At 39.1% G+C, this 287,239-nt stretch overlaps 3 protein-coding genes and 3 pseudogenes across 7 annotated transcripts; 1 reads left to right on the top strand and 5 right to left on the bottom strand.

Annotated features, from left to right (window-relative positions):
• Positions 1–15,361: 15,361 nt before the first annotated feature.
• On the bottom strand, positions 15,362–23,089 carry LOC129083322 (60S acidic ribosomal protein P0-like; annotated as a pseudogene).
• A 3,263-nt stretch (positions 23,090–26,352) lies between these two features.
• RABGEF1 (RAB guanine nucleotide exchange factor 1) lies at positions 26,353–90,991 on the bottom strand. Of its 3 annotated transcripts, none has more exons than XM_054589679.1 (9): positions 90,888–90,991; positions 70,138–70,323; positions 66,782–66,948; positions 59,858–60,027; positions 40,844–40,925; positions 39,305–39,437; positions 36,662–36,753; positions 32,688–32,944; positions 26,353–28,628 (listed from the first exon to the last, which is right to left on the bottom strand). In XM_054589679.1, the coding sequence occupies exons 2-9, from the start codon at positions 70,314–70,316 to the stop codon at positions 28,230–28,232; spliced, it is 1,479 nt and encodes a 492-aa protein (XP_054445654.1). In that variant the 5' UTR covers positions 70,317–70,323; positions 90,888–90,991; the 3' UTR covers positions 26,353–28,229. The 3 variants fall into 3 exon arrangements, with proteins under 3 accessions (XP_054445654.1, XP_054445652.1, XP_054445653.1); XM_054589677.1 differs by lacking the exon at positions 90,888–90,991 and adding an exon at positions 73,466–73,515; XM_054589678.1 differs by lacking the exon at positions 90,888–90,991 and adding an exon at positions 73,466–73,515 and having other exon boundaries at positions 59,858–60,024.
• Positions 90,992–107,908: 16,917 nt separating this feature from the next.
• On the bottom strand, positions 107,909–115,104 carry KCTD7 (potassium channel tetramerization domain containing 7). Its single transcript, XM_054589680.1, has 4 exons — positions 114,888–115,104; positions 112,522–112,691; positions 108,818–108,996; positions 107,909–108,363 (listed from the first exon to the last, which is right to left on the bottom strand). Exons 1-4 carry the CDS (start codon positions 115,029–115,031, stop codon positions 107,987–107,989), a joined length of 870 nt encoding a protein of 289 aa, XP_054445655.1. The 5' UTR covers positions 115,032–115,104; the 3' UTR covers positions 107,909–107,986.
• Positions 115,105–127,806: 12,702 nt separating this feature from the next.
• Positions 127,807–241,304, bottom strand: TPST1 (tyrosylprotein sulfotransferase 1). 3 transcript variants are annotated; one of them, XM_054589676.1, is made up of 6 exons: positions 241,284–241,304; positions 198,914–199,859; positions 176,050–176,248; positions 134,329–134,379; positions 130,599–130,645; positions 127,807–128,310 (listed from the first exon to the last, which is right to left on the bottom strand). In XM_054589676.1, exons 2-5 carry the CDS (start codon positions 199,756–199,758, stop codon positions 130,628–130,630), a joined length of 1,113 nt encoding a protein of 370 aa, XP_054445651.1. In that variant the 5' UTR covers positions 199,759–199,859; positions 241,284–241,304; the 3' UTR covers positions 127,807–128,310; positions 130,599–130,627. The 3 variants fall into 3 exon arrangements, with proteins under 3 accessions (XP_054445651.1, XP_054445650.1, XP_054445649.1); XM_054589675.1 differs by lacking the exon at positions 241,284–241,304 and adding an exon at positions 207,041–207,089; XM_054589674.1 differs by lacking the exon at positions 241,284–241,304 and adding an exon at positions 235,703–235,857 and having other exon boundaries at positions 127,808–128,310.
• LOC129083968 (uncharacterized) lies at positions 128,914–129,045 on the top strand (annotated as a pseudogene).
• LOC129083320 (PCI domain-containing protein 2-like) lies at positions 212,395–213,891 on the bottom strand (annotated as a pseudogene).
• Positions 241,305–287,239: the final 45,935 nt, after the last annotated feature.

Below are 287,239 nucleotides of genomic sequence, written 5' to 3'. Positions count from 1 at the left end.
AATTGTTGTTGTTTATATTTTGTACATAACTTACAATATTTTTATCTAATAAATAGTTAATAAAAACAAAAAATATACTACAATTCACCATTGAATTAGGAAGTTGTTGAGTGTGCAGACGGGGGCCTACGGAATGACAAAGGCAGTAGAAGTTGCTAAGTGTCTAAAACAGGTCAAATCTTGGAGATGTTGATGTGAGTCATTCATGAGTCATGAGGGAAAATGATCCTAGACCTCCCAAAATGTATCTTTTGGCAATGGTATTAATAGGTTTCAGCTGGATTTCAAAAGCTGCTGCTTAACTTCTAGCAGACAGGAATTAAACGCCCTTAATATAAAACTATTCCTAAAATCATACCTTCAATCTTAAAGTTGTTAAAACAATTCAAATTACAGGTGGAGTCTTTGACAAGCGTGCCAATGCAAGTAGTGAACAACTACCAGTAGCTAAGATGAATTTAAATGCATATTTACAGTTTGGTGACTATGGATTAAATTTAAACTTAGATTGTGCCAATGAAGAACAACGTGGTGGGTCATTGTGTCAGAATAAATATATGATGTCATAAATTAGAAATACATTTTGTCAATCCTGTGTTTCAAAGTCCAAACAGGGGGAAAAATATATTTTAGCTCCAGGATTTTTGTACACAATGTAATTTTTTCTGAAAATCTGTTATTAAATCAATGAATGTCTTACACTCAATGAAATATTAGAATCAATAAATACTTGTTGGGATTTCCAGTCAAGATGTCAGAGTAGTTAAATTATGTGCTTGCTTCCTTCCATGACCACATCAAAATTACAGCTAACTTACAGAACAACCATCACTGAGAACTGCCAGGAGACCAGCTGAACAGAATTTCTATAACTAAGGATATAAAGAAGAAGCCACATGGAGACTGGTAGCAGAGGCAGAGATACAGAATGGGCAAGTCCCTCACACACACAGTGTGGTGATTACGAATCAGGAGGGATACACTGGCTACGGAGGTTAACCCCCTCGCGCCAAGAAATGAGGGGGCTCCTCAAGCCAGGGCATTAGGTATGAGGATTCACAAGAAAATTAATTTTATCATTTGTGGCCCAATATTTGGATTTTTACAGCATGGGCTCTGAAACTGTTTGAGAGCATAACTTTGCCCTTTTGAGCTTTGAAACTGCCTGCAAAACCAATAGCCCCCCTGTGCTGATTGTCCTGTTTGTTAAATTGTACTCCTTAAGTCTTTGTTAAATAATGCTGCCTATACTATGATTATGTGATCAAAGCCTTTTTGTTCTACGGACCTGAGCTGAAACTAGGACTTGATAAATGCTTAATCATACAGGGTTTGGCAGAAGTAACTCCTGCTTGAGTGTGGTTGGTAGGGTAATAATATGGGTGTAATAATTTATAGTTTTAATTTGAACATTTCACCTAAAATGTCATATGCTGTGTTTGAGCATGATATTGTTGTGTTACAGAAGGACATGCTTACAGTTTTTTGTAATAAAAAAGGGTGTTATTTGTGCCAGACCCTGTGTATTACCTGTTGTTCTCACCTCACAACCCCACTTGCTTGGTCACTAAATCAGCTAACCATTGAAAGTCCAATTGCCCCCACCAATCAGAAGACAAATGGTGTAAGTTCATGGTTTTGTTTACCTAGCAACCCATATCTTTAATCAATAGCTCCTTGCAGCTTTTGCCTTTATAAATCATGCCCTTTCTCCTCCATTTTGGAACGTTTTGTCGGTTCATACTGAGGACTACATTTCCCGGTCTGCAAATCATTATCTGAATAAACTCTTTTTAAATTTCTTTAAAAAACGGTATCTTTGGACTTTTGTTTACAAGTGCCAGGAAAAGAAGTCCCATAACATCTGGCTGTGAAAGCCAGCCAGCACTGCATCCAATTGAGATGGAGAGGGCTGCTGGGTTCCCAGGCATTCTTGACAGATCCATGTACGAACTCAACTTGCTCACAAACTCACTTGCTCTGAGTTTCAGCACAGGGGCAGCATCTCAAAAAACATCAGGGACAAACGGGGAGGAACTACAGTGACTTAACTTCAGGACAGCCATTGGTCAGGCAGGAGTCAGGGGCAACTCGGGAGGGAAGAATTGGCAGGTGCCATTGCTCCAACCCACTCTCCATCAGCTTGGCTAACCCCTTTAGCCCTGCCCCGGTGATTCCCTCATTCCCTGCCCCACCCAACTTCCTCCCCCCAACCCTCTCCCCCCAGCCTCTTCCAGCTGCTCCTCCAGCAGGCAGTCTGTCTCAGCTCATGCTGTGGGTATTCCCAAAATCTCTCAAGGGCCACAAACCCCAAAAAAAGCAGCAGCCAGCCTCAACGTGCCCTGTAGCTCTTGCTAAGCAGCCCCAAGCCCAGCATAAGTGGTGAGCAGTCTCAATTTCCATTGTAAATCCCATCAGGTACCCAAGCCTGACCTAAGTGGCAGCTGGTCTTCACCTGGAATATAGTTTCAACTAAGTAGCCACAAGCCTGCACAAGTAGCATCTGGCTTCAGGTCATATCATAGTGACCAATAAAGGGTTCCAAGCCAGGTATGAGTGCCAGCTGACCTCAATTCACAGCATAGCCCCCTCCACACACACACACACAAACATCTCCTAGTCCAGCACATTCAGCAACTGGAAGCATATCACTTTGTAGCTCCTATCAAACCACCTCAAGCCCAGCACAAATGGACCTTGACCTTGGCCTGCACTGAAGCCCCTCCCAAGATGCTCCAGACCCAACACACCTGGTGGCCATCTTCAGATCACCAAAGAGCACCACCCAACCAGCTCCACAAATGACATACCCAAGGAGTGGACTTGATTGGTACCAGAGCCCCCCTAAAACAGCTCTTGCTCGCTGGGGTCAGCCACTGGACAACAGCTCATCCACTGGAGTCGTGGCCAGCCCTCAGAACCAGTCAGCCTGAGGTTATGTGTCAACAACAATCGAGGCACCACTACAACAGGAGGGTAATTATGCTAAGTCAAATAAGCCAGAGAAAGACAAATACCATATGATTTTGCTTGTTTGAGGAATCTAAAAAACAAAGTAAACAAACTCATAGATACAAAGAACAAATTGATGGTTGCCAATGGTAGGGAGGTTAGGAGAAGGGGTGAAAAAGGTAAAGGAATTAAGAAATACAAATTGGTGGTTACAGAATAGTCACAGGGATGTAAAGTACAGCAAAGGGAATATCGCCAATAACATTGTAATCATTATGTGTGGTGCCAGGTGGGTACTAGACTTCTCGGAGGGAATCACTTCGAAAGTTATATAATTGTCTAATCGCTATGATGTACATCTGAACCTACACTGTATTATATGTCATCTGTAATTTAAAAATAAAATTTTTTTAAAGAGAAAAATATAAATAAATAAATAAATAACTTGTTGGATAAGTGAAGGACCAATGAGCATTTCCTAAAAGAAGCGATGTGAATTTTAATAGAAATAAGACGTCACTGGTAATAATGATATGGGACATGTTGAGGATAAGCAGATAATGTGTTGGGAGGGAGGGTATGTGGCAGCAGAAAGAAAAGCAGGATGGTCTGGTTGGAGGTGGGATTTGGGGTCGAGTCCTGGCTCTGCTGACCACTGTATCACCTTGGGGAAGTCACAAACACTCTGAACTTCATATTCTTCATTCCTCAGGTGAGGAGGATAATATCCATTTGTTCAAAGAGGTAAAAATCTTCCAATACTCTGTAAACTATAAAGCACTATTCAAAGATAATTTATGTGCTGTGAGGTTAACTGTGTAGGGCCAGAGCTAACCTGAGCTGTTTTGCTTAAGTTCCTGCAGGGTACTGACCCAGGGTAAGCATGACACATACTGATTACTAATAACCTATGCTTTAAGAGGGGGAACCCCCCAAAACCAGAAGTTATTTATAAAAAATATTGTATATTTATTCTTACATGTTTATACCTTCAAAGTACTCTCCTTTTGATGCAATATACATATTAAGACTTTTTTCCACTGCTCAGAATGGTTTTTGAACTCATCAATTTTGATGCCTGTTAGTGCTTCTGCCATTTTTTGTTTCACCTCTTCCACATCAGCAAAATGTTTCCCTTTGAGGACTGTTTTCATCCAGGGAAACAAAAAATACTCAGGGTGAGATTGGGTGAACAGGGAGGGTGAGGCACAAGGGTCATGCCATTTTTGGTCAACAAATGCTGAACACTCACTGCAGTGTGTGCAGATGTGCTCATAAATCACCCATCATGAAATGGGCAAAGGCATTGAAAGAGTCTTAAAAAAAAATTCACTGAAGCCAAATGCAGCCTCTCACAACACGGCAGCTGATACAGATACAGTGATACAGGTGGGTTCCTAAACACTCATGTGGCGGAGGAAGCCTGTCCTTCGCTATAAGTCCTCCTCTGCTAGGTGAGTGTTTAGGAACCCATCCAGAAGATAATTCCAGGGTTTATTTTGCTGTTGAACCCATGAGTTCAAAGAGTTTCAGAGTTATGTCATTTTCTCAGCATTATTTATTGATAATAGACTGATGATTTACACCAGATTCTGATGGGACCCTCCCAAAGGGCTCTGTTATTTTTAAAAAATTGTTTTAATGGTAACTTATTTGTCATTGTAATTTCACATAAACAAATGTACAATGTATTCTGGATGTTTTCCAGTAGGCTTTGTCCCACATAGACATATTAAATTGCAACAAAAAGAGAAAAGACACAGAACATTCAGTTTTACAAAGAATCATATTTAAGGGCAACCTGATGTAAGATCATGACCGCTTTAGGGTACTTGAAATGTAAATTATAATATCAAAGTTTTCACAGTTTACATCATACCTTTTAGGAAACACTGTAACCAAGTTTAATTAAATTCAAGATTCTATTCTGAATGTCTAATGGCAAGGTGTATCTGGGATTCAGAAGCTTAATTAAACTAATCATGAACGAATTGGGGAGTTATTGATCAATAAGACACAAAGTTGCTCTTAAGCAAGATGAATTAGCTCTAGAGGATGGCTGTACAACACTGGACCTAGAGTCCACAATATCTATTGTACAGTTACAGTTTTATAAAGAGGATAGATCTCATGTTAAAAGTTCTTAACCACAATTGCCTGGCTGGTGTGGCTCAGTGGACTGAGTGTCAACCTGTGAACCAAAGGGTTGCTGGTTCAATTCCTAGTGAGGGCACACTCCTGGGTTGCAGGCCAGGTCCCCAGTATGGATGTTAGAGAGGTAACCACACATTGATGATTCACTCCCTCTCTTTCTCCTTTCTTTCCCCTCTCTCTAAAAATAAATAAATAAAATCTTTTTTTTTTAAATAAGAGGAATCAAGATGGCAAAAAACTGAGAGGAAGTCACACTAACCTCCTCCCAGGACCAACCCAGAATTACAACTAAATTGTGGAGAAATCACCTGGAACAAACAACTGAACAATAGTGAGAGAGGAGCCTTTTAACCTCAGGCAGACAGAAGAATCAGCTTTAGCACAACCTAACTAGTAAAGAGTGCAGTAGAGACTTGCGAAGGCAAGTAGGGCACCCATGGGCAGCAGCACCAGAAGAATATTGAAACGGCGAACTGGATCCCCTTGACATGAGTAGGGTCTAAACCATAAGCAGGGATCTCCAGCCTACAGCACCAGAGCCCAAAAAGTACACAGATAACAGCCAGCTGCGAAAAGCAGCAGGGTTGCTCTCTGCCAGAGATGGGCGGCTAGATACGCAAAGAGCCATTTAAAGGTCCAACGCATGCTTTTTTGTATGCAGCCACTTACCCTGGGTTCCAACAAAGGCGACGGCAGAGTGGGCTAGAGACTCCTGAGGAGAGACTGGGGTAGGAGGCTTTGGGGAAAGAACTGAGAGAGTAGCCAGCGGGATGCCAGTGCTGACTCATCACCCATGCAGCAGCAACCATCTTGCTCAGGCAGACCACACCCCTGAGCCACAACAGCCTGAGAGGACCAAATAGCCCCACCCCCAGGAGGATCTGCCTATGCCCAGTAGTGCTAAAACCTGATAATGAGTACAGAGTGGAAACCACAGATGGTAGATCCCTGGCTAAAGGGGGCACAGAGTGGTCTAGAAACACTTGAGGAGAGGCTGGAGACAGAGACTTTGGGGAGAGAACTGAGAGAGCAGCCAGCAGGATCCCAGTACTGACTCCTCCCCCCTATGGCAGCAGCCATCTGGCTCAGGCAGCCCGCTCCCTGAGTGGCAGTAGCATGAGAGGACCCAATAGCTCCATCCCCAGGAGGGACTCTGCCCCACTCTGTGGTGTCTCTAAAACAGCCTGCTGAGTGCAGAGTGACTAGATTAACAGCTGTGGCTCCATAGCCACAGACAGTAGATTCCTGGAAGTCTCAAACAGACTGCCTAAAGTCAAACACGGTCAACATCTGACATCATCAGAGGCAGAGCCAGAAGGAAAAAAAAAAACAGTGGTCTCCTACCATGGAAGTTCACACCACAAAGTCAGGAAATCAAGACAGATCAATTGAAGAAGCAGAAGCAAAAAAGAAGAGTCTCACAAATAATAGGAAGACAAAGAAATATCTCCCAGTCGAAGGGAAAGGAGGAATCCCCAGAAAGACAACTAAATGAAATAGAAGCAAGTAAACTATCAGGTATTGAGTTCCAAACAACAGTTCTAAGGAAGCTCAATGAGCTCAGTGAGCTCAGAGAGAATTACAAGATACTACAGGGAAACTATGAGGAACTTGCTGCAAACTATCAGCACAAAAAAAGGACATAGAAACTATCAAGAAGAGGCAGGAGGAAATGAAGAATACAATTTCCGAATTGAAGAACACAGTAGAAGGAATCCAAAGCAGGCTAGATGAAGCAGAGGATCGAATCAGTGACCTGGAGGACAAGATAGGAAAAAAGCTCCCAGAAAGGGCAATAAAATGAAAAAGGACTCAAAAAGAATGAAGAGGCATTAAGGGAAATACAGGACAACCTGAAATGTAATCATATCCATAGAATAGGGATACCAGAAGGAGAAGAAGAGCAAGGGATAGAGAACCTGTTTGAAAAAGTCATGATGGAAAACTTCTCTTATTTGGAGAGAAGAAGTCACACAGGTCCAGGAAGCACAGAGGGTCCCATTCAAGAGGAGCCCAATGAGGCCCACTCCAAGACCCATCAGCATCAAAATGGCAAATATCAAAGACAAACAGAGAGTGCTAAAGGAAGCAAGGGAGAAACAGGTAGCACCATATAAGGGAGCCCCGATAAGGCTAGCGGCTGACTTCCCAACAGAAACACTACAAGCCAGAAGGGAAGGGCAAGAAATATTCCTAGTCATGAAAAACAAAGGCCTATAGCCAAGACTGCTCTATTCAGCAAGGTTCACAATTAAAATGGAAGGCAAAATAAGGAACTTCTCAGACAAAAGAAGGCCAAAAGAATACACCTCCACCAAACCAGCATTGCAAAATAGACTAAAGGGATTGCTGTAAGAAGATGAAGAAAAAGATCTATGAATACCCAGTTCCTTTCATAGTCACAAATACTTAATATTACCAATATTTTTAATACTTATTAATCTGATTGTGACAATGATGTGTTATTTAATTGTAACTTTGTTGAAACTAAATCTGTTTTTGTATGTTTCTTGCCTATTTCAATTTAAGAAAAAAAGCTTTAAATGACCTTTTGGCATTCTTTATCCATTTTTTGATTAAATGTATGTAGAATTATTTTCCTAAAAATATCTATTAACCCTTTTTTGACAAGTTGCAAATACTTTCCTATTTATTACTTGTCCTTTAACTTTTTTTACATGAATATTACTGTATAGTCTTAAATGTTTAATATAATCATATTATCAATATTTTACTTTATAGTTTCTTGGTTTGAATATGTTACTTCATGGGAAGAAAAATATTATTTTGCATTTTCTGATAAAACTCCTTAGATTTACATATTGATTTTTAACTCACCTGAATATTTGTTGTAAAATGTGTGTAATAGGGCTCTAAATTTGTTTTATTTCAGTTAATAGTGATCCATGAACCTTATATGTTGAATTAGCCTTATTTTCCCCATTGATTTGAAATATCAACTTAATCATATATTGCATTGTTAGAAAGATATATACATTTGTTTCTAGCATGCTCATTTTATTTCATCGATCTACTTGATTATTTCTGTGCAGGTGTCATGATTGCTGAGACTTTATAATGGATTTAAATTTTTTAGTATTTTATAATGGATCTTGAGAAATAAATAAATAAATAAATAAATAAATAAAATCTGCATTAAAAAAAGAAAGAATGAAGGGACTCCAACCTTTTGCGACAACATGGATGGAACTAGAGAATATTATGCTAAGTGAAATAAGCCAGTCAGTGAAAGACAAATACCATATGATTTCACCTGTAAGTGGAATCTATTCAACAAAATAACAAACAAAATAAAACCACAGGCAAGAAAACACACAAACACTCAAAGACATGACTTTCAGAATGAGATCTTATTATCAACAAAGTGATAAGAGAAAGATAGTGGTCATGTCCATCTACCTCTCTGACTTTCCAAATCTGAAGAAAGTGACCAGATGCCTCCTGCAACCCACCTATTATCGACCCCATAGTAGGTGTCACCAGAATTTCAGATTAATTCTGACAACAGACTCTCTTAGTGCTTAGGTGAAATTCCTCCATATTTAAGAATGCTTACCAGTCTCTGGCTGTCACCCCAGGTCCAAAAAACTAGATCTCTTTCAGCTTCATCGACTTTTTATTAAGAGAGCAAGCATTTGGCAGGTATGTATTTCTGTAGAGGAAATTTAAACCAGATACCTAGCCCTGCAGACAACTCATTATTCTTTTAAAGAGGGGCAGGCCTCAGAACCTTCCAAGAGGGTGATTCTATCCCTAAAGGTGACATTCTATATTGGCAAGCACAGAGAGGTTGCCTGGGAAATCCTCTTCAGATGTATCTCTTGTCATTTTTTTTTAATTTAAAAATTCTTTTATTGATTTATTTGATTAAAAAAAAATTTATCCTCTCCCAAGGACATTTTTTCATTGTTTTCAGAGAGAGGGAAGGAAAGAGAGAGAGGGAGAGAGAAAGGGAGAAAGAGAGAGGGAAAAACATCAACACCCTGGCACCCGGCAGCTGGAGTCCAGCCCCAGGGGCGGGCTGACTCATTAGACCTGATGCGCAGGCTGCATTCTTGCTCACCTCCACCCAGAATTGAACAGCAACCTGTGTATGTGCCCTGACCAGGAATTGAATCCACAACCCTTCCATCTATGGGATGATGCTCCAACCAATTGAGCCACACCTGCCAGGGCTATTTTAGATTTTTATTAAAGTATAGTTGGCATACAATATTATATTAGCTTCAGGTGTACAACATAGTGATTCGACGTATATATATTACAATGTGATCACCACAGTAACTCTAGTAACCACCTATCACCATGCAAAGTTATCACATGATTATTGACTATATCCCCCTTCTTTTTTCCCCATTCTTCTACCTTTCTCCCCTTTGGTGGCCATCATTTTGGGTTTTGTTTCTATTTTGTTTTGGTTTGGTTTGGTTTGTTCATTTGTTTTATTTTTTTAATTCCACACATAACTGAAATTATACAGTATTTGTCTTTGTCTGACTTATTTCACTTAACACAGTGCCCTCTAGGTCCATCCATGTTGTCACAAATGCCAAGGTTTTGTTCCTTTTTATTGCTGAGTATAATATTCCATACTTAAAATAATTTTTCCAATAGTCTAATCATAAAACAACCATAATATTACATGAAATTTAAAAAATTAGAAAATATTAAAAAGGATAATTAAAACCACCAGCAATCTTCAAACCCAATGGTAACTTTTGATAAGCTTTTGCTGCATTTCTTTACTTTTTTTTCTAGCTTTGCATGGGATTTTATAACAAATTTGGAACTGTGCTTAACATTAAATTAGGGTAGTTTTTTTGCATAACTATCCTTTAATTTAAACATTCCCCTCTACAAACATTTACACTGAAAATATTCAACTTCAGCAGTCAATATTTTTACATAATTTTTTATTGCATTTACTATTATTTTCTTACCATTACTTTCAAGAAATGAGATCACCATACCATGAAGTAAAAGAAGATTTTGAAGGCTCTTGACACCCATTACTAGTTTGCTTTCTGAACATGTTATAATTTGTGCTTCCATCAATGAGACACGTTTCTTTGTACATTCATAGTCATAAACTGCTATCATAAATTTTCATCTTTGCCAATTAACAAAAAATTCTATTTTGTTATTGCATCATTTTATATTTATTTGATGACTAATGAAGTTAAATATTTATCCTCTGTTGTTGACCACTTGTAAGTTAAGTGGTAAATTGTATGTTTATGACCTGTAATTGAAATGTTCTCCTATTTATTTGAAAAAGTACTTTAATTTTTTTGTATTTTATTAGTAATTTGTCTTCTTTCTTTTCAAATTTATTTTGATATTTGTGACATATAACATCGTGTAAGTTAAGGTGTATGACATGATGACTTGATACACTTATAGTTTGCAAAATTATTACCACAATAATGTTAGTTAACACATCTATAACCTCATATAAGTACCTTTATTTTTCTGTGGTGAGAACATTTAAGATCTACTCTCTTAGCAATTTTTAAGTATATAATGCAGTATTATTAACTGTAGTTACCATACTATACAATAAATCTTCGGAATTTATTCATCTTATAACTGGAAGTTTGTACCTTTTGCCCAACATCCCCCCATTTCTCAGACTCAGACAACCACCATTTTACTGTTTCTATGAGTTTGGTGTTTTTAGCTTCCATGTAAAAGTTAGAAAATACAGTATTTGTTTATCTCTGTCTGACTTATCTCACTTAGCATAATGCCTTTAAAGTCCATCCAATTTTGTGAGAAACGGCAACATTTTCTTATTCTCGTGGATAAATAATATTTCATTTTACATATATTATATAAATATTTATATAGTATATGTTTATTATTTATAAAACATTTTACATATTTAATCCTCCATCGGTAGACATGCAGGTTGTTTTCAAGTTTTGGCTATTGTGAATAATGCTGCAATGAACACGAGGATGCAGATATCTCCTCAAGATACTGATTTCATTTCTTTTGGGTAATATCCAAAAGTGAGATTGCTGGATCATCATATGGTAGTTCTAATTTTTAATTTTTGAGGAACCTCCATACTATTCCACCTTGGCTGCACCTATTTACATGTCACCAAGAGTGTACAAGGATTCCCTTTCTCCACACCTTTGCCAACATTTATTATTTGTTTTTTTTAATATAGCCATTCTGGTAGGTGTGAGGTGATAGCTCACTGAGATTTTGATTTGTATTTACCTTGTGATCAGTGATGTCAAGCATCTTTCCATATACCTGTTGGCCATCTGTATGACTTCTTTGCAAAAATGTCTATTCAGATCCTTTCCCCATTTCTTTTCCAGATTTAGTGTACTTCTATTGAGCTATGAGCCCTTTCTATATTTTGGATTTTAATCCCTTATCAGATATATGGTTTGCAAATATTTCTCCTCATTCTGTAAGTTGCCTTTTCATTTTGTTGATGGTTTCCTTTGCTCTCCAGAAGATTTTTGATTTGCTGTAGTCCCACTTATTTTTGCTTTTTCTGCCTTTTCTTTTGTTGTCAAATCCGTGGAGTGGAGGTCCCTGAGTGGGGGAGACGGGAGATTGAGAAAGACACGACACAACACAAAGACACAACACAAGACAGTTTAAGGAAAAGCAGGGGCCAAGTGGGGCATTGCCCTCTGATGGAGAGACAATGACCCTGAACTTGGTCTCCGCATTTATTTTATGAGGGTTGGTTGGATGAAGCTCAAGGATATTTTGCAGCTGCGGGCAAAGATTGTTCATTTCCCAGGCTACCTAAATGATAAAACTTTCTTCGGCCAAGGCTGCAGTCGCATTCAGCTGAAGCTTGCAGTTAACGATTTCCTTCCCTACCCCCGCGGGTTCTGACTGCGCGGGTTCTGACTGCGCGGGTTCTGACTGCGGTCAGCTGCGGGCTTGCTCTGCCTTGCAGATGCAGGCGGTCAAGCGTGGCCTTGCCAAGCACTTAACCCGGGCTTTTACGCCAGCCGTCGCTGTCCCCCACAGCCAAGCCAATTTCAAGGAGGCATGTTTTCTTCTAGGAGTTCTATGGTTTCAGGTTTGATGTTTCCTTATTGATTTTGTTTAGATGATCTCTTCATTATTGAAACCGTGATATTAAAGTCCCCTACTATTCATTATTGTCAATTTCTATCCCTTCAGATCTTATAGTATTTGCTTAATGTATTTAGGCTTTTAATGTTTGGTGCATACATATTTACAATTGTTACAGTATGTTCCTTTGGTGAATTGACCCATTTATCATTATATAATTATCTTCTTTGTCTCTTGTTACAGTTTTTGACTTAAAGTTTATTTTGTCTGATATAAGTATAGCTATTCCAGCTCTCTTTTGGTTTTCATTTGCATGACATATTTTTCCATCCTTTTTAAGGGGCCTATTTGTGTCCTTGAAGACACACATAGAATTTACCATTCTTGTCTTATAACATAACTGTCCATTTATCCATCCCTTTTTCATGTATATTAATCATAGTTTTTGATGGATTTCGAAGTTAACTAAGTAAACTCAGTGCACTTTACCCTAATGACTTCAGCATGTAAATTTTAGGTAAAGTTGAATGTTTGTTTTACAAGTTTTCTTTTTTCTTTCAAGGTAGAAGTCACATACAATGTTCTAGAGTTCTGTAAAAATAGAAGCATGGGATTTGCACTCTTCTTGTCTGGTTCTTTCACTTAGCATAATTATTTTGAGCTTCATCTGTGTTGTGAGTTTCAATAGCTCATCTACTTTTTACTGTGAAGTATCATTTTATTTTATGAATATAGTATAAGTATTCATTTATCTGTTGATGGACATTTGTGTTATTTCCAATTTTTTGGCTATTACAAATAAAATTTCTATCAACCTTTATGTACAAGACTTTGTGTGGACATGTATTTCCTCCTCTCTTGGCTAAATACCTAAAATCAAAACAGATGAATCATATGGTAGGTGTATGTTTAACTCCTTAAGAAAATGTCAAATTGTTTCTACCCACAGCTTATGAGAGGTCCTGTTGTTCCATATCTTTGCCAATGCTTGGGGTGACCAATCTTTAAATTTTAGTTATTCCGGTAGGTATAGAGTGGCATTTCACTGTGGTTTTAATTGCAATAAACCATCTTTTCATGTGCTTATTGGCCATCAATATATCTTCTTTGGTGCAGTGTGTATTCAAATCTTTTGCCAAATTTTAATTAGGTTGTTTGGTTTTTATTGCAGAGTTTTGAGAGTTCTTCATCCTAAAGCAGAAATATGCTTTGTAAAGATTTTCTACCAGTTCGTAGCTCATCTTTTCTTTCTTTTAAGAGTGCCTGTTTAAAGAGCGTATTTTTTTTTTATTTTGACGAAGTCCAATTTATACATTTGTTCTTTTACAAATTGTCTTTTGGATATTGAATCTGAGAAATCTTTCCATAATACAAAGTCACAAAGATTCCTCCTGTTTTCTTCTAGAAGTTTTATAGTTTTTGTTGTTTTAAAAATTGATACTACATTTATTGGGATAACATTTTTAATAACATTATATAAATTTCAAAGGTACAGCTTTATAATACAGTATCTCTATACTCTCTTGTGTGCTCACTACCTGGTCTAATCTCCTTCCATCATGTGTATTTAACCCACTTCATTCTCCATCAACTCTCTTTCCCTCTGGTAAACAGCATACTGTTGTCTGTGTATAGGAGTATGTTCTCTTTATTAGTTTTTTGCTTTCTCTTTTATAGTCCACATATGAGTGAAATCATATGGTTCTTGTCATTTTCCATCTAACTTATTTTGCTTAGCATGATGCTCTCAAGATCCATCCATGTTATAAAAAATGTCAGTATTTCATTCTTTCTTATGGCTGAGCAGTATTCCATTGTGTACATGTACCACATCTTCTTTAGTCAATCATCCATCAGGAGATACTTCGGTGTTTTAATGTCTTAGCTACCGTGAATAATGCGGCAATGAACATATGGGTACATAAATCTGAACAAATAAGCGTTTTCAAATTTTTCATGTAGATGCCCAGAAGAGGGATTGCTGGGTTATATGGTAGCTCTAGTCTTAATATTTTGAGGACCCTCCATACCGCTTTTCATGGTGGCTACACCAATTTACATGTCCACCAGTAGTGTATGGGGGTTACCTTTTCTCTACATCCTCTCACACACTTGCTATTTCTTGTCTGATTAATAATAGCCATTCTAACAGGTGTTAGATTTTCATTTTCCCTATAAATAGTGATGTTGGGCATCTTTTCATATATCTGATGAGCATCTGTGCGTCTTCTTTGGGAAAGTGTCTATTCAGATTGTTTTATTGAGATTTTTATCAGATTTTTGTTTTGTTTTGTTGTTGTTGTTGAGTTGTATGAGTTCTTTATTTATTTTGGATATTAGCCCCTTATTGGCATGATTTGCAAATATCCTCTCCCAGCTGGTTGGTTGTCTTTTTGTTTTGTTGTGTTTTGTTGTTGTTGTTGTTTTACAAAAGCTTTTTAGTTTGATGTAGTCCCATTTATTTTTTTCCTGTACTTCTTTTGTTTTGGAGGTTAAGTTCACAAAATCCTCTGAGACCAAGGTCCATAAATTTAGTGCCCATGTTTTTTTCTATGTATTTTATTATTTCAGGTATTGCATTCAAGTCTTTAATTCATTTTGAGTTCATTTTTTCGTATGGCGTCAGATACCAATCTAGTTTCATTCTTTTGTATGTGGCTTTCCAGTTTTCCCAACACCATTTATTGAGGAGACTTTCTTTTTCCATGGTATGTTTTTGGCTCCTTTGGCACAAATTATCTGCCCATATATGTGTGGGTTTATTTCTGGGCACTCAGTTATGCTTCATTGGTTTATGTGTCTGTTTTTCTGCCAATAATTTTTTGGTTTTTGTAGCTGTGTAATGCAGGTTGAAATCAGGGAGGGGATACCTCTGGTCTTTCTTTTTTCTCAGGAATGTGTTAGGTGTTTAGGGTCTTTTGTGGCTGCCATACAAATGTGATGATATTTTGTTCTATATCTTTGAAAAATGCCATTGGAATTTTAATGTGGATTGCATTAAATCTGCAGATTGCCTTAGGTAATATGGCCATTTAAACCATGTTAATGCTTCCAATTCATGAACGTGAAATATCTTCACATTTCTTTCTTTTTTCTTTTTTACTTTTAAGAGAAGTAAGCCTTTATTTCCTTTTTTCACAAATAAAGCTGGCTGAGCTGGCTGCTTTTTGGTGATTAGTTAGAGACCAAATCCTGTATCCTGGTCTGACTCCTCCCACTCTTCCTCTGCTTCGTCCTTGGCTGGGGCTGAGGCGGCAGCAGCAGGAGCAGCAGTGGTGGCAGCGGCCACGGGGGCAACAGCCACAAAAACGAGTGGATCAGCCACGAAGGCCTTGACCTTTTCAGCAACGGGGAAGGTGTAATCAGTCTGCACAGACAAAGCCAGGGCTCTCTGGTCCCCATAATGATAGCACGGGGCACTGATGCGACAGTGGGGAAACCAATCTGCAGGCATACGCTGGCAACCTTGCAGACACCCTCCGGGAAGCAGGAATGCAGTTTCCTCCGTGAGGTCAAGAGCTTCTGGGTTGTAGATGCGCCATTGCCAAATGCCTGCTGGAGGATCGGCCCAAAGGAGAAGGGGGAGACGTTCAGCAGTGTGAAATCGCTGGCTCTCACTTTGTCTCCAGCCTTAATCAGAGGCACCTCATCAGGATTTCAACGGTGCCCCTGGAGACTGATGACGCCTAAAGCCGGGAAGAAGGAGGTCTTCTCCGGCCCCAGACCGGTGATCTGGGCTGGCACAGTGACTTCACGTCGGGCAATGGCAGCACCACGCGCAGCAGCCGGCACCTTATTGGCCAGCAGCATGACCCTGATCTCCGTGACGTCCTCCTTGGTGAACACAAAACGCACATTTCCCCGGATATGAGACAACAGTTTCTCCAAGAGCTGCGTTGTTTCCCAGATGACCTCAAATGGCCTTGGACATCATGGTGTTCTTGCCCATCAGCACCACAGCCTTCCCGCGGAGGGACCCGCAGATCTGCTGCATGTTCTTGGAGTCCACGTGGCTCCCACAGTGAAGCATTTTGGATAATCATCCAGAAGTTGGGTGACTTTAAGGAAGTAGTTGGACTTCCAGGTTGCCCTGTATCTTCACATTTTTTTGTGTGTTCTTTCAACATTGCCTTCTAGATTTTTAATGTGCAAGTCCTTTACATTCTTTCATTTATTCCTAGCTATTTTATCCTTTTTATTACAAGGATAAATGGGATTGTTTTCATTTTCCTTTCTGATATTTGTTGTTAGTATATAGAAACACAATGGATTTTGTATATTGATTTTGTATCCTGCAACCTTATTTGTTGAAGTCTTTAGGATTTCCTATGTAGAGAATAATGTCATCTGCAAATAGTGACAGTTTATCTTCTTTATTCCCAGTTTGGATGCCATTTATTCCTTTTTCTTGCCTGATTGTTCTGTCTAGGACTTTTGGTACTATGTTCAAAAATAGTGGTGAGAGTGGGCATTCTTGTCTTGTTCCTGTTCTCAGAGGAAAAGCTTTTAGTTTTTCACCATTGATTATGATGTTAGCTGAGGGATTGTCATATATGGCTTTTGTTGTGTTGAGATACTTTTCTTCTATACACCTTTTATTGAGTATTTTGATCATAAATGGATACTGTATCTTGTCAAGTGATTTTTCTGCATCTATTGATATAATATTTTACTTTGTTAATGTGGTATATCACATTAGTTGATTTGCATATGCTAAAAAATATGGTGATATACTAATGGGGTTTCCTTTGTAGGTCACATTTTTTTTTTTTCAGGCCACCTTGAGAACTCTTTCTTTGTAATTAACTTTTGACAGTTTTAATATTATGTATCTTGGGGAATGTCTTTTTCATTGAGGTAATTTGGTATTCTGTTAGCTTCTTGAATTTTAGGGTCCAGCTCTTTCCATAGGTTTGGGAAGTTCTCATTGGTTATTTGTTTGAATAGGCTCTGTGTCCCCTTCTCCCTTTTGTATTCTTCTGGTATAGTCATTATTCCTATGTTGCTTTTTCTAATAGAGTCAGATTGTTCTTGAAGAGCTCTTTCACTTTTTTAAACTCTCAGTTTTCTTCTCTTCTTCCATCTGAGATTTCTATATTAGAGCTCACTAATTCTCTCTTCCACCTGGTCTTCTCTGTTTCCCATGCTCTCTAATTCATTCTTCATCTCATTTATTGAGCTCTGCAGCACCAGAATTTCTGGGGTTTTGGTTTTTTTTAATAGTTTCAATCTCTTTGGTAAAGCACTCCTTTTGTTCATTCTTTCTATTCCATAACTCATTGATCTGCCTTTCTGAGTTTTCTTGTATCTTGTCTTTGTATCTTCCATGTCTTTGAATTTGGTTCAAGACTGAAGACTTTTAACTTTCTTTCTGAGCAACATTATTACCTTGGTCATTCATTGCACTTGGATTGTTTCTCTGCCTGGGTTCTTAACAATTCAGCAGGTTAATAACATAGATCTTCCTTTTGTTTTCCAGTAGATGGTGCTATAGCTCAAGTATTTGGGGTTTTGTGGGGGTTTTTTTGGGGGGGGGTTGTTTTTTTAAGTCTACAGCCTCTTGTTAGGGGCTCTAGTGCATGTCAAGTCCAACCACCACTTGTGCCCGACTTGGGGCTGCCTGGTAAGAGCTACAAAGTGATCTGCAATTTGTTGTCACTTAAGCTAGGCTTGAAGTTACTCAGGATAAGGTGTGCTGTGAACCCAAGCTGGCTGTCAGTAGTGCCAAGCCTGGGATGTATTGGTGGGCACCACAATGTAAACTAAGTTTGCCCGTATGGGGCCTATGGATGCTTGTTGAAGCTACATTCCAAGCCAAGACTTGGCATCACTTATGCCAGGTGTGGGGCCACCTGATGGCACATACAGTACAAGTTGATTACCGATCTCCACCTGAGGCCACTTAGTAAGGATTACAGGGCCTGCTGAGTCGAGCGGCTGCTTGTTTGGGGTTTGCAGACCTTTGAAAGTTTTCCATGCCTAGCATGAATCTAGGCACTCATTTGTTTGGAGGACCCACTGATGGAGACTCAGGCTTGGGGGTCCAGTTGGGTGGTGCAGGGTCCCAGGGAATCACAAGGGTAGTGCAAACTGTGTTAGCCATGTTAATGGACAGCTTAGACTTGGAGCCTGCCTGTGTCTGACTGGCTGGGTGGCGGGGGACACTCATCAAAGGGACAATGGTGCCTGCCAGCACTTCTGTCCCAGATAGTGTTGCTTATACCTCTGCCCCTCCAGCACGCACTCTGAAGCTAGTCAGCTCACCTCCCCATATGCCCCTGGTGCTTTTCAAGCTGATGTCCATTTGCTGGAAGCTCAGACTGCGTGAGTTTATGAGCAAGGGAGTTTGTATATGGCCCCTTTAAGACCTGTAGCACCTCAGTCCTTAGCAGCCCTCTGTCTCACTCAGCCACAATTCCTGCTGGTTTTTACAGCCAGCTGTTGTGGGGACTCTTCTTCCAGCACTGCTGTGGCAGGCTGGGAAGCTGGGTTTGGGCTGGGAATCCCTGCTCCTCAGGAGGGAAATCCACAGCAGCTATATCCCTCCTGATTCTTTACCGTGGGTGTGAGACCAGCCTGTTCTGGGTCTCTACCCTCTTATCAGTCATGACATGGCTTCTTTATATCCTTAGTAACAGGACTTCTGTTCAGCTAGCCTTCAGGTTGTTCTCAATGATGATGGTTCTATAATTTCATTGTAATTTCAATGTAGCTGTGAAAGGAAACAAGCTCAGCATTTACGTACTCCACCATCTTAATCAGAAGTACATCATGCATTATTATATTTATACCTTAATACAGCAATTTTCAACTGGTGTGCCGTGGACACTGGTGTGATGCAAGAATTTTTAAAACATGCAATACCTGACTATTTAGTCCAGGGCACTGACCTCTTTTCCTTTAGACTGTCAAATTTAAAAAAATGTCAATAGTCAACACAGTAGCTGTCCAGTGTGAATAAAAATTATACTTTTGGTTGGATTAGCAAAAAAAAAAAATGTTTTTGGTGTGCTGCAGAATTTTAATGTTTATGTGTGCCATGAGATGAAAAGGGTTGAAAATTGCTGTATTATTGATTCTTGAGCATTTGTAAATAATATTATATTTTACATTTGGACTCCACCTGTTTACTGATGGATATATACAATATATTTTTTGTACTACATAACTATTTTTATTTAAGCAAAAGGCGGCCAAATAATTATCATCCTTCACTGCAAAATGCTTATTTACTTTCCATTTATATTTGTACTCTTTGACAATAAATTTCTTTTCTGCAAATGTTTATTCCTATAAACATCTTAACAAAATCACCAGGGGAGCTTTTAAGAAAACAAAAGAAAAGCTGCTAAAATCATGTACAGTGCATTGTACTTAAAGCACATCTACTTTGGGTAATAGTATTCTCAGGTAAAGACAGGCTTTAAAGTAAATGCCACAATTTAGCTTTGGAGGATTTGTCTGAAAATTTTACGTTTAACAATGGGCTATTCTGATATTTTAATGTCTTATTGAAATATAACTCATCATAAAATTCATCCTTTTATGGGGGGTAGGCAGAGACAAATGTATTTGAAAAAATAAATTAAAATAAAATTTAAAAAAATTCATCCTTTTAAAGTGTACAATTTAGTGTTTTGAGTATATTCATGACATTGTAAAACCATTATCACTATTTAATTCCAGAACATTTTCATCACCCCTAAAAGAAGCCCTGCGCTCATTAGCAGTTGCTTCCTTTCTCTCCCCGACCCAGCCCCTGGCACGCTAATCTCCTTTCTGTCCCTATGGGCTTGCTTATTCTGTACGTTGTATATAAATGGAAACATACATTGTGTGGTATTTTGTGTTTGGCTTTTTTCTTTATCACTTAGCATAACGTTATTCTTGTTATGGAACATATCAGAATTTCCTCCTTTTTATTCCTGATTAATATTCCCCTTTAAAAAAATTATTCATTCATCACTTGATGGCTTTTGGGCTTTTTCCACATGATTTGATTTTAAAAAGCCGACTCTTTACTTTGAGATAAATGCCAGTTCACATGCAGAAGAAAGAAAGTAGAATCCCATGTACTTTTCAACCACTTTTCCCCAATGGTAACATCTTGCGTAACTATGGTGTATAACAGCACAACCAGGAAATTTACACTAAGTGATACACAGATTTTATACAGATTTTATGAGCTTTGCATAGTATCTTTCATGGTTTAGTTCAATGCAATTTTATCACACGTGTAAACTTGTACACTCACCATGATAGTCAAGAAACAGAACAATTTCACACAGAAAAGATCCATTGTGCTGCCTTCTTGTAGCACTCAACTCCCTCCTCATCACATTCTGAACCCCTGTAAACCACCAATTTGTTCTCCATCTCCACAATTGTTTTATATATACAATACATACACAGATATATGAAATCATACAGTATGTAACCTTTTGGGATTGAATTTTGTGTTCAGTATATATCCATCCCGAGGTATATCCAAGCTATTGTATCAATAGTTTATCCCTTATTATTGAGTACTATTCATTATATAAATATACTACAGATTGTTTAACATTCACCTATTGAAGAGCATTTGGATAGTTTCCAGTGTGTGTGAGGCTAGGTGCTATAAGCATTTGTACATGTTTTTGTGTAAAACCTAAGTTTTCATTTCTCTGTGATACATGAGATAAATGCCCAACAATGCAATTGGTGGTCTTTGTGTGATAATTAGATGTTTAGGTTTATAAGATGTAGCCAAACTATATCCAGAGTAAATATACTGTATTAGATTTCCATCAGGATTATATGAGTGAGCCACATTCTCCACATCTTTGGCAGCATTTCCTTCTGACCTCCATGGTTTCTAATGAGAAATCCAGTGTCATTCAAATCATTGTTCTACGGCAGGCAATGCTGACTACTTTCAAGACTTTTTGAGACATTTGTGGCATGTTTTTGAACAGTTTCATTGAGTTGTTTTGGGTTCATGCAGCTTCTTGAATTTATGTTTATGCTATTGGCCAAATTTGGTAAACTTTCAGCCACAATTTAAATATGTTTTAGTCATAATTTTTCTTCTTTTCTCTTTCTGGAACGCCAATGTCAAGAATGCTAGACCTTTCATTATTGACGTCCCAGAGCTCCTAAGGCTACATTCATTTTTTTCAGCCAATTTTTCTCCCTGTTGATGAGATTAATTTCTATTGATATGACCTATTGATTAATTTCTATTTTTCACAGATTTATTCTTCTGTCATCTCCAGTGGAGTCCAACAGTGGTGTCTTTTTTAAATTTCTGTTATTGTAATTTCAGTTTTAATATTTCCATTTTTAAAAAATATGATTATTTTGCTGGGACTTTCTAATTTTTCATCTTTCAAGCATGTTCATCTTTCTCATTGATGCATTTTTATGATAGTATCTTTAAAATTCTTCTCAAGTAATTCCAGCATATGTGTCTTTGTGAATAGAAGTGGTGAAAGCTGGCAGCCTTGTCTTCTTCGTGGTCTTAGAGGAAAAGCTTTGTCTCACCATTGAGTATAGTGTTAGCTTTGTTATTTTTGTTTTTTTGTTTTTAATACACAGTATACCTTTTACTATGTTGTGGTACTTCCTGCTATTCCAAGTTTATTGAGTGTTTTGTTGGGGTTTTTTTTGTCATGGATGGTATTCAGTTTTGTTATTTAATAAAATTTTCTGCATCAGTTGAGGTGATCGTTTTCCCTTCATTCTGTTAATGTGATATATTGCAATGGATTATCTACTGTTGAGCTATCCTTACATTCCAGGGATAAATCCCACTTGGCCATGGAATATAATCCTTTTAAAGTGTGGTTGAATTAGCTTTGCTAATATTTTGTTGAGAATTTTTGCATCTATAGTCAATCAGGGAACTTGGTCTTTAGTTTCCTTTTCTTGTAGTGTTCTTATCTGGGTTTGGTATCAGGGCAATGCTGGCCTCATAAAAAATGAGTTAGGAAGTGTTTTCTTCTCAGTTTTTTAGAACAGTTTGAGGACTGATGTTAATTCTTTTTTTGAAAAGATTTTATTTATTTATTTATAGAGAGGGGAAGGAAGGAAGAAAGAGAGGGAGAGACACATCAGTATGTGGTTGCCTCTCCTGTGCCCCGCACTGGGGACCTGGCCTGCAACCCAGGCACATGCCCTGATTGGAATCGAACAGGCGACCTTTTGCTTTGCAATCTGATGCTCAGTCTACTGAGACACACCAGCCAGGGCTGATGTTAATTCTTTAAATGATAGAATTCACCAATGAAGTCATCTGGCCCTGGGCTAAAACAACGTTTTAAAAATTATTTTTTTCTACATTTACTAGCATTTTTTTTTCTGTGATTAAGGCTTTTCCCTACATCATTTAGGTGCCAATTCCAGTTCTTCCCAAACGGGTTGAAATAATGGTAAACTCCAATATGGGAGGGGTGTTTTATTTTTAAAAAACAATACTCAATGTTTTTCACAACTAAATGCCAGGGTTTTTGTTCTTGTTGTTCAAAAAGGCCCAAGCTGATTCCTGAGATATTCTCATTAAAGTATTTTCCTACTTCTGGACCATAAAAGATGTTTCTCAGTCCTTGTTTTTTTCCCCATCCCCAGCCCTACATTCAGCCTTTTCTCCAAAAAGCATGCTGGATCAGGTGCAGGCACGAGATGTGTCCCTCTCCCCCAGTGACCAAGGTGCAGCTCTCCCACCAGCTCCCCACCAGATATGCCATCATGTTCTGCCCTAAGACACCTCAGGCATGCATGCCCAGCCCCAACTGTACCTGAGTGTCCAGGCCCTGGCTGGGCTGAACACAGGGTGGGCAGGGAGACCAGGAACCCATCCTGTGGGATGATAGGAGGTAGGACTGTGTGTGAGCTGAGGCTCCAAGCCCCCGACTGCATGCTCCATTGTCCCATCAAACTTCACTTAAAAACACAAATTCGAAGATAAAATTAAAAATTTCAAGATAGCAAAGACAAAATATTAAAGCTCAAGCAGAGGGACCTTCTGAGCCCAGAACCGTATGGAACCACAGAGACCCTGTATATTTCTATTCTTTTCATACTCAATTTTGTAATTTCTTTTTTTAAAGAATATTTTATTGATTATGCTATTAGTTGTCCTGATATTTCCCCCTTGCCCTCATTCACCCAGCGCAATCCCCCCACCATTGTTCATGTCTGTGGATCATGCATATAAGTTCTTTAGCTACTCTATTTTCTATACTATACTTCACAGCCCCGTTGCTATTCTGCAACTACCTATTTGTAATTCTTAATCCCCTTACCTCTCACCCATTCCCCATTTCCCCTCTCCCATCTGGCAACATTCTGGTAACTAACTTCTCTTGCTTTTAAGAGTCTCTCTTTGTCTTTAACCCCTTTAACCTTTGGCCTTTTAATAATGATGTGTCTTGGAGTGGGCCTCTTTGCATCCATCATAATTGGGGCTCTGTGCTTCCTGGACTTGCATGTCTATTTCCTTCACCGAATTAGGGAAATTTTCATTCACTATTTTTTTCAGATAATTTCCAATTTCTTGCTCTTTCTCTTCTTCTCTTCACCCCATATGAGGAGAATGTTGGATCTCTTCAAGTTGTCCCAGAGGTTGTTTATACTAGCCTCATTTTTCTTTATTCTTTTTTCTTGTTGTTCTGAATGTTTTTGCTTTATTTTGTTTGCTTCCTCACGTTCCAAATCATTGATTTGATTCGCGGCTTCATCCATTCTACTGATGTTTCCCTATAAATTGTTCATTTCAATTAGCGTATCCTTCATTTCTCACTGAGTCTTTTTTATGCTGCTGAGGTATTCACTAAGTTCCTTGAGCATTCTTATATCGATTGTTTTGAACTCTGCATCTGATAGATTGCTCATCTCTATTTCATTTAGCTCTTTTTCTGGAGTTTTGATCTGTTCTTTCATTTGGGTCATGTTTGTCTCCTCATTTTGGCAGCCTCCCTGTGTTTGTTTCCATGCATTAGGTAGAGCTGCTATGACTCCCTGTCTTGCTATGTGGCCTAATGTAGTAGGTGTCCTGTAGGGTCCAGTGCCACAGCCTCCTGTATCACCCAAGCTGTGTATTCGAGGTGTGCCCCCGTGTGGTCGGAGTACAGCCTTCTCTTGTAGTTGAGACTTAATTGCTTTTGGCAGATCAGTGGGAGGGACAGTCACCCTGTTGCAAAAGTTGCAAAGACTGGCTGTGACCATTGACCACCAATCTCTGCCCTTTGTGGAGGACCAGCTCTTCAGGGGCAGGGTGGCGGTGCTCTGATGTGGTCTGTAGCTGGGTGCATTGACCCTGTGGTTTCCCTGGGTGGAGGAGGCCAAGGTCAGCCCCACCTTCGCATTGCCTGGGGCCACCCTGCAGGAGCCATCTGAAATGGCTGCTACTTGTTCTGGGTTTGGACATTCCCAGGTGAAGCCAAGATGTAAATCTAACATGGCTGCAGCTAGTGCTCACTGAAGCCAGCTACTGCTTGTTTGATGGGATTTAGAAGCCAATATGAGCCATTCTTATGGAAAAGCAGGTTGGGTGGGCCTGTAAATTGGGTGGGGAAGTCTCTGTGGATGTCCAAGGTGGGTCACAGTGTTAGCTAGGTTGATGGAGTCTCCGATATGGCACCAGCCTACCAGCTTTGTAGGGGGGAGGGCTCAGCAAAGGGACAATGGCCTCTATTTGCCCGCATGCCAGACACTGCAGTCTCTTCCTGTGCACCACTGGTGCCCTTCAAGCTGCCACCCCAGTGCTGGAACTCAGAGGGAGTGAGTCTGAGTAGGTGAATCTGTGTGTGTTTCCCAAGAGGAACTACTTAGGGCTCCAGCAGCCTCCTCCAACTCAATCCCTGCTGGTTTTTGCAGCCAGTTGTGGGGACTTACCTTCCTGGCACTGGAATCCTGGGCTGGGCAGCTTGGTGTGTTTATCTGGGACTCCTTGCTCCTGAGATATTCCTCCCAAATTTTTATCCAAGTGGGTGTGGGGCCAGCCTGTTCCATGTACTTGCCCCTCCTACCAGTCTGGATGGATGTGGTTTCTTCAATTCTGTAGTTGTCAGACTTCCATTCAACTCAATTTCAGATGTTCCCGAGTGATGGCTGTTCTGTATTTTAGTTGCAATTTTGAGGTGGTTGTGGAAAGACGTGAGCCATGTCTGCTTCAGTCACCATCTTGACTTGAAACCTCTGTAATTTCTTTTTACATAAATCTGAAAAGCTCTTGTTACTTCTTGGTGGTTTTCATTTGTTTCTACTGTGAATAACTTTTCACATTATTATTTGCTAACTAGCTAGTAATGGCTATTTTAACATTTCAAATCTCACTACTTTAGTGAAATTTAGTAACAATTTCAATATCAATTCTCTTAGGTATTCTATATAGAAAAATCACCAACAAATAATAGCTATCACTTGAGCACTTAGCACTGCTAGGCAGTGTTCTACATCATTTAATCCCCACAACCACACCCTGAAGCATGTACTATTCTTATCCCCATTACACAGATGAGGTAGGTGGAACATGAGACCTGCCCAAGGCCAAAGAGGTAATAAGGTAAGTGGCAAAGTGAAAATTCAAAACCAAATTCAAGCCTTCTAGCTCAAGTTCATGTTCTCAACCACAAGGCTATAACAGCTATTAGATTAGCCCCTTTCCTTCTCTACTTTTGTTTCTTCCTGAAGACTAAGTACCTTGGATAAAACTTTCAGAGCAGTGTAACTGTAGTGATAGCAAACATCCTTCTCTTGCTATTTTTTTAAAAACTGGATGTCTCTAATTTTTCAAAGTATCACAGTGGTATCTATGGCTTAAAAGGGAAACCTTTTACCATGAAAACATTATAATGTATATTTTCCTAAGACAACCAAAGTTTGGAAGAGGAATGGATCATGAAACGTTATTGAGAAAGACTTCTGTTCCAAAGGTTTATTCTAATCATATTTATAGTATGTAAAATATCAATACTTTCTGGTTTCTGGCCATAGTATTGATGCTGATTTGAGAGAAATCCAAGCATAGTATAGAAACTCTGGACATAGTATTGATGCTGACATAAGAGAAATCCAAGCCTCTACCTAGGCAAGAGTCCATATCTGAAGAATTCAATCAATATCAGATATATGCAAAAAAGTCAATTCAACAAATTGCTTTAAAGATATGTAATAAGTCAAGACAGCTTTAGTGGGAGGCAGATATGCACATTTTATTTAACAAACAATGTACAATGACTAAAAGAACTATATATTCCCAGGAGAATTAAGAATGTGCATATCTGGATTAGCACCTAGAAAGTACATAGAAAAGAATAAAGAAAAAAGGGGAAAGCTCTCTAAGAAAATCATCTGGGCTCATGTTTCTAAGAGCAGATTTTAAGAACAAATTCTCATTGGTATGTGATAGTAACTCATCCCATTCCATATGAACTTGGTGATCAGCTGACTCAGTGAACTGCTTCATGTCTCCAGTGCTTTATGACAACAAATGAGTTAACTTCATGGATTTTATGTGTACATTTAAGGATAAAAAGCTTTATACTTACCCTAGATTTATTCCAAAACTGCTGCACTACAAATCTGCAGTTCACTATTAGCAAGACATGTTGGGAAAGCAAAGGAAACTTTCTTTACTGCTTGTGTGATGTGACCTTGTTCAAGAATGGTGCCCTGAGAATGACAGTTTCACACGTACACTGATGATCCGTAGAAATCACTGATGGGAAGGAGAATCATAAATAGCATATTTAGGTTATGAGAGGCTGCATTAGAAGTTGTTCCACACTGATGGTGATTGTAAAGGCTCACTGAAAGAGATATCGATTAACATTATACAGTGCATTCAATGCAGTATTCTTTGGTTACATCATATAAACCGCCAGGAGAACTCTAGCTTACAAAAGAGACCAGTGGTTCTTAACTCAGACCCCTGCTCACCCTCGAGTAACATTCGGCAACGTCTGAGGATGATCTCTCACAACCTGTGAAAAATCACAGGTGGTGCTACTAGCATCTAACGTGTATGGAGGCTAGGGATGTTGCTAAATATCCTACAATTCACAGGGTAGCCCCCCACAACAAAAACCCTTCAGGCCCCAAATGTCAATGGTACTGAGCTTGAGGAAGCCTAAAAGAGGTTTCTATGACATGTGTCTGGCTTGTCCATAAAGCCAAAAGTGCTCTATGGAAGCAAAAGGTGCCACCGGCACTTCAGCTCTCACTAGCAGGGTCCCATTTATCCCTCTGCCCACTGACCCCAGGCAAGCTCATACATATTTGCTGAATGGATAGAGGAAAGAAGTACGAGAAGCATGGTTCAAAGCCTTCAATTCACTACACTGAATAGCGACTTTATATGACTTAAAATTATCCTGAACCTCAATAGTGTCATAATCTCTAACGCTGTCAAAGTTAGGGTTACCATACTGTTAAAGATGGAGTCAGCACTTCAAGGGGAGTACATTTAAATGTGTCTACATTCACTTTAGTGGGGCAAACCAAGTACAATGGCAAACATTCAATCTACTATTTTAAACTTAAAAAGTGAACACATGAAATGCCATGCACAGCACACACCATTCCTTTTTTTTACATATTTACAATTTTATATACTTATCAATATATCTTCTATCTTTACAATTATAAAATTATTTCAAATTATAGAATAGCGGTACCCTTGAATTCCCTTAAACATACATTTTTGTAGCATTCATTTGTTTTACCCTTAAAGAAGCAATTATTTACCCAAACCTAACCCACACTGACTACCACAAGGAAGCACATAGGAAAACCATGGGAAAAAAATAGATTTAGACAAACTTTTCACACAAGCCTTAAATGAATCTGTATCAGTAACTCAAATAAATAGTACTTTATTATTTACTAAGCTTCCCCTGCCAGGAAAACAAACAAAACAAAAACAATCCCTAGAAACTGTACCTTTAAAAATCCTCTGACATTTATAAACAATTAAGTTATATTCTATATCTCAATCAGTGGACTGTAGTAAGGGCTAGCTACAATTTAGGTTCAAATAAATACTATATCCATATGCATTTTTATCATCCTGCATAAACTTGAGGTTGCAACGGTGGAGGAAGTTTATCATTTTCAACATTTTCAGAGTCAATAGCTGCTAAAGACTGATTTGGGGGCTTAATTTCCAGGGGACATTTCTCAACAATGTCTTGAACCTTTTTTGCAATTCCATCCGTCCAATCTATTAGGTCTTTTTCAAGTTTCTTGGCTTCATTCATAATCCGTTCCTGTCGTTCATTCAGTTGAGATAGGAGATCCAAGTTCTTATACATTTGCTTAACACCTAAACAAGCATCAGGAGACCAATTCTCAGATTCTTGCTTTCTGGGAGATGTCTGGCCAGACATGTATCTATCAAAATCTTCCTGACTTAAATTCAAGGACTGAGCGTCTAATTTCTCAATGAAAGCCACAGCACAGCACTACAAAAAGAAAAGAATATTATTTATTATAGTCATATAAGGAAAGCCACAAATATTCAAACAGATTTTTAAAAATCCTCTTACTACAGAGAATTTAAAACTGAAGCAAAAGTAGATAGAACAGTCTAATGAACCTCCATGGACTTCAGCTTCATAATCTACCAATCACGTTTCCTTTATGTTCTCATGTGAAACCATACATTTCTTCCTTTAAAAAAAAATCTAATTGCCAACTCCCATTGAGCCCAACTGTCAGAAATTCAGTTTTCTACTTAAGCTGTTCAAAGGTGCTAAGGTCTTGAACAGAGTGAAATATTTGAGGAGGCACCTTCAATGTTTGTTCCTCACTGGCTACCACAGAGCTTTCAGCAGACAAAAACTGAACAATTCTTTGATGTCAGAGGCTCTTCGCTTCCCTGGAATCATGTTGTGGCCGGGAGCGCCAGGGCCAAGTATCCGGGGGTCACACACTATAAAACTATTCCCTTTTCTAAAAAAATTATTTATTTAATAATTTTTTATTATAGATTACAGTAACATACATTATTATACTGGCAGAAGTAATGCCTGCTTGAGTGTGGCTGGTAGGGTGATACTATGGGTCTAAGAATTTACAGTTTCAATTTGAACATTTCACCTAAAATGTCATATGGTGTGCTTGACTGTGATATTGTTATGTTACAGAATTACATGCTTATGATTTTGAAATAAAAGATTTTGTAATAAAAATGGGGGTTATTTATGCAGGACCCTGTATTAGTTTCAGGTGTAGACCCCGAGTGATTAGACTTAGTAAGTGATCACCCTGATAAATCTCACACCTATCTGACACCATATATACTTATTAGGCTATTGTTGACTGTATTTCCTATGCTGTACTTCACATACCCGGGACTATTCTATAATTACCAATATCTACTTAATCCCTTCAACCATTTCACCCATCCCCCCAACTGCCTCCCATTTGACAACCATCAAAATGTTCACTGTATCTATAATTCTGGTTCTGTTCTGTTGGTTCCTTTATGTTGTTTTTTTAGATTCAATCGTTGATAAATATGTATTTATGGTTATTTTATTGTTCATATTTTTTATCTTTCTTCTTCTTACAGAAGACCCTTTAATAACATTTTACATAATACTGGGTATAAGGATACTCAATGAACTTAGTGAGGAATTCAACAGCACAAAAAAGTACCAGTCAGAAGTGAAGGATACACTAATTGAAACAAAGATAATTTATAGGTAATCAACAGTAGAGTAGATGGAGCCAAGAATCAAATCAGCAATTTGGAATATAAGGAAGCAAAAAACACCCAATCAGAACAGCGATTAAAAAAAAAGAATCCAAACCGTTCCCTTTCGAGGTCCTGCCAGCCCACAGTGCCCACTGTGGCACACAGATCACCAGTCCTCAGAGGGATATTGTAAATCACATGGTTAAAAAAACATATTTTGAAACAAGACAACCTGAGTTGTCACCTGTCATTTGACAACCAGGAGTTGTGGGATGCTAGGAGAATCACCTAAGCTCTGTGAGATTTCCACATGCGTACAATGGGGGAAATTCCACCCAGATTTATTCTGAGAATTAAACGCAACACATGTAACATGCTTAGTTATTAAGCAATGAATAAATGGCAACAATTATTGGTGTAGAGATACTAGGACAAGCACTCAGTGAAACAGACGTCTGTAAGTTATACTGATTAAATCTTTCTATAAGGAGCACATGCCATTTTCACATTTAAAATAAGCTATTTTCACAAGAAAAATGCGCCCTATAAACAGGGAAACAGGCAGCTGAGAAACTCATTCACAGGATCCTACATTATTAGTCACAAAAAAGCAAATCACCTCTTCAGGAAATATTCAGCAACGCTATTACAAATGATTCATCTGATGAGAACGTGCCCATCTAACCCTTCCAAATGGGTTCAAACTGTGTGAGGACTCACTGAAGCCCATTACCAGGCAAGAGGAGGAAATTAAGACGACCCTAACATTCCTAGTTTAGGTGAATGAATATAGAATATTGCCACTAATGGAAAGAGTGGACAGTTGACCTTTCAACAATGCAGGGTTAGGGGCACCAAGTACCATAAAGTCAAAAATCCACGTGTAACTTTTGAGTCCCCCCAAAATTAACTACTAATAGGCTGCTATTGACTAGATTCCTTACCCATAATAGTCAATTAACACATACTTTGTATGTCATATGTAGCATATACTGTATTCTTACAATAAAGTAGAGAAAAAATTTATTAAGAAAATCGTAAGGAAGAGAAAATTCAGTTACAGTATTTTGCAAAAATCTGCATATAAGTGGACCTGTGCAGTATAAACCCATGTTGTTCAAGGATCAACTATATATAGAAAAGAAAAAAAAAATCTGATGGGGAAGGAGTTTCAATTTTGAACAAATCAAATTTGAGGCAGAGCAAACAGCTCAAAGTGAAGCTCAGTGCAAGGTCAAAACAGGTGACACAAACCTATAGGTCATCGCTGCACAGGTGACCAGCAGAACTGTGACCAGAGGAGAGAGCCTAGGGAGAGAGATGCACAGAGAACAGACCCCCCAGGGAACGACACAACTCAAGAAGTGGACGCAAAGCGTACAAAGAGATGAGAAGGGGTGGAATTGTGGAAGGCAAGGGAACTAAGTTCCAGAACAAAGGAGCCATCGAGAGTGTTAACGTATGATGAAGAGTGAGAGTTCCCCGTGGGGTCTGGCCACTGGCAGATTTCTTCCTTTGGCCAGAGCAGCTTCATTGGAGAAATGGGAATAGAAGCTGGCTGAGTCAGGCAAGAGCAGGATGAAGAAAGAAGGTGCAAACATAGTAAAGGCTGTGGGTCAAGGTGCTGGGAAGCTGGAGTGTCAGCGAACCAGCAACCTCCAGTTTCAACAATGAGGGCTACCCTCAAACATCTCTGGGTCTTGCTTCATTTCCTCCTACTACGATGTCTCTCCTCCCTACTTTTCAGGATTTCCAGATTGTTTAATCCTCTCTAGGTAACTCTAGATAAAAGAGTCGCAAAGTCTCTTTTCCAGTAATCAAGTGCATGTTTCACTTAGGTTAAGAAATACCAGTGCTCTAAACAATACAGCAAGCATCCATTTGGAAAAAGCATTCCCAAGCCCCTCCACCTGCACACCGCACTCCCCAGGCGCCGGCATGGGAACACCAGGGCTGAGGGAGGTGAGTAACAAGAGCAGGCCAGGTTTTGAGGGACACGAAGCTTATGCTTTTGGAAACCCACTTAAAAGGGAAAAAGAGGACAGACAAAATTAGGTACAAAAGTGAATATATATTTAGGATGTAAAAATAAATCACAACAAATTTCTGGAGGTTTGGAGACTTGAGTACCTGCCTTTTTAGACAACATACCAGAAACAATTCCTTATGTCCCCCCACTTCCTCTCCCTATACCCTGCACTACTTCCAGCACAGGGAACAAAGCATACAAGGTGTCTGAGGCTCAAATTTGCAGGCTTGACAGTAAATCTAGGCTAAGCAAATAAGCAGAAGTTTAGCTGTCAGCAAAAAGAAGTATTCAGCCTTATAACTTAGGTATATATACTTTAATATTGTCTTGCCTGGAATCAATTAACACTGTAGCAAAACAACAGCTGAAAATCATTTCACATGCTCTAAACTGGCCTTTCCTTAAAATATCTCAGTATTCAGTTCTCAGAGGTAACTTGTAGAAATAACTGTTAAATCTTTTCATGAAAGGAATCAAAGTGTAGGATCTGACTTATTCATGGTTGAAACCACCCACCTACGTAAATGGCTCTGTACCCAGGGCCCTGTGGAGCAATGGCCAACAGCAGCAGACTCCTCGACGTAGCTACCGTGTTTCCCATAGGAGTACCACAGTCTCTGGTCAAGTGTTGGAAGGTGGGGTGTTTGCATGGCCTGGTCACATGTGCTCTGTGATACCAAACGAGCACCTGCAGTTATGCTGACTCTCAACCCAGAAGCATTACCCTGTCATATCCCTAAAATCACTACCTTCATGGTTCTTCTCCCTAACACCAAAAAATCAAATACTTACCAGATTGGTGAAATAGTAGCCATCCTCTCCAGTCATCAGTCGGCTTGGGTTGCAGAAGCGGGTGATATACTGAATATTAGATTGAAGGCGTGGGGGGTTACCCTTCAAGACAATGTAGATGAGAGTAGGTAAGAAGTCATCGGCTGAAGCCGGCTCATTCTTGGTGATCTTGATGGCATTGAAGATGTGCTTGCTGCACCTGGTGATGCAGGCCAGCTTATCTCTAGGCACACGCTTCGAATCCATTTCGATAATATCTATGAAACAGAAAAGACACTGCTTCCAATGAGAAAATAATTACATAAAAGGCATTCAAACAACCACTTTTTCCTTTTAAGTTGCAGAGGTAATCTCGCTAAGCCCCTCTCCACCAGCTAACTTAGTGTATAAAAACTTGGATCACAAAAACAGTACATACCAGCTCATAGAACACGTGACCATGAGTCCAACTACTTATAAGTTCCAAAGAGAAGAGTCTTAAGTCTTCTTTACTGCTTCTTAATACACTGTAAAACTCAGTTTAGAAATCCTCAATTTGCATACTGCTTTTTAGCAATGTGGCTACTATACAAAGCATCTTTGTACTGGATAGGAAAATACAGCTGCTGAAACCCATCCCACGTCTGTGGCCAATCCTCACAGCACGCAAATCTCCACTAGCAGAGGGGATAAAGCGAGGATATAAATTTAGTCTCATAAACATTTTATTTATCAGAAAAAAAATTTCACTGCTCTTTACTGCCACTAAGTCCAACTGCTACATGCACACACCCATTGTCACAAGGACTAGGAGGTGGTGAGGAAAAGTTGGGTATAAACTCAGTGCTAGGACAATGCAAGCAAGGGGACGGAATGTGCCTTTGGAGGCACATATATGCTTGCCATCTGGAATGCTGTCAAGGAAAATAGCTGAGGCAACTCAATCTAACAGCAATTCTTGCCACAAGCAGGAATAAAAGACTCAGATTTAGGGAACTGGGTGATACGGGCCAGCTCCTATCCCTGAGGTAAGCTACCCAAGGACCCTTACGGGACCACCCGCCACGCTTGGGGGATGGAAACACTGGGCAAGGTAGAGGACTTAACTCATTAACGCTTTTATTCCCTCTACTTACACACCTATTTTGTGAATTATATACTCTTCACTTATTTTATTATTAGTCCCTTTAATTTTGATTTCTGGACTGTAATTACTGTTACTATGTCTCAGTCTATTTTCTTTTTTCTATTTAAACAGAACTTATTACAAAAAAGATATTGGAGAAAATTTTTTTTACTATTTTTTCTCACTTTCATTTACCTTTTTTAGTCCTTTATTGTTTTTTCTATTTAAAACATTTAACCATTTTCTTGTTCATCTTTACTGTTTATGTTTTAAAGTAAATTAAAAATGAATTATTTTTTAATCTGGAGGCATGTGTAGCTGCCACTGCCAAGGGGCAGGGCTAGGAGAACAAACAGGAAGAGACCAGAAGGGGAAAAACCCCCAAATCTAAGGAATTTCCCTGAGACTCTTCATCCTGCAGCAACCCCTCCACCCACTTCCTAATACCCTTCAGCCTGAAAGAAGTTTTCCTGTTGGAACTCTTTTGGACCCACACCCCCCAACATGCAGACCCATGTTTTGCACTGCCCGAAAGTCTAACCTAGGAGATACAGGAGGAAGAACAAACAAAACAGGAAACTCACCATTGTATTAGTTGTTCTAGTAACGACTTCCCTCCCCAATCTGCCTGCTAATATGGTATTTACTTTTCAGAGTTCTCAGACAATTTTTTTGTCTTCTGGCCAAGGCCTTTACTTCTAATGAGTAGGAATGATCAGGTTGAGAGTGGCTACACTATCTTAGCAGATATCCAGACTTATTTTTTTTTCAAGATTTTATTTATTTATTTTAGAGAAGGGAAGGGAGAGAAACATTGATGTGTGGTTGCATCTCACACGCCCCCTGCTGGGGACCTGCCCTGCAACACAGGCATGGGCCCTACACTGGGAATCAGCGGACCTTTGGTTCACAGGTCAGCGCTCAATCCACTGAGCCACACCAGCTAGGACTCCAGACATTTTTAATGGAGTTTTGAAACAAACAGTCTGTACTTCTAGGTTATGTTTTTTCAGCCTGGGCACTATTGACATTTGGGGCTGAAAAATTCTGTGTTGTGGGTGCTGTTCTGCACGTTGTAGGATGTTTAGTAGTAACCCTGGCCTCCATTCTCTAGATGCCAGATGTCAACTAAAATGGGAACTGCCTCAAGCAGCGGTGTTCATAAACAAAACTGATAGTGATGATTAGCAGCGCATGGCATAACTTGGAGAAATTTAACTGGTATCTTCATATTTCATACTGCTACTTTTATTTTAAAAGATGATTATTATGGACTCTCCTCTCTAAATCCTCCTGTACTTAGACTGACAACTTTAGATTAGGAAGAAAGAGATCAGATAACCTTTGGTCCTCACAGAGGCAGAATATGTCTGCACTTGGACTGGCAAAATGTCAAAGCTAAAATGAGAAAGAGTAGAGAAGGTTTTTACAATTCTGTGGCTGAATTTTTACTATCAAAAAGATCTTTTGGAACTCCATCTCAGATGCCTTGAGAGAAAAGTTTTACCTCTTAAATTCTATTAACAAACTGTATGTATTGAAACCCTCTTTCTTAGTCCGATTTTTAAGTAAACAATAGTTGGGTACTTGCAGTTTCTGGATTTGCAAGGGCTTTTCAGAAAAGAGTCTCAACATAAATCCCTACAGAGTATTTAAACATAAACCATTTGGTCTTGAGCTTGATAAAAGTCTAAAAGGTCCGCATCCAGGCTTTTGAGAGGCTGTCACCTTCACCATCTTACAATGTACCCAGAGTAAACGGTAGGAATTGGGGCAGGGGTGGGCCCTGACCCAAAGATCTCAGCTCCCTGGCCCTATGACATAGCCTGGCAGGAGAAGCTTTGAACAATCACAGTGTTTAGCTACACCAATTAGACTCTACATGGGAAATTAAAGACTAGTTCATTTAATAACAGGCATCGACATGCAAAAATATACAGAGAAGCAGAACCTAAGAAAGTGGAAAAGAATCATGTTAACAGCGGATAACCCAGTCTCTAGAGAGGCCCTGGAGCTATTTCAGTGAATCCTGCCTCACCTTTAAGCCTGATAACATCTTAAGCAAATCCCCATTTCTTCCTGTTACTTAAGTGAGTTTCTGATTCCTGTAACTACAGGAACCTACTTAACAGCCTGCCTCCAACACTGCTACTATCAGCTGGTCCACTCTCCGTCCCAGCAAAGTTTCATTAGCAATCTTTAAGTGAGCGAGTCTTTCCAACTCTTCTTCTTAATGAAGGAGAAGTTGGCCGGGGTTGAATGTCTTCTCCCTTAGGAGTTTTTCTGTTTTTGTTTTTTAAATATTTGTGTTGCACTTCTGCTGGATTATTCCTATTAATAAGAAAAACCTTATTAGGTGCCTGGACCTGCCCAGCAGGGCAGAGCCACATCAGCTTAGGGCACTTCATATACTTCCTGAGCAAACCAGAAAAGTAATTCAAAGCACATCTTTGATTAACAACCAATTAGAGGCACCATTTTAAAATGTTAACTCTAGCTTGGGGATTACCTTGCCTCACCAATTCCCTTCCTCTTTCCAATCTTATTTTGAATACATAAATGCAACTGAGTTCTAAGAAATTTACCTTAGCTGTGTTTGATCTTAGTTTAGTTCAATATCCAAGGAACAAGAGACCTGAGTCATGAATAGTGAAGAAAAAAGTAGCTTATCTGCTAATCAGAATGCTTTAAATTCATAAAACAAACTCTTGCAAATCACTTTCACCATATTCCAATATATCTCTGGTAGTCAGTATTTCAGAAATAATTTACTATCTTTTTGATCACTGAAATAAGTATGGGTTCATAAAACATAATGTTAACTGCAAGGGAAAAACATCCAAATATAAATGTTCTCAGTTTCACTGACCTGTAATTGCTTTCACCACCATATCAGACACTTCAGGAATTTCTTCATTAACAGGGACACAAAGCATCTGAGGTGTAACCCAGTGCAGGGCTCTACAAGAGAGAAAGACAATAAAAAAAGAGTTCGAAGAATGGACTATAGTTATTTATCCTGTCATTTCTTTTAGTTACAGGAAAATAAGGGACACCACTGACTAATTAGGCAATCCTAGGCTCAAGCACATCACCCCTGCACATATCAGGAGCTCAGCAGATGTGCCAAAATAACGAGAATCCTAAAATGAGGCTTCTCTTCTGCACTCATCACAAGAAAAGCATAAGATAGTTTTATTGGTTGTAATGAAATCATACTAAGTCTGAAAAGAACTAGGTATTTGAGAATGATGATTTGAGAAGAACTTGCTGTTAGGTCACAGCTAGGAATGAGCAGCCTAAGGGGAAATAAAGGCAGGGCCTCTGCCATTACAATCCAACAAAAAAGGAGGCTAGAAGCAACAGGAAAACAAATCTCACCAATTAACTCAGCAGTCCTGGGCTCGGGTTGGTAAGATTGCTGGGTGTCTGGAGTATTCCAAGCAAAACAGCACAGGAGAAGGTAATAGTCCTTGAGACTAGGCTGGGAAAGGGGGCCTCTGCAATAACTTCACTAAGACCAAGAACCTTTACTGAGAAAGAAAGCCTTTGTAGCTGTGTACTATTCCCAAAGGGAAGAAGAAGGGGAACCTAGAAGCCAGCTGAGGTATATAACCCCTGAACCCCAAGAGTTGATGTACTTACATTAGCTAGGTACCCACTTGTAGCCTCAGCTCAACTATACAGAACTTACTAAGAAACTTACTAACAAATTTATGGGTGCCTGCTTGCAGCTTTGTGCTCATACGTGTTTCATAAATACACTTGCTATCTCATTTCCAATATATGTGTTTGTCTCTCACTTGAATTATTCTCTTGCAGCAAGACAAGAACAGAGGCAGGGGAGGAAAGCCTCCTGACTCGGGTCTCTCTCCCCCCACCCATAATACTGCTGCTCCATGTCCTCATTGTCGGCCACCATTACAGTCTTTTAGGCTCTGCCCTCAACTTCTGAAGCCTACCAAGACTTGTGTGAGGCGACAAGCACGTCACCTCAGTCTGAATCATTGATCCAATTGTAACTTCGTTCCAGAGATTCTGCTGCCTATGTTCACCACACGCTTGATTACTGCTCTCACCCTCAACCTCAGTCCAAAGCCCATCTACTTACTTCTGGTCCATCTTCCATCTTCTCAACATCAACTTCTCACTTCTCGTGGGACACCACGGAGTCCTAATCTACCAATCACCAGCCCCATTGTCCAGGGATCCCATATGAAATTCATTGGCCCCTCTCCTTCCGAAAACACCTCCTCCTGCTCAGCCTTTTTGTGGTTTCCAAATTTGATAGCCTATTTTCTAAGTGTTTTGCTGCCACTGGAATGCAAAACACTGAGGCTCACCCTACTGGCCATGAAAGATGGGGCGTTCTGCAAACTATTATCAACCCAGCGCTGGTGGAAAGACGTGACTGGAGGAAAGGCTGAACAACAAGCACCACTCGTAGAGATGAGGAAAAATGATACCCAGTGCCTTAATATGGATATTTATAGCTTCCTGCCTGACAAGATAGGTAGTACAGTGAAATGAGAAAATAAAGAAATGCCCTCCTTAGACAATTTGGAATTTTTAAACAATTTGAAAATTAGAAATAGTTTGTACCTAATGCTGCTTGGAGTCAAATGAATAAGCAAGACGGTGATTTGAGCTCTTTCCTCCTATCAATGTACCATATTCCTTTTCTTTCTGACACCACAAAGGAGCTCATATGCTAAGGATGGCAGGCACCTTAGCTGTTACTTGCTCTCAAGGTCTGAACTTCAAGTGCCCTGTTTTCCCACAATCTGTTCTTCCAAAGATGGTAGTAAACACAGTAATAAATTAAGTGCCTCCTGATTGACAGTTTTACTTTCCACAGTTTCAGTTACTCATGGTCAACTGTGGTCCAAAAATACTAAGTGGAAAATTCCAGAAATAATTCATAAGTTTTAAATTGCTGTTCTGAGTAGTGTGATGAAACCTCACGCTGTTCCACCTAAGATGTGAATCATCCCTTTCTCCATTGTATCCACATTGTATAGTCTACCTGTCCATGAGTCACTGAGTACAGTCACTATGTAGCTGTCTCGGTGACCAGGGCAACTGTTACAGTATCACAGTGCTTGTGTTCCAGTCACCGTTATCTTACTTAATAAGGCCTCAGTGCACAAATGTAGTGATGCTGGCAATTTGGAAATGCCAAAAAGAAGCCATTAAGTTCTTCCTTTAAGTGAAAAGGTAGAAGTTCTCAACTTAGTAAAATATATTGGGAGAGAAAGACCCCATTCGCTTAACTTTTATTACAGTACATTGTTGTAATTGTTCTGTTTTATTAGTAATCATTGTTAATCTCTTACTGTGCCTAATTTATAAATTAAACTTTATCATAGGTATACGTGTATAGGAAGAAAAAGTATAGATAGGAGTTTGGTACTATCTGCAGTTTCAGGTGTCCACTTGGGGTCTTGGAACAAATCCCCTGCAGAGAAGAGGGGACTACTATACAATAAGACAAAGCAAAACCATTAACTACCTGATCCTCTTTTGAATAGCGAGATCTTTCTTCTCATCATCAGTAGTTTCTGGACAGAACACATACTTATAGAGACGAGTCATGATGTACTTTTCAATCTGATCCATTATCTTCTCAACTCTTTCTGGAGACACTGAAATATCCACATGGATACAAAAGCTCAAGATAAGGATGGACATTTAAAATTAAGACTATGTTTTCATAGTACTTTCTACGTACAAGAAAACTACTGTGCTAAAAATGTATAAAACACATCTCCAAAGAAAAGTATTTTATGTTACACTGAAAAATATCTTTTAAAAAATTACCTCACCTTTGGGACTGCCTTTTACAGAATCCCCACTTCTAACTTAAGCTGGTCTGGCAGGACCTAACAGGGGAAGACCTCAGCACGGGTCACTCTCTGTTGCTACTGGGTTGGCCAAAAAGCCCATTACATTTTTTCCATAAAATAAGAAACATTTTTCATCTTCACCAAAAACATTGATTTGGATGTTTTCAGTATGTTGGCTATGGCCTTCTAGTGAGTAAAGGCCAGGGGTGCTGCTAAATGTTTTCGAAAGCACAAGATAGCCCAACAGCAAAGAATTATTTGGCCAAAATGTCAATAGTAACCAAGAAACTTTGCAAACCACTTTTGACATGTTTGATCAGTCACAGAACCTTCTCCATATACTGAACATCTTTTTTATTGTTTCAGTTGCATTTTTACCTTTCTTGAAATAATGAAGCATAATACATCAAAAATGTTGCATATCTTCTTCCATCTTCAATATTCAAAAAGCTGCACAAAAATTCACCAATTTTGATGTTTTGTTTTAAATGCATGCTGATATGACAGCTGTCACAATATAAACTAAGAAAATTGTTTTGAATGAAGTTAAAGACAACTAAGAGCTACTAGAACCATCATACAGAAAAAAACGTAAACGAACTTTTTAGTCAACCCAATACATTAGAGAAGCACTTGAAATTCCCAAGACTGATGAGTGCTGGCAAGACTCACCCTTTACTTTTCTAAGGTTTACTATAAAACCTTAGAGATCTCTCCAAAGTAGATATATGGGGCAGATTTCTCAGACATACATGTATGCTAAATAAATCCTAACATCTAACACCTATGGAAGTCAAATTTAAGAAGAATCCCTAAAAAACTCAAAGCTCCGGATCAGTGGTTTCCAATTTTTTTCCTGCCCCAATCCATAAGGAGTATATTAATCATGAACAAATAACTCACCAAGATGGCAATTCCAAAATGGGGTTTCATTTAGAAGCCTCCGAAAGAGCTTTAATTGACTCTGCCCTAACCCCTAATAAAGTTATTAAACATTGCTCTGATTGTTTTGAAACAATACACATGGTGGTAAGCAAAGATACTGCCAAGGACCAGACCAGTTACCAAAATGCTGGAGTAGTTTATGGGATGGGGTACACCAGCCAGGCCTTCAGAGAAAGAGAGAGCCTGCTCAGAGACTCAGCAGCCTGGCCCTGTGCAACTACCAGCAATCCCTCCGTCTGGGCTGGGTAACACAGTATTACCTTTTCCACGAGTCTGCATTCTTTCAGCCACACTCTGGTAAAAGTCCTGAGTACACTCTGACTGTTCCTCGATGCTCAAATCCTGAAACAAAGGGACAAGGAGGCTACTTGGTAGCTGAAGCAAGATCAGGAGTAAAGCTTTAAATTTTATAAAGTCACCAAAACCCACTCCTTAAACTGCTACTAATCTCAAAAAGTACTTACAAATTATATTAACTTCGCAGGGAAGAAAACCTATTCATGAATATTAATTATAACACCCATGACCTCTCATTTCTTTTTACAGTATATACATATTCTTGAATGGCTATAATGCATATTTTGATAATTTACATGTTTATGTATAGTTCTACTTATCTAATCCACTTAACCATTTTTGATGGCTTTATATTTTACAAGTATTAACCAATTTTTAAAACCATCTTCTACCACTGTGCATTTGGATTCCTTCCCTTTTACCACTATTATATATTATAGCTATAAATAATTATATGAAAACTGTTTCTTTTGGGTTATTTCTTTGTGATACATTTTCAAAAGTGGCATTAATAGTTTCTAAGTATAAACAACAGTATAAACAACAATATAGCCTTGAGTATCTATTGCTAGATACAATCCTCAGAAACTGCGATGTAGTCACATGTGTGCTTATTTCTCCATGGCCCCTACAACTTTGGGCTTTATAATTTTTATTTGGTTTTTACTGATCTTTATGGATAAATACATATATTTATTTCCTACTTTCTTTTAAAGAATATGTGACGTCTACATAGAAGACAAACACAGTTCAGCACAAAAAACTAGGTAAAAAAACAAAAACAAAACATGGATAGAAAAAGAAAGCAGAGCCAGGATATAGGTAAACATGGCTTACATTCATGCACAACTACATCAAAATTACACCTAAATTACAGAACAACCATCACTCAAAACCATCAGAAGTCAAGTTGAATGGAAATCTGACAACTACAAAATTAAAGAAATCACATCCATCTAGCCAGGTAGGAGGGGCAGAGGTGGAATGGGCTGGTCCCATATCCACATGTGGTGGATAAAACTTTGGGAGGGATATCTCAGGAGTGAGGAGTCCCTGCTCCACACCAGGCCCCGCAGCCCTGGGTTCCAGTGTCAGGAAGATAAGTCCCCACAACTTCTGGCTGCAAAAACCAACAGGGATTGAGTTGGTGGAAGAAACTTCTGGAATCCCAAACAGTTCCTCTTAAAGAACCCACAAGTGAACTTAAACTCACTCTCTCTGAGCTCCAGCACCAGGGCAGCAGCTTGAAAGGCACCAGTGGCATTATAGAGAGAATCTGAAGTGTCCAGCATCAAGGTGAGAAGAGGCCCTTTGCTGAACTCTCCCCACACAGAGCCACAGAGCCAGCCGGCTGGTGCCACATCTGAGACTATCAACATGGCTAACACTGTTTGCTCCACCCTAGACATCCCTGGAGACTCAGTCCCACCTTATGTCTGTAAACAGTGGCTTTTCCACATGAATGGCTGGTCTTGGCTCAAGCTTCATAACTTCCTAAATCCTTTCAAACAAGCAATAGATGGTCTTTGTGAATCCCCAGTCCCCAAACCTTTTGCTAAGTGGTCCCAAGCATAGCACTAGTAGCAAGCAGCCAGCCTAGATTCACAGCTTGGCTACATCTGGGAAACTCCAAGCCCAGCACAAGTAGTAGCCATTTCAGATTGCTCTATAGCTCGGGCAGGGTGGCCCCGGACATAACACAGGTGGGGACTGACCTTGGCCTGCACCCCCCAGGAAACCCCAGGGCCTGCACAGCCAGTGGACACCTACAGACCACATCGGAGCAACGCCACCCTGCCCCTGCACAGCTGATCCTCCAAGGAGAGCAGAGATTAGTGGTCTGTAGTCACAGCTGATCCTTGCAACTGACTGCTGGATAAATCCTTCCCATCGATCTGTCAACAGCAATTAAGGCTCAACTACAAGAGGAGGGTGTACTCAGCTCATACAAGGGTGTACCTCAAGTACCCAGACTGGATGAGAGGGGGGAGGCCTGTGGCACTGGGCCCTACAGGACACCTACTACATTAGGCCACACTACCATGAGAGGGAGTCATAGCAGTTCTACCTAATACATAGGGAGGCTGCCAAAATAAGGAGACAAAGAAACATGGCCCCAAAACAGATCAAAACTCCAGAAAAAGAGCTAAATGAAATTGAGATAAGCAATCAATCAGATGCAGAGTTCAAAACACTGGTTGTAAGGGTGCTCAAGGAACTTAGTGAGGGCCTCAACAGCATAAAAAAGGTCTAGTCAGAAATGAAGGATACAGTAATTGAAATAAAGAACTTACAGGGAAACAAGAGTGGAGTGGATGAAGCTGAGACTCAAATCAACGATTTGGAACATAAGGAAGCAAAAAAACAACTAATCAGAACAAGATGAAAAAAGAATCCAAAAAATATGAGGATAGTATAAGCAGCCTCTGGGACAACTCCAAGAGGTCCAACATTTGCATCGTAGGGGTGCCAGAAGAAGAAGAGAAAGAGCAAGAAATTGGAACTCTACTTGAGAAAAAAATTTTAAAAACTTCCCTATTTGGTGAATGAAACAGACATGCAAGTCGAGGAAGCACAAAGAGTCCCAAACAAGATGGATGGAAAAAGGCCCACTCCAAGACACATATAATTAAAATGCCAAAGGTTAAAGATGAAGAGACAATCTTAGAAGCAGCAAGAGAAAAAACAGAAAGTTACCTACAAGGGAACTCCCATAAGACTGTCAGCTGACTTCTCAAATGAAACTTTGCAGGCTAGGAGAAACTGGCAAGAAATATTCAAAGTCATGAAAAGCAGGGACCTACAGCCAAGACTGCTCTACCCAGCAAAGATAACATTTAGAATCAAAAGCAGATAGTTCCCCAGACAAGAAAAAACTAAAGGAGTTCATCATCACCAAATCATTATTATATGAAAGGTTATAGGGACTTATTTAAGAAAAAGATGACGATCCAAACCATGAACAATAATATGGCAATAAATACATATCAACAATTGACTTAAAAAACAAACTAAGCAAACAAGAACAGAGACAGAATCATGGTTACAAAGAGTATTTTAATGGATGCCAGATGGCATGTGTAGGGAATGGGTGAGGAGGTGAGGGGATTAAGAAGTACAAATAGTTACAGGATAGCCATGGGGATGTATAGTACAGTAGAGGAATTGGAGTAGCCAGAGGACTTATACATATGACCCATGGACATGAACCATGGTGAGGGAATTGCCTGAGGGAGTAGGGGGTGCTCACTGGAGGGGGCGTTAAGGGGGAAAACTGGGACACGTAATAGCATAATCAATAAAATATAGTTAAAGAAAAAAGTAGAGCCAGGAATGATAACACAAAAAAGTATTCCTTATAAATACAAAACTTAGTCAACAGTCAATCCCTAAATGTCTCTAACTAAACTTTCTAGCAATCATCACTAAGATGAAAATAGTCACATAATTAAGAGTCTAAAATATAAAGGCAAACATTCTTTAGGTGGAATTCTAACACCAAAATCAGAAACTTCTCCCCAGGGTTCTCGTAACAATGTCACTGTAGAAAGGCAGATTCCAGAGGACCGTTTCTCATAGACCGCCTCTGCACAAACCAATGCCAACATACAAGGTCTGACTATGAAGTATCCAGCCACATAATATGAAAAATAGACATTTATTGAAGATACAAAATGCAAGAAACATTGTACATAGGACAGTGATGCCTCAGTACCCCTCAGAGTAGGCCCCCTGAGACCTCACACAGTCGCCATCAGCTGCCCTATCGTATTTTCCTGAATCTCATTGATAGGCTGAAATCTCTTCCCCTTCAAAGGTGATTTTAGTTTTGGAAAAGTCAGGAGTCACAGGGCACCAATCTGTGCTATAAGAGGGCTGAGTCACCTGGGTGACTTGGTGTTTCACCAAAAAACCCTGCACGAGACGTGATGCATGAGGGGGTGCATTGTCATAATGAAGCTGCCAATCGCGAGTTGCCCACAGCTGCGGCCTTCGGAATCATTTGAATAGTTTCCACAGAGAAATGTTCAAAGTTAACGCAAAATTTGATGCAGATTCGTTGTTTTACTTGCTCACTTTGAATGTGATGGCCACATGGTACACATGCTCACTCCACTGACTAGTACAGCAAAGCTGTCATTGCTCATTCAAGTGCATTCCAGTCCACTCTCCTTGGCTGCCAGGTTATATCAATGTCGCGCAAACCATTCTTGTTATATTAACAACAGCTGGACTTTTTCTGGACAGACCTCATACACCAAGGGCTGATAAAGCACTGGTAAAGCATGCACACCCTGACACTCTGGCTTAACTCAAAAAGGATGTCTTGGCATCAGGAGCAGTGACAAACCTTGCCTTAGCTGCCTTTACAACATCTCCTCCTTCCATTCTCTCCTAGTTTGGGCCTTCGTTGCTTCTCACCTGCTCAGCTGCTCTCCCCATCTTTGATCTCTCTCACTTTCAATCCATCTTTTACACACCACAGTCCAACTGATCATGTTAGATTATGATCTGGTGACACTGTGCCTCAAACCTCCAATGGTGGTTCATCAGATGGATGCTGTCTTCAAAAGCTGTCCGAGAAAGTCCTCAATAGTTATCACTTTTTAGGCTCAGTTCATACCTTATCTCCTCTAAGTAGCTGTCTCTCATTCCCTTAGTTAAAAAAACAAAACAAAAAAAAAAGCAAAACAAACAAACAAAAAAACCCACCTTGTAGGTCTCACAGCACTTACGGCACTCTGTGACCACCTTTGACAACAGCTCATTACTGTCTGAGTTATTTATGTAACAGCCATTTGGTTGAATTAGAATTGATCCTTTGTCTAATAAGGACTAGGTACTAGCCTTAATACATTTTTAACGTTAAGCCTTCGTTTATATTCACCACAATTTCCTACTGTGTCCTTCCACTTTACGGGACTTTAATTTTTCATTGCACAGATGTTGAAAAGTTAATAGCATCCAATATTTCACCTGGTTATTAACAATTTTTTTTTAAGAACAATTCTTAAATGGTTCAATGTTAGCTCCTTGCCACAATTGCTCAGGTGAAATAAATATCCTAATCTACCTTCTTTTAAGTTTTTTCACGTTTAGCTCTTTTATGTGGCTGGAATGTAAGCTGCATAATATAAAACACAAGATCTTAAATAATCTGTATAAAAGTTTCCTGTCTTTTTAGCAGCAATTAGTAAAAAGCAACCTTGTTCTCCTTTGTTTTCTTGTTGTCACATAATTCTCCCAAGGAACTGAATCTATTTCTGTAATGTATACAGTATATAATTTTTAACATCAAAATCACGAATAGTTGTGGAGGCTCAAATTTGTGAAGGTTAAATACCACACTTTTTCCATTTGTTCTGCATTTTGATTCTGAAAAAATCCTGGCTTTCCCTATTTCTTATTTAAGATGAAATTTTATTTTTAAAAAATCACATAATGCTGTGATTATTTTCATTTTAGAATATATTTTGAAGTTTGCTAAATTTAGAAACATCTTCTCCCAAATCCTTGCATTCTCTTCCCTTTAAAGATTAGATGGTGTATTTGCTCCCGTGTTTTTTTCTAGAATAAACAATGTAACATTGTAATTAAAACATTTTAAGTGTTCTTATTAACCTGCAAAGTATTTGTAAATTTATTTTTCTCAGCTAGATCCCAGATACAATCCTTAGTCTTTTAATTTATTGAGTAAACCTCTTTCTATACCCATTATTAATATTTAATCTTATTTATTGCTATTGCTTTTAAAATTGCTATTTTTTAAGAACGTGCTAGGCTCTTTATCACTGGCACATCATATTGTAACTGAATTTTGTGGACTATCTCGCCATATTGCCACATTTGTAAATCTATTAGTGTTGTTTTTCCTTGGACTTTCAAGATTATTTTTCCTGAATTTACTGAAAATTATATTTCTATCTATTCTAAAAATATTTATTACATGATTAGAATTACTAGCCACCGTATAAGCAACAATATAAAAGATTAAGAAAATGCTGAGAGAGCATTCAGCTTAAATGAGAAGACAATGCAAATAAATGATTATTTTCTCCTAAGATGAATATAAGCTAAAAAGATAAAGTGTCATGGGGCATGTTGTAAATCTCTCTTATTTTTCTTATTTCATCTATCTCCAACAATCATCTCAAAATAAGTATGGTGGTAGCAGCAGTAAGTATTGTTTCATACTAATACCTGTATGAGATGATAGTGATGGTCATGAGAAAGGTTGTCTCCTTCATGCTCTGGTGTGTGAACTCAAGCAGACCCATAGCTAATCTATAAGGAAAGTCCTGATCCTATATATTCCTGCTACTGCCTCTGTGTGAAGGGTGGGGTGAGTATCTTCATGAGCCTGCTCAGTAGGTCAAATACATGGCTTTCCTTTCAGTATTGTCAATCCCTAATGAGACTTCAATCTTTTGTTTCCTATATAGTCCTAACCCAGGAACTGATCAAAGAGATTTATATTGTAAATTCTTTAAGCTTCCTCTTTGTACAAAACTTGATCTCCAGACAAATATACTTGTATGCATGGACACAATTTTAGGTCCACTGAAAACATTTCTTCAGAGAACTAGTTTTAATATTATGCCTGGATTTCAAAGCAGATAGTCATAGCAGCAGCTTCATGAAGAACATGTCCACAAGAACATGTTTATAAATTCTAATATCAAATGATTCCTTTGTTTTCTGATTACTTTAAATCATTTTATAAAGCTCAAATCTTTCCAGTAAACACATTAAATTTAAAATAAACAAAAGATGGACTACCAATATGAAGTTTGTGAGATGAAATTTTTTAAACCTATTAATTGTATTTTTTGTATGGGTGGACTTAACATTTTAATTTTTCTTTATTATGCTATAATTTTACATGTTATTCTTTCATTTATATACTTTCTACAACTTATCTGTTCTTTTTATCTACTTAAGTGCTTACCCTTCATTTGCACCAAATCATAACATTTAACTTAGAACGAACTAGATTCATTTCATTCTTATCATTATCACCAGTACTCACTTTTAACTAGAAATACTGTGGCCTGTTTTACTGGTACCACACAATTACTCTAATTTTATAATTCAGAAAATTCCTTTTTATATTTCTATTCATATGCAGACTCACACTTCCTTAGTGTTTATTTTAGAACATAAAATAACTCCGCTTCCACTCTGTTCTTTTATCCTGCTTTAGATTCCTTGTAGGACATACCACTGTGTTATGTCTACTTCCTGGTTTATTGTCTACTTCCTCTACCAACATGACAGCTCCACAAGGGTACTGTTCACCACCATAGCACCTCAGCGCCTATAACAGAGCCAGGCAGAGTGTTAGGGCTCAATATTAACCCGACTGAAAGGAGGAATGAATGTGGCTATATATTACAGTACTTCCCTTCATAACATTAGAAAGATGTTGGAGACAATTCTATGTAGATCTCTAATATTTCCACACATCTTGAAGAGAGGCACTGACTGCCTTTCTTCTGTACTCTCTTCAAGAACAGCTATATAACTAACAGCCTTGAAACATAAGGACAGTGCCTCCCTCAACTGAAAAAAGGGTAAATTGTTTACTGTCCGGTATAACGCTTCCCTCTGGGACAAAGGTCAGGCAAGCTCATGCCCATTATAAAAGATCCTTTTCCGTAACCTCACTGCATTCACAGGCATTGCCCTGTGGGAACTGATACTCAGGGAATTGGTGCAAGTGCTGATATACTCTGGCTACTCCTGCTGTTAGAGACTTGCCCTTTTTTCTGACTCAAGAGACTTGTGTCTTCTGCCCAGTGTTCATGAAACCACGGCAGGTTAATTTGTTAACTTGCAAGTAGGGTCAATCTGGGATCCTTCAAAGTTCTAGCCGAAGGGGGCTAAATGATAGCAGATGCGTGTTAGTTATTTTAGGTTCTACAAAATTCCAAAATGTTTTTTTCATAGTTTTCTAAGAAATAAACACAGTCCAACAGTGTACAGAACCCTTTTCTTTAAGTATTCTCTAACCATTGCCTGGGATTATCTTTTCTATAAAGTCTGTATAAGGTCATTTGACTTTTTTCCCTAAAACTTTTTTTTTCTTTGCAGTTTAAAAAGTTTGACAAGTGGGTATATTCCTTTGACTATTAATACTGAGAGGTGCTCTGTATACTTTCTTAATTGCCTGGCTGATCTCCTTTTTTTCCCCACTTACAGTCAATAAAACCTTTACTTGACTATTTCCATAATTATGTTTTCTGAGTATTTCATCTAGAACTCCAATCTGCAGGACTGGATCTCCATGACCATGTTCTGAATTCATTACATTTCTGTTGCATTACAGTTAACTGTTTTAATAAATTTAGCTTTTAGCTTTGATGTCCATATTTTCTGTATTGCTGGTTTCTCCTGCAATATTAGGGCTTTAATCCTCTTAAATCCAACATTAGCATTTAAAGTATATCAAGTATGCAGTCCTCATAGTTAGAGATAGCATATCTTACCAGAGAATACACCTTGAAGTTATTGATAGCTAAATATAAATTTAAACATTTTTATATTTAGACAAGCAAAACAAGGCAAAAGCAGCTGATTTTTGTCAAGTTCAATTAGTGGCAAAATAAAGGTGGTAAGAACTGTTAAGGTACATATGTTCATTTTCTATGTCTAAGAAAAATCCAGTAGTTGATCATTTTTAGCTTCTGGATGGTTACTAATTACAAATGAATTTACATATGTTCTTCACAAAGGTCACTGTAAGTTTTTTTTTTAGCAAAATAACATTTAAATTCTTGCTTTTCTTTCATCAAATAATATGTTATGGGCTAAGAATTATAGAAACTCACAAGCTACAGTGAGATACAGAAATAGTGAAGGAATTCTGATCTTTGGTCACGTAGCCAAAGATCAGAATTCCCAAAGACATTGCACTAGTTTAAAATACTTTAATGTCACCAGTGTTTAGGCAGATACAGTACTATTCATGAGGTTAAATAGCATCCCACAGGCCTCTTCGTTAAGTATGTGAAGCTATTAAACATGTAGTCTTAAAAATCAATGAACAGGCTCCCAAATCAGAGTTCATTAATGCAATTGTGCAACTGTATGTTGAGCTACTGGCTACTTGGGTTTTCCCACAACATGAGAAAAGACCAAAAGTATCCAGAGATGAGCAAAGTGAGACGGACTTTCAAGAGTTATAGCAGCTAGTTAAAAAAACAAACAACTCTTCAAGAGGCAGCTAGGTTTCTTTCATCATACTCACCAGGGTGGATCTTTGGGTATGCCCATGCAGCTTGTTAACTAGCACCATTGTGCCTAGCTCTTTCTTCTCAACCAGCATGTAGAACAAGGCCTTATGCAAGTAAGGGTCAAACCTGGTTCAATTTGAATCATGAATTGTTTAACTTGAGTAAGTCCTGCTTTATGAATACCTTCTCAATATGGACTTCAGTCAACATGAGGTGAATATTGGCTTTAATTTCTACTCTTGGAATACAAGTTCTCGAAGAAGCCCTAAATACCATGCAATTAGCTTCCTTCACCATTTTTGGCTTCTCTACAAGTTCCCAGTATCTGCCAAAGCTTGCTTACATTTTTTCCATAGGCTCTTTCAGCTGCTCTTCTAACCTGACATTCTGTTCTGTGAGTAATTTCTCTGTAGAGTGAGTATCTCTCTCCAGTTCCACTTTGATCCATATACTCTTTATTATGGCCATCGTTCTTCTGTTTTATAGCTGTGCACAACAGGAGAGGGCCTGAGAGAGAACGCCAAAGCTGGGAGACTGCGTCTCACCAGCCTCACCATGGAGCCACCATGCTGCCCTTCATTAATGTTTTAAGTTTGCTTTCATACATCAATGTGTTCTTGATTATTTTTATTCATTCCTCACTTTCAACAGTTATCAACTCATTCTTTTATCTACTACTTTTGTTTCTTATCATGCACAGATTCCAGTAGCTCACATGTTTTCCCATTGTCTTTTGACTCACTTCTCATCCTTGCTGCTTCTAATTTTAAAGTTGGGACCTGGGTTTCTCCCCTCCTACCCCAGTTTTCTTACCATAACTAAAACCTATTTTGTTGATTAAAGTTTCTTTGTTTTTCAATATATACTTCTGCTCTCCTAACAGTAATCACATAGCAGGGCAAACTACTCCTTGTATACACACAGGATTTAAAATAGTGAAATCATTTTAAGATACAGAAGAATTCCTATTCTTCCTATTTATTCTGGGGAAGAGAGGGTAAATGAAGATATACCTATACTTTAAACTCCAACATTTTTTTCTCTTCAGACAGGCTTAGAAAAACAACTTTTTAAGAGAATATTAGAAAAAAAAATTTATATAATACAATCAATACAACCAGCTTTTTATAGATAAACCAGGAAAAGAACAGTGAAGGCAGAAAAAAGTCCTATGTTGTGCTTGACCCTTTCCCTAGTGAGGAAAAAGAGTATTTTTGAATGGCTGCTAGTAAAAGAAACTTTTTTAAAAAACTGCATTAGGAAACCCAGAAAATTTGTTTGTTAAATAAAATACCTTAATGCAATATCCAATTAAAAGGTATTTTTTTGCACGATTAATATTTATTTTTAATTTTAAATTGTTATTCTATTACAGTTGTCTCAATGTTTTACGCTTTGCCCTCTTCCGCCCAGCACACCCTGACCCCCTGCTCCTACAGTCAATCCCCACACCATTGTTCATGCCCATGGGTCACTCATACATGTTCTTTAGTCAGTCTCCCTTCTTTCCGCCATTATTCCCCTTCCCCTCCCCTCTGGCAGCTATCAGTCTGTTTCACGTTTCCATGCCTATGGTTCTATTTTGCTCATTCATTAGATTCCTCTTATAAGTGAGATCATATGATATGTCTTTCACTACCTGGCTTATTTCACTTAGCATAATGCTCTCCAGTTTTATCCATGCTGTTGCAAAAAGTAGGAAATTCCTCTTTTCTGCTGTGTAGTATTCCACTGTGTAAATCTACCAGTGTTTTTATCCACCCATCTACTGATGGGTCCTTAGGTTGTTTCCAGCACTTGGCTATTGTCAATAGTGCTGCTATGAGTACAGAGGTGCATAGGTTCTTTCGAATTGATGATTCAGGATTCCTAGGGTATATTCCCAGCAGTGGAATCCTGGGTCAAAAGGCAGTTCCATTTTTAATTTTTTGAGGAACTTCCATAGTGTTTTCCCCAGTGGTTGCACCAGTCTGTATTCCCACCAACAGTGCACTAGGGTTCCCTTTACTCTACATCCTCATCAGCACTTGTTGTTTGCTGATTTATTAATGAAAGCCATTCTGACAGGTGTGAGGTGGTATCTCAATGTGGTTTTATTTTCCACCTCTCTGATGGCTAGTGATGTTGAGCATTTTTTCATATGCTTATGGGCCCTTTGTATATCCTCCTTGGAGATGTGTCTATTCAGGTTGTTTGCCCATTTCTTAATTGGACTGTCTTCCTGGTATTGAGTCATTTGAGTTCTTTATATATTTTAGAGATTAAACCCTTGTACGATGTATCACTGGCGAATATGTTGTCCCATAAAGTCAGATCCCTTTCCATTTTGATGATGGTTTCTTTAGCTGTGTGGAAACTTTTTGATTTGATACAGTCCCATTTGTTTATTTCTTCCTTTATTTCCCTTGCCCTAGGAGATACATTGGCAAAAATACTGCTACGTGGGATATCTGAAATTTTACTGCCTATGTTTTCCACTAGGACTTTTATGGTAGCACAACTTCCGTTTAAGTCTTTTATCCATTTTGAGTTTATTCTGGTTTATGGTGTAAGCTGGTGGTCTAGTTTCTTTTTCTTTTTTCTTTTTGCATGGACCACTCCAGTTCTTCCAACACCATTTATTAAAGAGACTACTTTTACTCCATTTGTATGCTCATGCCTCCTTTGTCAAATATTAACTGACCATAGAGACATGAGTTTATTTCTGGGCTATTTTGTTCCATTGATGTATGTGTCTGTTCTTATGCCAGTACCAGGCTGTTTTTATTAGAGTGGCCTTGTAGTATAGTTTTATATCAGGTATTGGGAATCCCTCCAACTTTATTCTTCTTTCTCAAGATTGCCAAGGCTATTCAGGGTCTTTTTTGGTTCCACATAAATTTTTGGAGTATTTGTCCTAGATCAGTGAAATATGCCACTGGTATTTTAATAGGAATTGCGTTGAATCTATAGAATGCTGGGGGTAGTATGGAAATTTTAATGATGTTATTTCTTACAATCCATGAACAAGGTATATATTTTTGTTGATTTTTATCTTCCTTAATTTCGTTCTTCAGTGTTCTATAGTTTTCCAAATACAGGTCTTTTACCTCCTTAGTAAAACTGATTCCTACTTTATTTTTCTTGTTGCTATAGTAAATGGGATTTTTTGCTTAAGTTTCTCTTTCTGATAGTTCATTGTTGGTGTACAAAAGTGCCATTAATTTCTGTATATTGACTTCGTATCCCTCTATTTTGCCAAATTCACTTATTAGGTCAAGCAGCTTTTTGGTTGAGACTATAGGGTTTTCTATACACAGACTGTCTGCAAATGATGACAGTTTTACTTCCTCCTTTCCAGTTTGGGTGCTTTTCATTTCTTTTTCCTGTTTGATCACTGTAGCTAGAGCATCAAGTTCTATGTTGAATAACAGTGGTAAAAGCAGATACCCTAGTCTGGTTCCTGATCTTAAGGGAAAACATTTTAATTTTTGCCCATTGAGTATGACGTTGGCAGCAGGTTTCTCGTATATGGCCTTTATTATGTTGAGGTATGCTCTCTCTATTCCCACTTTGTTGAGTGTTTTTTATCATAAATGGGTGCTGGATTTTATCAAATGCTTTTCCTGCATCTATTGACATGATCATGTGGTTTTGTCCTTCATTTTGTTTATGTGGTGTATTACATTTATTGATTTGCAAATATTGTACCATCCCTGCATCCCTGGGATGAATCCCACTTGATCATGGTGTATAATCTTTTTAATGTATTGCTGGATCCAGTTTGCCAATATTTTGTTGAGAATTTTATCATCTATGTTCATCAGAGATACTGGCCTGTAATTTTCTGTCTTTGTTATGTCTTTATCTGGTTTTGGAATGAGGTTAATATTGGCCTCATAAAAAGAGTTAGGGAGCCTTCCCTCTTGAAATTTTTGGAATAGTTTAAGAAGGATGGGAGTTACCTCTTCTTTGAATGTCTGGTAAAATTCGCCTGTGAAGTGATCTGGTCCAGGTCTTTTGTGTGCTGGGAGAAGGGTATTTTGAGAAGTAGAGAATTACACTTTTAAAAATAGGGCAGGAAACACTATCAGAATAGGGGAAAATGTATTTGAGGGATTTATTAACATTTAGCAAGGGCAGGATTTAAACAGTTGGGCAGCAACAGAGTTTCTCTACGGGTCTTATTTACTTTGATTTAACTACAGTCTAACTGTTTTGAAAATGTTTTCATATGTTTATAGAAAAATTATTTATAAAACCATGGATCACATTAAGTTAGAAAATAGAGTTTTCTAGTTATGATAAGAAAGGTTAACATCTATAAAATGCTTTAAAATTACCCTGAGCATATAAGGCTTGGTCTAAATGACAAAAAAAATTTATACATCCTTCTGTTCAATGGTGACCTTATACACCCCTGGATCCGTGGCCATACGTAGACCTATCTGAAGCTTGCTTCTTACAGTGAGATTCTTACAGTTATTTTGTAATGATAAGAAGTTTAAAAAACTAAACTTTGTAAATTCTTAGCTTTATTGTAACCCTACTCCACACCCCTGGCGATTTCTACACTGAAATATAAATTCTTACTATGATGACTTCTAGGAAGAGAAAAATAACTGATAACAACTGTATGTTCAATATGAATGGGTTTGCATTAACGGGTATAGCTGCCTGTCTCACTTTGCAACAGAAATATATCTGGTATTAAAATGATATGAAAAGGGGGGAGTAAGAATGGGACACAGATTCTGGGGAACAATGTGAAAACCATGAAGGAAGGAAAGAGGAGAAAGGACTCTTGCTAGTAGGCCATGAGAAGGTGCCACATGGTTTTGGATTAAGAAGTAGAGATCGTGGCGACTCATCTGATGGTGCTGGGAACCGCAAGAGGCCTGCTTTGCTGAGCCCTGGACTTCTGTTCTTTTTCTTCTGAAGGACGGTACCCCTGACAGGCCTGACTGGACAAAGGCGGGAAGACAAGTCTCATCTTTCATTATCCCTTCCTCTTCCTCTCTTAAAAAATAAACAGAAACAACTAAGTACTTAAAATGCAGTGTGCACAAACAGTAGATTTCTGGAAGTCTCAAACAGCCTGCCTAAGGTCAGATGGGGACAACATCTGACATCATTAGAGGCAGATCCAGAAAGTAAAAACAGCGGTCTACTACCACAGAAGTTCACACCACAAAGTCAGGAAATCAAAACAGATCAACTTAAGAAGCAGAAGCAAAAAACAACTTAAGAAGCAGAAGCAAAAAACAAGAGCCTCACAAATAATGGGAAGACAAAGAAAGACACCCAGTTGAAGGGAAAGGAGGAATCCCCAGAAAGAGAACTAAATGAAATAGAGGCAAGTAAACTATCAGATATTGAATTCCAAACAATGGTTATAAGGAAGCTCAATGAGCTCAGTGAGCTCAGAGAGGATTACCAAAAACTACAGGGAAACTACGAGGAACTTAATGCAAACTACATCAGCATGAAAAAAGACATAGAAACTATCAATAAGAAATAAGAGGAAATGAAGAATACAACTTCTGAGTTGAAGAACACAGCAGAAGGAATCCAAAGCAGGCTAGATGAAGCAGAGAACCGAATCAGCAAGCTGGAGGACAAGGTAGACAAAATCTCCAAGAAAGAGCAAAAAAATGAAAAAAGACTCAAAAAGAATGAAGAGGCATTGAGGGAAATGCAGGACAACCTGAAATGTAATAATATCCGTATAAAGGGATACCAGATGGAGAAGAGGATGAGGAAGGCATAGAGAACCTGTTTGAAAAAGTAATGATGAAAACTTCCCTAATTGGAGGAGAGAAAAAGCCACACAAGTCCAGGAAGCACAGAGGGTCCCATTCAAGAGGAACCCAAAGAGGCCCACTCCAAGACACATCATCATTAAAATGGCAAATATCAAAGACAAACAGAATCCTAAAGGCAGCAACGGAGAAAGAGGTAGGAACACATAAGGGAGCCCTGATATGGCCAACAGCAGACTTCTCAACAGAAACGCTGCAAGCCAGAAGGGAATGGGAAGAAATATTCCAAGTCATGAAAAGCTAAAGCCTGCAACCAAGACTGCTCTACCTAATGAGGCTCTCAATTAAAATGGAAGGTGAAATAAGGAGTTTCTCAGACAAAAGAAGGCTAAAAGAATACCCCTCCACCAAGCCAGCACTGCAAAGTATGCTAAAGGAACTGCTTTAAGAAAATGAAGAAAAAGAGTCTATGAATACCCAGTTCCTTTCACAGTTGCCAATACTTGATATTATCAATACTTTTTAATATATATTAATCTGATGGTGACAATGATGTTAATCATTCTTTTATTAGTTGAAACTAAGCCTGTTTTTGTATATTTCTTGCTTATTTCTATTATTTTTAAAAAGCTTTAAATGACTTTTTGGTATTCTTTATCCATTTTTTGATTAAATGTTTGTAGAATTTTTTCCCTAAAAAACAAAAAAACAAACAAGCCATTAACCCTTTTTTAGATGTGTTGCAAATACTTTCCTATTCTATTACTTGTCCTTTAACTTTTTTATATGCATATTACAGTACAGTCTTAAATGTTTAATACAGTCATATTTTCAATATTTTACTTTATAGCTTCTGAGTTTGAATATTTTATTTCAGGTTAAGAAAAATATTATTTTGTATTTTATCCTAAAACTTAGATTCTACACATTGATTTTTAACTCACCTGAATATTTCTTGTATGATGTGTGAAATAGGGCTCTATATTTGTTTTATTTCAAGTGATAGTGGTCCATGCCCCTTATTTGTTGAATAAGCCTTATTTTATCCATTGATTTGAAATATCAACTTAATCATGTATTACATTGTTAGACAGATATATACATGTCTCTAGAATGCTCATTATATTTCATTAATTTACTCGATTATTTCTGTGCTGGTGTCATGGTTTAATTGCTGAGACTTTATAATGGTTTTAAATTTTTAAATATTTTATAATTAACTTTGACATTTAAAAATAAATACAATCAATCTGCATTTAAGAAAGAAAGAGAGAGGGGGAGAGAGAGAGAGAGAGAAAGGAAGGAAGGATGGAAGGAAGGAAGGAAGGAAGGAAGGAAGGAAGGGAGAGATGGATCTCCTACCTTTTGCGAAATCATGGATGGAACTGGAGAATATTAAGCTACGTGAAATAAGCCAGTTGATGAAAGACAAATACCATATGATCTCACCTATAAGTGGACTCTATTCAACAAAATAAACTAATGAACAAAATAAACCACAGGCACAGAAACATGGAGCAGACTGAAAGTGACCAGAGGGAATGGGGTAAGAGGACAATGGTGGAAAGAAGGGGAAGGGGCTAGACCAAGTACATGTATGAATGATCCATGTACATGGACAACAGAGTGCGAACTGACTTTGGGAGCGGGGGCCAAATGGGATGGGTGGAGGAGGGTAAAGTGGGAAAAATTGAGACAACTGTAATAGAATAAACATGATTTATAAATTTAAAAAATAAATAAATAAAATAATATGAAAAGGGAGTATAAGACAATACATATCTTAATATTAAGTATCTAATAGGATTAAGCAAAAAAAAGGGAAAAAGAAATCAGTTTCAGAAGAGTCTTAGCAAACAATAATATCTGTTGAACAATAAAGCATTATACTGCAATAATGCAGTGTTGTGTGAATGAAATTTTAGCCAAATTTCCCTTTTGGGATGAGAAAAATTTTTTTTAAAGTCCGAGTGTAGATAAAGTGCTTCCTAATGAATATAAAATGGCTGAAAAATTTTAACACAATCCTGAAAATATGTATTTCATTTTCTACATTTGACCTACATGCAGAAAAGGTTGCTCATCACTGGCATAACTAGGATTGGAGAAAATGAGAATGAAGTGGAAAAAGATGTAGGGAAGAATGGCTCAGTGTCCTCAAACTCACAAATTAGGGAAGAATAATATTGTAGAATGCAGTAGGAGAAATTACCAGTTAATAGCAATGCCAACAAGGCAGTTTCAAACAGGTAAGAATGAATTTTTCATATTGAGTAGATCATAAGAATAGGATACCTAGAAAGTTTAGTTGGTGAGAATAACATTAACTTCAGATTTTTAAGTAGTTTTGATGAACTGAGTACAGAGAGCACCTTGCACTCTAACATATTTCATTACCTCACAGGAACTATCCCAATTTGTACTCAACCAAAGTCTCTCAAGAAATTCATATCATTGAATGATTTGAAGTTAGTTAGGTAAGGTTGCTTCATTCAGGTGTAATAACTGTTTTATTTATTTGAAACATCATTAACTTGGAACTAAAGACAAGAAGGGCTTCCCCAGAGACATTCAGTTTAACAAACATCTGTTCAAGTATCAGGTATGTGCTAGGCATCATGCTAGATGCTGAGCACACATGCATAGGACTTGACCACTTAGCCATACAACACTTAGTGTAGAAATGGAAAACAGGTTGCACAGTGGTTCTTAAACAAGGGGGACTTTGAGGCCATATCCAGGTTTCTGCCTTAAAAAACAAGTATGACAGTATCTGCACCAGTTAATTATTTACTTTAGTATATTGAGTCAAAAGTCAACCAAAATATTATAGAACAAGGGCACATTACACTTCTGAGCAACAGAAAAATGAACAAATCTGAGCTGAGCAGTTCTAAAAAAAAATAGTATTACATGGTGAATATGCTATATGCACTATATAGTATATACACCAATATAGTATAGATATCCTTTAAGCATTTCATAGTCTGAAGAATAACTACAAAAGCTTAGTTTTTACTTTTGATACAAATTGAAAGTTGTACATCACATGACATACGAATTTTTTCATATTAAAGAAGGCTATCATTGCTTCTAACTCAAAATGTCAATGATATCTTGCTTAATTTAACTCTAAACATCACTATTTGCTTACAAGCACTTTCAGGGAAAAAAAGACGCCTGTTCATTTATTCTCAGTGTAATTGCAAACCAAAAAACAAGTAAGCAAGCTTGTTTTCTCTTTCACTAACTGAATTCAATATTTAAAATATATTTTTACAGAGCTAATTCTAAGTATAATGGGTGAAGTATATTATAAATGAATTAATCACTATTTACAAAATGAGTCCTGTTACAGGCAGTTTTATAAATTATTGTAACTAGAATCACCAGTTAGAAATTACAGGTTAAAGAGACACATGTGGAAGGCACAAGTTCTAGTTCTAACACTGGCAGAATCTAGCTGTGTAACCTTGGACAAGTCACTGATCCTCTCTGGCCCTCAACTTTCCCATCTATAAAACAAAAGGACTAACACCAGGTGATCACTACGGTCCCTTTCAACATCTAAATTCTAGCTCTCTCTTCCCTAACTCAGCAAGGAGAATAAAATTAAAAAGCAAAATACAAAGCAAAACATAAACAAAAATACCCTAAAATGATTACTACTGATGTAACAATTGTTACTTAAGAGTCCAGGATCTACTAACTGTGGCAGTTTATTCTGTTTACAAGCTGACAAGTTAGGAAGGCGTAGTACTAAAGTATGCCATAAAAGTGGCTTGGCTGTCACACTTTCCACACAAAGATGATCCAAATACTGTTGAGTTGCAGTGGAAAAGTACTAGCCTGGGAATCAGGTTTTAACTTGGTTCAGTGGCATATTTCCTAAGTAACTTAACATCTCTGGGTCTTGATTTTCTCAGGTGTAAAGTGACAAAGTTGAACTAAGACCCTTCCTAAAACCAAAACTGTTTCTAAGTAGTTATTCTCAACCTACCCTTTTGTAATGCATTGTTTCCAAAAACAGCTTGGTCTGCTTATAGATTTCTTGGCCTGTCTTGTGGAAGGTCTTGAGAAATTCTATGAACTCTTTAGACACTCTATCCGTTTCAATGCTGGTTTGCCGGTTTATGGAAGGACTGGGAGCTTTTGCTTCCTGAATGTCTGCTGGGAAAATTAAAAATAAGTTTCATTACATAGAAGAGCCATGCATAGAATTACTTTAAGTATCTAATTTAAGATTATTTAAATGATGCTTAATCAAAGTTAAACTTGAATTTAAATTATTTTATGTTTAAATACTTGGGCAACTTTCCTTCAAGTAACCTAAATCTTTTTTATGAGTAGGAATACACATAGATAAAACTACATGATCTAAAAGACATCCCTATTCAAATATAAGTTACTCTATTTGGATTTTCTTAGCCAAATATATCATGCTTTGATCCATGTATTTAATCATTAGTATTAAAATGGCACCACTATCTTGAACAACTTTCTCAAAGGTCTGCATGAGTTTAATAAAACTAATCAAGTGAAATAATCGGTAGAAGTACAAAAATGTTAGATGACTTTTAAAATGTTAAACAAAATTTCCAAATCCCTTTTACTTGCCCAAAAGGTACAGACTAATTTATTTATGTGGAAATTAACAATTATTTATCCACCATTCACTTTTCAAGTCAGACTGCTCAAAGTGAAAGAATAACATTCAAAGTAGCATAATGATCATGACAGAACATACACCAAAGAGGCAAGGGAAGCACATAAAACACGTTCAACCAATTGGCCACACAACTTTTCCCCCTTCAATAAATACACTGAAAGGAAAATGGGACTTTCACCAAGGTGAGGAGATGTAAGAAAAGTACAAACTATCACTTGGTCTCTTATCACATTCTAAGCCTTCTGATTTTGAACTGTGCTCCCTAATTCAATACCTATAAGGAATCAGGTACCTTATACACCCATGATTCCCTTTTAACACAAAAAGAAAGATAATTAAGAAAAAAAATTATCTTTTGAAGGTATTAAAATCAACCTATTACATGTTTCTCAGAGTAATTTCTTGTAATCTTATTTTTGGAACTTTAGTATCTGATGTACATTTTAATGATGAAGTTGAAATAAAGTTTTAATATCATAAAGGCACTACTCCTACTAGAGTGCCTGGTGTATTCAAAGTGAGACAAACACATGTAGATTACCTAGAAGTATATACTATTAACTGCAGCAAACTAAAGACCCTACATCTCACTTGGTACACAACAGGTTATTAAATTGTTACTTAATTGCTTGATTTAAGCTTAAATTAAAGCAAAAACGCCCTTCCCCCACCAAACTGTACTGCTGATTAGAACAAAATTGCATTTTATACTTATTTTTCCAAATCAAGTACTTGCCTATCTTTAAAACTACCAGTGCTTCCTAAATGTGATTCAAAATGTAGAAGCCTTTAAAGAATCCAACCACATTAAAAGAAAAATATAGGAAAGAAAAAAAAGCACTAAAAAGCCCCTACTATGTAGAGTGAAAAACATGTCATTCAAAAGTCAGAGCAAACTAGAAACAATTTTTTGTATATTATATCACAAAAGGATTCCTATAAATAAATAAAATCTTAACAGTTCAATATGAAAATGGGTAAAGAATACTAACAATTCACAGAATGGAAATGTAAATGGATCTTAACCAGGAAATATGCTCACCCCTACTCATGTTAACAAATATGCAAATTACTATTATTATGAGATGCCATTTAAAAAAGTAACAGACAAAAATCTGAAGTTTGATGTTAATGAGGATATGGGGTAGGGAGGGCACTCATACTATAGAGGTGGGAATGTAAAATGATATAACTGCAATGAAGTGCAATCTGGCAATAATCATCAAAACTAAAAAGTCACGTATCCCATGACCAAAAAATTCCATTTCTCAGAAATTTTCTACTGTATCACTGTGCATGTAGACAATAAAATACGTGCAAGGCTACTCTTGTTAATACAATACTGCAACTGCACAAAATGATGATTAAGGGACTACATAAATTATGATTTGATTCACAAAATGGAATATTGTATAGTTTTAAAACAAAAAAGTATGCTTTTAATGTACTGATAAGGAAAGAGCCCCTAAATGTATTGCGAAGTTAAACAAGCAGGGTATGGATAGTGTGCTGTCTTTTATGTAAAATAGGGGAACTGGGATAACATATGTATTTATAAATGAAAACAAAAGCACAGAAGGATAAATAAGAAACCAGTAATAAAGGCTGTCTGAATGTGGTGGTAGTTGTCAACTGAATGAGTGAGGGACTACATGCCTTTTATTTTTTGAGCCACTTGGATGTACTACCTATTTGCCATTGCTGATGCTTTGTTCCTGGCTGCTGGGAATATGAGTGTTTCCCAGCCTGTGTGCTCTGGGGATTGTTCTGCTTACTCCTTTATCCTTTATCCAGTCTTGGGCAGTTTTCTCACATGCCATGTACAGTACTCAGTTAAAGACTCAAGGGAACCCCTCTGCAATTATCTGGAATTTTCTCAGTACAGCCTCATCCTCTCTGTGTTCTGTCATGCCAATTCTAGTAACTCACTGTGCACTAAACTCATTCCCCAAATGCCGTGAGTTTGAATTGGGTCTCCCTACGCAGCGGCCTAAAAACTCTCCCTACAGTGAGCTGGGGCACTTGTAGGACTTACCATGTTTGTCCTCTCTCAGCAGTTACTCTCCCACCTGCCTGTTGTCCAATGTATGAAAACTATTATTTCTTATATTTTGTCTGATTTTCTAGTTGTTGAGGGAGTAGGGTAAACCCAACCCCTGTTATTCCATCATGACTGGGAGTGAAATTATCAGAATGAGTGAAGGATTGAATTCCACGTATTAAAGAACCATTTTTGGTCACACACAAATACATTTTTGGTTTTCTATATTGATAAAAAATATTTCAGAAAAAATACTGCCAGCTGTTATTTTGAGTTAAACTGTACCTGATTTATTTGCTACCCATTTGTGTATTATTTTCTCTAATTTTTTTTCAAAGTAGATTGTATAAATCCTGCTCCTTCCCCCCTTAATATGAGTATTTCCTAATAACAAGGATATTCTTTTACACAACTACAGTACAGCTATTTTTAAAACACGTGTGTGTGTTTTTTTTCTTAACAGGACACAACTGAGGGTCATGCATTCATTTACTGGTCATATATACTTAAGTCTCCTTTAATCTGGAAACGTTCCCCAGTTTTCCTTTGTTTTTCAAGACATTCACAATTTTGAAGAATACAGGCCAGTTGTGTTATTTATGCCCATCACTTTGGGTTTTTCTGCTGTTTCCTTACAACTGAATTCAGGTTATAAATTTTCATCTTAAATATTACCTATTTCTTGTTGAGCTCGTTTCAAAGTATCATATCTAGATAATATCCATCTTCCCCCATAGTTATATAGTTACCATTTTTCTACTTGTAATTAGTAAGTAAGTTATGGGAGTTTATCTGACACCATGGTCATAACTTGTTCCTCAGGAAACTCCCTCCTCTCAACCCAGATTTAGCACCCACTGACGAAACTTGCCTTAATTAATCCTTATAATGATGACTGCAAAACGGTGATTTCCTATTTCCATCATCCCTTCTATACCGATTAGTCAACATTCTTTTGTAAAAAAGAACTTTCTCTTCTCTTTTATATAAAATTTAACTATTTTATTAGTGGGTGGACTAAAGGATTATTATTTTATTCAGTGATACTCCATTTATTGTTCTTATTTATTTGATACTCTAATGTGGCCAGTGGGAACCCATTCAAGCTGGCTTCTGAGTCTTTGACATGTCCCCAACATTTTGGGGGGGCCTTCTTTCTCTGTTCCAGCCCTGGAATCAGCCACTTCTCCGAGGAACCCTAGTTTACTTAAGTGAAGAACAGTATTAGAATCTAAGAATTGGGTGGAAGACTAGTATTTTAACTCTAGGAGCATAGCCTTTAGATTCATTTGTAAAAGCCATACACAAGTCTCTACTCAGGGTGACATCTTTTTGAACTCTTAAAAAAGGAGGCATTTTTTAACGGATGAGCAATTATTTCCACTTGGCCAATCCACCATAATTTGTAAACTATAGCTCACTCAACCTTACTTTTAGAAATTAGAAAACTGTAAGTAAACTCTCTGAGTTTTCACAGTCAAGCTGGTACATTATCTCTCTGAAGGGGCATCCAACTGTTGTTTAAATAGCCTTCAAATCCCTTAAAAAGTTATTTGTGTTCTGTTTATTACCAAGCTGCTCTGGCTTAAAAGCTTTCTTTTGTGCTACCAGAGAAGTAAACTATGAAGAGCAAGGACATCATGTATTAATGAAATAAAATAAAGAACACAGAAAACAAAAGGTCTATTTTAGTCTAGACCTAATAAGTTAAAAACTTATCCACATGCAAAGGCCAATCAGTCTAAAGTGTGAAGTTCACCTGGCAAAGTTACATAAGCAACATGTAAAAGAAAGATCCAACAGTATCCTCTTGACTAATACACACACATTAATTTTTGAATACTTTGGGGTCTTTATTCCCATATGGTTTCTATAAACAAACAAAAAAAAAGCTAAAGATAAAAAATTTAAGGAGAACCCTATCATTCTAAAGGAAAAGAAAAAATGGTAATACTCTGTATAAAAGTTTTTTAAATAAAATAACTTGAAATTGTTTCTTTTAAAATACATATTCTCTTTCTTAGAACACTTCTCTAAAACTGTCAAGGATGGTCACTGAGTGCACATTACTATTATGCACTTCAGTAATAGAAACCTCATCACATCTATATACATGTAGGCGCGCACACACACACACACGAGTTCAAGGAAAAAATACTACACCAGGAGTTAGACGACCTGAGTTCTAATACATCAACTCATATAACCAAGGATGGTCAGTGAGTGCACATCACTATTATGCACTTCAGTAATAGAAACCTCATCACATCTATATACATGTAGGCACACACACACACACACACACACACACGAGTTCAAGGAAAAAATACTACACCAGGAGTTAGACGACCTGAGTTCTAATACATCAACTCATATAACCTTGGGTAAATTAGTTAACCTTTATGGGCTTTCATATCATTTGTAAAATGAGGCAGTCAGAGCTGATGGTTTTATAATTTCTTTACTATTTCATATGCCGTCGTACACCATTTCATCATCTACCATAAATTCATAAGGTCAGTGAGAGTTTCGCAAAACAGGAAACAGAATTTACGCTAAATAGGAATAAATGGCTTTGATCAACACCTTTGAGTTCCTTACTAGTGGAGAGTATTCTCTCAGAAAAACATTTTAAAATAATTAACACTTACTGGAGATTTATAATGTGAGTCAGGTACTGTGCTAAACTCCTTAAACACACCAACTCATTTAATCCTCAAGACAGGCCAATGGCTAGCATTAATGTCCCTCAGGACAGATAAGGCTTAAAGAGGTTAGTTTGCCCTCAGTCACATAGCCAGCAAACATAAAGCTGAGACTCAAACCAGGGTGACTCCAAGGCTTACGTTCTTAACCACCCTACTATCTACCTCCTAAAAAGTAAATCATGAGCCACATATCTTCGTAATTTAATCTCTAGCCAGTACTGATTAATCCCCTTCTTACTGCAGGAGAGAAAAATGCTACAAGTGAACAGCCAACCAAGAAACAACTCCAAATTTATCATGTGAATTAAAAGATTATTTAAAGGCTTAAATTTATAAGAGAAATGTTATGTTTTTTGTTATAAGCAACCCTTCCCTTTAATAAAACAAAACAATAGTCATTAAATCTGAAAGACCAGCAAAGATCTTAAGGGATGATGTTATTCATTCCCCTGCTTTTGGACAGGCCAAAAAAACCCCCTCATCACAACTACCTCAGGCTAAAGGGTTGGGAGTGAGACAGGGACTTCAAGAAAAGAGCTCTTCTGAAAGCATCAGTGTTGGTTCCCAGTCTCCCTCACCATTCCCAATTCACTGCACAACGGATTACTAACATAAAGGTTCAGAGGCTGAGTCTTAACAAGAGACATTCCTTCTTGCTTCCTGCTAGGCCATTTCAACTATCTTGTCTGCTCCTTGATAGAATAAATCCTTGAAAAGGATTTATTTATTTACTTTTAGAGAGAGGGGAAGGGAGGGAGAAAGAGAGGGAGAGACACACTGATGTAAGGAAGAAACTTTAATCAGGTGCCTCTTGCCCACGCCCCAACCAAGGATGACTTTAGTGGTAATCATTTTGCTGGTTATATGGCATTTTAAGAAGTAGGATGAAAAGGTCAAGTACATATAAATCCATGAACTAGAAAATGCATACTATGGATTACATTCACCACTCTAAAAGCCGAAAGCAAGCATTTTTTTATTATGTTCTCTCTATATTTTCCTCAAGATACTGTCTCTCAGAAAACTTTCTTTTTAGATGACTTCAAGCCTAAAAACAGCCATTTCTGAAAAGGCATGGACGGTGAGGGCAATATGTAAAGGAGAATAAACCAGGAACCAAAAATTAAAGGCACAAAAAATAAGACAACCAAAAAGATAGCTTGTTTAGATGGGAATGAATTTTATAAAGAAAACTATGTATTTCAATTTTCTTTATTTCTCCTAGAGTAAACAAGCTTCTCTAAAATACAATATCCTCTGACCAAAGAGATTTTTGGTTTCATTTATTGCTTACCCTTCAAATCCAATTTCGGTCTCAAATCTGAGGTGATAGTCTTCAAAAGCTTAGAGAAATTAAAAGGACAGATAAGGCTTAAAGAGATTAGTTTGCCATCAGTCACAGAGCCAGCAAACATAAAGCTGAGACTCAAACCAGGGTGAGACCACACGCTTTGTGGATCTACTCTATACTTCATTTGAGCAAAGAAAAGAGAATCAGAAAATTACCCTTCTTTGATCCGGCCCTGGATGAAGCACTGAAGAACTTCTTCACTGTGGTGACCTTGCGGGTCTTCTCATTGGTTTTCTTTTCTTCAAACTTGGAAAATGTGAGGGACTGAGCCCCTTGGCTGCTCTGACTACTGGCAAAGGCCTCCTCCTCCTCCCGTTGTAGTCTGTAATTCAAGAGAGGCTTAATGACCCAGATATTTTTCAAGTTTCCCTTGTATCTAAAGGTTATAATTCTATAAATTGAGGGGGATCTAAAATGGGGTTTTTAGAACTACAGGCTAAATACACCAAATAGGTCTGAGGTCTCTGATGTGTAACTATCTTACATGCTACTACAGACTTTTAAAAAAGGATTTATTTATTTACTTTTAGAGAGAGGGGAAGGGAGGGAGAAAGAGAGGGAGAGACACACTGATGTAAGAAAGAAACTTTAATCAGGTGCCTCTTGCACACGCCCCAACCAAATACCGAACCTGCAACCCAGGCACGTGCCCTGAATGGGAATTGAACCAGAGACCTTTTGCTTTGTGGGACAACACTCAACCAATTGAGGCGCACTGGTCAGGGTGCTACTGCAGGCTTTAAAAGGGACCTTCTCTACAGATCATGCTCATTCAGCAATTGTTCTAGCGTTACACAAAAGAAATAAATTCTAGTCCTTTTATACTTAATAAGCTCAAGGTCGGAAGATAGAAAAAGATACGTAAATAATCAGAATACTATATGACAGTTCCTATAGTTGAGAGTAAAACACAAGGGCTACGAGAACACAGAAAAGAACTAAATCTGCTGGAAGAGTCCAAGAAGGTTTCACAATGGGGACCTTTAGGTGTGTCTTGCAGGATTAATAAGATTCTGCCAAGTCAAAAGGCATTCCAGGAAGAAGGAACTACAAATGAGAAGGCATGTCATTCTTGTTATCAACCAAGTTCAATGTAGTCAGAGCAGTGATAGTGTAGTGGACTATAATGCTAGATGTGTACACAGGCAGGTACCAGGTGGTAAGAAACCTTAATTGCCAACACACTTTCATCCTGGATTTCATCATGTGGTGGAAAACCAAGAAAGACTGTAAATCCAATGAGTTATCACTATCAGATTTGTATTTTAGAAAGATAATACAGGTAGCTGTGTGACAACTTGAGGGGCAAAGAGACTACAGACAGGAATAATAATTAAGAATACATTACAAAGGATTAAGTGGGAGAAAATGAGGACCTGGAAAACAGCTGAGAGTGAATTTCAAAAGATTATCATACTAAGCTCAAAAAAGTAAAACTTGTGCAATTAGTTGTAGATAGTGTGAGAGCTGACAGAGAAAGTAAGAATGACTCCCATGTGTTTTAGACAACTGAATAAACAGTGACGTCATCAACTGATACAAAAAGAGGGTTAGGAGAAAATGCTGAAAATGGGGATGAGAGTAAATAAAAGCAATAACTTTGGCCTTTGACCAGCTAAATTTGAGGTATTTATAATAAATCTCAAAGGCTACCTATAAAACAATGGTTCGCAAAGAGTGATTCCCCAGACAACAGCATCAGTATCATCTAGAAACTTGTTGGAAATGCAAATTTTCAGGCCTCACGCCCAACCTAATAAAGTCAGAGACTCTGGGGGTGAGGTCCAGCAATCTGTTTTTACAAGATTTCCAGATGATTTTCATGCCTGCTCAAATTTGAGAAATTGTGCTGTAGGAAACCTCAGGTGAGGTTACCATTGGAAGTAGCAACAAAATCACAGGGAGAGGTGTTAGTCTGTGAATGGAATAGAGACAAAATAGAAGGTTTTATATATATATATATATATATATATATCAGTATCTATCTATCTATCTATCTATATATCTCAGTACATTATGATGTGAAGAGGTGAGAAAGCTAAGAGAATCATACTTAGGAGCCTCCAATTTCTTTATGAAATAGATCAGCTACTAAGAATATCAGGAATGCAGAGAAGGCCCCGAGGAAATAGGTAATGTTCTATGTATTTTCTCTCTGACTGACCATGGAGTCACCAAAGGCAGCGAGTGTACTTTATAATTCTGTGAGTTTACCACAGATGCTAGCAAAGTAGCCACTCAACAAATGTGGTCGATTAGATATAAAACTAGCAAAAGTTGTCAGAGTTTAGTTTGACTTTCTTTTACTGAGAAGTTTTAGTTACTAGGATGCTCCAGCAAAGGATTAACATTATTTGTGGCATTTTATTAGTTTCTATGCTTACCAGCTATGCCATATTTTATTTTATCATAATCATATTTCTGTATAATACAAACTTCTCAAATAATACTTTTGACCTACAAACCCCATTTTGAAAAGTTAAATTTTTATAACTCAAGAACGATATACACAGAGCAACAGATTTCTACTACTACATGTTTATGACTGTGCCAGATGCCACACTGGATATATCAAAAATGGGAGAAAACAACTCTTGACGAGGGACATGTACCAAGCCCTGTGCTAGGTACTGGGTTGGCCAAAAAGTTTGTTTAGTTTTTTTCATACAATGGCTCTAGTAGTGCTTAGCTGTCTTTAACCTCATTCAAAAAAATTTTGTTAGATTGTATTGTGACAGCTGTCATTTCAGCATGCATTTAAAAAAAACTTATCAAATTGGTGAATTTTTGAGCAGCCATTTTAATACTGAAGATGGAAGAAAATATACATTTTCAGCATATTATTATTATTTCAAGAAAGGTAAAAATACAACTGAAACACACAAAAAAACAAAAAAAGATTTGTGCAGTGTATGGAGAAAGTGCTCTGACTGGTCGAATGTGTCAAAAGTGGTTTGCGAAGTTTCTTGGTACTACTGATATTTTGGCCAAATAATTCTTTGCCATGGGGCTATCTTATACACTGGAAGATGTTTAGCAGCACCCCTGGCCTCTACCCACTAGAAGCGAATAGCAGGAGATAGCCATCATACTCAGAATGTCCAAATCAATAAAGTTACTGGTGAAAATGAAAAATGTGTCTTTTAGTTTACGGAAAAAATGTAATGGACTTTCTGGCCAACCCAGTACATCATATATATTACCTCATTTAACCTCCACCATGAAGTATGTTTATGTCTATTCTTCTACTCCAAAAACCTTACTGTCTCTATTAGGGAACTAAGATCCCTGAAACACAAAATACTTAAATGGTAAGACAAAAGAGAAAATGAAGCCACTAAAAGCTAATCATTAAATGCTGACTAAGACGAGAGGAAAAACCTATTTCTCTTGACATTAGACTGACTTGCTAAGAGCACAAAGCAGAAGAGAAAAAAATGTATTCTGACAATGACAGTACTATGTATCCAATTAAATCGCTGTAAAACCACTCCCAGTTAAGCCCGTTTACCGCTCCGCTAGTTCCCAATCCTCCTGAATTTGCTTCTGTCTGGCTTTGTGGTACTCCTCCCTCCAGCACTTGGAACAGAAACCATGCCAAGCAGGGTTGCCGTAGTAACCACATCCTTTCTTGCATAGGAGCTCTGATTGATCCACATGAATTCCTCGGCGTTCAGACTTAAGGCTCATCTTCTCCCTGTTAATCAAGTAACAAACAAGAAAGTATTCAAAATGAATTATATCAGCACAGCAATTAAGACCCCAAAAATGAGTCCATATCTTCAAGCTATAGGGGAAGGAAGAAGAGAAAGAAGAAAAAGGAGAGAGGCAGGTAGGGAAGGAGAGAGGGAAGGAAAAAGTTTAGATATAACAAATTCCTGACAGTCAAATTAAAGAAAATACTTCTTAGTCCCTGCCCAATATTGCATTAAAGACCTAACGATAAAACGTAAAACTCCTAGAAGAAAACATAGGGGAAAAACTTTGACACTGGCTTTGGCAATGATTTCTTGGATGACAAACCAAAAGCACAAGTAACAAAAGCAAAAATAGACAAATGCAAACCTAAAAACTTCTGCACAGAAAATACCAGAGTGACATAAAAATGTGTTTTGTCTCACATAAATTAATTCAACATTTACCAAGAAAACAAGTATAATTAATTAAACAGAACAATATAAACTCTTTGAGAAGGCATTCAAGGCCCTCAGAAATCTAGAGCAAATTAACATGAGACTACTATTTGCTACCACTCACTACACACATAATATTGTGACAGGTACTTAATATAATTATTTATGACAAAAAAGAAAAGGAAAAAAAACCCAAGGTAGACATTATTTCCATTTTATTAGATGTGAGGCCTGAGGTTGAGAGAAATTTTCAAAAGTACCTAACCTCTAATGAAAACAAGCAAAAGAGAAGGGGTTCAAAACCAGGTGAGCTTCCAAAATCCTTACAATACATTGTCCCCAAACTACTTGTCCAAATTCAACTCATATTCCTGAGCACGATAATTTTCACTCATGACAGTCTCCTAAACAAACCATGCATGTTTGTGCCTCAGCCTAGACAGAATTCTTTCCCATAGATTTCTTCTGCTTTTTCAAAGATGATTCACTACTGAAAGCTCATGAGCTTCCTGTGAGAATTAACTCTGACCCTCTTCTCATAACACTGCTTATTTACAAAGCAGTTATATCCATTCTACTTCGTTATAAAGAAGAATTTCTATGTTTGACTTCCTCCCCCCAGACTAGAAGCACCCTGAGGAGCTGCTTTATATTCCCAACAGAACACAGTATGGTGCTGAAGTGCTCCATATGTGTTTTGAATTCATATGGAGACAAGACTGTTTTCTATTCAGCCTTTATTTGAACAGTGAACAAGCTTTCTTTTAAGATTTGATAACAAATTCGAGGACTTATGTTAGATATAGAGTCAGAAGGAGAAACCAATTAAAAAGTACATGGTAAGTTGAAGAGAAATTTTTAACTGTGACTTTCCTTCTTAGACTATCAGCAAAAAAATTTGAATTTTCTGCAAAGCTATTATTTAACAAGATTCCTTACTTGGCAAGTTAAACGTGTTAAGGCAATCTTCATCTCTGGCAATTGACTGGATCTTACGAATCCTGTCAGGCTGACTTATTTTACCAATCCCTATGTTATTCTTGTTGCTACTACAGTTAGTTATAGTTGTTAAGGGAGTGAGGAAGAACCACCTAATGGCTCTGAAAAGGGGTGGCGGGGGACGGGGCCGGGGAGGCTCTTTCCCTCTGCTAAATATACAGGAATAGGTAATACTGGTTTGTACAGAGAGGGATACACAGTTGTATAGAACCTACTTGTGTCAAGTACTTATAAAATATAAAATCACTGATTCATCAAAGCCAAGGAATTATTATCTTCATTTCTAAGTTCTAAGATGAAGTTCTGTTTTATATCACAATAAAGGCAGCCATAAATACTCATCCCCCAAAATCAATGATAAAAAAATGGACAAAACTGCCTCTCTGCTGATGAGTCAATGTGTTGGCCAAGGGATGCATTTAAACTCCAGGCCACCAGCTATTTCTGCTGGCCTCTCTCGTGTCTCCTCTGTGTATGCACAGGCCCCGTTGGCCAGGGTGAAAGGAAACCTTACAGGCTAGCAGTGTTTGCACACAAATTCTTCATCTAAACAAACAACAATCTTGGGCCAACCATTAAGGTATTAAGGTATGCAAGCACAGGGGTGAACTCTTAGAAGGCAGTCAAGCTTAAAAATAAAAACAGGAAAAAAAAAAAAAACTGAACAAAGACATCAGGGGCCACGTGAAGACTCTCAAGAGATTTCACAGATTTAGTCCAGCTATAAAACTTGTATGGTATACTGAGCACTACTTTGGGGGATTCTCATAAGCAAAAGAGAGGAGAAGAACTGGGGAGGAAGACCAGAATTGAATATATCATCAAGCACTCAGGGAGTTTACCATATTTCCCTCCAGTATCACCGATCTAAACCAGAAATGCACACCAAGGCACAGAGACAGTACCTCTAGTTCAGGCACAAGGAAGGAGAAAGGAAACTCCTAACTCTGAGAGAAAATATGAAAATCCCTCCATTTTATTGTTTTTCCCCTTCTCTTGAGCCAGAACATGGCTGAAGCAACCACATGCAGCACTGGCTGGAAACACAGACTGCAGAAGCAAAACTCTGAGGAAGCGAAACTATAGATTTTTCCCACTCTCCATCCTCCCCATTTCTTGTCCCCAAATATGCAAACAGTCATGGAAATACAGTGTTCATGAGAGTGGGGTAACTAACTCCACCGTTCTCTGGAAAGAAAAGATGAGAATCTGGAAAATAAAATAAGTGTAAGAGAAGCCACTGACAAGGAGAACTCGAGAAAGCAACCTGAATTGTTGCTGGTGAACTCCTGGGCTTACTTCTAGTTGTGCGTAAGACACCTAATGCTATTCAGGACAAAAGACTAAAATTCAAACAGAGCCCACCACACAAGTTTCAGGCTGGCACCCACATGAAGCAGATCAAAACTACCGCAAAGGCTTTGAAAAATGAACTGACATCGTAAACATGGCCCATAGAAAGTGGGTTAGAACTTGCAGCCCCAACTGGACAACAAAAGTAAAAACTTTTGCTCTGCAAATGTTACCATTAAGAAAATAAAAAAAAACCAAACTACAGACTGGTAGAAAAATACTTGCAATCACATATTTGACAAAGGACTTGCATCTAGAATATATAAAGAATGCTCAAAAGTCAACAGTACAAAAAACCACCCAATTACAATATAGGCGAAAGACTTGCAAGACAGAGATCTAAAGAATACATACATGCTGGGAGACAATTCTCACATTTCAGTCCACGAGGCCTTCAAAAACATCCTTCACTATTTAACACCCTTAAAAGAAACACATGATTATCTTCTACCAGGGCAGAGGGCAAGTTTGTTTACTGTCCAGTATAAAAGATCAAATGTTTCCCTCAGGTCAAAGGTTGGGCAGGTCTGTTTTCTGCCCATTTTAAAAGATTTGGCTTCCCTAAGCTTGGGTTCCTCAGCTGTGACATCGCCCCCATGGGACTTCAGGGTAAAGGTAGGCCATGTGAACATGAAGCTTGTTTTGCTGAAATCCTGTGAATAATTAAGTGCTTTGTCTCTGACTCAGGATCTCACATCTTCTGCCAGCATCCATGAATCTATGGCAGGATCACTTGCTACCTGTAAGCAGGGTAAAAATTCAGATCCTTCACAGTTCTTGATCACGTAGAAAATAAGCACAAGTCGTTCAACATCACCAACCATTAGAGAAATGCAAATTAAAAACACCATGAGGTATCATTACCACTACACATGTATTAGAATGGCTAAAATTAAAAATATCAATATCAAAAGTAGAAAGGATGCAGAGCAACTAAACACTCACACATTCCTAGTAGACTGAGAATAGTAAAAGCTATCATGAAAAACAGTATGATAGTTTCATAAAAAGTTAAACATGTACTTATCATACAATCCAGCAATCCCACTCCTGGTTATTTCCTCCAGAGGAACAAAATGAATGTTCACTCAAATATCCATACACAAATATTTCTAGTAGCATTACTCAGGACCATTAGAAAAAGGAAACCACCAAAATATCCTTCAGTGAGTGAACGGATAAACAAATTGTGTGGTACATCCATGCAATGGATGTTCCTCAGCAAAAAAAAAAAAAAAAGGGCAGGCCAAGGAGCTGTACTGACACAAGCAACAACTTGGATCGATCTCAAGGGCTTTATGCTGAACGAACGAAGCCCATTTTAAAGTTCACATATAGTATGAACAGTGTTTGTTAGGAATTAGGGTTGGGGGGAGGGTGTCTATAAAAAATTACATAGAAAAGTTTTTGGGAGGTGATGGAACTATTCTATATTCAGGTATTTACATAAATCTATACATGTTTTAAAAATCACAGAACTGTGCACTCCCTAAAATTCAATTTTACTGTATGATTAAAAAAAAAAAAGAAACTTGAGAGGCAATTTCTAGGTTGGATTGGTGAGAAAGTACAAAACAGGAGACAGAGATAGTCATCAAGAGACAACTACAGTAAGAAGTTATAATAATAGAGGTATCGATAATACAGTGGGAATGGAAAGGGGAATGGTGGCAACACATTTTGCAGGTGAGATCAGTAACAATTAACTAGTAAGGCATGGCAGGGAGATTTGCAAGTTTACAAATACTCTTTACTGCCTCTACAAGACCAAAGCACTCCAATCTCTATTTACTTACTTAATAGTTTAGCTTTTTTTCTTTTTTTTTAAAAAAACTTTATTTTCAGAGAGAGGGGAAGGGAGGAAGAAAGAGGGGGAGAGAAACATCGATCAACGGCCTTTTGTAAATCCCCAACTGGGGACCTGGCTTACAACCTAGGCATGTGCCCTGACCAGGAACTGAACCAGCGACCTTTCGGTTCACAGGCCGGCACGCAATCCACTGAGCCTCATCGGCCAGGGAGGCTTCCAGTATTCAGATTTAACATACTTATTTGGTAGATGAGGTTGAGGTAGAAAAGAAGAATAACTAAATCTAATCAGAGTCCAGATGTTAAGTTGAAGAAACTTTAAAGACCAATTCTACTTACTCCTCTTTCAATAAAGATGATGACACTGAGACTGAGAAGTTGATTTGTTCAATCCAAAGGTAGTAAGTGGCAGGGACATCACTAGAGCCTGTACTTACACTACGCCCTGAGTTCCATCAAACTATTTTGAGAGCCTGGGTAATCTTCCACCATTATCATCCTGCAGTCCCTTTCTTCAATTCCAAGAGAAATGGGCAGAAAGAAATATCCATTTTCCTTATATCAGAATTCAGTAAGTTTTTATATTTTAATACTACAAATACTATGGCACAGGTCTGTGTTACTAAAATTAAACATTCCAGTGAGTCTGCCTAGCGGATGTGCCAGCAACCTCCCTTTTCTTGAGGAAATGTTATCCCAATCCACAATGATAGGCTGTCAGCCACCATGTTTAAACGTCTACCTGCCACTTCAGGGCCACAGCTAACTGAACCAGAGATGGGTATGTGACCCAACCTGGAGTTTTGGAAATGAGTCTAATCGGGGCTGTTCTCCTGAATAATGGAGGGGATATGGCATGGCCATCTTCCTTCAAGAGACCTGAGTGATAGGATAACCAGTCTGAAGAGTGAATAGATACACAACAAGAAGCAGAGAAAAGAGGCAGTAGAAAAATACTCTATAGATCCTGAGAGGTGTCCATTTTGCAGTTTCAGTCAGTTCCAAGGTTCAGCTGCCTGCCTACTCTCAGATTCTGAGACACATTCCTCAATTCCCACTGTACTTTTCTTTTTTTCTTATACTTGTTCTAATACTGCTTATTTAACTGCACCCAAAGACCTGTCCAAATGCCATTCTAGAGCTAGAAAAATATAACAAGATTGCTGTGACTACTTAGCATATACTAAGAGCGCAATAGGTAGTAAGATAAAAACAATAATAGTAACTCTGAGTCTATGAAGACCAATTTGGTGTGGACATGAGAGCATAATGATCGGTCAAATCTGTATTCAAATGCCAACTCTGCCACTTATTAGAAACATGACTTCGGACAAATTAATATTTCTGAAACTTCCATTCATATTTCTCTGTCCAACTTCTGCTCCTACCATTCTCAACCTTTTTACAAATCTAAGCCCCACAAGCCTTGTGCTCCCAGGACGTTTGCTCTCTGATGCTACACATGTGATTATATTACCTTACATGGCAAAAAAAAAATAAAATAAAATAAAAGACTTTGCAGAAAATTATGGTTACTAATCAGCAGATCTTAAAATAGGGAGATTATTCTGGATTATCCAGCTGGGCACAACAGAAGCACATGAGCCCTAAATGCCAAGGAGGACAGGAACTCAGAACAGTCAAAACAATCCTGAAAAAGAACGTAGGAGGACTTATACTTCCCAATTTCAAAACTTTCTGGAAAGCCATGACGATCAAAGCAGTGTGGTACTAGTACAAGGCTAGACATGTGGATCAATGGAACAGAATTATGAGACCAGAAATAAACCCAGACATTTATGGTTATCACAAGGGTGCCAAGACTATCCAATGAAAACAGAAGAATCTTTTCAGTAAATGGCACTGGGACAACTGAATAGCCACATGCAAAAAGAATGGAGCCAGGCCTTTAACTCACACAATATATAAAAAACTGAAAATGGATCAAAGACCTAAATGCAAAAGCTAAAACCATAAAAACTCTTAGGAAAGAATTCGTAGATGACACCAAAAACAAGAGCAACAAAAGAAAAGAAACATGAACTGTACTTCATCAGAACTAAAACTTTTTTGTTTCCAAGCACCTCATTAAGAAAGTAAAAAGATAACTCACAGAATGGGAGAAAATATTTGCAAATTATATATCTAATAAAGAATTTCTATAAAGAATATACAAGGCAGGGGCAAAAGTAGGTTTACAGTTGTGAGTATACAAAACAGTTTATTTTTGTATTATTGTTTGTTAATTATCACATTATTTTCCATACAAACATCTGTAAGCCTACTTTTGCCCACCCTTGTATAAAGAACTTTTACAGCTCAGTATTTAAAAAATAACCTAATTTTTAATGGGTAAAAAGATCTGAACAGATACTTCCCCAAGGAAACATACAAATGGTCAACAAGCACACATAAAATTAAACATAGTTACGATATGACCCAGCACTTCCACACCAAGGTTTTTACCCAAGAGGAATGAAAACTTAAGTCCACACAGAAACTTGTCCATGAATGTTTTATAGCAGCATTATCCATAATAGCCAAAAGGTAGAAACACCCAAATGTCCATCAACTGACAAATGGCTAAACAAAATGCAGTGTATCATACAATGTAGGTATTAGTCATAAAGAGAAAAGTACTGATATGTGCCACAACTGACCTTAAAAACATGATGCTAAGTGAAAGCAGGCAGTTATAAAGATCACATATCATATGATACCATTCACATGAATGTCCAGAACAGGGAAATTCTATAAAGACAGAGAGTCTTTATAGTGGTTGCTTAGGATGAAGGGGAAGGGTGGGTGTAGCAGATAGCTAAAGAGTAGGAGGTTTCTTTCTGAGATGATGAAAATGTTCTGAAGTTGGCCATGGCATGGTTGCCCCTGAATTATGCCCTTTAAGTGGATGAATTATACCCCAATAAAATTGTTTTTAAAATGAAAATCAGAAGAGGAGGGCATAATGGAAAGTCAGAGAACTACTGTTGGCTTTGAAGGTGGAGAGACTAATTCAAAGAATGTGGGTGGCTTCTAGAAGCAGAGAATGATCCCTGACTGACAGTCAGCAAAGAAATGAAGAATTCAGTCCTATATCCACTTGGAAATCCATTCTGCCAATATAAGCGTGTCTGGAAACAGATTCTCCCCATAGCCCGCAGATAAGAGCCCAGGATGGTGGACACCTTAACTTTGACCTCTTGAGATCCTTAACACCGTACCCAGCTAAGCAGGCCAGGAGTTCTTATAGAACTTTGAAAAAATAGATGGGTGTTGTTTAAGCTTCTAAATTTGTAGTAATTTGTTATGACAACAACAGAAAATTGTTGTAGGTCTCTGTTACATTTCTCTCACCTTTGTACAGGTGCTTTAATGCCTAGAATGCTGTACCCTTAGCTGTTCATATGGTGATTTCTCTCTCATCATTTCGTTCTCAGCTTTCATGTCCCACTACCAGAAAGGGCTTCCCTGGCCACTCTACCATAAGTAGTACCTACCCCAGGAGGGGAGGAGATGCAGAACAGGCTGAAATGGGCTAGTTCACACACCCTTGTGCAGCAAGTAAAAAAAAACTGGGAGGAATATCTCAGGATTGAGGGATTCTAGCCCCAGAGTAGGACCCCCCAGACCAGAGTTCCACTGCCAGGAACATAAGACTCCATAACTTCTGACTGTAAAAAGCAGTGGGGACTAAGGCTGTAGAAGGCAGAAACTGCCAGAATCCTAAGCAATTTCACTTAAAGGGTCTGCGTACAGACTTAGAGACATGGGGCGGAAATGAATTGTCCAGCATCAGGGAGAAAGCTGGGGAGGCTGCTTTCTCCCAGACAGAGATGCTGGCAGAGGCCACTGCTCCTTTTCTGGGTCCTTCCCCAACAGAGCCACAAAGCCTGCAGGCAGACGCTATATCTGCGATACCATCAACCTGGCTCTTACTGTTTGCCCTACCCTTATGATTCTCTGATGCCCTACCCCACCCAACATTCAGGCCCACCCAAGCTGTTCCAGGGGCTTTTTCACATGAATGGCTTGTCCTGGCCCATGCTTCAGCTTTTCCTAAATTCTCCCAAACAAGCAGCACCTGGCTTTGGCAGAGCCCCATACTTCTACATTGCCCCAGGCCCCTCACTAAGTTGCCCCAGGCCCAGGACTAGCAGCAGCCGGCCTTGGTTCACAGCTTGGTCTCTCCGGGGCACCTCTAAGCCCAGCACAAGCAGCAGCCATCTGCAGATTGCTTTGTAGCTACTGCTGTGTGAACCTGGACAGAATACAGGCAGTGGCTGACCTTGGACGTGCCAACAGCAATCAAGGCTCAACTACAACAGGAGTGTGTAGACAGCCCACACAATGGGTGCACCTCAGGTACCAGCTTGGGTAATAGGGGAGGCTGTGCCATTAGATACTACAGGACACCTTCTACATTAAGCCATTCTATCAAGCCTGGGAGATGTAGTAGCTTTACAAAATACATAGAAAATAAAAGTAGTACCTGTGCCAACCTACCCAACCCTCACCTCTACCCTGGGCCCAGCACTGTCTATCCATATCCTATCTGTTTCTAACAAGAGCGAATAAGGAAAGGTGTGCAGGAAAGAGTTAGCAAAGTAGGCCTAAGTTGCTTGAATCATGTATATTCTCAGAAGGGCATGCTGTATGACTAGCTCTTGGCTGGCTCCTGGGAATGGAGATCTTGAAGTATCCTTATGTACCAACTGATAAGGCTGTTTGGTATGTATGAACCACACTATACCAGCTTGTCTAAGTCTGTGTAAACAATGTAATGCTTTCCTTCTGGGGCCTGAAGTTGTAACAACTAGAGCCAATCATGAAGGCACTTGTGCCTATGTGACCAGCCTCCGTAAAAACCCTGAAATCCTAGGTTTAAGTCAGCTTCCTTAACAGCAAACACATCACATGTGTTACTACAGTTGACTGCTGGAGGATTAAATGCAGTCCTCCAGCAAGGAGAAGACTCCTTGAAGTTCACACCTGGTATTCTCCAAACTCTGCTAATTGCATCATTTTCCTTTACTGATCCTGCTTTTGTATCATTTCACTGTAATAAAACATTGCCAGGAGTACTTCTAGCAAATTACCAAACCTGGGCCAGTCTTGGGGACTACTGACACAGGGTGTGACTAAAAAGGGGGTGGCATGAGGGAGATCTTACTGATAACAGAATGGTTCTGGATCTTGACTATGGTGGTGGTTACAGGAATCAACATGTGTAATAAAATGACACTGAACTATGCACACATTGTATAGATATCAATTTCTTGGTTTTGATATTGTACAATAGTTATGCAAGATGTAACCATTGGGGGACACTGAATGAAGAGTACACAGCACCTCTCTGTATTATCTTTGCAGCTTCCTGTTAATTTATAATTTCAAATTAAAGTTTTTTTCAAATTCCACTTAAAATTTTTTAAATATAAAAGCACCTAAGATTGAACCAATGTACATCAGACAGTTAAACATACCACTTATATCACTTCTATTTCTAAGAATGGAAAACAGAGCAAGCAAGTGAACCACCAAAAGCGCACATCATGATTACAAAGGCTATGTAGTAGTGATGAGACCTCTGTTTCAGTGGGGCAAAGCATGTACAGTCAGCATACCCAGATTAGGCATTGGAGCTATAAGGACAGCATATTCTTTTCAGTTAGGGAGAATCATGGGAGATCAATGCTGAGACTCAATTCTGGCTTTTCTAGGCAGAAAAGACCTCTATCCCTGTTCAGTGAGGTCACAATCCAGAGGCAAGCTGCAGTCACCACTGCAGTGAGCAGGTCAGAGGAGCCACACCCAGTTCCTGTTTGAGCACAGCATTCTAAGAAGTAAGGCTTTTACTGAGCAACCTGGGCAAAGAGAATACATAATTCAATTGGCCCACTCATATTAGGGAGGACAGAGTAAAAAACTGATCTCTACTGCTGAGACAGTTGAGATTCCTGTGCCAGGGCTAGGATTTAATCTGGACTGAGGTTCACTAAAAAGGGCCAGAGGAATACAAAGCCTAGTCTAGTTATGTGTGTTCCTAAGGCTCTGCATGAAAACCAGATTCATCTCATTAAAGGGCGGGGGGGGGGGGGGGAAGAAATCTTGTGGATTTGAGTAGCTCCCAACTATCTTCCTTGGGATAGTTCTGCTTCCTTCCTATTCTTGGGTTCAATGTCATGCATTCCTCTAGGCATCTCACATAGTATTTACAGGAAACATCCAATCAACTCTACCAAAATAATAAACTATCCTTTGACCTCGGTTAAGAAATAAAATTTTGGGGGAGGGCTATCTTGGGAGGAAGGAGTCCCAGCCCCATACCAGGCCCCCCAGCAAAAAGAAAAAAAAGAAAACGTTTTCCCTTAAATTTGCTTTTTTCCAATTATAAAAAGTAAAATGTTTATTATAAAAAAATCTGAGCTATACAAATAGATTATCAAAGAGAAAGAAAATTAAAACATTACCCTGAAATAGTCATTACATTCTTGCAATGTTTTCCCTACTCATCACTCATTCATCTATTCAACAAATATTTATATACTGAGAAACAAGCAAAATACATGTACATGAAATTTACAGAACTCTTATAATAGCCTAACAAGTTAGGAAATATAAGATAGATCTCACTCACAATACTATTTATTAAATAGTATTAAAACACCTAGAAAATATTTTAATAAAAAATTATGTGAGTTACACAGAAATATTGAGATGTAAAGAAGGTTTGAACACTTGGACACAGTATTAGAAAATTAAATATAAAAATGACAAATGTTTCAAAATTTGCCCACTTAAAGAGAAAGGAAGTTTACTGCAAATGACAACAGAAATCCAAAAGACTTCTTTAAACTTCACAAAATTATTCCACAGTTCATCAGCAATAATAAAAAGGCAAGATTTTTTAGTTTCTAAATTAATTTAACTTATTGATTTAAATTTTCTTCAAACTACTGTAGTTAAAATACTATGAACTTTGCAACAAAACCAGCAAATCACACAGAACAAACTGACCCAAAAATAAATGCTAATCTATGAAATAATTTGATATTAGAGGAAGTGGGAGAAGAATTTTCAATAAAGTGTTGTAATAACTGGTCTGCAATCTGGTAGTCCCAAAAATTAACTGCAGGTATCTTAAAAGGTTAAAGTTTTTAAGGACAAATGAAAAAATAGAAAGAACTAAAATCAAGTATTTATGAAACTTCTGAAGAGGAGAGGGCTATCTAAGCTTACAAGCTACAGGAGAAAGTAAAAAGAAAACATATTTCAACACATAAATTGAAACTTCTGTCCAGTTTTTTAAAAGCCCCACTTAAAACCAAAATGGAAAGGCAATAGGACAGTGAAGTAAATAGGACAATGAAGTATTTTATCACACTCAGAAAGGATTTCTAAATCTGTGAATGAAGGATAAGGATATGAGCAGACCATTCACATAATGGGAATAAATTCCTAGAAACAAAAATGGAATGTCAAAGGGTCTGTACATTTTAAATTTTGATACATACTACCAAATTAGCCTTACAAAAAGATTGTACCTATGTACATTCCCACCTACAATGTATGACTGAATTACTTTCCCACAAACTCAAACACTATATTATTAACCTTTAATGTTTGCCAATCTCAAAGGCAAAAATAATAATAATCAATCACTTCCTGTTTTAATATGCATTTCCTTAAAAAGGTTAACCATCTTTATAGATATTTATTAGCCATTGCTATATTTTCCTTGAGGAATTTAACTGTTCATGTTCTTTGCTCATTTTTCTACATCATCCTTTTTTTCTTTTTATAGGTACTCTTTTTTACATTATCTTTTAGTCCTTGACTTTATGTTATGAAGACACAATAGTCTGAATCAAAGACTTAGTATTTCAAATCTATACCCGAGTTTCACCAACTTTCATTATCATTTAATACATTGCTTCAAAAATGAATGTGAATGTCACACAGAGAATCAATGGCAGAGTTCCAATGTTTAATTTAACAAAACAAATTATCCAAACACTAGGCTGCCCAAATAATTGCAAATGATAATCAAACCCCTAGAATAGAATGCAGTTTATGCTGCTGGAATGAGCAGAGCCAGCAGAGCAGCATTCTTAAGGAATGAGTTCTAGACGACAATCTTCTATTGTACTAACTCATACCCTCTTCGAGTTAAATGAAAATACAACTTTAATTTGAGCATGCCAGTCTCCAGGCTAATAACTCAAAATTACATGCAAAGTAACCGTCAACTTCAACTATGCTCCACTCTTCCTCCACAAAAACACTGCCAATTCCCCAACTGTTCGATTTGGTAAGTGACCAAAAATTATCTTGTAACTCCACTTAAAATAACAAAAACTGCAATATATAAAGTGGCTTCAACAATTAAAGTTGGTTTGGGGTTTTTTTCCCCCCCCAAAGTACTACATCTTAGTTTTTAGTTTAGCTGCAGCTTTTTCACCCTTAGCCAATTGCTGTGGCTGGGCAAAATGACACAAACATCTCTCAGACAGGGAAAAGAAAAAGCAATTGCCTGGGTTGAAATATTCAGATTTGTTAGAAAGCTCAAATAAATATTTGTATTACGTTTTAAGCATTTGAGAAGTTCCTTGTGACAAAAATTTAATCCAAATAAACTGCATAAACTTTCAGAAGCTGATAATCCCATTTGTTGTAGGTAGAATTGTGTCCCCCCCAAAAAGACAGACTGAACCCCAATACTGTGAATGTGACCTGATTTGGAAACAGGATCTTTGCAGATGTAATTAGTTAAAATGAGGTCATACTAAATTAGGGTGGGCCCTAAATCCAATGGCTGGGATTGCCTGCGACAAGGCCCTGAGAGAGACACACACAGAGGACACGTGATGCAGCTGCAAACCGAGGAACTCCAAGGACTGCGGGCAATCACCTTGATTTCAGACTTCCAGCCTCCAGAACTAATAAATTCTGAAAGAATAAATTTCTGTTGTTTTAAACCATCCAGATTGTGGTAATCTGTTACAGCATCCCTGGGAAACGAATAAACCATCCAATAAGAATTGCTGTAAATGCTATAAATAATTAAATGCGTTTTCCACAAGTTGAAAAAGAACTGTGGGTTCACAGCATCACCTGCTCTTTACCAATAGGGTAATCATATATCCCAGTTAGTGAGAATAGTCCTGAGTTAAGCCTATTTTTCTGGAACCCTTTTGACTCTCAAGAGCAACCTGCTTTACATAATAAATTACCTACATGGTTGACTAATTTATGAACAAACCTAGAATCCCCTTCTGTTGGTCCATCTTCAAATCCCACCTTGTTCAAATAACTTCTGATTCCCCTTTTCCCCCTGACAGAATAATTCTCTCTCTCTGGCTCCTACAGTATTTTATAAATACAGCTATTATAACACTTACATTCTACTTACTTACAGCAGTTAGCATATAGGTATGAAAACAATGCCATGTGATTATTTCTCATAAACACTTGCTTACGTGTCCACTCCATGTAGACACATAGCACAGTGCCAGGAACAGTGTGAGTACTCAGCAGATGTTTTCTAAATTTATTAAATGATTTAGGCAGAAGACTGACAAAGTACCTGCACAGACAGGTTTCTTTCACTTTTGTCCCTTATACACTCTTGAGAGCCCAATGAAGGTAGCAGTAGAAAATCCAACCGCCTGATCAGTTTTTCTGTTAGCATCTTAAGAACTGTAAAATTCAATAGAATCAACTTTTTTCTCAAGCACTACTTTATTTTTATATAAGTAAGAAAAAAGTTGTGATTCTTTACATAAATATATGTAATTCATTTACTCAATTAATAGGCCAAAGTACTGAAAAGGCAAAAATTCTTCTTTAAGGAAACAGCCTACAAATTCTCATGGGTAACAAAAACCTTCTGCCTATAATTTGTTCTCAAACATGTCCAAGAACAAAAGTAAACCCTTAGGAGAAAGTTGTGTCTATTTAATAGAGCCGATAGTCAAAGGACTTAAATTCTAAATTTCAATACTGTCTCTACCATCAGACATTCTATTTCCTGGAGCAGATAACATATAATGATGTTCTGCAGAAGCATCAGCAGTTAGCATATATGTATGAAAACACTGCCACCTGAGTATTTCTCATAAATGTTATTTAAGATGTGTCTGTTCATGACTTTGTAACACTTGAAACCCTACACAAAATCTATACATTTATCACACTACTACCCCAACTGCAATGGCTAATAAATTTATACAACTAAAAAATAATCTAATCTGCTAAACAGAAACCAAGCCTATTACTTCCTGAGACACAAATAAAATGGGCTTTAGACACTCTATTTCATCAGCCAACAGTTTTTATTTTGTTTTCATATTTTTTAATTTGCATCTTCTTATAATATCCTGTTCGAAACTTTGGACATTAGTCCAACTCATTTTTCAGGAACACATTTTAAAAACAATGTCAAAAGCTGTATGGAAATGCAATTAAGAAGCCACTGTGTTACATAACTATATTTAGGCAAGGACAGTTCTACCCACTATTTACTGATTAAGGATTAAGGATAAATAAGGGTGTTCTCTACTCTCTGTAGAAACTCTAATACTTCAAAATAAAATGATTTGGAATTACCTGGAATAATCTCATAAGAAAACTCACAATAAATAATGGCTTACTTATCTATACAACTCTAATGCAACAGTATTCCAGACACAGAATAAAACACATACACCTAGTAATGCCACCACAAAAGTATAACCCAAATTCATCCTAATCATAATAGTGAGATCACCAGCTAAAATTTTACTCTGATATATAAATAAAAACCTCTTTTTCCAGGCACACTATAAATACCATTGTGGACTTCATAATCTCATGAGACAAATTTATAGCAAATAGAAAAAATATATGCATTTTAGGTACAAATACATAAAATAATATTCCCACTTCTCCAGTCCTGATGGATGCCTACGATCTGTATTTTTTTTTTTTTTTCTTCAGCTTTACAAACCATGGCCAAATGCCCTGAACTTGTAGCTCCCAGCCCATTTTCTGGATGGAAAGATCCATAACCATTCAAGGACCTGTTGTAATGGTGGGTTCTGATATTTGCCAATGTGTTTCTTTCTACTAACTGTATGGGTCCATCTCATCTTGAAGGCGCAGTCTAATCCACCTCAGGCAGTGTAAAGTTATGTGCAGACCACTCAGTCAGTCAGACTACCTGAGTTCAAATCTCTATCACCTTCTGTGTGACCTCGAACAAGTTACTGCTATGAACGGCATTTGTTTATATTTTTCTTTCAAGAAGAAAGGAGGGGAGAGGACAGCAAGATAAAGCATGTAAAGAGCTTATTATTAGCAGAGTGCCTGGCCCAAGATAGCACTTGATAAATTTGAACTATTACTGGAAAGGGCAACATTTTAGCCTATGGACACTCCATCTAAGATAAAAGGATCTGTTTCCTTCTTTTTCCTTTAATTGATTTTTTGAGAGAGGAAGTTGAGAGAGAGAGAGAGAGAGAGAGAGAGAGAGAGAGAGAGAAGCATCAATTTGTCATTTGACTTATTTATGCATTCATTGGATGACTCTTCCATGTGCCGTGACCTGGGATGGAGCCCACAACACTGGTGTGTCGGGGATAATGCTCTAACCAACTGAGACACTCAGCCAGGGCTGTTACTGTCTTAAAAATAAATTATATGCCTCAACTTTTCAAGCCAATGCTGTCTGTGCCAAGCTAACACCCCAAACATACTTCCAGAAATTAATCTTAGGTCTGCAATTTGGTATTCCCCTCGGCCCATTTTGTGTGGAGGCTGACTGACTTTCATTTAAATATCTGTCCTGGTCAGACTCCTCCATCTTCATACTGCCCCCCCCCCCACCCTGATAAAGCATACTTGCTAAAAATATGGCTCTGTAATTAACCAACAATATAAAAAGTAGATGTACTCAAAAAACTTGTCAGGAAGCACAAACTCAAACCCCACTGCTGATAAATTCTTAACAAAAGCTCCACTGAGAAACAAGATATTTATGGAAGGTAACCTGAAGAACGTGCAATCTCCATCTACTTATCTAGATAATCTAAAACAGATCCTTAAATTACCAGTAAATCAGTCTAGAGTTCTAAGTACTTAGATCATATTATTTGCCAGCACTGGAACTGCTTTTATTGAATTATGGTTTGATGTTTTGTCATCAACCTACACAAGGAGACAATGAAGAATTTTACCAAAAAGCGAAGTAAAACACAGCACAGTCCTTTGACATAAATACATGATGTATTTACTTAAGGATATATCTAAGTTTCTCAATACAAGGAGTCTTTGGGACTCCTAAGGAAGAAATTGGTTTTTTCTCATATGTTCACTGAACCGTAACTGATTATACAGGGTGGGGCAAAAACAGGTTTACAGTTGTTTGTATGGAAAATAATACAATAATTAGTAAATAGTAATACAAGAATAAACTCTGCTTCGCATACTCACATCTGTAAACCCACTTTTGTCTCGCCCTGTACTTCTCTCTGAACTGGCTACTAAAAGGCAGAGTCAAATTTGTGATCCTCTAACAAATACTTATGATTTCAGCCCTTGTACTGTGTGTACAGATCTTATTCCTGTTTCTATCTTAAGTTTTTTCCCTCAGTCCTGAATTAATCACCCCTTATTTCTGTATGTTACCAACAATATGCTGCATGTATCTTTAAGTCATTATGAATCCTTTCTGGAACAACAGGTGATATAAGTAAATGGTATGTTCCAATTAAAAAATGTTATAGCACAATAAAATATTTTCTTTCATTGACAAACATTTTATAAGCTCAATTTCTAAAAGCATTATCTTTTTTGTGCTCCAAAAGAAAGAAAAAAGCTTTAGCAAGTATTCTAACTAGAATTAGGAAATTCTAACAACAGAGAAAATACAAAAATAAAACCCTTTCATTATGTACCTGTATTTTTAACTTTGGGGCACACCGAAAATTATAAATATATCCCAGTGTAAAAATCTCCTAAACTCATTTTTTTAATTTAAGATAAAGACCAAATCACCATAAATGTACTTAAAATTATTTATTCTGAATGCGAACTGACTAGACTTGCTTCAAAAATGATTCATAAGATAGGATTTCTGTTCAACTCCTTCTGAGTTGCCCTGTGCCTAGCATAGGGAATGCCGCCAACCATTCCTTAACATGAGACAGCACAGAATTTAGGGCCCTCAAGGCTCTTGCAACATGCCAGCTTCAGACATGTCAGCGATCTCCTTGCTATTATGTAATGAAAATAAAAAGGTTAGGACTCTCTTAGTGCATAAATACTTACTCATTCATGAACTCACAGTTGTCATTCTGACCAAAACTTCTGACTTTTAACTTCGTATATATCTAATTAATCAATTATAATTACAGTTCTTCAGCTAACAGAAACATGAAAAAAATGTCCTATTATATGATAAAAATTACACTTTCTGTCTGGACAGCAACTTCATGAAAAACAGGAATCTCACTGGGTAATTTGAAAGCAGCACGATAAATGCACAGTCTTTTCTTGAAGCATTTTAGCCTTACCCAAATATCAAACAGGTAAAATATGAGTTACATAACATTAAGTGTTTATTCCTAAGTGTTTAATTCAATAATAGTCTAGCTTACTATATCAGGGGATTTCAGACATATGAAACATGTTTCTACAATGCTTTATGAAAGAAATGGGCATTTAATAAAACTTTCAAAATGTTTAGCCTCTATTGTGAAACTTCTTTTTAGTGTGATTATCATTCTTTATGGGTTAAGAAGCCACTTAATAGCATTTCTATTCTAAATCACAGAACAGATAGGTGTTATATTACGCAGGTATTGCCTACATTTTAAGGATGGGTCATCTCTGCTGAAGATGTTTACCCTGCAACCAATAAAAACACATGTACCAAAAATCAAACTCACACTGTCAAGACTGAAAGTCTATGTCTCTAGCCAGAGACTGACACAGTAAATCACATAGTTCTTAGTTCTTCCGTATGTAGGTATTAAAATGAGTTAAGTACTGATTGTATTTTTTTCCACTGAAAAATAACATCAGAAATCAATGAATTCTCATCAAGTCAAGAGGTACTCTTTTAACATTTGATAATGCCCAATTTGGATTTAGAATGCAAAGAGGTAAAAGCGGAACAGAATTCCTGTTTATAGAAGCTTAAAAATTAGAAGGGTCAGTCACTCACACATAAGCAATCAATTAGTAAATGAATATACAATTTAATTCAAACACTTAATGAGGAGAAAAGATTAAAATACAAGATAGCACATAGCAAACACTATTGGGCACAATCCTCACCAGCCACATGGCAGCCTGTATGTTAAGATCTACATGAAATTTCTTTTTAACTACACAACACCCTCCCTAAAACCCTCCCTTTGTTCTGGCATCATCTAGATAAAGAACCAAGCTCCAGAATCTCTGCCCCTATCTGACACCACTCTCTGCCCTGCACTTTCTCACTTTTCAGAAACCATCTCCAAATAGTTATTGGCCTCTTCTCCATTAGTTGCCCCACCCCCACATTGCCACCTACCCCTAAAGTTCCCATGCCACTTTATTAGTTTGAATATTACTCATTCTTCATGATACTTCCAGAACGGTGTTCCCTGACACCCTTTCTTCACCCTCACACCCCACAGTCTCTCGGGGTGAGGGGGGCTACTTAAAGTGCTCTAACTTAGCTCACACTATTTATCACCTTGTGTTCAAAGTATTTTTGCTCTCTTTCTCCCCCCTTCCCTTCCTGTGCCCCTCCTTACCTCCCTCCTAAATTGGCTAACTTCTAGAGAAAAGAAACATGATTGCTTCGAAAGTCAGTAAAAATTCAAATCCTGAACACTCCTTAATATTCCGCATAAGAACAAGTAACTCTTAAAAGTTAACATTATTTATTAAATGAACTAATAATATAATCAAATCTTTTGCACCTCTGGCCAAACTTTCTTGACACAACTATTTTAATTAATTGACTTTAAGCAGTTTTAGGTTTACAGGGAAAAAGAAGTACAACTATTTTACTTTAATCTCAAAAAACAAAAAGAAAGAGAGAAAGAGGAGGGGAGGAAGGAAGCAAGCAAGCAAGCGAGCTCCCCAGGTGATGCTGTAAACTCGTACTGGCAAGTTTTCACATCTAATCTCAAGGACAACAGAGTCCACCAGCGACCACTGACACATTCCCAACCACCGGGCTCGATCACCAGCGCTGAGACGCCAGCTGCCTAAGACCTCCTCTCTAAAGCGGCTCAGTCCCTCCCTCCCTCTCTACTAAACTTCCGTAAAGGGCATCACCTCTGCTCTCTTCCAAAATGGTTTGGAAGCAGGTCCTCCTGCTCCTAACCCCAGGTCCTCAACCACGGGGCGAAAGTTAAGACCAGTCTTCAAGTCTCCGCGCCAAGAAAGTCTGAACCCTTCCAACTCCGAGGAGTATGCCTCCCCAAGAACGACACGGGTTCCTAAAGTCCCGGCTCCCTGCCAACGCCAGACTGCGTTGCGGGTCGGAGCTTTCGTCCAAAAGAATGCCCGAGGGCCACAGGGCACGACCTGACCCGCCGCCACTACAGGTGCCCTTTCTGACTGCGGACTCGACAGTGAGGAGGGAGCCGGACGGAGGGAAGCCATCCCGCGAGGGGATAACTGGTGGGAGGAGGCGGCCAGGAAATGATAAGCGTCTGTCTGTCGGAGTTGGGCTGGGCCATGGAGAACTTGGCGACGTGAGCCTGACACCGGCCGGCTGAGCACTAACAGGGTTAAGGGGACCGGCCAGGGCCGCGCTGCCCGGCCCGGGATGGGACGGAGAACGACAGGAGGCTCCGAAGCGAAACGGATCCGGCCGGGTGGACGGCACGGGCGAATGACCCAGCAGCCCCCGCCTGGTCGGCGCCGCCACCCACTGCCCGGAGCCGAGAGCAGGGCTGTCCTCGGTCCCCGTCCGTCAGTTCCTTACCTCGTCCGCAGATCTACCGGCGTCGAGGCCGCCACTCTCCCACCGTCGTTAGAGTTCGTCCCAGCTCCGCCAGTCCACAACCCGCCCTCACGCCGGCCCACCCTCTCTCACGCCCCGCCCCTGGCGCCGTGAGCGCACGTCACGCACGCACGCACAACGTCACTTCCGGAGCCTTGGACTCTTCGGTGGGAGGCTGTCCTTGCTAGTTCCCCTGGAATCTGTGCTGGGTGGAGCAAGGTTCAGGCTAGGCATTAATGATAGACAGCACCAGTCATACCGGAGGGCAGTGGGGAGGTGGCGGCCTGGAACGCTGACCTGGAGATTCGGGTGCCGGCGGAGAAGCCGGCGTTTCTCTGTCTACTCCTCTGTCCTTGCTTCTGGGATCCGACTCACAATAGCATGACTGCCCACCCCTGGGCCGTTGTAATAATGTCGAATAAGGGCGCCAGGCTACAAAGGCTTTGGGACAGGAGTATTTGGCCCAGAAGATTGTAGCCATCCCATAGGGTATGAAGAATTACATCCCTTCAGAGATCTTAGGATTTTAGCTTCAGAGATCAGACGTGATCCAGTGGTTCAGTGGGGTATGGCTGTAGGCAGATCTTAGGATTTTTGGAGTGTTCAAATTAAAGGACATTGATGTAGAAGCCATTTTTTAATACTTGAGCATAAGTGAGCCTAGGAGTTAAATAAGTAACGGTCAAGTCATAAATGCAAGCCAGTTCTTGCAATTCCTATTTTAGGAATGTTGTGTTAAAAAACAAAATTCAAATGAGTAAAATTTGAATACCTAATTGGCTTTATTAAGTGGTTCATGGATAGGGCGGCATCCCATCCAGCTAGCGACTAGAAGGGTGCTGAGGGGTTGTATGAAACAGAAGGATTTTATAGGAAGAAGGGTGGAGCAGGGGAGCTATTAACAAAAGAAAAGAAAGGATTATTTTGGGGCCTGGACACCTTTTCTTTGGGGGAAGAAAATGGGAAGAGTTGTAAGATTCCCTCTTCTTTCTAAGAGGGATGGGGAGGGCCGATGTGAGAGATCTTACTGGTGCTGGACCAGAAAATTTCAGACGGGTTAATTGTTTCTAGGAGAGGTTGATACTGCAGTTACATCAAGCAGGCATTAAATCTAGTTTGGTAACATGGGCATTTAGGACAAATGACATACTGGGCCTGCGGTTTTCTCTTTTAATAGTTGGAAACAGCAGCTGCCTCTGTATCCTGTATCAAAGGAACTCAAAAAGAGTCTGGAGCCTTTGGTTAAGAATAAAGGTTTATTCAAGGGCCTTTGCATTTGCAAATGGGATACACAATGAGGCAATACCCAAAGTGTTTTGCAAAAGAAAGAAAAACTAAAAGTTTTTATAACAAAAAGGTACATTCTTACGAAGAATCAGTCCTGCATTCTTAGTCTCTGGCTTGAGATGGAAATTCTGTAGATGACCGGTGGTCTGCGTAATGGATGCCAGATAGTCTAGATACATGAATATTCTTTCCTTAGTCAAGGGGGTAATCAGAGGGTTATGTAAAGGTTTGATGTATATCCAGGCATTAACTGGGAAGCTCAAAATTTTAAGTTCCCAGGCTAGTTAGGGTGCCAAGGGACACCCAGGGAAGCCAAGGGAGGCCTCAACTGACCCAGGTCCTTGTCACAGAACAAGAAGGAATTCAAGAGCATGAGCATGACAGATTTAACAAAGCACAGTAAATTTATTAAAGCCATGGTACGCACTTAAGTGAGAGCAGACAACCTTGGAGAATGAGGCTTGCTGATGGGGTATGGGTGGAAAGTTTTTATGAAACATGGTCTAGAGAAGATAAGGGCAGTCCTCTGCTTCTGACGCTGGTGGGGTGTCTGCCTGCTCCCCTCATCCTTGTCCCTTCTCTGCAGATACCAATTTAGGGGAAGTCCTCTCGATTCAGGAAGCTGGGGAGGAAAAAGCAGGGGAACAGGTGGTCAGTGAAGGTTGTGTCTGTGATGTTCTAGCTAAGATGGAGAAGGGGAGGGGTAGAACTTGAGGGCTTTGTTCCCTTTTCTAACTTAACTGCCTCAGTTAAAACAAGGATGGAATCATTTCCTCATGCCTCAACCTACATGATTTTAGTAATTTAGCAGCTTGACTAGAGCAACTCCATTTTGTTTCTTCACTCTATTTGTCACCTGGATGCCACATTTGGCATAAAATGCAGTCACAATATGAGAAAGAAAGGAGAAACAAAGAGAAAAAGATGGAAGGAAAGAAAGAAGGGGAAAAAAAATTAAAGGAAGGGAGGGAGGGAGGAAGGACTTTGTCTGGGAGATAGTCCTGTGTTGGAATCCCAGCGTTGCCAAATGCTGGGATTCTGGGGCTTTGACATCTGGGGTCTTGCTGACACTCTGGAGAGACTGCCTTCTCCACCCCCCAGAGTTACCAGTTCCTAAGGATAGTGAACAACTTGCTTTCAAATGCAAACAAAGGAACCCAGAGCTCACACCCCCAGCCACTCCTTTCTTGGGTGCTCATAACCCCAGGACACCAGCCACCCCAGGAGCAGGTATCTGACGCCTGGGACAACCCCTGTGCCCCAGGGCTCGTTGAAATTATTCTGTGTGGCCGATCCTAAACCTGTCTCTCCTGCCTTGCCACTTCCTTTCATGGAAACCACAGTAAAGGTTCTTGCCCACACCCCCCACCACACACATACTTCTGACCAACTGTGATCATTATTTGCCAAATGATATTGACCAGTTCCTCAAATTCTTCCTAATCACTGAAGGGTAGCAGAATATTTCACCCCAAAATATACCTCTTTGGCATAAGTAGACTCAAGAGATGCTCTGAAAACTAGAAGTTACCCTTTTATAAGAGAAATATACATTTATAAAGGATATCTCCATTTATAAAGGTGTGTCCTTCTCTGTACCTGGAAGAGAAGGATGGATCTAAATCACAAGAGACTTATCAAAGTGACAATAAAAGAAGGCAGTTAGCGTTTGTGGGTTTTGTCCTTTTGAGATTTCTGCATATGTTCTTCATAAGCACTGTCTTGTGATTAGCCTTGACCAGAGGAAAAAGATGACCAAAAACCTCCTTAAGACCAACTACAAAGTCTCTGAGAAGACCTGCAAAGAGCTGGGGATTAAGCACGCCTTTCCCTATTACCAAAAAGCCACTGCTGCTGGGTAAACAAGAAGAAACAAGAAGGCTCTGTGTATTTGGGTTTTTCAGGAGGCCCAAAAGCTGAAGAAGCAAAAAAGGGATTTAAAAGGCAGAGTAGCCTGGAAACAAGGCCAGACAGATGCAGAGAGCCCTTCCAAAGCTGGGCCAGAGGCAATCAAGGAAAACCAATAAGCCTTGTTAAAGTTAAAAAAAAAGAAAAGCAGCCCTGGCTGCTGTGACTCAGTGGATTGAGCACCACCAGCCTGCAAGCCAGAAGGGCCCTTGTCCGGTCCCCTGTCAGGGCACATGCCTGGGTTGTGGACCAGGTCCCCATTTGGAGGAGTACAGGAGGCAACCTGATGTGTCTCTCCCTCTCTTTCACTCTCCCTTATCTTCTCTGAAAATAAATAAATAAAAATATTTTTTAAAAAATAAATAAATAAAACCAAGAGGAAAACTTAAAAAGAGGAGTAATGTGGAAGCTGAGAGAGAAAAAGCCAAGGGATTGGTTAAAAGAGATTCCACATAAAGGTTAGAGATAATCAATCTACCCAACAAAAATGAAAACATTAATAGAAATGGTGAAAGTCGGCATCCCTGTCTTGTTCCTGATGTTAGTGAAAAAACTTTGTCTTTAACCATTGAGTATGATGTTACCTGCGGATTTTTCATATATAACTGTTATCATGTTGAGGAAGTTTCTTGCTATTCCTAGTTTACTGGGTATTTTTATCATGAAAGGGTATTAAATGTTTCAAAACTTAATTTTTCATTGTTGTAAAATATATATAACATTAAATTTACCTGCAAAAGAAGTTTGAAGTTTGTCCCTTATCTAACACCATATACAAAAATTAACTAAAAATAGATCAAAGACCTAAATGTGAGTGATAAAATTTAGAAGAAAACACAGAGGAAATTATTTGGCAATAATTACTTAGATACAACAGCAAAGGCACAGGTAATAAAAGACAAAAGCAGATATGTTGGACTTACAAAGATAAAAAACTTTTTTGCCTCGAAGGCCACCATCAACACAGTAAAAGGCAACTCACAGAGTAAAACAAAGTATTGCAAATCGTCTATCTGCTCTGGGATGGTTATCCAGAGTATATAGAGAACTCCTAAAACTCAGCAACAAATGCAAGTTCCATAAGATGTCCTTCCCATTTTTTATTTCTTTAAGAAATGTTTGATAGTTTTCAGTGTACAAATCTTTCACCTTAAGTTAATTCCTAAGTTATTTTGTTTTTTTTACTGCTATCGTAAGTAGAATTGTTTTGTAAATTTCTATTTCAGATTGTTCGTTGCTAGTGTATAGAACGCAACTGATTTTTGTGTGTTGCTTTATATCTTGCTATCTTCCTGTAGTTATTAGTTCTAACAGTTTATTTTGAGTGTGTAGAATCATCAGGATTTTCTCTACCTATAAGATTACATTATCTTTGAACAGGGATAAATTTATTCCTTTCTAATTTGGATGCCTTTTTTTTCTTGCCTAGTTGCTCTGGCTAGGACTTCTAGTGCTATGTTGAATAGAATTGGCAAAAATGAGCATCCTTTTCTTGTTCCTGATTTTAGTGGAAAAGCTTTCAGTCCTTCACTACCGAGAGTGTTAGCTGTGGGTTTTTCCTATGTGGCTTTCTCATATTGAGGAAGTTTCCCTCTGCTGCTAGTTTGTTGAGTACTAGAGTCAAGCTGCTAAGTTACTAAAATCAAGTAGGTTGAGGCATGAGGAAATGATTTTATTCTTGTTTTAACTGAGGCAGGAGAGTTAGAGAACAAAAGCCTCAAGGTGTACCTCTCCCCTTCTCAGTCACTCAGCTAAAGATTTGTCAATTTTGCTGACGTTTTAAAGAACCAAGTTTTAGTTTTGTTGATTTTCTATAGTCTCTTCTTTTCCTATTCTCATTTCATTTATCTCCTCTCTAATCTTTATTTCCTACCTTCTGCTAGCTTTGGTTCAGTTTTCTCTTCTTTTTCTATTTCCTTGAGGTATATAATCAGTTATTGATTTGAGGGGTTTATTTTTTAATTTGAGATCTTTTTTTAATGCACTGCTTTCACTGCATTCCATAGGATTTGTATATTGTTTTTATTTTCATATGTCTCAAAGTACTTTCTAATTTCCCTTGTGATTTCTTCTTTGACCATTGGTTGTTTAAGAGCATATATTTTAGTCTCCACATTTTTCTTCTGTAACTGATTTCCAGTTGTGTTCCATTATGATTAGAAAAAACTTTGATTTCAGTCTTTCAAAATTTAAGACTTGTTTTGTGGCCTAACAGATGTTGTACCCTGGACAGTGTTCTCTGTGCACTTACGGAGAGTGCAGAATCCACTATTGTTGGGTGAAGCATTCGACCTTTGTTTGTTAGGTCTAATTGGATTGTAGTGTTCCTCAAGTACTCTCTTATTGATCTTGTCTCTGGTTGTTCTATTTATTATGGAAAGTGAGACAGTAAAGTCTCCAATTATTATCATAGAACTATTAATTTCTCCCTTAATCCTGCCCTTTTGTTTGTATATATGCTTATAATTGTGTCATCTTGTTGGATTAAATTCTTTTCAGTATTTAATGTTCTTGTTTCATAGAACCATTTTAATGTAAGATCTAGTTTGTCTAGTAATATAGCCACCTCAGCTGTCCTTTGATATTTGCATGGAATATATTTTTTCATCCTTTTACTGTAAACCTCTTTGTACCTCTGTATCCAAAGTGAATTTTTATAGACAGCATATAGATGGAACTTTTTAAAAAATACCTTCTGCCAATATCTGGCTTTTAATTGGAAGTAATTTATAGTAAAATTAATTAATAATGGTTTCTGCTAGTTTTCTACTTGTTTTCTATATCCTTTATAAGTTTTTGTTCTTCAGTTCACCCATTACTGAATTTTTTGGTAATTAGTTATGTTTCTGTAGCCTACAGTTTTGATTATCTTCTTTCATTTTTTGAATGTTTAGTGGTTACCATGGTTTCTCTGATGTTTTCTCCTGATTAGACTCAGGTTATTCATTTTTGATCAAAAAAAATCACATAAATAATGTTGTGTCCTTCTCAGGGCAAGATAGGAGGTGCACAAGATGTTGGTTTGTCCCATTTTGGCTAATGTTGACTTTGGTTACATGATTAGGTTTGAGTCTCTCAGGTGTCTCCACATTAAAGTTACAATTTTTACCTTTGTAATTAATTGGTAATTTGTACAGGAATACTTTGAGACTATGTAAATATCCTGTTTTTCTTCAGAATTTTATCTATTAGCTTTAGAATCCCTTGATGATTCTTACCTAAATCAGTCATAAGGGTTGCTGGACAATGGATATTTTCTAACCCTGCCATTCCTTCTATATTTATTAGCTGACATTTTACTCTAATTAAGAACTTTCTTTTCTACCTCTTTCATGTAATTATTTATTTGTGTCAAAATGGATTCTTGCATTCTTATTTTATTTAGTGGGTTATAACACATTACTATGGTTTCAAATTGTAATGTGTGCCTAAGACAGGAATTTTAACTTATATAATATTGAGCTGTTATTTCTAGCAGCAACTGATTGGATGAATTCCACTCACATTATGGCAGATAATCTGCTTTATTCAAAGGCCACTGATTTGAATGTAAATCTCATGTGAAAACACTATTACCCAAACATCCAGAATAGCATTTGACAAAGTATCTGAGCACCATGGCCCAGCCAAGTTGAAACATAAAATTAACCATCACAGCCCTGACTGGTGTGGTTCAGTGGACTGGGTGTCGTCCTGCAAACCTGGTTTCATTCCCAGTCAGGGCGTATGTCAGAGTTGCAGGCCGGCCAGGTCCCCAGCTAGGGGCATGTGAGAGGCAACTCATCTATATTTCTCTTTCACATCGATGTTTGTCTCCCTCTTTCTCCTTCTCTTTCCCACTCTAAAAATAAATAAAATCTTTTTAAAAAAGTAAGCATCACAACTATACCCCTTATCAGTTTAACACCCATATGCGTCTCCATAAATCATACTTAATCTCCATGTTTAATCTCTTTACCTGGCCGGGCGACCTAAACTTTCATTCTTGAAGGGTCATTGATTATCCTGCCTGAATTGGGTTGTTTTCCCTTGACTTTAATCACAGGGCATGATAATTCTAAGATGCTTCAGTCTAAGAGGTCTCCTGTCCATATACTGGACAATCATTTGACAGACCTTGAATGAGTACCTTTTTTCCATGCACTGTTCTAAGCCTTGGGATAAAGTTGGAAACAAGAGACAAAAACTCTGCCCTCAGGGAGTTTTGTTTTTTTTTTAAATCCTCATCTGAGGATATGTTTATTGATTTTAGAGAGAGGAAAGGGGTGGAGGGAGATATTAATCAGTTGCCTCCCATATGTGCCCCAACTGGGGATTGAACCTGCAACCTAGGTATGTGTTCTGACCAGAAATTGAACCTGCAACCTTTTGGTGTATAGGACAATGCTCCAAGTAACTGAGCCACCTGGCCAAGGCTTGGGAAGCTTATTTGAAAGGGGATAGAGACATAATCAAAATAATTACTATTAGTGTCATTGAGTATGTAACATGTAAATTTGTGAATGTTTTCAAGATACATCCCGAAGATGGATTCAAGTACTTGGTGATGGATTGAAAGTAGAAGGTGAGGTAAGGGAGTTAAAGATGACGCTCAGGTTTTCCTTTACTGGGTGGATAGTGGTGCCATTTCCTGAGACAGAGAAGATAAAATGAGGAAGATATTTGGGGTGGGGAGGGGAGATAAGGAATTCCATTTGGATATGTTAAGTTTGAGGTGGCTAACAGATATTTAAGCAGCAGTACTGGGCAGGTTATTGGATGTATAATTTGAGGCTGAGGAAAGAAGCCTGAGCAGGAGTATAACTTGGGAGTCATCAGCAGATAGATGATGTACCAGTTATTGGTCGCCTCTTAGCTCCACTTCATCGTCTCTGCAAAAATTGGGTTGGAACCTTTGAAAATGTTTCTTTTGCCAATTAACACTATTAAAACTTTTTAGTAGAGGCCATTGGTGAAACATTGCAAGAAGGAAGGTATTTTCCTTTTTGGTTCAGGCGTGCTTGCTCACAGCTTCTCCAGCACCCAACAATTGGGTGGAACATTCCCTGCACAGGTCTGGAAGCAGATACATTCTGCCTTGATTTATGGGAGTGCTAAGTGAATAACGCCACCCTCATTTCAGCTAATAGTGATGTGGTCAGCTCACCAGGGAAGTTCATATTTTTGTTAGGTAAACTCAGTTTTCAGCAGCACAAAGAGGCCAACAGCTTTCCCCAGCTCTCCCCTTGGGCTTTGTAGAGGAGTGCCTCTGGCAAGACATGTCCCATGAACAGATTCTCCCAGCACCTTACAGGGTAGATTTCCACAGGCCCCAACAGCACAGCACCCCCCCAGCGACTTCTCTGCCATTCAGTGAGCCATGGCCATGCCTTCTCCCAGGAGGTCTGAATATTAGCTCTGGGGTGTTCTTTCTTGGATCCTCTATCTCAGCCCTAAGGGTAGTGTCTGCTTCTTACATGTGCTGCTCCTATATTCATTATAGTTACCACTACCTCTTTCTTGGCCAATTCCTCATTACTCCAATACTATTATAATTGTTCTTTATATTAAAGATATAAATTGTTCTAATTAGTATGCTGTCTTTTTTTTTTTCTCCTAATACACATGACTCTAAATGCAGTTCAGGCAAGATGACCCAAGGAGACACAATAGATTGATATCTCGGATGTATAGTATCAAGAAGTCTCCATGTTATTTTCCATTCTGAATGGGTGAGAAGGAAAGGTACATGTGGGACGAAAAACAGGGTGGATCAGGAGCATGTGAGTACAGTTCCCTCTCCTGGTACACCAATCGGCCATTGTAAAGGGATACAATTCCTTTTCATACTCACTTTGAGAGGCCTTGGGGTTTTGGCTGGCCTCTGCTGCCTGTGGCTACCTACCTGCAGTTTGCAGTGGCTTCTCTCAGTCAGTTACCACCAAAGCTGGAACTCCTCTGCTGGCTCCTTGGGCTCTTGCATATATGTAATGAAGCATCTTCTGAGGCCAAAATGTTTGAAACACATAGCCAGCCCTCTCTTCCAGTTTTACCTTGTTTCCAGTTTTACCTTGACTGCTCCAGGCTGTTGTGAACAGATATCCCTGAAGGGGTTCTTTCAAATGGTGCCTCTAGACTTTGAATCTGTTGGTATCTCAACCCTTAGAGCCACAAGTGTTGTTGTCCTTAGCCAATACCAGCATCAAAGATATGTTTGTGGAAACAAGGGACCGACGCTGCCTATGCTTGTGCCTCCTTGTGACACTGCCAAGGCATTAAGGGTGCCACGGTGGTATAGGACCAGGACAGGAGAAAAGATGTACAAGGTTTTCAGCTAATTGGAATGCTGGGTCCTTAGAAAGGGATTGGGGGAACTCACCTCCTAGAGAGAGAGAATGGTCAAGTGAGGAACCTGAGGGTCATATGAACCAATGACCAGTACTGCCTATAAGCCCCAGAAACCTGGAAAGCCTTGCACCAAAGTAACATTCTTGTATCATACCTTGGTTGGACTTATCTGGGAATTCTACCTCTGATTTTAATCCACAAATTCAGGCTATCCCTTGGGTGCTGCTGCCACAAAGGGATCAGGCTTGTCATCCCAGCCAGAAAGGGCACTGACAAGGGTAACAAATCAGATAGTACACCCCACCCCTTGGAATCCTCTGGGCTAAAAGGCCAGATAAGCAAAGTGGTGGAAAATTCCTGCAGGTGACTAGAGGGGACTCCTCGATGTCCTCTCTCGGGACCAATGGGTTTCCAAATAAAGCTGCACTTTGAAAGATAATATTAAGCAATTGGGAGGGGCATTCCCTGCACAGGTCTGGAAGCAGATACCTTCTGCCTTGATTTATGGGAGTGCTAAGTGAATAATGCCACCCTCATTTCAGCTAATAGTGATGTGGTCAGCTCACCAGGGAAGTTCATATTTTTGTTAGGTAAACTCAGTTTTCAGGTGAAGTATTTCAGTTCCCCCCTCCTGGGGTAGAGGAGGGTGAAGCTAACTTCTGCTCAGTGGGGTCTCGTGAGCATCCTCTGCTGCACTTGTGGAGGTGGGTACAGAGCCTAGAGAGGGGCTAAAAATGCTCCCCAAAACCTAGCAGGCCAGATGAGAAAGCTGAAATGGAAAGCCAGGGACCTCGATGCAAAAAGCACTTAACCACCTGAGAATAAGAGGGGAGCCCTGGGCACAGTGTCTCTGCCACAACTGGCTACTAGATGCTGACAAGACATGGCCAGAAGTGGCCCACCAGCTATGAAATGCCAAAGACAGGACAGTCATGAGCAAAGGGAGGAGGCAGAACTGGCGTTGTGAGAGGAGGGAAAGTAAGCACCCAGAACACGTGCACGTACAGAACAGGCCCCTGGGCAGACAGATTAAGCCAAGGTAGAGCCAGTGATCAGGATGTAATGTTAAGAAACACACTAATAAAGGCATTTACAGAGGTCGATACGCACTTACGCCTACTCATGGCACCATCCCACTCCCTTCACAAAAATAACAAAGGTGTAAGATTTGACCCAACTTGGAAATTTCTTCTAATGGAGGTCAAGCTCCAAGTTTTGTGGTATGTTGGGGTTCTATTTCTTGATTTTATTGAATAACTGAAAGAAGTATGAACACATTTATTCCAAAGATCTACTGAAGCCAGGTCATCTGGCAAGATCCCATGACATAGGAAAAGATCAGGGTCTGCAATACAGTAGGAGACTTCTCTAAAAGTCATGGCTTGAAGGGTAAATCAGGTTGCTACTGAGGCTACGGAAGGCTGGAGAATGTGTCTCATAACCTGGTTATAGGCCCTCTTATGAAGTGCTTCCAGACAGCTCAAGATGGTTCAATCCAGCCTTTCTCACAGCCCTGTTGAAATTTTTCCTGGTGCACCTCTCTCCGCTTGGTTTTAGGAGGTTGGAGGAGATGCAATCTCTGACTGTGTCAAGTGTGTGAGGGAGAAGTTCCTCGCAGTCCAAAAATTGTTCCTAAGGCTGTATTTACTGCTATTTTGTGTAGGGGATGAGGGGACATTTTGGAGAGAAAGGTAAAAGTTTGATAATAGCCCTATCAGTTTTTCCTTGTATTTAGATATTCCTCTAAAGGGAAAAATGAAGTATCTAATGTTCACAGCTAATAAGATCATTGTAGAAATGACTTAGAGAAGAAAAAAAAGCACATGATTATTCTTGCTCAGAACAAAAGCTACTTTCATTGGCATCCTATTTATACATGTACTTCACTTAAAAGTTATGTTAAAAATAAAGTTTAGTTAAATAAATCAAAGCATGACAAATACCATAGAATTTCACTTATGTGGAATCTAAAAAACAATAAATGAACAAACAAAGCAGAAACAAACTCGCAAATACAGAGAACGGAGAGTTGCCAGGTGGAAGGGGGTTGGTGGAGGGATCCGTGAAATAGTGGAGGGGATTTAGAAGTACATATTGTCAGTTACAAAATAGTCACGGGGATATAAAATGTAGCTCAGGAAATATAGTCAATAATATAATAACTGTATAGGGTGTCGGGTGGGTGCAAGACTTACTGGGGGATCATTTTCTAAGGTCTAACCACTATGTTGTACACCCGAAACTAATATATTATCTAATGGCAAATATAATTTTAAAATTTTTTAAAAAAATAAAGCATAAGCTCTGACTTTAAAAACGAAGTAAAATTTAAAATGTTTAAAAAATAGAGAAATCTAAAGTACATTACAGCAGAAACAATGGTAAGGAATCAAAGGACAGAAAGTTAAAGGTAAGTAAAAGCTAAAGGAACAGGCTATAAGTTAAACAAATCTAATGAAAAGTAAGTACAGCCAACTAAAAGGTCATCATCTTCAAAATGACGACAAAGGACACACAGGCAGAGTGGAGACCTGGAGTCCAAGGGTCATGAGCCCCAAGCCAGGCACACGATGTCCCCTGAGCTGAACTAGAGTCTCCCATTCAATTATTCTCTTGACACCAGGGGTCCTTGAAGAAGGGCCGTGACCCTGCGTGTACCTCCCGTGGTCAAGCTGCATAGCACACGTGTGTGGTTTGTTCCGTCGGCTGCACGAGTCAGATTAACTTGGGCTGTCCCAGGCTATCCCACCGCACGGTGTCCAGCCAGGGAGTCACTACTCGCCGGCTCAGTCATCCTCTACTCACTGTCCCGTGAATAGGACCCTTCAGCACCTAGTGGACATTGGGAACCCCATCTATCTCCTTAATTCTCTGGGCTACTTAAGACCCACAGGTCTAAGGAAGTCTTTCTAGTATTCCGTCTAGAGAATTTGTTTTTCAAACCTGTATAGGTTAGGCAGGGTGAAGCCCTGAGCCTCAGAGGTGGGACACTGAGCTGCCAAGTGGAAGGGAGGGCTCTGTGTTGAACACCCGTGAGGATTTCAGGAAAGGGCTCTGGGTTTGCATCCTGGCTCTGCCACTTACTGCTTATGTGCCCTTGGGGAAATTACACCTCTACAAGCTTCAGTTCCCAATTTGTAAGATATTATTAGTGTATTATTACTATGTGAGTGTTGCACAGTAATTAGGTCAGGGAATACATTTGGCACAGATGATACAGTGGTTTTGCTTAAAAGTTAGGATAACCAGAGATTTAAGGGAAGCAGCTGGAGGGTGGCATAGCTACCCAGCACTTCAGAGCTCACCTTTCTGGGTTAATCCATGAAGTGACTCCAAGGGGCATCCTGATGAGGACACTCATTAGCTAGGAAAGTGTCAAAACTCTGCTTTCAGAGGAAGGGCAACTGATACCCATTGTCCCTAAGGAAGGGTCTTAACCACTGAGGCTCACGTATGCTTAGAGCCACTCAACTTCCTCTTGGAAAAAGTGGTGATCGGACAGGAGGGAATTGTCAGAGCTACCGACACAGTTGTGAACCATACAAGGGACCGCGCAATTGTGCTATCTTCTTTCCCCAGAGACCTTTCAACAGAAGAGCGTAGAGCTGTTTGCCTAGGCACACACCTCCCTGGAACAGAGACAAGGCTAGTGTAACCACGGAAGGAACTCCGTGAGCCCAGCCATGCCCTTTTAACTTCAAGTCAGGGCAGAAATTCACCTGCTAATATCAGGGAAGAGCCTGTTTTGTTAAGTGTGGCATCCCTAAACATACCACATTTTAAGGAGAAATCAAGACTTATTTGCTAGCAAAGTTGGGGGCCGAGGAAGGATGAGAGTGAGTCTCTAAAAAAAGAAAGGCACAGCACCCAGGTTCTAATAGTTGACTTTAATGCCATGGGAGGGTACAGGGGCTCCATGCACCAAAATGCTCACAGACAAATAATGAAAGAACACGGGAAGAGTTTTACTGTGTACAGAAACCCAACACCATACAGAAGACAATGGATTTGGGTGACCTCCCACACTCCAGCGGCAAGTGCCTGTTATTGTGCCCCGTCTCTGTTCCCACCTCCTCCAGCCCCCTGCCAACCCACCCTCCCCCCAATTAACATATGTATACATATAGGTTTCTTCCAGAATTCCAAAGAGTGCTTCTTCCACCTCAGTTCCCGATACTCTGCTTTTCATGAATAAAGCCTCTCTCTTTTAAGGATCATGAGGCAGGCACCGCCTTCATGAAAGAGCCCCAGCAAAATGGTACCCAGGAAAGCTCCATCACTTATGTTGGAATTAGACAGGAGGTATGCAGAAGGATGGTATTTGAAATTCTAACTGGGATCAAAGTGCTCAGTGTGAATAGTTTTTGTTCTGTTGTGTATCTGAACCTCTTCAGGATCCAGCTGAGACTGAGGTCGCACACTGAGGCGCACCCCACTTTGTGGCTTGCAGATGTCAATTTCCTAGTCCTCCAATGGGCGACCCAGAACAGGAAGATTATTAGAGCCTGATTAGCCTGAGACACAAGGCTCAGGCAGCCCCCAGAATATCCTAAACTCCAGAAAGAAAGAACAGACACTTTTGAGAGGACAGCTGACTGCTTTCCAAACAGTATGCACTGGGCAGCCTGGTGAACCAACCAGAGGTAAAGTAAGGATGGTGTCGATTCCTCTCTTTCTTCTATTTAGAGCGTTACTCACAGAATTCCTCTACTGGGATGATGTAATGTATTTCACTGTGGTTTTGTTTCATCTTTTTTGTTGCCATTAGTCCTATCCCCTAAAACTTTCACCTTCCCAGCCTGTGGGCACGGCACCTGGGAGAAAAGGAGCCCAAAGTCAAAAGGGAAGCTCCAAAAGCAGGCACTTTGACCCATCAATAACCACTAGCCTGTCTCATGGCAGGATGAATCTAGTCCCTACTCAGGATGAGGGAGAAGCATTCATCCTTTGGAACCTTCTTTCCTGACCCACCCCTTCTTACACCCTGGGCCAGCCATTTAGAGTTCAAAAGGGATCTGATGGGGAGAAGTCACTTCCTCAGAGACAACCTTCATTTGGAGGACATTGCCACAACCCACCACATCCAAAAGACTTTGAAGACTGGTCTTGGCTTCTTACAAAAGAAGGGCCAAACTGGGCCACTGAATTCTTTTACTCCATTTAGAAGGGGCTCTAAGCTGGACACCAGTGTTCCTGCTCTTCCTAGTCTACTGGCCGAGGACCTTGTTCCCTCACAATGGCACAGAGTATATACCACCTTGAGGACATCACAGGGGGACAGAAAAACAGGGTGTCTCTAGCAAGAGGCACAGGGACAGCATCCCTGTAGCCCCAAGCAAGTCTTCCAAGGGCCTGTTTTTGAGCAAAGCTGCTTTTGAGGAGAGCAGCCACTCCCTGCCCTACACGTGTGGACTCCAAATAACCAAGCACGGTGGTGTGCTGTGCCTGGGTGGTGGAGAAGGGGGCGGGCCTCAAGGCCAGATTACTGAAAGCAATGGGCTTAATTCTGTGCTCTCTGCTCCCACTGACTTCCTCCTGAACAGCTTGCCTCAGTGTCTGTCAAAAGATGGAACTTGTAGTAGGCAGTAACACCAATCAGAGCAACTTGAATGGGAGACTTTTCTGTTAGAACAAGGCAAGAGGCATGTTGTTGGGCTAAGCTGAAGCATCGGCATCAGCTCCAGAAAAGGAACGATCCATGTGGATAAGAACAGTAGTGGGAACGCATATCTTGGAACCAGGACAACTGACTGTACTTTCCTCTTAGATCTCAGTCTATATCTCTGCTCCACTCATATAAGAATACAATACAAGAATATAAAAACATACCCTGGTATTTCTGTTCTCACACAAGGGCCAGGGAGTCATTGCCTCATGAGGGAATTCAGCCAAGGTCCCAGGGCTTGGCCTTCTCTTCCTCGGAAGGATGCAGACATTTTCGGCCATCTCTTCCCTACCTCGCTAATCTAGGCTTGTAAGGCTGAGACCAGTGAGGCTGTCCTTACCAGCTTTTCACATGTAAGAATATCTCCCTACACTAACAGCCGGAAACAGTCATGCACAACATGAGTACTGGAAGAAGTCCTTATTGCAGCACAGAAATGTTACATTCCCATTACTGAGAATGCTACAGTCTTCCTTTAGGAGACGCATGCCCATATCCTGACTAGCTGCCCCAGGCTGCAGACAGAGCAAGAAGAAAATGCAGTGGGAGCAGAACCTTGTACATCTTTCTCTCTCTGAAATGTGGGCAGTAAAACAGAATGGAGGTTTGCTGCTGTCTTCATACAGCTCCCGGGATAGTTGTGCCTCTTACCTAGCCCTTCCTTTACTTCTTCAGAACACTCTCCTAGAAGGAGAGTGTTAGTGGGACAAGGCAAGGTTTAAGAAGGGGTTGGGGAAGAGTGAGGTATTAAGGGGATTAAATGATAATGGAAAAAAAATACAATAAAGATTAAATTAAAAAAAGGAAGAAAAAAAAAAAAGTACCCTGGCTGGAGTGGCTCAGTGGATTGAGTGCCGGCCTGTGAACCAAAGGTTGCTGGTTTGATTCCCAGTCTGGGCACAGGCCTGGGTTGCGGGCCAGGTCCCCAGTAGGGGGCGCTTTAGAGGCAACCACACATTGAGGTTTCTCTTTCTCCCTCCCTTCCCCTCTCTCTAAAAATAAATAAATAAAATCTTTGAAAAAAGGAGAGAGGGCGTTCTACTATGCTGTACAGCTGAAACTAACACAAAATAATATTGAATGTAAACTGTAATTGAAAAAAAAGTAGCCATGGGGATGTCTTTACATAGGGCATATAGTCAATAATATTGTAATAACTGTATGGTGTTATATGGGTACTTTGTAAGGTAGGTAAATGTCTAACTACTATGCTATACATCTGAAATTGATTTAATATTGAATGTCAACTGTAATTGAAAAATAAAAAGAAATTTTTTTTAAAAAGAGGGGGTTCCCATCAAGGAGGTTCACCACGAACTGGATCCTGACAGATGAAATGGCAGCCAAGGAGGTATTCTGAGCCTCCAGAACGGATGTTACATCTTGGAGATAACAGATGTAGATGTCTTGCCTGCTTGACTTAGAGAGTCTTCAAAAGCCGACTCTGAAATTTACAATCCAGCCCTCTGAGAAGATAACCCTTCAAGCAAGGAAGGTTGGTGGAACATAGGAGAAGCCAAGGCCCAAATCAGGGCTGTAAACATTGTGCTTTTCTAAGGCCAACCTGGTACATGGTTTTGGCAATTATAGTTACATCTCCAAAAAGTGGTGAAGAATATGTTTCGGAAGGAAAAAGAGTCTTTTCACATCTTAAAATAAAGCATGGGACTATTCTTGGGGAAGAGGGAGAGGAGATACTCCTTGATACCCCAAGGAACAGCAGGGGAGACTACAGGTGCACCTCCATCCGCTTGGAGCTGTGCCTCTGGACTCAGTCTTCACCTCAGTCAGTTCTGAGAAATGAGTAGCCCTTCTAGGGATCTGACTCCCAGAGCCACTGAGGGGAATGGATGGACACCTTTCCTGAAGGGACTCTACTCCCTACCAGGACTACTCACCACCATGTGATCTTGAACTCATAGATGGGGCGCTTGCAGTAGTAGTGGTTGATGAGGTGTTTGTCACACACCCCGATGCACTGGTGGTCCACGATGAGGCCCTGGGCTGAGAGGTCTGTGACCAGGCAGTGCAGCAGGTCATAAACATCAGCCACAGCCTCCCAGGGCCCAAAAGACACATCCACTTCACAGTGGTGCTCAAACAGCTGCCCATCACTCTCGCTCCGCTCAAAACGCAGAGAGTTGAGAAGTGGACACTCATAGGGGGTGATGGGCATCTCCTCCTTGAAGACACAGACCTTGAGTTTGGCAAAGCGGGCCTTCCGCTGTACTGCGCGCAGCCGGGCGATCTCCACAATCCGCTCCAAATGGTCTATGGGGATAAACACAGCAGCCATCACTGTGATGGGGCTGACAGGTGGGGGGTGGGAACTGGCAGTGGGAGGGCACAGAGAGGCCCAGCGACAGCAGGATCCAAGAGGGAAGACACAGATTCCTGGGGGAAGGGACTCTGCGGGCCTATGCAGGATACAGATTTAAAGAGGGATCATGGTTCTCTACTGCAAAAGGAAACCAAAGGGATGGGATGAGGACTGTCCCTTTGAAATGTGATTTGACGACTGTCACAGGCAAGTTGGGCCCTCCTGAGCCTGTATCTTCCCGGTGTGACCAAGAGGGAAGGGCAGAAAGGGAGTGGGATTCTCTTCCATCTTGAGTAATACACATGAACTCTGGACCCACTGTCCTGGCGGAGAGCTAGGCATTGACCGATGTCTTACAACACTCCTTTCCCCTACCCTCACTGTCCTGGGCAGCCGACCCCTCACCTTTGTAATAGGGCATGAGCCCCAGAAATGCTTGGCGCACTTTCTCCCCCTTCAGTGGCTGCATGTTCTCCAGCTGCTCCAAGAGGGGTCCGATGGCATAGTATTGGGCCTCTTTGTACACCGCCCGCACACGTTCCCGGGGCGGCAGGTCCCCCGAGCGCAGGAAATTCAGCACATCTCTGAGCAGGAAGAAGAGGATGTTGGTGAGAGAGAGCTAATGGGACTGGCCAGTGCCACACAGTGGTCAGAGCACAGAACCTGGAACCAGACCACCAGCTATGTAACCTTGGGTAAGTGAACATAAGCTTTCTGTGCCTTGATTTTCTCATCTGTAAAATGGGGGAAAATAAGAAAACTACTCCATAATGTTAATAGGATTAAATGAGTTAGCACATAAAAAGTGCTTAGAAAATACCTGGCACAGAGTAAGTCCTCAGTAAGTGTTAATAGTTCTTTTTAGCAGTATCATTATTATAATTACAATTATTACTAGGTATTAGGTATTATTATTAGCTATATATAGGAATAATGGAAAAATATTACTAGCCTCTTAATATACAGGGTTGGGCAAAAGTAGGATTACAGTTCTGAGTATACAAAACAGTTTATTCTTGATATTATTTATTAATTATTGTATTATTTTCCATACGAACAACTGTAAATTTGTTTTTGCCCCACCTTACATGTATATTTTTTAATTGAGGTAAATAACATTCAACACATGTACAAATCTTAATTGTACCATTCAATTAACTTTTAGATATGAATATACCCATAGAACCACTACCTACCTCAAGATGCAGAACATTTCCATCTCCTTCAAGTTTCCCCGTGCCTCTTTCCATTCAGTCTTACAGAGGCAGCTACTCTACTGATTCATTTTGCTTTTTTTTTATTATTGATTTGAGAGAGACAAACATTGATTTGTTGTTCCACTTATTTATGCATTTATTGGTTGATTCTTGTATGTGCCTAGACCAGAGATTGAACCCACAACTTGGGCATATCAGGATGAATCTCTAACCAACTGAGCTACCTGGCCAGGGCTGTTTTGTCTCTTCTTGAAATTCATATAAGTAGAATCACACAGTATGTTCTCTTTTGTGCCTGGCTTCTTTCCTTCAACCTAATATTTTTGATATTTATCTTGTGTGTAACAGTAGTTTGTTGCTTTGTATTGCTAAGTAGTATACCATTGTATGCATATACATACTGTAACTTATTTACTCATTCTCCCGTTGATGGATATTTGAATTGCTTCCAATTTGGGACTCTTCGGAGTAAAGCTATGATAAACATTCCCATATAAGACTTGCTGTGAACACATGCACCTATTTCTCCTAGGTACCTACTAGCAGAATTGTTCACTCATAGTGCATGTTTAACAGAGTGATTGTAGTATTTTTACATTCCCACTAGCAATGTCGAAGAGTTCTACATCTTCTACATATCCTTGCCATTATTATTCTGTAGCTATATGGAAATCAAATGTCCAAAATTAACATCTGAACAAATTGGTTCAGGAGTGAATAAAATCACATACTGCATTTTCTTTTTAAAAAATTCAGTTCTTGCGCTGGCTGGTGTGGCACAGTGGATTGAGTGCCAGCTTGTGAAGCAAAGGGTCACTGGTTTGATTCCCATTCAGGGCACATGCCTCGGTTGCGGGCCAGGTCCCCAGTAGGGGGCACTCAAGAGGCAAGCACGCATTGATGTTTCTCTCCCTCTCTTTCTCCCTTCCTTCCTCTCTCTCTAAAAATAAATAAATAAAATCTTTTAAAAAATTAAAAAATTCAGCTCTTTTAATTCTCTTTTCAGATTCATCAGTGCTAAGAGTAATCAGATCCATCAATGGAAGGTGGGAAGGATGTTGCTGTAAGGATACATGAGTAAATGCTAAGATTAAGCTGTTACCTCTATAGTTAGCCTATTACCATAATGCAACACCAGCTAACACTCACTGAGTATCAATCTGTGTCAGCTAATATTTATGTGTTTTCCCATTGAATCCCTTCAATAATATGGGATAGATGCTACCTTATGTCCATTTATAAATGAGGGAAAAGTAGGGCTAAAAGAGGTTAAGGAAATCCTCGCACAAGGAGCCACAGTTAGCCTAGGTGTAGACACCATTGACTCCAAACCCACACTCACAGTGGTCCAGACTGTAGTCCAAAGAGCTCTTCATTGATCACAATGGGAAACTGCCCCAAGTGGAGGCCCAAGCAGCCTCCATGGTGGGTGCTAGGGGTACATGGGCTGCCCCAGCAGAGAAATTGACCCCACCAAATGCCCTAAATTCCTATTTTACTGTATCTGAGTCTTTCAACAACTTCATCTGCTGATGATGAATCATAGGCCACTGGAGCCCAGTGGTCTGAGGATAAATGCCACAATATCCTACTTTCTGCCCCACATCCTTGCCAGGCTCAGCCACTCTCCAGCTACAGCCACCTGAGGAAGGGCACATCATCTTAAAGCCAAACCCTGTGCCCCTTCCCCACCAATCCTTCCAAAATTGGTCCTCTAGGATCTTAAGCAAAGCTTGGTAAGTTCTGAAAAACATACTCTCAGTGCAAGGCCCAGCCACGAGTGTTGTGGCAGCTGCCAGCTGGGGCCAGCACTTTCCTCCCCCAAATGGACTGCAAACAAAAACCTTTTTATAGCTCTGCAGAGCGATGTGACACTTTGTTTTCTCAGCACTGGAGGCAGCTGACAACCCAATGGGGAAACTCAAGATGATTCAAAGCAATTTATTTGACCTGAGCCTCCTTCTGAGGATAAAAATGACCCTTCTCCCAATGTGGAAAATCTCACTTGGAGGCCATCACAGAGGTGTAGTGATTGGAGAGTGTCTGCGTCCCTGGTCATTTTGTTCAAGGTCAAGGACCATGTTTGTTCTCTAGTCATCTCCAAAGTTAGACTGAAGGGGAAAAGAGCTTCAGCCATATACTCTGGAAGACCATGGCCAGGGGTCACATCAAGGCTCTCTATTTAATCCACATGACAGGCCTTCAAGGCAGCTATAATTATTTCCCATTCCACAAACAAAGAAACTGAAATAAAAATCTTTAAATTGTTTACGGGTAAGGTTGTCAGAAGTCCTTTCTTGGAAAAGGCTATCTATTTTTTGAGATTCTGTCTTCCTATGTTTTAGTATTAAAATGACTAATAATTGAAGGTTGTTCTGGTTTTTTTAAAGACTTCTCTGGGCAACATTAAAGAATGGCAAACTATGTTGGCCCTTCCCTCACCTTTTTTGTTTGTTTGTTTTAAACTTTTGAAAGACGCCCAGGAACTGCTGCCACACACCATGCTCCCTCCCTACCGGCAATGCTGAGCCCAGAATCTGATCTGAGGGTGTTTATTCTCTGAGAAGTTGTTCTGGAAATCCCCCACCTCTAGGTGGGATCATACCTATTCCTTTCCACACAGACAACAACTTTACAGTCTTAAATTACATAGGACAGAAGCAGTTTCATCCCATCCAGCCAGTTTGTATTACCTGAGATTCCTCCAGTTGTCCTTGTCTCTTCTGGAAAAGAAACTAAACATTCTGATCCAATTTAACAGTCACATTTATTAAACTCTATCAATATGTTATCTCCTCTTCAGGTACTTTGGAAGATACTAAAGCCCCATACCTAACCTCAGGCCACTCACTTTCTAGGACTACAAAGATGATTATAGAGGGAAAAACATACCCAAAATGTGTGCCATCCCGATCAATGAAGTACCGGCCCTCAGTGTCGGTGGGGATGTAATGCCGCCCGCTGAACATGGCTGCAAGCATAGTGTCTTCATAGCGCCGCAGAGTGGACAGGCGTGTGGTGAAGTGAGCTCCTCCAATGTTAAGGGGAACAACCTCAGGAAACTGGAAAAACACAGCTGCGTGTTCAGTCAGGCAAGAAAAATGAGAGCCGGGCTGCTCCGTCTGCAGTCTTCTTGGGTCTAATTAAAGCCTCACCATTCACTCAGTCACCCAATTCTAAAACCCAGGAGTCTTTCTGAATACTCTTCTCTCTCCTCTCTTTCCCCACACTCACCAGTTGCCAAGACCTATCCATCCTCCCCCTAATAGCTCCTAAATCAGGTCTTTCCACCCTCATCCTACTATCTCTGCTTCAGAGTTCAAAGCCTTCATTATCCTCCTTTCCTGAACTTACCATTTTCGTGCCCTTGCTCATGCTGTCTTCTCTGTCCAAAATGCTCTTACCACACTTCCTTTGCCCATCTAGCAAATGAAAGTGTCCTGTAGGGTGGTGTACATTGTTCACTGCCCAAGGGTGCCTGGATGAGAGGGATCTGCCGGCCCAGATGTGTGCCCCTTTCCTAATTCACACCAAGGCACCATAGAGGTTAGCAGCATCCTTCATTCTAAGAGCTTCTATTCAAGTTCCTCTACTCTGAGCATTTCTGCTCTGCTGTCTCTTGTCAGCTCCCAAGACAGAGTTAACTAAACACTCCCTCTACTGTGCCTTCACTGTAAGCCACACCTCCTCTATTATAGTGCCTAACACAATACATCAGTAATTATTTTCTTGTGTCAGCCCACCCTCCTAGACCCCAAGCTTCCTGAGGACAGGGATGACAACTCATTCATTATTAGGCCACCCACAGCAGGGCTCATGGATGTTTGCTGAATAATTCCTTCTCAGTCTGGGGAGTTAGATTAACTCCCAGTCCAGCTACAGCTCCTGAGGCAAGGGCAGGGTGAAGAACAGGGAATGATGGAACAGATTTGCCCTGAGAAGCTCCAGGTTCTCCCTAAAATGCTTGGGACCTTTTCTGTTCTTTTTATTTTTGTTTTTTGACATCTTTCACTCCTTGTGATTTTGAAAGAAACAAAGCCTGTTCTCTCTGATTGTCCAACTCTCCTGCTCCAGATCAACTAAAAATTTGTCCCAGTGCATACTTTTCAATATTACGACATCTCCCTGGCTCCAGTGAGAATCTATGTATATTTATCTAGTAAGTCCTTTTCCCCAACTTTCAAATTCTTTGTGAACAAAGTAGGATAAATATACATTAAATAAAATTTACCCAGGACCTTGTGCAGTGCCTGACTCAAAGATGCATTGAATGAATGAATGAAATAGATAGGTATTTACAGTTCTATGTATATATGTACTATTACACTTCCGTACCCTAGGACAGGAAATGCCTTCTGCTTATTCTAAAGCTCCTCTAAAACTATTCTATGTGCATACTAAGGAATCAAATATTATTTGGGGATAATAATACTCTACATTTCATTTAAAACTTTCCCAAGGATATCTCATACCCATACCAATCCAACTGTTTGCTCCATATTGAGTTTTGCTCATTTTCACAAGTATCCCACAATGTTAATAGTATGAACTACTAACCCCCAGATAACACTATCTGCTTCCTCAGAGCCTCACCCAGCCCTGCCCAGACCCTTCGGGGCTCTGTCCATTCTCCTGTCTCTACACATCACATGTTCCCCTATCTGGCACTACCTTAGCTCCTCCTTCCTAGTCAGTCTTCAGTGCCCGACAGCGCCCCACTTTCCCCTTCTCTTAAGGATCAATTCAGGTGTTAATATGATAGTGTCATACACATTAAGACCAGTGGAAGCCACTATGCACCACAGCACAGCAGCTAGTGAGGGAAAGCCAGGGAGTTGTCAGGGGAGTGTGGACACATCTACCAATTGGCCTGCTTCTTACCTGTACACAGTCCTTACTCCCCGGCTCAGAGCAGCTGGAGATCGGGTTTGGGGAACCACTGAGGTCTCTTGGATTTTCGAGAAGGTACTATCATCTTTTGGGGTTTCAAGTTATTCTTTCCACGGGGTAAATCAACCTTATAAACAGTGAGTACTGGAAGGTGGGGGTTTGGGGCCAGGTGACCTCTGGGGCAGGGAAGAGACACCTGGTGCATTTTACGGTGAGAAGGGAGCAGGGGAGCAAAGCTCCTCTGGCGCATCCCTCAGCCCAACCCTTGATCTCCAAACCCAGCGGTAGTTACATCCCAAGGTCAGCTCCGCCCAGCACCTACTTCTCCCCCTGCACCCCTTCCCACGCACCCGCCTTCGTCCAGGTACCTCTTGGGGCAGCAGGGGCAGCGCGTGCCCTGCCTGCGTGGCCGTCGGGGTGGCCGGCTCCAGAAAGTCGTCTTCGGCGTCGGAGCTGGACATGGCACCGTCTGGACGACGGCTGTCTGGCTCCCGCCCCGTGACTACCACCATCCCTCTGGCTCTGGACAGTGGGCGCGGCTTCGGGCAGGCGGGTAACAGACAAGGAGGCACTAGCGTGGAGTAGCGCTTGGCATGACGCGAGCGGCCCGGGAGCGGAGGGTCGGGTGAGGGGGGTGGGGAGAGCAGCGCGGTGCTAGAAGCCGCCCCGCCCTCAGTCTACGAGACAAGATAGCCCCGCCACCGCTCGGACCGCGGGCCCGCGGCCTGACGCGGCTGCCTCACGCTACTGGCTGAGCCCCCTTGCCCCGCCCCTGATTGGCAGGAAGTTCGCCCAGTCCTAGAGAAGGTAACGCGGTCAGCCTGCCCCTGAGTGGCCACTGGAGCCGGCCTGGTTTGCCTGCCCTGCTCTGATTGGACTTCTGACCAGCGGGCACGACCTCTCATCCCCTAACACTGGTACCCCAAGCTGGGGGAACGTTGCGGGGAGGGTTACCTTGTGTAAATGGGTCCTCCTGGTTAGCAGTGAGGATGGCTCCCGCTGTAACCTAGGCACCTTATTTTCTTTAATCTGCCCTTTTATTTTGATTTTTTCCCCCTTTGACTCAAACTGGCCTCATTTAGCCCCTGACTCACCCACCTGATTTTCCTTGCTTAATTATTAGCCCTCAGGACAATGAGGTTCTGGTCAGCATCTAGTAGTCTCAGAAACAAAGCCTTTGTTCTATTGACCACAGAGATAAAGTTCCCCAATCTAGAGGTAACATCTGGGCCTCAGTTGTGTTTCAGCTCCGCAACACCCCACCAACCCAATCCTTGCAAACCAGAATGAAGCAATGCATGGCTGACCTTGAGACGAGATATGCAATGTTCAACTATCCCCCTCTCCTAGCTGCTGGCCAATTTTAGAGACCACGACCCTGACCATGACCCTAATTTAACTCCCTTAGTCACCATGATTAATAATTTTTCCCCCTGTATATCCCATCCTGTAGAATCCATAGGAAGCCAGGTCTTTAAGCATTAGCTACTTGTGACTCTGGGCATGGTGCCATCTCCTTAATAAATGCCTGTTTCCTTGGCTTCAAACTCCTGTTCATTTCTTATTGGGCTTTGATGCACACAGGCAAACAAAATCCTTCAGTCTGGTAACAACTCAATAACTTGAGAGGTGGGAGGGCTCAATACCTAATCCATCATCTGCCACCAGGGCAGCGGCTCTTGTGCCTCCTCGGGTGTGGAAGGCCAGGGAAATCGGGGTGGAGGTGGGTAGGTCACTTCAACAGAGGTGGTGGAGAGGAGAACAGAGGTCACTGAGTTTGTAACAGAGAAGGGACGGCACTGGGACATAGGCTGGCCCTCCTTAAGCCAGAAGGGCAAAACCTGGGTTTCCTGTTTTTCCGGACTGCAGGAATCTGGAAAAGAAACCTCAAAATGTGGGCAATTGAATTCAATTAAGAATGACGTGAGTCTCTACCAGCTCCCTGCCGGTTCTCTCACTGGGCACCTGGACACACAGATGGAGGCAGGTCCTACACAAAGAATCTCAAGCTGATGAGGAGAAGCCCAGTCTGGTCTCGCACATCCGACTGCAGCCTTGGATGCTGTGTCCACCAGTACAGCTGGGTCAGCTCAGCAACTCTCCTGGGGATCAAGGTTTTCGCTTTGTCAAACCATTTTTACACCCAGTCCCTCATCTGATTCTCACATTGTTGTGACAGAAAAGGAAAATGAGACCTCGAGGATTAGGTCAGCATCTGGGAGGTCTGTAATGAGCCAGAGGCATAGCACTTCCTCCATTGGACCAATCACGCTCCCAGCTGTAGGTACCTCCTAGGTTAGTGTTTTCTCCAATGTTAGTTGTATGAAAATTACTGGAGGGGACTTTGTTAAAATACAGATTCCCAACCCCATTTCCAGGGAATCTGATTTGGTAGGTCTGAGATGTCGCCCTTGAATTTGCATTCCAAACAAACTCCTAGGTAATTCTGAACCTGTGGGTCCTTGAACCCTGCTTTGAGTGGCACCACCCGGGCCCCCAGAGGACTTCTCTCTATCGCTATCTGATCTAGCCTTTCTCAAAAGTAAGTATAACAAGAACAACAACAAAAAAATCTGTAACAGAATCTCCTTTCCATGCTATTACAGTTAGTATGTTTTGGCTATAACAGGAACCTCAACCAAAAGTGGCTTAAATAATAAAAGAATTGTATTCTCTTACATAAAAAGTCTGAGTAGATCCTTGTTTGGTTCATTAAGTAACTTAACAAGGAGTTACCTAGACCAGCTTCCTTCCATTTATCCACTCTGCCAGATGGCCTCTCCATCCCTAGGAATCCATATGAGAAAACCAGAGAACTAAGTATTATCAGGGAGAATTTATTCCAACACCTTAAAGCAAGGCTGTATACAAAAAATGAGAAGGGAGCCCAGAGGCTCAGGAGATAGGAAAACCCATGTGTAAATAGTTTTAGGTTTCTGAATGTATTGGAGTTTTCATCTTCTATTTCTGCTAAGAATTTCCTTCAGGAATGTAGTTTCCCAGTTGGTTGTGTTTACACGGTGGGGAGAAATCCAAGGTCAGCAGCCTGGAATGAGGACTTGGTGAGTGAGTAGGAAGGGGCTGGAGCAGGCTTTCTGGGAAAGCAGGGCAGTTTGCTGGCAGCTGCTACGGCCACCCCCCAGTGGAATGACTTCCAGGCCAGTTCACATGAAGCCTGCAGGGAACGGTCAGTGAGCCTTTGAAGGAGGGATTGCCCACACAGACGTGGCAGCTGCTCTCTGAACACAGGCAGTTAACCCCGGGATTACTTTTCTAAGAGTCAACTGAACAAACAGTTCTATAGGCAGCAAGCCCTGAGATTCATAAACTGGATTCTATTTTCAATGCCTTCCCAAAGAAAATAACTTTTGAATGCTGACAAATTTCCTAAGTACTGATTCAGCTACTGAATTTCTCTTCTGATTCTAATTTATTGAATAAATAATTTAACAATAAAGGAAATGAGAGCAGAAACAAAAGCATGCACCTTCTTTTCCACATTACCTTCTTTTCATTTTAATTCTTATTTAAGTATTTTAGACATATAAACAATTATAGATATATTAAGTTAAAACCAATGTATTCAGAAACTGGGGAGACTTCCAGTCAAGATGGTCAAGTAGGAAAATGCTGTGCTAGCCTCCTTCTATAACCGCATCAAATTACAACTAAACTACACAACAACCATCATTAAGAACCACCTGAAGACTAGCTGAACAAAAATCCTGTAACTAAGGATGTACAGAAGAAGGCATGTGAAGACTGGTAGGAGGGGCAGAGATGCTGAAGGAGCTGATCACACACCCACGTATGGTGATTAAAAATTGGGAGGAATATCTCAGCCTCAGAGGCTCCTCCTGAGGAGCAAGGGTCCTGGCCTCATACTGGGCTCCCCAGCCCAGGGTTCTAGTGCTGAGGATAGAAGTCTCCATGACTTCTAGCTGTGAAACCTAGCAGGGATTATGGCTGAGTGAGACAGAGACATCTGGAGTCCCAGGTGTTCCTCTTAAAGGGCCCAAGCACAGACTTACTCACAGATGGACTCACTCGATCTGAGCTCTAGCACTGAGGCAGCCCCTTGAAAAGTACCAGGGACATACAATGGGGAATTAAGTTGTCTGGCTTCAGGACAAGGATAGTAGGGGAAGCATTCTCCTACACAGAAGTGCTGGCAGCTGCCATTATTCCTTTGCTGAACCTGGCCCTCACCTAGGCTGCAGGCACAGGCAGGTGCCCAGTCTGAGTCTCCATCAACCTGGCTAACACCATTTGCTCTGCTCTGCTGATTCCTTGAGATCCTGCTCTGCCCAACTTGCAGGTCTACTCAAGCTGCTTCTAGAGGCTATTCCATGCAAATGGTACTGTGGAGTTTGCTGAAATCTCTCAGAGGTTCACAAACCCCAAACAAGAAGTGTCTAGCCTCAGTGTGTGCTGTACCACTTGCAGAGCAGTCCCAAGCCTGGCACTAGTGGCAGCCAGTCTCAGTTTGCATCTTAGCCTCTCCCAGTTTCCTCCAAAACTAGCACAAGTGGAAACCATCTGCAGATAACTTTGTAGCTCATACCTGCCGTTCCTGGGTCAGGCACAGGCAGCAGTTGACCTTGGCTTACATGACAGCCCATTCTGAAAGGCCCCAGAACCAACATACCTGGTGGCCACACCACACCAGGGCACCACCCTACCACCTCCACAAACAAGACACCCAAAGGGTGGACTTGGAAGGTACCAGAGCCCTGCTAAATGGAATCCTACTCCATGGAGTTAGCCCCTGCACAGCAGCTCCTCCACTAAAGTCATGGTGCATCCTCACAACCAATCAGCCTGGGGGTCAACCCCTCCCATTGATAAAACAACAGGAATCAAAGCTCAACTACAATAAAAATGTACACACCAGGGTCACTCCTGGAGCAGTTGGCTCAGGTGACCAGGGAAATGTACCACTGGGCCCCACAGGACACCTACTATACTATCAAGACTGGGATACATAGTAGGTTTACCTAATACATAGAAACAAATGCAGAGAATCAGACAAAATGAGAAGAAAAAGAAACCTGCCTCAAATGAAAGAACAGAATGAAACTCCAGAAAATGAACCAAACAAAATGAAGACGAACAATCTACCAGATGCTGTGTTCAATATACTGGTTATAAGGATGCTCAATGAATTTAGGGAAAGAGTAAATGAAGTCAGTGAGAACTTTAACAAAGAGATAAACAGATGGAGATAGAAACCATAAAATAGAACCAATCAGAAATGAAGAATAAAATAACTGAAATGAAGAATACATTAGAGGAAATAAAGAGTACATTAGATGAAGCAGAGGACTGAATCAGCAATTTTGAAGACAACATAGTGGAAAACACCCAAGTGAAGAGCAAAAAAGAAAAAAATCCAAACCGCCCCCCCTCCCCTCAAACTGGAGGATAATTTAAGGAGCCTCTGGGACATCAAGTGTAACAACATTCACATCATAGGGGTACCAGAAGAGAGAGATCAAGGAATTGAAGAGCTATTTGAAGAAATACTGTTGGAAAACCTTCCTAACCTGGTGAGGAAAATAGACATTCAATTCCAGGAGGTGCAGAGAGTCTCAAACAAGATGAACCCAAAGAGGCTCACACCAAAGCACATCATAATTATAATGCCAAAGGTTAAAAACAGAGAAAGAATTTTAAAAGTAGCAACAGAAAAGCAGTTAGTTATGTAAAAGGGAGCTCCCATAAGAATGTCAGCTGACTACTCAACAGAAACTTTACAGGCCAGCACCGATTGGCACAAAATATTCAAAGTGATGAAAAGCAAGGATCTATAACAAAGATTACTCTATTTAGCAAAACTGTCATTTAGAATGAAAGGTCAGATAGCTTCCCAGACCAAAAAAAAAAAAAGCTGAAGTTGTTCATCACCATCAAATCAGTATTATAAGAAATATTGCAGGGACTTCTTTAAGAATGAGAAAAAAAGATTGAAGATATGAAATATAAAATGGCAATAACTATATACCTATCAATAATTACTTTAAATGTAAATGGATTAAATGCTCCAGTCAAAAGACTTAGGATGGCTGAATGGGTAAGAAAACAGGACCCATACATATGCTGCCTACAAGAGACACAAATTTTCAGGTCCAAAGACACACCCAGACAAAGTAAAAGGATGGAAAAAGATCTTTCATGCAAATAGAAGTTTTTCAAAAGCTCAGGTAGCAATACTTACATGAGACAAAATAGACTTTAAAACAAAGGCTCTAACAACAGACAAAGAAATATCCAGCAATTCCACTTCTACATATTTATTTGAAGAAACCCAAAACAATAATTAGAAAAAACACATAAATCCTTATGTTTATCACAGCATTGTTTGCAGTAGCCAATATATGGAAGCAACCTAAGTGTTCATCAATAGATGAATGAATAAAGGAGATGTGATAAATATATTGGAATATTACTCAGTCATAAAAAAGAATGAACCTTTGCCATCTGCAACAACATGGATGGATCTAGAGGGTATTGTACGGACTAAAATAAGTCAAAGAAAGACAAATACCATATGATTTCACTTATATATGGAATCTAAAAAAACAATAGAAATGAACAAAGAAAACAGAAACAAACTCAGATACAGAGAACATTTTGATGGTTGCCAGATGGGAAGGGGTTGGGGAATGGGTGAAAAAGGGGAAGAGGTTAAGATGTTCAAATTGCCAGTTACAAAAGCAGTAACAGGAATGTAAAGTACAGCATGAGGAATATAGTCAATAATATTGTAATAACTGTATGGTGTCAGATTAAGGTGGTTACTTCATAAGTTATATACATTTATAACCGTATAAATTTATACCTTAAACTAATATAATACTGTATGCCACCTGTAATTGAAAAATAAAAAATCATTCAAAAATAATAAAACCCATATACTCACCTCAAGCCATGAAACAGGATATTATACAAATGCAATTGTATTGGCACATACCTTCCCAATCTCCTCTTCCTCCTAAATATGGCATGTGATATTCCATGCATGTTTTCTATTGACTTGGAATACGTGATGCAAAAAAGTGCAAAATCATATATGTACAGTTTGAGGAACAGCTATAAAGGAGATACCCATATAACCACCATTCAGTTAAAAAATAAAACATTGACAACACCCACGTTCTCTAAGGGCTCCTCCCCAATGAAGGCACCTCCATTCTCCCAGAGGTCAACGCTGTACTCACTTTTCTGACAGTCATTTTCTTGTTTTCCGAGCTTAACCACATGTGTATGTATCTCTCAGCAATGCCACTTAAATTGAGCTGCTTTTGGACTTTAAATGAATGGAATATTATCCATGTCACTATTGATGAATAATTATTTCTCAGGGTTCTTCTATGACAAATAGTGCTGCTATGAACTTTATTTTTATGCCTCCCGCTGCTCTGGATATTTTAGATCAGATCACGTCACTACCCCATTTAAAGCTTTTCAAGGATAGTCTTGTTTTCACAAGGAAGGGGTGAGGAAAAGTTTGGTTCTGAGTGGGGTGAGGGGAGAATGTGCAGCAGGAAAGAGAATACAGCCAAGTGCAAACACTCTGTGGACGAGTTTTGCCAGCACCCAGAAGTCTTCTACCTCCCAAGTTTATAACTCTAATATATCAATCTTTTCTCACTAAGTTCTATCCTTCCTTCTCTCTCCCCTAACCTGGTGTACCTGATTTTCTACTTCCTTACGACTGATAGTTCCTTGCCTACCCGCCCTTTTCTCTCAGGTGTCCAATCTCTTGATTATATTTTCTCCCTGATCCTCCCAAGACCCTGTGTGTCCACTTAAACATCTCTCTAGGGAACACCTACCCAACCACTCTACAAAACCAATAACCATAGACTAACCCACCAGCCTTCTGTGCTCTAACGCTGGGTGAGTGCACCACCACGGGAACTGATCCTGTTACAATGTATGATAAACTCATGGTGCCACTGGGGCACCCATCCATGGGTTTCTTTTAGTCACTTCCCTTTTCTCTCTTTTAAAAAAATTGAGATGTAACTGATATAATATTATTAGTTTCAAGTATGTAACAGAATGATTCGATATGTGTCTGTATTCTGAAAAGATTACCACATTAAATCTAGTCAGCACTCAGGCCAGCTGGCTTTTTTACTTTCAATATACCATTCTTTTTAAACCCCCCCCCCCCACTCCAGGAAATCTCCCCTCCTTCTGGCAAATGGCAATTTGGCTTTTTTTTATTGCATAGAGAAATGTAGGCTATAAGGCATGAAGAATTCCCTCAACTTCCCACCAGCCCACCAATGAGTTAACTGTGGCACAAAATTTCCCTCTCCCTCCAGCTAGCAGGAAGTTTCTCTTCTCTGGGTTTGAATCTAATTCTTCTAATGAGACTCTTGCTTTTCAGGCTTCTACTTGCTTCACCAGCTAACACTTCTCTCTCCTGAATTTTCCTTCTCTCCCTTTATACTGTTTTCTTTGGGGCAGCCTAATGATGTGCCAGTTAAATAAAAGCTCTTCCTCAATCCTTCATCCTTCTGTAGGTAGCACATCTTTCTCTGTCCCTTTGTAGTGAGTGTCCTCAAACATAGTCTGCACTTGCTTCTATTTCTTATCCCATTGCCAGTTAGGTTGCTGACCTGTCACTTCACTGAAACTGCTCTCCCCAGGATCAATGTGGCCTCCTAACTACCACGCCAAATGATTTGTTCTTTTTGAACTCTCGGAAGCATGTCAGTGTTGACGTTTCTCTCTATCTTAAAACTCCGCCCTCCTTTGAAGTGCACAACCCTCTTCTGGCTCGCCTCTTCTCTCTGTCTCTTTTCCAACCCCTTGGCAGACCTCATTCATCCTCCATCTCTTCAGTGGTGTCGGACCCCAGAACTGGTGCTTGGCTTGCTTCTTTCGTAGTCTACATATGCTCTCAAGATGATTCCATGTACTCCCATGGCTTCAGCCACATTAAAGACTCCCAAATGTAAAACTTCGGATCCTTATCTTACACAAAACTGACTATTTGACATTTCTAACTGGATGTCCCCAAGAGCACTTTAACCTTAACATGTCTAAATCCTAGCTCAGCATCTCCCCACCAAATGTTTTCATCCTCCTTTATTTCCCCTAATTCTCTCCAGTTCCTCATTCCTCATCCATAAGGTAAAAAGGGAGGAATATCATGACCGAGAGGGTGGCATTGGAGCCCTTCCCTTGCTCTCCCAGCCTTGGAGAAACTGTTGTTTGCCAGCAGCGTCCCAAGTCCCCTTGCTCTCAACCTAGTTCAGCTCTTGCTCCCCAGCCTCTGATGCCCCCCCCCCATTAATCACTGCTATTTTTAGCCTGGACCTCTCTCCCCGTAAGGGGTGGAGGGATAGAGCAAAAAGGAAAAGGGACACATGGGGATGATTGTGGAGGGCAAGAGGTTACAAGGAGGCTAACTGGTAATGGAAAAAAATACAATTAAAAAACCCCCCCAAAAATGACATCATAATAAACAGCTTCATGAGCTTAGGGTTTTATTTACCATAAGATAAATATTTTTGACAGTATTTTTTCAATATCATATTTATTAGCTGAGTAGTATTTTCCAATATTATATGAATGTACCATAATAACCAATCCCCCCTTTTGTTAGGTTGTTTCTAATATTTTGTGTCAAGCTACATTGCAGTAGACATCTTTGTAGAGAAACCTTTGCAAGTATTCATGATGGATTTTCTTATTGCTATCTATCAACTCTTAAATTTTTTCATATACTCAACAGTCATTCTATGTTTGGCCAATAGAGGGCATTTTAAGCTTTCCTCCTCAGGGCAAGGTCACAAAGCCATTTCTACAGTATATAACACCAAAAATAATGGTTTTATTGTGAAATTGATTTAATTTTGGATCTTCAGTAATAATCAGTAAACCCCAAAGGGAGACTCAAAGTTATTTATTATGTCTAGCAAGACTATACACAATACTCAATGAACTGCTTTGTTAGGACTTAAACCCAAATGAATAAAAATGATCTCTTTTGCCCAATTCAGAATAACTAAGGGAGTGCTGTGCTTTATGCAAAGACCTAAAGTTCCTGCAAGACTTGTTGAATGGTGACAAACAGGCAGGGAAGGGAACTCAATGTGAAAACACTGACCTTGCCAGCCCGGAATCTGTAGCTCCCTGGAAAGACAGATTGGGGGCAACACTGAATAGAGTCTTGCCTAGACCATTACATATCTATCATTTACCAGTCAGGTTTTATAGGTCTTGCCAGAGCTTGAAATAATTGTTTTATGTGCATTTTTCTTGATTTTCACCAAGACGAAAAATTCCCAAGGGCAGTGGTCTATTACACTTGTTGGCATACCCAATTTTAATTACACCTATCAGATTACTAAATACAAGGGAGGTGTATTTAAATAGTTGTCACTTGATGCTAATGACAATTTTCTATTCTAGTGTAAACACAGATGATTACTGAGAGGTAGAGTAGTGGTTAAGGGTACAGGCTCTGGAACCAGGTTGCTTGTATTTGTGTCCTGACTCTGTCACTTACTAGTTGTACTAGGTGTTTTACCTCCCTGAGCCCATGTTTTTAAAATGTAGGTAATAAGAGTGTCTACCTCAGATGGTAATTATGAGAATTAAATGAGTTTAAACATGTAAAGAGGTTAACACAGGGCTCGGACCATGAGAAGCTGTTGTTGATAAATGTTATTAGGATGATTACTTGACTAAGTGATTACTAAGATTTTTTCCCCCTCATTTTTAAATTCCATGATTCCTCCTGGCTGATGCTCTCTCCAAGCTCTTCCTAGAGCCGCTGAGAGCACCAGCTTCTCCCCGGCTTCGCAGGTAGGTCCGCCTGCTGATTGTGGCCATGGCAGTGCTGGCTCCAGGAAGCTCCCTGAGAGCCATAGGCCATACGCCTGCCCTGGTCCCTCACCCCATTACCTCTTTTTGAATTTTACTCCTGCCATCTTTCACTTGTTCAACAGGAGTTCCACGTGAGTCCATCAAATCACACTTCACAAATACAGTCCTCTTCAGAGAGGTGATCTAAGATATCATATGGAACGGAAATGCTTTTCTTCACAGGGCTCAAAAGAAATGTGCTCAGATCAACAGAAATAAAGCTTTGTGAAAGAAGGAATGTTAGTAAAGATGGAGATAGGGTAGCATATTCTTCTTCAGGCTAGTTGGGCAGTGGTTTCCTCTTTCCTGAGTCAACCATTTTGTGCTGTGGTTCTCTGACCTTTTCCTATTCTCATATACTCCCAGCCATTCATAGCAGACAGGTGTGGGGAAAAGGAAGCACATGTTTCTTAGGGGCAAGTCCCGGAGCCAGGCAGGGTTAGTTTGAAAATGTCCTTCCCTCCCATTCAGATAGGCTCTAAATGAGTGTGTGACCTCCTCCCTACAAAGTTGGTGGCATAAGACTAATAGAGGAAGTAAGCAAAAAAAAAAAAAAAAAAAAAAAGGGGCTAAGCTAAAGGTCACTTCATTGTTGTTTGGAGGTTGGAGCAACTGAGTAAAAAGAAATGGGACTTAAGACAGCCGAGCCCTCACTGAGGCTGGGATTCCCCAGGTAGAGGGGAGGGGGATTGGGTTTATAGGCATCTGGAAGAAGCAGAAAGTGAAGGGTATATGTGAAGAGAGTAGGAAGAAGTATAAAGGAGCTAGTGAGGCTCTACTGTGGCAGGAGAAAAGTTTAGAAGTGATGTGTTAGCATTAGAGAATCAAAGGAGGCTTTTGAACAAAGGAGTGACAAGACATAGCGCTGAACAAAGAATTGATGTGGCAGCAGCATTCATTTTAAATGGAAGGGGACAGGGCTAGGGGAGTGGAGTGGAAAGAATGCTATTCAGGTCAGGCTTGGGCCTAGATGTCAGGTCGCCCCTGTGGCACTAGCTGAGGGGACTTGTGTTAAGTGACCTGACTTGTCGGAGCTTCTGTTTCCTCATCTGTAAAATGATATGTCAGAGGTTTCTGGGAAGATTACCATTCACCAAATATTTTACTGGGTTGTTAGATACTTTGCTAGGTATCAGAGGTACAAAAATGAACAAGAAAAGACAAAGTCTCTGTCTTCCAGGAAATTACCATCTAGTTTGGAAGACAGACAACAAAAAAAGTCAACAAAGACACTAAAAACTGAAGAGTGTGATAAGTGATACTGTGAAGGAAGGTAGGCAACCTGGGTGCCCAGTTTTAAATTCAAGGGGTCAGGGAACGTCTCTCTGAGGGAGCGGAATTTATTGAGACCAGAGAATGCAGAAGGAGAGCAAAGGGAAGAATGTTCCAGGAAGAGGAATAATATGTGCAGAGGCAGAAAAAGCTTGGTGTGTGCCAGGAAATGCAAAGAACTCGAGAGCACAGGGGGAGGTGGAGGAGGCTGGCCTGCAGTGAGGTGCGGGGGGAGGGCAGTAGCTGGGTCACAGCAGGAGTCTGAATCCTATTCTACAGGAAACTGTAAGTGGGAGGGTCGTGTCCAGATGTCCATTTTAAAACATGTGCTCTGCTGCGTACTAAACAGAATTTGAAGAGGCAAGAGTGGGGATAGGGTATTGTTTAGGAGGCTATTTATTGCAATAGTCTAGGCAACAGATGGTGCTGTCTTAGATTAGGGTCGGGGCAGTGGAGCTTAAGGGAAGTGGATGGGTTCAAGAAATATTTTGAAGAAAGAATTGATCTGGCAGATGTATTAATTTTAAATTGAATTAAAGGTCTTGTATTTGGGTGAGAAAAGGGAGGAAAAAAGTGACATCAGGTATGACTTTTAGGCTTCTGGCTTGAGTGACTGAATAAAAAATATAATTACTGACATGGTTAAGACTGGAGGAGGTACAGTTTTCAGGCCAGGGATGAGATAACATAAAACACCTTTATCAGTGCCTGGCACATAGAAGGCCCAGATAATAATAGGAATTCCCTCTTATTGGGAATTCCTATTATTATCTGGGCCTTCTGAATTCTGTAACAATGGCTTCTAGAAAACAGCTAGAATCAGTAACTTCTCTGCCTTAACTATAGTATAAGGAAGCAGGAAATAGAATAATAGGATTCTGAGATAAGTGGATGGTAGCTGGTCTCTCTGAAATAAATTACAGCAAAAACTTCACTAAGAAATCATGACGCATAGAGGGGAATACAATCAACTGAATATAGCCCAGCCAACTGAACAAACTGGTTTATCAGGCCACCATCTGATAAGATCTTACTGCTTTTCTGAAATCACAGTAATGAAAGCATGTGAACTACTAGAATGCTTCACATTTAAAGCTTTTATTTTGAAAAATAAAATACAAAAGTCATTAAGTTGTAAATGTATATGGTAATTTATCAACTTCTCGGAAACAATAGAATGAATTATTTAAATAATTAAGATATTTAGTATTATCCACATCAATACATTTAAACAGGTACAAGTGTTCTACAAAACATTAGAACATGTACAGATGACCTATTCCAAGATGAAACTGCCCAATTTTGCTTACAGAATCCCACTTTTAAACCCTCCTCTTGAAAACAAAATTTGGAATCTGGTAAGAAAAGATAGGGGCCAGAGCATTTTTAACAGAAAGCACATGTGCCCCCTGGGCTCCTTATCCACTGGGTTGTGCATGCAATTAGAATCGAGAGTGCTGCACACAGGGAACAGATCACTCGGGAGGCCCAACTGTGGCTGACATTCACCCAGTCAGTGAGAGGAGTCTGGCGAATGAACAGGAGCCGCAGTATATACACTCCATGGATCTCAGCAGGTGACAGCCAGTCCTAGAAAGTTCCCTTCCGTTGCATAGGCTTCGGTCTTCCCTAGGGCAAACAAAAGGAACACAGTTACAGCTGTGGAGTCACAGTTCCTTTGTCTCCTGCACCACACAGCCTCCTTCCCAGTCATGGGTCTGACATAAGCCAGGTTGATGGGCAGGGGATTGACAATTACGAGAACAGCTGCCTCAGGACCACAGCAGAGGCGCACTCTCCCTCAGCCTAGGATGCTTGGAGACGCCTGCCAGTAGCTTCGATGTGCAAAACAAGGGCTGCTCCTGCTCACCTCTAACTGACTGCAACTGGCATAGCAACTGAAGCCACCGCGGGGGCACAGGTAGCAACATCAAATGTCCAGGGGTCCCACACGCTGACTCTTCTTTTGAGAAAGTGGATGCTAAGGTTCTCTGAAGGAAGCTTTAGATAACACAGTGACTGTATTCAAATACCAAAGGGATCCAAAAGACAAGAAGACAGGCTGGTATCTATTCTGAGATGCTTTGTTGTCTCTCCCAGGTCACCTGAGTCCTTCTCTCAGTGCATGTGGGACCTACAGGCCTCGATAAGCAAACGAGAATGAAATGCTGCTGTGGAGCAACTTGAAGGCCAGGGTCAACTTAACACTGTATTTTGTCTTGTAAAAAAGCAAAGACTATACTTTCAGGGATCATTTCTATAGTATGTTACTAAAGAAGTTTGCCTGAACGTGTCTTATAAAATAGCTGGTCAATAAATAAAACCCTGTGTGTGTGTGCCTGTGTGTGTCTGTTTGGGGAGGGGATTCATAAATTTTAAAAGTATTTTGGATAACGAAGTTATCCAAGGCCTGATAACTGCTGTCAGATATGCATACCCATAGAGTGTAAGTCTAACGTTTGGCAGTTGCTCGTTGACAATCATAAATCCTGAAACCTATTCATGTTATTGGTTCGCTGCCATCCAGGACTTTGACGTGGCATAGTAGTGTTTGTGTGTTTTTGCCTCTATAATCCATTAACACACACCAAGTCATAAAAATCTCCTAGTCAAATTATTCAATCTCAATTTTCTCACCAGTACAATAGGAATACTACCAACTACTTGCCAGAGTGGCTTGCAACTTGAATGAATTCATTCTAATATGTTTATATTAATTATATATAATTTATGATAGGTGTTGTTCTATATATCATATTATACAGGGTCCAGCAGAAGTAAGGCCTGCTTCAGTGTGGTTAATAGTGTGATAGGGTAATAATATGGGTGTAATAATTTATAGTTTTAATTTGGACATTTCACCTAAAATGTCCCATGGTGGGCTTGAGAGTGATATTGTTATGTTACAGAATTACATGCTTATGATTTTGTAATAAAAAGGGGCATTATTTGTGCTGGATTCCATATATTGCATACAATATAACATATATCATGTAGTATATATAAAATGTTTGGTATTTTATGCTTGGTGTGGAGTATCCACTCGATAGATGGTTACTATATAAAATAAAAATAAAACAGCAAGCAAAAGTCAAATTTATAAAAGCTTTTCAAGTTCCAAATGATCTAAGGCATCACCACATCATTCAGAGCAAAAACAGAGTCTTCAGAAAGTGTGGGAGACGGCTGTGAGCTCTGAGCAGCTACATCAGGAGGTCTGAGAAACCAGCTTTGCCACTAAGGGGCTGTACCTGATGATTACTCAGATGTAAACAGGGCTTAAAAGGCATGGTCTAGCCCACACTGTAGCCCTTAGCTACAATGAGACAATGTAGGTTGCAAACATGAGATCTTCATACATTAAAATCAGCAATGGAAGGCTTCAAAAACAAACCAACTCACCCCCCAAAAATATTAATACAAAATTATTTGCATGTCCAAGACACAGAGAAAGTAGCACAAGTGGTGGAAGAAGCTCTGGTTGTTCTGCAGCCCTGGGTTCTCCTCCCAGTGATATGGCCTTGACAAATAGCCTACTCTATCTAGGATCAGTTGCCTTATCAGCAAAGAGATGGTTGAGGCTGATGTTCTACAAGTTTCTTTCAGCTAAAATATTTTATCATTTACCATATTGAAAATAACAACTAACACTGTTAGAGTGCTTACTATGTGCTCCGCTTTTTGCAGACATTATTATGGTTAATTCTTACTGCCACTCTCTTGTTAATATTGTCCTCATTTTACAGATGAGGAACTAAAAAATGGGGAAGTTCAGCAATTTGCTCAGTGCCACACCGAGCCAAGAGTCCAGCCCAGAAAGACTGATACAGAGCTGCGCTCTCTACCCCAGCCATGCCACCCTCCTACAAGCCGAAGAGGGGAAACCCAGAGTCTCAGCAGTGTCCCCCAACCCTCACCTCATGTGTGTAGGAGGTTCCTGGCTCTGCTACTCCACTTGCTCAGTCTGTCAAAGAAAACAAAAGATGTTTTAAAGTCTTCAAAGTTGGTCAGCATAAGTGACTGCTTCAGTCAAAATATCAGGTGTAGCTTGAAGGAGTTGATTAGAATTTCTAAGGAATTCAATCTACTACTGTTGTGTAATAATTTGGCCTTTGTCCCTGGTTTGCGGTAAGGAGACTAACTCCTTGGATAATTTTCCTCAAAACAGGAGTGTCTTTGTTATTCATGAGTCCCTTGGATCACACCTGAGTTTACTAAAGGGCTGAGATGCCTCTCAGAATGGGCGCTGCTCACCAGAAAGACCAAGCCTAATTAGAGGGCTGGGGCTTTCAGCCAGCCTAATTGACAGCTAGGGGAAGTTGACGGTGACTAGGTTCAATCACACGGCCAATGATTCAGTCAATGCTGCCTATGTAATTAGAACCCAAGAAAAACTATGGATGCCAAAGCTCAGTGGCGCTTCCTGGTTGGTGAACACATGGATGTCTAGGAGGGAGAAGCACCCTGCTTCTGTGGAGAATGGGCACAGAAACTATGTTTGAGACCCTAACAGACCTTGTCCTATTTGTCTCTTCATTTGGCTGGTCTTGACTTGTACCCTTTGCAAATATAAAACTGTAACCTCAAGTATAGCGCTTCCAGAGCTCTGTGAGCCATTCTAGTTAAATATAAAACCTGACGATTCTGTGGGCTTCAATTTTCTCATCTATTAGAAGTTAAGCCCTGATTTGTGCGGCTTGGTGTGTTGGGCATTGTCCCACAAAGTGAAAGGTCGCTGGTTTAATTCCCAGTCAGGGCACATGCTTAGATCGCTGGTCTGGCCCTGGGTCAAGGGAGTGCAAGAGGCAATTGATTCATGTTTCTCTCTCACATGGATATTTCTCTCCCTGTCTTTTTCCTTCCTTTCCTGTCTTAAAAAATAAAAATAAAATAAAAAAATAAAAAAGAAACAAAGAAAAAAGTGAAATCAAAATCTTTTTTCCTCTCCCTCTTTTTCCTTCCTTTCCTGTCTTAAAAAAAAATAAAATAAAAAAATAAAAAAGAAACAAGGAAAAAAGTGAAATCAAAATCTTTTAAAGGCCTTTTTCTAAATGTTTGTGATGCATTAAATGAAACTACCAGAATAAGGGCCTTAGAAGGCCTGGTACACATTTTGCGCAATTTTAAAAATCTTCTTATTAATTTGTAGAAATTACCTACATTCCACAGATGAGTCATTTGTTTAAATATTTTCTCCCATTTAAAGCATATGTTTTTTACTCTCTTTATGATGCTTTCTATTAAGTAAACATTCTCAGTTTTAATGTAGTCCAACTTAATCATTTTTAAATTAATGATTAGTATTCTTAATGACTTGTTTAAGAAATCCTTTCCTTTTGCCCTGACTGGTGTGGCTCAGTTGGTTGAGCATTGTCCCACAAATTGAAATGGCACAGATTTGATTCCTGGTCAGGGTACATGCCTGGGTTGCTAGGCCAGTCCTTGGTTGGGGGTGGGCGAGAGGCAACCCATTGATATTTATAAATAAAAAAATCTTCAAAAAAAAAAAATCCTTCCCTCTTTAAGGTCATAAAGATATTCTCCTCTATTGTCTCCTAAAAAATTTATTATTTTGCGTTTCACTTTTAGGTCTATAATCTACCTGGAAATGATTTTTGTGTACATTGTGAAGCAGGGTGGTCCCTTTAGTTTTAGTCTTAAATACCCTTTCTTGACTCTTTCAGATTTATTATGTGAAACAGCCTTAGGATTTAACATTCCTGCAAGACTCTGCATCTTGGATTATTCTCTGGCTCCAAGTGCCGTAGCCTGTAAAGGAGTGAGCCTGGTCATGAATTCATTCAGGTTTCTGAGAATTTATGCCCAGCCAGGCTCAGGGCCCTGTACTCCCTTCTCTGCAAAAGTAAATAAGAGTATTTTGGATAGATCAGGAGTTTCTTGAGAAGATTCAGGAATTAAAAGAAATTTAATTACATTTGATACACCATATTATATTTCAGGTGTATAATATACTGGTTAGACATTGATAGAACTTACATAACTTAAGGGAGAGAAACATCGATGTACTAGAGAAACATCAATCAGTTGCCTTTCCCATGCCCCCAAATGGGGACCTGGCCTGCAACCCAGGCATGTGCCCTGACAGAGAATCAAACCAGCGACCTTTCAGTTCCCAGTCTGGCACTCAATCCAATAAGCCACACCCGCCAGCGCCCATTATTTTTTAAATCAAATTGTTTGTTTTTTGTGGTGTTAAGTTGTATGATTTTCTTATATATTTTGGACATTAACTCCTTATTGGATGTATCATTGGCAAATATCTTCCTTGAGAAGATCTTTTTTAGCCTTGTGACTCTTGTGGACTTATTCCAGTTTTTCACCCATAATAGAAGTTCAGTAAGCATCTGTTGAAAAATTTAAATAAATGGATGGATGGATTAAAGTTAAATAGATGTTAATAAGAATATGCCTTGAAAGTAGTTTGAAATTCTTAAGTAATATGTATTGATGGCTAACTGTTGTCAGACAAGGATCTGAGAAGATAGAGCCTTCAACTCTGATATGAGACAGCTTCTCTTAGAGAGCCCGGCCCATTTACTGCAGGCTTGCCTCAGATAACACGACTTCACAGCGTCTGTGAGGTGGGGTGTTTGCCTCACCAACTCATATCTGAATATTTTGGAAATGGAGTTCAGTGCTGAGTCTTCATTTCTTATAACAAGCTAATCACTGATGGCAGCAGCCTGGAGGCAACATGTACTATCACTATGCTGGAAGGGGAAGTGTTCTCCTGGGCTCAAGAAAGAGTCATCATTTCCCCCCACCACTACAGAAGAAGGGCAGATGAGGCTCAGGTGCGGGACACTCTGGGCTAGTCTAGGCACATCAGCCGTAACACTATCTGTTTCTCTCCAACTCAATAAACCATACTGGAATCTGAGTAAGTGAGAGTGTGACATTACAAGGATAACTCTGGATTTGTTTTAATTAATTTTTTAAAAAGTAAAAGTTATGAGCTTCAAACTCTCACCATCCTTTCCCAACTTGGGGGACTTTGCAGTTGAGGGCCTACCGTTGTGTATATAATGTATTCACAAGTATTCTAGGCTCTAAATGAGAACAGTTAAAAGGCCATGAATACGTATGCAATAAAAACAAAGGGAAGATGTACATTTTTTTTCAAGGTAGATATCAGAAGCCTGGAGCAGATACACAGGCAGATTCCTTATCTGTGGAATACTGTGTGGTTTGGAAGACCTCAAGCAATAGGATTTTAGTTACTAATAAAGTATTTCCCCAGTTTTGAAAGACTGTGTTAAGACTTTATTAAATTATAGTTGTTCTTTAAAATTTCTATTGTATTATCTATTTATTTATTTATTTATAAATTTATTGGGAGTGATATTGTTTAATAAAATATATAGGTTTCATGCATACAATTCTATGAATACATATCTGCATATTGTATTGTGTGTTTACCACTCCAAGTCAGGTCTCCTTCCATCATTATCTCCCCTTTACCCCCTTCTTCCTCCCCTTAACCACCTTTTAAATTACCATTAAAACCAACAATTGCCAGAGGCCAATCTTTCTACTACTACCACATATCGTTATCTCTAAAAAGATCATTTCAATGCAACAGTCCATCTATTATTACACATCAAAAGGAGAAAACAGATACAGTACCTGAGGTTTTTCTTTAAGAAATTCAGGTAGCTGAAATTCTCCTTTATAGACCTGGAAAAACAAAGCCAAGTATGAGTTTCAGCAAACAGTTACTGTCATCATCAGTTCGGAATGCCTGCAATACCTGATAGTGGCGAGAAAGCGGTGAAGAATACCTGCTTCATTCCTGAAGGGAGTTTTAGAATGGCAGGGAAGCCTGTCAGTTCAAGAGCAGCCAGAGGCGAAGGACTGAGTGAAATCCCCATTTATGAAGAAGAAAAACCAACATCCCAGCATTCCAAGCTCAATCATTTTAGCTGAGAGAGAAAGCAAGCCTGAGGCCACCTCTCTCAAGCAACCAACACAGAATTCCCACAATTTAGGAATGGGTTCCTCTTGATTTCCCTTTGAAATCTCCAACCTTAAAACCCTGATTTTAACCCAACTTTTCCTTTTTTAAAAATTTTTTAAAAAGATTTCCTTTCTTTATTTTTAGAGAGAGAGAAAGGAGGGAGAAGGAGAGGAAGAGAAACATTAATGTGTGGTTGCCTCTCACATGCGCCCCACTGGGCAGATGAGGCTCAGATGCAGGACACTCTGGGCTAGTCTAGGCACATCAGCCATAACACTGGGGACCTGGCCCGCAACCCAGGCTGTACCCTGACTGGGAATTGGATTGCTGATCCTTTGGTTTGCAGGCTAGCACTCAATCCACTGAGCCACGACAGCCAGGGCCCAACTTTTCCTACTGTACCTAAGATTTCCAAATAATTTGAATATTAGATGATTTGTTAAAAGATTTTATTTATTGCCCTGGCTGGTGTGGCTCAGATTTTATTTCATATATTTTTAGAGAGAGAGGAAGAGAGGGAGAAACAGAGGGAGAGAAACATCGATGTGCAAGGGAGATATTGATCGGTTGCCTCTTGCATGCACCCCCAACCGGGGATCTGGCCTGCAACCCAAGCATGTGCCCTGACCAGGGACTGAACTGGTGGCCTTTCAGTCTGTGGGATGATTCCCAACCCACTGAGCCACACCAGTCAGGGTGAATATTAGATGGTTCTTAAAATGATACCTTTAACCTCATAAAATCTTATTAAGAATTTATTATTTTCTATATGTAAAATTATGTTTCTAATGCTAGCAATTAGAAAATGATTTAAAAAATACCATTTATAATAACATCAATGCCCCCCACAACAAAATACCTGAGAATAAATCTAATAAAAGATGTGTAAGACAAAAAGTTAGAAAACATTATTGAGAAAAATTAAAGACCAAATAAACAGAGAGACAAACTACGTTCAGGGATTGGAAGATTCAATATAGTAAAGATGTCTATTCTCCTCAAAAGATTTCCAATAAAAATTCTAGCATTTTTTTGGGGGGGGGAAGGAAGAGGTAATTTGAAGTTAATTGTAAAAGTTATATGGAAATTCATAGGACCAAAAATAATTAAGGTAATCTTAAAAAGAAGGACAAAGAGGGAGGGGGCTTATTTTATCAGATATTAAGAAATTATTATACAGCTATAATTAAACTATAGTATACAGATATATACATATATATTTAAGACAGTAAAGTTTTGGCACAAGGATATACATATATGTTAATGAAACAGACCTCCATATACAGACGCTTAGCTGAAGACAACAGCGGTACTGTAGAGCAGTGCAATTAGAATGAATAAATAAATATCAATAAATGTGATTTATGCGTGTATGATATACAATACAGCAATAAAAAATGAACTACTGATCTACCGATAACATATATGAATTCCAGTACCTAGTGATGAGGGGAAAAATACCAGACCTCCCCCCAAAATAATACACTAACACATCCATTTAAAACTTTTAAAGATCATAAATAGGCAAAAACAGTTCTGTTAGAAACTGAAATACTGTTTACTCTGGGGCGGAGGGAAGTGGTGGTGATGTGGAGGGGGCATGAGGGACGTTTCAAGGGTGCTGGCAATTTTGTTGTGTTATAGGTAGAGATTATGACGATGTGTTCATTTTGTGATCATTTATTGAGATATGGTTTGTGTACTTTGCTATATGTGTGTTATATACTTTAATAACAAAACTGAATAAACAAATTAACCCCGTAGTTTAATGCTAGAAATTTACCGCACACACACTTTGTTAAGTACAAAGATGTTTGTTTCAACACTGCAGTAGCTTGGAACCTGCTCATGGCAATCAAAAGTGAAGAAATTACAGTTAAGAAACTATGGATTGTTATTGGCAAGAGAGTCACTGGATAGTCAGTCCCTCAGAGGACAAAGAAATCTTCTGGCAAACCCTAAAGCTTACCAACCTAAAGGGTTTTTACTTGGTTGTAAGATAACTGATCCACTTCTAAAAGTAGTAGCATTCCTTCTGAGATTCAGAGCATGAATGTATTTTTTTTCCTATCTCTTTCTCTGCAATTTCTAAAACCTGGTCTCTTCTTTGGGGTCTCTGCTACAGTCTTGGGAAGCTTAAATTACAAGAGAGATATTAAACTATGAGTAAGACATTTCTTCTTTAGGCTGAGGGGCATGCAAGATAACAACAATGTAGCTGCTAGAAGTGTTTCAAAAGCTACCACCATCTGTTTCATACCCTCAAACTGTCCCAGGTCACTGGGAGCTGGCTTAGCTGTCCCTTAAAGAATCTGCATGTAAGAATATTGTTTGCTGTACCTTAACGCCACAGTCCAGAGGTTGTGCCAGCTTCCTGGCGTAGGGAAGTGTCTAAACCCCTGGTTTAGACCTGGAGCTGTGTATCATGTTATCTCTGACTCCCTTTGCCCCGATCACTACTATCTGCGGGGCAAGTAGATCCTATATCCAATACAGGGATTCAAGCCACTAAGAAGGCTTTTTGTTTTTGGTTTTTTAACCAGATTCTCAAGTGTCCTTCCTTTGCCCTTTAGTCCCAAACCCCATCCTCCAAGCCTCTGGGGCATAAGCTGCCCAGGTCCAGGGCTTATGCCCTGGTTGCCTTACTGAACCAGAACAAGCACAGTTTGCCCCAGTCACTGTTCCCCTGTTTGTGGGTTAGGTACCCAGACACTTTTCTTATATTCCAAACATTCTCTCAGAAACTGAATTTCCTGTCTCACAGCTAGCTTCTTCTGCACTCTCCCATTATATACCACACTGTCTACATTTTATTACCATTAGCAAATCTTACGATTAAATCTTACCTTCTCTTTTTGGTTTACTGTAAAAACCAGGAAGGCATGACAGTAAATATGAGTAGGAACATTAAATATAAGTGTCTTCCAGGTACCAACAGTTCCAGAGAGGTGAGGCTTATATGAAGGAGGAAAAAACCCTAAATATGCACTGTCACAAATGTAATAAATAATTAAAAAGGGGTCAGGATAAAACCACAGATAAAACTCAATAAAAAAATAGTGGAAAGCTGTCTCTTTCATTATCCTTCAGGGAACATATGCTTCAAAAATTAGGAACTATGGTACTGACAAAGAGAACACTTTCTACTGAAAAGCAACTCCTATTTAGTGCAGGACACTAAGTTTCGCATTGCTTATAAAAACAGCCAAGTTAGGAACAGAATTTCCGTTGGTGAAATGAACAGTGTTTCTGGACATACTATTCTCTGGCACTAATGGGTTGAGGATTTTACCTGACAGTGATGAGCTAGGTACCCAGACTCCATCTCAAGCACTGAAGAAATGACAAGGAGACAAAAGTAGGTTTTTTATTTGGAGGGTACATTGGAAATAAAAATAAAAAGAACAGCAGCTAAACTTTATTATCTTCTCTGCACCAGGTTAGTGTTAAGTAAGGGCTTCATATGTATTAATTATCTCATTGAATCCCACAGTCTCTTGAGGGAGGTATTATCTTTTTAGAGGGAAAGCAACTGAGGCACAGAGAAATTAAGTAAATTGTTCAATGTAGCAAAATGGGAAGCTACTAAGTACCATCATCAGAATTCATTTTAAGATCATCCTGATTGTTGTTTAGACTGAAGCATAGGTGTTACAGCAGTAATCCAGAGAAGAAAGGATGACAAGAAAGCAGCAGTGGAGGTAGTGAGAAATGGGAGGTTTGTGAATTCTTTTTTCTAATTACATGTAGATTTCCTAACAGACTGGAAATGGGATGGAACAGACCAGGGGCGAGTCAAGGAAGACTCCAAGGTTTCCGGCCTAGGCAACTCTCCGCTGGAAACATGAAGCTGCCATCAACTCAGTTGGGAAAGGTTCTGAGTAGAGCAGATTTTCAGAAGATTAGTAGTTCCGTTTTGGACATGCCAGGCTTTACATGCCTATTAGACAATCGATGAAATGACAAGGAGACAAAATAGGCTTTTGATGTGGAAGGTGCATTGGAATAAAAATAAAAAGAACAGCAGCTAAACTTCAAATAAATGAAAATGTTAAGTAGCCTGTTGGACATATAATTCTGGAGTTTATGGAAGAGGTCTGGGCTGGTATATATAAATTTGAGAATCATCAACTTATAGATGACATGTAAAGCCTTGATTCCTGAAGAGATAACCCAGGGATTCAGGGCACATAGAGTAGAGCAGAGGACTTAAGATGGAGATATGAGGACTTTCCAACATTAAGAAATCAGGGACAAGAAGAAACAGCAAACATGCCTAAGAAACTACCAATGACAAGAAAAAAGTTTTTAAAAAGTGGTGTCCTAGAAGCCAAGTGAGAGAAACGTATCAAGGGAGTAATCAATCTTATCAAGAGACTGAGAGATAAAATAATAATTGACCATTGGATTTAGTAACATGAAGGTCGCTGTAACCTTGACAAAAGTAAATTAAGTAGAAGAGTAGTTGTGAAATTCTGAATGTAGTGGATGTAAAACAGAATAGAGAGGAAGGAACTGGAGACAGGGAATATAGAAAACTTGTTTTGATGTAAAAGGCAGCAAAGAAATGGAATGGCAGTGGCAGGGCAATTGGGATCAGGAAGAGGTGGGGGGGGAGTGTGTGTGTGTGTGTGTGTGTGTGTGTGTGTGTGTGTGTTAAGCTAAAAAAGAAAAAACAACTAAGGGTATTTTTGTTTATTGATGGAAAAGATCCTGCTGGAGAGTAAATCTGATGACACAGGAAACACAGGGAGACGGGCTTGGGCACACCTTCAGACAGGCACATGGATGTTCACGTTGGTTGCACAGACTTTCTATTATGATAGATGACGTTATTAGGTCTGAAACACTTCCTCTAGTCTCTCAAAAATTACATAATGCTTTTAGGTTAAATCCACATTCCTTAAATTTTCATTATTATTACAATATAAATATTTATGTAAAATGACAATATCACATATTTACTTCTTTTACACAACTTGTGTGTGTTTTGGTTGAAGTTAATCGGCTCATACATTTTTATATTAATAGACTTTATTTTTTAGAGCAGTTTTAGGTTTACAGAAAAATTGAGCAGAAAGTAGAGTCCCCATATACTTGCCCTCCCTCCTCTACAGTTTCCCCTATTATTAATATCTTGCATGACTGTGGCACATGTTATAATGAACAAATCAGTATTAATACACTATTAATAAAGTTTTTAGTTTACACTACAGTTCACTATTTTTGTTGGACTTTCTGCAGGTTTTGACACGTGTTCACCATCGCAGCAGTTTACAGAACAGTTCCACTATCATAAAAATCTCCTGTGCACCACCACCTATTTATCTCTCCTTCCCTTCCCCCAGCTTTTTACTGTCTCCGTAGTTTTGCCTTTTTTAGAATGTCATAGAGTTGGAATCATACTGTATGTGGCCTTTTCAGATCAGCTTTTTTTTTTTTTTTAATTTGGCAATAGGCGCTTAAGTTTTCTACACGTCTTTTTGTGCCTTGATAACTCACTTTTAATCACTGAATAATGTTCCATTGCATGATTATACAGCAGTTCATGTATCCATTTACCTACTGAAGGAAATCTTGGTGGCTTTCAAGTTTGAGTAATCATGAATAAAGCCGCTATAAACATTTGTGTACAGGTTTTGTGGAACATAAGTTTTCAATTCATTTTGGTAAATACCAAGCAGTGTGAGTGCTGGATGGTATGATAAGAATATGTTTAGTTTTTTAAAAACCTGCTAACCTGTCTTCCAGGTGGCTGTACCATTTTGCAATGCATGATGGTATATTGCATGATGGTACATTGCTCCTATTGCTCCACATCCTTACAATCATGTGGTATTGCCTGTGTTCTGGATTTCGGCCACTCTAATAGGTGTGCAGTGGTATCTCACTGTTCTGTTAACTTGCATTTTCCTAATGGCATATGATTGAACACCTTCTCATAAGCCACTGGTATAGTTTCTTGGACAAGGTGCCTGTTCAGATCTTCAGCCCATTTTTTAATTGGGTTGTTTCTTAGTTTTGAGTTCTAAGAATTCTTTGCAAATTTTGGATGTCAGTCTTTTATCAGATACGTGTTTCATAAAGATTTTCTCCCAGGCTGTGGCCTGTTTTTTCATCCCCCTAACAATGTCTTTTGCTTGGTTTGAAAGCTTCTCCAGTTTTTCTCTTATTAGTATTATCATATATCTTTATTCACCCCTTTACTTTTCTTATTATATTTTATCAATTATGCTACTACACTTGTCCCAATTTTTTACTCTTTCCCCACTCCACCCAGCACCCCCAACTTGCTCAGGCAATCCCCACCCCTTTGTTCTTGTCCATGGGTCATGTGTGTAAGTTCTTTGGCTGCTCCATTTCCTATACTGTAATTTACATCCCCATGGCTGTTCTGTAATCGCCTGTTTGTGCTTCTTAATCCCCTCATCACCCATTGCACTACAGCCCCGTCCCATCGGGCAATCAGGAAAATGACATCTGTATCCATGATTCTGTCTCTGTTCTTCTTATTTGCTTAATTTGCTTATTAGATTCAATTGTTGACAGGTATGTATTTATTGTCATTTTATTGTTCATAGTTTTGATATTTTCTTAAATGAGTCCCTTTAACGTTTCATTTTTAACATCAGTTTTTTTCATTCTTTTTCCTTCTTGTTGTTCTCATTCGTTGTTTTTTGCTTCCTTATGTTTATTGATTTGATTCTTGGCTTTATTCACTCTACTGTTGTTTTCCTATAAATTGTTCTTTATTTCAATTACTGTATCCTTTGTTTCTGACTAGATCTTTTTTATGCTGTTGAGGTCCTCACTAAGTTCCTTGAGCATCCTTTATAACCAGTGTTTTGAACTCTGCATCTGATAGATGGCTTATCTCCACTTTGTTTAAATCTTTATCTGCAGTTTTGATGTTCTTTCATTTGGGCCATGTTTCTTTGTCTCCTCGTTTTGGCAGCCTCCCTGTATTTGTTTCTGTATATTAGGTAGAGCTGCTATGACTCCTTGTCTTGCTATGTGGCCTAATGTAGTAGGTGTCCTGTAGGGTCCAGTGGCACAATCTCCCCTATCACCCAAGCTGGTTACTTGAGGTGCACTCTTTGTGTGGGCTGAGTACAGCCACATCTTGTAGTTGAGCCTTGATTGCTGTTGGTAGGCCAATGGTAGGGATTTACCCAGGCCAGTCAGATGCAAGGGCTGGCTGTGACTGCTGACCATCAACCTCTGCCCTCTATGTAGGATCAGCTGTGCACGGGCAGGGTGTCAGTGCTCCGACATGGTCTGTAGCTGTCCACTGGGTGTGCAGGCCCTGGAGTTTCCTGGGTGGTGCAGGCCAAGGTCAATCCCCACCTGTGCTTTGCCTGGGGCAACCCTGCCTGAGCTGTACAGCAATCTAAGATGACTGCTACTTGTGCTGGGCTTGCAGATTCCCAGGAGAAGCCAAGCTGTGAGCCTAGGCTGGCTTCTGCTGGTTCTCTGCCTGGGGCCACTTAGCAAGAGGTACAGGGGCTAGGGGTTCACTGAGGCTTGCTGTTGCTTGTTTGAAAGGATTTAGGAAGCTGTGAAGCTTGAGCCAAGACCAGTCATTCATATGGAAAAGCTACTGTTAACAGCTGTAAATTGGGTGGGACAGAGCTTCAGGGGATCTCGAGGGTGGGGCAAACAGTGTTAGCCAGATTGTTGGAGTCTCAGATATGGCACAAGCTTGCAGGCTCTGAGCCTCTGCCCACCTTTCTGTCTAGTAGAAAGGTACCCCCTAGTTCTCGCCTTGATGCCAGCCACTTCAGATCCTCCCTGTATGCCACTGGTGCCTTTCAAGCTGATACTCCCTTGCTAGAGCTCAGAGGGAATGAGTCTGAATAAGTTCACGTGTGGATTCTTTAGGAAGAACTGCATGGGACTCCAGAAGTTTCTTCCACTCAATTCCTGCTGTTTTTTGCAGCCAGAAGTTATGAGGACTTATCTTCCTGGCACTCGTACCCTTGGCTCGGTCCTGGTGTGGGGCTGGGACTTCTCGCTCCCAAGATATCCCTCCCAAATTTTTATCAATCACATGTAGATGTGGGACCAGCCCATTCCACATCTCTGACCCTCCTACTAGTCTGGGTGGATGTGGTTACTTTAATTCTGCAGTTGTCAGACTTCCATTCAACTCAATTTCTCATGGTTCTGAGTGATGGTTTTCCTATATTTTAGTTTTAATTTTGATGTGGTTGTGCAAGAAGGTGAGCTATGTTTACCTATTCCGCCATCTTAACCATAAGTCTTGACACCTCTTTACTTTTAATCTATATGTGTTTTTATATTTAAAGTGGATTTCTTTTCCACCATTTATGGGACTGCTTAATAGAGAAACATGCTACTACTGAAAAATAAATTCTATGTTTTACAGAGGAAAAGGTAAGTAGGAGAGACAATGTATTAATTCCCCTTATCTTTAGCTTTACTGTTAATTATTTGCAAGAGACCAGACCTGGGGGGAAAAGGGCTAAGAGATTTAAGCCACTCTCCTGCAAGCTCTAAAATTTTGTGATTTTGAAGTTTGCAAAGCCTGAGTATCACAAGAATTACTTTTCCAGTTCCACCTTTGCCCTTTCTAGCAGGCCTCCTAGGTCTGTATCTAACATTATAACGGTTATTGCAATGCTCTTGATCCTCTCACTGAGCAAAACACTAAATAATATAGAAAAGAAATGCATATAAAAATGTGAGATCCACATATTTAACACTGTTTTATAGCTTTCACTTATGGTAGTCACAGTATGTTTCTTTGTGTGAAGACTTAGTTGACAACAGATACTATTTCAAAAGAAATAACTCAAATAGAAAAATAAATTATATTTGTTGCTTTAAGTTTATAGACTGAAATCAGTCTAATTTTCTAATTTTTGGAGTGAGACATAATTAACTCCATCATAAGTACATCCTTCAATTGGGGAATTACCTAGAATACAGAACTGGAGAAGCAAGGAAATTTGTCTAAGTTGTTTGTGAAGTTTCAAAAATCCAAGAAAAAAAGTTTCTGAATATTGGTTGAAGTGAGCAATGTATTATTCTTCTTATATTTCCAAGACCACTATCAGTTTTCTTTTTATTAAAAATTTTTTTAATTGATTTGAGAAAGAGAGAGGGAGAAAGTGGGGAGAGAGGTGGGGAGGGATAGAGAGACAGAGAGGGAGAATGAGAGACATCGATTTGTTGTTCTACTTATTTATGCATTCATTGGTTGCTTCTTGCATGTTCCCTGACCAGGAATCAAACCCGCAAACTTGGTATATCAGGACGACACTCTAACCAGCAAAGCTACCTGGCCAGGGTCATTTTCAGCTTTCTTATAACATTAATTAGAAAGTTATAATTAATTAATTAATTATAAGCTCAATATCACTTCACCTGTTACTATGGTCCTGTAGCAACAATTTAAAATTAAGATGTAAGCAAAAGTCTCAGAGGAGTAAAAATAGATCCAACTTTCTATAGGTCCCTTTTCCTCTACACACAGTTTTAACCAAGAGTAACTTACAGCAGTTAGATATAGCTGACAGAACAACAATGGGCAAGTACTGATAACTGAGAAGTAACAAGTGAAACAACAGAAGACAGAGAAATTACAAAATGCAGACAGGAAGCCTTAAGTTCTTCAAGAAAGAGGCGACATTTCTATATCGTATGTAAAGAAAAGACAATACAGGTATTTTCTCTTCATAACACATACTTTTTTTGATGAGACAAAATTTCAAATTATGATCAGTAATTTATTTAAGAAGGTAAAAAAGTGTGCGATCAAATGCAGAAGGAATTCTACACCAAATTAAGATTTCATCCTTAATAGGACAAATCTACCCAGAAACTTGCCTCTAGAATGACTGATTCCTCCAAGGATTTCAGTCAAGCTTGTATAAGTTATGGGAGAAACTGTCAGAAATGTTAAGAGGCCAATCTGACTTAGCTTGATCTTATGGAAAATATTAAACTTTTTCTAAATGAGACCTGGTTGGTGTGGCTCAGTGGATTGAGCACCAGTCTGTGAATCAAAAGGCTGTCAGTTTGATTCCTGGACAGGGCACATGCCTGGGTTGTGGGCCAGGTTCCCAGTTGGGAGGCATGTAAGAAGCAACTGATTGATGTTTCTTGCCCTCTCTTTCTCCCTCCTGTCCCCTCTAAAAATTAAAAAAAAAAGATTTTTGTGCTAAAACTGTTTGTGGCCCCATTCTGAGACATTCTATGCCTTGCTATTTATGGCAGGCAGCCTCTGAGATTGAGTCCCTATGATCCTTTGCCTCTGGAATTCCTAACTTTGCTTAATCCCCTTCCTTTAAGTATACCTTTTTTTAAGAGGTACCTTCCTTTAAGAGGTATATCTAGTGACTTGTGTCTAAGAACTAGAACATGAGAAAAATAATGGGATGTTATTTCTTTTTTTTAACAGTACAGAGGCCTTTTATTCTTTTGAAATTTTTTTCAAAAATTTTTACTTACTTATTTTTAGAGAGAGGGGAAAGGAGGGAGAAAGAGAAGCGGAGAAACATTCATGTACAAGAGATACATAGATCGGTTGCCTCTCACACACCCCCAACTGGGGACCTGGACTGCAACCCAGGCATGCGCCCTGACTGGGACTCATACCAGCAGCCTTTCAGTTTGAAGGGCAGTACACTATCCATGGAGCCACTCCAGCCAGAGCTATTTTTAAAAATTTTTACTGAATTTATTGCAGTGACATTGGTTAATAAAATTATAATACATCATCTGTATAGTGCCTTCTGAGTTTACCCTCCAAAGGCAAGTCTCTTCCCATCAACAATTATCCCCTCTTTACCCTCTTCTACCTCTACCCCCCGCTCAGTGTCACTTCACCTTCTCTGCTTTTAACTCTCCTGCCTCCCTCTATGAAGACCCTTGTGATTACACTGGGCCCGCCCAGATAATACTGGACAATTTCATTTTAAATTCCTTAATTGTACCTGCATGTATATAGTAAATTCACAGAATCCAGGGATTAGGACATGGAAATCTTAGGGGGCATTAAAGCTCACTGGAGTATATTATAAGAACTATATAACTTGTAAATGGTGAAAGTTAGGATTAAACTCAGGGGTTGGCAACTTACTCTGTAACAGGCCAGAGAGTAAATATTTTAGGCTTTGTGAGACCCTACAGTCACTTTTCCAACTATTCACCTCTGCTGTTGTAGTGAGAAAGTGGACATAGTCACTATGTAACTGTAAATAAATAAGCACAGTATGTTCTTTTTCCCCCCTCTGCCATTGAAAACCTTTTTATTTTGAAATAACTTAGAACCTAGAGAAAAACTGCAACACACAACAGAAAGTTGCACAAAGAACTCCTCTATTTATTTCACTCAGTTATTATTATTTTGCCACAGTAGTATTTTCCCTCCTTCTTAATCTGCCTAGTATACAAAATGATTATTTTTTCTGAAGCATAGTATGTTCTAATAAAACTGTATTTCCAAAAACAGGTGGCAGGCCAGATTGGGCCTGTGGGCTGTAAGTGCCAATTCTTGACTTAACTCAAAGCATTCTTTTAAAATAAGAGAATTTTAAACAATCTCTAGAAACATTTACTAATGATTATACTATGTGTTAAGCATCCAAATATATATATATATATATATTTCAAAAGTTAAAAGATTAGTTTCACAACCCCTCCCTTTCTTCTTTCTTTCAATTGTACTCAAGTGCACAAAAATGGATTAATCATAATCCTTAGTTTATGACAAACTTTCATCAAAGTTTGAACCATGCTTGGCCTGCTGTTATTTATTTTGTAATATAATTCAATATTTTTAGTAATGTATTAATCATTCCCCCTTAAGAAATTATGACTTGATAGTTTCACATGCAGAGATAACACAACACCAGCTAGATATGATAATACAGGAAGGAATCTAGATTTTGAAATTTACATCTTTAATCCCACTGGGCTCTTGTGGCCCACTAGAGACTCATTATCTCTACAGAACAAATATGAAACAGCTGGTAACATGTATGTTTACATATTCTCGTTTGTCTAAAAATATTTTGGCAGCTTTGCAAATCTCTGACCGGGTTCTTGGAGAGTTCAATAGTCTTGTGTTGCCCGGAAACAACTGAACAAATGTTATATTCCCTATATTAAGAAAAAAAATATTAATCAGCTCAGAAGGAAAACATTCTACTGAAATAATGTTTTTAAGAAAAGAAATGTTTCAGGGTGCTGATTTTTCTGTCAAGTTGGACAAGATGGATTGGAATGTGAATTGAATTGGGAATGTGTAGTAGCTATGAACTAGAAACAATTAATTGCAAATATATCTTTACCATACTTCTTAAGGGGAAGGACAGAGAATTAATCATCCTTATATTTTGGATGCAGAAACAAATAGATAGTTGGCTGAAAAAAAATAAATGAATGCAATCCTTTCATAATGGTTTCCATTTTTACAGTTGAAGGACTGAAAACAATTTTTGAGACCAACTTACAGGATACAATGAACACAGAGAAGCAGAAAAGGTGATTCTTCTGGGACTTCCCTGATTTAAAGCTGCAGAACCTTCAAGGCTACAATTACATTATTTTATAGAACATTGTCCCTCATTCTACCATTCTTTGCCAATCCTGCTCTTGAAAATAAAAGAACTCAAGAATTTAAAACTATTTGATAAAAACATCATATAGCTTAAAAATTATTCCTTTGCTTAATTGCATTTTGAAATGTTCATGAAGGAACCAATAAAAAGTAGAAAAATCTATCACAATCTTTTTTTTCCTGCCTGGAAGACCATTCTAGAAAAATCACATTGCAGATATAAATGCTTTGCCTCATCTTTCTTTCTTTTACTTTTTTCCTTGTAAAAAAGTGGACATGATGAGAAAAGGAAAGCTGGGCTAGGACGATCATATACCCTGTAGAGAAGAAGATCTACAAAGTGAAAGGGAGATTAAGAAAAAGGAACCATGTCATACCTTCGCTCTGTTCAGATGTTCGGTTAAACTAGATTTAAGAGTACTTTATATACTAGAAATCAGTATTGAAGCAGAAAGAAAAAGTTTAAAGTTTCCTTAAAGCAGAAAATAAAGTCTGGTTTAATGAAACAGAGATTGATAACTGTTGAGTTCAATAAAAAGGAGACTTTAAAACCGTATGTGTGTATGTGTAAGGTGTCATTTTTTGTTTTTTTGTCTGCCCATCTTCCCCCGCAGATGTCCATGTAGTGATATTTGTACTCTTTTGGCTTCACAGGATTAAAATCTCCTTCCTATATTTGAGAACTGCCTCACCTCAAGAGTCTTGTCTCATATGTAAATGTCATATATATGACAAATCTTATTTTCTACATAAAAGCTGAAAATAACTTGCACATGCTTCATATCTCCTTCTGAATAATAATGTTTGTAAAGGTGGTTGTTTCCTTATTTTTTTAAATTTGGTGCTATATGTTTGGTCAAATTTCCATCTAGTGCTGATTCCCTTTTGGTTACTCATATTTGAAAGAGGAAAGTTGTTTATATTTCAAATATATATATTTGATATATAGGATATGAAAGTGATATCATATATCATATTGGGGAAGGGCCAGGGCTACATTCCAAGTTAGTAGGAATTCTCGTTATGACACAATTTGTATATGAGGACTGGGTTTTTTACTTCTCCACAATTAACCAAGATCCACAATGCAGGGCTGCTTTCATTGCTGAATCTCTCCTTCAACATACTTTACCACAGACAGCATTGGCTTATGGTCTGTGTACCCACCTTCCTGGCTTCTTGATATTTCATGTGAAACCCTGTCTGGGGATCTACTGATTCTTAATGGTATACTGTTTTGTTGCAGACAAGCAGCTGTTGGTTTTGCCTTCATGTCTGGCCAATTCTGTGAAAATCTGGGTCCTTGCCTAAAGTGTCTGAGTTGCTGTCTTCCTTACCTTTGACCTTCACTGGATTTGTTGATCATTTCTCAATGTATTTTCTCAATGAGTCCCTCTCATTTTTGTTTGATTGTTACTGTATTTGTCCATTCTTTTTCAGCCTGGTTTGGGGGCACAGATTTCTCCAAGTGTCAAAAATAGAATTTATGTCTCTGTTTCTTGTTATGGCTATTGTTTTTAGATGATTTCTAAGATGAGGAAAAATGGCTATCTGTAGTCCAACATTTAAAAACTGAAATCCTGCCCTGCTCAGTGTGGCTCAGTTGGTTGGAGAGCCATCCCGTAAACTGGAAGGCTGCTGGTTCAATTCCTTATCAGGGCACATACACAGGTTGCGGGTTTGGTCCTTGGTCTGGGTGCGTACAAGAAGCAACTGATTTATCTTTCTCTCTTACATCAGTGTTTTTCTACCTCTGTCTCTTCCCCTCTCTCTAAAATATAAGCATGTCCTTCAGTGAGGGTAAAAAAATAAAAAATAATAAATAAAAACAGAAATCCAGATTTCCCTCCAACTGTAAATAGACTTTAATTAATATATAACATATAAAAGAAAATGTGCAAATCACAGCTAAATAACATAATGAAACTACTGAATGAGCATAAATTGAGAAGTAGAAAAATGACCCATTAGTCTCTCTTGTGGCTTCTTCTAGTCATAATGTGTCTCTCTCCTAATAAGAATAACTTTGAACTTTACAGAAACAGAATTATTGCCCAGCTCCTAATAATCTCTATTCTACTCTCGGTTTCTACGAATCTGCCTATTCTACCCATCTGTAAGTAGAATCTATTTTTCCCAGCCCTATACCAGACCACATGGCCCAGGGGTTCAGTGCCAGGAAGATTAAGTCCCCATAACTTCTGGCTGTAAAAACCAGTGAGGGTTGGGTCAGTGGAAGAAACTAAGGGATTCTTCCTAGAGAAGATTCAGGCATCTCCTCTTGGAGGGCCCCAGACATGGACTTCCTCAGACTCACTCCCACTGGGCTCCAGCACCTAAAAGGGCACCAGTGGCTCATGGGGAGGAACTGAAGTGTCTGGCATCACAGCGAGAGCTGGGGGATAGCTTCCTCCCAGACAGAACTGCAGAAAGTGGCCATTGTTCCTTTTCTGAGCTGTCCCCAACAGTACCGTATCTGAGTCTCTATCAACCTGGCTCACATGGTGAGCCCTGTCCTGACAATTACTTAAGGTGCTGCCATCCAACTTACAAGCCCACCCAAGCTGGTGACAGTGGCTTTCCATATGAATGGCTGGGCCAGGGAAAGGCCTCAGATCTTGCTAAATCTGTTCAAACAAACAACAGCTAAGCCCAGTCCTCATATCTCTTGCTGAGTGGCCCTGGACTCGACACTAGCAGTAGCCAGCTGTGGATCACTTTATAGCTTATGCCAAGGGGACCCAGAGAGAACACAGGTGGAGGCTGACCTTGGCCTGCACCACCCAGGAAACTCTAGAGCCTGCACACCCAGCAGATAGTTACAGACCACATCAAAGCACCACTACCCACACACCTCCACAAGCCATGGAGGGAGGTAGTTGATGGCCAGTAGGCACAGCCAGTCCCATCAGCTCTCTGGACTGGGTAAATACCTCCCATTGACCTTCCAACAGTAATCAAGACTCAACTACAAAAGAGGGGAGTACTCAGGCCCTCACAGAGGGCATACCTCGAGTACCCAGCTTGGTTGATGGGGGAGGCTGAGCCACTGGAACCTACAGGACACCTAAATTAGGCCACACTTCCAAGACATGGAGTCTAAGCAACTCTACCTAATACAATGAAACAAACACAGGGAGGCTGCCAAAATAAGGAGACAAAGAAATATAGCCCAAATGAAAGAACAGAACAAAATTCCAGAAAAAGAATGAAACAAAATGGAGATAAATAATTTGAGATGCAGAGGTCAAAACACTGGTTTTAAGGATGCTCAAGAAACTCAGTGGGCACTTCAACATCATAAAAATGATCCAATCAGAAATGAAGGAGACACTAACTGAAATAATGCACAGTTTACAAGGAAACAACAGCTGAGTGGATGAAGCCAAGAATCACTGATTTGGAACACAAGGAAGAAAAAGACATCCAATTATTATGGCAAGAAGAAAAGGAATCCAAAAAAATGAGGATAGTGTAGGGAGCCTCTGGGACAACTTCAAGTGTTCCAACTTTCACATCATAGGGGTGCCAGAAGGAGAAGAGAAAGAGCAAGAAATTAGAAACCTATTTGAAAAAATAATAAAAGAAAACTTCCCTAATTGGGTGAAGGAAATAGACATACAAGGTCAGGAAGCATAGAGTCTCAAACAAGAGGGACAAAAAGAGGACCACACCAAGGCACATTATAATCGAAATGTTGAAAGTTAAAGATAAAGAAAGACTCTTCAAAGCAGCAAGAGAAAAGCAGATAATTACTTACAAAAGAGTTCCATAAGACTGTTAGCTGACTTATCAAAAGAAACTTTGCAGACTTGAAGGGATTGGCAAGAAGTATTCAAAGTGATGAAAAGCAAGGACCTAAAACCTAGACTACTCTATCCAGCAAAGCTATCATTTAGAATTGAAGGGCAGATAAAGTACGAGGTAAAGCTAAAGAGTTCATCATCACCAAATAATTATTATATAAAATGTTAAAGGGACTCATTTAAGAACAAGAAGAAGATCAAAACTATAAACGTTAAAATGGCAATAAATACATAACTATCAACAATTGCATCTAAAAAACTAAGTAAACAGGCGGAACAGAAATGGAATCACAGATATGGAGATCATCGGAATGGTGGCCATTGGGGAGGGGGGCTGGGGGAATGCAGGAAAAGGTGAAGGGATTAAGAAGTACAAATTGGTAGTTACAGAATAAGCTTAGGGGTATAAACAGGAAGTATAGGAAATGGAGTTGCCAAAGAAATACATGCATGACACATGGACATGAACAATGGAGAGGGAATTGCTGGAGTAAGTGGGGGATGCTGGGAGGAGGGGGGTGAAGTTGGAAAAACTGGGAGAACTGTAATAGCATAAACAATAAAAAAAAACTTAAAAAAATGGGAGGAAATCTATTAAATAATGCCTTAAATGGTTATACACCATTTGCAGCATATGTTTGCTGAAAACAATTTGCCAAGTGATTCTAACATATAAGGACTCTGAGATCTCCCTTGTGACCTGGCCCAAAATATAAATGTAGGTTAACTAGAAATTCAGATAACAAAAAGGAAGTTTCAAGCAAAGAGATAAACTGTGCTGCAAACGTTAAAAAAAAAAATGTTAATTGATTATAAGGTCACTAGTCATTAAATTCTAGTTAATGGCAACTATCTTTCCTTATTACAGCAAAAATATTGCACTTATAATTGTACATCACTTTACAATTTAAGAGTTTAATTGAAATTATTTGTAATAGTTGAAGAACTCTATTTATGACATGGAAGCACAGATGATGAATTATTCAAATAATTTAATTAAATCACTCAAAAATGAAAATATTTACTGATGTGCAATGCCCTTTGTTCCGACTTACAGGTCTCAATGAATATGTAAAGGAGTCATCTCTCAATCCAAATTATGAGGAAATCCATTCTAGTCCTGGCCAAATGCTAACCTGGTACCAGGACAGAGAAAATTATGCATCAGAAATTATGCTCAGGTGAAAAAAAAAGAAGTATAACTAATAAGCTAAGAAATGAGAGAAAATGAAATCATATAAAATGTTTAATTAAAACCATACAATGCAGAAAAAGTGGAAAATAGGAATAAAAAATGGCTACAAATAGAAAACAATAACAAATATGTTAGATATTAATCTGAGTAAATAAAAAATTACTTTGAACATAAATAGTCAAAATGGTCTAAGACAGAGATTGTCACAATAGACAAAAAACAGGACCCAACTCTACATTGTGTCCAAAAAACCACTTTATAAAGGCCACTTTAAAAATTAAAAGGAAATGGACAAAAATATTCTGTACCAATACTAATCAAAAGAAAGCAAGTGTAGCTATATTAATTTCAGAGAGAGGACACTTTGAAGCAAATGAAGATATCAGGGATAAAAACAGGCAATACATAATGAAAAAGGAGTAAACTCCCCAAGAAGGAATAATAATCCTTAATGTGCATATGGCCTAACAACAGAGTGTCAACCTACATGAAGCAAAAATTGCAAGATGAAAGAGATGAATCTATTATCATAGTTGGAGACCTCAGACCCCTCTGGCAGAAATGGACAGGCACAAAATCGGTAAGACCATAGTTGAACTCAACATCATCAATTACCTGGATATAACTGACATCTAAAGATGACTTGATCCAACAACAGCAGAATACACTTCTCAACCTCACCTTTAACGTTCACCAAGGTAAATCACACCCTAACAATACAATGAAATACAACCAATAGGAAAGCCCCATCAAACAGTTTTTAACCAGGTCTTAATTTTAAAAAGTATAACCAACATAAGGAGTGAGAAAAGCGACACTATCAAGGCAGAGTTAGGAAGACGTCCATGTAAGAGTGTGGGCTATTGGCATGTTGTAACACTAGCAGCTTGAAAAGGTCTTTCAAGCAGGAGCAGAAGAACAATCTGGCACAAAGTGATGTATTCTGAGTGAGTGTGAGCAGAGTGCCTATGTAGTGCAGTACACTGGCAGGGAGTCAGAGGCTGGATAAGGTGATAAGTCACTGTGGAGAGGCCCAGCATAGTATATCGCCAGAGAGGAGGGAGTAGAGCATTTCCAAAAGGAAGAAGGCAGCAGAGACGAGAGATTTAGTACATGCAGGGTGACTGATGAAATTAGTAAATGTATTAAAGATAGTGGGAACTAGAGAGGTGGGCTGGGTGGAAGGGGGCAAAAGGGAAAAAAATTGAGCCAACTGTAATACAATAAACAAAAGAAAAAAAAGATAGTGTGAGATACCACCTCACACCTGTCAGAATGGCTATTATCAAATAAGACAAAAAATTACAAATGTTGAAGAGGATGTGGAGAAAAAGGAATCCTTATGCATTGCTGGTGGGAATATAAACCGAAACAGTCAGTATAGAAAAAAGTATGGAGGTTCCTCAAATAATTAAAAATAGCTATTGCCCTGGTTGGTGTGGCTCAGTTGGTTGGAGCATTGTCCTGTAAACCAAAAGGTTGTGGTTTTGATTCCTGGTCAGGGCACATACCTAGGTTGTGGTTTGATAGGCAGTCAAGGTGCATATGGGAGGTAATCAATGTTTCTTTCTCGCATAGATGTCTCTCTCTCTCTCTCTACCCCCTCCCTCTCCCTCTCTCTCTCTCTCTCACTCTCTTCCTTCCTCTTTCTCTAAAAGCAATGAAAAAATGTCCTTAGGAGAGGATTAAAAATTTTTTTTTTAAATAGAGCTATTGTATGACCCAGCAATCGTCTTTTGCATACCTGAAAAATTTGAAAACATATATTCATACAGATATGTACCTCTATGTTCATTGCAAGATTATTCAGTTGCTAAAATATGGAAACAATCTAAGTGTCCCTTGATAGATGATTGCATAAAGAAGATATGACATATATATAGACATAGACATACATACAAGAAATACTACTTGTCTATAAGAAAAGATGAAATACTGTCATTTGTGACAGCATGCGTGGATCTTGAGAATACCATGCTAAGTGAAATAAGGCAGACTTAAAAGGAAAAGAACTATATGATTTCACTTGTATGTGGAATATAAAACAGAAAGCAAAAAAGCAAAAAACTAATAAACAGAACAAACTCATAGACACAACAGAATGGTGTTTACCAGAGGGAAAGGGGGTGGGGGAAGGTTGAAGAGTGTAAGGGGGGTCGAATATATGGCAACAGAAGGAGATTACAGAAAGAGACTAGACTCATGGTGGTAAGCATACAATGCAATATGCAGATGACATATCCTCAAAACTTACATAAAGTTACTAAACAATGTCACCCCAATAAATTTAATATAAAAAATTGGATTTTAGGACCCACCAAAGAAGAGGTAAACACTCCACGTTTTTGGTTAGGATTCCAAAGGAGTACATGCTGAAGTAAAAATAAACTGGAAACAAACAAGCCTTCACGAGGACTTCAAAAAAGCTTCAAATCATCATATTTTTACACTGGCTTAAGGGGATCTGAAGATGTTAATACCCTTAGCCTAACTGCCTACCAGAAACATAAGTAAACCTTCCCTAAAAGAAGATATCATTTAGAACTTCAAAGTGGCTCTACAGATTTTCAAATAATATATCCAATATTTCTTTTTAAATACACCAGTATAGAAGAGTGATATAATCAAATGCCAACAGGAAATACAGGCAAAAAAAAACAGCCTCACAGAAGACCCCAATAAATTTAATAAAAACAAACCAATTTAAATAAAAGAAAATGTCAGACTGGATTAAAATGAAATCTTAAGTATATAAGAAGACTGAAAGTAAAAGGATCAAACATGATATACCATGCAAAACAATGTTAATGTATGTGGTTTATTATCAGAGTAGACATTAAGGCAAGATGAGTATTTAGAAATAAAAAGAGAGGTTTCAAAAATGATAATAGGTTAAGTTCAGTGGAAAGACATAATAATTCTAAATTTGAATGTTTTAAAATATTCTACACTCAAAATATCTAAAGCAAAGACTGACAAACCTGAAAGGAGATAAACGCTACCACAGTGATGGTCAGCAATTTGACTCACTTGTCTAAGTAAGTGGTAGACCAAGGTGACAAGAAAATTGGTAAGGTTACTGAAGATTATTATAACACAGTTAACCGCCTTTACCTAATACCATTATATAGCAATTGTAAGTAAAAACATGCAGAATAAATACTCCTTTACAGTGAATGAAAAGATTTTCTGAAATTACTGTATTTTGCCATGTATGGAGTGCACTTTTTGTCCAAATTTTTGAGGGAAAAATAAGGGCGCGCCTTACATGGATAGTACCTGAAATATCTTGTATCTCTCCTTGTGTTTTGTAATTATTTGTTACATAAAATTTCTTCTACCATAATATGTTCAAAACTAAATGCTAAAATTCCTTTATAATATAAAAAACAAGTGTCTAAATATAAATAAATAAATACTTGAATTAGAAAATTAAAACGGAAGATTTTTTTTCCTGCGAATTTGGACCAAACATATGGGTGTGTATTTTACATGGGAGCCCATTATACATGGCAAAATACGGTAACAATTTGTTCAGTCAAAAGCAAGTGTTAATAAATTTCAAGAACTTAAAAAAAAAGTGAAAGATTCTCTGGTTATATTGGTATTAACGCAGAAATTAATTACAAGAAGATAACTAGAACATTCATAAATGCTTGGAAATTAAGGAATAATTTCTAAATAGTCCATGGGACAAAAACAATCAAAATGAAAATTATCAAATATTTTTAACTAAATAACAACAAAAAAAATACTACATATAAAAACATCTAGGATGCTGGTACAGCCTTGCTGAAAGGTAACTTTGTAGCCTTAAATGAATATTTAAGAAGAAAATAAAGGTTGAAACTAATGATCTAAGTAAGCATCCAGCTCTGGAAATTAGGTTAAGAATAGCATATTAAACCCACAAACATAAAAAAGAGGAAATAAAGTTAAAAGCAGAAATCAATTAAATAGAAAATACAGATACAATAGATAAACATTAGCAAAGCCAGAAGATGGTTTTAAAAACCTAAGAAACTGCAGAGTGGAATTTTCCAGAGGCTACATCATGTATGATATCCTAAGCTATTAAATGCAGGAGATAAAAGAATCCAGCTGTCTAAATCAGACATTAAAGAGATTTGCAAAAATGTAAAATAATGCCAATTTTCTCATTAAATTTTCTTTTTCACTTTGACGTATGCTATCTTAGTTTCCCATTCCTGCAAAACAAGTCACCATAATTTTGGTGGCTTAAAAAGAACATATATTTTTTATCTTACAGTTTAAAAAAATCTAAAAAACTTTACAGATAAAACTGGAAAAAAATAACCAATAATATAAATGAAACAGGAATCATCGTTACAGGCACAATTTTGTTTATCATCCTAAATAACCTATTTTAGTTTTGTTGATTCTATTTTTTCTATTCTCTATTTCATTACTTTCTGCTCTAATCTTTTAAATTTCCTTTCTTCTTCCAGCCCTGTGTATAGTTTTCTGTTCTTTTTCCAGTTACTCAAGGTGTTACAGGTCTTTTGTTTTTAACATAGGGACATACAGATAAATTTCCCTGTTAGTACAGCTTTTGCTGCATCCTATATGTTTTGGTATGTTTGTTTTTATTTTCATTCACCTCAAAGTATTTCCTAATTTCCCTAGCAATTTGTTCTTTGGTTAAGAGTGTGATGTTTAATTTTCACATATTTGAAAATTATTCAGTTTTCTTTCTGTTATTAATTACTAGCCTCATCCCGTTGTGGTTGAGGAAGGCACTTTGTACGATTTAAATTATTTTAAATGTACTGAAAATTATTTTATGACCTAACATATGGTCTGTAGTGGAAAATGTTCCATGTGTACTTGAGAAGAATGTGCTGTTATTGGATGGAGTACTCTGGGTGAGCCTGTTAGGTCTCAGTAGTTTATAGTGTTGCTTTAAGTCCTATATTTCCTTATTGATCTGTCTCATTGTTCTATTTGAAATGGAAATTCTGTCCATGTTTGCTCCATATATTTTAGGAATCTGCTGTTTGATGAATATACATTCATAGTCATTATATCTTCTTGATGAACTGATCATTTTATCAAAATATAATGTTCTCTTTTGTCACTAGTGACAATTTTTTACTTAAAATCTATTTTGTCTGATATTAGTATAGCAACCTCACTTCTTTTTTGGTTAATTTTTGCATAAAATATATTTTCCATCTTTTTGCTTTCAACTTATTTGTGTCTTTGGATCTAAAGTGAGTCTCTTGAAAGCAGCAAATAGTTGAATCATGTTTTTTAATCCACTGTCACACTGTCTTTAATTGATGAGTTTAATCCATTCATGTTTTAAGTTACTCCTAACAATACAGGACTTATTTCTGCCGTTTTCCTATTTGTTTTCTATATGTCCTATGAAAATGGAGGCATTAATATTGAACTATAGAAATTAGAGGTATTATAAGAAAATAATAACAACTATGTGTCCCAAAATAATGTAAATAAAATGGAAAAATTCCTAGAAAAACATAAATTACCAAATCTGACTCATAAAGAAATACAAAATCTCAACAGATTTGTAACAACTAAAGAGATTGAGTTAGTAATAATCTCCCAACAAAGAAAAGCCCAAGACCAGATGTCTTCACTAGTTAATTCTAAAAAACATTTAGAGAATTAACAATCCTACTCAAACTCTTCTAAGAAATAGAAGACAAAGAAATATTTCCTAACACATTTTATGAGGACAGCATTACTAAAGCTAGACAAAAGTTTCAGAAGTAAAATTAAAGACCAATATTACTTATGAATATAGACTCAAAAATCCTCAGCAAAATACTAGCAAACTAGTCTTTTAAGGGATCACTGCATCATGTTAAGTGGAAGCATAATGTCATTATCTTATTTGGAAGTTAAACATGGTTAAAATGGGTATGTATGTTTGTGAGGCTGGCAAAGAAATGGACTATGCTGGACTGTCCATGGCCAACTGACAGCACCACCACTCCTGTCTAGGTCAGAAAATTATGTCTCCCATAATTCCCTTCCCTGCAGGGTTCTGAGTAAAAGGCTGCCAATAAGAGTAACTTACATGAGATTTGGAAAATGGAAATGAAGCAGAAGCCACTATTCTCGAAAGATGCAGTGTTCCACAGACCTCTCCTAAAGCCCCACGTCATCCACGTGGCATGTTGCACAGGTCCTTCCTTAGGCTCCCTTACTGAGAGCCTGCTCTGACAGTGAGATGCAGTTTCTGGGAATTCTCTGAGAACTCTGGCTGTCCACCTATTTCGGGCTTAAGTCATTAATGTCTATTTCTCTGACATTTCAACAATAGCTGAATCTAGTTTATCCTTTACTCTTCTTTTAAACTGAATGTCCAGTATATAATTAAAAATTTCCAGATCTTCACTTTCCCAGTTCTCCCACATTTGTGTTAGCCTTAATTAATATAGTAAACCTCTCACTCCTGTATTATATAAACTGTCTCTTTCTTCAACTGAACACAGACTGATATTGTCATAAAGTACTGCCACAGCTACTGGAGACTCACCTCTGTGTAATGGAGCATTTCTCACCTGAGGTAGAATCCACGCGAACTGTGTCATAACTCCTAGTATTTACAAGAACCTCACATCAGAATACAACATTTCTTATTACAGAGACAGTCTTCTTCCTATGTCTAAGGTTTATTTTGCTAATAACAATCATTTTGATAAATGGTAGTGGAAGAAAGCAATAAAAATAAATTTTAAAAAACAATCATTTTATTGAGTGCCTACTAATTGTTAAGTACTATTAGTTTTGGTGCTCAGGAGACAAAATGCATATGATGTGGTCCTTACCTTTGAAAAGTCGGTAGTCGAAAAGAAAAAGCGTATAATATAAACAAACATCATATAGTGTCATAACTACAAGAATAAAGGCAGGTGCAAGGAATAGTAGAAGGATCTGTGGCATAGAAGAGATGTCATTTGAACTGAGTCTTAAAGGACAAAATTGTAAGATTAAGAGGAGGAGAAGCAGGACAATCAAGGCAGAAGGAACAGCAAGTGCAAGGTATTACAGGGTAAAAATGTGCTAAGAGAATAAAAGGCAGGTAGTGTGGTGTGTCTAGAAGGATAAAAAGACATGAGGTTGAAAAGGAAGGTTGAAAGCAGAAGACAAAGAGTCTTAATGCTATTCCATGAACTTTCATTGTGATTAGAATGCAGAGGATCTCCAAAGACCAATGTTTTCATCAAAACAACAAGAAAACACCAGATAAACTAACCTTCATATTTTTCTTTAGAGCCACCAAACAGTAGTGGATACAAAGAAGTCCAAATGAACCAAATTTCAGAGAAAGAGTTCTTCAAGGGTGACCAAAGAACGTCTTTCCTAGTCTGGGTATAAGTGGACAGAAAAACAGGCTTACCATCGGTGAAAAGATTTTTTCTGAGAAAGAAAAAAAAGCTGAACTTTTAATGACAGAGTGGACTGGTATGATGGACTAGAATCTGGAAGAGTCCCAACTATAAAAATAAATCTCTCAGCTGGTTAAGAAGGCAGCATAGGAAAATATGGTACTCACATCCCCCTACAGTATCAAAAATACAACTAACCTACAGAACAATTATCATTCAGAACAGCCTGAAATCTAGCTGAATGGAAGTCCTACAACTAAGGATATAAAGAAGAAGCCACATTAACACTGGTGGGAGGAGCGAAGACACGGACGGGCTGGTGCCATGAGGTGGATAAAAATTGAGAGGGTTATCTCAACTGTGGAAGTCCCCCCTGAGGAACGAGGGTCCCAACTCCACACTAGGCCCCTCAGTCCATGGTTCCAGTGCCAGGAAGAGAAGTTCTCATAATTTCTGGCTGTAAAAACCAGTGGGGATTGTGGCTGAATGAGATGGAAGTCTCCTGGACTCTCAGGCAGTTCCTCTTAAAGGGCTCACACACAAACTTACTCAGACTCATTTACTCTGAGCTCCAGTGTTGGGACAGCAGCTCAGAAGATACCAGGGAACAGTGTGGAGGAGCTGAAGTGTCTGGGGTCACGAGGAAGACTGGAGGACAGCTTCCTCTCAGACAGAAATGCTGGCTGAGGGCTCTGTTCCTTTTCTGAGATACATCCTCCACCTGCCAGAGTCGACAGGTGGGTACCATATTTGAGTCTCCATCAACCTGGCTCACACTGTTCACTCTGTCCTGGTATCCCCTGAGACCATGCCTCACCTACTTGAGGGGCCCACTCAGGCTGCTTCCAGTAGCTTTTCCATAGGAATGGAAAGCCTGTCTTGGCTCATGGTTAAGATGTTCCTAAAATATATCAAACAAGCAGCAACGGGCCTTGGTGTGTCCCGTACCTTTCACTAAGTGGCCCAGGCCCGGCACTAGCAGCAGCTGGCCTTGGTTCATAGCGTGGCCTCTCCTGGGTACCTCCAAGCCCAGCACAAGTAGCAGCAATCTGCAGATCACTTTGTAGCTCATGACAGGTGGCCATAGGTAGAATACAGGTGGGAGCTGACCTTGGCCTATACCTCCTGGGAGGTCCCAGAGTCAGCACATTCAGTAGACAGCTTCAGACCATGTTGAAGCACCACTGAATCATTTCCACAAGTGGCACACTCAAGGGGTGGATTCAGAAGGCCCCAGAACCCCACTGAAATAGGTCCTGCTCCATGGGGTTGGCTGCACAGCTGATCCTCCACAGTGGTCCCAGTCAGTCCTCCCACCCAATCTACTTTGTGATAAATCCCTACCATTGATGAGTCAACAGCAATTAAAGATCATCTACAACAGGAAGATATACACAACCCACATGGTGGAGGGTGTACACCTGGAGTTCACAGCTCAGGTGAATGGGGAGTCTGTGCCACTGGACCTTCTGGACACCTACTACATTAAGTCACTCTACCAAGGTTGGGGGACATAGCAGCTCCACCTGATACATAGAAATAGACACAGAGAGGCTGCCAAAATGAGAAAGCAAAGAAACATGTCCCAAATGAAAGAACAGAACAAAACTCTGAAAGGAGAATTAAAGAAAACCAAGACAAGCAATCTACCACATGCAGAGTTCAAATCACTGGTTATAAGGATGCTCAATGAAGTTAGGAAAGAGTAGATGAACTTAGAGAGAACTTCAACAGCATAAAAAAGGACATGCAAACCATAAAGAAGAACCAATCATAATGAAGGATATATACTAACTGAAAAGAAGAATAATTTACAGGGAGGGACTCAATATTAGTGTATGAGGATGAGAATCAAATCAGTGATTTGGGATATAAGGAAGCATAAAATAGACAATCAGAAGAGCAAAAAGAAAAAGAATTTAAAAAAATTAGGATAGTATGGGAACCTCTGGGACAACTTCAAGTGTTCCAACATTCCTATCATGGGGGTACCAGAAAGAAAAAAAGAGAGCAAGAAATTGGAAACCTATTTAAAAAAATCATGACAAAAAAGTTCCCGAACCCTGGTGAAGGAAATAAACATACAAATCCAGGAAGTGCAGAGAGTCCCAAACGAGATGAACTCGAAGAGGCCCGCCCAAGACACGTCAATATTAAAATGCAAAATCTTAAAGACAAAGAGAGAATCTCTAAAGCTGCAGTTAGTTATCTACAAAGGAGTTCCCAAAAGATTGTCAGCTGATTTCTCAACAAAAACTTTGCAGACCAGAAGGAAATGGTAAGAAATATTCAAAGTAATGAGTAGCAAGGACTTATAACCAAGAATACTCAGCAAAGCTATCATTTAGAATCAAAGGACATTTAAAGAACTTCCCAGACAGGAAAAAGCTAAAGGAATTCATCGCCACCAAATCAGCATTACATGAAAAATTAAAGGGTCTTCTGTAAGAAGAAGAAAAGAAGAAAAGATCAATGATACGAACAATAAAATGGCAATAAATACATATCTATCAACAACTGAATCTAAAAAAATAAACAAACCAACCAAGCAGAACAGTACAGACTCACAGGTACAGAGAACATTTTGATGGTTGCCAAATGGGAGGGGGTTGAAAGGAATGGGTGAAAAAGGTAAAGGGATTAAAAAATAAAAATTGGTAGTTACAAAAAGTCATGGAGATGTAAAGTAACATAGGGAATATAGTCGATAACATTGTAATAACTATGCATGGCGTCAGTTGGGTATGAGATTTATCAGGATCACTTCATATGATGTCTAATCACTAGGGTATACACCTGAAACTAATATAATATTGTATGCCAACTGTAATTTAAAAATAAAAAATGATTTAAAAAACAAAAGCAAAAATAATAATAAATACGTGAGTAAGTAAGTCTTTCAATCTGACAATTGTACTCCAAGGGAATTTTCCTGAGTAACTGACAGTGGGAGCAGAGCTAGGAAGCAGAGAGAGACCTCCCAATCTTACGTGGTACTTAGTTTCCAGGGACCTGCTACAGCTGCAATCCAGGAGTAAAATAAATTAAAGCTTTAACCCAACTCCCTGCAAGCTGATATCTTGAAAAAAATATCAGAGAAATCAACCCTTTATCTACAGTACACAGGAAGATATGGGATGGGCTAAAGGTAAAATCTCCATAATCTCATTTGAATCAAGAGGTAAACTGTAATTAAAACCACTGCTCAGCCCAGTTCAGCCTGACTCACTGAAATTTGAATGACCATCCAGCTACCCTAGAAGAAGAAAGAATATGTCCCCCACCGTGGAAAAATAAAACAAAAATATTACCTAGTTCATTCTCTACTCTTCTTTTATACAAAAGGTCCAGTGTGAAATAAAAAATTCTAAGACATGTGAAGAAGCAAATAAGTATAACTCATAAATAAGGAAAAAAATCAAGAGACCCATGCACAAGAATTTTAAAATAGTATTATAAGTATGTTAAAAGAATTTAGAAGGAAATACTGAACAAATTGTCAGAAATGAAGAAGCCACTGGATGAGCTTATGAGCCGACAGAACACAGTAGGAAGAATCAACGATTTCAAAGGAAGATTAATTAAAAACTAGTCAAAGTTGAGGCCCAGACTGGAGGTAGTAAAAGACAGGATCAGTGAATTTGGCTTATTATAGTCGAACTCCTGAAAACCAAAGATAAACAGAAAATTTTATAGCAGTCAAAACAAAAACTATTATATTCATAAGAATTTTAGCTGACTTTCCATCAAAAACAATGGAAACCAATAAAACATTTCAAGTGCTAAAAATAAACAAACAATACCCCCACACTCAAAATAAATCCCCCAAATCTGTCAACCTAGAACTCTACTCAGAAAAATATTCTCATATAATGAAGGAGAAATAAAGACATTTTCAGATAAATAAAAGCAGAGAGAATTAATAGCCAGCATACTCTTAACTACTGTAAGAAATAATAAAAGAAATTCATCAGACTGAGGAGAAATGATTTCAGATAATAATTTGGATCTTCAGAAAAGATCTATGGCTCGCAATGCATACAATATTTACTACCTGGCTTTCTGCAGAAGAAGCCTGCAGCTCTTGTCAGAGAGCAAGGACGATAAACAAGCAAGCAAGCAAGCAAGGAAACAAAAAAGAGGTACAATATAGCTAACAAGGGGAAATAAAATGAAATACTAAAACATTAGTATTGCCCTGGCCAGTGTGGCTCACTTGGTTGGAATGTCATCCCATAAACTGAAAGGTCACGGGTTTGATTCTGGGTCAGGGCACATGCCTAGGTTGTGGGTTTGTTCCCTGTTCGGGACTTTTATAAGCGGCGACCAATGAATGTTTCTCTCTCACATCAATGTTTCTCTTTTCCTTCCCCTCTTTCTCTCAAAAAAAAAAAAAAAAAAAAAAAAGCATGTTCTCAGGTGAGGAAAGGAAAGGAAAGAAGAAAGGAAGGAAAGAAGGAAGGAAGGAAGGGAGGGAGGGAGGAAAGAAGGAAAGAAAAAAAGAAAGAAAGCAGAGGAAGACAGGAAAAGAAAAACAAAGAGACAAAGACAGATGATTCAAACAGAAAGCAAACAGCAAGGTGGTAGATTTAAACCCAGCCAGGTGAGTAATAACATTAAGTGTAAACATGTTAAATATTCCATTTAAAGTCAGAGATATTAAAATGAGATTAACAAACAAAACCAGCTATATCTGTTTATAAGCAATATATTTTAAATAAATGTATAAAGAGGCAGATTAAGAGTAACAGGATGGAAAAAATATACCATGTATATAGTATACAGAAAAACAATATGACTGTGTTTATATCAAAGTAGACTTCTAGAGAGTAACATCGGAGATGATGAGAGGTATTTCATAATGATAAAAGAGTTAATTCCTCAAGAGGATGTAAAAGGATATGCTCCTGATAATATAGACTCAAAGCACAGGAAGCAAATTTGATAGAAATAAAAGGAGAAATAGAGAAATTCATTTCTTCCCCCAAAATTGTTAAAATTGGACCAAAAACTAGTAAGAATGAGAAGATATAAGCAACACTATGAAACAACTTGACTTAATTGGTATTTACAAAACTCTGCAACAGCTGCAAAATACACATTTTTCTCAAGTGAAGATGTGAGGTCATATGCTAGCCAAAAAGTAATTTTCAATACATTTCAAAAGACTGAAACCATACTTAATGTGTTCTCTGACTATATGAAATTATAACTAGAAAACCTCCAAATATTTAAAAGGTAAGTATCTTTCAAAGAACTCTGGGCTTTATCCTGGAGTACCAGGGGAGCTATTCAAGGATTTTATGCAAGGGAGTGATCTATTCAGAGTTAAGCTTTTAAAAAGTAACTTCTATTGAATATAAAAATATACTAGAAGGATGGCTTAATACACTCACATACAAAAATATGAATAAGTCATAATTCATGGGAGAAATGAGGAGAAATTGATCTAAGGCAGTTAAAAGGAAATACAATTGAATCAAGGTATTTTCAAATGTAGAATCAAGAGACTTGGTGACAAATTAATTACATGTGATCTAAATATGAATGCTATGGATGGAGGTAGAAAAGCCAGGAAGAAGCAGTTTTTGCTAGGAATCAGAACTAGAAAACACAAGTGAACATTACAGACTCTCCCTTTCATGCAAAAACATCAATTCTGACTACTGTAGCTTCCTACTGTTTGGTTCTGGGATTTAACCCTACTGCTTTTCCGAGCTCACTTAATTAATCCTTCAAGTTCCTACCAGGGGTTCTGTACCCTGATACCTTTCTTCTCCTTTTGACAATTTCTGACAAAACCTGTCTACCCAGGTTTTCTTTTTTTCCCTTTCTTTTTTATTGTTGACACTATTACCGGTGTCCTCCATTTTCCTCCCCCTGGCTCCCCTCCACCTAACCTCCATGCCTCCTTTCGGCCTTCACCACATTGTTATCTGTGTCCATGGGCTATGCATATATGTATATATATTCTTGGGCTGATCTCTTCCAATCCCTCCCACCTTCTTCCCCTCTGAAATCTGTCAGTCTGTTCCATGTATCCATGTCTCTGGTCCTATTTTGTCTGTCAGTTTATTTTGTTCATTAGGCTTCACGTACAAGTAAGGTCATAAGGTGTCTGTCTTTTTCTGACTGGTTTATTTCACTTAGCATAATAATTCCACTGGGGTTTTCAATGGGATATTCCATTCATATTTTGATCTGCTTTCCAGCTTACTCTTCAGGTTTAGTGAGCAGGTTTTTGAACTTTTTTTTTTTTGCTTGATCCATGTGCCCTGAGGACTCTGCTCCTCATATCTGCTCATTGGGTCAGATACTATGAAAGCTTAGATGAGCAGCTTTATCCCATCCCTACTCTACTTTCCTACTATTCAGTTTCTGCCTATCAGGGAAGTTTGGACAGTAAGTTCAATTTTGGACATTGTCTGAGGTCCTCATGAACACCCAGGTGGGGATATACAGAAAGCAGTTGGAAATGATGAGCCTGGGGCTCAGGAAAGAGACCCACTGAGAGATAAAGATTTATGATCATCAGCAAATAAGTTGTAATCAAGCTAAGTGGATCAGCTTGATCAAAAAGAGTATAAAACAGAGGTCATTAATTTTACGTGGTTCAGGGCCATCTATAAACCCACTGAAATTGTATGTAAAATTTTGTGTATATATGTGTCTGTATTTCTGAGGCAGAGATCCACAGGTTTTGTTATATTTTCAAATAGGTCTATATATCTAAAAAGATAAAAAACCTATTGGGGATGGAGAAGGCTAATAAAGATGCAACCCAAAGGGCACTATTTACTGAAATGTGCTACAATTAAGAGACTATGGTGGGAAAGAATAAGTAATGTGTCAGCATTTCATTTCCAATTTACCATCTGAGTCATGGTAACCATGAAGCACATGATTTTCTACTCAAAACTGCGCAATATGTCCCCAAAATATGCTGACTTAGATACCACTACTTCTAGGCTACTTAGAATTGTATGAAAAATGAGCACTTATAAGCCTGGAGTTTTGTATTCTATATTTCAGGTCAAAAAATGGCTTTATTCCCACTCTCACCCCATACACGGTACAATCTCCTCAGCCACTTTCTTTCTCTGGAGCCTACCTCATGTCACAGCGGACAATTGAAGATTGCTTTTTAAGTATTACCTTGTGAAACTTCATGATGATCAATGTTGGATATTTTACCACCTGAGTATTTACAGGCAAAAAAGCTATAAAATACACAGGATTTGTATTGCAAGAAGGGCTATGGAATCCAGCCCCAACAAACAAGAATGTCGGCATGTATATGCATTATCACAAAGTGCTCAAAAATGCAACTATGGTTCACACTTTATCTTTTTTTCCTCAAAATTATTTGTCATCCTACAGATACACAGAGATGGGAAAGGGGGAAGGTTTTTCTTTCCAGTGTGCATTTTGAAATACTTTAAAAGTTACAAATGTGTATGAAACAAATTCTTTAGTCACATGGATTCAAGCCACAACATTCTTCCCAAACTACCACTCAAGAAAGCCAAGAATAATCTAGCCAGCCAACTTGAATGTAGGAAAAGTATAATGTCTACTGCATGGGAAACCTCTAAATATCACTTGTTCATGCAGCTTGGTTTAGAAAAACCATTTCAGTATTGTAGAAAGGAAAAAGCTATGAATTACCAATTACCAAGGCATAATCAAGCACTATGATAATGGATGCTAGACTGATGTGTAATTCATCTTTAAAAGAATGTAGCTCACAGAACTTTAACACATATAAAACTTGTATAAAACTTAAAAGATGGTTCATAAAAGAATATATACTCATAGGTAAAACTAGAAAAGGTTCAATTACATTAACCAATGAAACCTATTAAAATTAGCAACAATCTAAAATAAAATGACATATTATGCTGGTCGCTCAAAAGATTATTAAAAAATTATCAACATATATCAAACACCTTAAAAAAATATCAAATACTTGGACCTGGTTTAATTTCACTTCCATTAGTCTAACCTAAAAAAACACAAACCTTAAAATATAGGATGCATAAAAGACGTTCACTGTAGCACAGTTTGTCAAAGAGAAAACTTAACAACAAAAGAAAACTGGTAAAATGAGGAGAATAAAGATGGCAGAGGAGTGAGTGGAAGTCACACTGACCTCCTCCCAGAACCAACCTGGAATTACAACTAAATTGTGGAGAAATCACCTGGAACAAACAACTGAACAATGCTGAGAGAGGAGCCTTGGAACATCGGAGACAGAAGAATCGGCTTTAGTGCAATCTAACTGGTAAGGAGTATGGTACAGACATGAGAAGGTGGGCGGGGCACCCACAGGTGACAGCACCAGAAGGATATTGAAACTGCCAGTTGGGTCCCCCTGAGAAGAGCAGGGTCTAAACCAAAAGTGGGGATTTCTAGCCAACAGCACCAGAGCCCAAAAAGTACACAGAAAACAGCCAGCTGCAAAAAGCGGCAGGGTTGCTCTCTGCCAGAGACAGGCAGCTAGAGACGCAAAGAGCCTTCTAAAGGGCCAACGCAAAATTTTTATTTGCAGCCACTTACCCTGGTCTCTGGCAAAGGCGGGGGCAGAGTGGGCTAGAGACGCCTGAAGAGAGGCTGGGGAAGGAGGCTTTGGGGAGGGAACTGAGAGAGCAGCCAACAAGATCTTGGTGCTGACTCATCCCCCATGCAGCAGCAGCCATCTTGCTCAGGCAGAGACCACTCTCCCTGAGTGGCACCAACATCAGAGGACCCAATAGCCCTACCCCGAGGTGGGATTCCACCCTGCCCTGTGCTGTCTAAGCTGCCTGCTGAGTGCAGAGTGGCAGCCACAGACAGTAGATCCTTGACTAAAGGGGGTGCAGAGAGGTCTGGTGACACTTGAGGAGAGACTGGGGACGGAGGCTTTGGGGAGAGAACGGAGAGAGTAGCCGGCGGGATCTCAGTGCTGACTCCTCCCCCATACGGCAACAGCGGTAGAGGACCCAATAACCCCACCCCCAGGAGGGACTCCGCCCCGTCCTGAGCTGTCTAAGGCACCCTGCTGAGAGCAGAGTGAATAGATTAACAGCTGAAGGACACAGCCACAAGCAGTAGATTATCGGAAGTCTCGAACAGACTGCCTAAGGTTAGACAGGGTTAACATCTGACATCATCAGAGGCAGATCCAGAAAGTAAAAGCAGCAGTCTCCTACCACAGAAGTTCACACCACAAAGTCAGGAAATCAAGACAGATCAATTTAAGAAGCAGAAGCAAAAGAGAAGAGTCTCACAAATAATGGGAGGATAAAGAAATATGCCCCACTCTAAGGGAAAGGAGGAATCCCCACAAAGAGAACTAAAAGAAATAGAGGCAAGTAAACGATCAGATATTGAGTTCCAAACAACAGTTCTAAGGAAGTTCAATGAGCTCAGAGAGAATTACAAGATACTACAGGGAAACTACAAGGAACTTATTGCAAACTATAACACCATGAAAAAGGACATAGAAACTATCAATGAGAGACAAGAGGAAATGAAGAACACAATTTCTGAATTGAAGAACACAGTAGAAGGAATCCAAAGCAGGCTAGATGAAGCTGAGGACCGAATCAGCGAGCTGGAGGACAAGGTAGAAAAAAGCTCCCGGAAAGAGCAAGAAAATGAAAAAAGACACAAAAAGAGTGAAGAGGCATTTAGAGAAATGCAGGACAACCTGAAACTTAATATCCATATAATAGGGATACCAGAAGGAGAAGAGGATGAGGAAGAGATAGAGAACTTGTTTGAAAATGTCATGATGGAAAACTTCCCTAATTGGAGGAGAGAAAAAGTCAAACAAGCCCAGGAAGCACACGGCATCCCTCAAGAGGAACCCAATGAGGCCCACTCCAAGACACATCAGCATTAAAATGGCAAACATCAAAGTCAAACAGAGAATCCTAAATCAAGCAAGAGAGAAAGAGGTGGTAACACATAAGGGAGCCCCAATACAGCTAGCAGCTGATTTCTCAACAGAAACACTGCAAGCCAGAAGGGAAGGGCAAGAAATATTCCAAGTCACGAAAACAAAGGCCTGCAATCAAGACTGCTCTACCCAGCAAGGCTCTCAATTAAAATGGAAGGTGAAATAAGAAGTTTCCCAGACAAAAAAAGCTGAAAGAATACACCTCCACCAAACCAGCACTGCAAAATATGCTAAAGGGACTGTGTTAAGATGAATAAAAAGTTTCTATGAATACCCAGTTCCTCTCAGAGTTCCCAATACTTGATATTACCAATATTTTTAATACTCATTAATCTGATTGTGACAATGATGTTGTTTTAATTGTTCCTTTACTATTTGTTGAAACTGAACATGTTTTAGTATATTTCTTGCCTGTTTCTATTATTTTTTTTAAAAAGCTTTAAATGATTTTTTGTTATTCTTTATCCATTTATTGATTAAAGGTTTGTAGAACTTTTTTCCCTAAAAAAAAAACCCCTATTACCATGTTTTAGATGTGTAGCAAATACTTTTCTATTCTGTTCCTTGTCCTTTAACTTTTTTATATATATATTACTATATAGTTAAATGTTTAATATAGTCATATTGTCAATATTTACTTTATAGCTTCTGGGGCTGAATATTTTACAGCAGGTCATGAAAAATATTAGTTCTATTTTCTTCTAAAACTCCTTAGATTCTACATATTGATTTTTAACTCACCTGAATATTTCTTGTATAATGTGTGAAATAGGGCTCTATTATTTGTTTTACTTCTTGTAATAGTGGTCCATGCACCTTATTGTTGAATAAGCCTTATTTTACCTATTGATTTGAAATATCAACTTAATCATACAGATATTAATCAGATATATACATTTGTCTGTAGAATGTTCATTATATTTCATTGATCTGCTTGATTATTTCTGTGCTGGTGTCATGTTGGTTTAATTGCTGAGTCTTCATAATGGTTTTAAGTTTTAAAAAGTATTTTATAATTAACTTTATTTATTAAAAAAATAAATAAAATCAATCTGCATTTAAGAAAGAAAGAGAGAGAGAGAGATGGAACTCCTACCTTTTGTGACAACATGAATGGAACTGGAGAATATTAAGCTAAGTGAAATAAGCCAGTTGATGAAAGACAAATACCATATGATCTCACCTATAAGTGGAATCTATTAAACAAAATAAACTAATGAACAAAATAAACCACAGGCACGGAAACATGGAGCAGACTGAAAGTTACCAGAGGGGATGGGGAAAGAGGACAATGGCGGAATGAAGGGGAAGGGACTAGACAAAGAACATGTATGAATGACCCACGGACATGGACAACAGAGTAGGAATTGACTGTGGGAGTGGGGGGTAGGGGTGGGATGTGTGGAGGGGGTAAAGGGGGCAAAATTGAGACAAATGTAATAGAATAAACATGATTTATACATTTTAAAAAAAAGGAAGAAACATTCCCCCCCCAAAAAAAGAAAACTGGTAAAATGAGTTATAGAACATATAATAGGGAAACATTTTATTTGCTCATTTATTCATTCACTGAGACTTAAGGTGACTAATGTAATAATATATTACATAATCCTGAACATTTATGTTTAAAAAACATGCAGAATAAGATAATGCTCGTAAATATTAAGAAGGAAGGCTTGGATAATTATACAGTTGTGGGAAGGGGAGATCGCTGACAAATGAGAACGCCGGAGAAAGGTAAGAAATTTTAATCTTGAAATCAAATAACTGATCAGTGAACTTATGCTAACATAGTTTTTTTTGTTTAAATTGTAGTTTTGTTATGGGGATCTGGTGAGATCGTGGGGGAGCAGGGAGGGACCCCCAAGGTGGTACAATACCCTGCACAGGCCCTAGAGAAGAGAGGCGTCAGGAAGTGCCAGAGGCAGCAGATTTGAAGCTGAAGCTGGAGCATGATAGATTTCCATACCCCTGCGGACAGGTAAACAATGTAGCTCCACTGGAGACACAGCAGGAGGAAGCTTGCAAAGAGTGTGCATGAGCTGGAGAGGTCACAGCAGCACATGTACCGTGCAGTTTGTCATGGCATTCGGGGGGGGTACAGATCTGCCAGTCCAGCCAGGATGGGCTAGAAAACCGACTTGCTTCTGGAGCATGTAGGATTTTGGGCTGGGGAATTTAAATGAAAGGTAGGCAGAGTCTTGTCTTCTTTTCCCTTCTGGTTCCCCTCGCTTGTTCAGTTGGCAGTCCAAGCATTCTGGGGCCAGTGGGCCCTGGAGACCATGTGGTCTCGCAGTGACCCTGGGCCCCTCCCAGCATGAGAAGTGGTGGTGGCCCAGGTGACTAGTGTTGCACTGTGCAGTCCTGCTCAGCCACGTGCATGGCCACAATGGCGAGCTGAGGGCAGAAGGGATGGGGTGCAAGTGCTAGATCTGTGGGCAAGTGCAGAGGAAAGGACAGTGCACAGCAAATAGGACGCCAGCATGCACAGACTCCATAAGATGCCTGAAGCTGGGCTGTGGCTGGAAACCAGCTAAGTCTCCTGGATGGTTGTGCTGTAGTCATCAGTATTTCCCAAAAGACAGTATTTGAAATGGGAGAAGGAAGTCCAGGTGCAGCTCTGAACTAATGTGGCAAACGTTGGCCGGGTTATTAGTCTTTGGGTGTTTTAGAGGGAATGGGCTCCGAGGCAGACGCCTGCAATTCTTTCAAAATTGTGTAGACTTTGAATAAATGACCCCTCTCCTTTTTCACCAAAACCTTTGCCCCCAGAGTTTGCCTATTGGGCAACGGGCAGTAGAACCAAACTTGTTGTTCAGTAACAGTTTTAAAAAAGAATACATCTAGAGACAGAAAGTAGGATTGTGGTTACTTGGGGCTGAAGGGAGGAAGAATGAGTAATGACTATGTAGTTTCAGTGTGGAAAGATGAAAAAAGTTCTGGAGACAGATGGTGGTGACAGTTGCAAAATAGTGCAAATGTCCTTAATGCCATTGATCTGTACACTTATAAAGTGTTAAATGGTAAGTTTTATGTTATGTACAATATTGTGATTTATAAGAAATATATAGATTTGGTCATTCAGATGACCAAAGTATATTTCTCAGATATATTTGGTCTTCATTCATAGTTCCTGGCTCACAGCTCCCCAATTCCAGGGAATTTCCTAAGTGATGAGAGCAACAATGGTGTCTCTTGTCATGTTAATGAGGTGACTTCTGGACACAACCCAAGGGTACGGGCTGAGTGCCAATGGGACCCGCCCATGTGGTCTGAGGTTTGGAACTTTCAGTCCTACCCCAATTTCCAGGGAGGGGAGAAGGGCTTGAGTTTGAATCAATTGCCAGTGGCCAAAGACTTAGTCAATCATGACTATGTAATGGAGCCTCCATAAAAACTCAAAAGGACAGCTCTTAGGCCCTTTTGGGAGAGCTTCCACCAAGGGGAACCACAGAACACTACCATGTGCTGGACCTCAGCTCCATGAGGATAGAAACTGCTTTATTCAGGACCCTGACCTATGCACTCTTCATCTGCCTATTCATTCCTATCCTTTAATGTTAGTAATAAATCCATAATCTAAGTGAGTAAATAGGTTTTCTTGAGTTTTCTGAATGCTTCTAGCAAATTAATCAAACCCAAGGGGTGGGGGTCATGGGAACCTTTGATTTGTAGTTGTTCAAAACAACCTGGGCCTGCAACTGGTATCTAAAGTGGAGAGTGGTCTTGTGGGAATGAGCCCTTTACCTGTGGAATCTGATTCTATCTCTGGATAGATGGTTCCAGAATTAAGTTGCATTTTTGGACACCCTTTCGGTGTCTGAGAATCAGTTGGTGATGTGGGGAAGCCTCCACACACAAGTTGGAATTTGGTCTGCAAACCCTTTCATTATGTGTATTTTACAATACTTTTTTAAAAGAATAAATACAGGGACTGATTCAGAGTTCTGGCCAAGATGGAGGCGTAAGTAGATATGCTTCACTTCCTTGCACAACCAAAAGAAGGATAACAACAAATTTAAAAACAAAAAACAACCAGAACTGCCAGAAAATCAAATCTGTATAGAAGTCCAACAACCAAGGAATTAAAGAAGAAACATTCATCCAGACTAGTAGGAGAGGTGGAGATGGGAAGCTGAGGTAGAAAGGATGCACGACAAGGCAGTGGCTGGTGGACAGGATGGGCCCACATTTGCGTGTGGATAAGCTGGGAGGGACAACTGGGGAGCGAGATAAAACACGCAACCCAGGGTTCCAGAATGGGGAACTAAAACCTCAAAACCTCTAGCTGAAAAAATCTGTAGGGATTCCGGTGGTGGGAGAAACTCCCAGTCTCACAGGAAAGTCTGTTGGAGAGGACTATGGAATCCTAGAATGTATGCAAGCCCTCCCACCCAGGTTTCAACACCTGAAAATGGCACAGTCCACTTGTGGAAGTGGGGGAAGTGACAGAAAGTGAGGTGAGAGCCGAGGAAGCTAGCAAGTGGCATTGTCCCCTCTCTGACTGCTCCCCTATACACAGCGCCACAATGCAGCGAAGCGGGTTGCCCCCTGCCACTGAGTATACCTATGGCTCTGTCCCTTACAATATAACAGGTGTGCCAAGACAAAAAAACTTGGCCCAAATGAAAGAACACATCAAAACTCCAGAAAAAGAACTAAGTAAAATGGAGATAGCCAACCCATCAGATGCAGAGTTCAAAACACTGGTGATGGAGGATGCTCAGAGAAATCATTGAGCATGGTCACAAAATAGAGGAAGAAATGAAGGCTATACAAAGTGAAATAAAGAAAAATATACAGGGAACCAACAGTGAGGGGGAGGAAACTGGGACTCAAATCAATTATTTGAAACAAAAGGGAGAAATAAACAGCCAACCAGAACAGAATGAAGAAACAAGAATTCCAAAAAATGAGGAAAAGCTGAGGGATCTCTGGGACAACTTTAAACATTCCAACATCCAAATCATAGGGGTGCCAGAAGAAGAGGAAGAGGAAGAAATTGAAAATTTATTTGAACAAATAATGAAGGAAAGCTTCCCTAATCTGGTGAAGGAACTAGACATGCAAGTCCAGGAAGCTCAGAGAGTCCCAAAGAAGTTGGATCCAAGAAGAAACACACCAAGACACATCATCATTCAATTACCCAAGATTAAAGATAAGGAGATAATCTTAAAAGCAGCAAGAGAAAAGGAGAAAGTTACCCAGAAAGGAGTCCCCATAAGATTATCAGCTGATTTCTCAAAAGAAACCTTACAGGCAAGAAGGGGCTGGAAAGAAGTATTCAAAGTCATGAAAGCCAAGGACCTTCCACCAAGATTATCCAGCAAAGCTATCATAAAGTGCTTCCCAGATAAGGTAAAGTTAAAGGAGTTCATCACCACCAAGGCCGTATTATATAAAATGTTGCAGGGACTTATCTAAGAGAAAGAAGATCAAAACTATGAAAGTAAAATGACAACAAACTCATAACTATCAACTGAACCTAAAAAACAAAAACAAAAATTAAGCAAACAACTAGAACAGGAACAAATCACAGAAATGGAGATCATATGGAGGATTATTGGGGTACGAGCGGAGAGAATGGGGGAAAAAGGTACAGGGAACAGGAAGCATAATTAGTAGGCACAATATAGACAGAGGGAGGCTAAGAATACTATAGGAAATGGAGAAGCCAAAGAACTTATATGTACAACCCATGGACAGGAACTAAGGGGAGGAGGGAATGTTGGACGGAGGAAGGCACAGGGCAGAGAAGGATAAAGGGGTGAAAAAAATGGGACAACTGTAACAGCATAAACAATAAAATGTACTTTACAAAATAAATAAATTAAAAGAATAAATACATTAAGGCTTGATCTGAAGTAGATTCATCTGGTAAGGTATACTTCAGATTAGCTCTTTGAGTTTTCAGATTTTCTGAGACAATATTTCATAAAGATGTGAGTGTAACTTATTAAAAAGAAAAGCTATAATTACACTTTAATAACAACTTTTTCTCAACCAGAAGATAATTTATTGCAACTGTTTAATGATTCTAATGTAGCCAATGTTTAGTTTTCAAGTATCAAGAAATCATGCCTCCTCTAAAGAAAGATTTAAATGTAAAGTAGTCTTAGATTCAAAGAAAAAAAAATAGAGGTAAGTGAGTTTGCTAATAGTTCTGGTATTTATACAATGTGTGGTAAATCAGCTATGAGTATAAATATCCTCAACAATAAGCACCATTCCTAAAAATTGTGCAAAATATATTTAAAAAATGGTCCCCATATTTCCTGGGAAGAGCCACAGCTTTCCTTAAAATGCAGTGGAAGAGATATGATGATAAAGAATTCTACAAATAGAGTTTTTCTAATTTTAAATAATTTTCTGATCATAAAAACAAAGAAACAAAATTTAAAAAATAAACAAGAAGCCTTTCAGGATCCAAATTTCATATTCAGTTTTCTCAGTTCACTTTATAAATATCACTTACCCTTCTAGTGTTTTCAAGGATTTTGGGATCGGGTTTTCCGTAGTTAGGTGGATTGGCATATGGGTCATATCCAAGTTTGGCAAGCATGGGTGCAATCACTGCCATGTCTTGTAAAACATCTGGGGGTATTTTTCCAACCCACTTTGATAGCGCTCCCATATTGACTGGCTTGATGACTTGGTCTGTTGATCTCTCCACTCTGAAAACATTATAATATGAATAAATATTTATTTAGAATACCAAAAACTAATGTTAAAAGACCACTGAAAATTATTTTTGATAACTTTAAAAGTTGTAAGTGTCTCAATTATAAAGCTATTGAGAACGAAGGCACTGATCAAGCTTAGGATTATTTACCATTTTTTAATGTTGTAAATTTGACAGTAGTTATTGGCAACCTCAGATTTCTAAAAATGGAAAAAAGGGTCAGCTGATACCATCTGTATGAAATGTTTTAACATTTCAATTATAATGTTCAAAAAAAAAATACAACTGCTTAGAAAAATAGCTAGTCAACTTACTTGAAATGCACCAAAAATAAATAAGATGGACAGATGAATGACTACATGAACAAATATGTGATAGAGCAAATATAGCAAAATCTTAATTGTATAAGATAGTGGGTGTAATTTTTCCTCTTTGTAAATTTGAAAATTTTCATAATAAAATATTGAAGGAAAAACAGCCAGCCATAATCCATTAAGAATGTAAAATATTCATTTGTTCTATATTTCTTTTGACTTCCTGAAGAACTCTATTTTCTAAGGAATAAGTAATCTTTATGACTTTCAATATTACAGAATAAACATACTCTATCTCTTAACCTAGAAATCTACTTTAAGCTTGTAGTGATTATATTTAATATATTTGACTAACACAATTTAGGAAAAATATAACATGAAATGACATGTAGATAAAAACTGGTTCTGAATTAGTAGATTTTGGCCAATTGACTGCAAAGCAGAAGTGCTTAAGGGTGTTTTATATCATAATACATAATTAATTCAAACTAAGTGTTTTAATTAAGGTAAAGACCCCTTTTCTTCAAGTATGCGAACTCTTACTGCAGATTATCACTATCTGATGAGGAAATTCCTCAAAAGGGCTCCCTGCCTAAAACAATAGACAAGAGAAAATGAAATTATTCTTCCCTGGGATTCTGTGAGGCCACTAGCTCCAGGTTTCCTTCCTGTTTCAATAGCCTCATTCTTTTTTCTTTTAAAAATTTATCCAGGATTTAACACACTGCTCTCTTCACGCTACACATTTTCCTTGGATGGCTTCATCTCTAATAATCTTTGCTTCACTTTCTTTACCTGCATAAAGAACATCCTGGTTTGTCTAGGGCAGGTCCAGTTTATACCTATTGCCCCAGCTTAATTATTAATATAGCACATCTCAGTCACTCTCATAAATGTTCAAGTTTGTATAATAATTATATGGTCATGCTATTCATATACTTTACACACACCACAAAACTAAGATGGTCCAAAACTGGACCTTTCATCTTCTGTTCGAAATCTACTCCTCTCTTCATGTACATCTTATCTTGATAAATGACACACCACGTATCCCTGAGGCAAAGCCAAGATCTGAGTTGGAACAGGGAGAAGCTAAGTCCAGTTCAATAGACTTTGAGTAGAACTCCATTCCTACTGCTACTATTTTCATTCATACCTCCACCATTTCTCACCTAGATTACTACAAAGCCTCCTAATTTCCCCTGCATGTAAATAGTTGGCTTTCAGGCTCAACAGCGTATCATTCGCCAGAATACAAGGAGGGTCTATGTCTGATTAATTTCACTATCAACAGCACCCAGCACATGAACATAAAATAGATACTCAAAAAATGTTTATTAAATAAATAAGAACTTTTCATAGAATAAAAACCCTACAAATTTAGTTTATACAAAATGCTCAAGAGATGTCAAGGATCATGTCTTTAGGAGAACAATTGACACAAGATGAAATAACTAGAGAATATCCAGGTGTAAACTGCATGGTATTTACTGTGGGTGCATTAGGAATGTTAGAGAATGAGAGCCATGTCTGCAGAGATAAACATCTGTAGAATTTTTTTAGAAAGTTTGTAGTAAAACAAAGAGTAACATTTTCTATTCATTCTATGTTAGACACTTTTCATATGATATCTCATTTAGTCCTTAAAACAACTTTAAGAGAAAGATAATGATAAGTTCCCATTTTTCAAATGTGTAAACTGAGACCCTGAGAAGGTAAGTGAACCCAGGATTACACAATCTGGAAATAACGAAGTTAGAATTTGATCCCATGTCTGTCTCCAAAGTTTCCATTTTTTTCACAGTTTCTCTATTGCCATCATATTGATTATCTTATTTTTTCATTTTATGCCTCCCTAAAAACTTTGGTCTTTTGTCCTGCTTAGGGTGAGTAAGTTGGTTTGCCACAATGGTAAAAACATACAGATGTACTACACACATAATACGTACTTATAGTGCTATGCGGGTAACGTTTAACATCCTGCTCTCCAGGGAAGAAAAGGCCTGGATTTGTTGCATTTACTGATGTCCATGGTGCAAAAACTCCTACCATAGCTGATATCAAGCTACCAACATGAAGTCATCAACTGCGGAGTTGGGAAGAAACGTGCAAAATGAGCTTTCGGTAGCCGGGGCAAGCCAGCTCCAGCAGACCACTGGGTATTTACAGGGCCAAACTTTCTTATCCCAAATTCTGAAACCCAAAAGGCTCTAAAAATTAAGCATATTCCTGTAACTTGTTTAGCAGCAAAACATGACTTGAACTTATAAAAATCTGTGTATAGCCGTTTTTCCTACATGGTATAAACAATCATGCTCTTTGATGGGGGAATGTTAATGTGTTTGATTACAGAATGTTGATCCAGAACCAATAGAAGATATTATATAATGTGTTATGTACATAACATGACTTTTCTAAAATCCAAAACTTTCTGAATTCTGAAATGCATCTGTGCTAAGCACTGGAGTCACAAATAAGGTCTTGAATGTCATGATTGGGAAGTTGGATTTATTTTGAAAATGTTGGGTAATGAGAAAAGGGTTTTAAGTACAAGAGTGATATGATCAGAATATCATTATCAGCATTCAATGCTAGTACTTATGGGAAGAATCCACTGAAAGGTGGGACAATCAGGGTCAGAAAAAAATGTAAAGATGTTTAAATGTATATTGGAAGGTTGAGAAATGATTAAAGTTCCAACTAGAGCAAAAGAGATAGAGATAGAAAGAAAAAAATCTCCATAGATTTTTTAAAAAAGTATTTTATTTATTTATTTTTAGCGTGAGGGGAAGGGAGGGAGAAAGAGAGGGAGAGAAGCATTGATTGGTTGCCTCTTGCCCACCCCCAACCGAGGACCTGGTCAGCAACACAGGCATGTGCTCTGAGCAGGAATTGAACCGGTGACCTTTTGGTTTGCAGGATGATGCCCAACCCACTGAGCCATGCCAGTCAGGTCTCCATAGGCTTTTTTAAAAAGCAATTTATAAGAATTAGTGGCTGATTAGATGCGGGGGGAAGAAGGGAAAGAAGTATAGATGAATTCAGATTTGTTTTTTGTTTTTTTAAATTTTTTTTATTGGTTGATTTTAGACAGAGAGAGGAAGAGGGAGAGGGGGAGAGAAACACTGATATGTTGTTCAACTTATTTATGCATTCACTGGTTGATTCTTGTATGTTCTCTGACTGGGGATCCAACCCTCAACCTTGGTGTATCGGCATGACACACTAACAAACTGAACTACCCCGCCACAGATAGAAGAATTTAGATTTGCCTTGAAGGACTGAATAGATGATATTATCATTCTTACAATAGATAGTATGGAGGAAAAACATGGTGTTGTTGCTTTGTTTTGTTTCAGGTGTAGGGAACAAAGAAAAAGAGGTAAATTGATAGTATTTGGAAAGTTACCAAAGGCCTAAAGAAAAATCAGAGACTGGAATGTAATATGTAAACAATACTATTTATTATTTTTTCACCCAGATTATAGCACTGGTTCGTAAGTAAAGTGAGGCCACAATTTATTATGATTGAAGAAATGATTTAAAGATAAAGTCCAACCATCTCTTGTCTGAAAGTGACAGAGCTCTAAAATGAAAGAATTCGGAAAGGCTTTTTTTATATAACCACTGAGTTATAAGATCCACTATCAGCAAATGCAGTTACTATGGACTCCTTAGGGGCAGAATTTGGGAAGCTTACTGCATATCCATCAGGTGCTTCTCTTTAAGACAGTAGTATTTATATTTATATTTATTGAGCATAAAATTGAAATTAAACACTTTCTGAATATGCACTATGTGTCAGATCAAGTATTAGAGCCTAAAGATGCAAAGATGATTAACTAGGCCACAGCCCTCCTCTAAAGAAGCTCAGAGTCCAGTAAGAGAGAGAACATACAAACATAATTAATATACAGCATAATAAATGTAATGACAATGACTAGAAACCATACTATGGGAATGCAGGTGACAGAACCAAGCTAATTCTTCTCCTGGGTGGGGAACACATGTGTCAGGGCAAATTACCCAGCAGCTAAGGCAAAAGTTAGCAATCTATGGGTCACAGGCCAAATCTAGCCCCACTGCCTGTTTTTGTCTGGTCTTTGAGCTAAGAACAGCTTTTACATTTTTAAATAGGTTTTTTTTTAAAAGCAAAAGAATAATATTTCATAGCATATGAAAATCATGACATCAAACTTTGATATCATAAAGTTTTACTGGAACAATAGCCATCCATGCTCATTTGTTCACATTCTGTTTATGGTTGTTCTTGTTTGCAAGGACAGAGTTGAGTAGTTGAGATAAAGACCATATGGTTCCCAAAATCTCAAGGATTTATTCTGTCGCCCTTTACAGAAAAAAATCTGTCAACCCTGATCTAAGACTGTATCTTTAGGGCATGTAAGGTCTGGTGAAGGGGGGAAGGGTCTCAGGTGATGTCTTTCCTCACAGAAGGACCAAATCAACTTTCACACTCAAGAGAGAACCTGGCGAGTTCAGAGAATGGCACTCAAAGAGAGTAAAGGATGTACTGAGTCTACCTGAGTAGGGAGAGTGAGAGGGAAGATGAACAAACAATAATGTTTACTTTGCACGTATCAGGTTCAAGAAAGACATTTGCTGATCTAAAAGGATGGATAAGTAAAATAAAATGAAATAGAAAATACAAAACAATCCTCTAGGAGGTCACTGTCCATTGGCAAGCCGTACAAATTTTTCACTCTTAAACTTTTTTAAAAAAAATTTTATTTATTTATTTTTAGAGAGACGGGAAGGGAGAGAGAAAGAGAGGGAGAGAAACATCTATGTGTGAGAGAAACATCTATGTGCGAGAGAAACATCTATCGGTTGCCTCTTGCACTCCCCCAACCGGGGCTGGCCCACAACCCAGGAATGTGCCCTGACTGGGAATCGAATGGGCGACTTCTCCGTTCTCAGGCCACTGCTCAACCCACTGAGCCACACTAGCCAGGGCCCCCTCTTAAACTCTTAAGGGTTACTTCTTAGTTCCAGATCAGCCCTTTGGTCTCACCTTTCCTCTCTTCCCATGGGATCTAGTTATTTAATCTGCCTTTTTCTAAGAGGCAGCAAGGTGTAGTAGGGATAATGCAGACTTAGAAGTTGGACCTGTGTGATTTAGCTTTGTGATCTAAGAACATTGGTCCTCAGAGACTGGGGGTAGTGACCACCAACAGGTAGAGGCACTTTCAAAAAGATTGTTCAAAAGCAGAGATTGGCAAACTATGGTTCAAATCTGGCATGCTGCCTGATCTGTAAGTTAAGGTTTATTGGCACATAGCTATACTCATTTGTTTCTACACTGTCTATGGCTGCTTTTGTTTTACAATGTCAGAGCTGAATAGTTACAACAGAAATCATAGGGCATGTAAAGCCAAAAATATCTGCCCTTTTACAGAAAGTTTGTCATTCTCTGGTTAAAAGGATACAGTCATTAGAGAGAAATGAGCCTGTCCAGAGAGCCTGATTTTCTTTCCTGACAACATTCCGTAGGCTGGATGGAGCTCATTCAACTCTCTTACTCCTTTGGTCCTTCCAGAAATTAACCAACACTTAGGTCTGAAGTGTACTAGGACAGCGATTTTCAACTTTTTTACATCTCATGGCACACATAAACTAATTACTAAAATTCTGCAGCACCAAAAAATATATTTTTTGCTGATCTGACTAAAAATAGGTATAATGTTGATTCATTCATACCGCATAGCTACTGTTGTATTGGCTGCTGTCATTTTTTTACATGAGAATCTAAAAGAGGTCAGTGCCCCTGACTAAATAGTCAGATATTGCATGTTTTAAAAAATCATGCCACACACCAGTGTGGCTCTTGTGGCACACTGGTGAAAATCGCTGTACTAGAGTGTAAACCAGTTACCATTCCAGTATGTATCCTCGAGTCTCACTGGGACCTTAAAACATGACAGACTGGTATATTTCAAAACTTATTACCCAGGCACAGCACTGCAGGCAAGATACCTGAATCTGTAGGTTCTCCCCCCGTTCTAAGTGCCCAGGCTTCCTTCCCACCATAGCATTCATAACGGAAGGCACTCCTCCTCAGAGAACGGGGACAATGCCAAGGCGATGAGTTGTAAACACTGCATCCAGGCCAGCTGCCAAACCACAGGTGTGAATTATGGTACACAGCACCTATAGGAAACCAAATCCTCTGGACTAAAGCATCAGGACTGGAATGGGCATGCTATAAGGAATGTGTAAAGGAGGACATAATCTACATGGTTAGACATATTACAGTAAAAAAGATGAAATACCATTAAAAGTCATGTTTTCAAAGATTATTTTACTCTTTGAAAATGCATAGGTTATGTCTTGTGAGAAAGGACCTAAGAATGCACACACACCAGAAGTTCAACTTTGTCAAAATGTGTTATATATACATGATATATATCTATATCTATGTCTACATAAAATCAATCACATGCATAGCCTCATACCCAAAATGCTAACAATGAGAGTGATATAACTAAGTGATTTTTATTTTCTTAGAGTCACTCAGAAGTCTAATAGCTATCTGAAGCCCAACATTGTACAAACTGAACTCCTGATCTTACCCCCAAAATCTACTATTTCCATAGCTTCCCCCACCTCAGTTGAAAGCAACTCATTCTTCTGGCTGTGCAGGATAAAGCAAAATAAAACTGAAGTTGTCTTTTGACTACTCTCTTTCTCTCGTACTCCACATCCAATCCATCAAAAATCATATCAACTATACCTCAAAATATATCCAAATATTTTCACTTCTCATTAACTCCACTACCATCCCCCTGGTCCAAGTCAACATTATCTCTTGCCTGGATTTCCACAATATTCTCCTAATAGCCTCCCTGCTTCTTCCTTTATATCCTTGTGGTCTACTCTCAGTGTATAAGCCAGATACAGCCTTTAAAAACACAAGTCAGATGTCACTCCTTTGCTTAAAACCTTGCAACACTTCCCAGGTACTTAAGTCCAAGTTCTGAAGATGAGAAGGAATCTCACCAAATCATCCCCTGAAAATAAAGAAACCAGAGAGCAAAACTAAAAACTCATGAATTTCATTTAAAACAAAAGTAAGTGAAAAAGTAGCCCCACAAACCACAAAATTCAAGAGGGCAGAGACAACCAACATAACCACAATACCTGCATAGAAGGAATGTTTGTGTGGAAGAAGAAGGAAGTGACAGGGCTTCTGAAAGGCAGATGTACTGTAAAAATCAGAGCAGACCTATTTGAGAACATCAGTTGAAACGGGGAGGGGTTTCAACCAAACCAAAAGATGTGTTCAAGGGGCCCTTGGTAAAGTCTGAAAGGGGTCAGAGAAGGCTGGGAAACATGAACTCCTGAAACCAACCAGTCAAAGCTCCTGTTCAAGACGGGGCATCACACTTAGTAGAAACTTCTTGAAGCAGAATCAGAATAGTGACAGAGACAAAGGAAACGGTTCAGGTACAACTGAGGGAGGGGAATTTCAGAAAGCAAGCCACCATATTATTTAATACTTTACAAAAAGAAAACAGAAAAGGAAGATCTGTGAAATTAGTAAAGATATCCTGAATAATTCCTTCTTCTAAAACTTCAAACTACTTCCATGCAGAAATGAAGCAAGAAGAAATGTAAGGTCAAAACTCATACAAAGTCATTATAAGGAAAAACAAGTCCCCAGGCCCATTATCATTTGTCCACTATGACCTGCCTAAAATAAAACTCAGAGCCAAGTCACTCCACTGAGGGGAAAGGCTCCCTCCCACCTTCAGGGGCAAACCCAAATTCCAAGCAGGACCATGGAGTCCCCTGAGGACCTGCTCCCTGCTTAACACTGCGGCCTCATTCTGACACCAGTCATCAGTGTCCCCAAAGGCCTGCCGACGCCTTTGCACACTCTCTAAAACTTCTATTCTACAGTTTGAGAAAAAGAAAAAGAGAATGAGCAGAAAAACATCCCTAGGGATAAGGAAAGCAGCCAGAAAGACATGCCCACAAAACATATTAAAGTAACTTACTACATTAAAACAAGCTAAAAGACATTAAGAAAATGATACAAGACATAAAAAGAGAACATATGCGGTCTGTCCAGAAAGTAACAATGTAATATGAAAAAGATATTTCCTCAAGAAGATACAAGAAACATTGTACATGGGACAATGGTGCCTCACTCCCCTTCCAAGTAGGCAGCTTTGGACCTCACAACAGTTGTCCCAGTTGCCATCAACTGTCCTTGTCATATTTTCCTGAATCTCATTGATGGTCTGAAATCTCTAACCTTTCAAAGGTGATTTTAGTTTTGGGAAAAGCCAGTACTTGCAGGGTGCCAAATCTGGGCTGTAGGAGGGCTGAGTCACCTGGGTGATTTGATGTTTTGCCAAAAAACTGCACAACAGTGAGGCATGAGCAAGCGTCATGTTGTGGTGATGAAGCTGCCAACCACCAGTTGCCCATAGCTGTGGCCTTTTGAATCATCTGAATAGTTTCCATGGAGGAATGTTCAAGCTTACACACAAAATCTGATGCAGATTCATTGCTCTACCTGCTCAATCATTTTGAATGCAACAGCGACACGGTACACATGCTCACTCAATTTGGTGTCTGCCACCCCCACTGACTAGTACAGTTAAGTCATCATTGTTCACGCATGCACATTCCAGTCCACTCTCCTTGGCTGCCAGGTTATATTGATGTTGCGCAAACCATTCTCATTATATTAACAATAGTTGGACTTTTTTCTGGACAGAACTTGTAAATCATAATTACAAAAACTCAAAAATGAAATAATAGAACTCAGGAAAAAAATCAGAAATAAAAGGAAAAAATCATTTCAGAAATGAAGACTAAATTTGAAGAAAGAAAAGAATTAATAAATATAACAGATACTCTTAAAAGAAATTAAAAGTAGAATAGAGTTTTCTGATTTAAAAAAATTGGAAATAGAAGAAACATTTTAAAGATAAAAAGTAAATGAAGAGATAAAGTGAATTCAACTCAAAGTGACCAAATATTGAAGAAAGGCCAAAAACCAAAAAACAAAACAAAATAAACCCAGCACATGAACAATAGGAGTCTCTGAAGAAGGATAAAAATCAAGGTAACAAAGGAGATACTAAAAACCAAATTCAAAGAAAACATTCTTTAAAAAAAAACTTAGGTATATATTGACAGAGTGCATGGTCTACCTTAAAATGTGTGCTGTACAATGATCAACATCAAGACATATTCTATTAAAATTATGGGACTTTCAAGGGAAAAAAATCCTTTGAGCATCTAGACAAAAATGAGCAAGTGATTTATAGGATAAAAATAAAAGAACAAATCAAAAATAAGAATCAAAATTAGATATCAGGCTTTTCAACATCAATACTTTTTGCCAAAAGAAAATAGAGCAATCTGTTTAATATACATATGGAGGAAAACTGAGCCAAATAAAATATATCCAGTAAAACTGACTTTGAGGCATAAAGGGCACAGAGCAGATATTATGAAAATTAAGAAATCAGGGACCATTGTTTCCACAGACATGTTCTGAAGAATCTGCTAGGATGCAAGTCAGCAAAATTTCTGTAAAAGGCCAGACAGCAAATATCTTGTGGCTTTCAAGCCAGTCTCTGTTGCACACCTTCCTTTACTTTCACAACATTTAAAAAATGTGTAGAAACCATTCTTAGTTCATATGCCATACAGAAACAGGTGGCAAGTCATAGTCTGCCAATCCCTGTACTAAAAATTGAGCTACAGGCATCCAAAACAATTAGGGGGCACTGAAAAAGGACTGGGATAGCCTGACCAGAGTGGTCTTGAAATACCATATTTTGCTAAGAGAAACTAAACTATGTTGAAGAAATTACGGATTACTGATTTGAGCTGAGCCTATAATATCTTGTCATACCATATACCAAGAATGTTATCAGACACTACTGTAGTCATGGGAAAAGTATGTGGCAGCCAATTTGAAGAATCTTCTAGTGGCCAGAGATGGGGCAATTTGAATTTCAATAAACATAATAGATTGATATAGACTGAAGTCATCACATTAATCTCTTTGGAAGATCTACAGAACCAACTCATTATTTTGAAAACTATCAAATATAGACTAACAATCAGGTGTTTATTATTCCTTTTTCCTACATGAAGTGTAAACCTGAGTAGCAAAGTAGTAGTTGCAGGGATCTATCATTTTATAAAAGTTTTCCAACTACTATATAGAAAAGAAATCTGATCAGAATATCAAGATTTTATTAAGACCCAACCAACTGATAAATCTAAGCACTGAGGATCATGGCTGCTAAAATCATAAAAAGAAAGACAACTACAAATAATGGACAGCCTTGCCAAATCAGGTCTTATGTCTGATTAATCCTATGGAGTCAACTGCCAATCTGCATGAAGTGCAGAATTCAGAAGAATATGTTGGACAGTCATCAATTCGATTACAAAAATTTTGCAATCAGCACAATTAAGATTGTAAACAATTTCACAGGTTAAATGGCCCAGGCTATTCTAAAACTAAAGAATATGGAAAAAACAGAAACAAAAAAGTGCTTGGAAACTTGTAGATTAAAAGAAACTTAATAGATATCAAATTATTTTTAATGGGTAAGAATATAGTATATAGAGCCCCAGCTGGTGTGGCTCAGTGGACTGAGCACCAGCCTGTGAACCAAAGGGTCGCTGGTTTGATTCCCACCCAGTGTAGGGCACATGCCTGGGTTGTGGGATAGGTCCCCAGCAGGGCATACGTGAAATACAACCACACATTGGTTTCTCTCCCTCTCCCTCTCCCTCTTTTCCTCTCTCTAAAAATAAATAAAGCCTTAAAAAAAAAAGAATATAGTATATAGCGATGCACAATTGGGTGATAAAACTATAAAGAAATATAAAGAAGTGATTTCTGAAAGTGTCAGAACAGTGGATTGTTTTAGGGGAAAAGGAGATTCAGTTTGACAGAGCATACGTGGAAAGGCTTCTGGACTGACTGGCAGTTTAATTTCTTGCCGTGGGTAATAGTAGTGTGTGTTAGATTTATTAAAAGTCATTAAACTATTTTTAAATTGTCATTACGATGGTCTTCAAGGCTCTACATAACATAATCTGACTTCCACAAACTCCCACATCCACTCAGTTCCAGCCCGCTGACCTCTTTGGAATTGCTTGCTTGCACCAGGCATGCTGTTCTTCATTTGAATGTTTATAGTGGCTGTTTCCTCTGCCTGGCACACTCTTCCCCAACATGTCCACATGGCTAACACCCTCCCCTCCTTCAAGACTTTCCGCAGATCTCAGCTTTTCAATGAAGAGGATCTGAACCACTCTATTTAATATTACAACCAGTCTCTCAAAATCCCTTGGGTCTTGGTCCCCTTTATTCTCCTGATTTTTCTTTTTTCCATAGCATTTATAACCTCCTAATCCAGGGGTGTCCAACCCGTGGCCCGTGGGCTACATGCAGGCCAGGATGGCTATGAATATGGCCCAACATAAAACCATAAATTTACTTAAAATCTTTTTGCTCATCGGTTTTCATTATTGTTTGTGTATTTAATGTGCGGCCTTCTTCCAGTGTGGCCCAGAGACGCCAAAAGGATGGACACCCTATGATAGGCTTGTAAGAAAAGCCCTTCCTCACTAGATTGTAGGCTCTGAGGACAGGAATTTTTGTTTTGTTCACCAGCTCTTGCTCTCCCTCTCCCATAGGTCTCTGCTAGAAATGTCTACCTTATCAATGAGGACTTCCTGCTGTTTCTATGCCCCAGCTCTTGGCAACTACCTATTTTCTGCTTTATTTCTCTCTACAGTGCTTATTATCATCTGCCAAACTAGACACTTAACTTATTTTTCTATGGTTGGCTCCCAAATGCTAGTGTAAGTTCAGTGAAGAAAAGGTTTATTTTGTTTTGTCTTTGTTAATTGCTCTGCCCCCAGTGTGTAGAACATTACCTGGCATATAATGGATGCTCAGTAAAAACATGTTAAGTGAACAAATAGTCTTTATAATATTTAAGTAGTTTTTTAAAAATCCTTTTCAGAGGACATGTTTTTCATTGCTTTTAGAGAGAGAGCAATGGAGAAAGAGAAATATCAATGCGAGAGAAGCATCAATTGGTTGCCTTCTGTACGTGCCCAGACCAGGGATTCAACCCACAACCCTGGTATGTGCCCTGACCAGGAATCAAACCTGCAGCTCTCTGGTTGCAGGACAACACTCCAAACAACTGGGCCACACCAGCCAGGGCTTACATAGTTTTTCATTTCTTCCTTATAGGTTTCATTCGTGAATGACAACTGAATTTTACCAATAGCCTTTTTAGCACTGAATTGACGTGATCATATGGTTCTCTTTAATTTACTGATGCCGTGAAATATATGAAAAGATTTTTCTGGTATGAACCATTCTTTCATTTTTGAAATGAAAACTATTTGGTTATCATAGCTTATCGGTCTTTGATATTCTGGTGAATTCTGTTTACTAACATTTTATTTATGGTTTTACCATCTATATGCACAGGAAAATTAATCTGAGGTTTTCTTTTCTGTAATTTCTAATAAGTTCTGTCATTAAGTCATGGTTTTATAAGATGAACTGGGGAGTTTTCCTTTTTCTCTGACCTAAAATAGTTTAGACAGAATTGGACTCATCTGTTCTCTAAAGGTTAGGAACAACTGAATTGTTAATCACCTGTGACTTTTAAAATGGAATCTCTTAGTCACCTTTTCAATATCTTCGATGTTAATCTATTTAAGTTTTCCATCTATCTTGAAAAATCAGCTATTGTCTATAAGCTATCAACTTATTCATACTTTCATGTAGTATTTTCATAGAATTACTTTAATTTCTTTTAGATCTGTAATTATTTCTTTCTCATCCTTTATGTGACATGTATTTATTCTTTTGCCTTCATCAATATTACAAAAGGTTTACCTTTCTTAAAAAACTTTTTTAAAGATTTTATTTAGTTATTTTAAGAGAGCAGGGAAGGGAGGGAGAGAGGGAAAGAAATACTGATTGGTTGCTTCTCATATACCCCAACCTACCAGGTACCTGGCCTGCAACCTAGGTATGTGCCCTGACTGGGAATCATACTGGGGGCCTTTCAGTTTGCTGGATGATGACCAACTCATTGAGCCACACCAGTCAGGGCAGGATTTTTCTTTTTATTGATCACCTTAAGTCACCAATTTTGGTTTTGGTTTACACTTTCTATTATTTTTACCTATTTTATTAATTTCATCTTTTATCTGCATTGACTTTAAAATCCTCTTACTCCTTTGTGTAAGATTCTATATCATTGTCCTAACTTCCTATATGATTTGGGCCTATTTCTGATTTCATTCTTTACCTCTTATCAAGACAGACCAAGCTTGATTCATATGTGAGGAGATTTTATTATTAAAGTAATAAAGGAGGGTCTCATTAGAAAGGGTAATGGAGCTTCACTAGCAGCATTAAACTGGAGGTTCCAGAAGGTATGTCTAGTTGAAGGCTAAACAAGAAAAGTAGCCAGTTAATGTAAACTCACTGCAACGTATGTAATGTATGTGTATATTCATGCTCCTCTCCCATCTTTAATATTTGTTCAAAGGCAAGACTTTTTGTCTCTTTTGTTTACTGCTGTATCACAAGTACCTACAATGGTGCTAACCACGTAACAGAAGTTCAACAAATATTTGCTGAATAAATGAATAAACTGGAGAAATCTGTTCCTCATTCTTCAGATGAAATCAGCATTTTTTAACTGTAGATTTATAGTTAGTAGTACAAGGTCAAGAAAAAAAATATCTCTCTTCCCATGATTAACCTTCCTCTCCCCTGTGCCCTGGTCATATCTCGGTACCTTAAACATTCTGGGATGAAAGCAGCTCTGTTGTGGTTTTGTCTCTGCTTGTTTTATTTTCTCTGTGTAGCAACATCTTGGTGTTTGGCAAGTCTTGCATTTTTCACAAGGAACAGATTTCATTTCTTTTTTATGGCCTACAGGTATTTGTAAAAACACTATCATTCAATTTCTCACAAGTTCCTTCACTTGCTCATCTGCCTTGATCTTCCAGCACGAAATAACCCCATATATGGTTAAATGTTGTTAATAATTGCCCTTATTTTATTCTGCACTTCAAAAATAACATTTGTGATGAAATATTTAAATATTACGTAAAATCAAATAGTGTAATCAGCAGATTTATCATTAGATCTAGCTTTATGTTTTTTTCTCAAAGGTAAATAATTTTAACATGTTATTTCTTAAGGTTTTTAGCAGTTACAAATAATGAAACTGTGGTTGAACTTTCTTCTACAATGATTTTAATTACAATAATATTATTTATGTCTGATTTGAACAACACTGACAGAACAATAAAGATATATATTCCTTCAAGATATTAACCTATCTTTCATAATATGGAGTACACACAAAATTTCAAGAACAGCAACTTTCTTAAGTGTTTAACTCAAAGTTTTACTTATACACCCATGTAACTACCACCCAAAATAAAACAGAAAACATTCCCAGAAGCATGTTCCTTTTTTATTGCCGAGTAGTAACTCATTGTATGAATACACCACATTTTCCATTTCCTTGTTGATGGGCATTTGGATTTATTTCCAGCTTTTGGCTATTATTATAAATAGTGCTGCTATAAATATCTTTGTATAAGTCTTATGGTATAATTTCCTTATGTACACAGCTTCTTTGTGTTGCATGTATACCCAGGGGAATATCTGATTGGTCATAAGGTAGGCATATGTTTTGCCAAGTAGCTGTAATGAGTGGTTTTCTCAAGTGGCCCGTATTAGTTTACACTCCCCTATTTGATTGACACTTAAATCAAAGAATGTCTAACATTTTTCCCCTGTCCTTCCTATCATGATCCATAGAAACTATGATATAATAAATGTTTGCTGTTTTAGGTCACTACATTTTGAGTAGACTCTGGGTTGATGAACATATCCACATGCTGGGAGGGTGGAGCATCTCAGTTTCATGAGGTCAGAAGCTCTTGCCCTTGGGACCCTTCTGGACCCACCCGCTGTACTTCTTTATCTGACTGTTCATCTGTACTCTTTATAAGAATGTCCCTAGATTTTCCCTCTGAGATGCAATCTTTTAAATGAGAAACCAAGACTCACAGCAATAAAGTAACATGTAGGTTCACACTGCTTGTAAGTGGTAGAGCTGAGACAGGCTGATCTCTCTTAAACGGAGAGGAATGCTCTTCAGTTAATTTTTTTTTAAAGCCCCTCCAAGATAAGTTTAAAATTTGTTTTTAGGCACTTCCCAAAGAGCTCCACTCTGCGCTTGGGCATGCCAGCCCAGACAGGAACCTGGAAAGCAAAGAAATCTACTTGCCTGTGTGCCCTTGATTAGTCAAGCTCCCTTCATTTCTCCTTTCCTGCCACCTTGTTTTCAGTAAACCTCTTCTTTTGGATTGGTTTCACTTCCTCTCTCTTTCTTTTTTTAAAATTCTCCCCCAAGAGTATGTTCATAGATTTTAGAGGGGAGGGGAGAGAGAGAGAGAAACATTGATGTGAGAGAGATGTAAGGATGATGCTCCAACCAAATGGGCTCCTCTCTTGATTTCTATCTTAGATCTATATTATATCTATAGTATGGAGAAACATACTATGTTACAGACAGAAGACAGAATGATAATGATGGCTATCCTTCTCAAAATTATCTTTAAGTATGATTTATATGGAGGAAGAAAGGGCTAAAAAGGACCAATACAGGCCTAAGGAAGAACTAAGCAGGGAGCATGTTCTATTAGATACAAAAATATTTTGCAAAACTACAGTAGCAATTAAAATAGAGGGAAATTAAAGAGGGAGATCTCACTAGCAGAAAAATGCATATAGGGAAATTTAATATTTAACCTAGCTGGTACTACATATTACTAGGGAAAAAGCAACTATTCCACAAATAGTTCTGGGAAACTGGTTGCCTATATGGAAAAATAGAAGATGAATCTGTATCTCACATTAAAAAATAAATTCCACACTGATTAATAAATTTCAGATTGATTAATGTAAAAGGAAAATTTTTTTAAGTTTTAGAAAAAATGCAATTTTTATGACCTTAGGAAAAGAAAGAATTTCTTTACAAAACACAAAAAAGTTCAAACCATAATGGAAGACTGATAAATGCAACAAATTTCAATTTTCTATTCATCAATACTACTCAGCCATAAAAAAGAAGGAAATCTTACCCTTTGTGACAGCATGGATGGGCCCAGAGAGCATTATGCTAAGTGAAATAAGCCAAACAGAGAAAGACAAGTACCATATGACTTCACTCATACGTAGACTCTAAAGAACAAAATGAACTAAAAAGGAAAATAGAGACAGACCCATAGATAGAGAGCAGTGACAGCTATGGGGAGGGGGGGTGCTTGGTGTGTGAGGGGTAAAGGGATTGAGCAAAAGAAAAAAGAGAGGAAAAAAGTCATGGACACAGACAATTGTGTGATGATTTGCCAGGAAAAGGGCGGGGATATGGAGGAGTGTATGGGGTGCAACAAATGGTAATAGAAGGAATCTGGACTTGGGGTGGCAAACACAATACAGTGTACTGATGTTGTTTTGTGGAACTGTGTGCCTGAAACCTGTATTATTGTGTTAACTAGTGTCACCTCAATAAATTTAATAAAAAGGGAAAATTCACATTCATCAAAAGAGATTATAAAGTTAAAAGACAAGTTAATGAGATAAGTTATAACATATACATCAGATAAATGTTATCAAAAAGAAAAACAAACTTTACCAGTCAGAAAAATGGGCAAAAGTCATGAACAGCAATTTCACAGAAGAGGACCACAAATGATCAGTGAAAACATACAGTATTCAAGTTCATTAATTGAGAATTAAAAATTAAAATCTTGAATTACCCCTTACTCTTACTCAATTAGAAAAGTTAAAAAGTCAGGCTGTACTATATAATTAAATTTTGAAGGTTATAAGATGCATTCTAATTCTGTACATTAAATGACCCCAATTTTTATTATTTAAATATTTGATGCTGATTTACATATAATTTTATATATAAAAAACTGAAAATAAAATCAAATATTAACAGTGAAGAAAAGTCCACCTGGTGAAAGTATGGATCCTTGGAAAGTTTTATACTTGGAAAGTTTTTGTTGGTAGCAGTATAAACTGCAGCAAACATTTTGGAAAACAATTTGGCATTACCCAGTGAAGGTCAATATGCATATTCCCCATGACACAGCAATTCTATTCCTAAGTGTGTATATTAGAGAAACTCTTGAAGGGAACACCTTAAAAAAATGTGCATAGCCCCAAACCAAAAACAACTCAAATGTTCATCAACAGTATAAATATATAAGCTATATTATACCTATAATATAGTGGCAATAAAAACAAATTAATGATAGCTATATACTTCAAAACAGATAAATCTCAGGAGAATGTTAAGCAAAAGAAAAAAGGAAGGAAAAGAGAGTTGACAGAAAAAAGACAGACTCTGATGCCACTTACGTAAAGCTCATAAATAGGCAAACTAAACAAACAAAAATGGGAAAAACATGACAATGTTGCCATATTCAATGAGTTCCTGAGCATCCTGATCACCAGTGTTTTGAACTCTATCTGCCTCTGACAGGTTGGCTATCTTGTTTTGTTTAGTTCTTTTTCTGATGTTTTGTTCTGTTCTTTGATTTGGGCCATATGTCTTAGTCTCCTCAATTTGACAGCCTACCTGTATTTGTTTCTGTGTATTAGATAAAGCTGCTTTGACTCCCTGTAAAAGGCACCTACATGGATGAATGTGGCTTCTTTAAACCCTTGGGTGTCAGACTTCCATACAGTTAGATTTTCTGACAGTTCTGGATGTTATTTGAGATTTAGTTGTAATTCTTTTTGTGGTTGCGTGAGGAGGTGAACCATGTCTACCTACACCTCCATCTTGACTGGAGTTCTCTACACAAATGTTTCTTGAAAGATAAAGACAAAAACACATTTTAGAATGCCTTGATTTTTTTCCTAATCTCTCTTAGATTGGAAGAATTAGATCAGTGAGTTCTGCATTATTTTTTTTGAGCCATTATACTTAAAACTATGACTCAGTTTAATATAAAATTGAACAGAATGGTTGAATAATTGATTAAAACAGAATATGATACTCAAAATATCAAAGTTATAAGACCAGTCACTGGAAAAACTAGTGCTACTGCTGGCCTTGAAATGATTACCTAAAAACATCAAAGATAAATAACATATTTAAAATTCTATAGTTGTACCTAAGTGTAAAACTAAAGGTAAATTATCAGCCAGCCAAAGCAATCTGTTTTCATTCTTTTTTCCATTCCTTAAGTTCTTTGCTTCTATTTTCAGTTTTTAAAAAGCCTGGCTTATATACACTAGTCTCTGAGGAAGACTCTCTGGACCACCCCAGAAGGAAAGTATGCTTTCTTCTACGAAAATTCTTTCATAAAATTTATATGCTCACAGGTGATTACCCTATGTCTCTTACTATTCTGTAATTTGAACTGACCAGGAAGGTAAGAGGTGCCAACCCAACTGAAGATACCTGGAAATTCATAAGAAAAGCAAAGAAAAGCTTAACTTTCATAGCTAACAAGTTAAGGCAGGTAGAACTGTGAAGGCCTTCCTTATTTCTGTCTTCGACGACTTCTGCATATACAAGGCCTGTCCAGAAAAAGTCCAGCCATTGTTAATATAACAAGAATAGTTTGCATGACATTGGTGTAACCTGGAAGCCAAGGTGAGTGGACTGGAATGTGCATGCATGAACAATGACAGCTTCCCTGTACTCCTCAGTGGTGGTGGTAGACAACATTGAGGGAGCATGTATACTGTGTGGCTGTCACATTAAAAATTACTGAGTGAGTAGAACAAAGAATCTGCATCAAATTTTGCATTAAACATTCCTCCATGGGAACTATTGGGATGATTCCGAAGGTCGCAGCTATGGGCAACTGGTGATTGGCAGCTTCATCACAACAACACGCATGCTCATGAATCATTCTTGTGTAGAGTTATTCGGCAAAACATCAAATCACCCAGGTGACTCAGCCATCCTACAGCCCAGATTTGGCACCCTGTGACTTCTGGCTTTTCCCACAACTAAAATCACCTTTGAAAGGTTAAAGATTTCAGACCATCGATGAGATTCAGGAAAATATGGCGAGGCAGCTGATGGCGACTGGGAGAACTGTGCGAAGTCCCAAGGTGCCTACTTGGGAGGGGACCGAGGCATCATTGTCCTATATACAATGTTTCTTGTACCTTGTATCTTCTTCAGTAAATGTCTCTATTTTTCATATTACATGGTTGGATATTTTCTGGACAGACTTCGTATTCGTGAGCCAACTGGTGACCTTTTCAAGCCTTCAAGGCTGACTAAATATTTTCAGTATTTTAGTATTAAATAGTACTAAAATAAGTATTAAAGCACCTGTTTTAAATAATTTTTCCAGAACAAAAATGTTTATAGAAAAGTAAAACACAAAGGATGTTCAACTCAGGGCCCTGAATTCCTATTGTCATGACGCTAACTAACATGGAATATTCACAACTTGTTAATTACTAATGGAATAATTTTATATATTTCTGCCTTATCCCCTAATTAACTCTTATTTGAGAGCCAGGACTCAGTCTTAAAAGAGGCAGTATGGTCTAAATTAGACCTGCCTCAGCCAAAGTAGCTCTACTCTTATCTTTTTTTTATTGGAATTCTGGGTAAGACTGTTTCAAAAAGGAGTTGAAGTGCTATTAATTTTTTTATTTTAAAAAATATTTGTACTCCACTAACATTAAAAAGACTGATAATACCTAGTGTTGGCAAAGATTGTGAAACAACTAGGACACATTAATGTATAGTTTAGGCATACATGAATGGTACAGCCATACATGAATGATACAGATACTCTGGAAAACAGGAAGTATCTGTTACAGATACACAGATCTAGATCTAGATGTAGAGATATACAGACATCTTATTCAGTGATTCTACTCATTGGTATATACTCAAAAGAAATTATTGCTTATATCCGCCAAAAGTAATGTATAAAAATGTTCTTAGCAACTTTACCCATAATATCCAAAAGCTAGAAACACCAAAAGTCCATCAATGGAACAATGGATAAATTAAGTTTAAAAAATAAAGTAATGAAAGAAAAATGAATTACTACTCTCTACTATATTATAGGTGAATCTCATGTTAAATAAAAGAAGCCAGGCATAAAATAATAGTTATAATTGCATTTATATGAAGTTAAAAACAAGCAAGATTGATGGTTCTTGAACTTCACATACAACCTCATACCACTTCTGGTGATAGAGGATGGAAGAGTGGTTGCTTTTGGGTTGAGGTGGGTATTGAATAAGAAGGAGCATAAAAGATTCTCCTAGGTGCTAGTAATATTCTGTATCTTGATATGGATGGTGATTACACAAATCTATACAGATGTAAACATTCATCAAATTGTACACTGAATATTTATGCATTTACTATATGTTATACCTTAATTTTACAAACTCATATAGTGGCAAGTCTTGGGAATAAGCATTAGAAGTTCTAGTCATTGTTCTGTCACTTTTTGACATGGCATAGAAGCTCACTGGATGTTCACTCCATGTATGAAATGCTAATGTCTCTTTCCTTTCTGGAATCCATTAATTCAAAATTTCTATGAATATTCTTGGTCTTCATGTTTGACTTAAACATAGTAAATATATACATAAAATGATCTTTCCCGGATTTTTACCACATATAACTTCAGCATATCTCTTTAGTCCCTATTTGGAAAGACTGAGAGGTCTAATACAGTTATTTTATATTAACAGAAGGAACTAGCAACAGAATCTCTGAGCCAACATATAAGCACACAAAGCAAAATGTTTATGCAAGAATACAGGTGATTAGAAACTAGTTATGGTCTATTGTCTGGAAAAAGCAATATATTGTGATGACAGTAGTTGGAGCTGTAATTTCTCTGAATCAATAAAAATAACCTATAGCCACTGGAGTGATAATACCTAGTCATCTATAATCAATAACTAAAAGCTAAGTGCTGAAAGGTATCTGTTCTTTTCAAGTTATCTATATGAGGAATCAATATTTACTGTGCAAGTTCTATACATTTGAAATGAATCAAGACATTCCTTTATAGGGGCAAGCAGGGTACACAAGGGAAGTGTACTACTTTTTCTTTTCATTTTATACAGGGCATATATATTACTTTTATAAATAGAAAAAAAATAAAATAAAACTCTTCTCACCAACTGTTCTTCACAAGGAGATTCTACCTGAATTTAATAGCAGTATTTTTTTAAGGATTCTGACTTGTTTATGTATTAGACAGCATGAAAATAACGTGTTTAGATTATTTCACAAAAAGAGCTCAAACTGCTCAGAAAAAGCAATGGGCTTGCTGGGGAAAAAACAATTCTTCTGACTACTGCACAAGAAGAGTACTCTCTATTTTTATATCCTCACTCTAGATATACAAGTCATCAAATCATCAGATCAATTGAGTATACTAGTCATCACTTCATAAGAAAGGAAAAACATGCAATCGTTTTAGAAGTATGTGAATCTAAGGAACTTCTTGTATGGATTATGGATTAAGCTTTCAAATTTCAGCCTGTTGTAAAAAATCAAAAGAAGTATCCATCAGATGATAACAGAATCATTGCATGTAATAATATGCCACACACACAACAAAAGTACTAACCCACTGAGACCAAGGCATGGATTCTAATTCTGGCCTTGTCATCTAAATTTGAATAAATCTTTTTGATCTTTCTGACTCAGTCTTCCTATCTGTAAAATGAAGAGACTGTGTTAACTTTAGCTTTATTTTTCTCTATCACTAAAAATTCCTAAATGCTCAGAATTTACTACATGCTCACCAACATGGTAGATGCTTCTCCTGATATTTACTTTAATCTACATAAAAGCCAACTATCCTTACTAATGAAAATATCTAGAAATTAGAAATCAGAAGCCACTAAAATTGAATGATGGGCATTAAAGCCTGAAGTCCATGATAAAGGCCTTTCACCGCTATGTATCCGGTTTGCCTCCATCAAATAATAAAAAGAACCACAACTCATAAATAAATAAATGAATTAAGTAATTGAAAGGGTCTATAATGAACTGGCTAAAGAATTTTTTAAAAACTCAGTGATGAAGCTATCTCTGTTCAAGAAAAGACCTGCAGTTTTTATATATACACATATACACACACACACTTACACACACATACGTAGCATATATACACACATATTAAGATACATACATACATACATATGTATATACAGACACACACATAGAGTCAAAATAAAAAACATGACATCTACTCACTTTGACAGAGATACTCCCCCAGCTTTCCCAATCATCTCTTCATGGTGTAATACTGAGTGGTTCCACGGAATATGGAGGAACTTTAAGAGAGTTCTCATCCACCGTTCAGGATGTAAGACAAGTTGTTCATAGTGAACTAACATGCATTTTTTGTAGCCAACCTCCATACACTGGTTATACATGGTTTCTATGGCACGATTCCACTTGGTCAAACAGTCCCTGTAACTGTTCAGGTCAAACCCAGCTATAGTAACTTTTCGAGAAATCATTGAATGTACTGATGCCCGGCCATCTCGAACCATCAGGAGAAATTTGGCATTGGGAAATAACCTAGCAAGGTAAGTTAAGGATTTCAGGGCAAAAGGATCTTTATTACATAAATAAGGAGCTGGCTCCCCATGCTTAACAATGATTTCTAGTAAGAAGGCTTGCATGGCAGAATCTAGCACTTCATCAGTGACACCAGCCTCATCCAAGCGTATTTTTTCTTTACTCGACCGTGACCACATCTGCTTCAGGGCCAGGATTCGAGGAATGACCCTGGTTTCCTCTCCACAGCGAATATCAGGATGTGCATCTAACATGGCCCTCATAAGTGTGGTTCCACTCCGAGGCACACCTCCAATAAAAATTAAAGGCATATCTTTGTGATAGGCAAAGGTTTTGTTGGCTTTGATATCCAGGCCAGTTTGTACAGTGGTCTTTGTGCTCTCCAATTTGAGGGGTTGACTACGTTCTTCTATTCGGTGATGGCATTCCATGGCGTGCTGGCCCAAGTAAAACACAGTCACAGAACTAATCACCAGACATGCCAATAGTAGGTTCTGCTTCAGTTTTCCAACCATCTTGATGTGGTTATCTTTTTATTAAACAGATATTTTGCTCAAAATGATTTCCAGAAACTGTTCAGGCCATGGAGATTCTACTTCAGAAAGATGATCAACATCTAACAGGAAAGGGAAAAAGTTATTTTACCATCATTAAGACTGTTTACAAATTAGTCATCAATTATTACTAAAACATTTTAGCTAGAAAGAAGCTGATGCTGTCTTAGATGCTTTGATATTCTTACAACACAAATATGCAAAAATGCAAGCAAAAAGAAATCAGCATTTCCAATCAGAAACAGGTTCTTGATATAACAATTCTGAAGCTATGCACAAAATGGAAAATTAAATAAAACTACTTCTATCAGTGAGTCAAGTGACTATTTAGTATGCCCAACAATATACGGAGTCTAATCCAAGTCTCATCTCTGATATTTAGATTTGATTCTTCCCCAAGAAGTTATTATCTCCACATCCTACTATTAAAAGAAATTGCAGAAGAAATATACAACTTCTAAATCTTTAACACACTTTATTCATCCTGCAAATTACTTACTTAGGTATGCCAGGCCAGATGATAGCTGAGGATAAACTTTGAAAAGGACAGCAGTGCAGTGATCTCTGCTCTCAGAAGACAAAGTCTTATGAACAGACAGATATGCAAACAATGACAATACATGCTATATGGGCATTGGTAGAAATAAGCACAGGGGACAGTGGAAGTAATAAAAAGGAACAAATAAACCTACCTCAGGAAGCTATAAAGGCCTTACAGAAGGTTAAGAGGGACACTACTCTAAGCAATAGGAACTTGTGTGCAAATAGCACAACAGAATACAGCATCATTAAGTAATAAGTAGTTCAGGAGAACTGGTGTATAGGATGCAAAGAAAAGTGTATGTGTGGTGCGTGTGTGTGTGTGTGTGATCTAGCCCTCAGAAAGACAGATAAGATTTGGGCACACAGACCATTCTAAGCTGAAGATGATCAAAGAAGTAGATGTGTAAAGCAGAGCATGTATGTAAAATATACATACTATATAAAATACACACACTGGAACTGCTAGCTTAACTGGAACAAGATTATATGCTACGAAGCAGACAGAAATCAGACTATAGATAGACTAAAAAGATTTACCCTGAATCTTCAGAGGGCAAGTGTAATGGTTAATTTTATGTGTCAACTTGGCTAGGCTATGGCACACAGTATTTGGTCAAACACTAGTCTAGATGTTGCTGTAAAGGAATTTTTGGATATAATTAACAAATCAACAGACTTTGAGTAAAGCAGATTACCCTCCATAATACAAGTGGGCCTCATCCAACAATTAAAGTCCTTAAGAGTAAGGACAGATCCTGAAGAAAAAAGGATTCTCCTCAAGACTGCAACATAGAAATCTTGTGTGAGTTTCCAGCCTGCTGCCCTGTGGAATTAGACCCAAGGCTAACATCAATTCTTACTTACCTGGCTGTTCTATGGATTTTAGAAATGCCAGCATCACAATCTCATCCACCAATTCGCTAAAAACTTCATTTATTTGCATCTTCCTCAATTTCTTTCTTCAGTGTTATATCATTTGCCAAGTATAGATCTTTTATCTCCTTGGTTAAATTTATTACTAGGTACTCTATTTTTCTTGTTGCTATAGTAAATGGGATTTTTTTCTTAGTTTCTCTTTCTGATAGTTCATTGTTGGTGTACATAAATGCCACCAACTTCTGAATAAAAACGGCACATATACACATATACACACGTATACATATTGGTGCACGTGGTCTGTCCAGAAAGTATCCAGCCATTCAGTATGACTGTGAAGTGAGCGTGTGTACAATACACATACAGAGACTAACAGTAAGTACACCTAGGAAAATGACCAAAAGAATACATTCTAAGAGGCAGGACATCTAGCTATAGACTAGCAAGAATGTAGGCAATTTTCCCCAAAAATCAATTATAAAGTGGAATAAAATGGACAAAGCAACCCCTTCACAGTCCTCTGGAATTCTACCAGATGCATACAACAACCTAAGAAGCATCTACATTTGAAAAACTGTTAAATGTTGAGTATGAACAGTCAGGGTCTCTGGCATTCCTGCCTGAGACTATTCCCACTTCACCACCCACCCATTCAGCAGGTACAGAGTTTTTGCAGGTCAGGGCAAAGCAGGGCAAACCATGAGGATTGGCAGCTTTTGATCAAAGTGAGATCACTCACTTTGGAGTGCTGTGCTGTCAGTGTAAGTGATGTTCCAGGTGGCAGGTGAGCAAGGAGGGTGTGAACAGCTCTAGTAGGCTAAGGTTAGAGTCATGGTTGGCAAGCTTGTGGTCAACTCTGAGGTTGCAAATAGGCAAAGAAGAGACATGAAAGGACTAAATGGAAAGTAAATGTCAGGGCAGATTTGAAAATGGCCTAATCTTTGAATGTGCTTATCCACCCACACGCAGATCCATTGGCAGAGGAAAAGTCTTACTGGTTCAAGGTGTTTGAGCATAACCACTGCCTCCTAAACTACACAGACAAGCCACACTAAACTAAGCTACACAGGGCCCTAAAAAGCCATGTTTAAAAAAATAAAAACAATTGTGCATGTTTATCTGAGCAGTTACACCAATATACATCTATATGAAATGTCCACACAAGGCAGTTTACAGAGACAGAAAGCAGGGGGTGGAAGCAGAAATTTAATGGCAAACAGGCATGAGTGGACTTTGTGATAGTTGCAAAACTCTAAAATCTAATAAAAACCACTGAATTGTACCCTAATGATGAGTAGGTTTTATGGTACATAACTTACACCCCAATATACCTGTTTTTTGTTTGTGTGTTTTTTTTAAATCCTCACCAGAGGATACATTTATTGATTTTTAGAGAGAAAAGAAGGCAGAGAGATACAGAGAAACATAGATTGGTTGCCTTCCACATGTGCCCTGACCGGGATGGAACACGCAACCCAGGTATTTGCCTTGACTATGGATTGAACCCTCAACCTTTTGGTGTAGGAGACAACACTGCGACCAACTACACAACTCAGCCAGGGCAATACAGCTTTTTTTTTTTTTTTTAAAGAATACAGTCCTAGAAAAATATTTTGATAATCTCAGTAGGATCCACCAATCAAGATCTGGTTTTTGTTTACTTATGTATTCATTACTTTAGTTACATATTTGAGCACCTATTATTGTGCCAGGCACTGTACTTTATTCTAAAGCTGCAACAAAGAACTACAAAGCAAGAATAGGTTGAGAATAAAAGATTAGCTTAACAAAAAAAAGGCTAAAAAAGCACATAACTGGTAGCAATATAGTATTGAAATATCTATGCAGAAAACTGTATCCATTATATAGAAGACATGCTTAAGATTTTATACCAGATACAAAATATTCACCAGTCAAAAGTTAAACTCTAAGTTAATATAGCAGCAACCAATAGTATCTGATAACTTCCCATAAAAAATCCCAAATTCCCAGTAAAATACATAAAAATACAAAAACTGGAAATATATGATCAATTTAGTTCCTTGTCTGGAAACAGACTTGTAAATCATTTTAAAGGTTGCATAATACTTTACTGATAGGCTCTACCAATGTTTGGCCAATTCTCTATTATTATTTACTTGTTTTTCAATTTTCATAATTATAAACAACACTATAAGAAATATTCTTGTATATACAAACATCTTTGCACATTATTTTCTTAAACTAAATTTTTAGAAGAGGAACTGATAGGTCAACGGGTGTTGGATGTGCTTGATTTTAAAGCATTTAATACATATTTGATTCATCTGTTTCTCAGACCCTACATCCAAATCTGATTAAAAAAAATTGGTTCTACCTTCAAAACAGAGTCAGAATTTGACCATTTCTCAACACTTCCACTGTCAACCCAGCATCTCTCAGAAGGAATACTGAAAGGAATCCTTCCTTCCATCCCTGTCCTCCGAGAATCTATTCTCAAATTCAACAGCCAGAAGGACCTTTTTAAAATGTAAGTCAGAACGTATTCCTTTGCACAAAGCTTGGTATTGTTTTTCAAAGTGGTCTTGAAAAAGCTTATTTTAAGACATATAACACTAAATCTGTGTTAATTTCTGTCTTTTTTTCCCCTTGATTTTCTTGCTGTCAAGAAATCTCTATAGACATCAAAAGTAGTACTGACTGAGGTCAGGCTAATACATCATCCCAAAAGTGTCTGTTGTTCAAAGTAAAGTAATTGAGAAGGCATCTCTTAACATTAAAGATTTCATAAGGACTCAGATAAAGACAACTCTCCCTTTTTACTAAGGAATAATTTAGGGGAAAAGAACACCTTACTATATTTCAAAGCATACTTGATAGTTGTGTCAACACAATTTTGGGTGACTTTTTTTAAGTTTTGATATCTGTTGTATTTTACTTATTTTTTAAAATATATTTTATTGATTATGCTATTACAGTTGTCCCAACTTTCCCCCTTTGCCCCCTCTATCTGGTACCCCTATTACCTCCAGCAATCCCCTCTGCTTAGTTCATGACCATGGGTCATGCATGTAAGTTTTGTGGCTACTCTATTTCCTACACTGTTCTTATCCCCCTGTCTAGTCTGTCCCTACCAATGTGTACTTCTTAATCCCTTCACCTTTTCCCCTCTTCTCTCCCTTCTCCCCTTTCTCCCTCCCAGCTGATAACCCTCCAAATGACCTCCATATCTATGGTACTGTTTCTGTTCAGCTTGTTTGTTTTTTAGATTGAATTGTTCATAGTTGTGAATTTATTGCCATTTTAATGTTAATAGTTTTGATCTTCTTTTTCCTAATTAAGTCCTTTTAACATTTCATGTAATAATGGCTTGGTGATGATGAACTCCTTTAGCTTTACCTTGTCTGGGAAGCATTTATCTGTCCTTCAATTCTCAATGATAGTTTTGCTGGATGGAGTAATCTTGGTTGTAGGTCCTTGCTTTTCACCACTTGAATACTTCTTGCCAATCTCTTCCAGCCTGCCAAGTTTCCTTTGAGAAATCAGCTGACAGTCTTATGGGAACTTCTTTGTAGGTAACTCTCTTCTTTTCTCTTGCTGCTTTTAAAATTCTTTCTTTATCTTTAACCTTTGGCACTTTAATTATGATGTGTCTTGGAGCTACCCTCCTCAGGTCCAACTTGTTTGGGATTCTCTTTGCTTCCTGGACTTGTATGTTTATTTCCTTCACCAAATTAGAGAATTTTCTTTCATTTTTTCAAATAATTTTTCAATTTCTTGCTCTTCCTCTTCTCCTTCTGACACCCCAATGATTCAGATGTTGGTATGTTTGATGTCCCAGAAGCTCCTTAGCCTATCCTTGTATATATTTTTTTTAGGTTTTATTATTATTATTTTTTATTTTATTTTAAAATCATGTTTATTTTATTACAGTTTTCTCAATTTTTTCCCTTTGCCCTTCTCCACCTATCCCACCCTGTCCCTCTCTCCCACAGTCACTTCCCACATTCCTCGTATTTTTTAATTCTTTTTTCTTCTTGCTGTTATGATTGAATTCTTTTTCTTCCTTATGTTCCAAATCATTGATTTGGTTCTGGATTCATCCCCTCCACTGTTGGTTCCCTGTAGATTTTTCTTTATTTTACTTAATGTAACCTTCATTTCTGCCTGGTTCTTTTTTATGCTGTTGAAGTACCCAGTCAGTTCTTTGAGCAACCTGATAACCAGTGTTTTAAACTCTGCATCTGATAGGTTGCTTATCTCCATTTCATTTAGTTCTTTCTCTGGAGTTTTGTGCTGTTCTTTCATTTTGGCCATATTTCTTTGTCTCCTCAATTTGGCAGCCTCCCTGTCTTAGTAGCATGGCCTATTGTAGAAAAGTGCACCTGTAAGTTGTATGAGGCGGGGCCTTAGGTAAATGCCAGAGCAGGGCAACCTGTGTCACCTCTCTGTGGCTCTGAGTGGGGGGGGGACTCAGAGAAGTGATAATGCCACTGCTGGGCCTCTGGAGTTTTGCCCTAGAGGAAGCTGTCTCCTGGCACTTGCCCTGTTGCCAGTCACTTCAATTTCTTCCAGTATGCCACTGGTACCCTTCCAGCTATTGCCCTGGTGCTAAATCCCAGGGGTGTGGGTCTTCATAAGTCGTAAGTGCACTGTGGTCCCTTTAAAAGGAGTCCCCTGAGAATCCTGCAGTTTCTTCCACTGTCCCAACCCCAACTGGTTTTTACAGCCATAAGTTATGGGAGCTTATCTTCCAGGCACTGGAACTGTGGGCTGGGTGGTCTGGTCTGGGGCTAGGATCCCTCACTCCCAAGGTGTCTCTCCAGATTTTTATCCACTACACGTGGATGTGGGACCACCTGGTCTGCATCTCCGTGCCTCTCTGCATCTCTGCACCTCTCCACCAACCCACATGTCTTTGCGTCCCCGCCTCTCCAACCCATCTGTTGGAGTGTGGCTTCTTTAAATACTTGGTTGTCAGACTTCCATACAGCTCAATTTTCTGACAAATCTGGATGATATTTGTTTTGTAGTCTAGTTGTAATTTTTCTATAGTTGTACGAGGAGGTGAAGCATGTTTCCCTATGCTTCTGTCTTCAAGTTTTGATATCTGTTATATTTTTAAATTAAACACTGTCTCTCCCAATACACTTGGGTGAAAGGAGTATGTTCTATAGTCCTTCTAGACGTTTGAAAGCAAGTATGACCATGGTCAAAGGCCTTGTAAGGCATACTAAAAAGGAAATTAAGGGGATTTTGTCTTCCCTATAAACATTCACATTACTTTTCACTAAGCTTACAAAGCCTTATTTTCTCTTTGGAAGTTCCTAAACTTGGAGAGTCACAGAATCATAGATTATCAGTGCTAAAGGGACCTTCAAATCATTTGGTTTAATGTCCTCATTTTGTAGATATACAAACTGGTTCTCCTCACCACCACTCTAAATCTTACCTATTTTTCAAAAGTCACTTTTCATTTTATCATGCATATTTTACTTACTCCAAAAGATTTTAGTTTCCTGAAGCTCACAGATATTGTCCCTGTCCCCTACCATAGCATGCTTAACAGAGCACAAGGTCACCAGGTCCACTGAGCCTTCAAAAAGCATCTATAAACTAACCCAACTGGGAAATACATTTCTCTAGAAGAGGGGTGCTCTGGAGCTTGTTGTCTCAACTCACACCTTGATACTGACTCCTCAAAATTTTGAAAAAATTAGTCCTGTAATTTAAGAAGTACTGTATAGGAAAAGATGGCCTGACCATTACCCTTATATATTCAACCACTATGAACATGCGTACACACATATACACAAACACACACATGTGGGTCTCTTTCCATTACCTTAAATTCCATTTCACTTATTTTCAGACAAACAGTATCAATATCTTCTCCGCTGAGACATATACAGAGCTGAGGCTGAGCTAGAAGGGAACACTATAAAGTTTAGTCTTGTTTTTATTTCCAGGGGAAAGAAAAAGTATTGTAATGCTATAACAAACATATCTGAGAAATCACTATATATAGCACTGGTCTTTCTCAGCAAGCCAAATGCTCTACAGAAGACAGTGTTGCCATAATAATTCATACTTGCATCTTTGCAAATTTTAGAAATATTTCTTTAAAAAAGTATCACTCAACAAAAGTAGGGATAAAGAGTTTGATAGGCAGCAAGATGATGCACAACACTCAGTGCATATACACAGGTCCAGGCACATGCTGTCATGAGCACATGCATCACACTGTCCTTTTATAATAATGAAAGTGGTGATGTTCTAGGTCCAAAGAGATGCTGGGTAAATGTTCCAGCAAAATATAAATTATAGGAATATAATGATCTCCTAAAAACTTTCTTTAATTTTTAGCTCCTTGCTTCCCATGCCTATTCATGATCCCAACCTATGTGGCAAATAGCAACAGCCAATGCCACACTGCCTGCTGTCAAAAGTCCAACCTACAGGGTAGGGACGAAGTAGGTTTACAGTGGTTTGTATGGAAAATAATACAATAATTAATAAATAATAATAAGTAAACACTCTGTTTTGTGTACTCACAACTATAAACCTACTTTTGTTTCACCTGTATAGCTGCTTCCTCTATTCACTTCTAGCTTTTTAGAAAAAGGAAAAACAATTGTATCATATGCTTGAATTTGCCAACTAATGTGTCCAGGGGTTAATCTGAATGACAGCTTTGACAATCAGCAAAAACTTCAAATAAATCCATTGTTGCAAAATCAATCCTTATGTCAGCTCATGGTCAGAGTACAACCATGGGAACACCTTTCTCTAGCTACACACTGGAGACCAACACAAGAACCACTGATAATACATAGCAAATGGCAAGAAGATTATATTATACACAGCTGATGATCTTCAGGAATCTGCTGGGACATATCTTCTTAAAGAAGAACTATACTGGGACTTTGTTTTTGATAAACTCCATGGTCAAGAGGGAAAAGAGCTGGTCAAATACTAAGAACTGGACCTAATGCCTAGGACACAAATAGAGATAAGAATACAAGTTAAACTCAGGCATAACTTTTTTAATAGTTCAATTTAAATTAAATTGTCTTAAAAATATCTTAGGGCAGATGTGTGTATGACGAGGGAATTATATATGAAATCAGATGGCTATGAGTTAATAACTGTTGAAGCTGAGTGATGAATACTTAAAGGTTCAATGTAATTTTCTCTTATTTGGATATGTTTGAAAATTTTCATAATAAAGAGTTAAAATTAAATAAAACAAAATAAACAATTTAAGTTACAAAGTTCTAACCTTCTCAAACCTGCAAATCAGAGGGTCACTGTAGGCTAACCATTCCTCTTCTAGATTCTTCACTAATTTATTGTTTATTGTCTTTCTAAATGACCCATGAGAGAAAACACAAGGGAAGCAAATTTGCTCAAATTATATACTCTCCTAACTTTTAGAATTAAAATAACTTGAATGAGAAAAGGAAAAAGGAAGGTAGCATTGAATTAATGTAAAAGAAGTCTAGTCAAAAGACCTGGGCTCTAGTCTGAAATCAGTCTTTTCTTAGCCATATGGATCCAGATCAGCAATTTTCAGCCGTGTCACAAGAAGCACACTGGTGTGCTGCAAGAATTTTTAAGACATGCAGTATTTGATGACTTAGACAGAGGCACTGACCTATTTTCCCCTAGGTTATCAAATAAAAAAGTGACAACAGTCAACACAACAGCCATCCAATATGAATGAATCAAAACTAAACCCCTTTTTTGTCAGATCAACAAAATATATATTTTTTTGGTGCCACAGAATTTTAATAATTAGGTTATGTGTGCCATGAGATGGAAAAGGTTGAAAATCACTGATTTAGATAAATCACTGAGCATTAGTTCCCTCATCTATAAAATAGGAAAAATGATAATCAAACTTTTTCACATGTAATTAGAGTAGAAATTATGAAAAGAAGTAAGGTAGAGAGAAAATGCAAAAGATAAAGGAGCACCTACAAGTTCTTTTTTCTTTTGCAGAGCTGCTATGACAATTGAGTGGATAATATGTGAAAGCACTTTTAAAGAACATGGACTTATGGTACCCTTCACACACTGATTCCTGCTTATTCTCCAGCTTCACCTCTCAGCACTCCTCCCGAGCACCCTACCCCCTAAAGGTCCCCTCCTCATCCATACCAGGTACCTCCACACTTGTCCTCTGCTCATGCTGCTGCCTCCTGTGTCATGACCCTTTCTCCCTTTTTACACACATCTCCTCAGTGCTCTTTTTCCATCTCCCTCCCCCAAGAAAGCAACTGTTCTCTCTTCTGTAACCTCAAGCATTTGGTAAAAGCACATTGGTTTGTACACTCATGCACTGTATTGTGGTTAGTTTACCCCACTAGACTAAAAACTTCTTCAAAGCACAAACAACCCATTCATCATCCATGCAGTAAGTGCATAAATATCAGATATAAAGTAAGGAATTTATAGACTAATAAGCCCCTAGTAAAATCTTCTCTCTTAAATCTCCTTAAATACGTAGAGCCATCTGAAACAAAGCCAATGTTCAACAAATAAATGTCAAATGAAACAAGGAACTACAAATAAACAAATAAACAAAAAAATCTGGAGGCCATGAAAAAAATTTGCAATCTCAATCATTATCCCAAAATGGCTCTTTAAACTGAATCTACAAAATTTACAGTAGATGGGAAAAACAATTTTGCCAAGACTTTGGAAAGACAGCCACACAGATATTAAGGAATTAACAAAAACATTTTAACGGTTATGATACTCATAGTAGAAAGCCCAGGAGAGAGGGGGAAACAGCTTTAACTATGAATACAAATGTAATATGTTTCAAAAGCCAATGTCACAAAAGAATGACAGAAGAATATTGATTTTAAGGTATTAGGCTTCCACATCCACACTCTTACACTCACCCTGCTTCATCTATAGTCACCTCCTAGTGATATTCTAATATTTCTCAAATCTATCTGCAGCCAAGACTTCTGTCCCAGATTTCAGATCTGACCATTTAAAGACCAAGGGAGATCTAGATGTTCCACTGGCATGCCAAAATCAAAGAACACGAAATGGAAAAATCTTTCCTCCTCTCTGTTTCCTCAACTGGTAAATGAACCACCTCCTCCCAGATGTCCAATCAAAAAATCTGAGAGTCTTTTTGTACTTACTCCATTAATCTCTCCATAGGTAACTGACGAAGTCCTGTCAATGATTTCTCCTTCAATTGCCTTGAATCTATTCACCTCCCTTTTCTTCCCCTGCTGGCCTGGCTTTAATCCTCATCCTTATTCTTTCTCCTAAGAATAACTCCACAGCCTCTGGCTTCTTTCAATCAGTTCATTCATTGTCCTGTTTCAGGAATGATCTTTCTAAAATGTAAATATACTTAAGAAATTCCCTTGCTTAAACCCCTGCAATGGCTTTCTACTTCTTTCAGAAAAAAAAAAATCCTCACCATAACGTATAAGGTCCTTCATGATCCAGTCTTTGCCTGCTACTGAACCTCTTCTTTGATCACTCCCCATCACCAATAATTAGGTTATGTGTGCCATGAGATGGAAAAGGTTGAAAATCACTGATTTAGATAAATCACTGAGCATTAGTTCCCTCATCTATAAAATAGGAAAAATGGTAATCAAACTTTTTCATATGTAATTAGAGTAGAAATTATGAAAAGAAGTAAGGTGGAGAGAAAACGCACACATATACACACATACTCAACCAATGCTGCCTTCACCTTGAATAATCTGTAACATCTTACTCATAACTCCCACTCATCATTCAACATTCAGCTTCAATGGGATTTCTTCTAGGAAGTTTTCCTGACAGCTCTCTGCCTTGTATGACACAGGTGTCCTTCCCAGTGTCTTTGCACATACCCATATCATATTACTTCTTACATCATATGGTTAATTTGCTTTTTCAGTATATTATGAACTCTTGAAGTAGGAGCTCTTGAATGAGTTAATGGATTCTTGATTGCCAATAAGTTAATGTAATTAGATTCTATAATTGTAACCAGTTGTGAGTTTTTGGAAGGCACTGACTACATCTTATCCATTTCAGTTTTCCCCATAGCATGTAACATGCATTTTGAGCACTCAATAAATATGCATTGAGTGGCCTCACTAAAACTCCAACTAAAACCTCAGAGAACTAACACTTTCCTATGTTAGAATAATGATCTTTCCTCCTGATTCCAGTGTTAAAATATGGGTTGACTACATTTAGAAAGACAAAAGTGTCAAGGAACATATAGCAAGGACTCATGGACAAAACCAAAGGGGAAGAGCTGAGGGAGGGAAGGTGGGAGGGGGCAAGGGAAAGAGGTGGGGGGAAGGCAGAGACAAATGTATTTAAAAAGTAAATAAATTAATTAAAAAAAAAAAGAAAGACAAAAGTGCAAAGTTCACCTCCTGTTTTTCTCCCTCTGATCCTTGCTCTCCTAATCCACCCTCTTTATTGATCTATTTCATCTGCCTCTATCATTTCACATTAGTTGATGAATGAATCAGAATTTGTTGCACTCACTGCAACATATCAGAAGTTAAAGGAACATTTCTGTTCTAGAATCATTTTACATATGAGGAAACTGAAGCTCAGAAAGGGTAAGTAGCTCGCTCAAGGTATCAATACTTGGCAAATTGTTGACCAAGTTGGAACCCTGGTTTGACTCTGAAACCATGATGGCTATTTCATGGTACTTCCCAAAATTTGAGCCTAGCATGAACTAAAAACCATGCATGAAACAAGTATGGTGCAAATTAAATGAATTTAAGACTATCTGATATTGTTATAAGGCTTTCATTAGCATATGGTTTTAAAATATACCTAGCCTTTGTTTTTATTTTTTTCAATTCAGGATGTCTTTTTTTATAAAAAGAGTTATCTAAAAAGTTACAAAGATGCATTTATAAACAACATTTATGAGAAGTAAACTATAGCTGACTTGGAGACAGCCTCCTTCACAGAAGTTTCACCAACATTCCAGAGCCAAAGAAGAGGTCTACAATATCTGAAAAAGGAATTCCAGGTGTCTGTGAGGTCGACATTAGTTAAGAGTGATGACAGAGATTACAAGGTATATCTGTGTGTGCTGGCAAGCTCAGTCTCAACATCTCTGGGAAAAGAGCCCCTAAAGAGATTCTGGCTGCAGAGAATAGCATCATAGCAAAGGACTGATTTAGTCAGCGCCATAAAAAACTACAGGAACATACTCCCCTCAGGACTGTTCATACATTCAACAAACTGTAAACAGTAAGGAAATGGGTTTTGCTGGCTAACAATTTGCTTCTGACGCAGATGTGATATATAGCCTTTAATGTGACTTATGTATATCAGGTTGGCCAGAATACACTGCACTTTATTGATGTCCATGCAACTAGAAAAGCATCCAGAAATAACTGGTATGTTTAACAAGTACACTTTCTTAGAAGATTCCTATCGGTGATAACCTTCAGCTTTTCAAAAATAAGGAAGATACCACAGCAAATAAAAAAAGGTCTTGTGCTTCATAAATCCTCCTTCAATAAGAAATTGCCTTCACTTGCAGCTTTGGTTACTTCAACAAACTGCATGAGATGATACTTTTTCAAAAGCTCAATATGACCCAATAGCATTTTTACTGAAACTAAATATATCAGAATCTTCCTTTTGTTCTTCTGACTTAAATGGTAACCGTACTCAAAAGCAAAGAACAGCTACTCCTCGATTTCGTCACTATCAAACACGTCATTTTGTCCAACGTAGTACCTGTATGTCACACTCTGTGCCATGCTATAATCAATCATTTTTCAGGTTTGAGCTGTCGATGGCTTTGATAAGGGGTTTACACAAGTGGAATTTGTTGCTCTTAAAGTAAATCTCGAATAACTGATTCACCAGAAACAGCATCACTCACTTCTCAGAATTCTCTTTACCAGTGTGTCACTGGCACAGACATGAAAACAGCTCATCAGTTCAGCTGCTTTTGAGGGATTGAGCAGAAAAGAGAGAACTCATGGATGCAGATAACAGTGTAGTGATTGCCAGAGGAGGGGGTGGGTCGAGATCACAGAGGGTATGGGGGGATAAATGGTAATGGAAACAAAAACAATAAAAGAAAAACCTTTCACAATCTCTAAAATCCAAACCAATAGACCAACAAAACTTTTCCTTTTAAGAAATGAAAGAGAATTATGTTTTAATGTTACAATTTAATATTCATATTAAAGCTTACTTTTGTAACTTTTATAATAAATTCACTCAGTTAAAAAAGTTCATCTGCTTTTTCCAACATGTCCCTGACTTTGCTTTTTCCTTTCTTTACCAACTGCTGATCTGCATTACTGGCAATATTTGAAGGTCAAGTGCTACTGCATACATGACAGGCAGAGCCCAGTTTTCTTCTTTGTGGGCCTGAAATGCCTGCAGGAATGACTGGACGAAGACAACCTGGCATTTGTATGCCTCTATGAAGCCATGGTTCCCCAACATGTAAGGGCACCTTAAATGAGCCACAAACATTTCCTCATAAGGGGGTTCCAAAACTTATTGGCATTTCTCTCCTGGTGAGGCCAACTGAAACCATGGGTTGGCAACACAAGGATGCTTGAAAGACACCAGCTCCACCATGCAGGATGCCTGGTCTCTGGTATCAATTGCTTCATAAATCTACTGCAGGTACTGGTTGTTAGTGATGTGCACCACCAGAGTGTCCATCACGAGGACTGGGTGGAGCCAAAAAATATACCTAGCTTTTGAATTATCCTATTATTATCATCTCAGATCTAATTAGACTAATAGGAAAAATTCTAAATCCATGTATGCATTGTGCGTTATTTGCATAAATGAAAAGCATGCATATTTGCACACTTTTGGCAAGTCCCAGAAGATCTCATTTAAATGGGATTAAGAATGGAGAACTAGATCTGGTCCCAAGAGATAACAGATATATAGGAGGCTAGAAATTAGCACGGACAGTAGTTCTACCTTTTCTGTGTTCTTTATCAGTTTAGTCTTGCTTTAGCACAGTCACTCTCACATATGAGAAAGTTACTACTTTATGAGGAATTATGCCTCTCACACAGTTACACAGAACTAGAATTCTGTGATCTCTCTCAAAAGCTGGACATCAAATGTGTGACCAGAAACCACTATTATAATAATCTCTTGGATTCTTATTCTTATTGGAAAAACAGAATTCTGCCTTTACTGTTTTATCTTCCTGTACCTTTCCAAGGATTAGGTAATGTAGTGTGTGTACAATCATGTATTGCTATTCAATTTTTTCCAGAGTATACAATTTCCTCCAGTTCAATAATGGGTGAATAAAATGTAATCCCCAGTAACAACATCTAATATAGCACATATTCTTTCTATGAAAACTTCCTCCTGCATTTCAATGAACAAAAGTTTACTGAGCATATAAATGGGTATAATTCATCATGTGCCTTCAAAGAACTAACAACTTTAGCAGGGGGAGAAGACAAGAAATTATACATACTACATGATGAAATAATACGATTGTCATACAAAATGTATTAAAAAAGGCATATGGTAATTTCAAGAAAGGATTACATCCATGAGCTCATAAAAGGCTACATAAAGAAAATTATATCAGAATGAATCTTACAGGATAAGTAGTACTCCCACTGTGGGAATGAGGGGAAAAAGAAGTGTTTTGAGCAGAGAAAATAAGACAAAAGAGCCTCAAAATGGAAGAGGATAGCATGTATTCAGAAAACATTAAGCAATAAACTTAGCCAGGGTACAGGGGAATAGCACATAAAACTGTAAAAACATAACTGTCTAACCTTAGAGTTCTCGGTAACCTAAACAATCTGCTAAAATTTAATGCATGAACCCCTTATACTATATAAATAAGAGAAAGCTGGAGGAAGCATACCCAGCATAGGAGAGTAAGGAACTCCAAAAGTATGATCCTCCATAAAAGTAATAAGAAGGCTGGCAAAATGCAAAATCAACTTTTTCAGAAATCTGAAAATTAACCAAAGGCTTGCAACAATCCAGGAAACATTTGTCCAAGAAAAACAGCTGACTTTCAGTAAGCAGAACGAAATTTATGGCATTTTAATTCTCCCCATTCCCTCTGCCCAGTTCTGTGGAAGACTTGGAAACCAACAACCTGCAAACATGGGAGCTGAGAACAACAGCAGCTCAGCAGCCATTTAAGAAGGAAGAACAGGTTAGGAGCTCCCCCAAACCCTATCTCCAATGAACTACCATTAACCAATCTAGCTGATCTCTCAGGGCTTATCTTTATTGGACCTGAATCAGAGGACCCTCAATGTGAACAATGCTATCCCTAGGACATTTGTAAAAAATACTGAGACAAGCCCTGACTGAAGTGACTCAGTTAGTTGGGCATTGTCTGCAAAGCTGCAAAGCGAAATGTCGCTAATTCGATTTCTGGTCAGGGCATATGCCTGGGTGGTAGGTTCAGTTCCGGGACAGGGCACATACGAGAAGTAACCTATCAATGTTTCTTGCTCACAACAATGTTTCTTCTCCCTCTTTTTCTCCTTCTCTTCCCTTCTCTCTAAAAATAGAATAAAATCTTTAAAATAAACATATATGTATGTATATAGATGTGTGCATGTGTATATAAAAAATAGAGAGGGGGGAAGGGGCAATGTTTTCTAGATTGAACTTTTTATCTAAAAATTTAAAAATTTTAATTGCAATGGACATTCAATATTATATTAGTATCAGGTGTATAATATAATGGTTACACATTTCTATAACTTACAAAGTGATCCCCCCAATAAGTCTAGTAGACCCTGATATCATAGTAATTACAACATTATTGACCATATTCCCTGTGCTGTACTTTACATCCCCACAATCATTTTGTAACTGCCAATTTCTATTTAATCCCTTCACATTTTTCACCCATTCCACTAAACCCCTCTCATCTGGCAACCATGAGTTTGTTCTCTGTATCTATGAGTTGGTTTCTGTTTGTCCATTTGGGGTTTATAGATTCCACATGCAAATGAAATCATATGGTATTTGTCTTTCTGTTTGATTTATTTCAATAACCTCTAGATCCATCCATGTTGTCACAAATGGTAAGATTTTATTCTTTTTAGGGCCAAGTAATATTCCATTATATACATGTATCATATCTTCTTTAACCAATCATCTATCAATGGACACTTAGGTTGCTTCCATATTTTGTCTATTGTAAGTAATGCTGCAGTAAACATAGGATGCATATATCTTTTTGAGTAAATGTTTTGGATTTCTTCAAATAAACACCCAGAAGCAGAATTACTAGGTCATAAGGTAGTTCTATTTTTAACTTATTGAGGAGCCTCTATACTGTCTTCCATAGTGGCTGCACCAGTTTGCAATCCCACCAAAAGTGCACGAGGGTTCCCTTTTCTCCTCAACCAACACGTTATTTGTTGATTTATTGAAAATAGCCATTCTGACAGGTGTGAGGTGCAGTTTTTAAAATTTACTTTTTATCTTTATTTTTTCCATTACCATTTAGTTCTCTTATATCCTCTTTTCCCCAGCAATCACCACACTGTTGTCCATGTGCATGAGTCCTTTTTCTTTTTTCTTGATCCCACCACCCCCTAGGCTCCTCTCCAATCACTGTCATCCTGCTATCTATGAGTCTCTCTCCATTTTGCTTGTTAGTTCAGTTTGTTCATTAGATTCCACATATAAGTGAAATCATTTATGGTATTTGTCTTTCAATGACTGGCTCATTTCATTTAGCATAACATTCTCCAGATCCATCCATACTGTAACAAAGGGTAAAATTATCCTTTTTATGGCCAAGTAGTATTCCTTTGTATAAATGTCCCATAGTTGTTTTATCCACTCATCTACTGATGGACTCTTGGGATGCTTCCATGTCTTGGTGATTGTAAATAATGCTGCAATAAACATACAGGTGCTTATGTTCTTTCAAATTAGTGTTTTGGATTCTTTCAGATATATTCCCAGATGTGGGACTGCTGGGTCAAAAGACAGATCCATTTTTAATATTTTGAGGTATCTCCATATTGCTTTCCACAGTGGCTGCACCAATGTGCATTCCCACCAACAGTGCAAAAGGGTTCCCCTTTCTCCACATCCTCACCAGAACTTCTTGTCTGTTGATTTATTGATGGCAGCCATTTTGACAGGTGTGAGATATCTTACTGTGGTTTTAATTTCTATTTCTCTGATGATTACTGATGACAATAGAGCATCTTTTCACATGTCTATTGGCCATCTGTATGTCCTCTTTGCAGACGTGTCTATTCAGGCAGGACCATTACCCATTTTTCAATTGGGTTGTTTGTATTTTTGGTATTGAGTTTTGTAAGTTCTTTGTAAATTTTGGAAATTAACCTCTTATCAGATATATCAGTGAACATGTTTTCCCATTCTATGGGTTGTCTTTTTATTTTGTTAATGATTTCCTTTGCTGTGCAAAAGTTTTTTAGTTTGATGTAGTCCCATTTGTTTATTTTTTTGTTTCCCTTGCCTGGGGAGATACAGCCGATAAAATACTGCTATGAGCAACATCTGAGATTTTACTGCCTATGTTTTCTTCTAAGATTTTTATAGTTTCAAGTCTAACATTTCAGTCTTTGATCCATTTTAAAGTTATTTTTGTGTGTGGCATAAAAAGGTGGTCTAGTTTCATTATTCTTTATGTATCTGTCCAATTTTCCCAAAACCATTTATTGAATAAACTACCTTTAGCCCACTGCATGAGCTTGCTTCCTCTGTCAAATATTAATTAACTATAAAGGTGTGGGTTTATTTCTGGGCTCTCTGTTCCAATCTATTGATCTATGTGTCTGTTTTTATGCCAGTACCATGCTGTTTTGATTCTGGCCTCAAAATATAGTTTCATACTAGGTAGCATAATTCTTCTAACTTTATTTTTCTTTCTCAGGATCACTGTTGTTATGTGGGGCTTTTTGTGGTTCCATATGAATTTTTGAAATATTTGCTGTAGTTCTGTGAAATACATCATTGGAGTCTTGATAGGAATTGCACTGAATCTATAGATTGCTTTTGGTAGTATGGACATTTTAATGTTACTTCTTCTTATCCATGAACATGGCATGTGCTTCCATTTACATGTATCTTCTTTCATTTCTTTCTTCAGTGCCTTATAATTTTCCAAGTACAGGTCTTGTACATCCTTGGTTATGTTTATTCCTAGGTATTTTATTATTTTTGAAGCAATTGTGAAAAAGATTGTTTTCTTAATTTTCCTTTTTGTTAGCTCATTACTGGCACACAAAAATGTAACTGGGACTTCCAGACAAGATGGAGGAGTAGGTGGACACGCTTTACCTCCTCAAACAACCATAAGAAGGATCACAACTAATCTCAAAACCACATACAATCAGAACTTCCATAAAATCAGACTGTATAGAAGTCCAACAACCAAGGATTTAAAGAATATTTATCCAGACCAGTAGGAGGGGCAGAGACAGGGAGCTGGGGTGGAGAGGATGTAGTGTAGCAGCAGCAGTGAGGCAGTGGCAGCAGCGGCTGGCAGAATGGGCAGTCCCACATTCACATGTGGTGGACAAAAACTGGGAGGGACACCTGGGGAGTGTGCCACTCCAGGCCCAGGTCAGACCATGCAGCCCAGGGTTCCAGCACTAGGAAATAAAGCCTCATAACTTCTGGTCATATAAACCAATGGGGGTTGGGGCAATGGAAGAAACTGCTGGTCTCTCAGAAGAGTCCATTTAAAGTCCATAGGATCCGCATGGCCCTAGAACATACACAAACCTACCTACTAAGGGATTCAGCACCAGCGCAGCAGCTATAAGAGCACCAGTTGCATATGGGAAGCAGGGGAAGTGACTGGAAATGGGGTGATAGCAAAGCAAGTGGCATTGTTCCCTCTCAGATCCCTCCCCACATACAGCACCACAAAGTGGTAAAGCGGGTTGCACCACACTGATGAACACCTAATGCTCTGCCCCATACAACTTAACAGGTGTGCCAAGACAGAGTCAACGCAGCTTTACCCAGTACACAGAAACAAACACAGAGAGGCTGCCAAATTGAGGAGACAAAGTGGCCCAAATGAAAGAACACATCAAAACTCCAGAAAAAGCACTAAGCAAAATGAGAGAGCCAACCCAGCAAATACAGAGTTCAAAGCACTGGTGATAAAGATGCTTAGAGATCTTACTGAGTATGGAAAATGCATAAGGGAAAAAATGAAGTTTACACTAAGTGAAATAAAGAAAAATCCATGGGGAACCAATAGTGAAGGGAAGGAAGTCAGAGTTCAAATCAAAGATTTGGAACAGAAGGAAGAAATAAACAAACAGTACAGACTAAAAAAAACAAGAATTCAAAAAAATGAGGATAAAATAAGAAAATTCTTGGACATCACCAAATGTGCCACCATCCAAATCATAGGGATGCCAGGAGGAGATAGAGGAAGAACAAGAAGTTGAAAACTTACTTGAAAAAAATAATGAAAGAAAACTTCCCTAATTTGGCAAAGGAAATAGACATACAAGCCCAGGAAGCACAGAGAGTCCCAAACAAGTCAGACCCAAAGAAGACCACACCAAGACACATCATAACAAAAATGCCAAAAGTTGAAGATAAAGAAAGAATCTTAAAAACAGGAAGAGGAAAGTTGTCTACAAAGGAGTTCCCATGAGACTTGCAAAAAGTATTCAAAGTTATGAAAAGCAAGAACCTACAACCAAGATCACTCTATCCAGCAAAGCTATCATTTAGAATTGAAGGGCAGATAAAGTGCTTCCTATACAAGGTAAAGTTAAAGGAGTTCATCATCACCAAGCCCTTATTATATGAAATGTTATAGGGCCTTATTTAAGAAAAAGAAAACTAAAACTATGAACATTAAAATGACAACTCACAACTATCAAAAACTGAATCTAAAAAAACAAATCAAACAACTACAACAGGAACAGAATCACAGAAATGGAGATCACATGGTGGGTTATCAGTGGGGAGGGATAAGGGGGAGAATGGGGAGAAAGGTACAGGGATTAATAAATATAATTGGTAGGTACAAAATAGACAGGTGGATGTTAAGAAGAGCATAGGAAATGAAGAAGTTGAAGAACTTACATGCACAACCCATGGATATGAACTAAGGGGTGATTGCTGGAGGGCAGGGCAGAGGAGGTCAAAGGGGGAAAAATTAGGACAACTGTAGCATAACCAATAAAATATACTTTAATAAATACAACTGATTCTGGATATTAATTTTGTATCCTGCTACTTTGTGAATTCATTTATCAGTTCTTTGGGGTTCTCTAGTATCATGTCATCTGCAAATAATGACAGTTTTACTTCTTCCTTTTCAAGTTGAATGTCTTTTATTTCTTCTCCTTGTCTGATTGCTGTGGCTAGGACCTCTAATACTATGTTGAATAAGAGAGGTGGAAGTGGACATATATGCCTTATTCCTGATCTTAAGGGGAATGCTTGTAGTTTTTGCCCATTGAGTATGATGCTGGCAATGGGTTTGTCATTATGGCCTTTATTATATGTAGGTATGTAGGTATGAGAGTTTTTATGATAAATGGGTGCTGGGTTTTATCAAATGCTTTTTCTGCATCTATTGATATGATCATATGGTTTTTGTCTTTCATTTTGTTTATGTGGTGAATCATATTTATTGATTTGTGAATGTTGTACTAACCTTACATTTCCTGAATAAATCCCACTTGATCATGATGTATAATCTTTTTGATGCATTGCTGTTTTCGGTTTGCTAATATTTTGTTGAGGATTTTAGTGTCTTTGTTCATTGGGGATATTGGCATATAATTTTCTTTGTAGTGTCTTTACCTGGTTTTGGAATGAGGATAATGTTGGCCTTGTAAAATGAGTTTCGGAACCTCCTCTTGATATTTATGGAATAGTTTTAGAAGGAGATATATTCATTCTTCCAGGAATGTTTGGTAAAATTCACCTGTGAAGTCATCCAGGCCAGGGCATTTGTTTGAGAGGTTTTTGATTACTGCTTTAGTTTCACTAGGTGTAATGTGTCTATTCAGATTCTCTGATTCTTCCTGATTAAACTTTGGAAGAATGTGTGTTTCTAGGAATTTATCCACTTCATCCAGGTTGTCCAGTTTGTTGGCATATAGTTGTTCATAGTATTTCCTTAAAATCTTTTGTATTTCTTTGGTGTCAGCTGTTATTTCTTTTTTCACTTCTGATTTTATTTACTTGGGTCCTTTCTCTTTTTTTTCTTAATGAGTCTGGTTGAAGGTTTGTCAATGTTGTTTATCTTTTCAAAGAACCAGCTCTTGGATTCATTGATCTTTCATATCTTTTTTTAGACTCTATTTCATTCATTTGTGTTCTGATCTTTATTATTTAGTTCCCTCTACTCACTTGGGTTTTGTTTGTTTTTCAAGTTCCTTTAAGTGTGAAGCTAGATGATTTATTTGAACTTTGTCTTATTTTTGAGATACGACTGTTATGCTATGCATTTCCCTCTTAGGATTACTTTCCCAGTGTCCCACAGATTTAGGATTTCTGTGTCCTCATTTTCATTTGTTTCAAGATATTTTTTTATTTCTTTCTTCATCTTGTTGTTGACTCACGCATTGTTTAATAACATGTTATTTAGCTTCCATGTCTTTGTGCGTTTCTCAGTGTTCTTGTGATTGATTTCTCATTTGATAGCACAGTGGTAAGAAAAGATGCTTGATATGATTTGTATCTTCTTAAATGTATTGAGACTTGTTCTGCATCCAAACATGTGATCTATCCTAGAAAACATACCATGTGCACCTAAAAACTATGTACTATATTTTGCCCTGTATAATGTGCACTGTTTTGTCCAAATTTTTTGAGGGAAAAAAAAGGATGTGCAATATACATGGATAGCTAATTCCATATCTATATAAATGGTTTTAGTTCTTTTATTTATGCTTATGCAGTAAAAGTGTAACTCTAGAAAGCAATAAAGATATGCATGTGCAAAATAATACCCTTGAATATGATCATTGGTTTTGTTGAACTTACGATGAACTTGTAACAAAAGCAGTTTCAGCCAATGATTCAATGAAATGAAATGAAGAGCTTTGTATTGTTATCCACAGGTAAGATAGATGCAATTGTTATCCACTTGATAAGATAGGTGATACAGAATTTATTACCATAGTGTGAACAGCACATTTCTCTTTGTACTCTTTAGGTGGGAGAAATTATTGGAAAATCCCTTGGAAAACGTCAAAATGGTTTTCATACACTGCAAGCTTTGAGCTAAAAGTTATTAAATATGCTAAAAAGCATGGCAACAGAGCTGCTGACACTTTGGATGTCTTCCCACAGGGAGTGTCATCAGATTGTGGAAGTAACAGGAAGAAAAGCTTCTTCAGATGCCAAGACAGAAGAAGGCAATGCAAGGGATACCTCCAAAGTGGCCAGAGGTGGGGCAGGAGGTAAAGACCTGGATTCTGGAGCAGCGTCAAACTGAGATCTCTTTTAGACCAAGATGAATCAAAAAGAAGGTAAACACATTGCATGATAATAAAAAACAGTGATGATTTCTCAGGGACACCTAAATGGTGCTTTAACTTTATGAAGAGAGAAGGTTTGAGCATAAGGACACAAATGAAACTTGCCCCAAAACTTCCAGCAGCCTATATGAATCAGGTTTTGAAATTTCATTCTAATGTTATCAATCTTCAAAAGACTTACAACTTTGAGTTGTCCCAAATTGCCAATATGGATAAGGTCCCACTCACATTTGATGTATCATCCAACAGAACTGTGGATGTCAAAGGAGCAAAGACTGTCACTGTTAAAACTAGTGGTCATGAGAAAACACATTTACTGTTTTTCTAGCCTGTTGTGCAGATGGGACAAAGCTGCCAGCTATGATCATCCTTAAAAGAAAAACATTTCTGGAAGAAAAGATCCCAAGTGGAATTATTGTACACATGCATGAAAAATGATGGATGAATGAAAAAGGCATGAAAATCTGGTTTAACAAAGTCTGGTCATGAAGGCCTGGAGGATTACTTAAAAAACCAGCTTTGCTTGTTTTTGATCACTTCAAAGCCCATGTTACACAGAGTAAAAAAGCAATTGCAGTGGACTTGAAAACCCAACTTGCTGTGATACCTGGTGGGCTAACCAGCCAACTGCAACCTCTTGATATGTCAGTAAGCAAGCCCTTTATGGCCCTAATGAACAGTGGATGTCATGGATGCAGTCAGCTGGTAATGATTTAACACTTACAGGTGGGATCAAGAAAGAATCTATTGCCCAGGTTTGTGACTGGATCCTAAGATTGTGGAACGGTGTCAAGAAGGAAGTTGTTGTGAAGTCATTTAAAAAATGCGGCATCAGCAATGCTATGGATGGAACTGAGGACGATGGCATTTACCAGGATGAGGAAAGTGACTCTTCAGAAGATGCTGGTAATGTAGAAACTGAAGATGATACTTCTGATATTGACAGTGACAAAGAGTTCTGGGCCTTCTATGATGTGTGAATATCATAAATTTGTTACTGGTACATAAAATTTCTTGTACCTTGTATCTGTTCTTGTGTTCTGTAATTATTTGTTACATAAAATTTCTTGTACTATAATATTTTCAAAACTAAATGCTAAAGTTCCTTTATAATACAAAAAACAAGTCTCTAAATATAAATAAATAAATAATTGAATTAAAAAATTAAAATAAAAGGTTTTTTTCCTGAAGGTTTGGGCCAAAAACATGGGTGTGCATTATATACAGCAAAATCGGTATATTCTGCTTTGAGGTGAAATGCTCTGAAGATACAAATTAAATACATTTGACCTAGTGTCATTTAAGGCCACTGTCTCTGTTGATTTTCTGTCTGGAAGATCTATCCATTGAAGTCAAAGGGGGTGTTTAAATCCCCGACTATGACTATTTTTCTGTTGATCTGTCCCTTTATGTCCATCAAGATTTGCTTTACCTATTTAGGTGCTCCTATGTTGGGTGCATAAATGTTTACTAGGTTTATATCCTCTTACTGGATTATTCCCTTTATCATTATGTAGTGCCCTACTTTGTCTCTTACTATAGCCTTAGCTTTAAAGTCTATTTTTTCAGATATAAGTGCTGCTACCCCAGCTTTTTTATTCCTTTCAATTTGCATGAAATGGCTTTTTTCCATCCCTTTAATTTTAGTTTGTATCTTTCAATCTGAGATGGGTCTCTTAGAGACAACATATAACAATGAGTCTTGCCTTTTTATTGATTTAGCTACCCTATGTCTTTTGGTTGGAGGATTTAAGCCATTTACATTTAATGTGATTATTGATACACGAATGTAGTGTCATTTTGTTGTTAGGCTCTTTTTCCGTTTCTCCCCACCTTTCTCTTTTTTTTCTTCTTAAAGCAAGCCCTTTAACATATGTTGCAGTACTGATTTGGTATTAACAAATTCCTTTAGCTTTTTCTTGTCTAGGAAGCTCCTTATTTCTCCTTCAATTTTAAATGATAACTTTACTGGTTAAAGTAGTTTTGGCTGTGGGTCCTTCTTTTCATCCTCTTGAATATTTCATGCCACTCCCTCTGGCCTGAAATGTTTCTGTTGAGAAATCAGATGAGAGTCTAATTGGTGCTCCCTTGTATGTAACTACCTGCTTTTCTCTTGTGACTTTTAGGAATCTCACATTGTCTTTAAGCCTTGTCATTTTAATTATGATGTGTCTCGGTGTAGGCCTCTTTGGGTCCAACTTGTTTGGAACTCTTTGAGCTTCTCCGACTTGCATGTCTTTTTCCTTCCCCAGATTAGAGAAGCTTTCAGTCATTATTTCTTCAAATAGGTTCTTGATCCCTTGCTTTTCTCTTCTCCTAGTATTCCCATGATGTGGATGTTGTTCCACTTCATGTTTTCCAAAATGTTTCTTAAACTCTCATTTGTTTAAATTCTTTTTTTCTCTTTGCTGCTCTGACTGGGTGTTTTTTTCTACTCTGTCTTCCAAATCAGTGATTTGATCCTCTGTTTCATCTAATCTACCCTTTATTACTTCCAGTATATTTTTTATTTCAGATATTGCGTTATTTCTGACTGATCCTTTTATAAGGTTCCTATGTCCTTTTTTATGCTGCTGAGTATCCTCATAATCATTACTCTAAATTCTCTATTTGATAAATTGCTTGCTTCCACTTCATCTAGTTCATCTGGAGAACTCTCTTGTGCTTTCATTTGGGGGTCTGTCTCTTTGTCTTCCCATTTTGGCTGCTTCTTTGTATTTTGTGCCTTTGTTGTTAAACCAATCACTGATATAGCCCTAAGCTGTAATCAGCAGCCAGCTAAAGCACCACAGGGTGGGGCAAAGTAATTCCTGCAGGTGGGGCTATTGCTTCCCCTCAGGCTGATGCCACTTGGAGAGGAGTGCTCTGCCTGAGTAAGGTGGTCTCTGCAGTATGGGGAATGACTCAGCACAGGAATCCTGGCAGCTGTTTGTTCAGTTCTCTCCTCAAAGTCACCATCCCCAGACTCTTCTCAAGTGTCTCTAGTGCACTCTGCCCTCACTTTGCCAGAGCCCAGGGTAAGTGGCTGCATACAAAATTTTGTGTGTTGGCTCTTAAGGGACTCTCTGAGTCTCCAGCCATTTCTCCCTGGCAGACAGAAACCCTGCTGCTTTTCACAGCTGAATGTTATCTGGGTTCCCTTTTGGCTTTGGTGCTATAGGCTGAGGAGCACAGCTTGGGGTTTAGACCCCACACTTCTCAGGGAGAAACCCGCTGCCACTGAATATCCCTCTGGAACTTTAGATACCATCCGTGGGTCCCAGCCAGCCCTCTTGCACCTCCTCTGCACTCCCTACCAGTCATGTTGTGGTGGTTTCTTCTGACTGTCTGTGGCTATAAGGTTTCTCTCCACCTAGTGTTCAGTTAGTTATTTGGAATGATTTCTCTATAATTTAGTTGTAATTCCAGATTGGTTGTGGGAGGAGGTTAGTGTAGTGTCCCCCTACTCCTCTGCCATCTTGAATGCCTCAGTGCAGTTTTATATCCATTTCTCTGCTGATTAGTGACACTCTGAATCTTTTCATGTCTATTGGCATTCTGTTTGTGTGCTTTGGAGAACTGTCCATTCAGGTCCTCTGCCCAGTTTTTAACTGGATTGTTTGTCTTTTGGGGTTAAGTTGTACGAGTTCCTTATATATTTTACATATTAACCCCTTATTGGGTATATCATTGCCAAATATCTTCTCCCATCCTTTAGGCTGTCTTTTCATTTTGTAGATGGTTTCCTTTGCTGTGCAAAAACTTTTTTGTTTTTAATTTCATATGTATGGATTTTGATTTCTTATTCATTCAGCCGCAAAATGTCTTTTGATTGGAGCATTTAATGCATTTACTGTTAAAGTAATGATCAATAGGTATGTAGGTATCCATAGGTATTGATAGCCATTTTATTATTCATAGTTTTAATCTTTTATTCTTCTTCAAGAAGTCCCTTTAACATTTATTTTTAAAATGTATTTATTGATTTTGGAGAAAGAGGAAGGAAGAGGGAAGTGGGGGAGTGGGAGAGAGTGGGGAGAGAGACACACACAGATAGACATCGATTTCTTGTCCCACTTATTTGTGCATTTATTGGTTGATTCTTGTACGTACCCTGACCAGTGACTGAACCTGAAACCTTGGCATACCAGAATGATGCTCTAACCAACTGAGCTACCTGGCCAGGGCCCCTAAACATTTCTTGAAATACTGCTTTTGTGGTGATGAATTCCTTCAGTTTTTTGGGGGTTTTTTTTCTCTTTCTTGCCTGGGAAGCTCTTTATCTCTTCTTCAATTCTAAATAATAGCCTTCTTGGTAGAGTAATCTTTGTTGTAGTTTCCTTGCTTTTCATCACTTTAAATATTTTGTGCCAATCATCTGACAGTCTTATCAGGGCTCTCCTGTACATAACTAACTGCTTTCTCTTACTGCTTTTAAGTTTCTCTCTTTGTCTTTAACCTTTGGCATTTTAATTATCATGTGTCTTGGTGTGGGCCTCTTTGGGGTCACTTATTTGGGACTTTCTGGGCTTCCTGGACTTGTATGTCTATTTCCTTTGCCAGGATAGGAAAAATTTTAGTTATTATTTCTTCAAATAGGTTTTCAATCACATGCGCTCTCTCTTCTTCTTCTGGTTACCCCTATGATGAGAATATTGGTATGCTTGATATTGTCCCAAAGGACCCTTAAATTATCCTTTTTTTTTAAATTCTTTTTTCTTTTTGCTGTTCTGATTGGGTGTTTTCTGCTACCTTTTCTTTCAAATCACTGATTCAATCCTCTGCTTCATCTACTCTGCTATTGATTCACTCTAATATATTCTTCATTCTAGTTATTGTACTTTTCACTTCTGAGTGGTTCATTTTTATGACTTCTATGTCCTTTTTTATGTTTCTGTCTTTGTTGAAGTTCTGAGTTTATCTATTCTTCCCCTAAGTTCACTATAACCAGTGTTTCAAACTCTGCCTCTTACAGATTGCTTGCCTCTATTTTGTTTAGTTCTTTTTCAAGATTTTTTTTTCCTGTCTCTTCATTTGGGACATGTTTATTTGCCTCCCCATTTTTGCTGCCTCTCTTTTTATTTTTACATATTAAGTAGATCTGCTAAATCTTGAAGTCTTAGGTGTATTAGGCATCCTGAGTGGCCTAGCCATCTGAGCCAGGTGCTCTGAGGTGTTCATTCTGTGGGTTATGTGTACCTTCATGTTGTAGTTGAGCCTTGATTGCTGTTGGCACATCAACAGGTAAAACTGACCCTCAGGCTGACTGGCTATGAGGACTGGTCATTAGTACAATGGTTGAGCTGTTGTGTGGTGGCTGACTCTCCAAAGTGGGATTTACTATTGCATGGCTCTGGTGCCTGCTGAATCCACTCTTTGTTCCTGTTGTTTGTGGAGCTAATTGGATAGTGCTCTTGTATGGTTTGAAGCCAGTCACCAGGTTGTTGATTCTAGGGCCTCTTGGGAGGAACTCTGGTGCAGGCCCAAATTAGCTGCTGCTTGTTGCTTGCCTGGCCTGGGGCTACCTAGTAGAAGCTACAAAGTGATATGAAGTTGGCAGTTGCCTGCATTGGGCTTGGGTGTGCCTGGGAAGGGCTATGCTGCCATCTGAGGCTGGCTGCCACTAGTGCCAGACTGGGAGTCACTTAGCAAGAGGTACAGGGCATGCCATGGCCAGATGCTGTGTGGGGTTTATGAAACTAAGAAATTTGAGGCATAGACTGAAGCCACTTGTTAGAGCCTCTTAGAGTAATTCAGCCTGTGCATGAGTTGGTTGGGGGACATTCTCAGGGAATCACCAGAGTATGAGGAGTTTGATGGACATTCAGATTTGGAGTCCACCTGCACCTGCCAGCTCTGAGGGGTGAGGGTTCAATAAAGGAACAAAATGGCTGAGGGAACTGCCCTTCCAGCACTTGCCCTGAAGCCAGACAATGCAGTTCTTCCCGGTATGTCATTGGTGCTTTTTGAGCTGCTGCCCAGCACTGGATCTCAAATTAAGTGCATCTGTCACCAAATCAGTCCACGTGTATGCTCTTTAAGATGAATGCCTGGGCCTCCAGAAGCCCTTTATCTCACCCAGATGGAATCTCTGCTGATTATAATGGCCAAATGCTATGGGGACGCCTGCTCCTAGCACTGGTGCTCTGGACAGTGAAGCCCAGTGCAGGGACGGGACCCTTAGCTCCTCAGGGGGTACCTCCACAGCCAAGATATCCTTCCTAATTCTTAACTACCACACGTGGCTGTGGGACCAGACCATTTCTCAACCCTACCCTTCCTACCAGTCTTGACTTAGCTTCTTCTTTATATCCTTAGTTATAAGAGTTCTGTTGAGCTAGTCTTCAGGTAGTTCTCAGTGGTAGTGGTTCTGTAATTATTTGTAATTTTGATGTGGTCATGGGAGGAGGCATTTGCCTACTCTGCCATCTTGACCACATGCTGAGACAGTTGTTTAATTACCTGTCTGCAATGACAATAATAGTTGAAACTAACAAGACATTGACCAAAACTTAAAATTAAACACTGAGGAATTAATTGTATATATAGGGCTTAGAAAAGGTCCAATATATTCTTGAGAATCTGGAAGGCATGCACATGCCCAAGAAAGACCTGGGAAGGCCCCCACCTCTAACCTCTGGCTCACCTTGATGTTCTGTACAAGCAGGAAGTGAAGATTAAGGTACAGTATAAACTGCTGGTGTATGAAAAGAGTCAAAACACACACACAAACACACACACACACACACACACACACACACACACAAACACACACCCCTCCCCCCCAGCAAAGGCTAGGTGACTTACGGTTTCAAAACATTCAAGGATATCTGTCCAATCATTAGATGACCAATAGGCTAACAAAGCAGCAGCTCAGTGATTACATAGGACAAAAAAAAAATACAGATTTTATAGAGTTAGATCCAAAAAGTAACAAAACAAATAGCAACAATAACAAACTTTGGGGGAGAAGGGTTTGATTTCCAGAGTAGGAACATTATATTATTTAAAGTGTCGTTTTTCAACAAAAGAAACTATGAGACACTTAAAGAAACAAGAAAGTATTGCCCATACACAGGTTTAAAGGGACAGTCAACAGAAACTATCCCTGAGAAAGACCAAATGTTAGATTTACTAGACAAAAATTTTAAATCAGCTATTGTAAATATGTTCAAAGAACTAAAGAAGACAATGTCTAAATAAGTAAAGAAAATTATAAGAATTATTTCTCACCAATAGGAAATATCAATATTGGAATAAAAATTATTTTTTCAAAATGAAAGAACCAATGAGAAATTCTAGATTTGAAAAGTACAATTGAAATGAAAAACTCACTAGACAGGCTCAGCAGCAGAAAAATCAGCAAACTTAATAGATAGATCAATTTTCCAGTAAAAAGAACAGAAAGAAAAAAAATGAAGAAAAATGAACTGAGCCTCAGACATATGAGATATCATCAAGCATATGAAAATATGCATAAAGAAGCCCTGGAGATGACAGAAAAAGATGAAAATAAAATTTATATAAATGAATGGCTGAAAACCCTAAATTCAATGAAATATATTAAACATCCAAGAAACTATATAAACTCCAATTAGGATAAACTCAAAGAGATGTGCACCTAGACACATTATAATCAAACTGTTAAAGCCAAAGACAGAGGATCTTGAATGCATTAAGAGAAAAGTGACTCACCATATATAAAATCTTCAATAAGATAAACAACTGACTTCTCATGAAAAATCAGAGAACAAAGGTGGTGGGATGACATAGTCAGAGTGCTAAAGAGAAAAGGACTATTGATCAAGAATTCTATATCCAGCAAAACTACCCTTCAAAAATGAAGGAGAAATTAGGACACCTCCAGTAAAAACTGAGAAGAGCTGTTGTACAAAAAATAAAGGGAGTCCTTAAAGTTCAATTGAAAAGACCGCAGTCAGTAACCAAAATTCACATGAAAAATATAAAGAGCATCAATAAAGATAACTATGCAAATACATACAAAAGATAGTATAAACATGTTTGTTTGTAACTCTTTTCTGTTCCTACCTGAATTATAAGACAACTGCATACAGCAATAATTTTTAAACTGTCAATGGGTTTTTAATGTGAAATGTGTAATTTGAATGACACTTAGGTACTAAGGAGGGGGAAATTAACAGAACTGTATTAAAGCAAGGGTCTTGCATACTATTGAAATTAAGTTGGTGTTAATCAGAAGTAAATTGTTTTCAAATATTAATTGTAATTACCAGGAAAATAAAGAAAAATTATAAAAGAAATGATAAGCTAATTAAAATACACACTGGAAAACATTTAATACTAAAAAAGTCAATAATGGAAGAACAGATAAACTAAGATGATAGAAGACATATAGAAAACAAATGCAAAATGGCAAATGTAAATCCTAATGGACAAGTAATTATATTAAATGTAAATGGATAAAACAGCCAAGAGGCAAGAATGACAGTAGCCCTAACTGTTATGGCTCAGTTGGGTACAGTCCCGCAAACTGGAAGATTGCTGGTTCAATTCCCAGTCAGGGCACATGCCTAGGTTGTGGGTTCAGTCCCTGTTTGGAGCACGTACAAGGGGCAACTGATTCATGTTTCTCTCCTATATCAATGTTTCTCTCCCTTCCTTCCCCTCTCTCTAAAAATAAATAAATAAAATCTTTTGAAAAAGTGATTGATTGTGCAAGTATGAGTGACCTGTCAAGCAGCCAAGATACAGCTGGTCAGTTTGCAAAACTGAATTTAAGGTCTCCTTTATATCATTTATCAAACTGATTCATTCAACCAATTTTTATCATTTCTAAAATATACCAAGTAGTGTGTAAAAAAGTGACAAAAAGATAAATAAGGCATTGTGATATTGTGATATAATAATTATTATAGATTAGAATATACAGTATGTTAGTTCTTCATCCCTGGTTCCTAGCACAGAGCTCTATAATCACTGGAATTTACTTATTTATTTTTTAAGTTTTATTTATTTATTTTTAGGGATAGGGGAAGGGAAGGAGAGAGGGAGAGAAACATCTACGTGTGGTTGCCTCTCCCACACCCCCTGCTGGGGGCCTGGCCTGCAACTCAGGCATGTGCCCTGACTGGGAATCAAACCAGCGACCCTTTGCTTTGCAGTCTGGGATTCAATCCGCTGAGCCACACAAGCCAGGGCTAATCATTGGAATTTCTTGAAAGGGGTGAGAGGAGCATCTTTTGTTATACTTAATAAGCCCCTTCCGACCACATCTTCCTTACCAAAGGAACCAACCCCTGACCTCCAAGGAGAAAGAGGCTGTAGATTAAGTTCGCGACCAGTGGTCAATGATTTAATGAGTTAGGCCTGTGTAATAAAGTCTCCATAAACACCTTAAATGAAGGATTTTGGAGAGCTTAAAGGCTAGTGAACACATCAAGATGCTGGGAGGATGGCATGCCCAGAGAAGGCATGGAAGCTCCATGCCCTTTCCCACATACCCTGCCCTATGCATCTCTTCCATAATAAACAAGTAATCATAAGTAAAGACCTTTTCTGAGCTCTGTGAGCCATTCCAGCAAGTTATCAACCTGAGGAGATTATGGGAAGCCCCAATTTATAGCCAGTTGGTATAAATTAAAGCACAGGTCACAACCTGGAACTTGTAATTGGCATCTTAAGTGAAGCACAGCCTCATGGGACTGGGTCCTTGATCTGTACAGTCTGTACTAACTCAAGGTAGTTAGTGTCATAATTGAGCTAAATTGTAGGACATCTAGTTGGTGTCTGTATAATTGAAGATCTGCTTAATGTAAAGGGAAAACGCATGTATCTGGCATCAGAAGTGTTGTGTGTAGTGTAGAAGAAACAGTATTTTACCTTTAGGCATAGTCCCAGACCTTGAGAAATTCCTAGTCTTGAGAAAAAATGGACCCATGAGAAATAATTTAGATAAAATGTAATAATAGATACATGCACTTTAATATGGTACATGTACAAAGTACCAGGAAAGTAAGCAGCAAATCATGCCAACAAAAAGTGGCACTCATCCTAACTTTTAAAAGTTGGTTAAATATTAAAATTCCTTAGGGTTCTATCACTCCCTCATCAAGCGCTCAGCCCCGGTCTCTGCACTAGCTGCACATTACCATCATATGGGAAGCATTTTTTTAAACGACAAGGTCTGGGTGGGGGTGGGTGGAGGCAGAAGACGGTATAGAGGGATAAATGGTAATGGAAAAAATTTTTATAAAATTAGAGCTTGACTTTTATAAATAAATAAATGACAAGGTCTGGACCCACACCAGACCAAATGAATCAGAATTTCTATGGGTACTTTGATCTGATCATTTTACTTATTTTTTTTCCTTTTTTCTCCTTTTCTTTTTCTTTCTTTTCTTTTTTTAGAGAGGGGAAGGGAGGTAGAAAGAGAGGGAGAGAAACATCGTATGTGCCCTAACTGGGCATTGAATCAGCAACCCACGCTTGTGTCCTGACCAGAACCAAACTAGTGATGTTTTGCTTTGCAGAACAATGCTACACCAACCGAGCTGCATTGGTCAGGGCTCACCCTTACTTCTTAAAAGTTCCCAAGGTGTTTTAAAGTAGTGTCTGGGTTAAAAATGACTGACTCAATATTTAGGAGAAACATAGCGCAGGCTTGAACCAATCTCCTGGCAATAAGGTGATGAAGATTTCAGGTAGGAAAAATAGGATCTACTATAGACTTAATATCAAAAGATAAGAGGATGCTAAACTTTCAAGAGTAAAGACCTTAAAATAGGAGGAGTGTTTGTATATGTGCTTGAGGGGGCTATGAGTAGAGGGAAGGGAAAGGAAAAGATAACCAAGTTTAAAGTACCAAGTATCCAAGTATATATATCTAACAGACAGATTAAAATAAGAAACACCTGAAGTTCAAGAAAATGGGGGCTGGATATACATCTTTGAAAACCATAAATATACAGGTGCTATTTGAAGCCATGAAAGGAAGTATAACCAGATAAGGAAATTATAGAGAACTGAACCAAAAATGAAACTCTAAAGAATACTACATTAATCTGAAGGAAAAAAGGGGAAGCGCCAAAGGAAGGCTTTTGTTTTTGTTCTAGATGGTAGAAATCTGAGTATGTATGAAGGCTGAGAAAAAAAATGGGAATATAGAGGGAGATCAGAGATGTTAGCCTTAGACAGGAGGACTTACTCTGATAAAACAAAAGATCAGAAATCAGATACGGGCACACAGAAAAATGACAGACCCTTAAGAGTTCAGGGCTCACACCCACCAATTTCTTCTGTGAAGTAGCAAGCAAAATAAACAATGAAAAGAAGTCAAGAGTAGGACAAAGAGAGGAGATGCTAAAAAATCTATAAACAGCCACTTAGGTTGTTAGTACATAAGAGGAACCTAAGACGTAAGTCAAAGCATGTCCAGGAATCCAGTTTAGAATCACACCAGCAGCTCAGTTACATTATTCTCTCCAGCCTGCTCTGGAGATTCCAGGAGCAGGAAAAAAGCGAACTGTTTGATTCATCCAGGCTTGGAGACCATCACAGCAAATGTGGCAAGAATGGCTTGAGGCCAGTAAAATAGCTTTTATAATTTTGAAAAGTCAAATTTATATTACTCTTTGGGAAATGGACTGCAGCTATTTCCTCTGATAGACAAGTGTTTTGGAGGCATGGGGCAGGTGGCGGGTATTACTCTTTCTCTCTCAGACAACTTGTCAGAATTGTCACTCCTAAGCATTTTCGATCCCTTCAGTAGCTGATTCCAAGAAACCTAAACCTGATTCCTCCAAACTCTTAAATGATGAAAATTAACTGCAGGACTGGACTAGCCAGCTGAGACAAACACATTAAACACTTCTTACATACAATGCTATTTCAACTGCAAGATAGGGGCTCTTTCTTTCCTAAAAAAGATGGGGATGGGGATGGGGAGGAAGGGAGTAAGGGAGTAATTATATTGCAAAGCTCACTAAAAATCACTAATACAGCCAGTTAATATAAAATAGCATAAAACAATACATATAAAATATAAAACAATATATAACACAAGGACTTATTCAATTCTTCTGAATATATGCAGTAAGTAAGTAACTGACAATTTAATCCCCTTGTCACATTTTAGAGTTCACTAATTCATCCTGACATCATCCATACCACTCTTCATGTAATGGGCGATCCCTCTGGATACTAGACCTCTGGCTACCACCATCTGGAAAGTACAAAAGCCTAGAAGGAGGTCTAAAAGACTAACATGTGTGAACATCCACGATGGGCCAGGCCTACTGCGTGACAGACTTCAGGCAAGGAACTTTACATGTTATGGCTACAGCTTACTTAAAGACGAATTAAGATGTCAAAACTATATAGATCTGGCATACAGGAAAGTATTAAAGTGTCTGAGGTTTAAAGTGTAAAGGAAGAGTGTTAGCTACAATGGATGATGAAAAGTGAAGGGGGATGAGGTGAGTTTGGAAAGGAAGGCACCTAAGAGCAAACGGGTAAGACCCCAGACACGGGGCGGGGCTATGCAGAGCGGTGTGAAATGTATAGAGTACACGGTATAGATGGGGGTGAGCCTGCAGAAGCGAGGCCCAGGTAGAGGTAAGGGCAAAAGTTTGATCCCCGTGGGATGGGGGGACGGGGTCCAATCCTGGGAAAGCGCCCCGAAGAACTGCAGGGGCTAAGATGCCGTGTCAGCGCCACGAAAAGGGAGGGGAGAGGCGGGGAGGGGGTGGGAGGCCGATTCCAGCGGGGACGCGGTGGGGGATGGCGAGCTGAGCGATCTCGAAGCCCGAGACCCGGAAACGCTGGCGTTGAGGGAAGTGGGGTGCGTGCAGGGGTCGGCCCGGCCACAACGTGAGGCGAGGCTCCGTGCTTGTGAGGCGGGGCAGAAGAACTGCACGGGGGGCAAACCGGGAGGTGTGCGGGAGAGGCCACGTGGGGCCAAGGGATGTCAGGATGGAGCCGGTGGGATTCGGAGCCAGGTGGGCGGTGGCGGGCGGGCAGCGGGGCCACAGCGAGAGCAGCGTCCCCCTTACCTGGGATGAGTGAGGAGCCACCGCACCGCCTCCCCAGCATCCTGGGCTCAGCCGCTTCTCCCAATGTCCTAGGTGGGGGCCATTCCGCCCACTCCCAAAGCCCTCCCTCACGGCCAGGCGCCAGCAGCCGCGAGCCCTGCCTGGCCCCGCGGAGCAGCGCCGACGCGACCCGCGCCCGCGGCCGCCTCAACAGCGACTCCCGCTGTTGCCGCCTCAGCGCCTGCCACCAACCTCCCAGGCAGGCGCGGGATCACACGCCTGCAGGGATTGGTTGCCTGGCGCCCAGCCGGGCGCTGTGTCAGCCTCTCTGATTCGTGGCTTCCGCAGGCTCCACAGAGGGAGGCGGGGCCCCGAATTGCGCCTTGTCCCACAGGCGCTGAGGGGCGGGGGTGGGAGTGACGTTGTGTTCTAGGCGGGGGGAGGGGGCGACCCAGCATCCTGCGATGTGCGGGCTCCTCGCAGGCACTCCCTGGGTGCCACCTGCCTGGGCGAGTGGTTGCCCGAGCAACGGTGTGTTTGGCCTGGATGGAGGGGAGCCTCGCAGAGAGGCTGTGAGGAGGTGGCTGGCCGCGCGTAACGCCAACTGCTCAAATGGATGGCCTTCATCCGTGAAACCCTGGAATAGGGCAAGAAAACAAGATTTTTCGGGAAGTTTCCTCGCTGCCCACTGCTTCAAGTACCAACCATCTGCCCGCTACTAACAGAGGAGCTTTTATCTCATTGTAGATAACTCAAATGCAAATAGAGTCCAGCAATATTCCGTGCCACACAAAAGTGTAAAGGAATAAATCCTTCTCCCACTCCAAGGGGACGTGATCCCTGAAAAAAAGAACTGAAAACTAGGAAAGGAGAAAAGAGCAGAGAGAGAAGGGAGACGGGGGCCGGGGGCTGAAATTTCACAACTGAAAATTATCTGTTTCCGTTTATAATTCCTCGTGTGAAAATGAATAAAGGAAACCTCATCTAAAACGAAGTCGGGAGACCCTGAAGAGGTAAGTGCTCAGGCACTTATCACTCATTGCACCTTGTAGACTCGCAGAGGAAGAAACGGTTCTCACACGGAAGAAGTTGACTTTACTACTCCAGCAGGAGGAAGATTTTCTTCTTATCCAGCAAAAACCCAGCCAATTAGTAGCCATCACCACCGTGAACTCTGGCTCTCCTCCAGTGTACTTTCCTTCACAGCATCCCCTCCCAACTTCCTTTTCTTCATAAGAAACCCCTTTGTTCTCTTACCGTGTGGTGTGCCATAGCTTGCATGTCCTGGATTGCAATTCCTCTACTATTCCCAAATAAACCTATTTTACTGGTAAAAGAATATTTTTATTTTTAAGGTTGACACTTCCTACAGGCATATCCACAGATTCTGGCAAAACAATTCTTTCAACTCTATGAGCATAGACTGACGAAAGCATGCACTTAGGAATGTAATGGTGGTGTTCAACCCATTCTGGAAGTTCTGTTATCTACAGAATGAGGTCTATAGAATATGTACCTTAGAAACTTACTATAAAAATTGAATGAGGTCCATACAAAAACTTGTACACAAATGTTCATAGCAGCATTATTCGTAATAGCCAATAAAATGGAAACAAACTAGATGTCCATGGACTAATTAATGAATAAAGAAAATGTCATACCCATACAATGAGATTTTATTCATCCATGGAAAAGAATGAAGTTCTGATACATGCTACAACATGGATGAGTCTTGAAAATATTATGCTAAGTAATATAAGCTAGTCAAAAAGACCACGTATTGTATGAGTCCATTTACATGAAATGTCCAGAATATGCAAATCTATAAAGACAGAAAGTAGATTAGGGGATACCTTAGGCTGAGGGGATATGGGGGAAAATGGGAAGTGACTGCTAATGAGAATAGGGTTTCTCTTGGAGTGATTAATGAAATTGTTCTAAAATCAATTGTGATGATTGCACAATTGTATAAATACACTGAAAAACCACTGAATTATGTAAGTAGGTGAATTTTATGATATGTGAATTATATCTTAATAAAGCTGGGGTTTTTTTAAAGATCAAACCTCTGAAAGCCCTTGCCTATTGTGCCTCTCTAAGATTAACGGTTCAGTGTATCTAACTTTGTCTTTTTCTTTATTCAACTGGCAAAATCTTGTAGGCAATTTGATCTGAGGAAATTTAAAGGAATACCCACTATGATATTTTTCCTTTGAACACCTAAATCAAATGAAGATGATTCGACACAAGCTGTTTTGGGGATTATAAATTCATCAAAAGAAAACAAGCAAGGTCAGCAGGCAGAGAGCAAGGGAAAGGAAAGGAAGGTAATAGCACTCTACAAGGTAATTATGGATGGATTCAAAGTCACTCAACCAGCTTTTATCATTAAGGGCTATGTCCCATTCCACCTCCTGCATTCCAGACCCCTTCAAGAAAAGAGCTCACCATGACCTGAGTAAGCTGAAGCCACTGCCAGCACCAATGGGCATTAATCCCATAAACACAGTCCCTGCCAGCCTCTCTCCACAAAGCAGAAATGCAGCTCTCTGAGATGGCCGCTGCACTGCTCAGAAAATAGGTCACCTACCTGCAAGATCTCAAAAAAAGAACTGAGTAACTAGGTGGGGTCGGGGGAGGCTAGCACTTGTACCTCGCCTGTTAAACTGAGAACAAATTCCAGACAAGGGGAAGGACAGGGAACACAAAGCCTTCAGTAAAATCTGGCAGGGTAGTTGGCTCCCTGCCTATCACATGATAGGATGCCTGTCTCCCTGAGCAAGACAGCTTCAGGTGGCCCCAGGGCCACATTGTGGCAAGCAGCCAGAAGCTTGATCTGAAACAAAGCCCTGGATCACTTGGGAACAAGCTTGTTCTGCTTTCTAAATCTACCCCCAAACTATAAAGTACGTGTACTTAGGGGAGCAGAGTTTTGCCACAACAAAATATGCCTTTCATGGGATATTGATTTTTTAAAAAATTTAAGTACATTTATTAAAGCTGGGAACAGAGAAACAAGAAAGGGCTTAGGATAGAAGAAACAACAGGAGAGACACTAGGCAGGCTGCTTTGGCTCTCTAGAAACTTTATGGGAAAGAAGTGAGCCATGGTGGGGCTGCTGTCAGCTCACTGGAGAGTCAGAGAAAAGGGAGCCTTGGGGACAGGTTCAGGGGGTTAGCCCAGGATGAGCAGCCATTGCCCATTGCTCTCATGGTTGCAAGTCTCCTGCGGTCCCTTAGAGGTTAGGAGAGGCAGGTCTGTGGGAGAAGGAAGGGAAAAAGGGAAAGATGTAGGCATGGTCCCAGGAAGGAGAGCATGCCTGAGATATTTATTATTTTAAGCTGGTTATTTTTAAGAACCAAAGACTCAGGAAGGAACTTTGACCTTCCCACTAAATGCCAAAAAGAATTTAGATAGGCCCAGGAAAAAAGCTATTGTCATAGATAAGTATAGTTTTATATGAACTAGTGTGACCCCAGCAGGGTGGCCCGGTTGGTTGTAGTGTTGACCTGTACAACAGAAGGTTGCGGGTTCTATCCCTGGTCAGAACACATACCAAGGTTGGGAGTCCGATCCCAGGTCAGGATGCATACTGGAGGGAGCTGATCAATGTATCTCTCTCACATCAATGTTTCTCTCTTTATCCCTTTCTCCATCTCTCTCCCCCTTCCTCCCTCTCTAAAATCAATAAACTTATCCTTGGGTGAGAATTATACATATATATACACACACATATGAACTAGTGCGTAATAGACAGGGAGGGACCTTTGAAAGAAGACCTCTCTGTGTGCCATTATAAAGATGGCCCAGCAAACATATGTTTACTAAATATTTGAATTGCATTCTTTCCATTTGAATTCCCAAACCACAACTTTCCCCCCACACCTTTACTCAAAATGGCAAATAAGCCTCAACTGCCCAGTTTGTCCTCAGGCCCCATGTTCTTAAGTAACCCTCCTATATAATTAAATTTGGTTGTTTCTTCCTGTTAATCTGTTTCATGTCAATTTACTTACTAGACCAGCCAAAAGAACTAAGAGGAGAAATTTCCCTTCCCTCACAGAACTAATAAGAAAAAAAGACTCCAAAATATACTCTAAGTGAAAATAGTTAAACACACAGTGTATACAATATGCCCATTGTATTTTTAAGTACACACATGCATGCACACCTGTGCTTGTGATTTTCAGAGACAGTCTCCAGAAGGATGCACGGTGAACAGGCAACAGTGGTTGTGCCTGGGAAGAAAACGGAGGGATTTGGGCACAAGTGTGGGAAAGAGAGTTATTTTTCACCATGTCCTCTGAAATTTTGTGTGATGTGCTTGTATTATCTATTCAAAGTGAATAAATATTTAATTTTTTTAAGAAAAGCACTTTCTGCTGGAAAACTCACTGTTTAAGCCTATATGAACTTGTGGTTCACATGACATTTGTGTTTCTCTGTGTAGTTTAATGTCTCATATTGTGTACACATATTCTGAACACTGTTTAGCTCTTTTCCCTCCCAAGACTTACCTTTTCCAGGTGGAAGAGTCAGATTTGGATAACCTCACCTGAGGGCAAAGGCAGCTTTGCCACCGACCAATGGGCAATTCTTAGGGCTCAGGGCTTGTTTCTTCCAAACAGCCCAGGAAGCCCCAGCAGGCCCAAGAAAAGAGAGAGCGTGGACAAGTACTGACACCCTAGTGAGAGCCAGGAAGCTGTTGCTCTCTAGGCCAGCCTTTGTATAGCTTCTGCCTTGAGGGTTCATCTCCCAGGAAGAAAGCCTGGCCAAGGGTAAGTGAAGACCCCTTACCACAGTAATCTCGCCTCCTAGAAGGAAAGTAAGTCTCTGTGCAACACACTTAGGAATGTTCAGGCATTGAGGAGAACTAAAGAGGAAGCACAACTCTCCCACACTTTTATTTTGAGGGGTTGTTGGCTGTGCTTTGGTTTGGGGAAGGACAAAAGTGCAGCAGATCTCCCTTCGTGGCATTTCCGCTCCCAGATCTGGCATGGAGAGAGGATGGTGCGGAGGTGGAAAGGACAGGGAAGCCCTCAGATGTAGACAATAGGGAAAGAACCATGCCAGGTCCTACTTTTTTATTCTCTGCCCAAGGGAGCTAGAAATGAGGATTAGAAGCAAGGGGTTTGGACACAGAAAAAAGGAGAAGATGGGCTACCTTTGAATGCAAGTATAGGAGCAGAGATCTTTCAGAGAGCACAGGCATGGCTGTGAGAGGAAGTGGAAATGTGGGACAAAGAAAGTTCTTAAGGATAAGGGCAGAAATCATGCTGACAGAAGATGATGTATCTGCCCGTGCCTCCACCCTGTCCCCTGCATAGGGCCTGGCACTCATTTAATGAATGGATGGGTGAGTGAATGGAGAGATAATTAGCAAAAGCTGTGGCTGTGCATGAAGGCCACCAGAGCAAAGCAGAGGGGGACACAGGGAAAAGAATAACAGGGCACTGAGGGTCCTGACTGGAAAAGCAGGGAGACTGACTCCAGGTGAGGGTTCTAGGGCCAAAGATATTTGATAGGGAATTGAAGCCAAGCTTTTGCTCGACTTAAAGTGACCCAAAAGCCCTGGCTGACTTGGGGCGAGTTAAACACTTACCTGAAAACAGCATCAAAGAGCCAATGAGCTGCAGGAAACATCTCACAATTCTCTTGAAGCTTGTGGGATAGAGAGATTTGAGACAAAAAGAAAATGGTGATATAATTTAAAGAAAGTGGGGGAAAAAAGGAGCGTGCCTCCTTACTTTCCCCACCACTATATCCAGGAAAACTGGCTAGGTCAGGCCCCTCAGCCACATCATCATTTTAAAATGAGAATCCAGCCGAGCTTATGAGCAGGCATTTTCCAAATGGCTACGGAATTCCTGCACCTTCCAAAAATACCTCTTGATCGAACTCCGGCCAATGCGGGGAGGGCCACATGCCCAAGCTGTGACCAACCAGTTGGGCTTCCTGTGCCCAGGAGCTGCACTCTCATGCTCTGCAGACCCCAGATACAGGAAATGCCCTTTTGCTCAGTGGGTAAACACAACCAGACACCTACTGGTGCTGAGCCGAAGACTGGGAGCAAAGCATCCTCTAGTTCCACTTATGACAGAAGAGATTATATGACTGCCAGGAGTCATTTCCAAATCAAGCTATGCATATAAACCACTTGTGCAGCTTTGTAAAATAGGCACCAAGCTTTTCACCAGTTTTATGAAACAGAAGCTCCGTGGGACAAGGATAGGGGGTAGTGGCTGGGAGGTGGCATGAGAGGGACTTCAGGGAGGCTAGTTGATTCTGTTTCCTGACCTGGGAATTACTCAGTTTGTTTACTTTGTGAAAGTTCATCACACTGTTCACGCATGCGCACTTTTCTGTGTTATCAATTCAGCTCCCCTGCAGTGTTTGAGAACCATTGAGTCAGAGGTCCAGGAAGGGAGCCTCGGGTCACACTAGAGATGCTGGGTGCTTTTGAGTGTAGGCTGGAGTTGCTGCAGATGTCCGCCTCCCTTCTTAGGCAAATATCTGACCTATATGTGGAAAAAGCTCCCAGGGAGGGGAAGGACTGGGAAAGGAAGTGCTCCAGGGAGCCCTTCTCAGCCCGCAGATACTGACTAGTGTCTGTAGCAGACCAGGATCAGCTGCCAAGCCTAGAGACTTGTCCTGTACCGCACCTCTTGGACAGAGCTTATTCAGCACACTGTTACCTGATTCAAAACGACGATTTTCTCTGGTGGCTTGATTTCCCTCCCTGGTTAAAGAGACTGCAGAGGCTACCAGATTCTAGTTACCCTTCCAGGTCTCTTTCCCAGGGCAAGCAGCTCCTATGAAGGATATGCTACTCCCAGCAGGATCTGGGTGACTCCAGCACATGAGACTTACCAATGTCCTCAACCAGGCACCATTCCAGGCACAGAGGACACAGCAGTGAACAAGTCAGTCCCTGCTGCAGTGATAGGTTTATATTATATATAGAGCCTGGCACTTAATTACAACTGATGGGGATCAGAATTCCCCACCTCAGAAAATGCCACTGTGGCATAAGGATTCTTTTGAGCTGGAGGCAATTAAGAAACAGAAAACACGGGAGGAGGTCTTTGTCCTTTTCCTGCCTGAAGCAAGGCATACATTTCTCTTTTGTAAATAAGTTTCCATTTGTAAAGAGCTAGACTTAGAGAAAGGAGTGAAAATTGGTGAAAGAAACATCAATAACTTAGATATGCAGATGACTTAGATTTTTGTTACTTTATCTTCATTGTGGACACTGTGACAGATGTCCCCATTTCCCCCTCTTTGCCAACCTCCACCCAGCCCCCGCCCCTCCTTCCTAGGGACATCACCACACTGTTGTCTTTGTTTATGTGCCATGCATATATGCTCTTCTTCCTGGCAGAAAGTAGCTGCGATTTGAAGCAATTTCTGATGAGAGTAGAAGAAAGTGCCAAAGTAGGACTACATTTGAGCACCAAGACAAAAATCATGACTACAAAAGAAACAACTTTAACATAGACAATGAAGCCATTGAAATTGTTAAGGATTTTGCTTACTTTGGTTCAGTCCATTCAAATGGAGATTGCAGCCAAGAAATCAAGAGAAGGCTGAGATTCAGAAGAATTAGAAAAGATCAATAAAGAACAAAGATGTATCATTAGATACCAGGGCTAAGATAATCTCTGCGCCCTCATTTTCCCAATTACTATGTACAGATGCACAAGTTGGACAGTGAAGAGAGCTTGAGGCAGGATAGTAAGAAGCTAGGAAAATTCCTTGGCAGGTAGAATAGGGAAACTGACACAGATCAATGAACAAACTGGCCAAGCAATTTATAGCCAGATACAGAAGGTCACCTTCCTAGAGATAACATCTAGGCCTTGGTTGTATTTCAGCTCCAGGCCCAGAAAAGCAGCAAAACCAAGTGGGCTATGCCAAGACCAGCTGCAATTACGAACAACCCTCTGTCCTGGCATTGAGGGGTAAGTGGAGACCATGGCCCTGAAAGAGCCCACCTGGAGAATGAAATTGTACTGAAACTCTCCCCTGAGACCCCACCTAAGGTTCCCCCCTGCAAGAGAGAGATAAGCCCCAAGACAAGATAAAGGACCTAGCTTGTATGTTGTCCCTCTAGGGAGCAGCCCACACCACGCCCTTTCCCCTCTTCTTCCCCCACTTCTTGCCTCACAGGCATGCATCTCCTAAACTCGATGGGACCCCAAGACTTGCAGTCAGGGGAGCAATGGGCAGCAGCAGCTCATTCCAGGCTAATCCCCTGAACCTGTCCCTAAGGTCCCCTCTTCTCTGACTTCCCAGTGATCTGAGGCAGCTTGGCCTGGGCTTTCCTGTTGCTTAGTCTGGGCTAAGCCCTTCCTTATTTCACTGTCTGCGGCTTTAATAAATGTATCCTCATAGTCACCTGGGCTCATGTTGTGAAATCTTTCCTACATGAAGTCAAGAAACCACACACTACAGCTGGCCCTAGGCAGACCCACACAGGGACAGGTCCCCTGTCTGGTAACAAGCTGAGAAGAAAACAATAGATTCATTTGAAATGTGATGTTGGAGGAAAGCATTACAGACACCTTGGACCAGCAGAAAGACTAACAAGTAGGTAGGTCCTAAAGCAAATTAAACCTGAAACATCACTGTAGGCAAAAATGACAAAACTGATGTTATCTTACTTGAGGCCTGTCATAAGAAGGCAGGGTTCTTTGGAAAAGACAATAATGCTGGGAATATAGAAGGCAAAGGGAAAAGAGGAAGACCAAATATGAGATGGATTGACTCTATAAAAGAAGTCGTTGATGTACAGGAGCTGAGCAGGTTTGTTGAGGACAGGACATTGTGGACATGATTCATAAAGTCACCAGGAGTGAACTCAATGGCAGGTAGCACAAAGGTGCCCCCACCACCACCTTACACTCAGGAAAAGGAGAACAATTTGGAGATAACTCTTATCAGCTCTCACCACTTGAATCTGCATAACAAACTGTGGACAAAAAAGGGGGCCTCTCATGTAACCCTGACAAGCTCAGGGGAGGCCTGCATGGTGGCCTTACAAACTCAGAGACCACAAGTATCCACAGAGGATGGATATCCACATAAACATAGGAAGTTTAATTAAAACTTCCTAATTAAAAGTTAGTCACAATAGGTAGTCATGTCCTAGGCTGGTAACTTCCTTGACAAAGGTCAATGTTTCCTTTCATTGAGTGTCTATTGTGCTTTTGCATCTATAATAACATGCCTTTGGAATGTCAGAATAATCCCCTTTTTCCATATCCCTCAGGGCACAATCTCCCACCCAAAGAATTGACCATGAACCCCTCATTGTTTTCTTGTTCTCTCCAATACCATCTCTATGTGCTGTGAGTGTTCATTGTTAACTATTCTACATCCACCTATGTAAAAGAAGTGTGTGTCTATCTAGTTTACTTTTTATCCAGTCACAGATATTTTCCCACTTTACTTTCTTCTACTTCCCTAATCTGTCACCAGTGGATTTCACATAACCCTCTTACACCATCTCCTTTGATTCTAATGTATAAAATAACTGGTAGAACTGCCATTTTCTGGAGCATTTTCTCAATCTCTTGAAACTTTGCTTCCTGGCCGTTGTCCTCAGCTTGGCTCAAATAAACTCATAAAAATTCTCTACAGGTTTGGACATTTCTTGTCAACAAAACCTTGCTAAATAACCCTTATCTTCCATTAGTGTCTGTAATGCAGGAGGTCAAGCCTGGAGATCCCAACTGCTCATTTGGATAAGCCAAAAAAACCATAAGGCGGGCCTGGTGGAGCAGACATAGCCTTTATTACCACATTACAGTGAGCACCAAAGGTGGCAGGAACGCACTTCTCCCCAGTTTGAGACCCATTATGAGGGGTCCCAGACAAAGGCAGCGTGGGTCCAAGTTGCACAAGCTTTCATGTGGCCTTCAGCTGTATTACATCAGTGTGTACGTGCAAAAAGAAAAGGTCAGGAAGCAGTCATCAGGCAAGGAACCTGAATCTCCAGGGGAGATAGGGAGGGAGTTACAATCCATTTCCTCAGGACAATACACATTCTTTCTGGCCAGGGGCCCTCTGGCCAGTCCTCATCAGAGGTAGTGGGAGGGCCGTGTCCAGCTTTAACCCTACAGTTCCCACATATATTTCATTTACCACACTTTACAGTCCCTGGAAGCTCAAAATCTTCCCCTCCTTTTCTCCTATTAAGTTAGGAATATAAACCTTTAACTCTAACCACTTAAGGAGCTAGATACTTCCTTCATGGGTTCCTTCCTGTGTCCCTGGGCCATTACCCTTTCTCTGTAAATCTGTTTGTTAGTTTCTCAGGCCCGGCCACTGAATCTAAGGGTAGAAGACAGGTGTTGCCTTTCCTACATTGTACTTAATAAAAGAACTCAGGTGATGAAGACTTGCTCACCACACAGTGTGCCTATAACGAAGCAAACAGGGGCTCATCCGCATGGCACCTTGGTGAACCACCCAACAATTAATACTGGGAAGAACAGGTCTTTATTTACAATATTCCATCCTTGGGTGGGCAGGAGCTGGGAGCATTTCAGCTCAGAGCCCTGTTCTCCCATGAGACCCAGCACTTCCCTTGCTCCCCACCAGGCTATAAGCCAAAAGCCCCAAAAGTTCCCCATCTCCTCATCTGAATTTAAGCCGGCTGTGCAAACAGTCTTGCAACAACTCTCTCCTTCAGGATCTAGAGTATGTTTTCATCAGCCTCCATGTAACAGTCCAGGAAAGCATGTGCTGTGGTGCATTGGATCATGGTGAAGTTCGGGAAAGACATAGGCCCTGAAAGTCCAGATAGAGTCTGGGTTTGAAATACAGCAGGTCAGCGTCTTGCAAGGGAGAGTCTTTGGGGTCAGCTAGAGCGGGCATGATCGGAGCAGCAACATGTCTCCTTCCTTACTACACCAGGCTGCATGGCTGGATCCTGACTACAAACTACTTAGTTGCTTGCTTACTTCCCCCTCTCACAGGGCTGCTATCCCTCCCTCATGGCCTTTCTACTCCCTTCCAAGCCAAATGGCCAAATCTACTCATGGCTGCCCCCCTTAGTTTAAATCCTGACCTTGAGCTTCCTCCATGACCTCATTTCTGACTCCTCCCACAATAAGCTACAATTACCAGTTTCCCAGTATCTTTTTACTGTCTCTCAGCTGACATTCCCAGTAAGGGCAAGAATGACTCTGATCCAGGAGCCTCTGCCCACCCCACCCCCACCACAGCATGAATCAGGATACTCCCTTAAAGTCAACCTTTTTGCACCTTTCACCCTGGGTGATAGCACAACTTCCCTTCAGGGAAGACACAGCTTGCCACTTGCCATGGTTATGAAAATTACCTAAGCCCTGCCATCCACTTCTCCCCTTCCCCCAACCATGAGCTGTAGGGGAACATGCTCTGCACCCTGTTTCATGCCCAGGTTTCCATTTCTGCTCCTTTCAGCTTTCCCCCTGCATTGAACTCAACCCAGCTCTGCCAACTTTCACATCACACTGCCATGCCAGCTCCACTCAGAAGGGTCTCCTGTCTATAACTTTTATGATCTGTGCCCCAATTTACACTTTTCTTAAGGCTCTTCTCCCATTCTATTTTGCATTCTTGTTCTTTATGTATTCACCTCTTCTTCCTCCCTCACCCCCAGCAGACAGGAAGCTGCTTAGGTGGGGAAGGGCATTTTACTCCCTGCACATTCCTTGCGGGACCCAGCACTATTCAGGGCCCATAAGAGGCTTTTGAATGTTTGCTCAGATGGATTAGTTTGAATGATAGGACACTTTGTTCTACATCTCTGTAATTCATAGAAAAAGTCCTATGAGGTTTTTTAAACTGTATTTTGAAATTTTTTAAACATAGGAAAAAATTGGTGAGAATAGTACAGTTAACTCCAATATATATTCCTTTCACCAAGTTTCCAACTGTTGATTCAACAATTGTTAACATTTCCTTAATCTCTCTATAGATAGATACATAAATAGATGATAGATAGATATAATTGTCATTATTGTTATTGAACCATTTGAGAATAAATTACAGACATTGTGTCTTCTGTTCCATTATCCCTAAATGTTTCATTAGTATCTCCTAAAAACAAGAACACCTTGTTTTCTTATTTAAAAAAAAAAACATGTTTATTGATTTTAGAGACAGAGAAAAAGAGAGACAGAGAGAAAAACATGGATGTGAGAGAGAAACATTAATTGGTTGCCTTCCATAGATGCTCCAACTGGACATGAAACCCCCCACCCTGTTGGTGTATGGGACAATGCTACAACTGAGTCACACTGGCAAGGGCCAAGGACACTTTCTTATACAATGATTCAATGAAGGCAATTTAACATTGATATAATATTCTTATCTAATGTACAGTCCGTATTCAAATTTTCCCAGCAGTCCTTTACAGCTAGTATTTTTTCCTTCAAAACTATATGTTGTGCCCTGGCCAGGTATCTCAGTTGGCTAGAGCATTGTTCTGATACACCAAGGTTGTGGGTTTGATTCTCCAGTCAGGGCATATATAAAAATCAAATCAATGTTTCTCTTTCTCGCTCTCCCTTCCTCGCGCGCTCTCTCTCTTAGTTGTCATACCATGTCACTTTAGTTTCTTTTAATCTGGAATACTTCCTCAGTCTTTCTCTGTCTTTCATTTTTGGGGCATGCTAGTTACTTGTAAAATAGCCTTCCACTTGAGTCGGTCTGCTGTCTCAGGTTTTGCATTTGGGAGGCAGTAATGCCCCAGGAATGATGTTGTACCTTTCTCAGTGCATCACAGCAGGAAGCTCAAAGTCAGTTTGTTCGATCACCAATGGGTGATGTTAATTTTAATCATCTAGTTAGGATGGTGTCCACCACTTTTCTCCACTTTTACTTTTGTAACTTATAAGGAATCTGTTAAAATCACTTAGTATTTCAGAGACTGTGAAAATATCCTGTTTCCTGTCAGGTGATGATTCCTGCCTGGGTCTGCTGTGCTTGCCAGTCAGTCAAGGAAAGCAGAGCTGGCCTGCATCTGGGGGCTGAAGCCTTGGAGATCCCAGAGCCAGGATGGACAGAGAAGAAATAGCAACTGGGACAGAAAACTGCAGAGAGCAGAGAAGTCAGTCTGAATGCCATGCTGGGAGCTGAGCTGTAATTCTCTGAGTTGTGGGTGGCAGACACCCCAAACCTTTTCAGTGCCACTGGACACCTCAGGGCTGTCCCTGGAGGGCTGGCTCTTCACCAGGGTCATGCTCTGGAGAAGGACCAGTTTGTAGGAAACAGGAGGACTTTCCTTTTCTCCTTATTCCCTGATGGCTCCCGATGATGGGGTGTGGAGAGAGATGGTGATCGGGAGATGCCCCAGCAGCATTATTTCCAGCATATGTTTAGGGTCCCAGCAAATCTGAAGGGTTCCAGACCTCTGGGCCTGGCCTGGCCTGGCCTGGCTCCCAACATACCCCTTGCTTGTTTGCTCTGCTCCTTGCAAATATTTACTGTGCTGTTGGACAAAACCCTGAGCTGACAGTTGAGGTGGAATACAGAAGGTGCACACCCACAGAACAGACACAGCTCTGAACAAACTGGCCATGAGTTCTTGAATGCCTGACAGAAGGGGTGTTAGTTTCCTGTGGCTGCCGTAATAAACTACCACAAACTGGGTGGCTTCAAATAACATGAACTTATTCTCTTGCCATTCTAGAAGTCAGAAGCCTGAAATCAAGGTGTCAGCAGGGCCATGCTGCCTCTGCAGACTCTAAGGAGAATCCTTACGCACCTCTTCCAGCTTCTGTTGGCTGTGGCATTTCTTGCCTTCATTGGCACCATTCTCCAATTTCTGTCACTGTGTTCACGTTGCCTCCTCCTCTCTCTTACAAGGAAACTTATAAGAATCCTGGAGACACCCAGATTGTCCTGGGTGATCTCATAGTGAGCTCCTTAACTTAATTACATCTGCAAAGACCCTTTTTCCAAATAAGGTTATATTCACATGTTCTAGGGGTTAGAACATATCTTTTGGGGGACCACCATCCAACCCACTACAGAAAGTATCCATGTACTCTCTTCCATTCTGCACAATGTTAATTTTTCACATGTTTCTCTGCATGAATTCTATATGGATGGTTAGAAGTCATTAAAGTAGTCCCTGATGGCTGTTTTGGCCCCACCGAAATATTTTTGTCTTTCCCCGCCACACACACACACAAATGTAACACATCTACACACTACAGAAATGTGCACCTGTGTTGTATTCATTAATTCAACACATACTTATTGACTGGCCAACATATAATATCATGACATTACTTACCAAAACTGGCACCCGCACTCGTGTGCTTGGTGTGTGATGTGGTAACTTGGCTAGGCTACAGACCCCAGAATTCCCTTTCTAGTATGATTCCAGTTAGGGTGGACTACAAGCAGTATTCTCTCACGAGAGTCAGAATGTCGAAGGATGGCAGCAGCATTTTGGAGCATAGCACAGTGTCTGCCAATGATTCATGCAACTGTTCTCTCATCCCTCCGGGTCATCCCTCCTGAGTGCCTGTGACCAAGCTGCTGCCCGCGTCTGTGGGGTTCCAGTCTGCCTGTCACCTTCCCATCCTGACTCCCTGCCCTCCTGTGGACTGTTTAGCCAGCCTGCAGGATTGCACAAGGCAATCCTTTAAAAATACACTATTTTAAAAAATACATATGTATTTTTAAAGGAGAGAGGATGAACTATGACTAATACTAGTATTTTACAAGCTGTTAGGAAATCAAATAGTTTTTTAAAAATAAGACTATATAAATACATCTCAAATACAGAAGTTTGTGATGGTATTATAAAATATCAATACTAATTATACATTATATTTCTACTGTAAATTATTAGCAAATTACTGTAAGGAAAATTAAGTAGCATTTTAAAATAATCAACTTGGTACAATAGACAAGATAAAAGTTTAATCATGAAACACTAATCATGAGATAACATTACTTGGTTTTTTAAAAACAGTTTAAAAATATAATCAGGATCTGGAATTGTGACCTAATTTTTGTGCAAATATTTCCAGCTGCTAAAAGGGTCTTTCTGACCCTTCATTAGTTAGGAGAATGTGAGAAAAAGAACTTCAACTATTTCTCTGTAAACCCTTCATCATATTTAAACATAACAACATGCAGGAATGCTGAAACACCGGAATACTGAAAACCATTGATATCACTTTACACCTATCAGAATGGCTGTCATTAATAAATCAGTAAGTGCTGGAGAGGATGGAGAAAAGGAAACCCTAGTGCACTGTTGGTGGGAATGCAGACTGGTGCAGCTGTAACTGAGCAAACCAGGGCTCCTGCACATGGCATCTTGATGCATGACCCAACAATTAGTGTTGACGTTTTTATTTATAGGACTCCAACCTGGGGGTGTGGGGGTCGCTGGGAGCGCTCCTGCTCAGGGCCTTGTTCTCCCACAAAACCCAGCACTTCCCTTGCTCCCCACCAGGCTATAAGCCAAAACCAAGCCAACAGTTCCCCAAATCCTTATCTATTCTTACACTGGCTATGCAAGCAAATTTCTATCCTCTCTGGAAAGTACACTTGTGGGTTTCAAAGTTGCCATCCTCTCACAGGAGCTCTCTCCTTCAGGATCTGAGGTATGTTATCCTCAGTTTCCATGTAATAGTCCAGGAAAACATGTACCGTGTTGCACTGGATCATGGTGAAGTCCAGGAAGGCACACTTCCCAAGAAAGTGGCTTCTCTGTATGTCCTTCAGAGAAGTAAAAATGTACAGTCTTAGCATTCCCGATTCACAGTTCAGCATTCCAGGCATTTCCCATGATTCCATGCTTGGTTAGGCAGGTTCCTACAATTCCTAAGTCCACCAGCTTTGCCACTATGTTCTCCACATACTTTTCCCAGCAGGTCCCCTTTTTCTTACTCCAGCTCCTTCCTAACTACAGACTGGCCACCTGCTTTCTATGCTATAGTCCATATGGGGGCATTTCCTTATGGCTGCCAGTCCAGAGGAGCAGACATAGCTCCTCCCTCACCACAGACCTCATGCCTGAATCCTGACTCTTGGTCGTCATGGCTTCTATCTTACCCACCAGGCCTCATTGCAGATTACTTCGCTATAAACTGCATAGCTGCTTTCTGCTTTCTGTCTTGGACTTCATGGCCAAATTCCTCTTTCCTTTTTCCTCATGGCTACCTGCCCAGAGGAGCAAACATAGCTCCTCCCTCACTACAGGCAGCATGGCTGAATTCCTTTTCACGTTGGTGCCCTCTTCACTACAGCCTGGTACAACAGCTTGTTGTTTCCTCATTACCCCATGGCAGACCAGCCCAGCTCTCTCTCTGCCCACCCTCATGGTGGAATTCTCTGAGAAGCCGAAGTAGCTCCTCTCTAACTATAGACAGCATGGCCGAGTCCCCTTACTAGCCTGCCTTTATTTTAAATGCTGACCCAGAGCTTCCTACATGACATCATCTCCAGCTCCTTCCACAATGTGCTACATTTGCCAGTTCCCCTGTATCTTTTACATTCTTTCGGCTGCCCTCCTTTGTCAGGCCAAGAGTGACTCATGACACAGGGGCCTTGGACTCTCCTGGCTTTGTCAAGGGTCCCTGAATGCTCTAAAGGTCACATAGCCCTTTTGCCCGAGGCAGTAGCACAACTAGCTATCCACTTGCCGTAGATATGTAAAGTATTTTAACTGCCATATTGCCATATTGTCCACTCCCCCTTCTCCCATCCCTCAACCATGGACTGTGGGGAATAGTTTTGGGGAATCCCACCCGTTTGTACCCCATTACACAGTCACAGCGGAAAACAGTATGGAATTTCCTCAAAAAATTAAAAATGGAACTGCCTTTTGACCCAGCAACTCCACTGCTGGAAATACACCCTAAGAATCCTGATACACCAATGCAAAAGAACTTATGCACACCTATGTACATAGCAGTACTATTAACAGTAGCCAAGTATTGGAAATGGCCTAAGTGCCCATCAGTAGATGAATGGATTAAAAAACTGTGGTACGTTTACACAATGGAATACTATGCAGCACAAAGAAAGAAGAAGGAATTATTACCCTTTGCAACAGCATGGATAAAACTAGAGACTATTATGCTAAGTTAAATAAGCCAGGCAGTAAAAGACAAATGCCATATGATCTCCCTTATGAGAGGAATCTAATGAACAAAATAAACAAATGAGCCTACAGAATGAGAGACATGGAAACAGGGAACAGACTTACAGCTACCAGAAGAAAGTGGGGGAAGGAGAAGAATGGTAGAAAGAGGGGAAAATATTAGTCAAAGAATATGTATGAATGACCCGTGGACATGGACAACAGTGTGGGGATGGACTGTGGAACAGAGGGTGGGCTGGATGGAGGAAGGCAAAGGGGGAAAAACTGGGACAACAGGAATAGAATAAACAAAAATAAAAATAAGAAGAAAGAAAGAAAACCATTGCTGTACTCACCAATGTGACATTGTGATATAATAAAAAATATACTTGTATATTTGGTCTTTATCCCAGATTCCAGGCACAGAACCCCTAAAACCCTTGTCATTCAGGAAATGACAAGGGTGAAAGGGGCATCTTTTTTGATTCATAATAGGCCCCTTTCAACCATACTGGACTTTATGTTGATGAGTGCCAAGATAGCTTCAGACTGGAAGCTGGTTGCCAGAGGAACCAACCACAGTGATCAGAAGGTCGAAACTTTTAACTCCATCCCCCAAACTCTGTGGAAGGGAGAGAGGCTGGGGATTGATTGATCACAAATATTCAAGGGTTTAATCAATAATTTCTATGTAATGGAATCTCCATAAAATCCTAAACAAAGATGATTAGAGAGCCTCCAGATTGGTGAGCACAACCTTGTGCCAGAGGGTGACATACCCCATGCTCCATGGGGGCAGCAACTTGGTACCTTTCCAAGCCTCACACTATATATCTCTTCATCTGGCTGTTCATTTTGTATACTTTGTAATATCCCTTATAAATAAAGTATTTCCCTGAGTTCTGTGGACCCCAAGAAGAAACATTCATTTATGTGAAACCTAAGAAGAAATTTATGTGCTGAGATGGACTCCCCATGGTCAACCAAGGGCCGAATTTTATAAATAAGAACTTAGTGGCCATTTGCTGACAGGGATTTCTCACAGACTTTCTGTTAAATTTTAAAGAAGAGCTGAGATTGGAAAAACAGCACCTGGTTGCTCAATGCTGTTCTAGCTTCAGGGCTAGCAGACCAGATAGGAAAACAGACCTTAATAACATTTTTGCAAGGCTGGTAGGGCATGAGGTGCCTCAGATTGGGATGCAGACATTTGTGGCAGGACTTAGTTGGGATACTGCGTGGTGGAGTGCCTTGGAGGATGATGGGAATGAAGAGAAAGATATGATGGTGATTGAGGCTGGTTGTAATGGAAAGTAAAATGCATGTGTGCTTGGTAAAAGAAGGGATGAAGACTGGAAATGCATATTTGTTGAAGGGGAAGAATGTAGTTTTGTCCTAAAGCAACATGATTATTCCAGAATAAGAAAGGAAAAAGATAGGACAAAACTTGAAAGGGCTGTCAAAGTTGTACAAAGTTTAAGAAAAAGGAATCTTGAAAAAGAAAGCTTATGTATGATCAAACTAAGATTGGAAAACGTTTATTTAAGTTAATTTTCTTTTAATATATAGAGTACATCATAAAAAATTAAAATTTGGTTTTCTCTCTGTGTTAAAAGGATAAGTTTTCTGTACTATTGGTATGCTCTTAATAAAAAACTGTGAAGAGAAATTAAAGCTTTATGTTTCATTAAAATTATTTCCTGTGCTTTGCATCATCACATCCTTGATTACTTAAGTACACCACCTGATCTTAATATTAAAGAGCTAAATTTTGCTTCCACTAATTTAATTTTTATTTAATTTTTTAAATTATAGTTGATATTCAGTATTATTTTATATTACTTTTTGGTATACAGCATAATGGTTAGACAATTATATAATTTACAAAGTGATCCCCCTGATACCAACCATTTATTTTGGTATTTGTTTGTGAAGTCTTTGTTAGCATGTAAAAAATAAATAACTAAAGTAAGAGAATTTCTCATTATAAAAAAGGGGAAAAATAAAACTAATTAGGCCTATTTGACGTGCTAGAATTTTGAGGTTTGGAAAATAGAGTTTATCCAATGGCCCTCTTCTCTAGGATATAAGTATGTATTAATGATGATTTCCAGCAGTCACTAAAATACTCTAGAAAAGAATTTTTTTACTGGTGGAATCCCCACAGAGTTTTGCAGTGACCAGTGAACCCATCTTACATGACAAATTCTATACCAGGTATACAAAATTTGGCCAATATTGCAGCATTTCCATTGTACTTATCTCCAGTCCTCTGGCTTTGTAAAACAAACCAATGAGATAGTTAAAACTCAACCAGTAAAATTTGTTGAACTTTTAACCTGCCTTGGCCTAAATCCTTTCCCTTGGTATTGCTTAACCTAAGACCTACTCCCATTGTTAAGTATTGATTGTCTCCTTTTGAAATAATTATTGGAAAACCTATGAGACTAGTGAGAGCAAAGTACAAACCAGGTTTATTAAGGAGACCTTCTGAGTTACTGTAAAGAATTTATCTTCACATTTCCGTTGTACAAGGAACTGTTTTGGATCTATATGCATTTTCCTTTGTTTTTGACCGGTCAACAAAGCCAAATCTTTGTTCTGGTAAAAGGAAGTGCTGCTAGTTTTTATGAAGAGTACATTATTTTAAATGTGAATCATTCTTTTTATCTTGCTTTTTATGCTAGAAAGATATTAACCTCTATAGTGATATCTGATCAGGTATTCAAGTGGAAAGACCTGTGTTTCAATTGAGGTGATTTAAAGAAACATGGTAAGGTAAAAATTGATGGATTAAAAAAGCTGTTATACACAATCTTTTTTTCTTTAAAAATTAAAAAAATTTTTGCAATTACATTTGACATTGAATATTATATTAGTTTCAGGTTTACATCATAGCAGTTAGATATCTACGCAAAGTCACAAAGTGATCCCTCCAATAAGCCTAGTACCCACCTGATACCATACATTGTTATTACAATATTATTAATGATATTCTCTATTCTGTACTTTACAACCCTATGACTGTTTTGTAACTGCAAATTTGTACTTTTTAATCCCTTTACTTTTTCACCCAGCCCTCAAACCCCTGTCCCATCTGGTATCCATCAGTTTGTTCTCTGTATCTATGAATTTGTTTCTATTTCATTTCATTTGTTTTGTTTTTTAGATTCCACATATAAGTGAAATTATATAGTGTTTATCTTTCTTTTTCTGACTTATTCACTTAGCATACTACCCTCTAGGTCTATCCATGTTGTCACAAATAGTAAGATTTTATTCTTTTTTATGGCCAAGTAATATATCATTGTTATACACAGGGGTAGGCAAAAGTAGGTTTAAAGTTGTTTATATAGAAAATAACACAATAATTAATAATAATACAAGCATAAACTGATTTGCATACTCACAACTATAAGCCTACTTTTGCCTTCCCCTGTATAATCTTTATTAACACTTCCAAATGTGTATTATTATTTTTCTAATATCTTAAAATAAAAACATAAAGGGGCAATTTTAAAAATAAAAAGATTTCTTGCAAGAAGGAGTAGTATCTCTAAAGTAAACAGTCTGACAGCTTAAGCCTGTAACTTTTCTTACTTCTCTCTCAGGGTTAACTGTATTGTGTAGAGTTCAGTATTTTGAAGTTTACTTCCCTTTGTGAGTTCCTTGTATTCTATCTCAAGCCAATGTCTTAAAATTTTAAGCGATATTAGCAAGAATAAGCCAGCCATTAAAAAAAATACCCTTTTAATATGGATAACATTAATGTAATTTTAAAAGTTAATGATTCTATAAATTGTATTATTGGAGTTTAAGGGTGTTATGTGGTGGATTGGTGCTATCTTTGAAGCAGAAAAACCTTTTTCTTGAATAATCCACCTATGGTACTCATGCACATGCATAATCTCTTAGTGACTAAGAAAAAGAAATGAAAAAGTCCGAGTGGTTTGTTCTTTTTTTAGATAGTGGTAGGGGACAAACATCTGTTCTTCAGTGACAACATCAAGATTTACTTTGGTCACTGCCATTGAGTGACGGGTGAAGTAAAGGTTCACGATGACCACATTCACCCTTGATTCAGTACCTGCCCTCATGATTATCTCCTTTAGTGTATATCTTTGCCAATGTCTTAGTAGGTGCTATAGAGGATATAGGGGAAAAAATGAGACCTGGTTCTATCCACTAATTTTTAAAAATTTAATAGAAAAGGTCAAACTGCTATCTAACACTTAGAGAACAATATGACTTCATTGGCAGCTGGTCTTAACTTTTCAATCATTGATTTGGAAATATATTTTAACCAAAGACATGAATTCCTGGTTAAGAGGCTTATTGTACAATACCATCAGTGTTCTGGAACCTAAAGATTCAATTCATTGGATCTTATAAAGAACCTACTTTAGCCTAAACACTGTAATAACACTACAACAGGGCCCTGGCCAGGTATCTCTATTGGTTGGAGCATCGTCCCATATACCAAAGTTGCAGGTTCAATCCCTGGTCAGGGCACATACAAGAATCAACCAATGAATGCATAAATGGAACAACAAATCAATGTCTCTCTCTCTCACTCTCTCTCTCCCCCTCTACCCCTCCCTTCCTCTCTCTCTAAAATTCATAAATAGAAAGCCCCCACTATATCAGATTCATGAAAATGGGCAAGAATGGCAAAGAAATTGAATTGTTTTCTTTTTATCTATGAAAGTATGATTGTGTATTGGAAAGGGAGGAACACTAAAAATCTTTCTTCTAATGGAGTAATATTTAGGTAAAACCATGTTAATACTCCTTAGAAATTCAGGGATATTAGGTATTTACCCTTATGAATTTGAGCTGCTTACTTAAGTGATGTAATTTGCTATACGTCAGTACTGTATTAAAAGAATTTTGTTCTACTAGCCATTACAATTTCACAAACAGCTAGTTGCATGATAAACAGATTATTATGTCTCTGTAAATCTGAGTGTGATCCTAGTGCTTCTGTGGATATAAATGGTACTTTTTAATCCTAACATTACTTTATGTATACAGCAAATAAGTCCAGTTGTATAATTTTAAATGCCATCAATGTAGAGTATGTAAGATTATGCTTTTTTTAGCTCCAGATTTTCTTCAGTCCCATTCCTCTGCCCTCTTCTCAGGGGTAGCTGAATCTTGATCATTCCAAGACAGTGGCAGCAGAATTTTGAGATTAGTATGGGAGCAATCACTTCCTTAGAACTGTAGGCTTATGGACTGGCCTTGGCACTGCTAAATTAGATATAACAATGTGAAACATAACCAGAACAATTAACAAAAAAGCCTGCTCAGCTACTAGAGCCATTGTTCAACAAAGCTCTTTAGACCCCGCTGGCTTGAGTAGTCCTCAACAAGAGAGTAGGCTTAGATTATTTGCTTGCAGCCCTGGGAAGAGTCTGTGCCACAGCTAATACCTCTTGCTGAATCTAGTTAAACACCTTTTTCCAAGTAGACTTAGAAACAACCAAATTTCTCAAATTTGCAAAATCTCTTAAGGGACATTCTACTTTTTCCACAAGTACTTTATCTGGTTAGGGTTTAAATTGTCCGATATTTTCAGCTGGCTCCAAACTGAGCTCAGGGCTACCATAAGGTCCGGATTGCAAATTGTTCCATTCACCTTTGTTCTAACTTGTTTAGTGTACCTCATTGTCAAGCTGTTGATGTTCTATATAACTACCAGATTACCATGTGACCTTGGCGCCAGCCCATAACTGATTGATTCAAAGAAAGACCCCAAGCTGATCCAATGAGAGCCTCCTCATGGATTTTTGGAGCAGAAGCTGAAAGAGAGTTGAAAAAGGCTCTCATTTTGGTGTCTGAAGTTGTTAAAATATAAAATTCAGGAGCTCTCTTCAACCATGTTTCAGGTTATATGGACAGGAGGATTGGAAGTAGTTGTATTGCTGAGAAAAAGGTGTGAAGCTCAGAAATGCACAGAGACAAGACAGAGAGGCTGGTGGTGGTTGAGTCTTTGACTCCATATAATTTCTGAGGCCCAAGTATATTCTTGTTCATGGGTTTCAAGACACCCATGATCCAAGAGACGCAACATCCAAGAGATGCATAGGTTCCAATGGCCCACTGTTTCTTATAATAAATCCATCTTTAGGCTTAAAGTAATTTGAGTTGGGTTTCTATCATTCACAACCAAGAATCCAAACTAATGCAGCTGAGTAGACTTAAAACCAGTATTCTCAAAAAGATTTCAGGGGAGCCCGCCTGGGCACCTGGCTTTAACAGGATCACAGTTCGGATTGCACTCCATTCTCTTTGGTGCCCCTAGAGCAGGGGTGTCCAACCCGTGGCTCATGAGCCACCTGTGGCTCAGGATAGCTGTGAATGAGGTCCAACACAAAATTGTAAATTAACTTAAAACATTATGAGACTTTTTGTGTGTGTGTGATTACGTGTCACAGTGTTATTTAACATGTGGCCCCGAACAACTCTTCCTCCATTGTGACCCAGAGATGCCAAAATATTGACACCTCTGCCTAGACAGAGCCTTCTCTAACACAGGCAAGCAGCTGGCAGATACAATCTTTGTTCCCTTTCTCTGCAGGAACTTTTTCTGCTTGGGTTACATAATCTGAAGTGGTCTCCTTTGTCATTTTTTTAAAAAGCAGGATTTATCTAATGTAAACACGTCCTATATTTATGTTTGGATTCCAAACTTTGGTTGGAATTTAATTACCATATTTGTCATTAAAATTACCCAAATGGTCATTCTAAGGCTGTTACAGACCTAATTGGCAAGTTCTACCTACGTCAAGAGGTCCTAAAAATAAGATGCAAGAATGAGATTGGACTTCAAAAGAAATAATAAAAACCTTCACCACTTCTGCCTCTCTTTATAAATACCATGATGCAGGGGATGTTATAGTCATAGGGGGGTAATGTTCTGAACTTTGAGGAGAATAGAAGGAAGAAGTTTTTTAAAAGATCTTATTTATTTTTAGAGAGGGGGAAAGGAAGGAGAGAGAGAGAAAGTATCTATTGGTTGCCACTCACACACCCCCACCTGGGGATCTGGCCTGCAACCCAGGCATGTGGCCTAACTGAGAATGGAGCCAGTGACCTTTCAGTTTGCAGGATGATGCTCAACTCACTGAGCCACACCAGTCAGGGCTAGGAAGAGTTTTGAAGATACCTTGATGCAGACAGTCCTCAGCTTTGCTAAATTCAAGTCTTGAACAATCTATACTTTCATATATTTCATATAGTATAAAATGACAGACCCAAAGCACTTTTCACGTTTGTGTGTTTTTCAGTTTTCTTCTTGTAGTTGATTTCTAGTTTCATACCATTGTGATCAGAGAAGATGCTTGATATGATTTCAGTCTTCTTAAATCTACTGAGACTTGTTTTGTGGTCTAACATGTTCCATGTGCATTTGAAGCATACATTCTGTTGCTTTGGGGTGAAATGTTCTAAAAATGCCAATTAAATCCATCTGGCCTAATGTCATTTAAGGCCACTGTTTCCTTGTTGATTTTCTGTCTGGATCATCTACACATTGATGTCAATAGGATGTTAAAGTCTTCTATTATAACTGTATTACTGTTGATACCTCCCTTTATGTTAGTCAAAATTTGCTTTATATATTTACGTGCTCCTACAATGGGTGCATAAATATTTACAAGGGTTATATCCTCTTGTTGGATTGGTCCCTTTATCATTATGCAATGTCCTTCTTTGTCTCTTATTATAGGCTTTGTTTTAAAGCAGGGCTCTCCAACATTTTGGCATTTTTAGACCACACTGGAAGAAGAAGAAGAGTTGTCCTGGGCCACACATTAAATACACAAACAGTAATGGAAATTGATGTGCAAAAAAAAGTCTGCATCATTTTTGTGATATCTGCCACCACAGATAAGCAAAAGAGTCCTCACATAATAACCCTAATTATGAAGCAGCCCTTTTGATAATCTTTTAAAATCGTCAAGCAGGTCCCAAGTTTGTGATCACTAATATAGAAAATGTATATATCTAAGTAATAAAATGTCATTTTTTATATTTTTATTATAAAAGTAAAAGAAAAGTGGGCAACATAAAACTAGTGGGATGTTCGACATTGTGTATGAGAAACTAGTGCATCAATATCTGGTTTGATAGACATAGTTGCAATTCTCAGTTCTCAAGGTGCTCGTCAGATATTTTGGTTCTAATTTAAATCTTAATATGTTTCATTCTTGAAGATAGTTGCTGACAAAGGTAGGTGCTGCCAAATAGCGATGACATGAATAAGGTGTGATTGTGAAGCAAGGGGTATTTGTGTCTGGGAAGATAGGACCTTTAAAAGTCCAGTAATGAGACATGATCGAATATTTCTTTAAGTTGAATGTCAAATTGCATCTCTATGCATTTTATTTGAAAATTGGCAGGTAACATATTTATGTCAACTGAAAATTGAGTCACAAATATAGTAAAATATTGATTATTTTCCCAGATATATTAAGATCTGTCTTCAAATTCTTGTATCAAGTTGAAAAGCAAAGCTGCATATTTTTCACTTTTTACAGGACTCTGTTTAGCCAATATGTCAAAATGCATAAAACTGTTTGCCTTAAATTGAGCTTACCATAATTTCAGTTTCCTTTGGAGTGCTGCTATGGTTTGAAACATTGTAATGGTAAATTGGTTTTCACCTTGATGATGCATGTTTACTTACTTAAATGAGAGGTTAAATCTACTAAAAATGCTAAATCGGTAAGACAGTTTTCATTGTCAAGTATTGGCACAAATTAGTTTTATGATACCACAAATGACTTGATAACATGTCACAAATCATAAAATCTTTTCAACATTTGGCCTTGATTTAGCCATCTTATTTCCAAAAAGGAAATGATGTCACTAGAGTCAGCACCAATACTTTTAAGGAATTCCTGGAACTGGTGATGATTCAATCCCTTGGCTCTTATGAAATTCACAGTCTGGATGATGATTTGCATGACGTTATCCATTTTAAAAGCTTTTGTGCATAAATGTTCTTAATGTACTATGCAAAGATACTTCATCAAATGTGAGTTTTGGGCGGCAATTGCATTGTCTTCTATTAATTTTACAGGTCCCTCTCTTTTACCTACCATTGTCGGGGCACCATCAGTGACTATACCAGATACGTTGACAATGGACAAAGAAAATCACTTTAACATATTTTTTATTGCTTCATATAAATCTCTTGATTTAGTTGTGCCTTTTAATGGCACTAAAGAAGCCATTTCTTCAGTGACATTATATTTGTCATCAATGCTTCTAATAAAAATGACAAGTTAAGCCACATCTGTAGCATCAGTGCTATCATCCATCGCCAAAGCATAAAGTTTAAAATTAGCAGCTTTACTCTCCAAACTTCTTTCGATAGATTTTTCCAGTTTCTTCAGTTCACCTGGCTCTAGTCTGATGAGACAAACTGGTAGGGTGGGAGAGAGTAATGAGGGGAGGGGGAATGGAGACAACTATAATTGAACAAAAATTAACAAAAAGATATTGCCTAGAAAAAAGAAAGAAATATCCTCCTCTTTTTCAGGGCAAATTACACTTGCCATGCTTTCTATACATTGCTTAATAAACTCACCATCAGTAAAAGCTACCACATAACTAGCTTTTACAATGGAATCCACCCAAGTTGTAACTTTTTGAAAAAATTTTGTTGAGAAGACAGACATTTTTTCTGTTCTGCTATTTTGTCTTTATGACACAATCCTTCATACACATTGAACTTGGCAGCATGTTTTTGGATATAATGCCTTTTCAAACTATAGTCTTTGAAAACTTGCACAAATTCCCTACAAATTAAGCAGAGTGCCTTACTATTTGTCTCAACAAAAAAGTAGTCATCTGTCCACATTTTATCGAACAACCTTCCTTTATCAGTAATTTTTCTTTTGAGGGTTCTTTTTTCTTTTGAGACATTGTAGAAGTCATGCTGTAATTTAAAAAATAATAATAGATAAAGGACTTTATTAACTTTTATAAAAATTAATTGACAGGAAAATAGAAAGCAAGGATGGGCCCTTCCACAGCCCTCTCAGCTGCTGATACAGGGCAAGACATAGGGCCGATTGTAAAATGTGGTGGGTGATGTGTGAGGTGCCGCCGAGGCGTGGAAGTACATTTAATAATCAAATAAGAATAGTTACCTGATTTCTAAATAACATTAAACTCCTAATGTTATAACGGTAGGTTGAAATGTTGTTGATAATCGCTGCCTCACTATGCCACCACAAGCACGTTACATCTGATGGTGTCAATTCAACTGTCTGCACTTGGAAGATAACACACTGGAAGCCACACACCACAGTAAAACTAAAGCCATAAATGCATACAAATAGCAAGAGTGTAAGTATGTTTATTTTACATGACATTACAACACGTAATCACAAAAATATCTCATAATGTTTTAAGTAAATTTACAATTTTGTGTTGGGCCACATTCATAGCCATCCTGGGTCACATGAGGCCCAAGAGCCACAGGTTGGACGCCCCTGTTTTAAAGTCTATTTTGTCTTATACATGCATTGCTACCCTGGCTTTTTTGTTTGTTTGTTTCCATTTGCATGAAATATCTTTTTCCATCCCTTTACTTTCCCAGTGCACTTTTCAAATGCCAAATTTGAACTTTTAACTCTCAACTAATTCAGGATGATTTCAGGCTAACTCATGGGGGTGCTGTGTGGCTGCCAGCAGCCCCACTTCATTAATCACCAGTTGTCATCATTATTGGTATATCAATTGATGTCATTATTTAAATATTTAATTGAATAGAAAATATGCAAATAAAGGTACAGATCAGTGAGAAGAAACAGGTCTCAAACTTAAAGTTGAGACAAAAATGGGAATGATTAGTTGGGCTCAAATTGGTAAATCTTTAGCTTTAAGTTAGATGTTCATCACACTAAAACTAGTTAATTTTGTAGTTCTTTGTGAAGGAAAAAAATCAACTTATGTAAGACAATGGAGGACACTGTAGATTCTAGGAAAGTGCATTCCTTGGACCGGGCCTGAAATGTTTTATGGCCTGTTTCCATGGCCTTGAGAGCACAGTAGAGCCAATCAAGTTTTCTAATATCTACAAGGCAGCTTGTTCTTGGCCTTTTCTATGTTACCCTGACAACTTCAAGAATGTCCTAGCCACTAAACTTTAACAGAATTGTAAAAGCTTTATTGTGTTCCAAACTTTTCTAAGTCAATGTTATATATCTTTGTAATATAAATACATCTACAACTATCTATATCTAGATGATAATAGAGAGATTATGTGATGATAGATAAATGAGAGAGATGATAAGTTTTAGATAGATGGATGGATAGATAGATAGAGAGATAGATAGATAGATAGATGCATATTCTATAGGACTTATAGAACACTCTATTCAGAGGTGTATGGGTCTGATTCTCCAGGGAGAAAAGGATTAGACCTCAAGAACTAAGGAAAGTAACTGTAGAATCTCTAAACGACGAGTTACAATAGCTTAGGAATGTGCTTTCTGTTGGGGAATAACCACATGAGGACACATTTGAATCATTAATGCTGATGCAGGCCAGATTGCTTTCCAAGAAACCCTGCCCTGTCAATTTTTCCAGCCATTCTGTTTGAGGACACAGAGGAAAATAAGCAAGCTGGGGTATTCTTGAAAGGAAAACTACATCTGCGCTTGGTGATCAGAGTTTCAGGAGGGGTGTGTGCAATGCAGGGTGTGAGGAAAGTAAGAGCAGCTCCAGGCAAAAGCGGAGGGTGGGGGAAAAGGATTCGGCAACTGGCCACTTCCAGAGACCACACTCCTCCAGGTTTGGAGGCCACAAAATAGAATCCACCTCCAGAATCCAAATATGACTTTATTTCCCTTGTGCCTCTCAAATAAAGCCATGGCTTTTTTTTTTTATCCAAATACTTATCTCAGGAGCTTTTGCAATTTGAATAATTGATCTTGTATGAGGCAGCTAAGTACCCATTACTGTTAGACCAAGAGTTCTTACCTAGTAGCATATCACCTGGAGAGATGTTTCAAAGTACATAGACCCTAAACCCCCATTCTGGACCCATAGAATCAGAAAGTCTGGGGCCTAGACCCATGTAGATTGAAAAAGTTCATGGAGATTTTGGTGTAAGCCCCGAGTTAAGGGACAGTGCAGAAGAGCATGGTGTCAATGAAGCCAGACCATGACTTTGATATTTTTTCTTTTCATGTTAAAAATGTCAGTTTCACCTGAGTCACCAAAATACACTAGAAGCTGCCTCTACAAGCTGTGCTAGACCAGGCCTCTCATCTTTTTTTCTTCCTTATTAACCAGTTTATGGACATTGGTTAATAAAATTATATAGGTTTCTGTATATTGTCTTATGTGTCCACCACCCCAAGTCACAGGCCTCTTATCTTAATGAGTATACAAATCACATGGTGTTGAAATGCAGGTTCTGATTCAGCAGGTCTGGGGTGGGGACTGGCAGTTTACATTTCTAACAAGTTCCCTGGTGAAACCTATGCTGCCGTTCCATGATCCACACTTTGAGTAGCCAGGTGGCTAGGTGAGTGATTCTGAACCTGGAGTGATTTGGTCACCACCACCCTGAGGAAACATTTGGCAATGGGAAAGGTCTAGGGACACATTCGGTTGTCACCTGGGGAAGGGGGAGGTTTAACTGTATAGCCAGTAGAGGCCAAGGATGCTGCTAAACATCCTGCAATGCACAGGACAGCCCTCACAGCAGAATTATCCAGCCCCAAATGTCTGTGGCTCTGAGGTTGAGAAATTCTAAGGTTTGACCGAATGCAGAATGTGTAACTTTTCTGAAAAGTAGTTACTTGAATCTCAAGTCCTTGCCCCACCCAACAAAGGTATAAAAAGGTTGGCAACTGGATTTAAAGAGATGTTTTGGGAGGGAATTTTATTGAAGAAGTTGTGCATTTGCTACACACTCAGCTCCCTACGAAAGGATTCTTTTATTAGCACAGCTCTCCAGCCGTGGAGCTTGGATTGGAATAGCCCATCCAAACTCTGGGGGCCACCAAAGCCCCAACACACAGGAATTCTGAGCAGAAGTCTCTTCAAGTGGATGCTGAAGACAAGAACTGGACTGAATGCCGTATATGGCCCTCTACACACCTAACAATCGAGGAGTGAGTAAGCAAGAAGAGAGAAAGGAAAGAGGCCACTTAGATTTTGTTGCACGTCCCAGCTTCACTCTTCTGGAAAATTCAGCCCCTGGAAAGCAACCAGCCTTCCAGCTATAATCAGTGTCAGGAGTTCTTCCTGTTCTTCCTCCCTCATTCTTTCCCTCCCTTCCTCCCTTCTCTCTTTCTCTCTCTTCCATCTAACTTTATTTTTTCTAATGCTAAAACTATATATACTTACCATAAACAGTTTAGAATACACAGCAAAGTGTTAAAATGAAAACTATCTCAGAGGCGATCACTAATACCATTTTGATTTCACACATATGTGGAATCTAAAGAACAAAATAAACAACACTGAGCCGGACTCATAGATACAGAGAACAGACTGATCATTGCCAGCAGGGTGAAACATTGGGGGACCAGGTGAAAGAGGTGAAGGGATAAGAAGTACAGATTGGTAGTTATTGAACAGTTATGAGGATGTAAAGTACAGCATAGGAAATAATATTGTAATAATTACAGTATGTCTAGTGTCAGGCAGTTACTGAAAATATTGAGGGGATCACTTTGTAAAGTATATGATAGTCTAACCACTATGCTGTAAACCTGAAACTCATACAAAATAATATTGTAAGTAAAGTATAATTAAAAATAAATAAATTAACATTAATTTAAAAAACACCTTGATAGTTCCTTTTGGCCTATTAAGTTTTCCTTAAAAATCATAAGAACATATTTAAAGTAGATTCTTGCAATAAAGGGCTCTGGTTTGTTCACACTTCCCTCTATCCCAGCAATTTTCAACCGGCTTGCCACAAGAATTTTTAAAACATGCAGTGCCTGACTATTTAATCAGGGCACTGACCTCTTTTCCCTTAGATTGTCAAATTAAAAAATGACAATAGCCAACACAAGAGCTGTCTTTTGAGACTGAATCAAAATTATACCTATTTTTTTTTTGTCAGATCAGCAAAAAACTATATTTTTTGGTGTGCTGCAGAGTTTTAGTAATTAGTTCATGTGTGAAAAAGGTTGGAAATCACTGCTCTATCCAAGGTATTGTCTAATGCCCTCCCACACTGACTCTGGGCTTGGCTATCCTGACTTGCTTTGGCCAATGGGACATTAGTAAGCGTGAGACAAGTGCAGGCTTGAAAAGTGCTTGTACCTTGACGCTTGTTTATGCTGCTCTTTGGAACCACAGAAGTGCTATGAGAAGCCTTTTGGAAGATGAGAGATCACATGAAACAGAGATAAACTGTCCCAGATGAGGCAATTATACCAATTAGCCTGGCAATCAGCAGTCATATGAGGCCATTCCACACTATCCAGACCCACAAAACAAAGGAAATAAGTGCTTATTGCTTAACTGACTAAATTTGGAATTGTTACATGGTAAAAGCTGACTTATATGCTGATTTATATAAAACCCTATGACCTATTTTTTTGCACTTGATATTTAACATAAGCACTTTGTCATATGATTACAACTCCTCATACATATGTTTCTAACAGGCACATTAAAATCTCATGAAAAACTTATCTAGTTTACAAAATTGTTGCCTTATTTAGGTTGTTCTTCATTTTGGCACTCGTAATATTGGTGGAATTGATATCTTTATGCTTAAAGATTTTTCCTATATTTTATTTTATTTATTTTTTTTAAATTCATTTTATTGATCATGCTATTATAGTTGTCCAAGTTTTTCCCCTTTTTCCCCCCTCCACTCACACCCTGCCCCCTCTCTCAGGCAACCCCACACTGTTTTCCATGTCCATGAGTCACATATATATATTCTTTGGCTACTATATTCCCTATGCTGTCCTTTATAGTTCCATGACTATTCTGTAACTACCAATTTGTATTTCTTAACCCCCTCACCTCTTCATCCATTCTCCCCCAACCCTCTTCCATCTGGCAACCATCAAAATTCTGTTTCTGTTCTGCTTGTTTATTTTGTTCTTCAGATTCAGTTGTTGATAGGTATTTATTGCCAATTTATTGTTCATGTTTTTGCTCTTCTTAAAGAAGACCCTTTAACATTTCATATAATACTGGTTTGGTGATGATAAGCTCCTTTTGCTTTTTCTTGTCTGAGAAGCTCTTTATCTGTCCTTCAATTCTAAATGATAGCTTTGCTGGATAGACTAATCTTGGTGGTAGGTCTTTGCTTTTCATCACTTCAAATATTTCTTGCCATTCCCTTCTAGGCTTCAAAGCTTCTTTTGAGCAATCATCTGACAGTCTTATCAGAGCTCCCTTGTAGGTAACTAACTGCTTTCCTCTTGCTGCTTTTAAGATTCTCTTTGTCTTTAACCTTTTGCATTTTAGTTATGATATGTCTTGCTTTAGGCCTCTTTGGGTTCATCTTATTTGGGACTCTCTGCACTTCCTCGGCTTACATGTCTATTTCCTTCACCAATTTAGGAAAGTTTTATGTCATTATTTTTTCAAATAGGTTTTCAATTTCCTCCTCTCTCTCTTCTCCTTCTGGAATCTACCCCCATGATGCAAATGCTTGTATGCTTCACGTTGTCCTAAAGGTCTCTTACACTATCCTCATTTTTTTTTTTGGACTCTTTCTTCCTCTTGCTGTTCTGATTGGGTGTTTTTGTTTCTTTATATTCCAAATCACTGATTTGACTCTTGGCTTCATACACTCTTGATTCCCTGCAAATTATTTCAATTAGCATATCTTTCATTTCTGACTGGCTCTTTTTTATGGGTTGCATGTCCCTTTTATACTGTTGAAGTTCATTCTGAGTTCATCTGCTCTTCCCCTAAGTTCATTCAGCTTCCTTATAACCAGTGTTTTGAACATTGCATCTAGTAGATTGCTTGTCTCCATTTTGTTTAGTTCTTTTTCTGGAGTTTTGGTTGGGTGGTGGAGCTCCGACAGTGTCTATAGTTGTCCACTGTGTATACTGGCTCTGGGACCTCCCAGAAGCTGCAGGCCAAGCTCAGCCACCACCTGTGTTCTGTCCAGGGCTACCGGCATAAGCTACAAAATGATCTGCAGTTGGATGCTACTTGTGCTGGGCTTAGAGGTGCCCAAGCAAGGCCAAGCTGTGAATTGAGGCCAACTGCTGCTCATGCCTGGCTTGGGGCCACTTAGCAAGAGGTACTAGGCTTGCTGAGGCCAGATGCTGCTTGTTTGAGGAGACTTAGGAAAATCTGAAGCAAGAGCCAAGACAAGCCATTCATATGGAAAAGCCACAGGAAACAGCTTGGGTGGATTCAAAAGTTGGATTGGGCAGAGACTCAGGAAACCACTAAGGTGGACAAACAGTGTGAACTAGGTTGATGGAGTCTCAGCTAGGGGGCCCACCTGCCTGCTCTGTAGGGGGAGGGCTCAGAAAAGGAACAGTGGCTCCTGCCAGCACTTATGCCTGGGAGAGCTGCCCCCAGCTGTCACCCTGATGCCAGACAATTCAGTTCCTTCCTGGATGCCTCTGATCCCTTTCAAGCTGCTACACTGGTGCTGGAGCTCAGAGGGCATGAGTTTGAGTAAGTCTGTGCATGGGTCCTTTAAGAGGAACTGCCTGGCAATCCTGAAGTTTCTGTCTTTCACATCCTCAATGTCCACTGGTTTTTACAGCCAGGAGTTATGGGAATTTATCTTCCTGGTACTGGAACCCTAAGCTAGGGGGCCTGGTATAGGGCTGAGACCCCATACTCCCCAGATATCCCTCCTGATTTTTATCTGCCACACTTGGTTGTAGAACCAGCCCGTTCTGCGTTTGCCTGTCCTACTAGTCTTGATATGATTTCTTTTTTAATTCCATAGTTGTAGGACTGCTGTTCAACTCAATTTCTGGTGATTCTGAATAACAGTTGTTCTGTAGTTTAGTTGTAATTTTGATGTGTTTGTGCATGAAGCAATCTGGGTTTACCTAGGCCTCCATATTAGCTTTCTCTTGATTTTTCCTATATTTTAGATTATTTTCTAAAACTGTAGCCTTGGGAGCAGAACTACAAGTCAATGTGAAAGTCTTTTATTTTATTTAGCTTCTTACTATAAAAATTTAAACAACAACACATGGAAGAGAAGAGTGCAATGCATCTTATGTACCAGCACCCAGCTCCAACAATTATCGTATTTTGCCATTCTTATTTCATGCACCTATTCCCTACCTCCATTTCCTTCCTGAATTATTTTAATCTTTTATTTAACCTACACATAGTAAGCATTTATAACTGATAAGGATTAAAAAGCAACATAAGCACAATTTCATTATTACACCTAACAGCATTAACAATAATACATTCATGTCTCCCACCATTTCGTTTATATCAATTTTCCCTGATGGTGTGAAATTATATTGATTTGTTCAAATCAGAATACCAAGTCGGCCTTGGTTGATACATGTCTTAACTTATTGCTTCTATAAACTTCCCATAAACTGGATTTGGTTGGTTGCATCCTTATGACATTTAACACATTTCTCTAGCTTCCATATTTTCTGATATTTCAGATACACCCTTAATTAAATTAACATGACCTTTATTTTTTGAAGGGGGTCATGTGAGGGCAAGAATATTTCATTGGGGATGGTATGTTTCTTACTGTATCACAGCAAAAGGCTCAGAACATCTGTTTGTCCCTTGGACAATGTAAAGATTGACCAGTGGGATCAGCTTGGTTTATCCATTGTAAAGTTCCCATCAACATTCCACCTAATGTTTTAACTGTCATTGGTGATCACTGACTAAATTTATTATTTCATTAGAGAGTGCAAATAGAGATTTTTTTCTAATCCCATAATTCCTTTGCTGTAATTCTTTTCAAAGAACTTTCTTAAAGGCATTTGAGAGCTTGCTCCTTTGCATATGTTGTCAGTTTGGTTCAAATAAGCTCTTATAAAAATTTTTGAAAATAAAAAATAAAATAAAAACTTTATTTCATCAAATGTATCCTAAAATATAGTTAATAAGAATAGGCATAATAAATGCTAATTCTTTCCTTCCTTTACCAAATGTTCAGAATGCTTTGAACATTTGTTAGAAATGTCAAAAGATGACCTTTTAACTTTTGTTTTAGTATTATTAATGCTTAGGTTACTATATTGTTGATACACTTCAATCTATTGCAGCCTTTTTTTTGAATGCCAAAATTGAGCCCTCTTTTGCTTCTAATAGGGAAATTTCATATAAGCAATGTGTGAAAAAATCCACTTGTTTCTTCTCTCATTAACACTGGATATTCTTGTTAAAAATTTATATCAGTCTATCAATAAATTTCTTTTGTTTTGAATCTTAAAATTTATTTTTAATTATAGTTGACATAGGATATTATATTAGTTTCAGGTATAACCTTACTAAGTGATCATCACAGTAAGTCTAGTAAGCATTTGTCACTGTACATAGTTATTATGATATTATTGACTCTATTCCCTATGCTGCACATTACATCCCTGTATCTTACCTCACAACTGGAAATTCGTACTTCTTAAACCCGTCCTCTCTGGCAATAAGTTTGTTTCTGTATCTATGAGTGTGCTTCTGTTTCTATTGATAAATTTTTTTAAATGATATCTGTGTGCCACTTTGCTTTTCCCTCCTCATTCCTAATAAGGTTGAAAGTTTCTATATGTCTTTAGTGATATGCATTTGCCCATTGATGAATTGTCTAGTTATATCTTTTACTTAGTTATCTATTCTTAGCAGTTTTTCAAATCAACGTATGTAAATGTTTTTATATCTTAAAGTATTGTCTCTGTACCTGTTGTATTTATTGTACATGTTTTCCATAAGATTGTTTATCTTATATGTTTGGAAAACATATAAGTTCTATGTTTTATGCAAGTAAAGCTATTTTTATTTGTGAGTTATCCCAATGTTATTAAATTTATAATGTCCCTTTCCACCATGAAATTCAATAAATATTTTTCTCTATTTTATTCTAGTATTTTAATGAATTTTTAAAAATCTATTTAACTCTTTAATTTATCTGTTATTAATTTTGATGTGGAGTACTGGATCCTTTTTCCCCACAAAAGTATATGTATATTTTCTAGATAAGACGGAAGGTCTCTATTATTATTCTTACTCTTCATAGATTTCTCAGCAATTATTATGTTTATTCTTTCAAAGAATTCTGAAATGGATAAATCAAGATGGCAGAGGAGAGAGTAGAAGTCACACTGACCTCCTCCTCCCAGGACCAATCGGGAACTACAACTAAATTGTGTAGAAATCACCTGGAACAAACAACTGAACAAGAGCGAGAGAGGAGCCTTGTAACCTCGGAGACAGAAGAATCAGTTTAGCACAACCTAACTAGTAAGGAGTTCAGTAGAGACTCCAGAAGGTGGGCGAGGCGTCCATGGGTAGCAGCACCAGAAGGATATTGAAACAGCCAGTTGGATCCCCCTTAGGAGAGCAGGGTCTAAACCAAAAGCAGGGATCTCTAGCCTACAGCACCAGAGCCCAAAAAGTACACAGAAAACAGCCAGGTGCGAAAAGCAGCAGGGTTGCTCTCTGCCAGAGACAGGAAGCTGGAGGTGCAAAGAACCGTTTAAAGGGCCAACAGATAAATTTTTATTTGCAGCCACTTACCCTGGTCTCCAGCAAAGGTGGGGGCAGAGTGGGCTAGAGACACCTGGGGAGAGACGGGGGAAGGAGGCTTTGGGGAGAGAACTGAGAAAGTAGCCAGTGGGATCTCAGTGCTGATTCATTCCCCATGCAGCAGCAGCCATCTTGCTCAGGCAGAGACCACTCCCCCTGAGTGGCAGCAGCATGAGAGGACCCAATAGCCCTGCCACCAGGTGGGATTCCACCCTGCCCTATTCTGTCTAAGCCGCCTGCTGAGTGCAGAGTGGCAGCCACAGATAGTAGATGCCTGGCAAAAGGGGATGCAGAGAGGTCTGGAGACACCTGAGGAGAGACTGGAGACAGAGGCTTTGGGGAGAGAACAGAGAGAGTGACCAGCGGGATCCCAGTGCTGGCTCCTCCCCCATACGGCAGCAGCATGAGAGGACCCAATAACCTCACCCCCAGAAGGGACTCGGCCCTGCCCTGAGCTCTCCAAAGCAGCTTGCTGAAAGCAGAGTGAATAGATTAACAGCTGAAGAAGACAGACACAAACAGTAGATTCCTGGAAGTCTCGAATAGACTGCCTAAGGTCAGACAGGGTTAACATCTGACATCATCAGAGGCAGATTCAGAAAGTAAAAGCAGCGGTGTCCTACCATGGAAGTTCACACCACAAAGTCAGGAAATCAAGACAGATCAACTTAAGATACAAAAGCAAAAGAGAAGAGTCTCACAAATAATGGGAAGACAAAGAAATACACGCCAATCAAAGGGAAAGGAGGAATCCCCAGAAAAAGAACTAAATGAAATGGAGGCAGGTAAACAATCAGATATTGAGTTCCAAACAACGGTTCAAAGGAAGCTCAATGAGCTCAGTGAGCTCAGAGAAAATTACAAAAAACTACAGGGAAACTATGAGGAACTTACTGCAAATTATATCAGCATGAAAAAGGACACAGAAACTATCAAAGAGAGACAAGAGGAAAGTAAGAATACAATTTCTGAACTGAAGAATATAGTAGAAGGAATCAAAAGGAGGCTAGATGAAGTAGAGGACCGAATCAGCGAGCTGGAGGACAAGGTAGATAAAAGCTCCCGGAAAGAGCAAGAAAATGAAAAAAGACACAAAAAGAATGAAGGGGCATTTAGGGAACTGCAAGACAACCTGAAACGTAATAATATCCATATAATAGGGATACCAGAAGGAGAAGAGGATGAGGAAGGGATAGAGAACCTGTTTGGAAAAGTAATGATGGAAAACTTCCTTAACTTGAGGAGCGAAAAAGTCACACAAGTCCAGGAAGCACACAGGGTCCCATTCAAGAGGAACCCAATGACGCCCACTCCAAGACACATCATCATTAAAATGGCATATATCAAAGAGAGAGAATCCTCAAGGAAGCAGGGGAGAAAGAGGTAATAACATATAAGGGAGCCCTGATACAGCTAGCAGTTGATTTCTCAACAGAAACACTACAAGCCAGAAGGGAATGGCAAGAAATATTCCAAGTCATGAAAAGCAAAGGCCCGCAACCAAGACTGCTCTACCCAGCAAGGCTCTCAATTAAAATGGAAGGCGAAATACGGAGTTTCCCAGACAAAAGAAGGCTAAAAGAATACACCTCCACCAAACCAGCACTGCAAAATATGCTAAAGGGACTGCTTTAAGATGAAGAAAAAGAGTCTATGAATACCCAGTTCTTTTCAGAGTTGCCAATACTTGATATTACCTGTATTTTTTAATACATATTAATCTGATTGTGACAATGATGTGTTATTTTGTTACTTTATTATTTGTTGAAACTAAACCTGTTTTTGTCTATTTCTTGGCTATATCTATTATTTTTAAAAAGTTTTAAATGACTTTTTGGTATTCTTTATTCATTTTTTTGATTAAATGCTTGTAGAATTTTTTCCCTAAAAAAAGAAAAACGAAACAAACCATTAACCTTTTTTTAGATGTGTTGCAAATACTTTCCTATTCTATTACTTGTCCATTAACTTTTTTAATATGTATATTATTGTACAGTCTTAAATGTTTAATATAGTCATATTGTCAATATTTTACTTTATAGCTTCTGTGTTTGAATATTTTACTTCAGGGTAAGAAAAATACTATTTTGTATTTTCTCCTAAAACTCCTTAGATTCTGCATATTGATTTTTAACTCACCTGAGTATTTCTTGTATAATATGTGAAACAGGGCCCTATATTTGTTTTATTTCAAGTAATAGTAACCCATGCACCTTATTTGTTGAATAAACCTTATTTTACCCATTGATCTGAAATATCAACTTAATCATATATTAAATTGTTAGAAAGATATATATGTTTGTCTCTAGAATGCTCATTATATTGCACTGATATACTTGAAAAAAAAGAATTGTGAAATGATCATGTTTTGGAGCTGTGCTTTTGGAGCATTTTCTGCCTTATGAATCCTGCTCATTCCCCATCTTCCAAGAGAGAAGCCAGAAAATGTGATTTCCCAGCCTCCCTTGCAGATAAAAAATAGGTATGTGACCTCGGCTCCAGCAATCCAACACACTTGCGTGAAACTTTAGTTAAAAATAAACATCATGAGAAAGTGGGTCTGTGTAACATTTGTTTGCTGGTGAGGGAGACATCAGACAGTGGCTTTGGGGACTGGCAATAGCTCTGAGGTTGAATTCCAGGCACATGTAGCATTCATTGGTGCTGGTGGTCGCAGTGGGCACAGTTGGTTTGCATCCCTGGCATCAGTGCAGATGGGCTCAGTGCCTGGCAGTGGAAATACTGCTTCCCTCAGTAGGTCAGCTTTACAACATGGTCTGGTCACTGTTCTGGGAGATCAGCTCCAAGAGTTTCTGAGTGCTCCCCAGTGTTTTTCTGTGCAGAATAGCTAGAGTGTGCTCTGATGTTTGTAATTGAGAATCTTGACTGATAGACTAGACAAAACTAAATTAGGGAAGACAGGTATTGTACCTAGAACGAATTGTAGGTGTTGTCTGGAGCCATGCAGACCAATAGCACCAGCAGCAACTGGGAACTTGTTAGAAATGCTTAATCTCTGCTCCACCCCAGTTCTGCTGAATCCAAATCTGTAGATTAATAGATCCCCAGGGGATCTGTCAATGCAGATTGAGAAACAGTGGTCTAGTGACTCCAAACCCCAGCAGTACTTTAAAATCACTTGAGGGCAATTTAAAAAAATACTGATGTTCATTTACATCTTCAGTGACAAAATTGATTTGGGAAAAAATCATCCATGGAACCTAAAACTGCAAGGCAAAAGTTTTTGAGAATTATGTTATTCGCACAGCTCAAAGAATTTCCCCACAGATCACCAATTAATTACAAAGAGGGAAATACGACCATTACAGCAGAGAAATTTGGCAGACAATATATAAACGGGTGACAAAACATCACAAATAATTGGGCAAAGTGACACTATGAGCCTCCTGATAATCATTTGTATAGAATGGTTGCCAAAAATGATTAACCTGGATCTAATACTGAGGGCAACACAGAAAAATCCAAATTGAGAAGCTGCCCCGGACTCTAAAACTGTTTGTTTCATGAGAGTCTAAAAAGATGAGAAAATGTCCTAAAATTAAAGGCAACTGAAGAGACATGATAACTAAACACTTTTAATTTTTGTATTACACACTGAATTAAGAGGGAAAAGGCTATGAAGGACATGTTCAAGACAATTTTTGGGAAATTTAATTATTAGTGAATAAAATTGTATTAATGTTAAGTGCTTTGGGTGTATTATTACAATGTCATTTATGGAGAGGAGTACACATTCTTAGGAGATACATGCTGAAATACATAGAGATAAAAGTGTCATGATACCTATAGTTTATTTTAAATAGTTTAGGAAAAAAATCCATATATAAAAGAGAGGGGAATAAAACAAAAACTGGGCCAGTGTGGCTCAGTTGGTTGGGTGTCATCCTGCAGACCGAAAGCTCATGGGTTCGATTCCCAGTCAGGGCACATGCCTGGGCTGTGGGTTCAGTCCCCAGTCGGAATGCATGTGGGAGGCAACTGATTGATATTTCTTTCTCACATCAATGTATCTCTCCTTCTTTCCCTCCCTTCTCACTATCTAAAGTCAATAAAAGAAATTTTTTTTAAAAAAAAAAAAAGAGAGGGAAATAAAAGGGGCAAAATACTAAATGTTAACATTTAGTAGGCCTGCATCAAGGGTCAGCAAACTCTGTGAAGAGCCAGGTAGTAAATATGTTAGGCATTACAGTCTCTGTTGCAATACTCACCTCTGCTGTGTTAGTGTGACAGCAGCCATAAACAATAAATAAACAATAGGTCTGGCTGTGTTTCAATAAAGCTTTACTTATGAAAAATTATGAACTAACTTTATTGCATTAAAATTAGAAAGCAGCCACTTCAAAAATGTCCTTCTCTGAAAGAATATGCACCAAAATGACATCAGAGGTGACTCCTGAAGGAGCATGCAGTTGGTCGAGGGGAACACTTATGTTTTGCTTTATATACTTCTGTACTGTTGAAATGTTTGAAAGAGTGCTTTGAGTTTTTGTTTGTTTTTCATTAAGTCACATCTTAAATTAGTCAGTTTTTGCTGCAGCAACAAACAACACTAAATCTCAGTGGCTTGTAACAACAAATATTTGTTTCTCATGTGATTTGGAGGCTGAGGGTAGGCTTCTCTTTGGCTCCATGTATTTTCTCACTCTGAGATGCAGGCCGAAGGAACAGACCTATCTGGAACAGGCTGGTCCCATAGAAGAGGGCAGAATTACTAGAGATCGAGCAAAAACATGCAATTGCATTTAAAGTGTCTACTCAGACATGATATGAGCCATGCCCGCTCACATCAAAGAAGTCACTTAGCCAAGCATCACAATGGAAGACTTAGTGACAGTTGTATGTGTAACCACCTTATAGGGAAGGGAATGAGTACTTGTAAAACAATGATACACTTTACTATACTTTTGTTGAATTAAGTCAATTTACTTCGAGGAAATTTTTTTTTTGTTCTTACATAATCTTTTGTTAGTGACTCACTTCTTTCTTTTCAGTTTTTGACTATTTAAATGTAGAGAGGCAAGTCTTCAGCAGTATTTTTCAAAAATGAGTGGTAACTCATTAGCGAGTCACGAAATTAATTTAGTGGTGACATACAGCGTTTTTGTTTCAAAGAAATAGATTACAATAGAAGAGAAAATTATAAAAGAACACCACACATGGTATAGATCAGGATTGTTTCATGAAACTTTTGTTTCAATTACATATACATGTCCATGTATTGATATAACCTATATTTTTTTGTTGTGAGTTTTAGTAAAAAAAAAAAAAATTTAAACCCTGATCTAGAGGACAGGGTAGATTGAGGGAATGACTGCTCCCAATTACCATTTGGACTCAAGGATGCTGGTGCCAAGGATGAAGGGAGGCTGGTTACGGAATCTGATTATTAAGACATGACTGGATACAGAGAGCACGTGGTACATACAGGAGACTGACTGCCTCACCCTCATTCCAGTGCCTCATCCTCCCTATTGCTGCAGGGACTAGAAATCCTAGAATGACATTTTCCAGGCCTCATAGCTGCAGGGTTCCAGGTGGGATTTAGCTTCCATTCATCAGAGGCTATGGTTGATTAAAGATCATGCACATTCTTTGCTACTCCTCCCATTGAAAGGCAGACTCTAATTCCCCTCTCCTAGAAACCAGTCTGCCTTTGTAGACTTGTTTGTCCAAAAGAATGCAGCAGAAATGATGTTGTCAAACTTTGAGCATAGTTCATAAGAGGCCTTGCAGCTTCTACCTGGGCCTCTTGAAATGCTCACTCTGGGGGAGGCAGGTTGCCGTGTGAGAAGTCTGACAGCCATATGCCGTGAGAAGTCCAAGCGCCCTGCAGTCCCTGGAGGATGAAACAACATGTGCAGGGGTCCCACACGGGAGTGAGGAAGCCATCCTGCAGGCGGCTCCGCCAGCCTCAGCCGCCCCAGCGTGGACTGGAGATGGACCACCCAACCAAGCCCTCTCCTGCCTCACAAAAACATCATGGTTATTTAAAGCCACCGAGGTCTGAAGTATTTTGTTACATAATAATAAACAGATGAGATGCCTTTTCTGGAGACTTGAATTTAGAACTGAGTTAAGCAGACAGTGTCATGCATGCTGCTGAGAATGTTGTTTCTTGTCTGGGTATCTTTACTTTTAAATTTTTATTTATTGATTTTAGAGAGAGAGGAAGAGAGAAACATCAATTTGTTGTTCCACTTATTTATGCATTCACTGGTTGATTCTTGTACATGACCCAAATGAGGGCTAAACCCACAACCTTGGCATGTCAGGACAATGCTCTAACCAACTGAGCTACTTGGCCAGGGTTTGTTTGGGTATCTTAAAGCAGGCGTCTGATATGCAGGGTACTTCCTTTTTAGGCTTCCACCCTTAGCAGGTGAAAGGTTCAGGGCAGAACCCTTGGGAACCAAGAGCTATTGTGCTGAGAGAATCCAAAAACTAACACTAAAGACCACAGAGAAGCCAAAAAGAACTTGGGGTACAGAGACACAAAAGAGCAAGACGGAGTGATAAATTTAGACAGTTAACATTTGTTGGGCATTTACTGTGTGCCAGGAATGCATTAGCACTCTATGAACATGATTTCATTTGATCCCCCCAGCTATCCCAGGAGGTAGCTACTGTTATTATTCACATTTTATAGACGGAGAAATAAACCAAGACACAAAGAAGTTAAGTAATTTCAAGGTCCTGCGGCTAGTAAATGGCAGAGTCTGGACTCATCTGACCTACAGTTTGTGCACCTACCAGCCACTCACACTGGTGTGGCTTCTAAAAGCAATGGTTAAGTCTCTCAAAGGAGGTTGGAACCACAGCAAGCATTAAAGGCCACGTGAGGTAGGTGTATGTTCTTGCACAAAAGCACAGACAGGATTTGGCTACATGGAGCAGCCCTACTACAGTTGTCCTTTACTCAAGTTAATTCATGGGAGTGCTACCACCCTTTCTTCTCTAAGACATTGTATGTAGCCTCCATCACTCTTCCCACACTATAAGTGCCCCAAAAAGTTCCTTTTGGGACCCTAAGGCTCTTCCCATTCATGGTAACCAGAGACTGAGTTAGCCGTGGCATTGCTCCGAACCCCCAAAAGTTCAGACCTCTTTTCCTGGGCTGACCAGGGCAATTGCTAAGAGGGCATTTTAAGATGATTCCTATAAACTTAGTCCCCTGGAGTTACTCCCATGATTATATCATGTTATATGGCAAGAGGGACATTGTCCGGTCAGGCCTAGCCACGCTCCTCTAGGCCTCTTCTGAACTAAGAATTAACCTTGGCCTATGAAGACTTGAACACATGCTAACATAGCTTCTACAACTCAAGACCACATCCCTAGGATGGCCCTAGCCCCCTTAAAGTGCCTGCCCAAGAAAGCTCAAAGCTGCCGAAAGAATTCATTATTTGTTCCAGACAACACCCTAGAGTACCTCTCTCCATCTTTCTGGGAGGATAGAATCTTAACTTCAATAATTGTCAGCTAGCAGCCACAGCGGGCCTAATAGCATTTACACTGACTGACCCTTAGCAATTTTTCACTTCCCTGACTCTACTTGAACCCCGCTTACCCCTTCATTCCCATCACTCCCCCATATTCTCCCTTTGAGAACCCAGTCACCTCTGTGCAAATCAAAGTTGAGTTCAATTTACGTTGGACTCTTTTCCCTATTGCAATAGTTGTTACTGATTAAAATCTGTCCTTAACACTTTAACTAGTGTCCACCTTTGTTTATCTTTGACAGAAGTCAGAAAGATTCCAAACGAGAATGACTGGACATACTGTGGCTGGTTAGAAGATGGAGAGGGCCATGTGGCAAGGAATGGGGGGCAACCACTAGAAGCTGAGAGCCTGCAACAGAATGGGGATCTCTGTCCCAGGAACTGAATTCTGCAATTGAATTTCCTTGGAGGTGAATTCTTTCTAGAGCTTCCAGGAAAGAAGAACCCAGCCAACATCTTGATTTTGCCCTTGTGATATTTTGAGCGGAGAACCAGGTGAAGCCCACCTAGACTTCTGACCTTTAAGATTGTGAGCTAGTGATCCATTGGCTATAAATTGAGGGTTCCCTCACCCACCTCCTTAGGGTTGATTAATTTGCTAGAGTAGATCACAGAACTCAGAGAAACAGTTATGTTTACCAGTTTATTATAAGTGATAGAGATGAAGAGCCAGGTGAGAGATATATAGGGCAAGGTCCAGAAGCGTCCCAAGCACAGGAGCTTCTGTTCCCATGGACTGGTGTGCAGTCCTGCCATGTGGATACAGAAACCACCTGGCAATCTCAACAGATCTCATGGCTCAGGAGGTCAGTGGGTGGGGCTGAAATTTCCAAACTTCTAATCATTTGGTCTTTCTGGTAACCCATCCTGAGGCCATTAGAGAGCCCCACATGAAGTCACCTCATTAGTATAATCTCAGGTATGGTCAAAAAGGGGCTCCTCCTCTGACTGGTGTGGCTCAGTGGGTTGAGCATCGTCCCGCAAAGGGAAAGGTCATTGGTTTGATTCCTGCTGAGGGCACCTGCCTGGGTTACAGGCCAGGTCTCCAGTCGGGGGAGTGTGAGAGGCAATCCATCAATGTTTTCTTGGACATCAATGTTTCCCTCTCTTTCTCCCTCCCTTCCCTTCTCTCTAGAAATAAATAAAATCTTTTTAAAAATCGGGGGTGGGGTAGGGGGGCTCCTTAGGAGTAACTAAAGATACTCCTATCCCTCAGGAAATTCCAAGGGTTTCAAGAGGCTCCATGCCAGGAACTGAGGACAAAGACCAAATATACTTCTTACTCTATCATACATATGATAGTATGCTATCTTTTGCATAAGAAAGAAGGGAAAATATAAATATATACATACTGTATAATGGCCAAACATTACAAAATAAAACACAAAAAGGACAAATCAGAAAATAATGCAGTTGGTGACCTGCAAGGGTTAGAGGGGAATAGGTGGAAGTGATATTTCTCTGAGCACACACCTTTTTGTATAGTTTTGACTTTTGAAAGTATGGCTATATTCCACATATCCAAATATAAAATTAAATCAATAAGATTGGAGAGGAGGCAAATTAAAACTGAAAGCAAATTGAAACAATGAAACCAATTGCATTTCAAGTAAATACTATAACCATATTGAAAGAAAAATAAAGAACTAATTTGACTAAATTGAATACAATAATATTTGATGACATACCCTCAGTTGGGGGCAGAGATGTGGGAAGGAGGAGGAAGAATTACAAACAAATCCAGAACTCTTTTAATAGGTCTGCTGTTTGTAATTGTGTGGGAAAACAACTCAGAAATCACTTTAGATGCAATAAATTGTTTTAGATGTAATATAGGATTGAGCAAATATACTGCCATGGTTGGAAGCCAGGATTCTCACTGAGGAAGAAGAGGCATACAGATACGGAATGCCGAAGGCAAGAAATAACCCTGTGAGGAGGTATCGGTGTAAATTCTTTCTAAAAGATGTATATGAATATGTATATACATGTTTATGTCCCATATGTTTATTCATGATATGCAAATATATATACACATTTGTACATGTGTGTATTCATACATATATTTCCTAGTTCTGTTCATTAGAAGAGCCAAAAAGCAAGGGCACTTCAGTAGCAATAAGGACACCTACTACTCCAAACCTGATCTCTAACTCCTTCACCACTAAAAGGCATCAGGCTCCTTATAGGAATGACTGAGTCCGGGGCTGGTACAGGGCATGCTTGGAATTCCCTGTTATACCAGAAATTAAAGAAGTACTAAATATAAATAAATTAATTAATTTTTCTTTAAAAAGGAGAAAGGAGTTCCCACTAGTAAATATGGGAAAATTTAAACACCAGAATAATTAAGCATTAAATTGAAAACCATGGGAAAAAATAGGAATTCATGAGTCCATACCATGAGTCCATAAAGACATAAATGGAAGAAGGTCTCTTGCTCACAGAAGAAGGCTGAGGGCAGAAGAGAAGGTGTGACGAGGGAACAAATCATTATTTTAGAAGATTGCATAGGCAAGAATCATCAGTGGATGCTAAATCAGGGGGAAGTTGTGATAAAGAACTTGATAAAGAAAGTCAAGAAACACACAGCAAGGTCTCATGGACAAAATCAAAGGGGAAGGATTAAGGGAGGGAGGGGGGAGGGGGCAAGGGAAAGTGGTGGGGGGAAGGCAGAGACAAATGTATTTGGAAAAAAAATAAAGAGAAATGATAATAAAAAAAAAAAACACCATGTTTGCATGGTCTCCATGCTGCTTATTAGTTGCAAGGGAGAAAAAAAATCAGCAATGATTACCATATTTTGCCAAGTATAATGTGCACTTTTTGCTTAAATTTTTGAGGAAAAAATAAGGATATACATTATACATGGGTAGTACTAGTTCTGTATCTATATAAATGTTTTTAATTCTTTTATTTATGCTTATGCATTAAAAATGTAAGTCCAGAAAGCAATAGCGATATCTGTATGCAAAATAATACCCTGGAATACAATAATCAGTTTTGTTTCTAAATATAAATAAATAATTGAATTAAAAAATTAAAATGAAAGATATTTCTTCTTGAAAATTTGGGCCAAAAACGTGTATGTGCATTATACACAGCAAAATGTGATATACAATGAAGTATTTAGGGATAAATGGCCATGATATAACTCACTTTAAGATGGTTCAGGGAAAAGTCTGTATTTTTATATTGTGCTGCTTTTATTTTTGCAACTTTTTGTAAGCTTGAAATTATTTCCAGACAGTTTAAAGAGAAAAGAGCCACTATAGGGAAAATCTCTGAGAATAAAGCTCCGGAAGAACGCAGTTTTCATCCAAAGTGAGGGTCAGGGCCTGACTGAATAATCCCAGCAGATGAGGGGCTGAGCTAGGTGACTCCAGCTCTTAGGACACAGAGGCTGAACCCCCAGGGAGCTGAGGTGGGACTAGGCCTGAGGAGCCTGTTGCAGATGTCCAACTGTAACTGAAGAGGTGATATCCACCACAAAGCCTGATCCAGGAGGGCACCTGTAGCTAATGCATGCTCCTGGCTTTCTACCTCCCCAGCCTGGGCCAATTTACCGGGCTTAGACCACTGTCAGCCTCAGAGATCAAGCCTCCAGCCCTGGAGATCTCCAGACACAGGCTCAGGGCCTCCTACAGCAGCTCCGTGTGATCCTGACCTGCTGGAGCTTGTTCTTGGCTCCAGTCCTGACTGTAGTCCCTCTTGAGACCTTGCCTGCGTCTGGTGACTTCTCCCTCCTCCCAGCATTCAGATCATGGCCTTCCTCCAGGTTTTCTGGCTCAGTGTGTCTTGCCCTGGCCCTGACTCTTTAGTATCCCTATGACTCAGGGCTCTGGCTCCTGGCCCTAGGACCCCACCCTGCGTATGTTCCAGTCCCCTCAGCTAAGGCCCCACAAGAGGGAAGAATGGGAATGTTTAACCCAGAACCTGCCAGGTTACAAAGACTTTCTATCCCCTGCCCTGTGAAAGCACAGCTTGGGGCTTCTAGTTCTGTGAACCCAGCTACTGACCAGCCATATTTGCAGGGCACTGCAGATTCATAGTGACACATGAAGTTGCAAATCAGGAATCAGTCTGAGTAGCTGGTACTCTATGTGGGGAATTGCCTCCTGACTGCAGAACACACCCAGCCTGTCACTGCCCACAGCCCTGAAGTCTGCCTGCCTTACCCCTTCTCTAAGTCAAGGGGTGTTTGTAAAGCACATGGGAGGAACATCAGAAATAGGCTTGCTCAATAGGCCTGATGCCTAGAGTCCCAAGTTTCCAGGTAACACTTGTTTCTCAACCTGCAGCATGTGAGCTTGGAGCAGATGGGTCCGGAGTCTATTTCCAGTTTCCACTGCTTGCTAGCTGTGAGCCCTTGTGCCATTGTGTCACCTCTTCAGCTTCAGTTTCCTAATCTGTGACATAGAAATAACATGTTAGGCACCTACAGCAGCGGCTGGAACACCAATCATTAATAAATGCTTAAACTAGTAAGTGAAAGTTTTGTGACGTGAGGATATTTATATAATCTTTAAGAATCTCCCTATAAATTACTAATTAATTGGGATAAAGGAAAATAATCAAAGGATACACTCAAGTGGGTGAAAATACAACCCACAAGTAGAGGTAAATATTTGCAAATCATATATCTGATAAGGGATTAATATATGAAATATAGAAAGAACTGACTTCTACAGCTCAACAACAACAAAATGCAACTCAAAGTAATTGAATAGACATTTCTCCAAAGAAGACATATAAATTCTCAATAAGCACATTAAAGGTAATACCGGGCCTGGTAGAAGTGACACCATTGATAGTAGTTGGTGGGATATGGGAAAGTCTCACATGAGATGGACAAAAATTAGGACATTTCACCTAAATTGCCATATGATGTGCTTGAGTGTGATATTGTATGTTACAGAATTATATGCTTATGATTTTTAATAAACGATTTGGTATAGATTACCAGCTCATAAAAAAAAAAAAATAAAATAAGCACATTAAAGGATGTTCATCATTAATCATTCATCATTAGGGAGATGCAAATCAAAACCACAATGAGACATAACCATACACCCACTATGACAGCTATTATTAAAACAACAACAAAAACACATAAATAAACAAATGTTTGCAAGGTGTGGAGAACTGGAATCCATGTGCTTTGCTGGTGGGAAAGTAAGATGGTACAGCCACTGTGGAAAAATGGAAAAGCGATGGTAGCACTTCCTTAAAAAATTAAACTAGAATGACCATATCTTAATAATTGAGCAATTCAATTCTGAGATACACACTCAAAAGAACTGAAAGCAGGGACTCAGATATTTGTACACCAATGTTCGCAAGAGAATTATTATAGTAGCTAAAACATGGAAACAACCCATCAACAGATGAACAGATTAACAAAATGTGGCCTATACATAGAGTGGAATATTATTTAGTCATAAAAAGGAATGAAATTCTGGTAATACTGTAATACAGATGATCTTTAAAACATGTTTAGTGGAATAAGGCAGACACTGAAGGACAAATACTGTATGATCCCATTTATATGAGGTACCTAGAATAGGCAAATTCATAGAGAGAAAGTGGAGTAAAGGTTATGGGGGAGGGGTGAAATGGGAAATAATTGCTTAACAGGTACAAGTTCCAGTTTGAGATAATAAAAAAGTTCTGGATACATATATTGATGATGATCGTACAACATTGTGAATATAAGCAATGACACTGAATTATTGCCTTAAAATAGTTAAAATGATAAAGTGTAGGTTATATATATTTCACAGCAATTTTTATTTATATTATTTAAAATTATATTTTATTGATTATGCTATTACAGTTGTCCCAATTTTTCTCCCTTTGCCACCTTCCACCCCGCACCCCCAGCCCCACTTGCTCAGACAACCCTCACACCTTTGTTCATGTCCATGGGTCATGTATGTAAGTTCTTTGGCTACTCCATATCCTACGCTGTACTTTACATCCCCATGGCTAATCTGTAACTACTTTTTGTACTTCTTAATCCTCTCACCTCTTCACCCATTCCCCCATACACCCCTCCCATCTGGCAACCATCAAAATGCTCTCTGTATCCATGATTTTGTCTCTGTTCTCCTTGTTTGTTTAATTTGCTTTTTAGATTCAAGTTGATGGATATGTATTTATTGTCATTCTATTGTTCATACTTTTGATCTTATTCTTTTTTGTAAATAAGTCCCTTTAACATTTCATGTAACGATAGTTTGGTGATGATGAACCTTTTTAGTTTTTTCTTGTCTGGAGAACTCTTTATCTGCCCTTCAATTCTAAATGATAGCTTTGCTGGGTAGAGCAATCTTGGCTGGAGATCCCAGCTTTTCATCACTCTGAATATGTCTTGCCAATCCCTTCTAGCCTGCAAAGTTTCTTTTTATGAAATCAGCTGACAGTCTTATGGGAATTCCCCTGTAAGTAACTAATTGCTTTTTTCTTGCCACTCTTAAGATTCTTCTTTATCTTTAACTTTTGGCATTGAATGATGATATGTCTTCAAGTGGACCTCTTTGCATCCATCTTGTTTGGGACTCTGTGCCTCCTGTACTTGCATGTCTAATGCCTTCATCAAATTAGGGATGTTTTCTTTCCTTATTGTTTCAGATAGATTTCTAATTTCTTGCTCTTTCTTTTCTCCTTCTGGCACCCTTATGATGCAAATATTGTTTCTGCTTCCTTATGTTCCAAGTCATTGATTTGATTCTCCGATTTATCCACTCTACTGTTGTTTCCCCTATAAATTGTTCTATATTTAAATTAATGTAATGCTCATTTCTGACTGGATCCCTTTTATACTGTTGAGGTCCTCACTAAGTTCCTTGAACTTCCTTATAACCAGTGTTTTGAACGCTGCATCTGATAGGTTGCCTATGTCCATTCGTTTAGTTCTTTTTCTGGAGTTTTGATCTGTTCTTTCTTTTGGGCCACATAGCCTCATTTTGGCGGTCTCCCTGTTTGTTTCTATGTATTAGGTAGAGGTGCTTTGACTCCCTGTCTTGGTATGTGGCCTAATGTAGTAGGTGTCCTGTAGGGTCACAGTGGCACAGCCTCCCCTATCACCCAAGCTGGGAACTCAAGTTTGCCCCTTTTGTGTGAACTGAGTACACCCTTCTCATATAGTTGAGCCTTGATTGCTATCAGCAAATCAATGGGAGGGATTTACCCAGGTCAGTCAGCTGCAAGGACTGGCTGTGACTACTG

The sequence above is a fragment of the Pteronotus mesoamericanus genome, unplaced genomic scaffold (genome assembly GCF_021234165.1).
Source record: "Pteronotus mesoamericanus isolate MK-2021 breed Mesoamerican mustached bat unplaced genomic scaffold, CSHL_Meso_final scaffold_167, whole genome shotgun sequence".
Lineage (NCBI taxonomy): Eukaryota > Metazoa > Chordata > Mammalia > Chiroptera > Mormoopidae > Pteronotus > Pteronotus mesoamericanus.
The sequence above is the reverse complement of the archived record's forward strand: the minus strand, read 5'-3'. Positions and strand labels throughout refer to the sequence as shown.

Excerpts from the sequence above, each read along its gene's own strand:
- RABGEF1 (XM_054589677.1), bottom strand. Across the intron at positions 40,926-59,857 it reads AAACAATGCATTACAAAAGG|GATTTGAGCATCGAGGAACA; the intron begins GTAGGTTGAGAA and ends CCTTTGTTTCAG. Across the intron at positions 32,945-36,661 it reads GGTGGTGAAAGCAATTACAG|ATATTATCGAAATGGATTCG; the intron begins GTCAGTGAAACT and ends TCTGTTTCATAG.
- KCTD7 (XM_054589680.1), bottom strand. The coding sequence starts at position 115,031 with ATGGTGGTAGTCACGGGGCGGGAGCCAGACAGCCGTCGTCCAGACGGT. Across the intron at positions 112,692-114,887 it reads TGCCCCTGCTGCCCCAAGAG|TTTCCTGAGGTTGTTCCCCT; the intron begins GTACCTGGACGA and ends GTGTTTTTCCAG. Across the intron at positions 108,364-108,817 it reads GCTCATGCCCTATTACAAAG|ACCATTTGGAGCGGATTGTG; the intron begins GTGAGGGGTCGG and ends TTATCCCCATAG.
- TPST1 (XM_054589676.1), bottom strand. The coding sequence starts at position 199,758 with ATGGTTGGAAAACTGAAGCAGAACCTACTATTGGCATGTCTGGTGATT. Across the intron at positions 176,249-198,913 it reads GGGGGAGTATCTCTGTCAAA|AGTGGAGAGATCAACAGACC; the intron begins GTGAGTAGATGT and ends TAATGTTTTCAG. Across the intron at positions 134,380-176,049 it reads TCCTTGAAAACACTAGAAGG|GTCTATAAAGGAGAATTTCA; the intron begins GTAAGTGATATT and ends TTGTTTTTCCAG.